Source organism: Ambystoma mexicanum, chromosome 4q (assembly GCF_040938575.1).
Source record: "Ambystoma mexicanum isolate Mex_15411 chromosome 4q, UKY_AmexF1_1, whole genome shotgun sequence".
Classification (NCBI taxonomy): Eukaryota; Metazoa; Chordata; class Amphibia; order Caudata; family Ambystomatidae; genus Ambystoma; species Ambystoma mexicanum.
In genome coordinates this window covers 400,054,808-400,343,165 of record NC_090928.1, presented here as the reverse complement: position 1 = coordinate 400,343,165, position 288,358 = coordinate 400,054,808, and positions in this window count along the sequence as shown.

The following is a 288,358-nucleotide window of genomic DNA, read 5'->3' as shown; positions in this document are numbered from 1 at the left end:
CAGAGAGAAAGTGTTTACCTGCTCTAATGAGCTTACAAGTGTAAGCGGTGGCCGATGCCAAAGACTTCACCTGTTTGTCGAAAGAGAGGGTGGAATCCAGGTAGAAGCCAAGTGTCTTCACCTCTTTAGACACCTTGATGATATTACCATCAATTTCAAATGAGGTGTAGTCCTGACTTAGTTTTTTGAGGTTAGAGTGAGTCCCTAGGATGATAAGCTCTGTTTTATCATCATTCAGGCATAGACCGTGGGTAGCCATCCATGACTGGACGATGTTGTACACCTTATTTACAAAGGCCAAATCCTTATTATAATCCCCGGAAAGTGGGAGGAGAATCTGGGTATCATCTGCATAGTTGGTGTAGGTGATACCGAGAAGGTCCAGATCATCAAAAAGGGGCTTAGTAAATATGTTGTATAGAGTCGGGGAGACACAGGAGCCCTGAGGAACTCCACACAAGATACGGTCCTATCACTAAGAAAAGATTCAATCCAAATTATGGCCTCTTTGGAGAAATGTGCGGCGGAGTCTAAATGGCTGTAGAGTACCCCATGCCGCCGAGAGGTCCAGCAGCAAAAGGAGAGCCATTTTTCCTTTATCTCTTAGTTCATCCATTTGTGCCTTCAGGTCAATGAGGGCAGTCTCAGTGCCGTGTTGGGGATGAAATCCTGATTGGTGCTCTCCTCAGAGTTTGTGTTGTTCCAGAAAATTATGGATTTGATTGTAGGCAATCTTGTCCAGGATTTTAAGCAGAAAGGGGACTGTCGTGATGGGGCAATAGTTTGTGGGTATAAGAGGGTCTAGCGTTTGCTTTTTGAGCAATGGTAGTACCCAGGATTGTTTTAGATTGGTGGGCACAATGCCGGACGTGAATGAGGAGTTGACAAGTTTTGCAATAAACGGGGAAAGATCCCTAGCAGCATCTTTTATGAGCTGAGCAGGGCAGTTATCGCCCTGACAATTTGACGGCTTGAGAGAGAGGATGACTTTCTCCACCTCAAGGATAGAAGTTTTGGAGAACATAAATCGTGCAATTGGGTCCTGAACCTTTAGAGCAAGGTCTATAATTGGGTTGTGAGTCTTAGATGGTTGTGTGAGGGAGGCTTTCTTTTTGGCTATTTTCGGTTGGAGTAAGGACATTTTATTTGATAAGGCTTGTTGAATATCAGAACACCACGTTTTGTCTTTGGAGCATAAATCCGGAATGGGGGTGGGTGACTCAAGTTCCTTGAGGATGGTGAACAGGTCCATCATGCTTGAGTTAGCAAATGCACCATATACTGACACATAGGTAACAGTTGATTTAACTTGATAACACAAACTCTATACTATAACTCCTCCAATTTATCAAGGCATGATTATATGAGATACAAGCTGCTTTGCATACATCTAAAACCAATAGACACAGCCATCACCTGTGTCCAAAAAGTCTTCATGTTCATCTACATGCTTTCAGCAATGCAAATAAGAAATTGAGCTATTATTGCGCTCTCTAATCCAGTTCCATCCTCCTCCAAAAACAAAATGGCTAAATGGCTGAGTCCTCTGATGTCCGCTGACATTTGTGATTTCCACGGCCACTACAGTCTTCTTTCCCTGTAGGGCATGAAATAGTGCCCAGATGGCATGTCCGATCCATCCGTGATCAACGGCATGTGTCCACGGACATCGGGCGAGGGGCACAGGACATCTCTTATTGTCTTTTACCCTACTTTCTGTAAAACACCCACATTGGCTGCACTCAAGCAGTTACAGAGTCATTCACCAATCATATGCACAGACCCTCCATTTAACCTTCTCACCACAACTTAAGAGTTCATGTAGATTTCAAGGCTGAGAGTGCATGTTTGCTGTGATTCAGAGCCTGCTCTTCCACAAGCTACTTTTGAAATGTTTACAGATTTTTACTTCCAGGATCTGCAGCCATCAACATCTAAGAAGACACCATACAGGTATGTTTTTTTTTTCAAAAGTAATCAAGTGAGAAAAAAACGATTTAGTAGATGAATGTACATTAAATAATATAGGGCCAAATATACGTTTTTACTATATGCACAATTAATCTTTTCCAACCTATAATCTCTAACTGCAAAACAGCTCTTTCTTAAAACTAGAAATAAAATGCAACCAGTGTGTCACCAATTTCTAGCACTGCCTTTAAAACTTCATAATAAAATATAACATATTTCCTTGCTAATAATGTGACTTCAATTATAAAAATGACTGTGCTGCTTTTTAGCACTGCTTTTAAAATTTCTTCTGTTTGCATTGTCACTTCTTCATATCCTTCTACATATGGCAGTGCACACTTCCCTAATTTAAAACAGCTAAATTAGCAAGCTCTAATACAAAAGGTAATACCCTGCACTGTCTTAAAACTATATAAGGCCTTCATACTACAATGTAATGTACCACCTTCCTTATAATGTAAATTCAACTATCAGTTTTTATCCATGCTGCAAAACATGATTGCCTGCAGCACCTATCCCAACTATAGAAAAATGTCATGTATTATACACTTCTTAACATTTTACAAACTAAACAACATTCAGTCTTTTATAATTCCAAAAAACAGAAGATTACACAAGAAACCTAACCAACAGAGCAACTTCCTCCATTTCTGAAATGTAAGTATATTTATGTAATAATATTCATGTCATTACAATGTTGTTGCCCAGAACACAACCAAGGGGGAATGATCCTCGCAGGTATTATGTATGGCCATTTGGCTTATTCACTGACCTGGGCACATGCCTCAAATGTAACAGTATTGCCTATTGGAAATAATCAATAAATATTTCTGGTAAAAAAGAGAACAATCAGAAAGAATCAAAATGTTAGATATATTTAAACACAAACTCAAAAATGTATACCATTTTTCATATACCATGAATGCAACATTAGCAATGTGGTTTAGCAGTAGTAATGCGTGGAACACAGTCTGAGCGTTTCGGCGGTCATATTGATCTACCGCCTTCTCTAGGACTGAAAAAGACACAACCCTGTTGGCAAAATGAGGAAAACCCAGGTCCCTAAACTATAGGTTCAAAGGAACCAGCAAGTACCATCACCAAACACATTCACCTCAACGTGTATACACTGAGTAAGACAGTGTACACTAAATCCATTCCCCAAAAAATCTCTGCACCACCATTATAGTGATGATCACCTCAGACAGTTGCGGCTGATCCAGCCCATGAGGATGTATCCGAAGATGAAGGTCCCGCCACCATAACAAATAGAAAAATAAAGCAATTAAAGCTCACCAGGGGTAACACAGCAAGTGGTCCTGGATGTGTACTGAAGTCACTCATCTGGCATTTGCACCCTGTAGGAGTCCCAAGAGTGAATTAGAAACTCATATCTGCCACAAAGCTCCCATGGCTGGCTATGCACAGTACCTCTGTGTACCATGTAATTAGATTTGAAGCAGAATTGTCATCAATGAAGGTACACTGTGGGCATCATGACACCGTCCATTGTAAGCACTAAAAATAGAAAAACAGAGGTAATAATACTGAAATATCTGTCTTCACATATTGGAAGTGAAATATGTACAGACTAACACACACCCAGGGGGCACAGGCTCAACTTGGAAAGTGCATACCCCCCACCCAGAGGCACTGATAAGCTTCCGGGAGCAGAATATTCACACACAGAGATGCCAGTCACATATCGACTGATGCAAGTATCATCCACAACAGGCCCATTCAAATGAGTCAACCTAAGGAGACGAAATAGACAAAGAACAGTAATTCCATCTGGCGAAAAGTAACATGCACACGTGCACAAGCTAAGCAAAATGTGGTATTGGGGGTTAATATTAAACATATAGATGTCTGTAGATCTTCAATAGAAGTAAATGCAGGAAAACTGAGAAGAAAGAAAACAAAGCAAAATAGGAAAACATAAAATGGCGCAGGCACCCATATGAAAGCCCAAGTCAGCAAGCAACTAGATAGTGTCCCTGACTGCATGAATGCATGCGCAGGGACAATCATACCTGTGAAGTCTGCCTGAAGGACCCCCAGAACAAATCCAGAGTATGGGTGCCACGGGCGAGAGCTGGCTAGACCCATGAATCGTGTTGAGCACGCTGATATACAGTGCAAGCATGATACAGTTCAGAGGTCATATTAGTACAACCAGCACAGTCACTCGCCCGCTGCAATGATGCAGAGCACCATTTTAGAATGGTGCTTTCAAGGACTGAACTAGCAGCGAACATGACAGGAGGGGTTTTTGTATGCATGATGTGACCACGTAGCTAAGGGGATAAAAATGCCTGGATCACCAAAGCTTCATCCCTATAGTGTAATATATTTTGTCAGTGACAAATGTCCACAATGAGCATCACGTTATCACAGCTGATGAAAAGGGCCGGTAACTCAGAAATTGCAGCTGGATTGTATAGTTGCCCCTACATAAATACTCCCCAGAGAGTAAAATAAAATAAAGTCATGTACTATGAGGACAGAGGGTCTCACAGTAAAGCCTGAATAATTCTTTGCCTGTTGCAAAGATGCAGAGCGCCATGCTGGAATGATGAAATCAGATGCAGAACAAACAGCAAAACAACTGATAAATAGTCTTTGCCTACATATAGTCACTTAAATTACATGAATTAGGATAACTGGATGCCTGGGCAAAAGAAGCGCACGCTCACAGTTTAATGTTCACTCAAGGACATTGCATTATAGATTTGTCCCCATGGGGCATTGCATTCTAGGAGCTATAGAGAGAGGCATACGGTCACTGGTGGCAACTAGGCTATATCGGGGAATCTCGAAATTCAAGTACTGCCCGGATGGTGACCAAAGTCCAATCACCTGGTACAGAGCACGAGAAAAGAAGATCTAAGTGCCAGCGAGGAGTGAGTGCAGACATGCCGTGGACAGAGCTGCAGAAGGGCACATTACCAGTATGTGGGCAAGATTTCATTAAGCTCATGATCCATTGTGCCCAATGGATGGATCCATCTGGCTTCTGTAAGGGCCAGTGTTCAAGCCACATTGGGGGTATTTTTGGCTGTGTCCAATTTCCACCAATGCAAATCGTCCACTCTAAGTTCTGTGTAATGGACCACTAGTGGGGCTGTTGTGTCCTTGCAGCAGATGTGTGATCTATGCTCTGTAATCTGTATGTGTACAGGACTGGTAGTTTGACCAACATTCCGAAGCCCGCACGGGCATCTGATGCAATACACAGCATTGGGGCCTTACAATTAGTGTGGTTTCTGAGGTGCCAAATTTTGTTGACTATATAAAAAGACTTAAGCCTTTTGCAGAACTTGCAAACCAAACAATTGCCACAGGGGAAATGTTCCAAAAGCGGTCTTAGATCCCAGGCTGTGCCTTCAGCCCTAGGTTCCCTGGGTTTTGAATGGACCAAATTATCTCTCAAGTTCTTTCATCGCTTAACGGCAAACAGTGGGACAGGTTAATTAGGGAGGTTAAGTTGGACCAGTGGCCAACACTTCTTGATAGCAAAGCAGTTTGTGCTAAAAGTGAGAGCACAGCCAAGCTTATCTTGTGGTGTGTCCACCCTTGGGGTAAAGAGCTCTTTGCATGGAGTGAATCTTGCTCTGCTCAGTGAAAGCGAGACCATATTTGTGGGATAACCTCTTGCTTTAAGTCTCTCTGCCAAGTTATTGGCATGCATTTGGTAGTCTGGTAGTAATGTACAGTTATGCCAGAGCCTCAAGTACTGCCCGTATAGCATATTTTCCTTTTGGCTTCCTGTGTAGAAACTGGAGAAATGTAGGAGGGTGTTCCTGTCTGTCGCTTTCTTGCATAGAGAGCAGACCAGAGTGTCCTAGTGGTTCTTGATCATAAAATCCAGGAACAAAATCTCCTCTCTGCTTTTTATCATAGTAAGGTCAATATTTGGATGGCACTGGCTAATGCAAGATGGAAATGTGCCTAGGCTCGCTAATGTACCTATCCAGATGAAGATGATTTCATCGATGAATCAATTCCAAAGGGAGATCCTAGGAAGATGGGGATTTGCGTCAAATGGTATGTGACGTTCGTCTAAAGCTGCCATGAACAAAATCACAAAACTAAGTGTGAAGGCCCCACCCATAGCCTTGCCTTGTGTTTGCACGTAGAACTGGTCCTGATATTTGAAATAGTACTACTGGAGGGCAATAAAAAGTAGTTCGGGAATAAACTCAGTGGGTACCCGTTGGTGTGGGTTCTCACTAACCAGGTATTCCCATACACTTTGAATGCCCTACTACTGACGGATGCTTGTATACAGCTCCTGTATGTCCATTGGGATATGGACCTTATAATACCTACAACACTTATAATGCCTCTTAAAATGGATAGTATTTCTACCCTCACAATACCCACAGTGTACATTCATTGATCCCAATTCTACTTCAAATCTAATTACATGGTACGGAGAGATAATATGCATAGCCAGTCATAGGAACTTTGTGGCAGATATGAGTTTCTAATTCACTCTTGAGCCGCGCCTAGGGTGCACACACTTTTTTTCGCCCTCATCAGGTCCAAGGTGCAGTTTATGGCACAGCATTTCTGCGAGGCGCGTGACTTGAGTACACATCCAGGACCACTTGCTGTGTTCCCCTGGTGAGCCGGTTCTTTTTTTTTAATTGCTTTGTTTATCTATTTGTTATGGTGACAGGACCTTCATCTTCAGATACATCCTTAAGGGCTGGACCAGCAGTAACTATCTGACGTGATCATCACTATAATGCTGGAGTGGAGGTATTTGGGGAATAGATTTAGTGCACACTTCTTTACTCGGGTTTACACATTGAAGTGACCATATTTGGTGACGGTACTTGCTAGTTCCCTTAAAGCTACAGTTCAGTGACATGGGTTTTCCTCATTTTGCCTTTTGTTATCAACAGTGTTGTGTCTTTTTCGTTCCCAATGAAGGCGGTAGATCAATAAGACAGCCGAAACATTCAGACTGTGTTCCATGCATTGCTACTGCTAAACTACAATGCTAATTTTGTATTCATGGTATATGAAAAATGAAAACAAACATGCAGTACAGTAGTTCTATATGTTAAACATGCTCACAGTGTTCAATGTATGCTCAACGTAGACTTTTTCTCCTTGAGTTGAAGTGTCTGATTGGGTGCCAAAAGGGGAATGCTTAAAGCCTGTTGTGGCTCCTCTACATCTTTGTATGGTATATGATAATTTTGTTTTTTCCTATGTTTGTTTCTGTACATGTGTTGCATCAATTCAGTCAGCAGTCTGTATATTTCTATCTTATCTAACATAGTTTTTAATATGTATTCAAATAAATATAAAATGTTGATTCTTTCTGTTTGTACTCTTTTGTATATGAATGATTTATTAATGATGTCTTATAGGCAATACTGTCAAATTTGAGGCATTTGCCCAGTTGAGTGAATAAGTCAAATTGCCCATAAATAATACCTTCTAGGATAATTACCCTTTGGTTGTGTTCTAGATATAATCCACATCTCAGCAATGAGGAGATTGCCTGTCTGTGAATAATACATTACAATTCTGTTAACATAATTATACTGTGCATTACCCAATCTGTATCTTAACCTGCCTACAATCCACCTTCCTGATGTGGCTGCCCATTGCTTTACTTATTCTATTGTGGCTTTTTACCTACTTGTACCTGAACACCAGTGATGTAGCCTCCCCACCACCGGGGGGAGCGCGACTTTCCCAGTTGGTATCTCTCATCATTTCTGCATGCTGTGGTCGACCCTTTCTTTTTTGCACTCTGGTCTGCATATCCTGCTGCAAACAAACATTACTCTTATTGTCCTTTCACTCCCCGTATACTTTGTTATGTCTCTAACTTTCCACGCCCTTCTACCTCTGTTTTCTCTGGATACCGTATAACTTTGCTTACGCTTAAATATATTTTCTTTGATCGTCCCTCGGGCACCGCCATTTTGGGGTGCAGCTTTCCCAGCAGGCGCCCATCATCTCAGCCCCCACTTCAGCCATTTGTGGCCCCACAATACCACTGTGCCTCTCTCCTGGCACAAGCAGGCCTGGTATGATCTTAACTAATCTCTAGTGAGTCCATTCAGATTGGTATGCACTTCTCATTATGTTCTCTTCACTCGATTGCCACAGATGGTTCTTGTAACCTTGTAACCTTGATTAAACTGCCAAACACTGCTTGAATGACCACGTAACCTTGAATTGACTGCCAAACATGACCGAGCAGGAACGTTATTGTTTGTCTTCTTCCTTGTTCATCCCCAACCTAAACTTCCCCTCCTTCCCCTCTCCCCTTATTTCTGTCATTGCACTTGCACGCTCCGAATTGTCTCATGGCCTAGTAGGAATGTTATTGTTTGTCTTCCTTCCCTGTTCATTACCAACATAAACTTCCCCTCCTCCCCATCCCCTCATTAATGTTACTGTGCTTGCACCCTCCAAATTGTTTCATGACCTAGTAGGAATGTTATTGTTTGTCTTCCTTGTTCATCCACATCCTTCACTTCCCATCCTCCCCCTCTGCCCTCATTTCTGTTACTGCAGTTGCATGCTCCAAATTGTCTCAAGACCTAGTAGGAATGTTATTGTTTGTCTGTCTTCCCTGTTCCTCCCCAACCTACACTCCACCCTCACTCTCTCCACTGCATTCTTGTTACTGCACTTGTATGATCTGAATTCCTCTACAGCTAGTAGGAACATTATTTTTTTGTTGTTCCTCCCTGTACCTCCCCCACCCTTGTCTTGATGCACCTTGAAACAGTAATTTGCTGTACAGGTGCATTATAAACACCTAATAAATGAAATAAATAATCTGTTTCTACCTTATAAAACTATCCATTCATATTGTAATCATTACCACATGTCCCTTTCCTTATCTCGTTAGTCCAATCTTAGTCTTGGGGATTATCCCAAATGCCTCATCCTCTTCACAGTACACCAGTAGTCTGCAATCTATGATTCTAGAAATGGTTTGGCCTGCAGCTCTCATTACCTATACATCCCTCTTCCTCATGCCAGTTGCCAATCATAATTTATATCTTTACCACAACACCCCTCTTCCTCGTACTAACTAATACTCATCTATTTTGTTACCCCCCACATTCATCTTTATCATCCCATTACACAATCACAGCCATTACCATTACCACCTCGTCCCTCTTCTTCTTCTTAGTATCAAATTGTACTCCATTTCATTGCCCACATATACTTTTCCTCACACTGGTACCTAAAACTAATCTATATCATTACCCAAACAAACAGGGGTACTTGTGTGCTTACCCCGCCAAGGACTAGTGCTTTGTAAGAGCAGTTTGTACTTTGGCTTCTCTCAACCCCTCCTGAAGTATTCCTCTGTGCCCCCCACCAGTGGCTAAGGTTGTTCTCTGGTTTCTCTGAATCCCTGCTGGTTTACATGTGTGCCCATCCTGCCAAGCCTGGGCCTGGTTAGCCTGGTTTGTTTTCTGGTTTCTTGGAATCCCTCCAGAGTTACTCAGGTGATCAGCCCATTAAGGCTAGGGACCTGGTTAGTCCAGTTTGTCATCTGGTTTGTTCCATCCTCTTCTGGGGTATTTGTGTACTCAGCCCGACAAGGGCCAGGAGCACACAAATACCCAGTTTGTTCTCAGGTTTGTCTCAATCCCTCTTAGATTACTTGTGTGCTCAGCCTGCCAAGGGCTATTTACTTCCTTGGCACTATTTCATTCCCTTTGTGGGATTATGAGACGTGTAGTCCCATAAGGGCTTTTAGTATTGTTAACCTGCTTTTTGACTTTGGAGTATGTATGTACATAGCCCAGTTTGGGCTTGCATGTGGCCTTACCTCCCACCTCCCACTTTCCATATGAGTTTGCATACCTCTTTTCCACCAGTGGTGCTTCTTCTGCGTGTTGGGATTGTGGGTGGGCCTTGTTCTGCATCTCTGACCTGGCTTCGGTAGACGCGTTGATGCATTCAGCAGTGGTTCCTCCTCTTCAGGATGGATGGCTTCTCTTGCTTGCTAATTCAACGGGACGCTGATCCACTGATCCAGAGTTTGTTTCACTGTCATCCACTTCAGCAGGACTGGGCTCTCTGGTTCTTCTGCTTTACAGCATGCAGCAATATTTCTCCGGTTTCCTGGACTCTCAGACCACCATGCTGCTGCTCTGGCTCTTAGTTCTCCTTCTCTCTGTGAGGGAGGGGCCGCCTCCACTGCGCACTCTCACAATCTTGGCATTGCCCACACAGCGGTGGCTTCTCAGCCAGATGCTTTCCCCTCTGACTGGTTTTCTGCTGGTCTAAGTTCCCCTCTGTGTGGAAAGTAACCAACCCATCCACTTTAAAGGGGCCCTATCTATTATTAACATGTTCACTTCTCATGTAACCCACACAAATCGAGGTCTTTGCACAGGAGGTAGGTGGGAAGGGAACAGGCACTTAGCTTTGCATAAATATTCAGTGTCAGGTCTATATTTTTAAAACACATTTTGTATGGATTGTCAAGTTATAAGCCATCCTAAAACTTCTCTTTCTATGGGAAAGGCAACTTAATCATAACTACAGGGTCACTATCACTGACTTTGTAAACAAAACATGTATATATGTATTTATATTTAATAAGGTTGTGTAATGCCAAACTCCTAGATACATACAAACAACCAGGGCAGAATTGGTACTTCATCCAGTTGAGGTTCTCTGTGTACCGATGCATGGTTTAATACCTCCCTTTTAACATCGTGACACAAAACCTCTAAAAGCTCACAGCAGAGACTTACATCCCATGGATGTTGCATATAGGTGGGACTGTGAGAGTGCCAGCGGCAACACTAATGTGCTTTAACTCTGACAATCCATCTAAGGGCCTTTTAATTAATCTCGTAGAGTAATCCACCTTCCACCTCAGTCTTTGCTATCTTTACACACTGATAACACCAGCCGCTCACCTACGCCCCTTCCTAGATCAGAGCTTTTACATTTTTTCCATATTCATTGCCCCATTTAATCTGTCATTTATGTCTCAGGAGGGCTGTTATCAAGCCAAGCTAGCTACCTAATTGGTCTCTTGATGGTAATACACATCATTTTATATACTGAACTGCTTGGAGGGTACATGCAGAAAGGCCTGAACCCAAGGCCATATCTCACAAAATTAAACTAATAAGCATTGATTCATGTGCACCTTAGCTCCTAGTAATACAGTATCTTCAAAGTTACAAACAATAATCAGTCTTTGAATTCTCAATTCTGAGTCTCTTAACTAGTTTTGTCACAATAACCACATATAGTGTTCAGACAGTCCAAGTTTGTAATGCCAATTCAAAAACACATAGTCAACACGTGTTTAGGTCTCTACTAAGGTCTCCATCAGGGCCTTCAATGGGTGGTTGGTTTCTCCTCCCTCTAACTATCAAAGTCGTTCCAGAACGGCCATTCAGCCTCTGGTCTGTGTTTCTGTTTCAGTTGGTAGTTTTGTCACATTGGTAGTATCCAAGGAAATATATATATAAGCAGTGTTCTCCCACTATGTGCTTCTTTCTAGCTTTCTATCTTGTGTTATCTGCTTCTGGCTTGTTATCTATGCAATGCAATGAGATGCATCAATCATTCTTCAGTTAAATTGCTGCAGGATCACCCGAGAGATTGAGTGCCGTAAAGACAAATGCTACGATTGGATACTGACATATCTAGAGGGAGATTCGCCAGCAAAACTGAAGAATTATTGACTAATTTCTGTTTGTAACTTTAACAATACTGTATTAATTAACGGGAGCTAACATGTGCATGGATCACCACTATTAGTTTAATAATCCGTCATTTAGCCCACACCTTACCTCTTTTGTCAAACTCGTTCTTTCATTCAATTTTTTCCACTTTTATACTTTTTCTCTCATCTTTTTGTACAATCCTTTCCTAGGGGTAGAACTATTACTTTTTTGTGTTATCCACCTTTTGATTCCTTCTATACTTACACAGAATGGGCACATTCACACTGCCTGTCTTTCCACTACTCATTGGTCACCCCATTTCTCCTCACAGCCGTTGGTGACTCTCCCCATTTTAACATGTAGCCTAGCATTTTCTCTTTCCCTTTCCCCATGATGTGTATTTAGCTGAAATGTTGCATGTTAGGCAGAATCATATGGAGTACCCTTTGGGAACACCACACACAATTAAGACTACAGGTGACAGTACAAATTCACCTTTGGTACAAGCCTGTAGTACACAGTAAAGTGGTAGCGATGGCTGAGCAGCCAGACTTATCTCAAGAGTAAAATGAGCAGTATCAGAAGTTACACAAAGGACAGAAATAACTATGGTTCAAACAAACACTGACTCAAGGTTTCTGAGAAAAAGAATATACATTTATTCACACATCATTTGTAAAACTGTTCACTAAAGTAAAGCAGCAGAAAATCATACTCTTAATATACTACACAACACCCAAACAATTCTGGACAAGTTAAGCTCAAAAGGAAGTGTGAGCAAAATGGCACTCCAGCAATATAAAATGGAGGGAAAGACAAGGTTATACAAAATTAAGCAGCACCAGCAAGTAAGTAGGCAGGGCAATCTAGAAAAGGCTTGGTACAATGAGGATTCAAATCAAGAGGCCTAGGCCAATGTTAATGGTTCAGAGTCTTTGCAGAGGAACACACAGTTCAGAGTAGTTTGCGGTTAAGTCTTTGCCCAGAGTTTGAAACGAAGTTGGTCAAAGGAAAAGTTATTTAAAAGAGTAGAGAAGGACAAGCCCTCGGATTGGTGAAAGATTTCAAACACTTTCACCGTGATCGGACAAAACGAACAACTGGGTTAGAACAGTACCTTAAATGGAGAAGAAGGCTGTAGCTGAGGCAGAAGTTCCTGGCAGGTCCTGCAGGCTCACGGTTCCTGAAGAAACTGTCGGACTGACACAAAGTAGGAAGACTGGAGGGACCTGCACTGCCCAGGGAAGAAACCAGCAGCAGAGCAAAGCACCAAATAAAAGATGCACTCCTTAAAACCCAAACAGGGTCCAGTCCTCCTGGCTATCTGGTTCACTGCAGCTGGGCACAGCAAATTCGACCAGGGTATGGAGGCCTTGCTTGGTGTTTGGCAAACTGGTTGGTCCCACCAGCTCAAGGGAAGAAGATTCCTTGCAGATCTTCTATGTCGTCGAAGTTTGGAGATTCAGACCCGCAGCAGGGCTTCACTGGGAGGTTCAGTCGTGGTAGTGGTCCTCTTCTTTCCGCTTCTCTTCCGTTCTCCCGAGACCTGCTTTTTATGCAGATTTCCCCCATTCACAGCCTGGCTGCCAATCACACAGCAGAGTGGCTGTCCTGGCGGGACAGTCACCACAGCCAATCATACAGAGTGCAACATGGGTCTCAAAGGAGACCCGGTGCGGGGAGTCTCAAACCCCTCCCTCACATCCTGTCCCCCTGAGACATGCAGGCGCCTAAGGAGGGCTTGGCGCGCAGAGTAAAACACCAGAAAGACCTTTACAAAAAGAAATGGTGAATAAACCCAGCCGGAACCAAATAAAAGTAAATGGGGTCCAGCAGATTTAAGTTCGAGGCAGCCAAGATAGCCTAAAACAATACGAAGGCTATTTACACAGACCGCGGTAGGAAAAACATGGTAGATACCACTGCCACCAGCCAAATCTTAAAGAAAGGGGAACGAAATAATGTTCCATGAGAGACAGACAGAAAGGGACAACTATTAACCCTTTACAATACTCTATGTAAAATAGTTTGTATTGTGTCTGTGAATTTAAAAAGACTAATAAAGTCAATGGCAACTTTACATGTTCTGGGAGACGGTAGTGAGTCCCAGAATATGGATTTTACAGTGGGAAGTCTGGAAAAGACAACCCTGTGTCACTGCACTAAGGTAAAAAGATGATGCCTATGGAGTAGGTGAAGCTCCACAGTCTATGAACACAAAAATGTTAAACACACACAGCAAAACACATGTAAGAGTGGGAAAACACATGTAAGAGTGTGAAAAAAGGCTCACACAGCAAAGCTGCTGAGGGAAAATTAAGGTAAGGGAAATTAGCCATTTTGGAGAATTCTCCCTAACATTGCAGAACACAACTTTCCCTATTCAACGCTCTCTCTTCCACCACATTTTATGATGGCTTCATTCCTGGGCTCCTTTGAAGCTCACACCAGCAACAGGAGAGAGGGGCATCTGCTGTTGTCTGATATCCACTCCTACCCGCACACTCATGGCAGGGGGCATCTGTCCCATTCCACATGCAGTTTAGATAAGCAGAGCCTCTTAATTGGCCCACAGAGAGCCTCATCCAGATTAAGTACCAATGTTGTCCTAGATTATTGTATATATACATATTTATAGTTCAGGTTTCTTGCACCATCTTAGGCAGTGCTAATATAAAAAGTGTTGCTCAAAAAAAGACAAGATGATACCTTAGATAGACTAAGGCCCTCATTACGAATTCAGCAGTAATCATGCCACTATCGGCGGCATGGCTGCCGCCGAAATTGCGTCGGGGTCCAGGTCCTCGGAATGAGGACTTACCGGGCCATTCCGAGTTCGGAAGGCCCGGTAATTCCCCCCTCTAAAGACCCGGACACTGTCCTTCCCCATTCCCATTTCAGCCCCCATAGGGCTGAATGGGAATGGGAGAGGGAGCAAACAACGGGCCATTACGAGATGGCCCATTGTTTGCTCCCTCTTCCCCTCGCCGGACCTGGTAAGCACGCCTGGTTTTCCCAGGCGTGCTTACCGTGTCCCGTGGGGGGAACTCGTAATGCGGCGGTATGGAGTGAACGGCGCCGGAACCTTTTACGGCGCAGTTCACTCCATACCGCGAGGGTCGTAATGAGGCCCTAAAAGTCTTGCATTTCCAAGCTTTCATCATCTTTACATTACTTCATCATGCATGAGAAAAATGAGGCTTTTGGAATAGCAGAACAGTTCAAGGATTCACCTCTGTAATGACTTATCTGTCTGTGTCTATTTCTGATTGGTGCAATGTGTGGGGGGACTACTGAAGTGTAGAGCTCCTTGTCAAAGAAACCAATCAAAATCAGACACTTGTTGGTGCTTAAACATAGGATTTTTGTTTTCTAACAGCATGATTTCAACATATACATGTTTCATTACATAATGGTGTTTTCACAACAATTTCTTTCACAACAAATATTCACTGCATTCTGAATATTGTTACGAATACAGTAATTTCCAAGATTTTAAGATGCACGCCATCCTTTCTAAAAATGATTACTCATCATGTCAAATATTGTCATCTAAAAAATTGATATTCCAAAATCTCGATGAAATGCACAAACAGCCTTATTCACTTTACATCTGTTTGTTTTTCAATTTACTGACCAAACAGTTAAGAACTTTTCCACAATTGCCTTTGTTTAATTCACGAAAAAATAAACATGTTTTTTGGAAAAAGATTCATCAGACTTGTAAACATATCTTCCATAGCAAACTGAAAAGATACTCCATTTACATACCCTAAACTGTTACCTCCACAATTCTCTATAATCGTGTGTGGATGTTTCAAATGCACCATGTTCTCACCCATAGGTAACAGTGTATTCTGCTTCATATTGTGAACTCCATACCACCAATTTTTCAAACCCAAGATTATGTGAGATACCAGGCTGCCTAGTACATATCTCCAACCAATACATCCATGAATCTGATGATCCAAACAGTCATCTTGCTCAGCACCATGATTTCATCAACACAAATAAGAAATACATCACTTGCTCCCCTGTCTTTTGCACTTCAACTCCTCCTGAACAAATGGAAAGCCTGATTGGTTGAGCCTTCCGATGTCCACGGACATCTATGATGTTCATGGCCACTGCAGTCCTCTTTCCATGATAGGCATTGCAAAAGTGCCCTGATGGCAAATACAGTCGGTCCTTGAGCAGTCACATATGTCTTAACATCAGGATAAAGGGAATTCCTTCTTCTCTTTTTACCTTTATCTCTGTAGGACACTCTGGCTCCATTCAAACAGTCAGAGACTCATCCAGCAATCACATCCACAGACCACCATTTTTACCTCAATTCAACAGTTCAGATGTATCTTTCAACTCAGAGATTGCATTTGTGCTGAGATTCAGAGCCTACTCTATCACAACATACTTTACACACTTTTACAGATTTCTATGTCCACAATCTACAGCTATCAACATCTTAGAAGACATACTACAGGCATGTTTTAATTTTCAAAAGTAATATCATACACCACCTTTTTATTCTTTATAATGTGACTTCAACTATAGACTTTTTTATCTGCTGTAAAGCAGGCTTGCCTGTACAGCACATCCCAATTTTCGAGCAATGCTTTTAAAACATCTGCTCAAATTCTAACTGCTACGTATTCTATTTATGGCAGAGCACAATTCCATTATAAAAAATACCTTAATGAGCTGCCCACAGTACACAAATAATGATATCTTAGTTTATAACCTTCCTGTAGTCTCTCAAAACAATAACAGCCAATCATATTGCAATATAATTAGGATTTTTTCTGATTTCAGTGTTTATATTTTTCCAATTATGGTGTTGTTTTTCCAGGATTTCAACAATGTTTGAAATATATGTGTTTCAGTATGTCCCTATTGTTTCCCCTCAAACAAATACGGATGGCTTTGTTTTCCAGTGTAAAGAAAATGTATGTTTTATTTCTGTGTGTATATTATGCATAATTCCTTTGAAGCAAAAAAACCCACTGGTGGTGCTGATGCAGTCCTTGCTATCCGTTTATATTCTTGGACTTGTAGGCCTGAATTTATAATGTAAAATAAACAATACACATACAAATATACAAAGAATCAAAAAAAGACTCGATTGGCTCCAATTGTGTGACATGGGGCAAGGTAAGAGCCTGAATGTATTTTGCAGTGACACCTAAGATATACACTACGCAAAGATAATATAAATCATTGTGTTCAAGAGAAGAGGGGGAGAAGGAGGTGTATCTGTATATGCATTTTCAAAGCTGCAGGCTGGTCAAAGACCTGAGCCACCTTCTTTTAAAAAGAAAACATGTTTGGGTAAGTAATCTTCTGCTCACACAGATTACAATTGAGTTGGTTAAACTATAAAGTTTGCATATTTAGTAGGTGGATGGTTAAATAGATTCTGGAACCATACAGATAGCTTGACATGTATTTTGATAGGAATTAGGGATTCCAAATCAAAGACATAAACATTCTATTCTTTAACTGATAAGTATAATAAAATGTTGCTTAAAACTTTGCAATAGGGGACTAGATGTGCCCTTTCCTTGGCCTATGTCTCCAAAAGAACGTGAATGGACTAGTGTTTGATGGAGGATCTATGGAATACATGACACCATTTGATCAAGTAGTCGATTTGGATCTTCTCTGAGAAGTCACTAACTGATATATTTTTGGATTGTAGCTTCAGGAATCCTATAATTACCTCGAAAGTGCTACCTTTTAAAAAATGCATGGCCCATGCAATATAACATTATTAAATGGAACATATCATGTGACTTATTTCAGTTTAGATCACATTCAGTATGAGAATGTCTGAAAATGCCCACTAGTTGGCAGGGCTGGCCTTGCATTACATTTTAACTTGAATTCAGTAATCCATGTTTCGCAAGGCCAGTGCTTCCATCTAGTGGTCATTTTTGGAAATTCTTTGGATAAACCTTTAAAGGGGAAACATATTTTTGAGGGGCAGAAATTGGATTAAATCGGATTTTCCTAAAATTCAAAAAGCCTAAATATAATATAACAACTTGCCTTTAATGTAACTTCAACTATAACTTGTTCTCTGTACTGGAAATCGTGCTACATCACAATAATTCTCCCCTGCATTTAAAACAACGTATGCTTACGTTGTGATTGATTCATCTCCTACTACTTATGGCACTGCACTATTCCATACATAATAAAACCTCAATGAGCAATCACCTGTACAAACAAATGAGATATTTTTATAAATACCCTGCCTTCCCTCAAAACTATAAAAGGCATTCATATTACAATATAATATACCACATTCTCTTTAATGGCACTTCAACTATAACTTGATTTCAGTGCTGCAAAACATGTTTGACTGCATCACCCATCCCAGTACTTCAGTATAAGTATATACTTTTAAAACGACTGCTGCTTACATTGTCAATGCTTTATATCATACTACTTATGGCAGTGCACATTTCAATCATTCAAAATACCTCAATGACCCAGATACAGTACAGAAGTATAGAGACCTTTTTACAAATGCCCAACCTATCTCAAAACTATTAAAGGACTTCGTATTACAAAATAATCATCCATATATTACAATATAACACAATAATTATAATGTCACTTTAACAATAACCTTTCTTTTGTGCAGCAGAACATAATTGCTTTCAGCACCCTTTCAAATATATAAAGACATTCATGTATTAAACACTTTTTTAAATTTTGCGAAGATGCCAACATTCGTTCATTTACTTTTCCAGAAAAAAGATTACCAAATAAGCCTTCCCAACAAGGAAAGCTGTTTAATTTTAAAAAAATAAGTATATTGCTGTAATATATATCTGATTACAATGTTGATAGCATAATTATACTATTTATGACCTTATTAAACTATCCATTCATAATGTACTCATTGCTACATCTTCCGTGTCCCAGTACCTCAGCAGTCTACAATCTCTTACTCTACAAATGTGTTTGCCCTCAGCTCCCAGTACCTATGCATCCCTCCTCCTAATACTGTCCCAATTGTCAACCATCCCATTACCCCAACACCCTTCTTCCTCATCCCAGTACTCAATATTAATCCATATCATTATGCCCACACTTCTCTTCCTCGTCCCAGTAGACCACAAATCTATAACCACTTGCTCTACAAAGGTTTTAATCCACAGCTCCCACTACCTGTACATCCCTCTTCCAAATCACACTTTGCAATTATAATCCATATAATTGTCTGCATGCCCCTCTTCCTTGTCCTAGAACAACCCGGTCCTACAACCACAACAGTGTTACTTTATAAATGTTTTGGCACACAACTCCCATTATCTATTCATCCCTCTTCCTCATGGCACTTTCTCATTATAATCCATACCTTTACCACGACATCCACTTCCTCATCCCAGTACATAATATGAATCCATATCACTATCCCTACACTCCTCCTCTTCATCCTAGTACAACATGAGACTATTTATGTGTTTAGTTAATAGCAATTACAGGGAAAAAATGTGTTTTGCCATATAAATGCTTACAACACCTTTTAACATTGATTTGCAGAGTGGAGGATCAGTGTCCTTAATATGTGAATGGATGTTGATATTAGACCAGATGATGCAGGGGAGGTGGAGACATGGACAAGGGACAAAGACAGCAGCATGATATAGGAATGTGTTAGTGGAGGAAGAGCTAGGTTTTTGATAAAGGGGTGAGGGAAACGTGCTGTCGGGTTGTCGTAGAAAGGTTTGGGGAGAGCAGAACAGGGAGCTGTGGTGGCATAGAATGCTATTCAAGTCATTCTTCAGAAATGAGGAGAGATAGACAGTTGGAATTAAATAGAGATAGAGTGGGAATAGTGGGGAAAATGAGATGAAGAGCATTTCAGAATTAGAGGGAGAAGAGAGGAAGAGGGCAGAAATGAGAGAGAATGCAAGGGGCATGAGAGGTGGTAAGGAGGTGGGCCGATGATGATCGCAGGGTACGAGAGGGAGAGTAGGAAGTAAGATGGGCAGATAGGTATGGTGGGGCAAGTCCATGTATAGTTTTGAAGATGATAAGAATGAGTTTATACTTTGCCTATAACCTCTTACTTAGCCCACAGCTCCCGATACCTATGCATCCTTCTGCCACATTCGGCTTCCTAATTATAGCCCATATCATGACCCCAACACCCCTCTTCTTAATCCCAGTGTCCAATATGAATCATTACCCACACATTCTTCCTACAACATTAAAGTACACAATAGCTTTTGCCTAATAAAGCTCAACTTAGTAGAAAACAAAGAAAAGATCAAACAAATGAAAACAAGGGAATGCCATATACTCACCCTCCACTACGGCAATTTATAAGAAATGTACAAGCAATAGAACAAGTAACTTTGTTCTTGCAAACTACAACCACAGTCACTCCTAACAAAGGTACTATTTCTGAATTTAAAAAAAAGGTAATCAAGTCCCTCCTAAAACGGGTTCCACAGAAAATGTACCCCCAACAAACAAAACAGACATAGGAAGTGTGTCTTCCAATGTCAACATAGCCACAATAAAACTTTTTTTTAAAAGCATTCTCATAAAAAATCTAAAAAGAAATCCCCTTCTTCACTTCAAAATTACCAAAGAAAACTGGTTCTTGAAGCACTAATTGACAGCACATTCAAACAAAAGAAAAGAGAAAACTGTGTATATTAGTTTCAAACAAAATTAAACCATTAACAAAATGTATTTAGAACCTACAAACAAAACTTCAAAACATGCGCAATGTCAACATAGATAACTTTTGCAACTTGAGTGAAGGTTAATGTTTTCACACCACAAGCACAGACCCATTCTTCAATGAAGAAGCATACAATTAACAGCAAACAAACCCAATTGCCATAGCTACTAACAGAAGAGGCTATGAAATAGTAGGAGATAACATTATGGCAAAAGAAACCTTAATTGAAACATCTTGCTAAACAAATCTTCAAGCAAATGTTCCACATGTCCACACAACTCAGTCTACAAATGGGTGTGAAGTTGAATATGTAAGGTGTGTCAACTGTGGTTCAAATGTTTATGACAATTTCTTAAGCAATGCGTTTAAATGAAAGTCAAACGTATAATCACAATTTTACAAAACATTGATCCCATACTCAATGCACTAAGCGGACATGTATTAGCCTGCATTTGAGGAGCATTTTGTAAAAGCACCTTTCATCAGATAAATTAGACAGTGATAAAAGTCCTGCTCTAGAAGTGCAAACAGTCCATGACAGTCTCCTAAATGGAACAACACAAGAAGTGCAGTGACAAAGAGAAGACATACTTTTGAAAAAGATGTAGAATTAAAAAACACAATTAATTTAGGAAATATACAGAAAGGTCTGGGAGCCCCTCTACCAAGAATGAACACAGCCAAATAACCTGTTCTATGGGACGGTGCCCACTCGCATACAACCACGTTTTAGCTTGATGTATCTTTCACAGAGGAGAAATATTCATTTGCATATCAATGTTTGTCCCACCCACAAGAGCAGTCCAGCACCTAGGCAATTCTCTTTTGAACAAGAATACCAACAGCAACCCCAGACACATGTTTCAGCCTAGTCGGGACCCTTCAGTGAGGCAAAGCTGTGCCTCTCTATGCACAGTGAGCAAAGTGTCCACGTCTCTATTACCATGGGTAATTTAGAGTGAAACCCAAAGGTCCTAAAAATGCACAGAAGGGTCTGGGAGGCCCGACTAGGTCAAAACACGTGTCTGGAATTGCGGATGGTACTCTTGTTCAGAGGAGATTTGCCAAGCATTTTGCCGTTCAACTACCCTTGAGGGAGGGACAAAGACTGATATGAAAATGGATTTTTCTCCTCTGTGAAGGGTGCAGTGAGCTAACACATGGCTGTAGACCCTCCTGAGTGGAAGAAATTCCATGGAACAGGGTATTTGACCCATGTTAATTTTCAGTAGAGGGGCTCCCACACTCCTTTTTAACTTTGTAATACTTGGGGTTTCACCCTAAGTAACCTAGGGTAATCCAGACATGGGCCATTGCTCACTGTGTCTCAGAGAGGCTCAGCTTCACCTCACTGATGTTGCCCAACTAGGCCAAAATATGTGTCTGAGGTCGCTGATGGTACTCTTGTTCGGAGGAGATTTGCCTAGATTTCGGTGCTGGACTGCCCTTGTGGGTGGGACAAAGGCTGATATGCAAATTTAATAGGTCTCCTCTGTGAAGGGTGCTGTGAGCTAAAACGTGGTTGTAGACCCTCCTGAGTGCAAGAAATTCAATGCAACAGGGTGTTTGACTCATGTTCGCTCTCATTAGAGGGGCTCCCAATCTCCTTTGTAACTTAGGAAATAGTAACAAGCAACCTTTAACCATTGCACGTCTTTCAAAGACATGCAAAAAAGAAATAGCAAAGTTTTAAAGGAGAACTTTCAAAAAGGAAAGTACACAAATGGTAGATATGCCCTGCAAGACTGAAGACAATGAAGAATCACAACAGAAATCTCAACACAACAGTCCCAATTGGCGTTGTATCTAACAGCAGAGAATAAATACAACATATTGACCCCTTAATACTTTGCACATACAGCAATAATAAACTTGATGATCACCAAATGCCATCTCAAGCTATCAATAATAACTCTCCAACGTCTTAATCTACATGAGAATGTTATTAGTCACACAGTACACACATTCCAAGCTATAATACAACTACAGTCCAAGACTACCAAATTGACTCCATTAGAATTACTTAAAGGCATTTGTGGCAAGATAGTATATTTACCATTAGAGCTTAAGGAACTTAAGGGAAGTGTTGAAACACTAGGAGTAGGATGACCAGTACATCAATCTTTAATTGCACTAGTTAATGGTGTTCCAACAAAATATAAAACAATGGCAACAAGTAGTTGATTTAAACAAAATGAAAGAAGCCTTAGAGTATCTCAAACAAAACAATGAACATTTCAAATACATAATCAAAGAAAACAATTTAAAAGAAACAACACAACTATATGAAGATACACCACAAACTAGTCAATATAAACACGTTGACTCTCATGCTACTGACAACTTTCTTGACCAGTACACAATGCACCCACTACATTCCAGAGACTCCATGGAAGATGCAGTAGAAACATATTAAATGCATCAAGCGAAAGGTTCTCCAATAAGTATAACGAAAAAAGGTTTAGAAACATGCTTCCCTAAAGCAATTGGATGAAGACATAATGAAAGACCCATAAAGATCAGTGCACCAGAATATTGTTCTCTCAGAATGTATCCTGAAGATCCAAGATACCATCAAAATACTGAATACATTTTCCATCTCTTGTTTGAAACTGAACTAGCAACTCTATGCTGTGCAGTTGCACACACACAAAAAACTAGAACCCAGGTAAAAAAAATGTCAGCTAGTGAACTCCTTCAAAAGAGAAAAGATAAAGATGAAGTGTTGGAGTCAAGTATTAAAAATCTCTCGGCAGACATGTGTGCCACAAAGGAATACGGGTCCCAACGTCACCCTGATGTTCACTGCATGGTAAGGGACCTAGCCCCCACCACATGGTTTGTTGCACTCAGTTCTGCAGAATATGCATTGGATGACTTACAAGACTCCAATTTATTTATTTATTGCATTTGTGTTTCGCCCAAACCCGAGGATGCCAGGGCGCTAGAATGCAGTAGGTACATATAGGTAAATCAGGAAACACAAGCATACTGCGTAACATACAGAGATGTGGCTAGTCATATTTGTTAAACAGCCATGTTTTGAGACAATTTCGGATTGTGAGGGAGTAATGTAGGCAGGATGCTAGGAAGAATGTTAACTGTGCACTTAAAACCAAAATAAAGAAGGATCTTTCAATATACTTTCACCATCGTTTTACCGACAAGTTACACTTCATCTGTAATAAGAAATACTCCATTTGGAGAAGTGACACACTTCTTCTGGTGAAAATAATATCAATCCAGAAGAGTGCCACACAATCACATGCTTTTGTGGATAGAAAATGCTCCCAAATTTGGCCATGACAGTGATGACACTGTTTAACCATTTATTGAAAAGTACAGTACCTGTGACATCCTGACAGCCACAAATCGTATGTTTCCAACAACATAAGTATTGCAAAAACTTGCGATGTCGATGAAGAAATACTTCACCAAATGTTGTTTTGGATTCCCTAGACCAATTTATTGAAAAGGCCAAGGTAATAATGTCATATCTTCTGCTAGACACAGTGTTAAAGGCAAATCTCCTAAAACACATACATTAAAAGAGATGAAGCCTCTAAGATCATCATTGATTATAATCCAATATGTCGATAGTTCAGGGGCAAGGCTTTTGTCTTGGAAGTAAGACAACAGAGAGCAACATAGGTTTTAACCCAGTCCTGCACTTAGCGACTGGTCTCCGCAGTTAAGCACATTATAAATGATTAATTCATTCATTCATTATCATTGCACTCTTGTGAAATGCTACCAAAGACATTCCGTACATTGCAGACAGTTCAACTGTAGTTGCAAGATATGTCACAGCCAATTTTACCAAAGCTGAGCTAAAAGACATCTGGGATTATATATCATCTCATCAAAGTCTTTCCCAAAAATTGTACAGCTTTGAATGAAAATGCTGTCACACAGAAAGTGTGGATCATACAAAGCTGCAGCGTATCTTCAGATACAGAACTACCTGGAAACGAACAATCTACTAGGCACGAGACAATCCGGCTTCCGACCTAAGCACGGTACTGAGACAGCCCTCCTAGATCTCAAAACCCAAATTGAGGACTTTAAAGACAAAGGCAAACTAGCCTTGCTATTACTATTAGACTTATCTGCAGCCTTCGATTTGGTCAACCACCAAATCCTCTGTCACCACCTGAAAACAGCCGCCCACTTCTCCGACAAGGCCACTAACTGGATTCAATCCTTCCTGGATAACAGACAGATGAGGGTATTCTCCCCTACCGCCTCTGCCGACCCTGCGCCAGTCCCTTGAGGGGTCCCCCAAGGATCGTGCGTATCCCCTACCCTCTACAATATTCTCACTAAAACCCTGTTTGATGTGCTTCACTATCTGGGTGTCACTTACACTAACTATGCCGATGACACCCAGATACTCATCCCCATCACGGGCGATTACACAGTAGACTCGAAATCCTTAAATGACATATACTTCATCATCCAAACCTGGATGGCTCAACATGAGCTCTGTCTCAATGACGACAAGACAGAGCTCCTCATCCTAGGCACACAGCAAAGACTTAACAAGCTGAACCCATTGTTCAGCTCCTTTAATATCGACGGAAACTCCATAAAAGTTTCCAAAGACACCAAAACGCTCGGAATCTACCTCGATTCCACTCTCTCCCTCCACAGACAAACGAATGCAGTTGCGGCCGCTGCTGCTTACACCTGCAAGCTGATCACAGCATGCTGCCCTTTTCTTTCCACTCATAACTGTAGTATCCGTGCCAGGACTTTGGTCATGTCCAAACTGGACTACTGTAATGCACTGTACCAAGGCACTAACCAAGGCAACTTAGACAAACTCCAGGTCATACAAAACAACGCCATCAGAGCAGCCCTTAATATCCCCAGATCAGCCCACATCACGGAAACCAGGAAGAACCTTCACTGGCTGTCAGTCACCCAAAGGATCTCTCAAAAATCGCTTGCCCTGACCTACAAATGCATGAATAACCTGGCCCCCATCTACCTCTCCTCACGGTTCACGCAGTATACCCCATCTCGATCTCTAAAATCTACCCTCAACCAGAGCCAAATGATCCCTAGATACAAGCTCCAAACAGCCGGTGGATCCAGCTTCCCAGTTTTGGCAGCCAAATTGTGGAACTTTGTCCCCCCTACCATCAGAAACCTTCCTTCTCTGAATCTTTTCAAACACAAAGCCAAACATTGGCTAGTCACATCTGATGACCAAGCTGCACTCTGAATACTTGATTACATATGTATCTCTGTACAAACTACCAATGTGTTTGATTACTATGTCAATTTAAATGTAACCTGAAATGTCTTAATATTATATAACCACTGCTGCTAAGATATGTGCCCGGTAGCCTCCGGGCCTGGTTTGCGCTATACAAATAAAACAAATACAAATACAAATACAAATGGCTTAACACGTACAGCCTTATATGGAAAATCTAAAGACATGTCCTTATTCAATCTTGGTCCAGCTTCATTGTGAAAAAGAGTGCTACAATCTTATAAAGAAATCAAATATATAGCTATGCAAAGTCCTAACAGCCAAAACAACTACAAATAATTTAATTTAATTGACACATAGTATCCAAACAGGAGTACTGATTGTAAGAAAGATCACAAAACTACACATACAAAAGAGTGTCATGCCAAACAAAACAGCTAGCAAATATTCAGAATTAAATTGTGAAGGAAATCTAATAAGACATTCAAAACCCAGTCTAAGTAACCATGAAAAACTATCCTTTAAATCTATAGACCATAGCACATGTTATTAGAATATTACAAATTGTCAGCATGCCACAATTAATCTGACCATTGGCCATGGCCACAGCCACGCGTACTAATCCCATTACATAATTGTTAAACCCAAAGTAAGTGTGGTTGTAGTATATCACACAACCCCATCATTTTCAATGGGGGTGCATGGACAGCAAAAGCTGTCCACAGTGTCTTGCAATGGTCACAAACAGGAAACAAGACTGCGAACACCCTAGAAAACATATAACCTTTTGTACACCCAATACCACATATTGTACCAGTTTCCTCTCTCCCCCACACTCCCCAAGCTCTTTTCTTTCCTCAACACAGCCACAATCGTGTTTTCCCAGTTTTTTGGCACCGCAGGGTCTGCGAACAGTGGACTTAGTTCGCAAATCCAAGATGGGATCAGTTTCAAAGGATTTGATGCACCTCACGTTTCTCAATTGACCAATCAGCGCCATTCCATGATGTCTGCGACAGTGGAATAACACAAAATGTGGGGGAACCTTGTGAGACCTCCCGATGGGGTCCTCCTAAGCTCCACCCCAACATAGTTATACCCCAGTCACCTAATTAGACCACACCTACCACCATATGCCTGCCCATACAAATTTTCTCCACTCTTACATTTATGCTCCACCCATAGCCATTCATCCCACTGATATCTTGACAAGTATCTGCTCTCAAGTACAACGCAGTAACTTTTATTTTGTAAATGCTACTACCAATGAATGTACAAAGTATTGTATCTTATACAGAACACACAGTCAAAATATAATGCAATACTTATGTTATCCTATGACACACACAAACTAAGAAAATATACATAAAGAAGTGTTAAAGATAACAAGCCCCAAATCAGAGTATAGTGATTTAAATATATAAGCTTCTGCCTGTCAGTAACACAGTACAGTCATTATCACAATTAAAGTATTGGACATTTGGAATTGCACAGATTTCCAAAAAGAAAACAATCTTAATGACATATGTGCCTGTAAAATCAGTTTTAATGATTCACATATACAAACTGTACAGGTATAAAGCCCCTTCAATTAACAGTGTCACAGTAACAGATCCTTAAACCTGGAGTCCAGAACTATAACTTTGGAAAAGAAACACCACTGAATATAAATAAAGTGGCTATAGCAGCAACATACACATAATATGTTTAACCATTTAGCAACCTACCCAATGATTTGAAAGTAATTATGTATCTCTAAATGAACTACTTTTCAAATACGCTTTCTAACAAATGATTACATGCACTAATTAATTGTTAAAAATGCTAAGTATGTTTGCTAAAAACAAAACTGTTCACAAAATGTATTTCAACACCACTTGTAAAAGACATTGGGCCTCATTAGTACCCAGGCGGTAAGGGGTTTACGGCGGCGTAAACAGCGCCGACCCTTACCGCCTGATTCCGAGGTCCCTTAGCGCCATGGAGGTTTTAACACCTGCTTTTAGCAGGTGTTAAAATCCATGGCGCTAAGGGACCTTGTTGTTAATTACGCCACCGTAATTTACAGTGGCGTAATTAACGCCTTCCCCACTCCCATTATGCCCTATGGGGCAAGAATGAGAATGGGGAAGGGTAAATGGGTTAATGGGGACTTACCGCCCCACTCACCTCGGAATGGGGCAGTAAGTCCGCCAACCACCATGGCGTAAACATAGTTTACGCCATGGTGGTAAAGGCACGACCCAGGCGGTAACTTACCGCCTGGGTCGTAATGAGGCCCATTTTTGTAGAAAAAAGGAACATTACAAATAATGAATACCTCATATCTAAAAACAGTTGACTGTCACACTGGACTGCAGACTGATGACTGATTTGCAGGTAAGCTGTGTTGATAGAGCCTGGTGACTGCTTGTCTGGCAAACTGGCCTACAAACTCATGACTGCTTGGCTGGCAAACATGGCTGTTGACTGCTTGGCTGGCAAACCTGATTGTTGACTGGCAGGAAAACTGGAAGACATCAATTACTGCTTTGCTAGCACATTGTACTAAAGACTCATTGCTGCTTGGCTAGCCAACATGACTGATGAATGCTTGCCCGGCAAACAGGATTGTGGACTAATGACTGACTGTCTGGCAAGAATGATGACTGCTTGGCTGGTACACTGGACCATTGACAAATGACTGCTTGGCAGTTGGCTGGGACACTCGACTGATGACTTCTTGGCTGGAAAACTGGCCTTTCACACATTTGGCGGCTTAGCTGGCATACTTGGCTTTTGACTGCTTGACTGGCAGACTAACTGGACTACACCAATTACTGCTTTGGTGTCACACTGTACTACAGATTGATGCCTGCTTGGCTGGTGAACTGGACTTCAGACTCAGGGCTTCTTGGCTGGAAAACCTACCCGATGACTGCTAGTCTGGCAAACACGGTTGTAGACTGATGACTAACTGGTAAAACATTATGACTGTTTGGCTGTCACACTGGACCACATATTAATGACTGCTTGGCTGGCAAACTGGACTTCAGACTCATGGCTGCTTGGCTGGCAAACCTGACTGATGACTGCTTGTCTGGCACACTGGACTACAAACTGTTGATTGGCTGTTGGCTCTCACATTGGACTGATGAACTCTTGGCTGGCAAACTGAACTTCAGACTTTTGGCTGCTTGACTGGAACACTTGACTATTGTCCGCTTGACTGGCAGACAAACTGGCCTACACCAATTGCTTCTTTGCTGTCACATTGTACTACAGATTCATGGCTGCTTGTCCGGCAAACCTGATTTATAACTGTGTGTCTGACAAATGGGACTGATGACTGACTGGCTGGACAAAATGATGAGTTAGTCAAGCACTGTCATGCTACCATCATTTTTTTTTTTTTATTGTAAAACTTCAACTTGATATTTCATATCATGTTTTTGTTACATTTTCAAAAGAAAGAAAGAATAGATACATTTCCTTTTTCATCTTTTTCATCTCCTCCCTGGGTAGCCTTAGTCAAATTTAACAATAGGTGTTATACTATAAGGTAACACAGTTACCGGAAGGGGCAACCACCATGAAGGCAGATCTTTCAGATACTAGTGGCCTTCAGTTGGGTAATGAATTTAGGGCTTCATCAAATAAGTTGATGATGTTGCTGGAAAGCTTAATGTTATGACCTGCTGTGGCGTAATCCCACCAATCGTCAGGCTCCTGTGATTGTGTTTTGAATTCGTTTAGGTGCACCTCACAGAGATCTGTCAGCATTGGGCACAATATAGCTAGGTGCTTTAGGGACTCGACTTCTGTAGTTTTGCAAAAGAGGCAGTAGTTATTTGCTGTTTCTTTATTCTTTTGCCTCCAGAGCATCTCATTAGTATTTAAAGCGTTCAGTCGCAGCCTTGGAAATTGTGCCCTATGATGGCGAGACGGGCAGTTTGTGAGATATTTTGGTTGACAGTGTAATTTGACTTGACTTCTGGAAGTGGGCAGGGTAGATTTGAGGGCTAGGCGGGTGTTGTAGGTTATGATCCAATCCCATTTTGCTAGCTTCTTCTTGGCATGTTGTGGACGCTTGACTAGCTCTTCTTCCGATATGCCTGCATCAGCCATAATAGAATTTAGTTTGATCTTCCATGCGTGGATAAGGACATTGTCGATGGATTCTTGCCCCGGCTTAAAGATGCTGTATGCCGGAATGGTAGAGCCGAGTAGTATTTTAAGCAAGGTAGATAGAGATTTCCAGACAATTGTCATATACATAGAGTTCAAAGCTAGCTCATATCTCAAGGCTGACATAGAGATATAATTCGGAAGGCTCAGAACACATCTCCAAAACTTTCCCTCCAATTGGCACCATAGGTTGTGATTGATATTCAAGGCTGCTTCGCCGCCAAAAGTGATAGTTGGAATTACTTTTTGAAGATAAAACATTACTACGGGAGTGACAGAAAATTTCCCGTAGTCAATGTTTATTTTGGGAGCTTGGAGACTCAGGATCTTTATTTTGTCCATCAGATCACTGGTCCATGCAGCTTCGCAAACCGAGTCATTGACCATTACACCAAGGTAGCGGATAGACTTGACAACATTTAGCACTTTTTTTTCTATGTGCCATTGGAAAGACCTGTCTTTCTTTGACCTACCTTGGCCGATGCACATGATTTTTGTTTTCTCCGCATTTAAAGAGAGCTTGCTAAAGGTTAGAAACTCATGCAGGCGAAAAAGAAGATGTTGAAGGCCAATTTGAGTTTGGTCAACGAACACTATGTCGTCAGCATAAACCAGGTGATTAATGAAGGATTCATTAAGCTTGGGGGGAAAACAATGGACAGACTTTAGCCACTCCGGTAAATCAGCTATAAAGAGTTTAAAGAGATCTGCTGCGAGGGGACAACCTTGTTTGACGCCTTTAAATGTTCTTATTGGATCTGTGAGGTCGCCTTGTGAGTTGACTCTGATTTGAATGGACGTGTTGGAGTGCAGGGCGATGATGGGCTCTAGCAGATGATCTGGACAATGCCACAGGCGTAGTTTTGCCCATAGTTTGGTCCTATTAATGGCGTCAAAGGCTTGTCGAAGATCGACAAACACCAGGAAGATTCTTTTTTTCGTCTCCATCGCTGACAACTTTAAGAATGACAAGATTGTCAGATTCACGTCAGTCCCCACGTTTTTCGTGAACCCTGTTTGGCGACAGTCAAGTTTTCCTGCTGAAATTGCCCAATTCACCAGCAAAAAAGAGACAAAAATGTTCCCAATAGTATCTAGGAAGGCGATCGGGCGATAGTTAGCGGGATCGGCTCGACATCCCTTCTTGTATATCGGGACTACAATTGCCCTGCACCAGGAGGAGGGCAGCTTCCTGCTGTTTGTAATCTGAGAGAACAACTCGTGGATGAATTTCGCCCAATGTGCACTGTGTTTTTTGAGGTTTGATATTTGGTCCGGGCCAGCAGCTCGTGAATTTTTCAGCTTGGAGATTGCAGATTCAATCTCTTTGCAGGAAGGTGTAATATCCCAAATAGACAGTGTCGCATCAGGCTGCGATGGATCATCAGACACAGGTTTTCCGTACATTGAGGTGAAGTATTCGTGCCATTTGTCACTTGTGATTTCATTAGATATTGCTGGGGATGATTTGGAGCGGCACCTATTCAGAATGGCCCAGATTTCACAGGTATTTTTCTGTACGAGAGGTTTTAGCATCGTTTCTGCTCGACCTTGATCGATGATGGTTGAGTGTGATCTTAGCCAATTTCGATAATCTTGCCGTCGGTTCTTGATCTTCATTGCCTTACAACGTGGGTCGCTCGGCTCTCTTTTGATTTGCCTGAGATCTTGCCTTAATAATTTTTTTGCCAATGCAATTTCAGAACTATATAGATGTTTCGGCAATGACACGAACGTTCTTGAGTTGGACATTATTTGAGTGTGGTCCATCAGCAGATGTGTATATTCTACTATCTCAAATGCGTTTACGCTGTGGCTTAGATTGGCAATAGCAGGAGCATTGATTAATAATCGATTGCCTGCTGCATTTGTTTGTAATTGAAAGGAGTATTTTTCTGGCGTATTGCAATGCTCTTCACGCCAAACAAGCCGCAGCAGGTTATGATCGGTAGATGACATCGGCCGCACTTTAAGGGAAGAGACTTTGTGGAAGAGATCCGCGGAGGCCCAAATGTAATCAAGAGTATTTGTTCGAGCCATGCAATGCCACGTCAGATTTGCGGGAGAATCGCCCTTTATTGTTCCATTTAGCATCTGGCAGTTGCGTACCAAAAGATCCTTTGCCCACATTCGGCCTCGCTGACCTACTTCAAGATCAGGAAGCCGAACATTTAATTTAGTAAGTGGGTCATATTTGAACCAGCTGCAGTTGAGGTCGCCGCAGATGAGTACAGAAACATTGTTGTATTCTAAAAAAGTGTGATCTATTTCGTTCAATACTGACTGGATGAAAGATGTTGATGAAATCATGGCGGGATTCCAGTATCCATTTATTATTAGAAGATTGGAAACAGTGGCTCTTAGTGAAAGTTTGATCAGAGTGCTTTGCACAAATGGATTAGGATTCGTGGAGACAACAAGCGACCACCAGTTCTGGATTTTCAAGAGTGTTAGCAAGCCCGCAAAAGGTCGACCTTTTGGGTTCTTGCCAGCTGGATTTATCAGCGTAATGAATCTATCGCGAGTGGGGGGATCCCGTAGCCACGTTTCCTGTAAGCATATCGCAAACACATTCACCAAAGATTCTTGAAATGTGTTAAACAAATGCGTGAATCCTCTCGTGTTCCATGACAGTAGAATTAGTTCTTGTTGTTTGACGTTGGCTCATTGTTATTTGCGTGGTCCATTTGGGAATCTTTTCGCATTGTTGGCTCTTCTTTCAAATGACTGATGCATGGCTGCATCTAAGATGTCGAGCGATGAGACTAAAGGCTGGCGGAAGGCCAATCGCCTGGCGGTGCCGTGACTTGCTTCCTCGTCACGATTTACCTTGGAAGATGAAACAGCTCTCGTAGCAAGAGGCTCGAGGGTGAGATTGAAGCCGTAAAGCAGGAGATCTTCGTTTGCTTGAAGTAGCATGTTTTTTACCGCCAACGATGAAATATGGAGAAACACTTGGTCGGAAGACGTTTCCGTTATATATTCCACAATTTTGATGTCATCTGATGAAATGGCTCGCAGTGGTGGTATGCATGCGAGCAGTTTTAGAATGTTTCCTCTATTTAGATTAACTTCGTTGCCCTCTGAATGGATGTTTTGGAGACGGAGTTTCCACTTGCTAGTTTGAGACTCAAGATTGGCAGGACCAGAAGCGCGCTGAACTGGAGGCAAGCGCGATTTTAGCTGATTCGACGTGTGTTTAGTATTTAGCCTAGAACTTAGTGGTTGCTGAGCTGTCCTCTTTGTTAAAGGTGAAATTTGTCGAACATTGGGCCTTGATTGTGCGATCTTCGAAGTTTTATTTGCCTCTGGCTTCTCCCTCATTGATGGCCCAGTTGATAATACAGCTGGAGCTACAATAGAAGCATTGGTGGAATTCTCAAGATCAGCTGAGTAAGTCGATAGATCACATAGGTCAACAGAAGAGTCATGAGAGCCATTTCCAATGGAAGCATCATTGGATGCTATGCGCCGGCGTTTTGCTGAGGTCCTTGAGGGACTCAGTCTGGCACCTATTGATCTTGATGGTGCATTGTTTGTAGGTTTTGTTACAGTCGTTGTATGAACGTGTCGAGTGAACAGACTTGTCTTCTTCGGGGTTGTTAGGTTCCTTAAAAAAAAAAAAATGATTTGCTGTTGTTTTTGTTTAGGTTGTATACATTTTTTGTTAGAATGCTCTGCTTGTTGTCCGGCAGACTTTTTCAGATTAGTTTCAGCGCTTGTATTGATTGTGTTTGCTGGCCCTTTGAATATGTTGAATGAATTCACTGACGTGGAGGTTTGCGCCGGTACATGTCCTTGTGACGGAATGGCTTTTGTTGCAAGACTGCTTGTTTGAGGGACATATCCCTTCATTTTCGAGTTTGGAACCGAAGTGTCATGGGAGGGAGCCAGAAGGCTCATTGTTGGATCAGACTGCAAGAGTTCGTTTTCAATTGTCACAGGTGCGGTCGAGACTTGGGGATGAGGGGATCCTGATGAATTTTCTTGTGTCTTGCAGGCGCCTCGGGAGGCGAAGATTGTGTTTTTTTGCATCCATTTCACAGAGTCCAACAAACCTTCCATTAGGGAGTCATTTTGACAATGATGGCGAGCAGCTAGATCGCTCAACCTGTCTTGCCATCTCGCTGCATTTTCAGCATTTGATGTCATTTGAGCTTGAAGGAAGCACGAAAAGTGTTCAAGTTTATCGATTTTTATTGTTAGATTAGAGATGGCAGCACCTTGATCACTTATAGCTCCTATCAATGATTCAAAAATTTTGGTGAATGGAGCTAGGGCAACAGCAGAGGCAGCTAAGACATTGTTGTGTATCTGAGAGAGCGCTTCGGGTGAAATGCCAAGCGGTTGAGGTACTGAATCATGAAGGGACAAGGAGCCAACTGAATTATCCAAGTTGTAATGCGGGTTAAAGGTGGAGAATATTTTTGCAGAAATCGTTGGATGAACTTCTTTGCCAAACTGAGATGGCCTTGGGTGTGGAGTACTTGCATTCAACGTTGAGTTTTCACTTACAGGAGGTATGATGGAAGTACGTTTTGCCTTAAGCTCAGCAACTCTTTGCATGCGACTAGCGCGAGCAGTCGCACTCCGATCGCATTGAGTAGGGAGTGGATTGAATTCTAGTGCCGGTGGCTGAGGAGTGCTGAATGGCTGAACATCGCTGAGCTGATCATTTGCACTCGAGATGGAAGAGCGACCAAAGGGCTGGAGCTTGACATGCCAAAGCGCTATCGTTGTCATGTTCGGTGCATTCAAAGGCTGCTCCTAGAGCAGCTCGACCTGCTGTTTTTAGTATGGGAAGATCAATTAGGGAACAAATTGGATTGATTGTGGGCAAAGAGCGTGGAATATTAGCAGGGGCCTTCAATGTATTTTCGGTGCTGACCAGGGCAATCTTGGGGCCACGCGACTGAACCGGAAAAAGACAAGAGCTTTCCTCCTGTAACAGAATATCATTGATAGTGGGGAGACAAGTCAACCCCACAGTAGACGTAGATAGTCGTTTATTGGTCAGAGCTTGTTTGGGAATTAAATTGTTCATCACAAGGTTTCCCGTCTCAAGAATCGGGATTTTTAACAGTTCTTCGTCAGTCACTAAATGTGACAAGAGACCTTTGTCTGTAGAAAGGCCAGCAGCGTTCATGAAGTTGTTGTCATGAGAGGGCATAGGTGCCATTATAGCCGGTTGCGTTGTTCGTGATGTATCAGATGTTTTTACGTCGGACCAAGGCACCGGAATATCACATGGAGCGCTAAATAAGTTCAGTGAATCCACCTTACCCGCTCTGTTTATTGATATGTCTGTTTCACCGACAATTGGGATTTCATCATTACAAGCTGGATTACATTCCAAATTGGTAGTGGGGAATCTCAATGAGTCGGGATTGTCTGACTGTACTGCTAAGGCGTTAGATGGAACTGTCAGCAGTACAGATGGAATGAAGGCATCGGTTTGCGCGCATCGCTCTTTAAGAGACAACAAAGCTAGGGGCTTTGGAGAGCTGATAGCTTCTGTTGGTAATAACCCATTTGTAGCCATAAGCGCACGCCCAGTCGCTTTGCTTACCTTAGGGCCGACTGCAGCTTTCATCATGGACCAAGGATTTGCTGAATGTCGTTGCTGTAAGGATTTTTTTCGGGTCTGTGGGCCGTCTGCCGATAAAGTCATTTGCGGCGGCTCGGCAAGAGTACGTAGGATGAAGCCACCAGTGCCTAACAGTCGCTTAACAGTCACAGGGCTTTACTCCTGACGGGCTTAACGCTTAATGCCGCAAGGGTGGTAGCCTCTGTCCTTTCAAGGCCACCCCGAATCACGTGATTGGATCACGTGCCGATGTTGCCACGCCTCCTCCAGAAAGCGCGTTGGAACGGCGTTCGCGGCAGGAGCAGGGGGCAGCTCGCAATGCCGGATCAGGTTGCAGGTGGAAGCAGCTTCTGTGGGCAGCTTCTGTGGGCTTCAAAGTGCTTTCAGTAGTGAGGTGCTACCATCATTAGTCAACCCCTGCCATGCTGCTAGTAAAGTTCTTAAGTTTTAAAATGAGTTTTTGTACTTTAGTATTCCACTACTTAGGCATGGGGTTTGCTTCACATTGTTTTTCCTCTTGGTGTCCCTGCATTCATGAACATTTTTTTAGTGACTAAATAAAAGATATATTGTATTACCCATTTTATCACACATTGTATTCAAGAAGCAAAAGTAATCCTTATCTGTGATCTTGAATAACACAAGTAGCTGATTATAGATTACAGGATCCTTGTATTAGAATGTAAAGTTTGCTTGCACCTTTCTTTGAAACACTGTAACTGTGTTAGCATAAAGTTTGTCTCCTTGCCTTTCTTTGTGAAAACTCCTCTGTAAGCTCTCCAACGTCCACTTTTGATGCTTTTGATGCTTTTGGTCTCTTTATACTCAAAATGCGCAGTCCTGTCAGTCTCTCCTGTGTCATGGAACTTCTAAGGTAATTTACATTTATTTTAGCTTACTGGTATAGTTAATACATGTTTAATAGCTGTTGCAACGTCCAACACACTTGGCAGATTTCAAATATTTTTCAAAAATAAAAGATCTTTCATTGTTCCCCCTGAAATGTTTTTGATTTGGCTTTCCAATGCTCCCCTGAATTTTAGAAGTTGCAATGACAAATTTGAGGATATGTCATGCTTGTATTGAGCTAAAAGGAATTCTGCCGATTTAAAAAACAAATCATCAGTTGCTTCTAGAATTTCTGATAGAGTCATGAAATTAAATGGTTGAAGATAGCTGAACTTTTTGTTCTACAAGTGTTACAATAATATAAATATTGGTGTTAAACATCGATACCCTAAAATTATCTTCAGGGCTGGATAATCTTTTCACTTTGCACAGTTCGTAAAAAAAAATGTATGTGCTGGATTTGTTTTTCAGTAAATGTTTTGGTTCAATTCCCCAAGCAGTTGCAAGAGAATAGGCAGTGTTTTTGATATCTTCAAACTGCTTTTGAAACTCACACAAGTTTTAGTTGTGCTCTTCAACATACCAGCTGCTTGCAAAAGATCCACATCTCTAGATTTTAGCAGTTTTGAAACAACGTTCACATTTTGTAAAACTTCACATTGTACTGCAACCATAACAACAAACTCAAACGTCTCCAAACATTTGTTAAGCCCAGGAGCTTAGGTAAATTCATCCACCTTTTTAGACAGTAGTATTATTTTAGCCAGTGTTTTCATGACATCCCGAAAGTGAAAACGTAGGGCATGAAGAGCATCATGTCTTGATGCTGAGCATGTTGGACACACTTTTTTAACGTAGGATTTGAAGATGAAGATACTTCTCTTGAAATGTTAAGAAGTTCCCACCGTTTGATGCTGTCACTGAAGAACGTATAGACCTGCTGTACAACGTCATAACACATTCTAATTTCAGAAATATTCATGCAGGCATCATTTAATACAATATTTTAATTATGAACAGCGCAGTGCACATAGACAGCATTTGGTTTTCTAGAGTATATCCGAGTTTTGACACCTGAGTACATTCCAATCATAGTGCTATCCCCGTCATATCCTTGGCCTCTACGATTTTTGATTGACAATGTTTTATTTTCAAACATTTTTAGAATTTCTGCTGTAAGGCATTCTGTACTTTGGTCTATTATATTGTGAAAACCTAAAAAACCTTCATTGATTTTCACTTCAGTTGGTTTTTCATACTCATCAGGGATGATTGTAATATACACAAAAACCTGATATAGATGGTCTTGTTTTTAAATGTCCTGTGTCATGTTCATGATGATGGAGTAAAATTGTGAATCATTAATTTCGGCCACTAATTAATTATGTACTTTATGTAAAAGCAATTTAATTCGTTCATTTTGTTTTTGTGGGCTTAGATATTTTATTATTGTGTATTTTTCAATTAGTTGTTTAAGCCTGGGTCATACTTGCCTAACAGCTCTATGATTGACAAAAAGTTCCCACTATCTTTCTCTCCTATTTTTTCCCTGTGTCCTCTGAAAGCTAGATTTCATGTGGCCAATGTGAGCGTGATGTCAATAATTATTCTCAGAGTCCAAAAGCTAGTCTATTCTCGGTATTCCGATTGCACATTTGTGTCAACTGTGTTATCTGTTTGTGAATAAGGCTCTGGTTGTGGAAAAGGAGGGAAAGGGCTCGGCAAAGGCGGTGTCAAGAGGCTGCGAGACAACATCCAGGGCATCACCAAGCCTGTCATCCGCCGCCTGGCCTGCCGTGGTGGAGTCAAGCCTATCTCTGGCCTCATCTGCAAGGAGACCTGAATAACGTGATCATTGATGCCATCACCTACACCGAGCACACCAAGAGGAAGACGGTCACCGCCATGGATGTGGCCTATGCCCTCAAGCACCAGGGCATAGACCACAGGGGCAACGTGTTGGTCTTGGAAGCAAGACCACGCAGAGCAACAGAGGTTTGAATCCGAGATCTGCGCTTAGAAACCGAACTGAGGTATGGTATTAGGCATGTTATAAACAAACAATTAAATAAATTAAATAAATAAATAAATATTTTTCCCACATATCCTAAACACAAGCTCCTAAATGGGATTGTGTCATTTCATGCTCTTTAATTTTCCTAGAAATACCTTGCCAGACTTTTATTCCGACAGCCCATGATTGCGGTTGAGAAAAAAGTCTTCTGTTACTAAACAGCCAGCAAGGCTCACCATATGTGTAATACAATTTAACTGAGTAGCACAGCCAATTTCAGGGCACCTTTTTCTCCTGACTTTGTTAATGTATGATAATATTAATTTGAAAAACACAGATTCTTTAAATCTCTTTGGAAGTGTCCTGCTGGTTTGCAGCAACCATTTTTAAGAATGTCCTTAAAGCAGTATTATGATCAAAGCACTCTGGAAGGTTTGCTCTATCTGTAGGGAATACATTTGATAGAGTCAATGAAATAATTTCAATGTCATTGTCAGATTCCATTACAGTCACTGTCTCATTACTCCCTCCATATTCATCAACAGTTAATGGATCTATGAACATCAGTGACGTAGCCGTGTTTACAGAAGGCAAAGCAGGCAAATCTTGGTCAGGGCAGAATGGTTGTTCTACTGGCACTTCAACTGTCGGTAAAGTAGTTGTAGTTAATGGAGGCAAAGCAGCTAAGTTTTGGCCAGAGCAGGATGGTTGCTCTGCTGGCACTTCAACTGTAGGCAATGAGTCACAGTTTCACCTCACTGAGGAGGCCCAACAAGGACGAAACAGATGTCTGGGGTTGCTGTTGATACTGTTGTTCAGAGGAGAATTTCCTAGCATTTCAGTGCTGGACTGCCCAGGTGGGTGAGACCAGACTGATATGCAAAAGGATATTTCTCTTTTGTGAATGGTACAGTGAGCTAAAATGTGTTTGTAGACTCTGCCGAGTGGGAACCTATCTATAGAAAAGGTTATACAGTCATGGTTGTTCTCGGTAGAGGGGCAACCAGACCTTTGTATGAATATTTAGGGATTTAGGGTTTCACCCTAAATTACCCTTGGTAATCCATACATGGACCCATTGCTCACTGTGCTCAGAGAGGCACAGCTTCACCTCACTGAGTAGGCCCAACAAGGCTGAAACACATGTCTGGGGTTGCTGTTGGTACTCTTGTTCAGAGGAGAATTGCCTAGCGTTTCGGTGCTGGACTGCCCAGGTGGGTGGGACCAGGCAGATATGCAAATGGTGATTTCTCCTTTGTGAAGGGTACAGTGAGCTAAAACGTGGTTGTAGACCCTCCAGAGTGAGAACCTACTGATAGAACAGGTTATTTATCCATGTTTATCCTTGGTAGAGGGTCTCCCAGAAATTTGAATGAATGTTTAGGGACTTGGGGTTTCACCCTAAGTTATGCAGGGTAATTCAGATGTGGTCCCCTTGCTCACTGTGATTAGAGAGGCACAGCTTCACATAACCGATGAAGCCCAACAAGGCTGAAACACATGTCTGGAGTTGCTGTTGATACTCTTGTTCAGAGGAGAATTGCCTAGCATTTCAGTGCTGGACTGCCCAGGTGGGTGAGACCATTCTGATATGCAAATGGATATTTCTCTTTTGTGAAAGGTACAGTGAGCTCAAATCTGTTTGTAGACCCTGCCGAGTGGGAACCTACCCATAGAAAAGGTTATTTGCCCATGGTTGTTCTCGATAGAGGGGCACCCAGACCTTTGTATGAATATTTAGGGACTTGGGGTTTCACCCTAAGTTACCCTGGGTAATCCAGACATGGACCCATTGCTCACTGTGATTAGAGAGGCACAGCTTCACCTAACCGATGAAGCCCAACAAGGCCGAAACACATGTCTGGGGTTGCTGTTGGTACTCTTGTTCAGAGGAGAATTGCCCAGCATTTCGGTGCTGGACTGCCTGGGTGGTGGGACCAGATAGATATGCAAATGGATATTTCTCCTTTGTGAAAGGTACAGTGAGCTAAAACTTGGTTGTAGACCCTCGTGAGTGGGAACAGGGTATGTTCTCGGTAGAGGGGATCACAGAGCTTTGTATGAATATAGACAATGTAGCAGTAGTTACTGAAGGCAAAACAGCTACGTTATGGCTAACGCAGGTTGGCTGTTCTGCTAGCACTTCAACTGGATGGTGTTCTGCTGGCAGTGGCATGTGTGGTTCTTGCTCTGCACAAGACAATGCATGTACACTTCTTCTAGGCTAAAATGTAGATTCAATTTATGGCTGTTGGCTCTTACTAGTTTCATCCCTCTCTTTATGTCACTTCTGAGCACCACCTAAATACTTCCTTCAGGTTACTCATTTTCTTATTTAATAAATTAGTAAATGATGTTTAGCGGTGTCCCTTGTACACTATCAATATTCTAGATCTTTGTTGCCCTAAGTAAGGAGAAATATGTGAAATTATTCATGCATATAATACAGACCAACATTAAACATTTTCAAGAGTGTGGTATTAATCACCAACTATTTTAAACATGCAATGGAAAAAATAAAAATGAAATAATTATTTTACCCATGTCAAAGTACAAAGGGAAACAATGTGGCTCTATAATTTGTGCAGATTCATTTTATTGTCACTGATACATAGTGACCACTGCATCATTCCAGCTGCCAAGGGCATTGCACTGGGAGTGGCTGCATGAGCAAATGATGTCCACATTCTGGATTGACATGGTCAATTAACCAACCTGGGGATGCTAAGGGGGTGGCTGGACTTGAGGTGAGAACATAACAGCAATACGACTGGAAACACTGCAAAGAACTGAAAAAGAGTGGAAAGTGGAGAGCATCATATTTTGCTTCACTTCTCAGAAATAATAGGGGGTTTGCTACCACTTCAATATTACCAGCTCATGTTTTAATAGATATAAATATGTTCAGTTATCACTTTTGCCTTTAGAGATATTATTCAAAGTCATTATATGGTCATGTAGCTGGCTCACCGCAAAGGGGCACTTTTAAGGGCCAAATTATCCCCTGTATGGGCCTGCCAGGGCCAAGAAGGCTGCCATGACCTAATGTCGAAAAGGCATGTGTCGCTGCTTCCCAACATCAGGCCAACAACCTTCCTACCTAACCTCTTACACCATTACTCTTCCATTACCCCAACTACTTTCCTACGGCTGTGTAGTGCCCCTCATGCCACCGCTATGTCTGACCTACCTGCCTCCAATCAGTAGGCTTCCATGAAAATTCCATCTGCTCCCATTCATTCTGCTCTCTCCCTCTTGCCGACTAGCGGATGCACCAGTCTATCGCACCTGATGTCACATTCTGCCCCCACTTTTTCCCTGGTTCCGAAGCGCATGTACTCTCACTAAGGAATCACTGCCTTTGCTCATAACTCAACACTTCTTGCAGCAGCATGCACATAACTGCAGCGTTTGGCTCAAGCAGCCCATGCACCACACATGCTAAAGCTTACTGGAAACACACTTCCGGGTCATGCCTGCAGAAATAAGACAGGAATCACCACCAAACCAAAGTCTCTTGTCTACCATGCGCTCACCTCAGAACTACCTTGACTGCAGCCCCACCTGTGCCCACTATGCCTCTGCTTGATCAAACTAATGGCAATACGCTCTACGGCAATAACACTCATTTTGTGTTCACCATCCATAGGGAGACACAATCCTTTGGCCCGGAAGAAGACATCACATTCCATTAGCCGAAACGTCCCAGGGTTCAGCCTCATCTCTGCTGGCCCCCACTACATCTTTGGGCATCTTTCTGTTCCTGACGTAGACCAAGGGTTGGTCACCTATAGTCAACAGACTAATGTATTAAAAGCACAGGTTTTGTCCCGACTTTGCAAGGACAAGCACTCTCGTTTTTTTGGATAACCTGTGCATGCACCAAAAATTGATGCTGAATAGACTTGCTTTTGCCTCATTTTAGTCTATTTCTATGTTGCATTTCACCTAAAAATATTGCTTAAAAGAAAAAAATGTGTTTTCTGTTCTTTTTCACGTGTATGCTTTTCAGTCTACAACATATGTGTTTTGACAAAGTATAACTAAATGTGAACAAATTGTATTGTTGCAGATTACTTACTGCATAATACATCCGAGATACATGTTTTGAATGTTACCTGACGGTTCTCATTAATATCAGGAGGCCCTACCTTTAATGTAGTTGGCCTGTGAATAGGAGCTCAATGTAATATATGTACACTACGTAAAGCTTCTTGTGGTTAGTACTGTGCTTACATGTATGAATGTTCTTACCTGCAGCCTTTACCCCATAGGGTCCTTTGTACTCTGCCACAAGTAAGGCCTAACGGCGATCTTTGTAGACACCACAAATACCTCCTTCCTAAATTATGACATACAGAATCAGTAGTATGGTTTAACTATTGTCTGGCAGCTACCCCCTTGTGTGATACATTGGTGCCTGGCTCGGCACCTTGAATATTGTAGAGGGACATGGATGAAGAACTACTACAAACTGACTGCTGTACACACCATTGTTTTATGTGTGCTCTGCAATGCTCTCAAGTATTCCAATGCCAAACGTGAAGAGGCCTGTCCAGTCCAGAGGTACTTTATTCTTTGCATTCCGGTACCTATAGTTCTGCACATGTCTTTGAATATGTTATGGGCAGTGGGTACAAGATGCAAAGAGAGAAACAAGGCTTGGACATTGTGTAAGTGAATTTGCATCTCTGCTTAACTACTAACAAAAAAGCAGTCAATTGGCCAGTGTTTGATTTTTAGCCATAGCAATTTCTATGTCATGCTTTGTTCTAGGCCAACTCTTTGGAAAAGCCAAACTACAAGCCCTCAAATGTTAAATGAAAAAGCAGACGTGGGTTATTTCATATATCACATGCAACCAATAAGTAGATTACATTTTGTCCCCGGACTACCCTCTCTGTAGATCTTTCAGGCAAGTGTCAGGCGTGATGAAAATCTGGACCGCCATCCCTTACTAATCTGCTTCTCTTTGTCCTGCACTTATGAAATTATTGTAAATGAAGGAGCATTGTTAAATGATTACAATAGGCACTAGGCAGCAGTTTGTCAATATTACCAGCATTACTGACCATAAAATGTTTCTTACTTTGAAGTTGGCAGACTACATTTGTGTAGTGAAACAGTCCAAGTCATAATGCTTTCCACATTGCAGGATAGTGGAGCCTCTTCGAAAGAATAAAGCTTGTGGATAAAATATGACCCCTTTGCAGCAATTTATAACCCACTAAAATGTCATTTTTATAATATCATGAAAGGATGAAATAATGTCGTCCAACTTGGCCCTACCTAGATTCAAACCTTCGATTGCAGTCTTGATAAATTGTCACAGATATGTCATAGCAAATGTCTACCAATTCTCATGTTCCCAAAGTGCTCATCATTTTATGTAAAATAGCTAACATTGGTGTTGTCCTCCCTCCCGATGTGTGGGTGACATCAGGGCCTATGGAGAATGCATGGGATCTCATTTCAAAATGGGGGCTCCCGAAGCCCCACCACTGCCTGGGGTAACTGTATGTTGCATAGATTATGATGGACAGGTTCCCTAATGCAAACTCCAATGTGTGATTTCCCTGGATTTATGATGGATGGTGCAAAACATGAGAGCACCATTGAACTTCATTATTCCTCAAGCATATTTCAAGCCAACGTCAGAGAGCTGAAAGCAGGTTAAACAGGCCAGAAATAACACCTCTTAAAGAGGTTGGGCTTTGGCCAGCAAAAGCACATTGAAAGGGACACAGCCTTTATAGTTTGAGGAGATGGGTGCCAACCTAGGCAGAACATGCAGCATACCATCCATCTGTCCTTCATTGTGGAGTCATACTGTTGACAAATCCCAGTCAGGGCAATGGTGCAGGACCAGCCAGAGGGTTAACAGCTGCAGTTTACCAGGCTACCAGGCAGTAGAGCTTAAACTCTAAGTGAGCACTTACGAAAAGGGCCTGCCCAAGGTAATTTATTATAGAATTCAGGTGATGCGCTCACTAAATTGCGAATTGAGAAACACATTTCTTTACAGACATCAATTCATTTAGAAACGAAACCAGATGGAGCTTTATTTACAGTTTGCAACAGACAAGACCACCTGAGAACCCTGACCCAAAATACATGTTTGCAGGGCCCCGAGTCATGATGTATTCTTGGGACAGGCAGCTCTTAACCAAACCACCTGCCCCTTTGCATGGACAGGCCCACTTTCCAGTGCCCCCCCTCAATTTCCAATATCATATATATCAACACCCAGAATAAATAATTAGGCCGATGGAGTGGTGCTCTATCAAAGTCTGTCTTGCCGGAGCATTGCCAGATCTCTCCTTATAAAGGCCCAGGACTAGGCCAGGAAACTCCCTGAGCTATCATTGCCCTATATCTATGCCACGGCCTCATTACAGGTTTGCTGCTTTTCTGCCAGTAACTCCAACAGAATACCAGAAAATGGAAATACCGTTTTCCCACTTGGTCCGGTGCTTTTACTGCTGGATTACAAGTGGCGGTAGCCGATGTAAATCCCCATTTCATGGAGTCCCATTGGACTCCATGGAGAATTATTCCAGTATAGCGGTGAAATAACCTACTGGAGGACCTAAAGTCTCTATGGAGTTTCAGAAAATAACTTTTTTGAATAACTTTGGAACCCTGGCAAGAAACATTCAGAAGATAATTATCAGTGATATTTTAAAGAGGCTGCCTGTGCTTGCAAAGTTTCAGAATTGTACAATAATGGCTTCATAGTTTAAAGAATGTTTAATTAGATCACTTTTTTAACTGTTTTTTAACATGGGGTTTTCCTATAGGAAAAAAAGAAGTTTCACCCCATATTTCTCAAAATTGCCCGCTTCAATTGTTCGCAATTTTTGGCATGCTCCTAGATTTATTTAGGACTTGGTGCGCTGAAAAAAAATTGAATTCGGCTTGGCTAATTTACAGTCAAGGCACAGTGTTTCTCTTCTGCTTTTTATCTCTTCTGTTTCTTCTAGCGTCTAGCTAGTTTTCTACACTTATCCCAGGTGTCCATTTGATTTGTGTCTTTCCCTTATGCAGACCTATGCACCTCCAGTGCGGATCAATCTCTCTTGCTCACTACTCAGTGCTCACTTGTTTCCAATGATACTCCACTCGCTCCTGCCCTTTCTAATGGGGTTCCAAGTGTCAGCTCTGCAGTTCTGTGGGGGAGAGGCACTTTTTGTAAATGTTCATATGTAAAACCAAACGGTCTCTGAGACGTTCCGAGGATTTCTCCATGTTCATCCCTCAAGTAGAAGCACCTCATCCAAATGCCGGTGGAACAGAGCCCCATGAAGTGGAACCTCTCTGGTAGAAGATGTCTTAAAACCTAGCAGCCATTTTAGGGCCCAGGACTATTGACGCAGGTGACGCACATGTAAGGTAATGAAATGTATTGTGTACCTCAACACCTCGATGACCCTCAATTTACAGAGGCAGGACATCTTGTAAACAACCCAGCAGTGCATTGAGGAGAGGGGCTCATGAGGCTGCCTAAAACCAAAGGAGCTCATTGTTTGCCTAAAGGTCCCTCCACCCATAAATCACAATCAACATTTACATACAGAGATTTTAACAAAAGTTGCTTTTTCCCTGCAGACTGGCTGCTCATTAATAGAGTGTAGTTGTTTGGGTTATAGAAACGGTGTTCTAGATATAGTACATTTCATCGACATTTGAAATGTTGTCAGACATACCTTTTGCACTGATCTAGTAACCTTATTCATTGATTTGATTGTTCTCATCAGTAATTGGCTGATAAATAAAATAATGGCACCAGTTCAATCTGTTTACGATGTGGAACTAAATCCAACCGCACTGCTCATTTACGAGGGTTGGCCTCATACTGTAACATGACATTATGCTATTGATTTTGGACACCCACTGCAAATGAGGGGCTGTTGTGAAGCTGGGTTCAAATATTACTGTCTCCAATACCTTATCCTAATGGTCCTTCCCTGCTTCTTTTTATTGTGTTGCATGTTTACCTGTCAACAAATTAACGGAAACACAGAACTATAAAAGGGGTTCTTTGTTGGAATTGCACTTCTGAATAATGTTATAAACTTGTGTGGGCTGGAAACACTAACTGGCCCTATGGCTTGATAGTTGAAGAGTTGCAGCGTGGGAACTCACAGGATAAATGAGGATAGTCCCTCCTTTTTTCCAAGTGCTCAGGTTGTTATCCCATTGATGACCACTGTTCTTTGAGCTGACACATGACTAATAATTAGCTGAATGGATAGCCAACATGGACACAGCATGCACCACAATGCCTAGGCTGGTACATAATGACTCCTTTGGTCTTTTCTGTTCACAAATCTCTCTGCTGCCCGCTGGAAGACGCCATGCCTTGCACAATGGGTTAGTGGGTTATTATGGCTTCCTGCAAAGACCGGGTCCCCTCTGAATGTGTCCTCTTTGTTACTTGCAAAGATTTGGACTTGTACCTTTTCAGTAGATGATTTCTGTCTATCCAGCATGCAAGACATCTTTGAGCTACATTAATGGTCATTTACCCTTAGCACGTGTACTGTACATACTGTAGCACTCCAATTTGTTTAGGGCTTACTTACACTGCACCACTTGTGTTGTGGAAGCCTCTGTGATCAGATGTGTGCTATAATTAGTGTTCAAGTATAGAGTACACATCATATTTTTCCGGTGTTCAATTCCACAGTCATTTTGAAGACCAATGTCGTGCCTCCCCAATAGATGTCCAGCAAACCCATATAGTGTAAGACTTTTTTGTACTTACAGTGTATACCGGTACATCATAATCCACAACACTAATGCTGCTTTTTTTGCATATGGCATGGACTGAACCCTTTTGCTCGTTCATCTACCAGTGGTAGGCATGTCAGTCATGTTGACTTTAGCGGCACGCGCTCCATATTGTACGCAGTCAGAACTCATTCTCTTAACCCTGACTATGCAACTCTGATGACACCGCGCACTGTGGACATGGCGGTACTGGCCCTTAGGTGTGTGGCCTTTCTCTTTGCTGTACAGCAGATTTCAGGGTGGGGTGGTACGCCGAGGAAACTGAAGCCACTTACACATATCCTCGTTTTTTGTTTTTTTAGTAATGTTACTAATGGCAATGAGTGTGACCTATTTCAAATCCCACCTGCCAACTAGTTGCTTCCCTTTAACAGTGAAGCCTGATGAGAGTTGTTGTTGTTTGAACCGTGTCTTAATCCACAGATAGCATATTCAAACCCATCTTCTCCAGCTTTGTCATGTGTCTGTGTGTGTGAATTGTCTACTTGCATACATAAATAATGTAATGTGTTTAGTAATGTGTAATAATAATAATTGGCATGCAGCATCTTGAGAACCCACCGGTAGCATTTTCACACCTGATTCCCTGGCGAGACTGTGGATACAGTACTGTACACATGTGAAATAATGTAATAACATGTAATGTAGTGTTTTTTTGTAATGTTTAATATTGTCAATTGACTTTTTTCATTTTCCTGCAGGTATGGGTTTATTCCCACATGACTATATGCCCATGAGGAGACAGAAGCTGTTTAGAGTTTGTGTTGTTTGTTTGCAGGTATTGATTCATAAAGATGTTGCAGATGTTGATCTATGCTAAAGACACTCATACATGCTAAAGCAAGGCCTATTCACTTAGGGGGAATTGTAACTCCATTATGGTGGGTTGTCAGTGGCATGTCTGGGGCAGGGGGTTATGGTTGTCCTGTGGTGGATGAGAGAGCACTTGTCTCAGTAGTAGACACACAGGGCCTCATCACGACTTTGGCGGTAACCTTTAAAATCAGCGGTAACGCTAATAGCGCTGATTTTAAGGGTCCGTCGGATCACGAGTCCAAATACATCCGGTGCCATAGCCGGTGCAAGTACAGCCGGCAGTACAAACGCCGGCCATAACAGCGCCAGGAGCCATTTGCGCTAAAACGTCAGCAATCACGAGTCCGGCATTGGCGCTATTAGCGCCATAAAAGCGGCGGAAAATCTACAGAGGACAGACAACCAGGCCAGGGCCCTGGGAGTGCAGGGGTCACTGGGGATGAGGAAAAGGAGTTGGAGAGCAGCACCAGCAAGGCGGCCAGCCCTCCCCAGGATCAGGCCAACACCCTGGGCCCTGACTGACGGTCAGTTGATGACAGATTATCAGCTGGACAGGGCGACCATCAGCCAACAGCTGGACACAATCCAGGGTGACATTGACAGCTGCATAGCCACCAGCACGGCAGTACCTCCCCTAGTGAAGCTCGTGTCTGTGCTTCAATTTCTTGGGACTGGCAGCTACCAACATACCATTGCCATGATGCATGGAATGTGCCAGTCCACATTCAGTGCCATGCTGGGACAGGTGCTTGATGCACTGTTGAATCATGTGAACGAACACATTGCATGTCCAGCCACACAGGCACAGATGCACCAGCTGAAGTGCCAATACTATGCCATTGCCCAAGTCACAAATATAAAAGCAGCCCTGGACTGCACACATGTGGCACTCGTACCACCCCAGGCACATGAGGCTGCCTACAGAAACTGGAAACAGTACCATTCCCTCAATGTGCAGATGAAATGTGGTCCCGACCACACCGTCATCCACTTCTCTGCCCGCTACCCAGGATCCACCCACAACTCCATGGTCCTGCGCAATAGTAGCCTGCCGGCGTACATGAAAAGGCATTGAGGGCAAAACACATGGCTACTGGGTGAGTACAAATGTATACCATAAAGCATGTCAATCCACAACAGATGGTGCCTGTCACAGAATCCATCATTCACAATAGGCAGCAGCATTACTGCAGCATACACATTGAAGCACCTGGCACGATAAACCTCGGACATGTGCAACACAGCAGAACACACCCATGCAGGATGTACGACATGTGGCGGCACAGTGACATATGGAAGCCCCACCACAATAAAGCCTCCTGTGTGCGTAGCACCATGGCTCCCAACACTGACACAGTACAGAATTCCCACCCTGCCCACCCGACAATAATTAATTTTCAAACCATAAGCTGGCACAACCACAAACTAACCACACATAAGTAGGCCGAGTAATGACAATGTTCATCCCATGAACACTGTCCCCAAAATGGCCAGGGAAATGCATGGAGAACAGTACAGAGCAGTGACAACCAGCAAATGCAACTGTAGCCAAATGGATTTGCAATGACACATGAGGCAGCCACTTCTGTCATGCAGAAGTAGATGGAAGTGCCCCCTTCTCCTGCGACAACTGAATGAGTACTGTTACATACAGATACATAGGCGTACCAAGTGGAGAGTACCCCATTGATTCAATCGTGCCCGTAGGACAGCACACTCCACAATGTTATAGGCCAACTGATATAAAAGGCAAAATGACACTGATGGCAGAGCCCTGTACACCCACTGGATTTACCTTGTCCTCATACCGTCTTCCTCTCCCCTGCAGGTGAATCTGCATATCCCCAAGACACGTGGCACATGACCCCTGTGCGTCACCCACACACGGCGGTGGAGCGGGCATACAACCTTGCCCATGCCCGTACACGGATCTGCGTGGAGAGGGCATTTGGACTGGCAAAGGCACGCTTCCGGTGCCTCGACCGCACGGGAGGGGCAATGATGTATGCACCAGGATAAGTAGGCTAAATTGTACTGACATGGGCCATGCTGCACAACATCTGCTGTCGCAGAAATGTGCCACTGCCCCCTGATGCTCATGTGCATCCACCTGAGGATGGTAGTGAGGGCGATGAAGTTCCAGAATTTGTTGCACATGCACAAAGGATTGGGCTGAGGGAGGGGAGGTTGGCCAGACAGGGATTGATGGATGGATTATTTCAGAAATGGGTAATGAGTAGATCGGAAATATGTCACTTCAACATTGAATTGCATCAGTGACAATCACTACTGTCCATGCATTGTGAATTTTTTAACGTGATTTTTTTAACATCCAACAACCCCCCCTCCCCCCAGTGAACACCCAGCACACTATCCCCCCTCCCCCAGTAAACACCCAGCATAGTATCCCCCCTCCCCCCAGTAAACACCCAGCACACTATCTCCCCTCCTCCCAGTAAACACCCAGCACACTATCCCCCCTCCCCCCAGTAGACTACCCCCAACTGTGCAGATAGGCACATGTGTCTCATCAGGGCAACAACAACGATGCCATGCACCAATAAGATGGTCGTGGTCGCTTCCCTTTTCCGGGCCCCTCCGGTGTGCGTGCCCTTAGGTGGCGCATGGACCGGCACCTAGGAGATGGCTCTAGGGAACCCTCTTTGGGTGTGGTCAATGTCGAGGGGACTGAAGCGGTGGCCATGATGTGCTGTCGCATGAGGTTGTTTGCCTCCCGTGTCTGTTCAACAAGTGCTGAGACTGCCTCCGTCAACTCCCTCACTCGTTGGCCAAAGCCTGTCAGGGAAGCGGTACATTGTTCAACTACTCGGCGTGTACGCGCATTGTCCCGCGCTATGTACTTGCACCCATGCCTTATTGATTGACTGACTGCCTTGATGTGCCTGCTCTGAACCTTCGCCATCGATTCCACCCTGGCTTGTTTGGCCTCAATGATGTCGAGTCGGCCCATCACTGCTGCCCCAGTGACAAATGGCTCCCCTGGTGCGTCACGTGGTGGCCTACGACTTGTGTGCTGTTGGGGGGGCTGCATGGCGACATGGCGCCAGCCTGGACTGGGCTGCCTGGCTCAGAGTGCCGGTCTTCTGGGCTCCCATAAAATGGCCGGGCTGCGGTGTGTGGACACGACGCACATGCACATGTCGACTCCCTGCATGCTGTGTGCCTGGGCTTGGGCTTCTTCCCTGGGGTGTGATCATCCCTTCAGCCTCACTACTTCTGGGAGACTGTTGTCCTACAGCATGTTGGCCACGTGGAGGTGTTGCTCCCACGTCGGGCTCCGATGCAGACCTCTCTCCCTCAGCATCAGGGCTGTGAATGGTGGCTTGGGTTGAGCTGGCGGTCGCCTACCTGTGGCCATGTGGCTGCCGCTGCTGTCTGGCAGGGCTGCGTTGGGGTGAGGTGGGTTTTGGCCTGGCTCGTCTCCCTTCAGTGCGGCCTCTTTGTGGGGTGCTGGTGCTGGTGGAGGCACAGTGCTGTGGGCACTGTGTTGGTGTGGCCTCCTCCCCATCATCTTCATCCCGTTGGGATCGACGTGTGCCTATGGGGTACATAGGGTGTGTTTTGAGTTCAATGCTACATATATTTGTGTGATGCAGGTCATGCCAACAAGTATGATTGAAGACAGTAACAATGACGCATTCAACTTGCATTCTGTTCATTCGCCATGTGGTGCTTGTTGTGAATGTGTATGGAGGTACACTGCATGGGAATGCGTGGTTGGGGTGCACTGCGCTCTGAGTTTTGGGGGTGTGTTCATGCACACTCCAACTCTACGTAGCTGTCCTATGGCTATGGAAGTCTATCCCCTGCCCCTGTCATTCATGCACTGCACGTGCGGGGTCGTCTAGGCAGCACTACCGTTCTAGGGATGTAGGCCTCACTTATGGGTGTATGCAGTACCTCAGACACATGTCTTCACTTTCATTCACTAAGGGTCTGCATGTGTGGTACTTTCAGCTGCATGTATTTGGGGATGGGACTCACCTCCCGTTGGGTCGATGCCAGTCCCTGCCTCCGCTCCACCAATGCCCTCGATGGTTCCAACGTCTATCAGTGCTGTCATTTTCTCCTCCCAAGGTGTGAGTTCGGGTGGGGGTGGGCCTCCTCCAGTGGCCCTGTTTGCACTCCTGTGCTGTGACAGGATGCCACGGACTCGCACGCGCAGGTCATTCAGGCGCTTGCGGCAATCCTCCCCATCCCGGGGCACGTGCCCCACAGCACTGACCTTTTGGCTGATGGTTCTCCATATCTGGGCTCTGCGCTGGCCACTAGTTTTTCGCTGCTGCAGCACCTCGTGGTGTATCTGTGCCTCCTCGACCAGTGCTGCTAGCTCCTGGTCACTGAATTTGGGCTTCCTCACCCTGTCCAGGGCGGACTTGCCCCTGGTGCGCTCCTGAGACATGTTTTGGCCTTGGATCGCGTGGATGGCTTCCAGAAGCTGTGATATCCGACGGATTGTGATTTCCAAGATTGCCGCCGCTTTATTTCACATTCCTGCGGTGACGCGTTTCCCGCGCGCTCATAGCGCGCTCTATGAGCGCGACATGACGGTAGCATACGGTGCGCCGGATTTAAAGGTTTGCGCTATTTGCGCTAACGCCATGGACCGGTGCGCGTGCACTATAACTCGTGATCTGGCGGATTATCCGCAGGGGGCCTTGGCGTTAGCGCTAATTAGGTCCAGCGGATAAACGGCCACATTTACCGCCAAAGTCGTGATGAGGCCCAGGGTGTTTCTTAGCAGGTGAAAATGATGCTTCAGAATTTACAGCTCACCATCTGCATCCAGGCTTTGGGTTTCCTTGCAAGCTACCGGAAGTCATTCCTGATATTCCTGCCATTCCTGGGATTGCTGAACATCATCCTCATGTCACAATCCACTTCTTGCACCTCCATACCCACCACCTTTCTGCATGGTCGATTGTCACTTCAGCAGTGTGTGTTGTTTTTGCATTTTCATAGATGGCACAAGAATGAATTCCAGTCTCAGAGGCAGATCAAGAGTTTTTATTGAAGTTCGCATGGGACTTAGAGCTGTCCGTCTCTCTTGTCTTGTCTCACCTCCATCCTAATCCAGACATCCTTGACCCCTGGTTACTCGTGAGGACCTAACGCCGGACCACCTTGGTCTCTAAACTCTGAGAGGGCCTTCATCCAAGTGCCTCTGAGATAAGTTTCATGGAGTGAGGTGGAGGTGTTCCCCCAAATGCCCTTGGGAGTTTTTCAGTCCTAACTGAACTTGCCAGCATTCTCTACCAGTACCACACAGTCCCTGTGCTTGCATGAATACGGCTGGTTGCTCACTCTCTTCATGATACGGTCTACAGGAGCTTCCAGCGCTGAACTGTCTAGGTGCTGTGGCTTCTCTCTCTCTCTACTCTGGATCCTGGTATGGATAGATGTTGGTTGGACCTCTGCTCTGCAAGGCACTGGATTAGGGTTCCATTTCGGATGCTTCAGTTGATCTGTTTGTTTGGATTGAGTGCCCATAAAAGAGTAAGAGAAACACTGACAAGCATCTTGCAATGGAGGTATGGTTGAGGTTTGGGCTCCTGCCCTCTCTTGATATGTCACAATTAACTGTATCTGTAATTGACATTTGTAATAGAGGCAAATAAAAGATACACCCTTTTCTCTGATATGAGACCCATTGTCTCACAACGGCCTCTGTGTGGTTTACAGTACTTATGCATTATCTACACCATCCCGAGATGAGTCTAACTGTAAGCTACCGTATTCCCAGAAGTGTCAAATACTGTGATCCCACACATCTTCCATGTAAGGTGTAAGTAGCTCGCTTGAGGTACTTTTGTTCAGTTACACTTTTCCCTTTGTGCACTGCGGATCTAAAAGTGCTGTGGACATCGCTTAGTGTTTATTATTAAAGATGGACAACAAATTCAGAGTATATAAAAACACATCCAGTAAAAAGCAGGGGATTGATAAAAACAATTAAAAAAAAATACCCATGGTAAATAATTGAAAATGAAATGAGTTTATTTTATGGATCACCCGATTAATTAGGCATTTGCCAAGCTGATAAGGCAAACACCAGGTTCCAAATCTGGTCCCCAATCTTTCAAGGATACACCAGGGAGGCACTCACAACAATCACTGTTACAAAGAACGATGGCCACCTGACTGCGTATGTGCTTGCAATACATGCCACGCCACACAGTGCACTAGTTGCCAGATGGGGGCGCCTCCACCCCTGTTTGAATAGCAACTATTGTTTGGTAAAATGATGGGCAGTATCTAAGAGGGCTGCGTCTGAAGTGTAGTGGCAAGAAATTGGGGACAAAATAGTGTTGGATAGATCACCAATTTGGCTGATAAAACAAGCATTATGTAGTGGAAAGAGGCCTGCCAGAGGTGGCAGCTGGGAACACAGAGAGGAGGTATTTTCAAGATGAGTGTGATGAAGATGATGTGCCATGAATGACTCAATGACTGACTGAACTATTAAACAGAGGCACATTCAAAGGATGTTTGGAACTGAGTGCAAATGACGTGTGACAATGTTTGGAGGTTACTAAGATGTCAAATATTATTATTTGGAGGTACTATGGCACCGCCACTTTCTGAGACAAGGTTGGAATTAAAGAGGTGTTCCAAAAGTCCTCCTCAGAGGGCCCAAGTAGACTAACCTGTAGTCTTAGGCAGGGATTTGCTTCATGACATTGTTGACTCTCACGGTGGAGTCTGGCAGAGAAGTCAAGGCTTGGCTCTCAGGAGGGGAGAAGGCGGGTGATGAAGTAAACCTTACACTCACACACACTCTCACACATACACACTGATGAAATATAATACTGTCAATTTGTACCAAAAAGTGGCTCAGCGATTCGTCAGTCATAAAGTTAAAACATATAGAACGTAAATTGCACTCTTTCACCTCTGTGTTGATAAAATGGGTCAAGGGCAGGCCGTACTATTCAGAACTGTGAGTCAGCAGGTGAAGCATCCAAACAATAGAGTGGTAAGGACCGAATAAAATAAAGGCCCAGACAAGATTTTATACAAATATGCCCTTCACTTTAACACAGGACACTAGTAATAACATTAACTCACCCCTCAAAGACAAATAGACATATTATGCAGACTAGAGGTGTATATTACGTACAGTGAAGGTGTTATAATAAAAAATAACAGAAATGCAGGCAAAATTAATTAAACAGCAAAGAAAAACGAATGCAAATTAGTTACTTTAAAAATGACTTTAGGCAAGGCCAGGAAAAGGAGACCTAATCAGTCTAGAGGGTCAAAGGGAAAATATCAGTTATTCTGGGTGTCTAGGGAACATTTTCTGGGCAGCTACTCCCCAGATGCACTACCCTAGTCTCTTGCGAGCTCACAACTGTCAAGTATTCTTGTTGATGTTTCATATCCTATTGTGCCAGGTTCCCAGACTCAGAAGAAAGTTAACTTTGTGCATTGTCGGCAGGCCAATCAGGGGTGCAAATGTGGTTTGAAGTCACATGATATGCTCAACCTTTTCTTGGATGAAAAGATATTATACTGAGAATGGGACAGGGGTAATGCTCTTGAATTAAGAAAATGATCTGGCTTCCAAAAATGTTTCCTTACACAATTGGCCCTCTCCCCAAGCCATGTAAAGGGGTAAAGGGTGTTGGCAGGAAGCCTGCTACAGCATTTGCAATCGGCTTCCTGGTTACCATATTCTTGTCAGCAGTCAGACATTGGCTTGTTCCAGCAGGTAGCCGCTCTGTTCCTCACAGGCTTTTTAAAGAAAAGGTGTCCAGCCCATCTTGCATTCTTCTCTGCAAACCTAGAAGGGCCCCTGAAACTGATGACCAGCTCCAAATCGATTCACCAAAATTAGGGGTGCTCCATCCTTATGTAGGAGAATCCTGTCAGGGGATTGGTGTATTATCAAGCACCATTGCCAGGATCTCTGCAAAAATACTGTAGCAAGTTGTCTCTCTCTCTCTGTCTCTCACCATGTTTGTAATGATCGTCTGTAAACCCGCCCACACCATGTCTTGTCCGTTCCTTTGAAATCGACATGGCCCAGCCCCAGGAAAGCAGACCATGCACATGTGGGTAAGGTGATTCTCATTGTTTCCTGGAAGAAGCTGTACCACTTGTGGTAAATTCAGACTCGAGGGAAGAAACTTTCAGCAGATGTTCTTTTAATCTGATAAATCAATGAGTGGAGAGTCAGCATGGGCTAACAGTATGCAGGACAGCACAGTGCATTTTTGGTAGGCTATAGTTTATCATTCGTTAGCTGGCTATTGCGGAAATAGATGTTCCATAAAACAGTATAATTCACAAAACAAATTATACATTCAAGTAAGAAAGAATTATAATGAAGAAAGCAGTTTCCCATAAAATCAGAAAAATGTGACTGTCACAATGATTGTACTGCTGGATAATCTGTTCTTATTTTAAAAGTCTGACTGAGATATGACAATAACGTCCAGGCAACAAGCAGAGAATTATCTGTTAATAAATAGCATAGAGCTGGCCAGCACTCCAAACAGCCAGCTGAGCTTATCTTTAATTCAATTTAGCCCCCAAAGTATAAGAGGCTGCATTTCTACCAGCAGGCATGAGTTTTTGAATGCCACTTGAAGTTATCTTGAGAGATGGGCTTCAGTTTTTCAACCACACCTTTCCCAAAAATCATAAAAGTGAGATTGGTATTGTGGGAGGTATTGATCCACTCTGTTATGCTATTCAGCATCACTCTGCCAGTAATGGTGAAAGAAATGGCAACAATGGCGGCAAAACCCTTGTGCGCGCCAAAAACCTACAAAAACCGTGTGCTCAGCACACAAAAAGAGGGATGCACAACCTGCCACCCATGGTGCATGTGCGGGGGAATAGAGCACACCCTGCAGACAATGTGCCAGTGGGCTCCATGACCAGCAAAAGAGTGCAGAGAGAGCAGCAGTACTTTGCAAGTGAAACCCAAAAATGTGCCTACAAATGATATTTGCTTTGTTGCTAAAAACTCCTAAATGCCTATACACAACACTTCTCCACTTTTAAAATCTGGCCTGGTGCTAAAATTCATGTATCAAATGACACATTGTGAAACAAACAAAGTCTGAAAACTGACAGCCTATGTCAAAATCTGGGTGCAGTACCCGGGGCCATCTGAATGACAGCTGTCAGAGGAGTACTGAGGAAACTTTAAAGTCACCTAAAACTAAAAAGTCTGCTGGATTAGCAAACATGAAAATGATTGTTGCCAAAAAGGAATACAGATTTTAATTGTGTTTTTGATCCCACAGATTTTAAGGCTAAAAAAGAAATGTATTTATGTTTGATGCAACAAATGTGGTTTTGGCTGGATTTAAGAAGTTAATTAGCCTGGCTGAGTCACAAGAACTGGAAAAGCAGGTTTCTTCCCCAAGGAGGGCCTTCCTCTCAGCAGAAACTCATGGGGAGGTGCTAATTGTGGGTTGGAACAGAATCTTGTCTATCGAAAGGGAAGGAACAATGACAAGCTTCAGCCCAGGAAACTGGAGGTGTGAAGGCAGTCGTAAACCGTCCTGGAAGGAACTTCCCTCAAGGAGGGGGATGCACTGGACTCCCAGGAGAGACAAAGCGGTGGAGTCAAGTGGCCATCAGTTCCTAAACATGAACAAAGAACAATTCTTAAAAGACTCATAACTTGTCATCCAAAAGGGTGAAAAATATACCAAGGACGGAGTTGTGAATCTAATTTTTGGCTGCATGTTTTAAGAGGCAGCAAAACCGTGTCACATATTCTGGACAGGAATGGCAGTATATGTGGTTTTATGCAAATGTATTAATGTTAGAATTGTGAAAAGTTACACACCCATCCCTATGTTAAACACACACATTTGTGGAAAGTTGCATACAATTTGGAAATTGTGTCATAGCAAAAAGGAACACATTTTGTAGAAAGTTGATACAAGATCCCACAGCTACAGGATTTTGAGCAGCAGATGCTACATAAAATATAGCATCTTTGTGTGTGATTTGTATAAAGGTGACCAATGTAGAAATGTACATTTAGTATCAAATCCAATTTTGAGACCAGTGGCTAAAGGGAGGTTTCTGAGGATTGTAAAGCAAACCATAAAACATTACATCATCCGGCCTTGAGTCAATCACTCAAATTGTAAGGCGTAGATGAAGTTGAGTCCGGCCTCTTTGTGGGGTGCTGGTGCTGGTGGAGGCACAGTGCTGTGGGCACTGTGTTGGTGTGGCCTCCTCCCCATCATCTTCATCCCGTTGGGATCGACGTGTGCCTATGGGGTACATAGGGTGTGTTTTGAGTTCAATGCTACATATATTTGTGTGATGCAGGTCATGCCAACAAGTATGATTGAAGACAGTAACAATGACGCATTCAACTTGCATTCTGTTCATTCGCCATGTGGTGCTTGTTGTGAATGTGTATGGAGGTACACTGCATGGGAATGCGTGGTTGGGGTGCACTGCGCTCTGAGTTTTGGGGGTGTGTTCATGCACACTCCAACTCTACGTAGCTGTCCTATGGCTATGGAAGTCTATCCCCTGCCCCTGTCATTCATGCACTGCACGTGCGGGGTCGTCTAGGCAGCACTACCGTTCTAGGGATGTAGGCCTCACTTATGGGTGTATGCAGTACCTCAGACACATGTCTTCACTTTCATTCACTAAGGGTCTGCATGTGTGGTACTTTCAGCTGCATGTATTTGGGGATGGGACTCACCTCCCGTTGGGTCGATGCCAGTCCCTGCCTCCGCTCCACCAATGCCCTCGATGGTTCCAACGTCTATCAGTGCTGTCATTTTCTCCTCCCAAGGTGTGAGTTCGGGTGGGGGTGGGCCTCCTCCAGTGGCCCTGTTTGCACTCCTGTGCTGTGACAGGATGCCACGGACTCGCACGCGCAGGTCATTCAGGCGCTTGCGGCAATCCTCCCCATCCCGGGGCACGTGCCCCACAGCACTGACCTTTTGGCTGATGGTTCTCCATATCTGGGCTCTGCGCTGGCCACTAGTTTTTCGCTGCTGCAGCACCTCGTGGTGTATCTGTGCCTCCTCGACCAGTGCTGCTAGCTCCTGGTCACTGAATTTGGGCTTCCTCACCCTGTCCAGGGCGGACTTGCCCCTGGTGCGCTCCTGAGACATGTTTTGGCCTTGGATCGCGTGGATGGCTTCCAGAAGCTGTGATATCCGACGGATTGTGATTTCCAAGATTGCCGCCGCTTTATTTCACATTCCTGCGGTGACGCGTTTCCCGCGCGCTCATAGCGCGCTCTATGAGCGCGACATGACGGTAGCATACGGTGCGCCGGATTTAAAGGTTTGCGCTATTTGCGCTAACGCCATGGACCGGTGCGCGTGCACTATAACTCGTGATCTGGCGGATTATCCGCAGGGGGCCTTGGCGTTAGCGCTAATTAGGTCCAGCGGATAAACGGCCACATTTACCGCCAAAGTCGTGATGAGGCCCAGGGTGTTTCTTAGCAGGTGAAAATGATGCTTCAGAATTTACAGCTCACCATCTGCATCCAGGCTTTGGGTTTCCTTGCAAGCTACCGGAAGTCATTCCTGATATTCCTGCCATTCCTGGGATTGCTGAACATCATCCTCATGTCACAATCCACTTCTTGCACCTCCATACCCACCACCTTTCTGCATGGTCGATTGTCACTTCAGCAGTGTGTGTTGTTTTTGCATTTTCATAGATGGCACAAGAATGAATTCCAGTCTCAGAGGCAGATCAAGAGTTTTTATTGAAGTTCGCATGGGACTTAGAGCTGTCCGTCTCTCTTGTCTTGTCTCACCTCCATCCTAATCCAGACATCCTTGACCCCTGGTTACTCGTGAGGACCTAACGCCGGACCACCTTGGTCTCTAAACTCTGAGAGGGCCTTCATCCAAGTGCCTCTGAGATAAGTTTCATGGAGTGAGGTGGAGGTGTTCCCCCAAATGCCCTTGGGAGTTTTTCAGTCCTAACTGAACTTGCCAGCATTCTCTACCAGTACCACACAGTCCCTGTGCTTGCATGAATACGGCTGGTTGCTCACTCTCTTCATGATACGGTCTACAGGAGCTTCCAGCGCTGAACTGTCTAGGTGCTGTGGCTTCTCTCTCTCTCTACTCTGGATCCTGGTATGGATAGATGTTGGTTGGACCTCTGCTCTGCAAGGCACTGGATTAGGGTTCCATTTCGGATGCTTCAGTTGATCTGTTTGTTTGGATTGAGTGCCCATAAAAGAGTAAGAGAAACACTGACAAGCATCTTGCAATGGAGGTATGGTTGAGGTTTGGGCTCCTGCCCTCTCTTGATATGTCACAATTAACTGTATCTGTAATTGACATTTGTAATAGAGGCAAATAAAAGATACACCCTTTTCTCTGATATGAGACCCATTGTCTCACAACGGCCTCTGTGTGGTTTACAGTACTTATGCATTATCTACACCATCCCGAGATGAGTCTAACTGTAAGCTACCGTATTCCCAGAAGTGTCAAATACTGTGATCCCACACATCTTCCATGTAAGGTGTAAGTAGCTCGCTTGAGGTACTTTTGTTCAGTTACACTTTTCCCTTTGTGCACTGCGGATCTAAAAGTGCTGTGGACATCGCTTAGTGTTTATTATTAAAGATGGACAACAAATTCAGAGTATATAAAAACACATCCAGTAAAAAGCAGGGGATTGATAAAAACAATTAAAAAAAAATACCCATGGTAAATAATTGAAAATGAAATGAGTTTATTTTATGGATCACCCGATTAATTAGGCATTTGCCAAGCTGATAAGGCAAACACCAGGTTCCAAATCTGGTCCCCAATCTTTCAAGGATACACCAGGGAGGCACTCACAACAATCACTGTTACAAAGAACGATGGCCACCTGACTGCGTATGTGCTTGCAATACATGCCACGCCACACAGTGCACTAGTTGCCAGATGGGGGCGCCTCCACCCCTGTTTGAATAGCAACTATTGTTTGGTAAAATGATGGGCAGTATCTAAGAGGGCTGCGTCTGAAGTGTAGTGGCAAGAAATTGGGGACAAAATAGTGTTGGATAGATCACCAATTTGGCTGATAAAACAAGCATTATGTAGTGGAAAGAGGCCTGCCAGAGGTGGCAGCTGGGAACACAGAGAGGAGGTATTTTCAAGATGAGTGTGATGAAGATGATGTGCCATGAATGACTCAATGACTGACTGAACTATTAAACAGAGGCACATTCAAAGGATGTTTGGAACTGAGTGCAAATGACGTGTGACAATGTTTGGAGGTTACTAAGATGTCAAATATTATTATTTGGAGGTACTATGGCACCGCCACTTTCTGAGACAAGGTTGGAATTAAAGAGGTGTTCCAAAAGTCCTCCTCAGAGGGCCCAAGTAGACTAACCTGTAGTCTTAGGCAGGGATTTGCTTCATGACATTGTTGACTCTCACGGTGGAGTCTGGCAGAGAAGTCAAGGCTTGGCTCTCAGGAGGGGAGAAGGCGGGTGATGAAGTAAACCTTACACTCACACACACTCTCACACATACACACTGATGAAATATAATACTGTCAATTTGTACCAAAAAGTGGCTCAGCGATTCGTCAGTCATAAAGTTAAAACATATAGAACGTAAATTGCACTCTTTCACCTCTGTGTTGATAAAATGGGTCAAGGGCAGGCCGTACTATTCAGAACTGTGAGTCAGCAGGTGAAGCATCCAAACAATAGAGTGGTAAGGACCGAATAAAATAAAGGCCCAGACAAGATTTTATACAAATATGCCCTTCACTTTAACACAGGACACTAGTAATAACATTAACTCACCCCTCAAAGACAAATAGACATATTATGCAGACTAGAGGTGTATATTACGTACAGTGAAGGTGTTATAATAAAAAATAACAGAAATGCAGGCAAAATTAATTAAACAGCAAAGAAAAACGAATGCAAATTAGTTACTTTAAAAATGACTTTAGGCAAGGCCAGGAAAAGGAGACCTAATCAGTCCAGAGGGTCAAAGGGAAAATATCAGTTATTCTGGGTGTCTAGGGAACATTTTCTGGGCAGCTACTCCCCAGATGCACTACCCTAGTCTCTTGCGAGCTCACAACTGTCAAGTATTCTTGTTGATGTTTCATATCCTATTGTGCCAGGTTCCCAGACTCAGAAGAAAGTTAACTTTGTGCATTGTCGGCAGGCCAATCAGGGGTGCAAATGTGGTTTGAAGTCACATGATATGCTCAACCTTTTCTTGGATGAAAAGATATTATACTGAGAATGGGATAGGGGTAATGCTCTTGAATTAAGAAAATGATCTGGCTTCCAAAAATGTTTCCTTACACAATTGGCCCTCTCCCCAAGCCATGTAAAGGGGTAAAGGGTGTTGGCAGGAAGCCTGCTACAGCATTTGCAATCGGCTTCCTGGTTACCATATTCTTGTCAGCAGTCAGACATTGGCTTGTTCCAGCAGGTAGCCGCTCTGTTCCTCACAGGCTTTTTAAAGAAAAGGTGTCCAGCCCATCTTGCATTCTTCTCTGCAAACCTAGAAGGGCCCCTGAAACTGATGACCAGCTCCAAATCGATTCACCAAAATTAGGGGTGCTCCATCCTTATGTAGGAGAATCCTGTCAGGGGATTGGTGTATTATCAAGCACCATTGCCAGGATCTCTGCAAAAATACTGTAGCAAGTTGTCTCTCTCTCTCTGTCTCTCACCATGTTTGTAATGATCGTCTGTAAACCCGCCCACACCATGTCTTGTCCGTTCCTTTGAAATCGACATGGCCCAGCCCCAGGAAAGCAGACCATGCACATGTGGGTAAGGTGATTCTCATTGTTTCCTGGAAGAAGCTGTACCACTTGTGGTAAATTCAGACTCGAGGGAAGAAACTTTCAGCAGATGTTCTTTTAATCTGATAAATCAATGAGTGGAGAGTCAGCATGGGCTAACAGTATGCAGGACAGCACAGTGCATTTTTGGTAGGCTATAGTTTATCATTCGTTAGCTGGCTATTGCGGAAATAGATGTTCCATAAAACAGTATAATTCACAAAACAAATTATACATTCAAGTAAGAAAGAATTATAATGAAGAAAGCAGTTTCCCATAAAATCAGAAAAATGTGACTGTCACAATGATTGTACTGCTGGATAATCTGTTCTTATTTTAAAAGTCTGACTGAGATATGACAATAACGTCCAGGCAACAAGCAGAGAATTATCTGTTAATAAATAGCATAGAGCTGGCCAGCACTCCAAACAGCCAGCTGAGCTTATCTTTAATTCAATTTAGCCCCCAAAGTATAAGAGGCTGCATTTCTACCAGCAGGCATGAGTTTTTGAATGCCACTTGAAGTTATCTTGAGAGATGGGCTTCAGTTTTTCAACCACACCTTTCCCAAAAATCATAAAAGTGAGATTGGTATTGTGGGAGGTATTGATCCACTCTGTTATGCTATTCAGCATCACTCTGCCAGTAATGGTGAAAGAAATGGCAACAATGGCGGCAAAACCCTTGTGCGCGCCAAAAACCTACAAAAACCGTGTGCTCAGCACACAAAAAGAGGGATGCACAACCTGCCACCCATGGTGCATGTGCGGGGGAATAGAGCACACCCTGCAGACAATGTGCCAGTGGGCTCCATGACCAGCAAAAGAGTGCAGAGAGAGCAGCAGTACTTTGCAAGTGAAACCCAAAAATGTGCCTACAAATGATATTTGCTTTGTTGCTAAAAACTCCTAAATGCCTATACACAACACTTCTCCACTTTTAAAATCTGGCCTGGTGCTAAAATTCATGTATCAAATGACACATTGTGAAACAAACAAAGTCTGAAAACTGACAGCCTATGTCAAAATCTGGGTGCAGTACCCGGGGCCATCTGAATGACAGCTGTCAGAGGAGTACTGAGGAAACTTTAAAGTCACCTAAAACTAAAAAGTCTGCTGGATTAGCAAACATGAAAATGATTGTTGCCAAAAAGGAATACAGATTTTAATTGTGTTTTTGATCCCACAGATTTTAAGGCTAAAAAAGAAATGTATTTATGTTTGATGCAACAAATGTGGTTTTGGCTGGATTTAAGAAGTTAATTAGCCTGGCTGAGTCACAAGAACTGGAAAAGCAGGTTTCTTCCCCAAGGAGGGCCTTCCTCTCAGCAGAAACTCATGGGGAGGTGCTAATTGTGGGTTGGAACAGAATCTTGTCTATCGAAAGGGAAGGAACAATGACAAGCTTCAGCCCAGGAAACTGGAGGTGTGAAGGCAGTCGTAAACCGTCCTGGAAGGAACTTCCCTCAAGGAGGGGGATGCACTGGACTCCCAGGAGAGACAAAGCGGTGGAGTCAAGTGGCCATCAGTTCCTAAACATGAACAAAGAACAATTCTTAAAAGACTCATAACTTGTCATCCAAAAGGGTGAAAAATATACCAAGGACGGAGTTGTGAATCTAATTTTTGGCTGCATGTTTTAAGAGGCAGCAAAACCGTGTCACATATTCTGGACAGGAATGGCAGTATATGTGGTTTTATGCAAATGTATTAATGTTAGAATTGTGAAAAGTTACACACCCATCCCTATGTTAAACACACACATTTGTGGAAAGTTGCATACAATTTGGAAATTGTGTCATAGCAAAAAGGAACACATTTTGTAGAAAGTTGATACAAGATCCCACAGCTACAGGATTTTGAGCAGCAGATGCTACATAAAATATAGCATCTTTGTGTGTGATTTGTATAAAGGTGACCAATGTAGAAATGTACATTTAGTATCAAATCCAATTTTGAGACCAGTGGCTAAAGGGAGGTTTCTGAGGATTGTAAAGCAAACCATAAAACATTACATCATCCGGCCTTGAGTCAATCACTCAAATTGTAAGGCGTAGATGAAGTTGAGTCCAATCCGAGCTCACAGGGGCAAGCATAGCTAAGCCGGCCCATACACCCACTTTGTGATGTAATTTTAAAGGATAAATAGAGACAGCTGAGAACACATAGGGACTCACAGATCCTCTCACTTTCCTCCTTCCGGCGAAGCACTCTGATCTAGCATTCTACATCCAGCTTTAATATTCTTCCAGATCCAGATGCCAAATCACTTGCCAGCAATATAGAACTAATGATTTCCAGCAAGGCCCTAAACCTCAAATGTATTCTTGCAACCCAGTAAAGCACTGTGGTGTGAGAAGGCCTTTTGAACCAGTATCCTGAAATCCTCTGGCTTGCCACCACTAGGCTTGCCTGAGGAACTCGCCATCCAGCTGATTGAAATACCCACAGACTAGGAGGGCAGATCCTGTGCCAATCCGGTGATCGGCCTAGATGATCCAGTACCGTGCTTGATGTGCTGTCTTTCCTAGACAAGACCCAATCCATGACCAGAGCTGACGGTCCAATTTAAAAACTTATCCTGTGAGTATTAATAGGAAGAACTGTGGCACGTAGTATATTTGCATTGTCTTATCCCTATTTCAAACCCATGCTATCTTTCATTCAGAACCAGTATTTTTAGGATATCTTTGCATTGTCTTATCCCTATCTCAAACCCATCATATCTTTCCTTCAGAACCAGTATTGTTAGAACTATCTTTGCGCTGACCCTTTTCTCATCTGAAGAAGTCGAGTTTACTTAGCAGGTGGGTCACACTGATCACGTGACTGTAAGATCCCTGTGTGGTATTTGCTTTTTCATAGTCATCCTATAGTGTAAGCAAACCCATTTGTCATTTTCAAAAGTGCATTTCTGTTTTACATTCTCGCGCCTATTTTACAAAATCGACCTTTACTAAAACCTCTGTAACTCCCTCAGTTTTTGTGAAAGAAACGAAATTTCAACTCCTACTTGTACCGAACATCCACAGCTATTCAAACATCCTAAAACTGCACTGTGTGATTCTCTCGTTATCATGAATATCGCGCAATGAAAAGTTTGCCGTGATTTTAAAATTTGAAAGGTTTGACACGTGTGAAATAGCTGTAAACTGCTTCCAACCTGGACTTTAAGATTTCAAATGGTTTCTTTGGACTAAATCATTGCTTGTTATTGTGTGCAACTGTTCAAAGTGGCTCCCATAAGAATTTATAACAATTTAAGTATTTTTGACCACATTTGGGGGCTGATTCTTGGAATTATTTGTGCCGTAAAACAGGGATTTGTGCGCCATTCTGCCCGCAAATCCCTGTTTAACAAATGGGGATTTGTGGGCAGAATGGCGCACAAATCCCAGTTTTTCAGCACAAATAATTCCATGAATCAGCCCCTTGGTGTTTTTACCCAGTCAATTCAAAAGACAATTATAAAAGCCATCTGACAGCTGAAAAGTAAATTCTGTTTTTCTCTTGTGTTTTATGGGAGAAAGGTGGGACTGATATTCTGTTTGATTTGTGCTATTCTTGAATACCTTCTCTTTCCTCACATCTATTTAATTGCCCATTTGGGGGTTTGAGGGGTATTGCAGGGGGAACCACTAACCATAGTGCTATCTGATCTGAACCAACCCAAAAGTATTATTTTCTGTGCTGCATTTGTTTTGCTCATTACTTATTCCTAGTGTATTAAAGATATTATTCAGTCCTCTGTCACCCCATTGGTGATTGTTGTTTATCTATTCAAAAATATTGTGATTACATTTTAAATACATTTTAAATACCTAAATAAATATTTACCTTTGCAAACCAGCCTGATTCCTGGTTCAGTGTGACCGGGGGTTCAAGGAGAAGGGTGTGATATGAGTGGTATATCGTTCGGAATATTGAATTCATAGAAAAATTAAATAAGGGTTTTAATTGTGCAATACAGGCTGGGCTTGACTTGGGTGTGTGCCGGATTGAAATCCCTTACAGCTTGGGGGCTCGTCCGGGATCCTGGATTAGACATACCACTTATGACAGTCTAACACAGCGTGCTAGCCGACGGGGTACATAAAGCTTGTTGGGGTACCATACTGTGCTACACTGTATAAGCACCCCTCAATAGAAATACTCAAAGGAGTTGGGCCTGTTTGCAAAAGTAAAGTAACCCTGTCGATAAGCCAGAAGGAAATTGATATTTCCGGAATGGCGACCCCAGTGGAAATCAATATTGCAAGGGAACATTTACTGCACAAATTGTTTGTCAGGGGTGAATGGCTGGAGCAGGATGAACAGGTATGGCTGCAGGGATTAAAACAAGAAATCACTGAAATCAGTCTTGATAACTGGCAGGATAAGGGGCCATTACATCACGCACTCAGTGAGCTGTAGATGACCCCTAAAATAAAAGAGGAGCAGTGCAAAATTGCCATAATAGCAGCCTACCTGTACCTCCACATAGGAGTCATACAGGAAAAATATGCAGACCATGTAGATTTCACAAAGAGGCAAGGGGAAGCACTGCAGAAAACCCAGAGCAATCTGGACTCTGCAGAGCAAAGCCCCAAGATAGCAAGGAATCTGAAACAGAGGCAAGGCAGTATGCCACCAAACTCCAAGAAGAACTGATGCTCTTACTGCGAAAGAATGCAGAGCAAGATGCCCAGGTACAGACACTGCAAAAGAGTGTTAGGAAAGGTTGGATTCTCTACAACAGAGCCAACACACGTTGAACCAACAATTAACTTTTAATAGAATCTGTGTAGAACAGATGGTCGTCTTACAAGACCAGATAGACAAATTAAAAGGGGATAATAATAAAAATAATAATAATAATATAATAAATATAATAATAATAATAAAAATACCTAGAATCACAAACAGAGTTTGCTGAGGAGCGCCAGAAAGCTGGTGCCTTTACCCAAAAGAGGGATGACCTGGCTCAGCAGAGAGGCACTCTAAGTCAAGAGAGGGACACCCTAGGACAGGAAGTCAGCCATTTAAAAACAAAGTTAGCAGAAAATCACCTGGCCCTTTAGGAATTTGAGGAGGTGAGTCTCCTGCAGCAAAAATTGGTACAATATTCCCAATTCAGGCAGGGAGCACAGAGAGACAATTAGGCTCTCTGTGAAAGGAATGACAGGCTCCATAGACAGATAGCCATGCAAGAACAACTCATAGAGACCAGTAAGGACTTAATAGAGGAGCAACAAGGTCAGATATTGGCATATCATCAGGAAATAGGGTCTGAAAAAGATGAGTTAAGATGGGAGAAAGAAACCCCTGAGCATAACCTCAGGAACCGTGGTATCAGGGACTTTAATCTCTTCAATTCTATGGACTTTGCCACCCGCATGTCCACTGACTCATATGAGCCAAGGGCCACGGGATGGTAGACTTCAACACAATGAGAAATATGGGACTGACGGGTCAGCGCCTCCCAGAAATGGATGGGCGGGCATCTATGTACAGTTCCCAAATATTAGGGCCAGCCTCTCTGATCAGGGAGACTCCAGTGAGGGGAGAATCAGAGAAATGGATCCTCAGAAATATCACCTACCAAGAGATCAGTCAGTCAAATTTGGTGGGGAATTCCATGAAAATAGGCCCACTAAGAGCATCTTAAAAACCTTTTCCCAGCTATGACAGTGTGGGTGGGGAGGGTACTCAGCCAAATCTGGGAGCAAGGGAGAGTCAGAAGGCTCTTCTGAGCACCACAGGTCCCAAGAGACTAGGCCCCCACATTCTGCCAGCCATTCCCAAGCTCGCAGAATCAGGGAGAGCCTAGAGGAACAGACAGCCGCCTCTGGTAGCAGTGCCTTGAGTCAGAGGATGAGTAGACCAGGGTGACCGGAACTAAAAAGGCCAACAAAGTTAAGAGAGCCCCATTGAAAGATCCCCTGAAGCAAATCAAGGCTATTAGGAGCGTCATCACGCCCTACCATAAAAATGCCAAATATTCAGTTTGGGAGCACCTCGAATTGTTTGAGCAAATGATGGAGACTTTCCAACTGAAGGACAGCCGAAGCTGTATTCAGTATGTCAAGTGAACATTTTCACCTGAGTACTCCAGCTTCTTTGCCGGCCATCTTAAAGCATTTTGCAATCCATAGAAACCCTCAAGAGGCCCGCAAGGGAGCCTACAACCTGCAATGTGGGGAAGACCAGGCCCCACAAGAATTTGTTCAAGAACTGAAACCTGCCTTTGTGCAGTCCACCAGGAGGGTGCGCACAGACAGCAGGGAATTTGTCAATACCTTCTTTCATGCACTCCCTAAATACATTATGACCGAGCTGGTGAGGGACTTTCATTAGAAAAGATCACTAGACTGGGTCATTGAACAAGCAACTGGCATTTACGAAGTACAGAAACCAGTAGAAAGTAAAAGTGCTAATAAAAACCGAAAACCAACCAACACCCCTGCTGCTGCTAAGGTGGCAGAGGTGAAGGTTGCCCCCATTTTAGATCTGGAGATGGGAGGGCCTAAAACATTCCTGCGCAGAATCCTACCAACCCAAGACCCAGAAGGTCCTCAGGCCAATCCCAAACAGGGAGTCAGGGAGGTAACCCCACAAATGGGACCCCTAACTCCCCAGACTACATCAGCCCCCGTTACAAGGGCAACAGACCCATCCTGGGCTATGTGTGGACTCCTCCAGCCCAAGAGGTTGGGGGATCCAACCAGTCAGCTGCCAACCCAGGAAACTTCCCTGCTCACTTTCCCCAGGAGGGCAGTAATCCCCCAAATGCGGGCTGAGTTTCTTTCCCCGGTACCCACCAAACCTGAACCCCCAAAACAACCCTTCTTTCTTTCCCCACTTTCCTGAGCCAAGACAGCCCAATCCGGGAGAGGAGAGGCCAAGGGTGGAGGGGAACCAAAACTATCCTAACCAGGGCTCTTATGGGAAAAGGGACAGTTACCCCTCCCGCGATCAACCAAGGGTAGACAAGAGGACCCCCTACCAGCCAGAGAGGGTGTCCCAACTAGAGCGCGAGGTCCAGAACTTGACACAGGATCTGGGTTGCATATTGAGGGTGCAGCAAAACCCTCCCATCAACATGGCGACTCAGAACTCCTCAAATCAAGGGTCTAGTGCTCCAGAACAATGACGGGGAGAGAACCCGGTCAACACACCGGTTCCCAGGGAGGAGGGGGGTGTAAAGCCTTAGAGGAAGCTTCCATCCCCAATTGTGAAAATTCCCTGGAAACCCAGGAACCGGAACCAGAATCTCCTGCCCCGAAAGTCTGCAACCTAAGGAACAGAGGGTGGGGAGGAGAAATAAAGAGCCTAAAAAGGCCCATTTGTGGAGGAGGTGCGAATCTTCCAATTTGAAGGAGAGGGGTCCTCAGAGGATTCTGGGAAAAGGATCTTCTCGTTCAGGGATGGGGGAACTCCTCCCACAGAAAAATGGGTCCCAAGAGATCCTGATCAAGACTGGGTAGATGTGGGAACCGAGTTAAAACCGCCCATCATCAAATCCCAAAATGACCAGCAAGGAAATCCCCTTGTTCAAACCAATTCTGGTGACTGCCTCCAAAAAGGGGGGGCCCAGAATCATAACCAGGGGAACCCAAAACTTCCCCCATATCCAATTGCCACATTTTTCTTACAGGTTTCCAAAATCCCAAACAGAATCCTGCCCAAATCACCCCTTTGTCAGAATCCAAAGCAAATAAATGAACCCACCAATTAGCCAAAAATGTGCATTATCTTTGCCCCCTTGAGGAAAAGGAGGGAAGATTTTATGCCCCGGTCCAAATACAAGGGCAATATACAATTTTGGCACTGGTGGACATTGGATTCCAAGCTACCCTTCTGTCAAAAAGGGCCATTGATCAGCTGAATTCGGGAAGGGGGGAGAAATACGAAATACATCTCACCCCTGTTCCTGGACAACTTCAAAACTTCGATGGGAATGAAATTCCTGTCAAGGGGACTCCCGATTTAGACATTAAAATTGGGCGACACAAGGTGAAGCACCCGGTCATAGTTGTGACTCCAGAGGGCACACCATGTTTACTAGGGAATGACATCCTGCGTAGATTGTCTCCCCTCATAGATTGTATAAACAAGGTCCTCTGGACCCAGACTAACCGACCAATAAAATTGAAACATAGTGTCAACCGTATTAGTTTAAATGGCAATGCCCCATGGCTGAACAGAAATCTGACCAAATTGAATTCCATTTCCAAAATAACCGAATCCCTAACGTGACAGTAATTGCAGTAGTACTACAAACTTGTAATGGGGAGTCCTCTCTATTTCTGAAAATCAACTTTCCTTCCAGTCTAAGGTGGCATTCCACACTGGAAGGGAACACTCTGAAATTCTATACCAATTCACAATCAGAAATTCCTACTCCTATAGTCCAAAATGATGAGAAATCAGCTCAAAGCTTGGCTGATATTCAGTTGGTCATCCTATTCAGTTAAATGAAGGGAAGGACTCTGTTCTCGCCCGAGTGTGCGTGAACAACGATAAGAGCTTCATCAGCGAGGCCATGTTCCGCAAACTCCCAAAAGATCCAGCCATTCCCACATTTAAACTGTTAGACAAATGGGAAATAGACTGGAAACACCCAATTCCAAACATCTCCTGCCTAGCAGGTGTATGCTCAAAATGTCCATTCCATAGGCAACAAGAGCATAGTCCATAATTGTTGGGTTGTGCAAGATGGCCCTGCTGCATTTTATTTAGGCAGTGACATTCTCAATTGCTTTGCCATTAGTTTGGACCTAGTAAACTTCAAAGCCTGGTCCCGATTAGCGGGTAATCCTATGGACTTTGATGACCCAGAGAAAGCATTTCGGTCAGCTCAACTGCTGCCATTGACAAAGTGATTTCCGGGGTTTGTTTAGGGTATAACTTCTTCTGTTGGTGACCACAATAAAACACCATTGGGAAATGTTGCGTTGGTGTGGTAATTTATGGAAGAACCAGTACCCCTGCCTCCTTGGTTACTGAAAAAACGGTGGACCACACATTGACTGCGCCACACAAGATCCAATTAGGTTCAAAATAATGTATCTTTGTGAGTAATTCAAACAAAACATAAATTTGGTTAACTTGTTGTGCCCATTGATTGTTAAGACGTGTTTCGGCCTCTCAAGGGCCTTTATCAAAACAAAAAGATCTGGGCAATTAGATCATATCCATATTCTATTAAAAAATTACAATCAAACAAATGAGTGAAAATAACCACATGTAACATAAGTTAAAATAAAATAAAATAAAACAAACAGAGGAGATAGAGATAAGGTGAGGATTGTAAATAGTTAATGCATACAAGTGAGGTGTTCAACATTCCACACAAGACAAACAAAATACACGTAACAAGGAAAAAGACAAAAAAAATGTATAAAGATTCATTAGAATAACCATTGGATGTCCTACCATTCCATAAATACATAAACCACCACATTACTGTGTCAAATACCATACAAAGTCTACCAGTTCTTATAAACTGTTTGCATCTAAGTTAATCTGAAGCATATCTAATTATGCATAGTCTTTATGGATCCAAATAGATGGAATAGCAACTAATGAACATGCTGCCGTTGGTACATGTCATTAAAAGATATACTCATATAGACATTTCTCATGATATGTGCTAATGCCAAAATCATAGATTTCCCCAATCCTAAACAGTGTCCTTTAAATACGCAAGAAATAACAGCTTACCATAATGAATTCAAAACAAAAGTCACGGGATAATCGCTGAAATGACAAAACACATTTGTCTAGAAAACATACAAGTTCGGTACCAGTGTGTCCCAAATCATAAAGCACATGAGTCATTGTTAAAATAACATGCAACCTAAAATCCACAAACACTCCCAAGATTGATTCCGCCAATGCAGATCATAATGAAGCCTGCTTGTTGCTGACAGCGCTTCACATCAGGCTATGTTAATCCTGATCGTCTCAATGTTCTCGTATCTCAAAACAGGGTGGCGGACATAAAATAACATCCCCTCGTCCCTCTTACCTTCATATACGGCAAACAGCGTTCCTCACGTCGGTACTGCTAGCGAGACACTGCTGCGCGAGTCATGCTTATTATGCCTAGTTTCCCATGCAACCCAAATTGTCCCTTCTCACTGTCTGGGTCATTCCCAAAGGTCGCAATGTTGGAAATGAGTCCTTAGTAATGGTGGGGATTGGAAAGATAACCTCAATATGGGTAATACTGAGTGATTAGAGTAATTATAACTGTCCCAATTAATCTAAAGGTAGTAAATAGCTCAGGACTGAATTTAGCCTTAAATCAATATGTGGTTTCATGTATTATATATCATATTGGTTAATTAGCGTACGATATGGACCGTGCTTGGTTAAAAGTACCTACTTGATTTCTAATATCATTATGCATTCTCAGGTTGCAAGAAAAGAGAGAATGACAACAATGTGTAAGTAAACTGCCCCTATTGCATATGGTGCAGAAAAAGATATAATAAATGATCTGTCCCCATTTGAAGTCCAGTCGAATGGTACAATGTTGTCTAAGTTAGTGGAGAGTACCAGCTGTAGCGTATTCATAATAGAGAGTTGTTTTACCTTAAATGCTTTTATCACATGCATTGTGCATACTCATAATGTCTCACCAAAAAAGATGAACTTGTTCAACATTACCATTTCCTAATATAGTGAAGTCCTGTGGGCGTTGACCAATTTTCTGTCCGGCACAGTTTTGCATCCATGTTAGGTATATCTGTACATTAACAGTTCACATACGTACTAAATTTTGTCATGAAAGAGTTGAAAAAAGACAAAAGAGATATACATTCTCACATTGCATAATAGATTCAAGGCATACATTAAACTTGTCCATACTCAGATTTATATCTAACAGATATTAATTACATTTTGAGTATTTATCTTGAATCATAAAAAGTGTATCATCTCATTATCCTGGTTGAGACCAAACTCAATAGATCTGAATTTGCAAATAAGTCTTGCTTCCATCTGTCTGAGCCTTTTCTCCAGATGTCCCCCTCTTCTTCCTAGTTTCACATTTTGCAGCCCAATACATTTCAAGTCCTTTTTGTCATCCATCTGGTGTTTTAATTGCCAGTGTTGGGCCAAAGGCAATGCTGCATCCTGGCTCCCAACTGATGAAAAATGTTCACAAATGCGGATTCTGACTTCTCTTATTGTGCTCACAATATATATCAACTTACACAGGCAGATTATAGCATAGACTGTATATTTAGAACAACAGTAAATATTCTCCTTTATGCTCATGCGTATTCCTCTCGCATCCTCAAAGCTTGTTGTTGATTCATGGGCATAGTGCCACATAGTACATGTCCCACATTTTCAAAAAAACCGATACACCGGTATCCAGCAAAGTTCTAGTGGGTTCTGTGTTCAGATCTGGCAGCAATGAAGGACTCAGAGTCATTTTAATAGTTTTAGCTTTATGAAATGTGACCTTGGGATTGTCACCAATGTAATCTTTAAAATGAGGATCCAGTTTTAGGAGATGGCAATTTTTGTTGAGTGTTCTCCACAATTCAGCATTATCCTGACTGAAGGCTGTAATAAAGTTGATCTCATGTTGATCCTTGTTGGTTGTCTGTGACTTGGGCATCAATGTTTGCTCCCATGACATGTTTGTTGCCTTATGTCTGGCTGCTCTAATACATGCTTTAGAGTAAACCCTCTGTTGAAAACGTTCCTGTAGTAACTCAGATTCTGCTACAAAGTCATTGGTGCTATTGCAATTACATCTAGCTCTGATAAATTCTCCCATTGGGTTGTTCCGCTTCACAGGTCTGTGGTGACAGCTCTGCGCATGTAAAGTCGAGTTAACCTTTGTTTCTTAGTGGAATGTACGTGTAGACAATTTCATACCATCCACAAAAATTGTCAAGTCCAAAATGTTTATTTCAGTTGGACTATCGTGGCCCAAGAATTCTATTCCAAGATCATTATGATTCATTCTGTGTTTAAATTCATTTAACTCCATACTCGTTCCATCCCAGATCAGTAGGACATTGTCAATGAATCGAATCCATAATATTACATGTGTTGCGTAGACTTCATCTAAATAGACTTGTTTCTCTTCGTACATCCCCATGAAGAGATTCGCTAAAGACGGAGCATATTTTGTGCCCATAGCAATCCCTCTCCTTTGCTTATAGAATTTATTGTCGAACATAAAAATATTATTGTCCAATGTAAATGTCAGCATCTCCTTGAGCATCTGTATATATTAGTAATGTGATGCAGAGTCATCTTTGAATTCAAAGTCTATGGTCTTTATAGCTGCTGAATGCTCAATAATAGTATATAGAGACCGGACGTCCCAGGTAGCCAGTAAATGTGATGATTTCCAGACCACTTTATTAATAGTTTTGATTGTTCCGTGGTATCCTTGATGAAAGCCTTCAATTTAGGTATTCATGGTCACAAGACATTATCTATGTATTCCGAGATTCTCTCAGTCAGCCAGCCAGCCAATACCGCTAAGTATTGGACGTCCTTCAGGGATTTTATCAAATGCCTTATGTACCTTCGGAAGAAAATACAGAGTTGGTACTATGGGAAATTTGTTGACCAATGCATTCCTTTCTTCATCAGAAATCAACCTTTTCTGTGCCATTCTGTAATTTGTTCCTCCATCTGAAGTATATTATAATTTTTTGGGTTTTTGGACAATTCCTCGTAACAAAAAGATGTCATTAGATGATTGAGTGCCATCTGTATGTAGTCTTGTCTATCCATCACTACTATATTCCCACCTTTGTCCGACTCCTTAATAACAATACATCTGTCCTTTTGTAGTTCTCGCAGTGATATTTGCTCTTGTTTGGTGAAGTTATGTTTACTTTGGCTTGTCCTTATACTTTCATGTAGCTCATATATGTCTCTGGCGGTAGCTTTATAAAAGACCTCTATTATATTTTCAGCTGAAAATTGTGGTGTGAAACTTGATTTAGCCTTAAGTTCTTCTTCCAGAAGGCATATCGGTGTAATTCCTAATTCATACATGGTAGTATAAATCTCACTAGCATCTTGTTCTCCAAATGTCTTAAGAAGATGGATGTTTTCAATATCCTCAATTGTGAAATCACTCATCACACTCAGTTCCCTTGGTTCCGACCTTTTCTTAACCGCTATTGCAAAGTATTTCTTTAATCTGAGTTTCCACACAAAGTTGAATAGATCAATCTGCGTGTTAATAAGATCTAGGTGGTTGGTAGGTGCATAGAATAATCCTTTATTTAAAAGTGATAGTTCATCATTTGTCATGGTTCAACTAGATAGATTCATTAGGAGATTGGTTAATTCTTTTTTGTGGCTGCTTCTCTGGCTGCTGCTCTCATTAACCGTTGAAAATCCTCTAGAGCATCGGGGTTGCCGGTATCTACAACCCCCCCCTCCTTTCTCTCCTCCTTGTGTATGGATATTCTTGCTCTGTACATCTGGTAGCTGAGAACGGACATGCTTCTGATTCACATTTCTAGTGCCCTTTTTGTAACATCTAATCTGGTTAAGAAAACCTGCACCTTCTTTATTTTTGTCCCTAGTTTTGTCTTTTTCAGGTTCTTCTCTGTCACCTATTTCTTTATCCGTATCTGATTCCCCCTCTGAGCTGCCAGAGGATGTATTGGGTGTGCTAGATTTATATGACAGTTTAGTTAATGTGTCGAATTTCTCCTGAAACATATAGACACGGTCCACCTGGTAATTCCTCTCATCCCTGAAACATTTTCGTAATTTCCTTAATTTAATATCAACTAAAGAAAAGAATTATAATATTTTATAATTTTTTTCTTTAGTTGATTGTAATGCTTGGGTTTCAGCAATTTCCTTGGTGATAGTTTCAATCAATTCAGTTGCACGTTTGTGTTCTCTATCTGAGTGTTGCACCAGAATTCTTAACATATTCTCTGAGCTAGTATTGAGATTCTGTTCCCAATCATTAGCCAAGTCTTCATCCTCATCCTTCGAAAAATCTGGAAATATGAGTATTCGTAGACCCCTAGTTATTTGTTGTTTGCTGAGGTAGTTCATAAGTGATATTTGTTTCCCAATATTTATCTATTTCCGGGCGTGATGCCCGTTCCAATTTAACAAATTTATATCTCAGATCTTCAGTTCGTTTTTGGTTTGTATTAGATAATCCGTGATCCATACTCCCTTTTGGGAAAAAAAAGTTTATTAGCATCTTCTTCACCATTTTGCATATATTCACCCATTAGTTGAATTTGTATCGTTTGGGTCAGCAAACTGTTGTTCCCTAATTCCTAATAAACAAAGTGATTTTCGGGGTTTGTTCAGGGTACAACCTCTTCTGTTGGCGACCACAATAAAACACCATTGGGAAATGTTGTGTCGGTGTGCTAATTTATGGAGGAACCAGTACCCCTGCCTCCTTGGATACTGAAAAAATGGTGGACCACACATTGACAGCGCCATACAAGATCCAATTGGGTTCAAAATAATGTATCTTTGTGAGTAATTCAAACAAAATATAAATTTGGTTAACTTGTTATGCCCATTGATTGTTAACACGTGTTTCGGCCTCTCAAGGGCCTTTATCAAAACAAAAAGATCTGGGTAATTATATCATATCCATATTCTATTCGAAAATTACAATCAAACAAATGAGTGAAAATAACCACATGTAACATAAGTTAAAATAAAATAAAATAAAACAAACAGAGGAGATAAAGATAAGGTGAGGATTGTAAATAGTTAATGCATACAAGTGAGGTGTTCAAAATTCCACACAAGACAAACAAAATACACGTAACAACGAAAGAGAAAAATAAAAATGTACAAAGATTAATTAGAATAACCATTGGATGTCCTTCCATTCCATAAATACATACACCACCACATTACTGAGTCAAATAACCTACAAAGTCTACCAGTTCTTATAAACTGTTTGTATTTAAGTTAATTTGAAGCATATCTAATTATGCATAGTATTTATGGATCCAAATAGATGGAATAGCAACTAATGAACGTGCTGCCGCTGGTACGTGTCATAAAAAGATATACACATAGAAATTTCTCATGATATGTGCTAATGCCAAAATCATAGATTTCCCCAATCCTAAACAGTGTCCTTTAAATACGCAAAAAATAACAGCTTACCATAATGAATTCAAAACAAAAGTCACGGGATAATCCCTGAAATGACAAATCACATTTGTCTAGAAAACATACAAGTTCCGTACCAGTGTGTCCCAAATCATAAAGCACATGAGACATTGTTAAAATAACATGCAACCTAAAATCCACAAACACTCCCATGATTGTAGGCTATGTGTCTAATTTTGTGTTAGGCAGAATCCTGTGCAGTGCCCTTAGGGACCACTGCACACACTGCAGACTAAAAGCGGCAATACAAGTTCACCTTTGGTACAAGCCTGTACTACACTTATAAAGTGGTAGCAGTAGTGGAGCAGCCAGACTTATCTCAAGAGTAAATGAGCAGTAGTAGAGATTACCCAAAGGACCACAATTACTGTGACTCATGCAAACACTGACTCAAGGTTTCAGGTAAAAAATATAAGTACATTTATTTTTAAACCATCTGTTCACAAAACACTTCACTTCTATAAATTCAAAACCACGCGTAAAATACACTACACACAACCAATTCCATTTGTTCCAGCAAATTCAAGGTAAGTACATTAGGATTTGACAGACCAGTGTTGCGATACTAACGCCTACCCACTAATAGAAATGCTCACGAAGTTAAAACACTCTTTGTACTTTAGAATTTCAAACAAGGGAAAAGTGGATAAAATCACACACAATACTTTTGTCAAGACAAGGGAATCGGAGGACTCATTCAAAGATACAGATTAAAGTCAATAGGCCTGCGCCAGTGTCAATGGAGCAGATGCTCAGTTGCCGAGGATCACACATTGAACAGTTCGAGATTCGAGATGCCAAGAGTACTTAGATATTGTCAGATGGAAGGAAAAGTTATAAGAGGGAAGGAAGAAGGAACAAATCTTCGAGGAGGAAAAGGGTTCACCCCGATTCCGGATGGTCAGACGGAGAGAACGAACAAATGTGCACAGTACCTTATTCTGTTGGAGAAAAGCTGGTGCCCTGGCAGTTATTCCTGTTAGTTCCTGCAGACTCACGGTTCCTGCGGCTACAGTCGTGGGGACAAGAAGGAGGACGTCTGGAGCGATCTGCACTTCCCAGGGATGAGGCCAGCAGCAGCGAAAAAGACAACGATGAATAAAAGGTGAGCTCCTTTAAATCAGGAGAGGGCTCTTCTGATGGCTATCCGGACCACTACAGCACAGCAGTGATTTTGACCCAGGAGAGGATTCTCTGACTGAAGAAAGGGTGAGCTGGTTGATCCCACCAGGCTCAAGGGATGAAGACTCTGGACTGGATCTTCTCTTGTCGTTGAAGGGTAGATAGCTCAGGACTGCAGAAGGGCTTCACCGGGACTCGGGGTTAGAGCAGCCGTCTTCTTCTCCACTTCTCTTCGGTTCCTTGCAGTTCCAGTGGCGACTCTGCCTTCTAGCCCAAGAGTTCTGCCTTTTATGCCAAAATCCCCCATTCACACAGCCTGGCTGTCAATCACTCAGCAGGGGGGTTGTCCAGCCTGGACATCCACCTCAGCCAATCAACAAAAAGTGCGACTTGAGTCTCCCAGGAGACCCTGTTGTAAGAGGATTCAATTCAGCACTACAGCCAAGTTAACGCCTAGTCTAGAATACTGAATGAAAACCCTTATTGATATATCTTTAGGTCCAGTTCATGCGTTCTGGATGACTACCCTTGTATAACACCCCTCTCTTGGAATCCCCCTGACCCCACTGAGCCAAGAAGTAATTCTGTTTTGCAAGTTTAAAAGGTTTATTTGATAAATTAAAATATATATCACACTTTTTAATAAATTAATAATTGAATATCACACTTAATCTGATATGGTAAATATTAACAACGGAGAATCTGGCACTAGCACACTTCTTTAATCACTAATGAGTTGACATGAAATGGATAAGGTAGCACACTGGTAAATAGGAACAAAAGTATAATGTGGTAGAGGATGCTTTATGTAAGCTCAGGTGGATGCAATATTCAATGAATGCAGTACAGAAAATACGCAATATGATTTCAACCAAACAATGTAATCACTTTTCTCTGGCTACTCCCCTCCCCCCCTTGATGCAAGGCAAGGAAATGGAAGGAAAACACACAGTTCTCAGAAATGCAATCAACTGTAATTCAGTTCAATCCAGCAAGCTTAAACAGAAGTTTGAAAACACAGGCAAATGCTTTGATAGGTGCTAGCAATGAATGAGAAATATGCTGGAAACGCTCTTAATTCCCTTTTAGAGGTTCAGGATGAGTGGTATCTAGTTAATATTAGTCCAGGCTCACACTAGCAATGCTGCAGGGATAGTTAGCAGGTTAAACGAATTTCTGGCAAATGAAATCAGGCAGCAGCAGTTTTTTTACATGTGAAGAAATTGCAAATCGCGGCAAAATTCGCGGATGCGCCGAGCGCTATTACAAAGGAACCGCAAGGACTATCTCTACCGTTTTGGGGTCCTAGGAAAGCCTGGGATCTCAGCTTCCAAATGAAAGTTATTGCAAGTCTCTAGCCCAAACGGTTGCGGAGATATGAGTAATTTAGTAAAGGTCGTTTTTGGTTTTGTAAATTTTAAACGCACACTTTTTCAAAATGACAAATTTTACTAGAAATGACAGGTGACAGATAGGAGGCAGTTCTACTTAGGTTAAATAGATTGAATTAGATGAATTTAAACTAAGAGATGTGTTCTGAGTTTTGCTAAGTACTCACAAGAGATTTTGAACAGGAAAGCGACTTGGTCACGATCTTCAGTCTGGTCAGGTCTTTCCGGATTCTGCTCACAGCGCCTGGTCTGGTCTCGGCTAGGCACAGCACTGCTTTCTCTCTGGTCTGGTCTCTGCTAGGCACAGCACTGCTTTCTCTCTGGTCTGGTCTCTGCTCTGGATAGATTGAAGTCTCTAGTTTGGCTTTCTGGAGTTTGATGGAGGTAAGTATGGATTTTTCCGGCAGGGCTTCCAGCGGCAGATGAAATTGAATGTCTCTATGTGTCCTGACTCTCTGCTTTTATCTGTTTCTTGAGAATGGGTGTGTGTGTTGCATCACTAGACTTGCCCCTCTCATTCGTCATTGGTCAGGCTTCCATTCCTCCGCTTGATTGGCAAACTGAACTGTGAGTCAGATTGATGTCATTTTATGATCTCTTGAAACAACCTCCCTTATCATCTGTGCACCCAAATATATATATGATCAAAATCCATACTTCAGAGTTACACAGTTGTTTGAAATTACATATACATGGTGTGGCTGAATTTAGCCATGTCTATGTCCAAATCTGCTCATTCTCGGAGCTTGCATTCAAAGAGTGTACATAATTGACTTTTTAACTGCTTTTTCAATTTCCGACATGGACCCAACTTTACATACATGTGTGCAGGGGGTAGGGACATTAACTGATGAAGTTTCAGATTTTTAACATGCACACATTTAGAGTAATATCCACTTTTCCGCTAAAACCCCCCTGAACATACCACCGGTTCCTACCACGTCTTAAACTGTGGGCAGAAAAATCACAAGAATTATGGTATCATTTATAAAATTTTCACATGTCCGCACTATGAATTATCCCCCTTTTTATAAAACCATATCCTTGCTGCAGGGGTGTGTCTTTTCAGGTCACATGGTACAGAAACCAGTCTTTCCAGTTTCTGCCAAGCCAGCTTGCTTCTCACAGGCAGTGCCCCTCCCAGCTTCTCCAGGAGGAAGCCACTTTTTACGACGTCTGGAATAAAAACCTTTGCCTGAGTGGAGAGGGCTTTGTTCACTCTCTGGCAGAGCACAGGAAATTCAATTATCAGATAGATGGCATATCCTTCGTGTGGGCAGCAAAAGGAACATTGGCCTGGGAACATAGTTGTGACTCAAGTTTCACTCCTGATGGGATCCGTTGCTAGGCAAAATCAAGTTCCTTAAGCCAGACCTTCAGCTAACTTTTTGTTGCTTTTAAAATAACTTGTAATTTTACACATGCAGCTAGAATGCTGATTCTAAGTGCAAAACTATGACATTTCAACAGTTACAAAGGCATGTGACACCAAACATAGGTCACTCATTTAATTTAACATTTTCGATTTTGGTGGTTTTAAATCCAGTTGCAGTTAGGCTTAAGCTGCTGACTCCATAGCATTTTTGTTATAAGCATTGTTTTTGGGCTCTTCATTTCCCAGATTTTGTAGGCACACAAAACTCCATTCTGCCAAATGTCTGCTGGTGTTCAGTGAATATTTTGCACATGTTGCAAGGTTTGAAATAGGCATTTTGCTTGCCTTCAGAAAAACACACAGTGGGTTTTAAAACGCCGGCTTTTGGATAGTGGTGAGTACTGGTACTGCACCCATTTTTGGGATTTTCTTGGATTAATGCATTCTAAACAGGAATGGTTCTTACATGGTAGTAAATCCTTGCTTAACATTGTTTTGATGGGGCTCCTTACAGTAAGATGGTTATGTGGAACCACACAAAAAGGGTTGAATCTTTAAAGTGGTCCAATGAGTCACGATTTCAGCAACTTTTTGACATCAGTAAAAGTGGATTTTGTTAACAAAGACCTTTCTTTACCCTGGTGGGTGGCAAGTTAGGTAACCATTTTGGTGTGCGCACAACTGCGCAGCTTTCCTGGATTTCGGCGCACATGTGGGTTTTCCGCCATCTTGAATTTCCTAAGCCCACAGCACCAAATGTTGTAGCAGGGTAGCTTAAACGTGGGTCAGGACACCCTACAAGCCCCCCCACGTGACTGCACTTTGAGTTTGGGTCGATGGGGAGTCGCGTGCCCAAGGGTTTTGACCCACGCACCGGTCTGTCCGCATAATCTTCTTCCTCTTCTGTAGATGGCACAGTTCAGCATCTTCTTCTCCATCCGGTCAGATCGATCAGTTCTCCTCGCCGGTCCTGATGGGAAGATTGGGCGGTACCCCGGGCCCGTTGTGTCTTTGCTCCCGGTCTCCGGATCGTCCTTCTTGGTCATCCTTCATGGTTTCATCTCTCCTAGGATGATAAAGGAAGAGCGGCAATATCTACTCATAGACGATTTTTTTTTCCACCACTGTTGAGATAGTGGGGCAGCATATGCATTTCATCGTAACGAAATATTACATTCTTATTTTGAAAAAAAAAAACAGCATCACTAGAGACAGTTTCATGTAAATCACAATATTTTAGAGACTAGATGTGGTAGGTTTTATGATTGGAACTGAATTAGTCTGATACAGTACCCGCTAGGATTCCAGAGGATTCCTCCAGTTGTTGCAGAGTGTGCCTGGGATGGCAACATTTCAACTGGTTTATGTGGACCCACTTGTCTTCCCCCTCTGCCGAACCACCTTTGGGGATGCGGATCTTGTAGGCCACAGGGGAGATCTTATCGACGATCTCAAAGGGTCCCTTCCATGTAGGCAAAAATTTGCGCTGCTTGGCCTGGTTCCTTTGGAAGTTGTATAGATAGACCCGGTCTCCCACCTGATATTCCTTCCTGGAAGTTTTCAGGTCATAATGGGTCTTCATGCTATCAGTCGATCTTTCTAGATTCCGCTGAGCATAAGCAAAAGCATGTTGGAGGTGTTTCCTTAAATTCTCTACATACTCATGAGTAGTGGAGGCATTTATCAGTGTCTGCTCTTGGGTCCTGTAGAGCAAATGCTGAGGAAGCACCATCTTGCGCCCAGTCATCAACTCAAATGGTGACATTTTGGTTGCAGATGAAGGGGTAGATCTGATAGCCATTAGGACCAGAGGTAATCGGATATCCCAACTTGGCCCAGAATCTGCCACAAACTTCTTTAATATGCTCACAATTGTCCGGTTATATCTCTCTACTGCCCCAGAAGAAGCTGGCCGGTAAGCAATATGCAGCTTTCTCTTGACCCCCAGTATCTCCCACATCTTTGTCATTACTTCACTGGTGAAGTGGCTACCTCTGTCTGACTCAATCCTTTGAGGTAGGCCAAAACGGGAAAAGATGTGGTTAATCATCAAGGCAGCTGCAGTTTCTGCCTTGCAATTTGGGGCTGGGAGGCATTCCACCCACTTGGTAAACAAGCATGTCACAGTCAACATGTACTTATTCCCCCTAGCCGAGCGAATCACAGGGCCTACAAAGTCGATTTGTAAATCTGACCATGGCAGTGTCATTCCCCTCTTTTGTAAAGGCGCCCGGTGTGTGAGGGATGATGGCTGAAATTGTGCACACACAAGGCAACCCTTCAGGTACTGGTCGAGGTCCTGCCCCATGTGTGGCCAGTATGCAACCTCTCTTAAGATTTCCAATGTTGTGTGAAACCCCCTATGACCGGCAGTGGCCGCATCATGGGCGTGACTTAACATCAGGCTTCGGAATGAGGTAGGAACCACCCACTGATCGTGGCTAGCTTTGGATTTCCTTACCAGCAAACCGTCTTGGATCCGGAACATTTTTGGACATTTCATCAACACTCTTAGGTCCTCTTTCCCAATGTAATCGGTATCCGTCAGGGGAAAGTTCTCAGGGTCCTCAAGGTGCTGGTAAAATTTACCAATTATTGGATCCCCCTTCTGAGCAGTAATCAAATCAGCATCAGGGGTCTCCTTACTCCATTGTGCAATTGAAAGGTCGTTGTGAGCATTTGTCTGGGACCTAGTGATAGCAGTGACCTGGATTTCCCCCAACAGGGACTCAATCTCAATTAGATCCCCTTGGATGGCCCCGGTTTTGGCCAGCTGATCAGCTAAGTCATTTCCAGTTTTGTCTGGTCCCTCTACTTTGGAATGACCCTTGATCTTCTTCCAATAGATGGTCATCCCATTCGAGGTGACCAGATCATCAATGTTTTGGATCAACTTCCCATGTTTCAAGGGTTTGTTGTTAGCACATACCATGCCTCTGGTCTTCCAATTAACCAGGTGCTCCACGAACCCGTTCCGTACATAATCCGAATCTGTGATTATGACCAGTTCGTGGAGTTGATGCTGGACAGCAGTGAGGATGGCCTGATGCACAGCCATCAATTCTGCCACCTGACTACTTCGGGGACCAATTTTGTATCCAGCGGAGGGTTCTGGGGACTCATTCACCCATGCATTCCCTACGCCGGCCACCAGTTCTTTCTCCCCGTTGTTGTCGACATGGTAAGAGCATCCATCCACATACACAGTGGGCATTCCCTCACACTTGTCCTCTTCAAAGACTTTGTGTGGGGAATTAAGGTATGCCTCCATGTTGTCCTTGATTTTTAGACTTTCGTCCTCGAGACAGTTTTCTCTGGCACAATCATGCAAGTCAGCCAGACCTTGCGCGAGGGGACTCTTCTTGTTTTGGCCATATCTGACCTCCACAGGAAAGCCTTGCATTGACAGAATCCAGGAAGTAATTCGGGAATTACTCACATTTCCGGCCCGGATTCTGTCACTTTGGAGATATTGCAGAGGCTGGTGTGGAGTCTCCACTATGATGTGTTCCCCCTGGATAAACGGGCGGTAATTCTTCAATGCCCACACCGTTGCCAGGAGTGCCTTCTCACAATCGTTGAATTTTTCCTCCACAGAGGATAAAGTTTTGCTCGCATAGGAGATTACTTTATTGACCTTGTCATGCTTTTGGTATAATACTGCCGTCAAGCACGTATTAGAGAACCCTGTCTCCAGGAAGAACTCCTTGTTTCTGACAGGGTAAGCTAGGCAAGGCGCTTGTGAGAGGCTTCTCTTGAGTTGTTTTACTGCCTCGGCTTGTTCTGGACCCCATTCCCACTTGACCCCCCCCTTCAGGAGATGAATCAGGGGTCTGGTGATCTCTGCGTAGCCCTCAATGAACTTTCTGCTGTAATTAGTCAGTCCAAGGAGGCTCCTTAGTTCCCGCAGAGTTGTGGGGTCTTTCAGTTTCTGAAGTGCTTCCACTTTCTTTTCCTGGGGACAGAGGCCCTGAGGAGTAATCTCATGCCCCAAGAAATTAACACGGGTTCTACACCACTGTGCTTTCTGAAAGGAAAGTTTTGCTCCGGCGGCCCTCAACTGTGTCAGAACATAACGGATCTCTGCTATGTGTTCCTCCACAGATGAACTTTTGATGAGGACATCATCTACATAAGCCAGGTTACCCCTCGTACCCAGGTCGGGCATGGCCTTATGTAGGAAAATATTGAACTCATTACCGGAGTTAAGGTATCCGAAGGGAGTCCGGGTCCATGTGTACTGCTGGCCCCCAAAGGTAAAAGCCAGCTTGTATTGGTCCTCCCTACTGACAGGCACGGTCCAGTATCCATTGGTCAGGTCTATTGCAGTGAATACCTGTGACCCCTGAATCTGGGCCAGCCCTTGGTCAATGTAGGGAAGAGGCCATCGGGAAGTGTGGACCCGTTTGTTGAGCTCCCTGAGGTCAGCGCAGAGTCTCCACTGGCCGTTTGGCTTCAATATTCCCAGCACCGGATTATTGAAGGTGCTGTGGACTGGACGGATTATTCCCCGGGACTCAAGGTTCTTAATTATTTCAGTAAGGGACTCCATTGATGCGAGAGGCAAGCGATATTGCTTCACAAACACTGGAGTCATGCCAGGGTCCGTGGGGATTGTTGTGGTGTGGATGTCGGTGCGACCACAGTCATATGAGTCTACCGCAAAGAGATCTTGGAAATCCAAGAAAACTTGTTTCAACTTTTGCTTTTGTTCCAGAGTCACACAGGCATCAGCTAGGTTGACTCTCTCTTCCACCATCTGCCTGAAGCCTGGAAAGACTTCTGGTTTGGCTATCTCCGCGGCCTCCTCCAGCTGGGTGGAGAAGTCCCTGGTCAGAGTGCTGATTTGGACCGGAGGCTTCAGGTGGGAAAGGCAGCCCTCATGGACCTGGAAAATCACCTCATCCCTCCTGAAGTCACAGGTCACATCTTCCTTACCATAGGGGCAGGAAGTGTACACCAGGAAGTTCCCCCCATGCCGGGTAAAAATCCTGTCTGGTGTTGCGTTGTCATCACTGTCACTGTCAAAACAGTCCTTGGGGATGGGTCCTAACAGTTCATTTACAAGATCAATGGAGAAATGTCGGTCATCAACCGCCATTCCAATAATGGTGCCTGCGGCTAGAGTAATACTCTTTAAGTCGCTGTTATCCACCTCTATTAGAATGGGGTCATGTTCTATGTTGACTAATGGAGTCGGGTTTACCCCCAACCCTTGCTGTTGGAGAGAAGCATTTAGATGTATGTAAGCATCAGGGTTTTTCAACTCTTGTCCCCTTTTAACTTTCACTTCCAGGGAGAATTGTCGGGTCCTTTCTGGGATGGTGACTTCCTCTTTAACCTGAATTTCAACTGCATAAGGTAGCAATTGAGCTGACCTAAATGCTTTTTCTGGATCATCAAAGCCCATGGGATTATCCGCTAATCGGGACCAAGCTTTGAAGTTTATTAGGTCCAAACTAATGGCAAAGCGATTGAGAATGTCACTGCCTAAGTAAAAGGCGGCAGTGACGTCTCGCACGACCCAACAATTATGGACTATGCTCTTGTTGCCAATGGAGATTTTGAGCATACACCTGCTTGGCAGGAGATGTTTTGAATTGGGTGCTTCCAGGTCCATTTCCCATTTGTCTATCAGTTTGAAGGTGGGAATGGCTGGATCTTTTGGAAGTTGGCGAAACATGGCTTCGCTGATGAAGCTCTTACCGTTGTTCACACACACTCGAGCGAGAACAGAGTCCTTCCCATCATTTAACTGAACAGGGATGAACAACTGCTCTCCAATTTGCTGAATATCAGCCAGGCTTTGAGCTGATTTCACATCTTTCTGGACTATAGGAGTGGGAGTTTCAGATTGTGGATTGGTATAGAATTTCAAAGTGTTTCCTTCCAGCGTGGAATACCACTTTAGGCTGGAAGGAAGGTTGATTTTCAGAAACAGAGAGGACCCCCCATCACCAGTCTGTTGTCCTACTGCTATTACCGTCACGTCTGGAATTTGGTTGTTCTGGAAGTGAAATTCTACTTGGTCAGATTTTTGTTCAACCATGTGGCATGTGCCGTTTAAACTAACATGGTTGACACTCTGTTTTAATTTTATGGGTCGGCTAGTCTGAGTCCAGAGGACCTTGTTTACGCAATCTATTAGGGGTGACAACCTTCTCAGGAGGTCATTCCCTAGTAAACAAGGGGTGCCCTCTGGGGTCACAACTATGACCGGGTGTTTCAACTTATGTCGCCCGATCTTAATGTCCAAGTCTGCCGTCCCCTCGACGGGAATTTCCTTCTCGTCAAAGTTCTGCAGTTGTCCAGGAAGAGAGGTGAGAGGAATTTGGTAATTCTCTCCCCTTCCTGCATTCAGTTCGTCAAAGGCCCTTCTGGACAGAAGGGTAGCTTGAGATCCAGTGTCCACCAGTGCTGAGATTGTACCCTGCCCCTGTACTTGTACCGGGGCATAATATCTTCCCTCCTTCTCCTCAAGGGGGCACAGATAATGTACATTTTTGGACAACTGGTGGGCTAATTTTCTGGTTTTGGACATCGCTAGCGAGGAGATTTGGGCAGAATTCTGTGGAGAGTCTTGGGAATCTGAAAGAAAAAATTTGCAACTGGAGATCAGAGCCATTGTGGGTTCCCCTGGCTCCGTTTCTGGGCCGCCCCCCCCTTTTTGGAGGCAGTCGCCAGGATGGGTTTGAACCAGGGGATTTTCTTGCTGTTGGTTCTGGGATGAGATGGTGGGCGGCGGTAGCTCAGTCTCCACATCTCCCCAGTCTGGATTTGCATCCCTAGGGACCCATTTTTCTTTGGGAGGAGTTCCCCCCTCTCTGAAGGAGAAGATCCTTTTCCCAGGATCCTCTGAGGATCCCTCTCCCTCAAATTGGAAGATCTGTACCTCCTCCTCAAACTGAGTCTGTTTGGGTCTTTTGTTTCTCCTACCCCCCCTCTGCTCCTTAGGAGGCAGACTTTCAGGGGCAAGAGATTTTGTTTCCGGTTCCTGGGTTTCCAGGGGCTGTTTACAAGTGAGGAAGGAAGCTTCCTCCAAGGCTTTACACCCCCCTTCCCTTTGTGCCTCCTCCCTGGGAACCGGTGATTTATCGGGGTGCTGCCCCCGTCATTGTTCTGGAGCACCAGGTCCAGAGTTGGGTGCGTTCTGCGCCGGCATGCTGATCTGAGGGTTCTGCTGTGCCCTCAGTATATGACCCATATCCCGCGCCATGTTTTGAACCTGGCGCTCTAACTGGGAAACCCGCTCAGGCTGATACGGGGCCCTGTTTTCTCCCCTGGGCTGATCCCGGGAAGGGTAGCTGTCCCTCCTCTGGTAGTACCCCTGGTTGGGAAGATTTTGGTACCCCTCCACCCTTGGCCTCCCCTCTCCCGGATTCAGTGGTCTGGGCTCAGGGAATTGAGGAAAGAAGGATGGATGATTTTGGGGTTGGAAGTCGGGTGGATATCTGGGGAAAAAGTTCTGCCCAGGTTTTGGTAAATTTCTGCCCTCCTGTGGGAAGTTTGGAGGGAAGTTCCCTGGGTTAGGTGCTTGGCTGGATCCCCCCCCTTGGGCTGGAGGAGTCCACACATAACCCAGGATGGGTCTGTTACCTTTGTAGCGAGGACTTACATAGTCAGGAGAGCGAGGGACCCCATTTGTGGGGCTGCCTCCCTGGCTCCCTGTCTGCGACTGGCCCGAGGACCTTCTGGGCCTAGCATTATTAGGTGCAGGTAGGTTTTTAGGCCCCCCCATCTCCAAATCCAAAACGGGGGTGACCTTTACCTCTGCCACCTTGGCAGCAGCAGGGGTGCTGTTGGCTTTGGGGTTTTTCTGGGCATTGCTTTTATTTTCTATGGGCTTCTGCACCTCATAGATGCGGGTAGCCTGTTCAATGACCCAGTCTAAAGATCTTTTCTCGTGAAAATCCCTCACGAGCTGGGTCATGATATATTTGGGCAAGGCATGGAAAAACGTGTTTATAAATTCACGGCTATCCGTGCGCACCCTTCTTGTGGTCTGTGCAAAAGCCCGCTTTAACTCCTGCACAAATTCTTGTGGGGCCTGATCCTCCCCACATTGCAAATTGTAGGCTGCCTTGCGAGCCTCTTGAGGATTTCTGTGAACAGAAAAATGTTTCAAGATGGCCGCCTTATAGGTGGACCATCTTAAATGATTTTGGTCCTCCAGCCCCGCAAAGAAACTGGAGTATTCCGGGGAGAAGGTCCACTTTACATATTGAATACAGCTTTGGCTGTCCTTCAAATGGAAAGTCTCCATCATTTGTTCAAACAACTCTAAGTGCTCCCAAACAGAATACTTAGCGTTCTTATGGTAAGGCGTGATGACGCTCCTGATCGCCTTAATCTGCTTTAAGGGGTCCTTGAGCAAGGCCCTTTTTGCCTTATTGGCCTTTTTGGTTCGGGTAACCCTTGTCCATTCTTCGTCGGACTCAGAGGCACTGCTCCCAGAGGTTCCCGTCTGTTCTTCCAGGTTTTCCCGGATTCTGCGAGCCTGGGAATGGCTGGCAGAATGTGGGGACCTGGTCTCCTGTGTCCTGCGCAGTTCAGAGGAGTCTTCAGATTCCTCCTTGCTGTCAGGATTTGATGGGTACCCCCTCCACTGACCTAACTGGGCAGAGGTTTTCAGGATGCCCTTAATGGGCCTACTCTCCTGGGGTTCCCCACTGAACTGTATTGTACTTGGGTGCCCATACCCGGATGCCCACCCCTCCATTCCTGGATGGTACTGGCCTATGAGCCCCATGCTTCTGGCTGGATAGTAATCTGCCATCCCTGTGGCCCTGTGCTCATGTGCGCCAGGGGACATGGGGGTGGCAGAGTCCAGGGACTGAGAGGTATGAGGGCCTCTGGTACTAGGGCTCCTGAGGTTATGCTCCGGAGTTTCCATTTCCCAGCGAACCTCATCTCTATCCGCCCCTATCCGAGCCTGCATTTGTGCCTTCAGTTCCTCAGTTAAGGCCTTACTCGACTCTATCAGTCTCTCCTGCATCGCTACCTGCTGTTGGAGCCTATCATTGTGTTGACAGAGGGCCTCATTTTCCCTCTGTGCTTCCTGGTTGGTCCTGGAGAACTGGGCCAGTCTTTGCTGCAGGAGGGTTACCTCCTGAGCTGTGTTCCTATTGGCCTGCTCCTTTCTTGCTAGAGCATCCTTCACCCTCCTGGTGTGCTCTAGCAAGTTCTGGTTTTCTTTTTGGAGGTCACCCAGTCCCTGGTGGGCCAGGTGATTTTCTTCCATTTTCCTTTTTAAATGGCAGACTTCCTGGCCTAAGGCGTCTCTTTCCTGACTAAGAGCCTGCATTTGTGCCGCCAGGTTGTCCCTTTGCCTTTGGAAGGCACCAGCTTTCTGGCGCTCCTGATCAAACTCTGCCTGGGTATCCAGGTCTTTCAGGATCAGTTTATTGCTCTCCTCTTTCTCTCTGTCTAGTTGGATTTGCAGGGTGGCTACCTGCTCTGTGCATGCCCTGTTGAAATTGATCTGTTGCTCCAGCTTTTTCTGGCTCTGCAGTAAGGAGTCCAAACTGTCTTGGTGCTCCTTCTGCAGGGCCAGAAATCTAGTATCCTGTTCTGACTTTTCCTTTTGCAGCACATCCATATCCTCCTTTATTTTAGTAATGTACAGTCTGCTGTCATTTTCTGACTCCTGGCTCCTCTGCAGCCTCTGCTCAGAAGAGTCCAGATCAGATTGGACCTTCTGTAATGCCATCTGTTGCCTATTTGCCAGATTTTGGCTTTCAGCACATCTATCCTGCATGTCTCCCATATATAGGTACAGGTATGCTGCTATCCTGGCGATCTTATTGTGTTCCTCTTTGGTTTTAGGAGCCATATATAGTTCACTCAGGGCCACATGTAAGGGACCCTGATCTCTATATATATCTGACCCTGTTTCAGTGACCTGTTGTGTGATGGCCTGCAACCACACATCCTGGCCCTGTTCGGTCCATTCACCTCTCACAAATAGCTTATGCAAGAGGTGCTCTCTGGCTATTTTCATGTCTACTAAGGTCGTCATTCTAGAGATTGGTCTCTGTCCTGACTTACAGAAGTTAGTGTTTTATTTTTGCAGAACAGAACTTTTCTTGGAGTGTCCCTTTTGAGGAATGCTTCACAGCGTAATGCAGCGTGGTGATCCGACCGGGTGTATGTATCCCGTCAGTTAGCACACTGTATTAAGCTGCACAACTGGTAAATCTAACCCAACATCCCGGACGAGCCCCCACTTTGTAAGAGGATTCAATTCAGCACTACAGCCAAGTTAACGCCTAGTCTAGAATACTGAATGAAAACCCTTATTGATATATCTTTAGGTCCAGTTCATGCGTTCTGGATGACTACCCTTGTATAACACCCCTCTCTTGGAATCCCCCTGACCCCACTGAGCCAAGAAGTAATTCTGTTTTGCAAGTTTAAAAGGTTTATTTGATAAATTAAAATATATATCACACTTTTTAATAAATTAATAATTGAATATCACACTTAATCTGATATGGTAAATATTAACAACGGAGAATCTGGCACTAGCACACTTCTTTAATCACTAATGAGTTGACATGAAATGGATAAGGTAGCACACTGGTAAATAGGAACACAAGTATAATGTGGTAGAGGATGCTTTATGTAAGCTCAGGTGGATGCAATATTCAATGAATGCAGTACAGAAAATACGCAATATGATTTCAACCAAACAATGTAATCACTTTTCTCTGGCTACTCCCCTCCCCCCCTTGATGCAAGGCAAGGAAATGGAAGGAAAACACACAGTTCTCAGAAATGCAATCAACTGTAATTCAGTTCAATCCAGCAAGCTTAAACAGAAGTTTGAAAACACAGGCAAATGCTTTGATAGGTGCTAGCAATGAATGAGAAATATGCTGGAAGCGCTCTTAATTCCCTTTTAGAGGTTCAGGATGAGTGGTATCTAGTTAATATTAGTCAAGTCCAAAATGTTTATTTCAGTTGGACTATCGTGGCCCAAGAATTCTATTCCAAGATCATTATGATTCATTCTGTGTTTAAATTCATTTAACTCCATACTCGTTCCATCCCAGATCAGTAGGACATTGTCAATGAATCGAATCCATAATATTACATGTGTTGCGTAGGCTTCATCTAAATAGACTTGTTTCTCTTCGTACATCCCCATGAAGAGATTCGCTAAAGACGGAGCATATTTTGTGCCCATAGCAATCCCTCTCCTTTGCTTATAGAATTTATTGTCGAACATAAAAATATTATTGTCCAATGTAAATGTCAGCATCTCCTTGAGCATCTGTATATATTAGTAATGTGATGCAGAGTCATCTTTGAATTCAAAGTCTATGGTCTTTATAGCTGCTGAATGCTCAATAATAGTATATAGAGACCGGACGTCCCAGGTAGCCAGTAAATGTGATGATTTCCAGACCACTTTATTAATAGTTTTGATTGTTCCGTGGTATCCTTGATGAAAGCCTTCAATTTAGGTATTCATGGTCACAAGACATTATCTATGTATTCCGAGATTCTCTCAGTCAGCCAGCCAGCCAATACCGCTAAGTATTGGACGTCCTTCAGGGATTTTATCAAATGCCTTATGTACCTTCGGAAGAAAATACAGAGTTGGTACTATGGGAAATTTGTTGACCAATGCATTCCTTTCTTCATCAGAAATCAACCTTTTCTGTGCCATTCTGTAATTTGTTCCTCCATCTGAAGTATATTATAATTTTTTGGGTTTTTGGACAATTCCTCGTAACAAAAAGATGTCATTAGATGATTGAGTGCCATCTGTATGTAGTCTTGTCTATCCATCACTACTATATTCCCACCTTTGTCCGACTCCTTAATAACAATACATCTGTCCTTTTGTAGTTCTCGCAGTGATATTTGCTCTTGTTTGGTGAAGTTATGTTTACTTTGGCTTGTCCTTATACTTTCATGTAGCTCATATATGTCTCTGGCGGTAGCTTTATAAAAGACCTCTATTATATTTTCAGCTGAAAATTGTGGTGTGAAACTTGATTTAGCCTTAAGTTCTTCTTCCAGAAGGCATATCGGTGTAATTCCTAATTCATACATGGTAGTATAAATCTCACTAGCATCTTGTTCTCCAAATGTCTTAAGAAGATGGATGTTTTCAATATCCTCAATTGTGAAATCACTCATCACACTCAGTTCCCTTGGTTCCGACCTTTTCTTAACCGCTATTGCAAAGTATTTCTTTAATCTGAGTTTCCACACAAAGTTGAATAGATCAATCTGCGTGTTAATAAGATCTAGGTGGTTGGTAGGTGCATAGGATAATCCTTTATTTAAAAGTGATAGTTCATCATTTGTCATGGTTCAACTAGATAGATTCATTAGGAGATTGGTTAATTCTTTTTTGTGGCTGCTTCTCTGGCTGCTGCTCTCATTAACCGTTGAAAATCCTCTAGAGCATCGGGGTTGCCGGTATCTACAACCCCCCCCTCCTTTCTCTCCTCCTTGTGTATGGATATTCTTGCTCTGTACATCTGGTAGCTGAGAACGGACATGCTTCTGATTCACATTTCTAGTGCCCTTTTTGTAACATCTAATCTGGTTAAGAAAACCTGCACCTTCTTTATTTTTGTCCCTAGTTTTGTCTTTTTCAGGTTCTTCTCTGTCACCTATTTCTTTATCCGTATCTGATTCCCCCTCTGAGCTGCCAGAGGATGTATTGGGTGTGCTAGATTTATATGACAGTTTAGTTAATGTGTCGAATTTCTCCTGAAACATATAGACACGGTCCACCTGGTAATTCCTCTCATCCCTGAAACATTTTCGTAATTTCCTTAATTTAATATCAACTAAAGAAAAGAATTATAATATTTTATAATTTTTTTCTTTAGTTGATTGTAATGCTTGGGTTTCAGCAATTTCCTTGGTGATAGTTTCAATCAATTCAGTTGCACGTTTGTGTTCTCTATCTGAGTGTTGCACCAGAATTCTTAACATATTCTCTGAGCTAGTATTGAGATTCTGTTCCCAATCATTAGCCAAGTCTTCATCCTCATCCTTCGAAAAATCTGGAAATATGAGTATTCGTAGACCCCTAGTTATTTGTTGTTTGCTGAGGTAGTTCATAAGTGATATTTGTTTCCCAATATTTATCTATTTCCGGGCGTGATGCCCGTTCCAATTTAACAAATTTATATCTCAGATCTTCAGTTCGTTTTTGGTTTGTATTAGATAATCCGTGATCCATACTCCCTTTTGGGAAAAAAAAGTTTATTAGCATCTTCTTCACCATTTTGCATATATTCACCCATTAGTTGAATTTGTATCGTTTGGGTCAGCAAACTGTTGTTCCCTAATTCCTAATAAACAAAGTGATTTTCGGGGTTTGTTCAGGGTACAACCTCTTCTGTTGGCGACCACAATAAAACACCATTGGGAAATGTTGTGTCGGTGTGCTAATTTATGGAGGAACCAGTACCCCTGCCTCCTTGGATACTGAAAAAATGGTGGACCACACATTGACAGCGCCATACAAGATCCAATTGGGTTCAAAATAATGTATCTTTGTGAGTAATTCAAACAAAATATAAATTTGGTTAACTTGTTATGCCCATTGATTGTTAACACGTGTTTCGGCCTCTCAAGGGCCTTTATCAAAACAAAAAGATCTGGGTAATTATATCATATCCATATTCTATTCGAAAATTACAATCAAACAAATGAGTGAAAATAACCACATGTAACATAAGTTAAAATAAAATAAAATAAAACAAACAGAGGAGATAAAGATAAGGTGAGGATTGTAAATAGTTAATGCATACAAGTGAGGTGTTCAAAATTCCACACAAGACAAACAAAATACACGTAACAACGAAAGAGAAAAATAAAAATGTACAAAGATTAATTAGAATAACCATTGGATGTCCTTCCATTCCATAAATACATACACCACCACATTACTGAGTCAAATAACCTACAAAGTCTACCAGTTCTTATAAACTGTTTGTATTTAAGTTAATTTGAAGCATATCTAATTATGCATAGTATTTATGGATCCAAATAGATGGAATAGCAACTAATGAACGTGCTGCCGCTGGTACGTGTCATAAAAAGATATACACATAGAAATTTCTCATGATATGTGCTAATGCCAAAATCATAGATTTCCCCAATCCTAAACAGTGTCCTTTAAATACGCAAAAAATAACAGCTTACCATAATGAATTCAAAACAAAAGTCACGGGATAATCCCTGAAATGACAAATCACATTTGTCTAGAAAACATACAAGTTCCGTACCAGTGTGTCCCAAATCATAAAGCACATGAGACATTGTTAAAATAACATGCAACCTAAAATCCACAAACACTCCCATGATTGTAGGCTATGTGTCTAATTTTGTGTTAGGCGGAATCCTGTGCAGTGCCCTTAGGGACCACTGCACACACTGCAGACTAAAAGCGGCAATACAAGTTCACCTTTGGTACAAGCCTGTACTACACTTATAAAGTGGTAGCAGTAGTGGAGCAGCCAGACTTATCTCAAGAGTAAATGAGCAGTAGTAGAGATTACCCAAAGGACCACAATTACTGTGACTCATGCAAACACTGACTCAAGGTTTCAGGTAAAAAATATAAGTACATTTATTTTTAAACCATCTGTTCACAAAACACTTCACTTCTATAAATTCAAAACCACGCGTAAAATACACTACACACAACCAATTCCATTTGTTCCAGCAAATTCAAGGTAAGTACATTAGGATTTGACAGACCAGTGTTGCGATACTAACGCCTACCCACTAATAGAAATGCTCACGAAGTTAAAACACTCTTTGTACTTTAGAATGTCAAACAAGGGAAAAGTGGATAAAATCACACACAATACTTTTGTCAAGACAAGGGAATCGGAGGACTCGTTCAAAGATACAGATTAAAGTCAATAGGCCTGCGCCAGTGTCAATGGAGCAGATGCTCAGTTGCCGAGGATCACACATTGAACAGTTCGAGATTCGAGATGCCAAGAGTACTTAGATATTGTCAGATGGAAGGAAAAGTTATAAGAGGGAAGGAAGAAGGAACAAATCTTCGAGGAGGAAAAGGGTTCACCCCGATTCCGGATGGTCAGACGGAGAGAACGAACAAATGTGCACAGTACCTTATTCTGTTGGAGAAAAGCTGGTGCCCTGGCAGTTATTCCTGTTAGTTCCTGCAGACTCACGGTTCCTGCGGCTACAGTCGTGGGGACAAGAAGGAGGACGTCTGGAGCGATCTGCACTTCCCAGGGATGAGGCCAGCAGCAGCGAAAAAGACAACGATGAATAAAAGGTGAGCTCCTTTAAATCAGGAGAGGGCTCTTCTGATGGCTATCCGGACCACTACAGCACAGCAGTGATTTTGACCCAGGAGAGGATTCTCTGACTGAAGAAAGGGTGAGCTGGTTGATCCCACCAGGCTCAAGGGATGAAGACTCTGGACTGGATCTTCTCTTGTCGTTGAAGGGTAGATAGCTCAGGACTGCAGAAGGGCTTCACCGGGACTCGGGGTTAGAGCAGCCGTCTTCTTCTCCACTTCTCTTCGGTTCCTTGCAGTTCCAGTGGCGACTCTGCCTTCTAGCCCAAGAGTTCTGCCTTTTATGCCAAAATCCCCCATTCACACAGCCTGGCTGTCAATCACTCAGCAGGGGGGTTGTCCAGCCTGGACATCCACCTCAGCCAATCAACAAAAAGTGCGACTTGAGTCTCCCAGGAGACCCTGTTGTAAGAGGATTCAATTCAGCACTACAGCCAAGTTAACGCCTAGTCTAGAATACTGAATGAAAACCCTTATTGATATATCTTTAGGTCCAGTTCATGCGTTCTGGATGACTACCCTTGTATAACACCCCTCTCTTGGAATCCCCCTGACCCCACTGAGCCAAGAAGTAATTCTGTTTTGCAAGTTTAAAAGGTTTATTTGATAAATTAAAATATATATCACACTTTTTAATAAATTAATAATTGAATATCACACTTAATCTGATATGGTAAATATTAACAACGGAGAATCTGGCACTAGCACACTTCTTTAATCACTAATGAGTTGACATGAAATGGATAAGGTAGCACACTGGTAAATAGGAACAAAAGTATAATGTGGTAGAGGATGCTTTATGTAAGCTCAGGTGGATGCAATATTCAATGAATGCAGTACAGAAAATACGCAATATGATTTCAACCAAACAATGTAATCACTTTTCTCTGGCTACTCCCCTCCCCCCCTTGATGCAAGGCAAGGAAATGGAAGGAAAACACACAGTTCTCAGAAATGCAATCAACTGTAATTCAGTTCAATCCAGCAAGCTTAAACAGAAGTTTGAAAACACAGGCAAATGCTTTGATAGGTGCTAGCAATGAATGAGAAATATGCTGGAAACGCTCTTAATTCCCTTTTAGAGGTTCAGGATGAGTGGTATCTAGTTAATATTAGTCCAGGCTCACACTAGCAATGATGCAGGGATAGTTAGCAGGTTAAACGAATTTCTGGCAAATGAAATCAGGCAGCAGCAGTTTTTTTACATGTGAAGAAATTGCAAATCGCGGCAAAATTCGCGGATGCGCCGAGCGCTATTACAAAGGAACCGCAAGGACTATCTCTACCGTTTTGGGGTCCTAGGAAAGCCTGGGATCTCAGCTTCCAAATGAAAGTTATTGCAAGTCTCTAGCCCAAACGGTTGCGGAGATATGAGTAATTTAGTAAAGGTCGTTTTTGGTTTTGTAAATTTTAAACGCACACTTTTTCAAAATGACAAATTTTACTAGAAATGACAGGTGACAGATAGGAGGCAGTTCTACTTAGGTTAAATAGATTGAATTAGATGAATTTAAACTAAGAGATGTGTTCTGAGTTTTGCTAAGTACTCACAAGAGATTTTGAACAGGAAAGCGACTTGGTCACGATCTTCAGTCTGGTCAGGTCTTTCCGGATTCTGCTCACAGCGCCTGGTCTGGTCTCGGCTAGGCACAGCACTGCTTTCTCTCTGGTCTGGTCTCTGCTAGGCACAGCACTGCTTTCTCTCTGGTCTGGTCTCTGCTCTGGATAGATTGAAGTCTCTAGTTTGGCTTTCTGGAGTTTGATGGAGGTAAGTATGGATTTTTCCGGCAGGGCTTCCAGCGGCAGATGAAATTGAATGTCTCTATGTGTCCTGACTCTCTGCTTTTATCTGTTTCTTGAGAATGGGTGTGTGTGTTGCATCACTAGACTTGCCCCTCTCATTCGTCATTGGTCAGGCTTCCATTCCTCCGCTTGATTGGCAAACTGAACTGTGAGTCAGATTGATGTCATTTTATGATCTCTTGAAACAACCTCCCTTATCATCTGTGCACCCAAATATATATATGATCAAAATCCATACTTCAGAGTTACACAGTTGTTTGAAATTACATATACATGGTGTGGCTGAATTTAGCCATGTCTATGTCCAAATCTGCTCATTCTCGGAGCTTGCATTCAAAGAGTGTACATAATTGACTTTTTAACTGCTTTTTCAATTTCCGACATGGACCCAACTTTACATACATGTGTGCAGGGGGTAGGGACATTAACTGATGAAGTTTCAGATTTTTAACATGCACACATTTAGAGTAATATCCACTTTTCCGCTAAAACCCCCCTGAACATACCACCGGTTCCTACCACGTCTTAAACTGTGGGCAGAAAAATCACAAGAATTATGGTATCATTTATAAAATTTTCACATGTCCGCACTATGAATTATCCCCCTTTTTATAAAACCATATCCTTGCTGCAGGGGTGTGTCTTTTCAGGTCACATGGTACAGAAACCAGTCTTTCCAGTTTCTGCCAAGCCAGCTTGCTTCTCACAGGCAGTGCCCCTCCCAGCTTCTCCAGGAGGAAGCCACTTTTTACGACGTCTGTAATAAAAACCTTTGCCTGAGTGGAGAGGGCTTTGTTCACTCTCTGGCAGAGCACAGGAAATTCAATTATCAGATAGATGGCATATCCTTCGTGTGGGCAGCAAAAGGAACATTGGCCTGGGAACATAGTTGTGACTCAAGTTTCACTCCTGATGGGATCCGTTGCTAGGCAAAATCAAGTTCCTTAAGCCAGACCTTCAGCTAACTTTTTGTTGCTTTTAAAATAACTTGTAATTTTACACATGCAGCTAGAATGCTGATTCTAAGTGCAAAACTATGACATTTCAACAGTTACAAAGGCATGTGACACCAAACATAGGTCACTCATTTAATTTAACATTTTCGATTTTGGTGGTTTTAAATCCAGTTGCAGTTAGGCTTAAGCTGCTGACTCCATAGCATTTTTGTTATAAGCATTGTTTTTGGGCTCTTCATTTCCCAGATTTTGTAGGCACACAAAACTCCATTCTGCCAAATGTCTGCTGGTGTTCAGTGAATATTTTGCACATGTTGCAAGGTTTGAAATAGGCATTTTGCTTGCCTTCAGAAAAACACACAGTGGGTTTTAAAACGCCGGCTTTTGGATAGTGGTGAGTACTGGTACTGCACCCATTTTTGGGATTTTCTTGGATTAATGCATTCTAAACAGGAATGGTTCTTACATGGTAGTAAATCCTTGCTTAACATTGTTTTGATGGGGCTCCTTACAGTAAGATGGTTATGTGGAACCCCACAAAAAGGGTTGAATCTTTAAAGTGGTCCAATGAGTCACGATTTCAGCAACTTTTTGACATCAGTAAAAGTGGATTTTGTTAACAAAGACCTTTCTTTACCCTGGTGGGTGGCAAGTTAGGTAACCATTTTGGTGTGCGCACAACTGCGCAGCTTTCCTGGATTTCGGCGCACATGTGGGTTTTCCGCCATCTTGAATTTCCTAAGCCCACAGCACCAAATGTTGTAGCAGGGTAGCTTAAACGTGGGTCAGGACACCCTACACTGTGCAGGGGCTGACTACACCCCTCCCTCAGATTCAGCCCACCTAGCCACCCAGACGCCAAAGGAGGGCTTCTGGTCAGAAGCCCGCCAAAGGTCGGCGAACAAAGGAGGCAAACCTGGTTTGCCGAACAAAGAAAGACCAAAGAAGGATATTAACAAAAAGAAATGGTGGTTAAACCCAACCGGAGCCGAAATATTTTTGCAACCACTCCTTTGCCTCTGGATCCTTTCCCTCCCCTCTGAAGCACTCCTTTGTGCATCCTCTTCTCAAGAAACCCACAGCTGATCCTTCTTGTCCAGCTATCGCCCAATTTCCATTACTCCCTTTCTTGGCAAACTCCTGGAAAAGTTGGCCATATCTCAGCTTAACCTTCATTCCAATTCTGTTGGCTGTCTCCATGACCACCAGTCTGGCTTCATAGCTGCCAGAAGCACGGAAACTGCTCTCCTGAACATCCGTGAAGATCTGCTCTCCAACCTTGACTCTAACATTCCCTCTGTCCTTATCCTCCTCGATATCTCTTCTGCCTTCGACACGGTCAACCATACCATCCTGCTCAACTGTCTCCGTGAAAACCTGGGTATCACTGATCAGGCTCTGGCCTGGCTGACCTCTTTCCTCTCAGATTGACCCTCCCAGGTCCAACTTGGGTCCTTCCTTTCATCTATCTTGCTCTCTACCTGTGGTGTTCCCCAGGGGTCTAACCTCTCTCCCTGGCTTTTCAATCAAGACCTGGCAACTCTTGCCCACTGCATTGCCATTTTCTGCTCAAATTTCCAGTGCTACGCTGACGACACTCAACTCATTTTCAGACTGTCTTCTTCCACCTCCTCTCCCTCTCTCATCTCTGATTGCCTAACTGCCGTTCAAGATTGGTGTGCCACCAATGATCTTTGCCTGAATGCCAGCAAGACAGAGATCCTCCTCATCGGCACACCTTCACCATCCTTTCCCCTCACTCTCTGGCCGGCCTCCCTTGGCCCTCCTCCTACCCCACCTGCGAGGCTAAGAACCTCGGGGTCATCTTTGACTCCTCCCTTTCCTTCTCCGCCCACATCTCTGAGTTCTCTAAAAAGTCACATTTCCGACTGCACCTCCTCAGAGGTACTCTGCCTTTCCTCTCCTTCCACCAGAAGCTCATGGTATCCCAAGCTCTGGTTCTCTCTCGCTTGGACTGTTTGTTTTTTTGTTTGTTTGTTTATTTATTTATAGCGCGCGCCAGACCAGAGGGTATCCAGGCGCGTGTTCAAGGATACTTTAAGCTTACATGTTACAGTTACACATTTCAGGTAGGTTACAGGGTGCATTAACAGTAAATGATGACAGTATACGTGTTACAGTTACACATTTCAGGAAGGTTACAGGGTGTATCAACAGTGAGTGATGTTAGTATGCGTGGTTACATACGCAGGTGAGTGTGCAGAGGGGTGTGTGCACAGTATGCATTGAGTGTCGGGAGCAAGGTGGGTTAAACGGGTGATGAGCGAGGTATGCGTTCGGCTGCAGATTAACAGGTGGGTCAGACGTGAGTAGTCCTAGTCGGTTATAGGTCATTTTCTTTGAGCCATTTAATGCAATTAAGTCTGAAGCGTGGATAAGATTGGTCAGACCTTAGGGATGATGGGAGGGAGTTCCATAGCTGGGCCGCTTTGACGGGGAAGCTGGTGCCTCCGGCTGTGCTCAGTTTAAATGGGGGCACGGCTAGTTGGTTGGTGTATGCTTCTCTGGTAGGTCTGTTAGAAGTTCTCCTTTTGAATCTTTCTGTTAGGTATTTGGGGGCTAGGTCATTAATACTTTTGAAAGTCAGTGATGCTGTTTTGAGTTTAATTTTGTCAGCTGTGGATAGCCAGTTAGATTGTCTTCTGACGTCTGAGATGTGCTCTCTTCTTGGGATTCCTAGGGCGGCTCGAAGGGCGTTGTTCTGCAGGGTTTGGATTTTTTGCAGTGTGTGTTTATTGGACCCTATGTATAGTGCATTGCAGTAGTCCAATTTGGATAATACTAGGGCTCTTTATAGGGTGAGACAGCTGGCGGTGGATAGATATGGTTTAGCTGCTCTAATCAGCTTACAGATGGCTAGTGGCCATCGCATTCACCTGCTTTGTTAGGGAGAGGCAAGAGCCGAGGTAAAAACCTAGTGTTTTTACTTCTTTTGCTACTTTAATAGTGTTGCCATCTATGACAAATGATGAGTAGTCATCGTTCAGTCTTTTGATATTTTGTGTGTTCCCCAGTATGATGAGTTCCGTTTTGTCATCATTTAGGCATAGACCATGACGGGCCATCCATGCCTGGATGATGAGGTATATTCTGTTCACCAAGGCCAAATCCGGTTCATAATCCCCCGAAAGTGGGATGAGGATCTGAGTGTCATCTGCATAGTTTGTGTAGGTGACACCCAGAAGGTCCAGATCATCGAACAGGGGCTTCGTGAAGATGTTATACATAGTCGGAGAGACACAGGATCCCTGGGGAACGCCACATGTGATAGGTACTGGGTCAGCCGCTGCGGAGGTGGAGAAAACCCTCATGGTTCTGCCACTTAGGAATGATCTGATCCATGCAATGGCATGTGTGGAGAAGTGGGCCGCGGTTTCCAAGTGGGTACAGAGCACATCATGATCCACCAGGTCAAATGCTGCTGAGAGGTCCAGCAGGAGGAGTAGGGCAGTTTTTCCAAGATCTCTCAGCTCATCGACCTGGGTTTTGAGATCGATAAGTGCAGTTTCGGTGCCATGTTGAGGCCTGAAGCCTGACTGTCTGGTACCTAATAGTTGGTGCAACTCCAGATATTTTTGGATCTGTAGTTAGGCCACTCTGCCTAGGATTTTTAGTAGAAATGGAACCGTGGTGATTGGCCTGTAGTTAGTCGGGATGGCGGGGTCCAGGGTTTGCTTTTTAAGGAGTGGGAGGACCCATGATTGTTTAAGATTGTCTGGTATAGTGCCTGATGCAAAGGAAGCATTAATAAGTTTAGAGATAAATGGGGAATGGTCTCTGGCTGCATCTTTTATCAGTTGGGCTGGGCATATGTCGCCTCGACAGTTAGTTGGTTTGAGCGAGAGTATTATTTTTTCAATCTCCAGGATTGTTACTTTGGTGAAGTTGCATTTATGTTCTGGCTTGGTAGAGGTAGGTTTACCACTTGGGTTGGTTGAGGTGGGTATATTTTGTTTCTTTTTCTCAATTTTGGTTTGGAGTGTGGCAGTTTTGTTGTTTAGAGATTTTTGGATGTTAGAGCACCATGTTTTATTTTTATCGCAGTTGTCTGGAGTAGGGATGGGGTTTTCCAGTTCCTTTATGTAACCAAATCTGCCTCCCGGATAGATTATAGCTTTGGATTTGGAGCCTATGTCACTGTCCGATCATAGTGTGGTTCTGGTGAACTTTCAGGAATTTTCTGGTCGAAACAGATTTCACACATGAGACACAGTACATGTGAGTAGTGTACATGTGAGTAGTGGGAGAAAGTCTTATCAGTTGGATGTTGTACCTGCCACACATCAGCTAAAACAAGTTGCATAAAGCAGCGCTTCAGTTTATGTGTGGCTGCACCAATTATGGAGTGTTTCGGCAGCCCTGTCTACAGCACCGTTCATAACCAGATTCATATCCATCATAATAAGGATGTCTCTGTCGCAAAATGATTTAAGAATGGTAAGAAAAGTATTCATAAATGTTTTGTGTGCAGTGCTAGGTGCATAGAAAGAGGCCATCATGACTCTCCTAACCTACAAGTGTCAGAGACACTGTGCTTGAGATTCCTCAGTCTAGATATTGATAGAGAAAACCGTGATTGGTGACTGGAAAAAGCTATATTCAAATATGTCCCATAACTTGAACCAGAAAAAGTATTGTACCCCAAATAATGCAGTGCTACTATTGTAGCCTGTTTCCCCCTGCCTTTGCCTCCAGATAGATTTTGTGATCAACCTTTGAGAGTACTACCCGCCCTGCCCCAGTGTCCCATCCTGGATAAACTCGTTGAAACAGTAAAGGCCCGTACAACAAATGTTATTATCAGAAATTATTGAAAAGAAAATGAAATGGACAACTCAACCCCCTCCACCCCATCCTGTGTTTGTTGCCCGTCGATCAACATCCAGTCATCAAGGGACGGGGGTTGATCCTGTTATCGTGAAGACTCTTGTCTTTGAAACTCACACTTAATACAGTCTCATCTCGTGACCTGACTTGGGGGTTTGATGCACCAGAGTTCTCTTTGTGGTCCCCTACCGAGGGTATCTCTCGCTGCAGTTTCCTAGGATGGGTCCGTAGTTTTTGTGGTAAGGCCAAACACTGTAAGGCCCACCTCAGCTGTGAACAGGGTATGCAGTCTGCCTCTCCACTTGAACTGTAGGCCAAAGGGAAAGGTCAATTTGCATCTGATGTCCCTTTTCCTCAGTGCCTCAGTTATTGGTCTCATCAGCCTCCTCTTTGTCAAAGTGGTTTGTGTGACATCCTGGAATGCCCATATTGTGGAGTCACAGAACGATATCCAATTCTTCTTACGTGCTTCCCCCAGGATTTTCTCTTTGACCTTGCAGTTGTGTAATTTGGCCACTATGTCTGGGGAGTGGGGGTGGCATTTTCTGTCAAGAACGCGTGAATGAATGGTTGGGGGATATTAATTTTAAAAGTAAATGGGATGAAACTGTTGATATTTGTTGTGTATGTATCCACGGCCTAATGATTTTGAACATGTAAATGGTTCCGTATATATCCATGTTAATTTAGGCTATGTTTCTGAGTCTTATATTGCATGTCTTCTGCCATTTCGATGGATGGCTCTTAGCACTTTGTATCCTGCAAGAGTGGGGGCTGGGATTATCAATGTGATGGTGGTAGGAGAGCATGGTGGTTGTTACTTTAAATGATTATGTGAGAAGGAGAAACTTCTATTGCGATTATCTAATGCAATAAAATACATATTTTGTTGTGTTTGCCTGTTGAAGGGTTGAAATTTCATGGTGGTTGTTCTGCGTCATGCCGGATGGCACCCAGCATCATCTTGTCAGCCTGTGGGTGAGTAATCAAATGTAAGGTGTTGGTAAATTGGTCAGTCTGTCATTTGAAGTTGACAGAAAGGGTGTTGGACGAGCGTAGTGAGAGGTAGAAGAAGGGTACTAATACCGAAGAGTCTCCATGGGGTGCTTGGGTAGAGACTTGAGGTGGCCGATCAAAGACAAGATGGTGAGTTAGAAGGTACTGTTGGGTGAACCCTGCTCCTTTCAATAGGATAAGCTCCAATTGTCACACCATGTTCAAAGGTGTACTGGCCTACAGGGAACACTGAAAATGTCCCGGTGGGCCTATCTACTATGGCCTTTTTTTGTGTGTGTACTCATTTTTAACACATTCCCTGCTGGGGAACTCCCCAAACACGTCTGTTAGGGGTTGGGCTTATTCATACAGTGTAATATGGAGCCATTTTAAAAACATTTCCACGGCCACTTTTGGCTCTCAGTCTACCCCTGGCTCATTCCCTCTTTTCCTCTCCTTCGCTCTGTTTCTCTCAGATAGATCATTTTGCTCATTTCAATTGCAAAAGGCTAACGCAAATGCACACACTCACATCTGATGGTTAGCTTGGTACTACACTCAACAATGTTTTCATAAATAGTGGAGTGACCTACCGGATCACGATCAGTCACTTCATAACCTTCACGCCCAAAACAATTTATTTAAAAGATCATTCATGCTGAGTCATACTTGCAGACTTCTTGTCTACGTTTTCATGCCACACTCATGGATAGGGACAATGATCAGACACTCTTCTGTGTAAAAGTGCTCACTCTTTCCAATAACCTACCCAACTTCATTAGCAGGATATGCACATGCGTATTGACTCAGTAAGATATTCAATAATGTGAAAACGAACTCTATTGTGTGCCTTCTCGGCGCTTGAAATTGTAATTACTCTGGAACATTGGTCGAAGAGTACAGTGCTCTCCACAAACGCCATCGCCACGCCCTCTCCCACGTCAATCCAAACCCCCAAACAAGCACACCTGCTGCTTAAGGGAATGTTCAAGGCAGTGCACTGAAGTGCATGTTTCAACTTCTTCCTACACTTTTGTTTGAAAACTAAACCATTCTGGAAAGTTTTATTTTTAAAAATCAGAGTATAGGAACAGTACAACTTTTTTTTTAAGTAGAGGAGCACTGCTCACAACTTTTTTTTTAAGTAGAGGAGCACTCTCCCAACCACTTCAACCAGTGCTCTGGAAAGTTCATTGAGGCGGGAAAATGTCCATGAAAACATTGATAATATTGCTTTTGGTCCATTGTCCATTGAAAAGGAATGCACTGCAGACTCTTCTATCTGAACACTGGTGAGAATAAGTGAAGCAGTGGCACAATTCCAACCACAGGCGCATTTGCAATTTACGGCCATAAAATCAAAGAAATGGTTTCGGTGCTCTTTACCCATCACACATTTTCCAAGTGAGTCACATGTTTTCACAGCAGAAATGGTAATTAAATTCAATGCCACGTCTATAGTTAGTACAGTACATGAGGTTAAATGACAAATGCATAGTCAGCAGTTGGAAGTCAGAACAGCTTAAGAGATTGAATTGAAGACTGGCACATATCGAAAATGTAAATCTGCTGGAAGGTTGCTTGGCAGTTCAATGACCTTCACTCTTCTTTCCCCCCACTAAACTTAATTTAATGTATTTGCGGCATCAAATGTAGACATCACTCTTAATGAGGCTATACTTCAAACTCCCCATATAGTCTGTAGTTGACAATTAAAATATAGATGAAAAGGGTAAGTGAAGGGAACAGGAGCAGAAACCTGTGAGTGCAGCCACGTGGAACCGGTTCTACGTGATTTCGCCAAATGAAATGTCATTGTGGGACATTTCATCGCTGAAATCTCATCGCCAGAAACCCTGTATTTTTTAATTTCTTTATTTAAGGAGGAGTTCCCCCCCCAGACCCCCCTACTTTAATAATCATACCCAAACCCGCACAAAACACCCCCCAAAAAATATGTTTTTTTAAAAAGGGTTTCTGGCGATGAGAATTCCGGCGATGAAATGTCCCACGATGACATTTCATTCGGCGAAATGCGTGTATACCCGTGGAACCATAAGAGACAGTGGGCCTCATTACAACCCTGGCGCTAATGGGTTAACAGCGCCATAAAAGGCTGCAGCGCCGTTAACCCATTAGCGCCTGATTACGAGGTCCCTTTGCGGGACCCGACCTTAACGGCTGGTCTACACCAGCCATTAAAGTAGGGACCCGCAAAGGGACTTTGTGGCTAAGTACGGTACCGCAATTTGCGGTACCGTACTTAGCGCCTTCCCCATTCCCATTGAGCCCTACGGGGCAAAAATGGAAATGGGGAAGGGCCATGGAGGAAGGGGGAATTACTGCCTCGCCAACCTTGCAATGGGGTGGTAATTCCCCCTTTATCCATGGCGGAGTCGGTAAGTTACCGGCATGGACCATGGTGCTACTAGCACCATGGTTTTCAGCCTGGGTCGTAAAGAGGCCCAGTGATTGAAAGAGAATGAGAGGAATGAGATAAGGACAGGGAGAGGGAACGAGTGAGTGAGAAAGAGAGGCTGATGAAGGGGAGAGAAGGAGAGGGGGGGCTTCTGAGAGAGACAGTGAGGAAATGAGCTGAGAAAAATGAGTGACAAATAAAGAGTGACAATGGAGTTAGAAAGAGCCGAGGGACAGAGTGAGAGATACAGAGGTAGAGAGAGAGAGAAAGTGAGTGAGAGAGAAGAGACATAGAATAGAGGTTGTGAGTTTGTGATCAGGGTTCAAGAAAAACCTTGATAAAATGAAGTCAAAATGCAAGTATCTCAGCCCGCTAGGCTTAACTGACTTGCATCAGTGCAAGTGGAATGTTATGGCTGTCTGCTGTTTTATGTGAGTATCTGCATTTGGTTATAAGTAATTCTTTTTTTCAATAACACTTTTTATTGGCATTTATAGAAAACTGTAGCTTCAGTAATCTTAATGACATGTTACCAAGGTATCGTGTGAACAACCAAAAGTCAACTTATCCTCTACTGGGGCAAAACAGGGACAGGGGGTGGCTACGCAGGGGTATACCGGGGGGGATCGCAGCAGTCTCAGAAAGTTGGTGCAGGGGGTGCATTCGGTGATGGCGGTGGGTTAGACAGCCAATGTCACTAGATGAGGGGGTCTAGTCCATTTTCAACAGCCAGCGGAGGGACAGTGGTTGTCTGGCTACTCCAGGGAATTTCTTTACGTAGTCTAAGAATGGGGACCAAACGCTGTAAAACTTACTTCTGTTGCCGAAGCGGAGGGCAGTGATTTTCTCAGCTGCTGCGATGTCCTAGCACTTTACCCACCACACGGGGATCGCCGGGCCCTCCGGGAGTTTCCACAGCTTGGCGAGTGAGATTTTGGCTGCGGTGAGTAAGTGTGTGCAGAGAACTGCCAGATTGCCTGACATTGGGAATTGTCCCTCCCCTGTGTCACCCAGTCGGACAATTCCCAGATCCCACGGGATCGTTAGGCCTGTGATGAGTCGGATTTGTTCCAGGACTTCCTTCCAAGACCTCTCCGTCTTCAAGCTTCACCAGAGCAGGTGGAACAGCGTACCTGTGTCCTTGCAGCCTCTCCAGCAGTGAGGCGGAATGGAGGGGTTGAATTTATGTAGGATTTCCAGTGTGATGTACCACCTGTAACAAATCTTGATAGCCCCCTCTTGGTTTGTGACACACTTGGAGGTTTTGTGGGTTCTCCCCGAGATACGACTCCAACAGGCCATGTCTAGTTCTCTCCCAATGTCTTGCTCCCACCGTTCCATGTAGGGTTTGTTCGAGTCCGGGGCTACCCTGTCTAGTAACCTGTACAGGGTTGAGATCTTCCCCCTGGGCGGGCTTGCTGTTAGTGTCCAGTCTAGTGCTGTGAGTTCTCTGTGTCCTCGTGTTCTCATCAGGTCATGTGATAGCCAATGTCGGAGTTGGGCATATTGGAACCTCTCGCTTTCCGGGACCTGGAATTGATTGAAATACGCACCTACCAACACACAGTGAGGCACATACATGGCATATCACCACCCTTATTCACTCGCATCCTGAAGCAAGTGCTGGATGCCCTCCTCAAGCACACAACGGAATACATATCCCTACCACGGATGCCCCAGGAGATTCTTGAAACAAGAGGTGGCCTCCATGCCATGTAGGTGGTTTACCGCAATCGCAAGCAATACCACTCCAACCAGGTGCAGATGGGAGGTGACGCAAGCAAGATCATCACACATTGTTGTGCCCGATATCCCGGATCAACCACAGGAATGCTGCATGTCACCATGGGAAAAATCAGCACAGAATGCCTAACATTGCAGAGCCTACTGCCAACGCTCCCCATCAGAAAATCCTAGAGAACGCTACACATCACTAAATGGACACAGACACAGCTGTATGCGTACACAATGCATGAGCAACAACACGGCAGAGCACACCGTCTATCATCTTGAAGATGCAACCCACACCATTATTCCATGTCACAGGACACATTGAGGGCCTAAAAATGGCGTGCATACATACAGGGACATGTGCATGTGGCCACAGATAATGTTTTTATTGAATGTAAAGAAAGAAAAAAAATCAAATGTGTTACTAGCTAGTAAAAAAGAATGTTTTTTAGAAAAAAGGTAGCAAATGTGCTATGAATTTGAAAAAGAGGTATAAAAATACATATAGGAAAATGTATCACTCCTGAGTTTCTACCAATCTTTGGAGAAGTGGTAAACCAAAATCTAGATATGTGGTCAAATGTTGTTTTGCAAAAGAAAAAAATTGAAGTAATCATTAAGAAGGATTTTGATATGAAAAGAAAATTGTTCATTTTCATATCAAATAAACGTATGAAATTGCTTAAGGTGACTAAACCGTTCTATACAAATATACAAAAGGTTCATGTGCTTACACGTGACAACCTTTGCGACATCTTTGGTGGCGGGTGGAAACACACTTCACACTTGTCATACTGAAAGATTTTTTTATGAGGAGAGTTACATTAAAGGAAAACATTTTCCACTAGCTATTGATGAGACTGGACGTAGCTATGAGGTCCAAAATGGTGTGATTTCTAAAAAAGAAGAAATCATACAGTGTAATGATATGGAAATGGTAACTGTAGGGCAGTCAAAAATGAAACGATAGAAGGATTGTGAGCTATGGACTTGCAATTGTTTGTGCAATATTGATACGTTTTTTTGTAAAGTTTTAAAGAGATTTTTGCAAGTATTGCACAGAAATGATAATGTTCAAAGACAGATCAAGCGGCTGCAAAGAATAGATGACTGTGAAGGTCATGAAAAAACAAGACTTTTGGGACACTCTGTAGCTTGTTTTGATAAAAGTAGATGTACAGGCCAGTTTCATCATATACAGATGCTGGAAGCACATCATACTGAAATGAGATACCGTCTAGTTAAACTGTATGAGAGCAAAACACCAAGTATGTCTCTTGCAGTTTTAAATCAAATACGTTTGACTGTAACTGTAGAAAGTTTAGTTTCTACAATGCAAATGATGAATATGATGCATTTTAAAGAGTATGTGTACATAGATGAAACACTTAGAGGAAGTGGAAATGATTATCCTATGCATTCAAAGGTTCAGATTTTTCAACAGTATAAAAGAAGTATTGCAGTGTTTGAGTTGTCTTCTACTGAAAGAACTGACATTGTTTATGTATCTTGCCAACGCACATTTTATAAGTGTCAAGTCAAACTAGTGTATGTTGAGCACAAAATTAAATACACTGTAGAAGATGTTTGGAAATAACTTATCTGTATTTGTTTGTAGAAGAATGATTTGACACAAGTGAGGCATTTTATATTTGTAGACACTGTGTTGGATTTTATAATCAAACACGTATTCCAACAAGAAGTGTCTTAAATGATATGGTAGTGCCTGATATCCCACTTGTGCTTCAAAAATTGAATATGTTTGAAGAGATTGCATTGCAAACTGTTCATACTTTTCAAGTTATTGTTAGACTGCAAACAAATATGCCAACTCTGCCTAAGAAGTCATTAGTGCAAGGTGTGAAATGGAAAGTTGTGTATTTATCACTGAATTTGGAAGAACATGTTAATACTCTAGGAGTGAAGCGTGACCTTGCAGATTCTTTGTTTGTTTTAGTAAATGGTATTGCCACTAAAGATACGAGAATTTGGCAACAGCTTATCGATATTGGAAAAGTGAAAAACGCATTGGCGTTTCTATTAGAGCACAATAAAGTATACAAAGGCAGTCTGACTGTACCAGACTTGTCTATGATTGATGATTCGTCTACAAACAAAAGTAGCAAAGGTCAGTTTCAGCATCTATCTGTTGCAGAAGGTATTCGTTTGTATGAACATTACACTATTCATCCTCTACACTCGCGTGGAGTTATTGGCGACAGTTTAGATTTATATTAAATGAAAGAAAGGAAAGGTGCACCAATTAGTATCTTGGAAAAGACATTATTAGCCTGTATTTTTACTATGCTTTTTCCAACTGGTACTGGAGGGAGATTGAATGATCAGAAGGTGTCAATCTATGCTTCAGAATATCGGTGTTGAAGAATGGATTCAGAAGATTCACGGTTCCGCACCAATGTTGAATATATGTTTAACTTATTGGATTAAATGGAATTTTCAACATCATGGTATGCTGTTGCTCATACACTTCAGACCGGAACTATATTTCAAAATCGCTCTACATATGAGATGCTACAACATGTGAAAGAAACAAATGAAGTGTTAGAGGGGAAAGATACGAATATTCTTGCTACAATGAGATGAACTAAAGAATATTGGTATAGGAGACACTCAGAGGTTAGATGCATGATCAGAATCTTTGGATCTCCAACCTAGTTTGTGACTTTAGGTTGTGCTCAGTATGGTAGCTATGATCTTGCAGAGTGGATTCCGGAAACAAATTCAGAGAAAGACAACATAGAACACATGACACCAGGAGAATTGTGTTCTATGGACCCTGTAAGTTTATTCAGACCATCCACCTTATGGCGATTTTGCGATTTGCAAAAAAATCGCAAAATGTGCCATTTCCCGCAATTGCCGCTATAAATCATTAAATGAGCGCGAAAAAGTCACGTTAGCTTAGTGTGTCTTCTTTCGCGCTCATTTAATGATTTAGAGCGAACACAGCGGGCTGCTGATTGCAGCAGCTTGAGGGTTAACACCTCTGCGCTCACGTTGCAGGCCCGGGGTTGGAGGAGGGTCACGCAGGCCTGGGAGATGCACAGCATTTGGCTGTGTCCCCAGGCCCCTTGCACGCCCATTAGCGAGTGCCTGCCCTGCCGAGCTGACAGTTGGTGAAGCATAGCCAGGTAAGCACTGGCCTGCCCACCAATCTGCCCCCAACTAAGGCAAGAGCACCCAAACCGGCCAAATTGGTGTTTTCATTACACCTTCCTGTCGAGCGCCGGAAAGCATAAACTTAATGCTTTCCGACGCTCGTAGCTACGAGCGTCTACAATTGGTATGATGCCGCTGGGCTGCATCATACCAATTGTCAGACGCTCGTAGCTGTATTCGTTTCAAATTGCTAATTGGTAACAGCATGCACCCCTGTCAAGAAAGCTGTGTTCATCTCTGGCTGTGCTGCGCTCTACAATGGCTGGGATAACGCTAGAAAACTTGCACCTGGCTGGCAAAGTGATTCCCACCCACAGATGGACAGATAAAGAGAGAGTGTGAGAGGGAGAGAGAGAGAGAGGGTGTAGAGAGACAAGGAAAGACAAAGAGTGTGTGTGGGGGGGGCAGAGAAAGAGTGAGAGAAAAAGAGATAGAGAGAGAAACAGGGCGCAGAGATACAAGGAGAGACAGAGAGAGTGAGGGAGTACTAGGCTCTGGGGCAGCTCAAATACTGATATTCTTTTTGCCTAAAACATGTCTCGAAAATTAAGACATTTTAGATATAATGTACTAAACTGATTTCCAAAAGGTGATTTTCTATGGCAAAAGCAGAAAAAATGAGAATTGACCTGACAAAAAAGCTTAGATTGGTATCAGCATACCACCAATTATAAAACAATTTGAAACAAATACAGCTATGAGCGTCTTCAATTGGTATCATGGGCTGCATGATACCAAATGAAGACGCTCATAGCTGCATTCGTTTCAAATTGCTTTACAATTGGTATCATGCAACTGTATTTGTTTCAAATTGTTTTACAATTGGTATAATGCAGCTCATGATACCAATTGTAGACATCCGTAGCTGTGTTTGTTTCAAATTACTTTACAATTGGGCTCATGCAGCCCAGCCTTGAATCACGGGTGTTGTTTTTATGAAAGGCAAATGCTATTGGTCCTGTGCAATTTTGGTGGTTATGCAAAGCCAATTTAATGAAATATGCATATTTCACCTTGATATGCTAATTTCTGGTGACATCACATTGTTGATGAATCCCCCACTTTAATTTGTAGGACTTGAACCCTGGTAGTGTTCTGATGTTTCATTTCTGTTTGTGGGTGTATTAAGTCATCATGTGTGGGTGGCATAACCAAGGAATGATGACCCCCCAAGAGAGTTCATTTTTTGGCTAGGTATTATGGGCTCTTGTAGTTACTGCTACTGCATTGCCCCTGTGTCTTGGGTCTCATGACTTCCTTCCATGGAGAAGTATAGAGTTGTTCCCCCCCTCTCTCTCCTGGGGTCATAGGACGAGCGAAAAGTAAACTGAGGGGCTTCAACCAGGGTTACACCTTTGAATTCAAGCCCCTCTGTTTCTTTGCTTTCCACTTGTCTGCTGGAAGTAGTGGCGCAGCACCATTTCCATGGAGCTGATCAGACTATAGCCCTCCTCCCCCACCACAATCCAAAATGTTAGGCTGTGGTGAGTCGACCTGGCTGTCCTACAGAACGTGGCCAGACAGAACAGGACAAAACATTTTGTTCCTCACTGACAAAGGCCTTGCAATTACCAACTAACAGCAGCACCTGGCAATTCCTATACACAGTTGTGTTAAAAGCAAGTCAATACTGTTGGATTAGCGATTGCTCATTTTTAATAGGACTTCAGTGACGGACACTCATAGTGCTTATAAATCAACTCGCAGAAGGCATTAACTCAGAAGACTGCTTTGAAAAAACACTGACGGGCACTTCTGTCTCACAGTTTGATGGTAATGCTTGATAAAGTTACCTCGAAGAGATTCCAGGAGGATGTGTTCTGGGCAGGCTAGAAGTGGGTGGGAATGGCCATAGGGATGTGGGGGGAATTAAGTCTGGATTTGAAATGCAGCCTGTATCGTGTGTGATGCACTAAAGTCATGAAGTTAGATATATTGCTGTGTAATGAGACTGCCAACATATTCCAATTGTACTTTTTACAGTAGACAACGAAAACTTCCTGGTTAAAGAAGAGTGCCAGAGAGCATACATGCCAACATTCTGACATGCCTGGGAGGGAGATTTCTACAGAGAAATCGGGAGACAGCAATTTCCCCATAGGAATGCATTGGGGAAATAATTATTTTAGGCGGGAGAATGTGAAGAATAGCAGCATTTTTCACAAAAAAATTGGGAGTCTCCCGCCTAAATCGGGAGTGTTGGCATGTATGAGAGAGCAAAGACCAGTTAGCAAGGTTAGTCTTCCATGCCACAGTGGGCAGGTGAGATGTCAAGGGTAATGTGCAGATCACTGCTGGTTGGGGATGTGGCATTTTGAGGAGTTAGAGTAAGTAATCAGGATCAGGCAGTTATGGTTGCGCCAGTCACTTCCCTAACTTCGAGCATTCTCAGCTACTATTCAGTCACTCCATAAACATACCAAAATAAGGAACCCACACATTCTGTTAGATGCAACCTGGGGAATTCATTTTTTTCCGTTTGAGCAATGACAATGCAGTGTTCAGAATGTAATTTTTTGTGGAACCCTGGCTGCTCCAATAGTATGCATACTCTGTTGGGTTGGAGCAGCAAGGGAGATTGATTGTTTTCTGCTTTCAAAAGTATGCAAGGATGCATCTTTGTTCTATATTCCACCAGGAACATATTTTGACATTCCTGAGCTAAGAAGCAGGATCTGTACATCACAGAAGACACCACTGCAGCTGACACCGCAGCTGACTTTTTCCAGACCGGTCAATTGGGAAGGAAAGCACCACACCGCAGCAGAAGACTGCTAGCCCAGTCAAAGGACACAATGGAGAAATTCTTGCAACCGTTGAAGCCTGAGAAGAATCACTCCCATTTGGCCACACAGATAAGTGCAGCTGACAGGGCAAAACAGTACAGCAAGATAATGTATGCAGATGGTGCAGTCATGTTTTGCTCTGTATGTAATGTAGCCGTGGACCACGTTCGAAAATACACTGTTGATGTGCACATGCGCTCAAAAAAGCACACAAAACATTGCGGAGATGATGCTGAGCCTCATTCAACCTCAAAACGTCCCAGGCAAACTACTGTTACCTCAAGCTTTGGAAAAATGACAGCTGCTAGGGCAGCCAATCATGATCTAATCATTGACCGAATCAATGTGTACGCAGCCCTAAATATCCCGCTAAGCAAGACCGACTACCCTGTGTTGCGCATGTTCCTTCATGACAAAGTCCGCAATGGTGGCGCCATCCCTGGAAGTCACAAGCTCCAGGAGAGGTATTTGCCTGAAAGATGCAGGCAGGCCAAAAATGACCTCAAGGAGAAACTGAAAAATCAAGACATATGCGTCATATTCGATGAGACACCGGTGGATGTTGAAGGACGCTGTGTCCTCAATATATTATTTGGAGCAGTTTGGATGATTGATGGCAGTCAAAGAATACACACATACCTTGCTGACACAGTGTTCCTAGCGCAGTGCAACCATGCCACAGTTGCACAGGCAGTTGTGAGGGTTCTCACTGACTACGACATTGCATTTCAAAATGTTCTGCGCTTCAACACGGACAATGCCGCATACATTCTTGAGGCATACAAAACTGTTCTAAAAATTCTATATCCAAACTCATTCCACATCACATCCTCAACCTTGTTGGGGTGTCTTTCCGAAAACCATTTGTTGAGCTGAATGCGTTTATAATGTACTTCTCTAGGATTTTCCATATGGCTGGTAGCAGAACGCGGAGATTCTTACAACACCTCACTGAGACTCATGGAATGCAACCCCGAATGGCACCCGACCCATGCAGTACCCGTTGGAATTCTTGGTTTGCTGCAGTTCAGTATCACTGCAAACATTTCCACACATATTCTGGTTTTGTGGAATCTGAGATGCATCTCAGCAAGTCACCCCCCGATTCCTTAGAAAACCTTCAAAGGATTCTCAGTGGCAACAGCAAGAATTGCATCAAAGTTCAGCTGGAGATGGTGGCTGACAAGTGCCAGAGCATCCTGTTTCTTACTGACATCTTTCAGAGTCAGATACCTGTTGCCATGAAGGTGTACGATTATCTTGAAGACCTACACATTAACTTTACCAACAATTCTGTGCTGACATTGGAGTCACTGCAGCCTTTTCTTGACTCCAGAGAAGGAACTACATTGAGTCTGAATCAGAAAGAACAGCTGATGGATCAGCTTACTCAGGCTTTTGAAAATGTTCTCGACAAGCTAGGCAAATACATGGATCGTGGTCAGCCTGGGATAAACTTCTTAAAACAGGTACGCATATTTAATCCAGCACGCCTTAGCATTCTAACACAAGACAAAAATGATTATTCTGCTATCCCAGGACTAAGTGAGGTTCCTGATCAGGAGTTTCTTCTGTACTTTGAAATTTTAGGTCCAGAGGCAGTTCGTGCATCCCTCTCTGGAATAATTGACACAGACATTTTCTGGCAAGGGATGGCTGACCTGTACTATCAAAAGTGGCTAGGGCATACAAAGGCTGTGTCATAAGTTCTGCCGATGCAGAGAGGAGTAACAGCATTTACAAAATTATTTTGTCTGCTGGGCGTCGATCGCTTGTCGAGAAAACAATACAAGCACTTGTGTTTTTGCACTACAACCAGCAGCAACGGGATGTTGAGTTTGCTTCTGGTTCAACCGAGGACTTGCAACAAAACTGTCAAGTTTTAGAAGCAGAGTCTGAAGATGAGTCTGATGAAAACTAAAATACTATTTGTAGGTTTGTTAAAAGAGCCCCACACCACCTCAAACGTTCCTGTTTCAATGTGCAAAACTCTTTACTGTTCAAGTTCTTGGCTTTAGGCTAAAAACGATGTTAAATTATGTATTTTTCAACAATAAAAAATGCCGCAAAAAACGCAGTTGTGTGCCGCAATTTTTTCATTTTTGTGCTGCAATATTTTCCATTTCATGCCGCAATATTCTGGAGGGTCTGGTTCTACAGGGCCTAGTGGAACATTTTTTTTATTACATATAAAGTGTAACATGGCTAAAAATCTCTGATGAATAAAATGCAATTATTGCATTTTATTCATCAGAGATTTTTAGCCATGTTACACTTTATATGTAATAAAAAAAATGTTCCACTAGGCCCTGTAGAACATTTCTTTTGGAGGAAAGAGTACCAGGCACGTGGGGCTCAACTAATACATATGCTGTTGTGGATTAAAGAAGCTCCTCAGTTTAGTCAGGGAAACAGCTTTGTGTTGAACTTTCATTTCTTAAATATCTATAGATGAAAATCCACACAGTTTACATTTGGCAATGTCAATTCCAAAATGTAGTAGCTGTTTCAAGTGGAAATCAACAATTTTCTCAAAATATACAGGAGGATAGTGAAGCATTTTTAAAGAATGTCTTTGAGATATTAGTGAAAGAAAGTGTTAATGTAGATATGTATGTAAAAATGAGTTACAAGTGGAATCACATGTGTGCAAAATGTAAGAAAGAGTATTCTACTCCAGATCTTCGTGAAAGATTTGTGTATCTATCTGCATTTGCCTGAACAGAAAGTATAAAATGCTCTGATCTTGTAACAAAAGTATTCCATGACATGCAATGCAGTGACTGGGGTTGTAATTTACAATCAACAATGCAAAATCTAGTTTTTAATAAGTATGTATTGATTATCTTTCAAAGATACAATGTAGATGGTAGGAAAAATTACACCTCAATAATGAATTTGTAATTAGTTTGTAAATAGTCATGTTTCTGTTAGTAAAAAAACTTCTAAAATGTGTACAATTATTTTTCATGAGGGGGCACCTATTGTTCCCCATATGTGCGAGGTTACATAAATGGTTCCATGCACACTATTTTGAGTGTGAGGGGGGTGTAGAAGCTTATGACTGTTTACATATGAAACAAGTAAACAATAGGTTGTATATACAAAAACATGTAGTGCAATTGAAATACAAAATCAAAATAACTGACTGAAAATGTAACTTGGTTATATTTATAAATATATTTTATGTGCAGTGTGGAGTTTTTAGAAAAGTCAGACAATCTATTCAGTTATTAAACTGTGCATATTCTTTCATTTTGTGTGGTGGGTTTAAGATAATTGTGATTAGCTTCTAAGGTGTGCAGGTAGCCAGATAAAGGACGTACACCAAATCATGAAAGCAGTTATGAAATTGCAATGTAGATATCATTTTTATAATTTAGAATATATTTGATACAGTAAAAAAAAATATTCCACACTGTGTAGCAGTATCAATGCTAATAGAAGTTTAAATAATAATGTGTAGTTTTAAGTTTTTTTAAAAAATATGATGTGTATGATATAAAATGTCATTATGAAGTTCTCATGTCTGTAGATGGCCAAACAAAGAACTCATTCAGATTTTATAAGAAGTATGGAAATACCTACTATTTATAATATATGTATGACTATAGTTTAAAAAGATCAATACTCAAAATAATATTACCGTTTTGGCATGTCGTCATTTCTTTCTTTGTAAAACTGAGGACATAATTATGTTATATATCTTGGTTGGTTGGTGAAGGTTGCATAAAGTAGTGTGTAAATTAGTCATCATGTAGCATAAAGTCATCTTTGCATAGTATTGTAACATATGTGCATTGTAGTGAAATGCATTTATTGGTGTATGAACTATGGATGTTGTAGGTAATTCTTTTTTGAATTTGCTGATGCAAAAAGTATTTCATAATGATGTAAATGGCTAGATCTTTCCAAGGCTTTTGACACTGTCAATAGAGAGCACCTCTGGGTAAAACCTCAACAATGGGGCATACCATCTGGCCTGTTAGCAATTCATAGAGGCCTCCACTCAAATACCACTCTTTAAGTCAGACTAAGCACCCAAGGTGATCTGTCTGGTGAGGTAACAACTGAAAGAGGCATGAGACAGGGATGCATCCTTGCTGCATGCCTCTTTAATCTTTTGTTGGCCGATTTAAACAACACACTAGAGCATCAAGCATTGGCAAATCCAAGAATTGGGAAACAACCTTTGTTGGCCATGCACCCAAGAGTCCAGCAGCTTGACACAACCACCACAGCATAATGTAGCCTATAGAAACATCCTCATATCATCTACATTCCACTCCCCTGCCCTAATGAACCCTGCCTGCAGTCACCAGATAAGTGCCAGGGTTCCCTGGGTCTTATTCTGTGATGGTGGTTGATTTAGGGTGTGATTAGTTAAGTATTGCTATGCATTCTTTCATTGTGTGCTGGTTGGGCCTTAACTCTATCATTTAAAGTGTTGATAGAATCCCAAGTGAAGATGGAGGGTCACAGCAGTTATCTGATTGCCTGAGAATTCCTTTGTTTAGCTGTGATCTGATTGGCTGAGAATTCCTTTATGTTCAGCTGGAAGGAGTGCTCAACTGCCTTTCATTGTCTACCATCAGCTGAGCAAGTCAAATACTTTAGAAGATCCAGTGTTGGGCCCTGTTTGCCTGGGCCTGGCCTAGCTTGAGACAGCTAAGAAGAAAGTTTTGGTGTTGTACTGGAGAAAACAGGAATGAACTGTGAGCTGTGGACGCTTCAAGTTAAAGAGATAAGTGCCTGGCTGACTTTTACCTCATCAGTTAATGAACTGTTGTTCTGAACCATAAAAGTGACTGATACAAGTAAATAAGTGGTTATAATCAGATATTATAATCTGTGAGACTCTATGCAGTAAAGCAGGTTTTATTTTTTGTCACGTGCACGCATTACTTTCTTTGATCGCAGCCAGCGCTATGAAGAAAGTTAGTTCTTTCCTAAAAAGAATCGTGTTTAATGTAAATATTCTTTGAGAAATATGTGCCGTGTTTTAGGCTAGCGTAATGTTAAATACTTCAGCATGCCCATAAATTACAACCCTCGAGGCCGCTGAGGGAATTACATTTTAAAAGTTGATAAGTGATAACATAACAAAAGCGTAAGTTTATAGTTATTAAACAGGTATGCGGCTTAGGTGGAGTTAGAAAATAATTAAACAGTGGTTAAGGTTGTAGAGGCAGATTTAAAGGACGTGTGATAATTTAAAGACTTTTAAGGTCGCAGTGACAGAGACAGGAGCGCGGAAGTCTCAGTATTCTGTTTGCATCCAGGTCCATAAATACAATTTGTTTGAACAAGAAGTTTAAAGAAAACAGGTTGAAAAGACAGGACTAAAAGACTAACCATTTTTCTGTCCATATCTTTATTTTTTGGAGTAAAGACAGACGGATGTTTTAAGAACACAGTTTTCAGCCACTCTAGGGAAAGCTGTATTACCTTTATTTTGGTGAAGCTTTAATGTTTCCATCCTCTGGGCAGATTGCAGAGGATTAACAGGTACAAGAGTTATTCAGCAGTTCATTATACCTTGAAGTCAAAGTTAAAGTTGATTTTGTATGTTGACTGCATATTCTTTGCTTCCTTCCTTGCTGCAGATATCCTGAGGGTCCAGAGGTCTGGAACGAGTCTGTTGTTTGTTGTTTTTTCCACATCCCCTTTCCTCCCCGAGGTGTGGAATATTTAGCTGTGGGAATTATTGGTTGAGTGTTTCACACCTTGGAGGGTCTGTTGGGGTTCAGCAGCTTCCGCAGATTATTAAACAAGCCTGACAGTATGAAAGACCAAAGATAATTGAGTCTGCCTGAGCTGCTATGAATCCCGACGAGACCGCTATGGATGTTTTGGGAGATATGATTAGGGAATTGAGAGATGAGTTAAACATTTCTCATAGGGAGAACGAAAAATTGAGTAAGAAATGGAGGAATTGAGTGAGAAGGTTACGAGTTTGCAGGAGGCAGAGGCAAGAAGAATGGGGGATTTCAGAGTTCAGGATGGAGAGGATCCTCCTGTGTTATATGGGGTGGATGAGGATCGATCTCAGGCAGGGAATAGCAGTGGGGTGACAGAGGGAATTCACTCTTTACTTTTGCCAGTTCCATTGGCGGCTCCTGAGTGGTATGGAGGAGAAGCTAAAAAATTTCAGATTTTCAACACACAATGCGTGCTCCATTTTTTGAGTAAACCAGAAATGTTTCCTTCTGAAACAGCTAAAGCCACATTTGTTATGTCTTATATAACAGGGGAGGCGCCCGCTTGGGCTGGGTTATTGGTAACTCAGAAACATTCAGCTCTGAGGAACTTTGCTTTGTTTAAAGAAGAGTTTCGTAAAAAGTTTGATAAGCGTCAGACCTCTTTTGAAGTAGATGGGGAATTATTAGAGCTGCGTCAGGGAGGACGTGATCTGGTGTCCTATGTTACTCAATTTAAGTCATGCGTTTTGGAAAGTAAGTGGCCGGAAGAAAAGAGGTCTTCTCTTTTTTATAGAGGCTTAAGGGAGTAATTGAAGGATGCTTTATCCAATGTAGTGAATAGGCCGTCCTCTTGTGAGGAGCTAATGGATTTAGGTATTCAATTGGACTATCGTTTAAATGAAAGGAGGAGTGAGAGAAGGTGAGCATTTGGTGATGGGAGGAGTTTGGGCAGGGTTGAGTGGCCAGTTAAAGTGGCGTTCACAAGTAAAGAAGTAAGAGGTCGAGGTACTGAGGCTAAGGGATCCGAACAGTGTTCTAGGGTAAGAGCCCCTTTAACTAAGGAGGAAAGGGAGAGAAGGCGTGCCAATAAGTCATGTCTGTATTGTGGTCGGGGCGGTCATTTTCTAGGGAACTGTCCATATACTAGAGAATTCAATCAGACAATTCAAGAGACCAAATTACTTCAGCGGTTAAAGATCAGCAGGTGGCGAATACCATACAAGCAGCTGTTCCGCATATTACAGTGAACGTATCCTTGTTTGATAAGGTTACAACTCTAAAGGTTCTGGGCCTGTAGTTATTGATTCAGGAGCTAGTGGTAACTTCATGGATTGGGGAGTGGCCAGGGCCTTGGGTATTCAGTGTAACCAGAACAAGTGCAGGCTGTTGATGGAACTTCGCTCTCATCAGGGCCTATTACACATGAAACTGGAGTGTTGAATATGGTTCTTGTTCGGGGCCATAGGGAGGACATTTCTTTTGAGCTGATAGACGCACCTCAGCTAAAAATTATTGTGGGTATGCCTTGGTTCACTTTCCATAATCCCCGGATAGATTGGGGGCGAAGGGCAGTTGAAATGCAGTCTGAGTTTTGTTTGGAACAGTGTTTGGTTGGGGAGAGATATGTTGAAACTTCTTCTCAAATAGAAGGGGTATCCGTGTCTAAGGTTTTGGCTGAAGAAGGGCCTTTTGTAGTTCATCATGCAATTGGGGCTGTAGTGGGGGAACTACCAGATTGTTATCAGGAGTTTTGGGACGTTTTTGATGAGAGGATTGCAGGTGAGTTACCCCCACCTACATTTTTCGATTGTAGGATAGATTCAGAGCCAGGAGCGGTATTACACAGTAGTAGAGTTTATTCTCTTACTGAGAAAGAGACCGAATACCTGAAAGAATACTTGGCTGAGAATCTAGAAAAGGGATTTATTCAGCAGTCAGAATCCGCTGCGGCTTCCTCCTTGTTTTTTGTGCCAAAGCCAGACGGTTCTTTAAGAACTTGTATTGATTATCGTGGAGTGAATAAGGTGACCATTAAGAACAGGTACCCTCTTCCATTAATTTCTGAGATGCTTAATCAGATCCAGGGAGCTACTATTTTCTCAAAACTTGATTTGCGAGGAGATTATCATTTCGTCAGGATTCAAGAGGGGGATGAGTGGAAGATGGCTTTCAAGACCTGGTTTGGGCTCTTTGAATACCAGGTGATGCCTTTTGGCTTGTGCAATGCTCCAGTGGCTTTTCAGTTTTTCATTGACGAAGTCCTTCGTGAGTTTTTGGACGTTTTGGTGGTAGTGTGCATTGATGATATCTTATTTTTTTCTTACGATATTAATCAACATAAGATTCATGTCAAGAAGGTGCTCCAGAAATTGCGGGAAAATCATCTGTTCGCTAAATTGGAAAAAAGTCAATTTCATTCTGAATCCATCGAGTTTTTAGGATTTATTATTTCTCCAAAGGAGTTAGAAATGAATCCTCGGAAGGTTCAGGCAATATAGGATTGGCCCTCACCCACTAAGGTGAAAGAGGTCCAGAGTTTTGTGGGGTTTGCCAATTTTTATCGGAGGTTTATAGAAGGATTCTCACAAATTGTTTCTCCAATTACCAAATTGCTCAAAAAAGGAGTGAAGTTTGTTTGGAGCTAAGAGGTAGAAAAATCTTTTCAATTGCTAAAGGCTTGTTTTGTGTCTAGTCCATTTTGATTCACCCTGATCCTGCGAAGCCTTTTTTTGTTGAGGCCGACATTTCAAACCTAGCTATGGGGGCAGTTTTGTCGCAAAGGCATGCTGTGACTGGACAGTTACACCCTGTGGCTTTCTTTTCTAAGAAACTTTTACCAGCAGAAGTTAACTACACTATTTCAGATCGAGAACTTTTGGCCATAAAATCAGCATTTGAGGAGTGGCGACATCATTTGTTGGGAGCTAGAAACACGGTTACGGTTTTAACCAACCATCGCAATCTGCTATTTTTAAAATCTGCAAAAACCTTGACTCCTAGACAGTTGAGGTGGTCCTTGTTTTTCGCAGATTACGATTTTGTTGTTACTTTCAAGCCTGGGAAACTTAACGGTAAGACGGATGCCTTGTCTCGCCAGTTCCCGGGAAGCAAATCTTCGAGAATTGACTGCGATCCTGTGCCACTGATTGCTCTGGAACGGTTTGTGGCTGCTGGAAATAAAGACAAGAGAAATTTGGCAGAAATGATAAGGAAGGTAATGTCTGTAAAGCAGATGGAAGATTGGCAGCGACAAGATCCAGCTCACTGCATTCGTAATGGTTTGCCTTATTTTGATCACCGTTTATTTTTACCCTCTCTGGAGTTGAGGGAGCACGTATTAAAGGAATGCCATGAATCTCAGTTGTCAGGCCATCCTGATTTCAGAAAGACCCTTGAGTTAATCAGACGAGAGTTCTGGTTGGAAAGAATTAGACAAGATACTTTGAATTATGTGAGGACTTGCCCGGAGTGTGCACAAGCAAAAAGTGAAACTGGAAAGCCAATGGGTTTACTGGAGCCTCTTCCGATTCCTCCTCAGCCCTGGCATACTGTAGATTTGGATTTCATTTCTGACCTGCCTAAAGTTCAGGGTTGTTCTTCCATTTTGGTAGTGGTTGACCTTTTAACTAAAGAGGGACATTTTATTCCTGTAAAGGGAAAGGTTAAAGCAGAGATTCTGGCTCGGTATTTTCTTCAAGGGATAGTCAGATTACATGACTTGCCTAGTAAGATCGTTTCTGAAAGAGGATCTCAGTTTATTTCTAGGTTTTTGAGAGTGTTTTGTAAATGATTGGGGATGGAGGTCAGTTTTACTTCCTGTTATCATCCCGAAACTAACTGGCAAGTTGAGAGGGTCAACCAAGAGTTGGAAAAAATATCTGAGGTGCTATTTGAGTGAGAGTTCTGAGTGGGTAGATTTGATTTGGTTGGCAGAGTTCACCTACAATAATTGTGAAAAAGATTCCACGACTATGTCTCCTTTCTTTTTAGCCAGAGGATTTCATCCTCCTTTCTTGTCTGATTTTTTAGGAAGGGAGGATGATAATCCAGCAGTGGAGGTGCGACTCCGGTCAATGGAGTTAAACTTTGTGAGGGCTAAAGAAGCCCTAATGAAGAATAAAATGAAGTATAAGAGATATGCTGATATGAAAAGAGATTGAGTCCTCAGTATAAAGTTGGGGAGTTGGTGTGGTTATATACTAAATATTTAAGACTTAAAGGGAAAAACAAGTTCAGTCCTAGGTATGTTGGACCATTTGAAGTTGAAAGACTAATAAATCCGGTGGCGGTGAAATTGAATTTGCTTGCTGGTCTTAAAGTTCATCCCACTTTTCACGTTAGTCTTTTGAAGCCTGTTAATAAAGCAACTAGACTAAGAATTCCTGGAGGTTCAATTCAGGTGGAGGGAGGTTCAGAGGAGTTTGAGGTTAAATCAGTTTTGGACTCTAGGAGGGTTAGAGGGTCCTTGCAGTATCTCATTGATTGGGCAGGATTTGGTGCAGAAGAGCATTCCTGGGAGGAGGCTAGAGATGTCCATTCTCTGTTATTGATTGCTAACTTTCATAGAAAATGTCCCTGTAAACCTGGCCCTGAGACAGGGCTTTAAGGGGGTGGGGGTACTGTCAGGGTCCCCTGGATCTTATTCTGTGATGGTGGTTGATTTAGGGGGTGATCAGTTAAGTATTGCTATGCATTCTTTCATTGTGTGCTGGTTGGGCCTTAACTCTATCATTTAAAGTGTTGATAGAATCCCAAGTGAAGATGGAGGGTCACAGCAGTTATCTGATTGCCTGAGAATTCCTTTGTTTAGCTGTGATCTGATTGGCTGAGAATTCCTTTATGTTCAGCTGGAAGGAGTGCTCAACTGCCTTTCATTGTCTACCATCAGTTGAGCAAGTCAAGTACTTTAGAAGATCCAGTGTTGGGCCCTGTTTGCCTGGGCCTGGCCTAGCTTGAGACAGCTAAGAAGAAAGTTTTGGTGTTTTACTGGAGAAAACAGGAATGAACTGTGAGCTCTGGACGCTTCAAGTTAAAGAGATAAGTGCCTTGCTGACTTTTACCTCATCAGTTAATGAACCGTTGTTCTGAACCATAAAACTGACTGATACAAGTAAATAAGTGGTTAAAATCAGATATTATAATCTGTGAGACTCTATGCAGTAAAGCAGGTTTTATTTTTTGTCACGTGCGCGCGTTACTTTCGTTTATCTGAGCCAGCGCTATGAAGAAAGTTAATTATTTCCTGAAAAGAATCGTGATTTAATGTAAGTATTCTTTGAAAAATATTCGCCGTGTTTTAGGCTAGAGTAATGTTAAATACTTCTGCATGCCCATAAATTACAACCTCGGCGGCCGCTGAGGGAATTACATTTTAAAAGTTGATAGGTGATAACATAACAAAAGCGTTAGTTTATAGTTATTAAACAGGTATGCAGCTCAGGTGGAGTAAGTAAATAATTAAACAGTGGTTAAGGTTGTAGAGGCAGAGTTAAAGGACGTGTGATCATTTAAAGACTTTGAAGATCGCTGTGACATTTTATCCACCAGTAGAGACAGGAGCGCAGAAGACTTAGGGCCTCATTACACGGATGGTGGTGAACCATGGCGCTATTAGCGCCATGGTTCATGCCGGTAAAATACCGGCACCGCCTTGGTGGAAAGGGGAATTACCGCCCTATTCCAAGGTTGGCGGGGCGGTAATTCCCCCTTCCGCCATTGCCCTTCCCAATTCCCATTTTTGCCCCATAGGGCTCTATGGGAATGGGGAAGGCGCTAATTATGGTACCGCAAATTGCGGTACCGTAATTAGCTCCCTGGTCCCTTTGCGGGTTGGTTTTTAACGCTTGCAAAAAGCAGGCGTTAAATTCCCCAACCCGCATAGGGACCTCGTAGTAAGGCGGTAAGGATTTACCGGTACCGGTAAAATACCGGTACCGGTAAACCCTTACCGCCATCCGTGTAATGAGGCCCTTAGTATTCTGTTTGCATCCAGGTCCATAAAAACTATTTGTTTGAACAAGAAGTTTAAAGAAAAGAGGTTGAAAATATGGAGCTAAAAGAGCAACCATATTTCTGTGCATATCTTTATTTTTTGGAGTAAAGACAGACTGATGTTTTGTGAACACAGTTTTTATGCCACTCCATGGAAAGCTGTATTACCTTTATTTTGGTGAAGCTTTAATGTTTCCATCCTCTGGGCAGGTTGCAGAGGATTAACAGGTACAAGAGTTATTCAGCAATTCATTATACCTTGACGCCAAAGTTAAAGTGGATTTTGTTTGTTGACTGCATAATCTTTGCTTCCTTCCTTGCTGCAGATATCCTGAGGGTCCAGATGTCTGGAAGGAGTCTGTTGTTTGTTGTTTTTTCCACATCCCCTTTCTCCCCGAGGTGTGGAATATTTAGCTGTGGATATTATTGGTTGAAGGTTTCACACCTTAGAGGGTCTGTCAGGGTTCAGCAGCTTCCGCAGATCATCAGCAGACAAGACTCAGCCTGACAATAAGCTGCTCGCCTGAGGATCTACCCCTTCACATACTATCACACTACTTGCACCCACTGCACAGACTCTCATACACCCAAGAATCTCATGGCAGTCCAATAAGCCACCTGCCACACACCCTATCCACTTCTGTACATATACTATTACAGTGCTTGCAAGCAGTGGACAGACTCATGGGTACAGTAGCTGCCCACAATTACCACGGCATAATACAGCCATGCACCCAGGAATCTGCCCAGTGGCCACATCCCTCAGGACAGTCCAATAAACCAGCTGCCACACACCCTGTCCACTTCTATACACATAGTATTAAACTACTTGCAGCCAGTGGGCAGGAACTAGCTAGCCGCAAATACCACAGCATAATACAGCCATGCACCCAGGAATCTGTCCAGTGGGCACAACCCTCAGGACAGTCCAATAAACCAGCTGCCAGACACCCTGTCCACTTCACCTGGCCACAATCACCACAGCATAATACAGCCATGCACCCAAGAATCTGGCCATGTGGACACAACCCTTGGGACAGTCCAATAAGCCAGCTGCCGCACACCCTGTCCACTTCTGTACACATACTATTACACTACTTGCAGCCTGTGGGCAGACTCTTGCGTGCATAGCCTGCGGACATGCACCCAAGAGTCTAGTAGCTGGTCACAATCACCACATCATAATACAGCCAGGCACCCAACAATCTGCACACTGGCCACAACCCACAGACAGCAACCTATGACCACAATGATGACATCAAATATGACAATCGATCGATAATATGTATTGTTCATAAAGAAGATCATCCAAGTATTTACTGAAGAAGAGAAAATAAGTAATTGTTTTTTGTTTTTTTGTTTGGCTCAATGAAACTCAATTTTTCCAAGGTCCTTATTATAGCAATGGTTACACATCTTTCATGACCTGCTATTCATCTTTCCCAAAATTCATTAGTTGATATTCGACTTTTATCATCTACAAAGTTGCCCAAAATTGTTTCAAATGCTTCTTTTGTTCCTTCGCATGAGATAAGGTGATGTAAAGTTTATTTTTCATTACATTTGCATAAAGTGCATGTTGTGGATTTAGAGGTTTTATGATCATAATTCGGTTGTATCTCACCCGTTTAAATTAGATTAAGGTGAATTCTTAAGAATGTGGTTCTCATATAAGAACTAGGAAAACAGGTGAGATAGTTGGGTAGTTTGGTATATAGCCACATGGCTTATCAAAGATGGATAGAGAGCAAAAAGTGGAAAGTGCATGCATTTATTCTATTGTTGAGATCCAGTCAAACTTTAACAGAGCACGTTTAACACCAGTAGGATTATGACTTAGGTCATTGATGGATCGATCACATTGCACTAGTAGTTGGTTCACTTGACTAAACAGATCTTGTAAGAACTAAGATGTTTTACCTTGAAGCTCAGCTGCTACATCCAAATAGAGAGACTGTTAATTATTTTCCATGATAAATGAGATTTTATGGAAGTCCCAATTTGTATCTTAAGGATACAATTGGATAGCTTAATGGGACATGAAAAATGGTTTACCAAATGTTTCCTTCAAGTCACATTCAATTTAGTGTTTGAGAGAAGGGCACTATGTTGAGGCCATAAAGAAGAACCGGGATAACTTTGTCCTTGTAAAATTCAGAGGATCTATAGAAAATGTACAAAATGAACAATCCATGTTTTCCTATGTGCTACAGGTAGTATTATTTTGAGTTCAAGATCTTGTTCCAGTAGTTTTTTGTGTGGATAGAGCAACATTTGACCCCCAAGCCAGTCAATTCGGTGGTTAAAGGAAGTATCTGATCATTGAGTGACCACTTACACTTACTTGGGATCTTATGGGGTCTCCTACATGACAGAATCCTTGTTTTAGACGGATTCACTGTTAGATAATTTATTTTTACATCAGAGCCAAATGTAGAAAGAAGGTTTTGAAGGCTACTGTGCGCATAGACAAGCAATACTAAATTATCAACATAAGCAATCAAGTACAAAGGTTGTTTCCTAATTCTTGGACTTGCCAATGCTTGATGCTCTAGTGCATTGTTTAAATCGGCCAAATAAAGATTAAAGAGACTTGCAGCCAAGATGCATCCCTGTCTCACTCCTCTTTCAGTTGTTACCTCACCTGACAGATCGCCCTGGGTGATTAGTCTGACTTGAAGAGTGGTATTTGAGAGGAGGCCTCTATGAATTGCTAACAGGCCAGAAGCCATGCACCCAAGAGTCTGCCCACTGGTTGAAGTACTGTAATAGTATGTGTAGAGAAGTGCACAGGGCATGTGGCAACGGGTTTATTGGACTGTCCCGAGATTCTTGGGCATAAGAGAATACTTGCAGTGGGTGCAAGTAGTGTAATAGTTTTTTTTGTATTTTTTTTTTATTTACACATCGCTTGGTTTTAATTAAACCTTAGATGCAAACATGTTTAAAACATAAAAACATGAAACAGATAAAAATCATCGTCATCCTCAAAAGCCCATTCTACATTCAAAAGAAAAGAAAAAAAAAGAGAAAAGGGAAAAAGAGAAGAAGGAGAAAAGTAAGTCTAGGGCTGGTTTCATTCCACAGCTAGGTTTGTAGCGACCTCCATAGCAGTGAAGATTCTTCTAACCAGCTGTAGTACGGCTAAGGACAGAGAAAGCCGTCCACCCCATCTTATGGAAGCCAACCAATCCTCCTGCGATTCTGTTGATGATTCCTCTATAAATCTTCCCAGGAGATTATTTCTTATAGAGTTTAGGGGCTCACATACTAGTACTAGATGCTGCAGAGTCTCCTTACTTCTATTACATATTCGGCAGTTTAAAATGTTTCTTTCATGGGCCTTTGTTCTCCTTGCTATAACCTCCCGTGTTGGGTAGAAATTCAAACAGAGTCTCAGGAAGTTTTGTCGCTCCAATTTTGAGGGGAATCTGGCAAGGTAGGACATTACATGTCCTCTTTTATAGTGTTCCTCAGGATCGTCAGCAAACGATTTGTAGGATTTCACTTTCTGCTCAGTCTGGATCCAATCCACATCCAATAATTTACACTTCACCCTCGTTGAATTTTCGGTGAGTGTCTCTTCAGTAAGAGCAATGTTTGTCAATATGGAAGAGCAGGCCTCATACCAGGAATTTAAAATTGCTACCTGCTGCCCTTCCATAGCCTCCTTGATAATCGAGAAGCCGCTCATTGCTGGTGGTTGGAGACATTTCCTCATTAAAGATAAGGATTTCCATTCCATATGGGAGTATAAAGAAGTCAGGCCCAATTCCCTTAAAACCCGTTCAATAGGTAATGAGTTAGGCAACATCATAACCCTCTTCCAAAAGAGACTTTCCAATCGGTTCCAGATTTTGGGATCCATAAATAAATTGGCTTCAGCAGCATAGGTTAGTATTGGAGCCACTTTCAATTTATAGAAATCCAAAATAGGTACCATGGAAAATTTGCAGTATCGTCTTTTGATGAGTAGAGCTTGTGATTCCAGATTTTTGGCTTTGCTTCTCAAATGGGCTATTCCTGGAGCGTCATTCACGCTGTTATTTAGAGACGACCCCAGATACACCATAGAACCAACTACTGGTATCTGTTCTCCATTTATTGTCCAGGTCCATTTCTTCCGCTTCCTTGCCCTTCCACTGTATCCCAGAATCAGTATTTTGCATTTTTTTGCATTTATCTTTAGGGCATTTTTGTAGTGAGACAAATCCAGTAGTTGTCTCTGCAGCCCAATTTCCCTCTGATCAAGGAGCAGCAGATCGGCTGCGAATAGTAAGTGTACCACAGAGTGGCTGGCTATTTTCGGTGGACAAGATCTGGTTTTTATAAATGCTTCTGCCATATCAGATATAAAAAGACAGAAGATGGCTGGTGCCAGGCGACAACCCTGTTTTAACCCGTTTTCTGAGGGAATTTCATCAGACAATAAACCCTTTCTGTCCAGTCTGATTTTTAAAGTGGTGTCCCTATGTAATGCTTCAATAGGTTCTCTCAGGGCTTGAGGGCAACCCCATTTCTTCAATTTTTCCCACAGAATTCTGCGGTCGACTGAGTCAAAAGCCTGTTCCAGGTCAATCGAGGCGATGTAGATTGCCCTTATCTTCTTCTGGTGGACCAGGCACTTAAGTATATTTATAATGAAAATAATTAAATTAGTGCCTATCCCTTTACAGAAGCCGTACTGCCACTGATCTTGATGGTTGAATTTGGCACTCCATTCATTAAGGTGTCTCAAAATGATTGCTGCGAAAATCTTGCACACCACATCTAAAAGGGTGATAGGCCTATAATTACAGGGGTTTGACCTATCACCCTTCTTAAAGGTATGGACAATTATGGAACATGGTATTTTCTTCTCCCTTACCACAGTTGTAAATAATTTTAACATGAACGCAGCCCATCTGTCCGGATCTTTCTTTAGGATCTCGTTGATCAGGCCATCCAAGCCTGCCGCCCTTGACGAACTTGAATTTTTTATCAAATCAACTATTTCTCGTTGATCAAATTTAAAGTCCCATGGAGCTTCTGTGTGTAGTAGTGACTCAATTTGCTCCCCTCCTTTCGCTGCATATAAAAGTTTAAAGTGAGCCTCCCATGCATGCGCAGGAACTGAATTTGTAGCTCTTGAACCCTCCGGGGTATTTAATTCATTGATTAACTTCAACACACCTGCTGTATTTTTATTAATGGCGAGCTGCAGAATTTCTTCACCTTCTTGCTGAATGATTAGTTGTTTGTAGTGGTCTAACCAGTTCTTGAAGTTAATTTTAGCTTTTTTGAACAAAGTTAAATTATGAATGGTTTTATGTTTTTTCACTTGTCGCCCCAGTCTATTTACCTTTTGCTTTCTTTCGGCGATCTGCTTATTATAGGCTTGCTTAGGTAAGTATGCAAGCCTCTTGAAAGCTACTGGCTTTTCTCTAAATGCCTGTAAAAAGACTGGGTATTGAAGTATGCCCCCGTAGCACAATGTGGATCTGGATTCAAAGCCAACAAGGACGTTGTTATAAGCGGCAGATTTCTTTTATTTATCCTTAGGCGATTACCTCCCGATGAAACCTCAAAATTCTGATCTTCTTGATGGTACTCCTTCAAGGGATTTCCAGCTGCCCATTTGGCACATACAAGCTCAAGAAGGTTGTGATCACTTGAGCCTGTGGGCATCCCTTGCAATGAAATCAGTTTTGCTAATAGGTCTTCTGTGGCGAAGAAATAATCGATGGTACTTGTTTGTGTCCCCCTCTTCCATGTTACTGCGGCTGGTTTGTCACCCTGCAGATTGCCGTTAACCATATAGATGTTTCTTTCAGTTAGCTCTGCCTCCAAGTCCAAGCCCCTTCTTATATTTGTAGTTGCATCTATAGTTAACGTTTCGATTTTGACACCTTTTTTATTGAAACACTCCATATTAAGATCTCCACAGAGAAGTAGCGCCGAGTTAGGCCAGATTGACCTTATCTCATCAATTTCCCTTAGCAATGTGTTTTTGGTACTGTGCTTGGCCCCTAGGCTACTTCTCCAGTATATATTACAAATTAGGAGCGTCTGTTTATTTGGTATCCAGTATGGAGAAGTGATTTGAGCCACAGTGACTTGAATTTCAGAATTTACGTTTGTAGAGTTGATTACAGTTAGACCACTCGATTTTTTTAAGGCCGTTAGGAGTAGTGTAATAGTATGTGAACTGAAGTGGACAGGGCCTCAGGCGGCTGCCTTATGTGTGTGGGTTGTGGTCACTGGGCAGATGTTAAGGTGCATGGCCATATTATGTTTCAGTGTTTGTGGCCAGGCCCTAAACTCTTGGGTGTATGGCCGCTTCCTGACTCAAGAATTTGACACTGGCATATGAATTGCACAAAAATGTATATAAAAATGCAATTTTCTGACAAAGAAGCATGATACCGAATATTGTATATTCACTGTATATATTGTTGAGGCACTGTACATCTTTTTTTAACTCAGTGATAGGATACTGTTGAAGTGGCAATGGCAGATTTCAGTATTGTGGCACTGTGGGCACATATTGTCTTTATTGCATGTGGAAATGCAGGATAAATGTTTGTTTCATTGTCTGCGATAAAAAAAAAACATAACATATTAGGGAAGATACTTCATAATGTCGTATTGCATTCACTTTCAGACATTTATGTACTTTGTCGACCCTCATAATTTGTAAATTCCAAGTACTATCCTTTAAACAAGTGTACTGTGTGATGTGCTAGGTTCCTGTGTTTGTTTGCATAATCATTGGGTCTGTGGGAAAAAAGATCCATGCAGGATTTAAAAAAAACGCTCTACATTCATTTGATGTAATGTGGCACACTCTGTATCATTGGCGTGTGCACTACTTACTGGAATATATAAGGTGCACATCTACGTGGTCTTGCTGTTATAAGCACTGTTGCAGTAGGAGGAATTGAAATGGTGTATGCTTTTCTTTTTGGAAGTGGTGATACTATGGTTGCAGTTAGATACCTGTTGGCGTATTTTAACTGTTTATCTGTTTCCTCTTTTTAGCAGTATCTGTTTATGCTGTTTGATTGCTTTTGGTGTTTTCTGAGTATTGTGCTATTGCAAACTAATATTGCAGGATTGTGGGGGCAGTTAGATACCTGTTGGTGTATTCTAACTGTTGGTAGTTTGAAAGTTGTTGAGGGTATGTTTGTAGCACTTCGATTACTGAAGGTTGATTTAGGCAGTTTGACCGCTGGAAATAATATTGTAGTACTGCTGGTGTAGTAAGATAACAGTTGGTGTATTCTGGTTGATTATATTTAATAAGTGTTGAAGGGTTCCCTCAGAAGAACTTTCAGTTTTGCTGGTGGATTTTAAATTGTGTAGTAATGGGAAGTAATATTGCAGTATTATGGTTGCAGTTAGATACCAGTTTGCGTATTCTAACTAATTACAGTTTCACAGTTTTGCAGGGTATGTCTTCAAGCACCTTCATTGTTGTTGGCGGATTTCCATTTTCCACTATTCCGAAGAGCCTTTGCAGTCTTATGGGTGTAGTTACATGCAGTTGCATATTTATTGTAGTGGTATGGGCATTGTTAGATGGCTGTTGCCTTATTCTAACAGTTGGTCATTTCATAGGTCATTGAGGACAGTTTGTAGACCCTCATACTCAGTACCTTCCTTTTTTAAGTGCTATGGATGAAACAATATTAGTGTGTCCTTTCCACAGTTGTTGTTTCTTTGACTATAATCATTGGGTCATTGGGGAAAAAAACACTATATCAGCGCAACTGATGTCCTCATGGGCAAGTTGGTGTATGCTAAGTTATTCCAGTTTCACTGAGCAGAAGGTTATTTTTAATTTGCAGTTACATAGCTGTTGGTGGGTATTGGGCAGTAGGCTATGCTACTTATGTAGATCAGTGAGTACATTTTGATTTCAAGAATATTAAGTAGGCATTTGCAAGATTTGCTTCAGAGTAATGGAAGTATCATTGCATTCAAACCACCCACATTTCTGTTTAATGTATGCAGTATAGTGACCTGCAGTGGTTGTGGCACTCGTGTGGTAGATTATGCCTACTGTTGTGAAGGTTTTCTTACCAAGTGATACTTGCCCGTGTGTGAAGCTAGTAAGCTTGCTGTTGTTTTGGTACCATTGCATTGTATTGTAAAAGCATTACTATTACGTATTGGCTATGTGACTGTATCTGTAAGGTGGAACGATTGTCTGGATTTCAAGTAGTACATAATATGCCACAATTTGCATTTTGTACCAGCTGGTGTAATGGAATGGATTCACAGGGACGTGTTCCTGCACCACATGGCTGCAGAGAGTAGGGGTGTCACAGTATTCGTTTTATGACGGTACGATAACCTTCTTGCCAAATGACGGTATATCATGATTATCGTGGTATAGCAGGTGGAGTTAACTAATATTAACAAATATTTTCTAAAAGGTCATCAATTGTCAGATTTATCATCACAAACAAAACCAGGCACCGAGGGCCAGAATTGGGCTTTTCAACATACTTTCCACTGAAATGCCACCCCTTGCTTCCCCCAAACACGTGTGGAGAGGAGGGGGAGGCAGAGCCCTGCTGCGACTGGCAAAGCAAACTGAATAGCTTTTCTTAAGTGGTCATTTAGGCTTTTAGCTCCCCCACTGGCTACTGGTGAAGATGAACATGTTGCCATTTTGATAACCTGCATGCCACAGATCAATGGAGGCTGATGGTAGTATAGGCTTGTGTGCATACACACACACACACACACACTCTCTCCTTACGTTACAGCCTTTAGTTTACTTGCGGGCCAAAAGGTGTTCAGTAATCACGGACATGTTACCCTTTGGTATAGCAGCAGGGAATACCCACAGAGCTGAGTGAATTTCGCAGTGTGACTTATTATATGTAAATTCAATGATGGAACCAGGGAAATCCCCCATTGTCATATGTTTAGCAAACATTATCCATTATAAATATATAAACCCCAAAGCCGCCATCCCAAAGTAAACCCTTTTCATTCTTGGCACTGTATTTATTCTTCCTATTTCTAACATATTGATTTCATATCAGGCACATGTGGTTTATAGAATGGCATTAAAAACTGCTCCAACTGAAACTACTTGGCAGACGGCACATCCAACAGTGCAAGACCAAGACTGTGCAGCACTTGCTTACTGCAGCCTTTCCAAATCAGATTGAAAAGCACACTTAACGGTATAAACGGTATACCGGTATAAACAATGTGACGGTTATTATTGTTCAATTAAGTGGTTCACGGTATCTTTAATGGTATACCGTTATACCGTTACATTCCTAGCAGAGAGTGCATGTATGTTTCCACAAGTGTGAAATCTGGAAGATCTCATTCATAGGTATGTTTTTGCTTTAGAGTACTTGTAGAAAGTACATTAGAAATTCTTGTTGATCTTCTTGTGTGTTTATAGTGAATCTCACCATTCCCGTACAGTAGTCCAATGCCTGCCTTATTCCTGAGACACTGTAAGTGTTGTCAGGATTATTTGTTGCATTTCTATGAAGGAGTAGCATTTGCAAACACAACTGGCCAGCACTGTTTAAGTACATGTTTTCATCAATTGGTGGCAATTGAAAAATAACATTGATTGCTACATTTGCATAGCAATTTACACCAGTTGTGCTGGACATTTTTAATAGACCAGACAGTTATGTGTCTGAGTCATTTCATTGAAGTCCATGTGCTTATTTTGAAGAGGTACTTCTCTTTGTTTGTGCAGTTGGGAATGCATTTGCCTTTTCAGTACATCCCTCTGTGGGTGTGGTAATTGATGGAGTAGCAGCTGCTTTCAATTTCTTTGGTGGTACTGTTGGGAGATCACATATAAGTTGTGTTTGCACTCGTTTTCTTTTACAAAGTGTGCCTTTTTGAGGAACAGGGTACATTTTGAGATGGGGTGCGTAACCTGCACCTAGTCTGTTGTACTCTACGATGCAAGGAATGTCAGCCTTGACTTTGCTTGCATCAAAATTGACTAGAAATAGGCCTTCAAGTGTACGTAGGCGTGACAAGCTACATAACTCATGCCTGTGACTGTGCTGCCAATGTCAATCAATGCCTGATCTAGGGTTAGACCTTGCGATTTATGAATAGTAACTGTGTATGCAAGAGACAGAGAAAACTATTCTCTGTGTGCATAATGTCTTTGAAAAGAAGGAATCGGGCTGTTGAGTGTCCTATCCTTTTAACTTCTGAAAGTTTGTCAAAGTGGATGTTAAAAAACCAAATGCTGTTGTCACGTGGGTATGTCTGGAAGCCAAAAACTGTACCAAGTGATCAATTAACTAAACCTTTCTCTACGTCAAAGTTACGCTTTAGCATTACACCACACTTTAAAAACAATGTTAACATTTTCTCCAACTCAGCTGTGTTGGAGATAGAGTTTTGTAAGCTATTTAGTAGTGTTGTGGCTTGTTCTCACATAGGTACTGTCATACCGTGCACAGCCAGTTTTTCTGTGGAGTAAATTTGCACTATTGGTTGCATTTCTTTTCTCAACATTGTTTCATTGACTTGTGCACAGCTTTCTAGGGTTGGCATTAAGGACATACATTTTACATTTTTGTGTGCTAATTGTTGCATGACATCAGTAGCAGATGTGTTATGCCCGTATAACTCATGATTGCGTCTGCTATTTAAGATAGACTGTACTTATTTAGAAAACACTCTAATCCAAATGCTTTTTAAAATGTTAGCATAGGTGAGGTTGGCAGACTGACACATGTTTTCAGTTAGTTCTTTGTATTGGAAATGTTGCCAGAGATTTACATTTCTTATGCTGCCAAGTGTGTTACAGCACAGTTTGTGTCCTAAGGTTTTAAAAATAGGTTCACCTTTCACTGGTGTTAATTGAAGATCTTCAAAAACAATAACGTGTTTTCCTCCAAAGAGTTCTTCGTAGTCTGTTTTAAGGACCTCTTGCAATCTGAGGTGAATCAAAGCCAACATTAGGCTGGAGACCATGCTCACATCATCTATTAGGAGCATTTTCATTTGTTTCAATGGTCTGCATAGCTCAATAGTAGCTTTTGCTGAACGTTTGTAGTAGTCTAATTTGTTTTTGTGTTCTATTGGAAGGAGGAGCAATCAGTGTAAAGTAACACCACCTATGCTGTAGGCAGCTAAAGCTGTGGGGGCAGTTACAACAGCTGAAAGTTTGGTGTTTGTCAATTGTTGGAGGAACTTGTTGATGATTTTTATTAAGAATGTTTTGCCTGATCCAGCTTCACCACTTACATACAGGAGTAAAGGTTTATGGTTTTGGCAGGCACAAGTTTTAGTTTCATGCTGCACACCATTTTCAATTTATTTAGTTAATTCTAGGAAAATGATACACTGTTCATTATTCAGTTGTGATTTCAGTAGAGCAGTTTTCTTCAGATTCCTCTTACTGACACATGGTGTTTTCTACTTCAGTCATGGCTAATTCTGCCTCATTTGCTATGAGTAGGTCTCATAGTGGTTCTTGGATTCCTGTAAAAGAAGATTGACTGCTCTCAGGAGTGTCTACATTTAGTTGTGCTTGAGGTTCTTCCTCTAGTTGGTGTTCATTGTCCAACATGTTTTTATTATGTTTGAAGTTTATATCTGTTATAGTGCATTCACTCGCATTGAAAGCATATTCATAGGAGGCATGGGTGTCCAATAATCTTCTTATTTTCTCCATGTTTTAAAAAGTTGCAGTAGGGACATGTAGTAAAGTTCTCTATGTTGAGGAATTTTTAATGATAGCTTCATATGACTAATCAGGCTGCGTTTGGTAAGTTTAACCATACTGCCTTCACAACTTGACACATGGTTTCCAAAGCAGTACTCCTGTTTGGGTAGTATGTGTCCAAAACATTGTTTTTCAAAATGTTCTGGCTCTTGGGATCGTTTTTGGCTATTGTTTCTATGTCTTTGTACAATTTGAGAACTCTTTTTTCTGGATGCAGCAGGACCAAGTCTTAGCCAGACTATGTTTTCAGATTTCCCATACAAGGCTGTGCTGGTTAAACAGTCTGTGGCTTCGTAGCAGCCACCTTCTAAATGGGAGAGCATTTTCATTGCAAAGCTGTATCATTTTTGTGACAGTGTTTTGTCAGATGATATGTCATCCCAGAGGTCTTTCAGCTCTGTTTTCCCAGCGTTGGCTAAGTAGGCTGTGACATATCGTGCAACTGCAGTTGTATTGCTTTGTTTTTATATCTGTGCCGAAAATACTTGCCACATTTGTGACTTTGAAACCACAAAGTTTGTGCATGCAGGTCACTATGTGCGTTTTCTGAAGGAATTTCACAAGTGACATATTTGCGAATGAACTGCAAAACAGTGGCATCAATGTTCTGACCAAATTTAGGAGCATCTTTAATCCACAAAAGCATCTGGATTTATATTCTTTTCTCCAAAAGAAGTGTTGCACTTCTCCAAGGGGAGGAATTGTTTTATTAAAGATGAAGTGCAGCATGGAATAAAGCCGTGATGGAAGTACCTTGACACGTGTAAAATTAATTATTTGGAATGCTTAGTTGTGGCTATGTTAATGTTGGTGGATGTAGTGTTAGAACTACTGGTAGTTGCATTCTTCTTAATACATTTACTTTTAGTTTAACATTTTGGAAGAGAAGTCACACTTTTTTTTCCTGCTACCTGGTTACGTTTTGGTCAGTGACTGTATTAGCTGTTTTGTTTGAACTTTTCATACAAGGTCTGTTAGAGGTGGATGGCTATTTTGCATGGTCTGAGTTTTATCTGCACTATTTCTGCATTGTTTTCTACAGAGTTGTATTTTGGTAGGCATTCTCTTGTGTCTGTTGGAGAGAAAGAAATCACCCAAAAAATAGAATAGAAAAGGTGTTTGTTCAGTAGCACCTAAAAAATAAATAAAAAATAAAGTCTCTTTTCAGAACCACCACAATAGTGGAAATCTCCTACCCTCGGTTACATTTCTCTCCCTACCCCCTTGAACTGGCCGATTTATCCGCAAACTCGGAGGTAGTTCCCAGATCGCACATGGCACATCCAGGATTTTTAAGTATGGTAGGCATGGACATAGGACTGTTGTGGCCAGGGGATTGGTCAATAAAGTTTCCTGGGTGTGGTGTGCAAGGAGAGAGTGTGGGAGAGGCATTGTCTGCTAAGAGGAGTGCAGATGGATGTGGCTATGGCAGTGTCTGGATTTTGTGCCACTTTGGTGATGCAGCATCATCCAGCTGTTATTATTGTTCATTGTGGAGGGAACAGTTTAGGGCACGTTACTGGAATCTCTTTGCAGTTTGCGATGAAGAAGGCACTTGGGAAAGTCATGGACATGTTTCCAAACTCTCAAGTGATTTTTTCTTGCATTGCCCAGAGACAAATGTGGCTGCGTTCTTCATAATTTGGTCCACAAATGGATAAATCCAGGTGCAATTTCAACAAGGCTGTTTGGGCATTTTTGTGAGATATTGGTACGTCTTCCTTCCACAATGAAAACATTACATTTCCTAGCACCAACATTGTGTCCATCTTATTGATGCTGGCAATCACCTTTTATGTGCACTCTCCAAAATGCTTTGCTGCCCTTCTTGCAAGTATAGCAAGCATTTGTGCAATAGGTGTTGGACACTTGAAACCTTCCAAAAGCAAAAATAAAAAAAAGGCTCTTTTCAGAGCCACCGCTTTCTCCGGGAAAAGAATGCAATGTTTTTGAGGGTGCCACCCCCTAGTTTTTTTTAAAGTCTGTGGACTGTCTTCGGACTTTGCAGGCTGTACAAAGGGCCTGCACCATTTCATTGGCACTTCTACTTTTAAACTGTTAAAGGTGGCTCTGAAAAGCATTTTTTTATTTTTGTGTTTTGTGATTTTTTAGGATTTTCTAAACATAACACATAAGGGAGGGAAGGGAAGGGAGGGTAAGAAACAGGCACCAACCACAGGGATAAGAAAGGGCAGATGGAAAGAGGAAGATGTTGGATTGGCCTCATCGAGGTAGGGGCACTTTCCGTCATGCTCCCGGACTGCAGCCTCAAAAGCACTGCGGAATTGCTCACCACTTCACAGTATCGCGTCACAGTGCACACACAAAACAGTGACCTTTGAAAGCTAAGGATCTACTGCAGTGCATATGGACTGCAGGGCTGAGTCAGGGATCCGCTGGGTCACTTATGGTGACAGGGGCAGATGTCGAGTATGCTGCAGTGGAACACAACCTACTACCCTGTACGAAGGGAACGACCCTCTGAACTGCTGCTTTGTGGCTGGATCACAGGTGGTTCCATAATGTACAGCCCAGAGTACCACTCACTTGAGCAAAACCTTGGCTGCTTGAGCCTTGGCTAGCCCCCAAAGGTGGAAAAAAGCTTCCAGACCCAAGACTCATGTCAGCAGCTGGTAGCAGGGACTTCCACTACCTCATCCTCATCCTCTTCTTGTTCCCCCTCTGCATCCTCATGCGGGTTCCCCTCACCAGGCCCTTGGAAAGGTGGCGGTGGTGGAGGTGGTTGGGGTGGTGCTGAGGCAGAGGCAGCAGCAGAGGTAGACATGGATGCAATTATCCAAGTAAAAGTAGCCTGGAACCAGGATAAGGCCAATCTGCAAAACAACAGGTTAAACAGCAGCCTGCAGCAGTAGTCCTGGTCAGCCAGAAACAGAATGAGGAGCAACACTGGGGTGTGGCCTTTTATAGGGGTGCTGGGGAGCGCTCAGTGAACAGTTGTGCGCTCCACCAAGATTTCGAACCCCAAGCTGGGCTCAAAAAGTTCCAAAAAGTGTAAAAGTGTCCAGATCGCCTGGGGCATGGTCTGGGACCTCTGCATGGGTGCAGTTCCACACTAAAACACCTTAGATTGTCCCAAATCGGGGGCCCGGATCGTGTTCGCGACTAAGGGCTGATGCACAGCGTGGGTGCCATCACATGGTGACGTTGCAAACGTTCACAAATGCGATGGCTGTCCGTAGGACACCTATTGCACAGGATCCATTGCGCACATGTGCCTAGGTGTCCTACGGACAGGGTTAGGGTCCACAAACTAATTAAAAGTGTAACACATGAACGGCGGACAGTTCTGAAAAGGCGCTGCGTTCATAGGACACAGGGGATGCGATGCTTATGTTCCCAGGTGTCCGCTGGACATGGGTGGGCTCCCCGAACTAATTAAGGTATGTCACTGCTTTGCGGACATGCTGGACAGGCCCTTTGTTCATAGGACCCGGGGGCGAGATGCGCATGTGCCAGGTGTCTGACGGACTTGGGTGGGCTCCCTGAACGAATTAAAGTATGCCACAAGTATGCAGAAATGCCGGCCAGACGCGTTGTCATAGGAAACAGGGAATGTGATGCAAGTGCGCACAGATCTCTGTAGTACAGGGGTGGGGTCCCCAAATGAATTAAACGAATTAAAGGTACATCACATCTTTGCAGACATGCCAGACAGGTGCGGAGTCCTACAGACACCTCCATTTAGATTGTGGACATCACGGACGGACGTGGTGTCCGTAGGACACCTCCATTTTGATTATGGACATGCCGGACAGTCGCACAGTCCGCGGACTCCTAACGGGGCTTTTAAAAAAGAAAACAAGCACACACAAATACACACAATTAGGAAAGGGAAGGAGTAGTGGAAATGGAAACATAAACAGGTGATTTGGGGTTTTCTATCAGCTGGTCATCAGGGAAGGAAGGAATTGAGGTCTCATTATAACGTCTTTGCTTCCAGGGGATTTTGTGCAGATGGTAAGATGAGACAGGGGGAAAGGGTACAGACACAAGTGGGGCAGTGGTACTTTATATTTCCCATTATATGGCTTTGTACACATTCTTTTAAGTCACCATAACTGTTAATCAATTTGTCCATTTATCCATTTTTGTCCCCAGGCTCACTAGTTTATTGGCCCCATTGTCAGTTTTGGTTCCTATGTGCTCATGCACTTGTGTAGTAGCTGGTGCATCTGGGCCATTCACTTCATTTCCTGTATGTACTGTTAAACAAAAAACATGTTTCAATTACAATGTGTATAAATTCTCACATTTTTCAAACTGCACTATGTACCATTGGAGTTACTATCTTCACTCATTTCATGAAGAGGGAAATTCTCCTCAAGCTACTTTCTGTGTCAAAAACGTTTACTAGTCATGTACTCAGACAAACTGCACAGTTATAGGAAAAAATATGGTGTACTTGCCACTTTTTAGTACAGTTCTGCTGTCACTACTTTTCACTTCTCCTACTGACAGTTGTGTAGAGAAGTAGGTAAGTACCCCCACCTCAACAATCTTGCCCACATCACCTGTATGTTGGATGCCGGAGTGTGAAACACGTGCGGTACCAGTGTAAATACTGATATCAAGGAGAATCTGGGAGGCAAGGTTCCCATTGAGGAAACCATACTTGAATACGAGACAACACAATGGTCATCTGAATGAAATTCCGGAAGAAACAGGACAGTTGAATGATGAAGAAGAATGGTGACATCATCACCATCACTGTCATACAGAGCAAAGCTGACATACAGGGAAGAGATGCAGAGACTAGAGAATGCAGACAATTCTATAATGCATCAAGAAAGTATCGAGATGAATGACATCTTGGGATCAAGATGAAGAAACTTATGCAAAGAAACACAAGCAGATGAAGTATTCTTAAAGGTTAGCTTTATAGTAAATAGATTGCGGCATGCGCCAAAATGAACATATATATATATATATATATATATATATATATATATATAGGGGTCAGCAAACGCAAACGATGGATGGTTCCACCACATACAAAAGCAGTGGTGAGCAAAAGAAGGAAGGCCACTTTTTCCAGTTTCCAAGTGTGGCACAGTAAGAAAACAAGTGAATTAACAAGGGTGAAACTCAGAATGGCGAGGTTGGATGAACCAAGAAGCCAAGGCCATATTAGACTAGGGTGAGCTGACATTGGAACATTGGATACAAATCGTGTGAAAGAACAAAACTACTGTTCAGAACTCATGGACAAAAACAAGAAGACGACAGAGCTATATTAAAGAATAGTGTTTTAATACACTGAAAGCTCAATTTCATTGTCTTTAGTCACGTGGGGAGAAGTTGGACGAGCATGATGGTCTCACCTACGCATGAGGGCAGAGCATGCCTTCACTCCCCTGAATTCCTCGGAGCAAAGAACATGTTCAAGGCCGAGTTTAAATACCTAATTGACAGTGGACCACTGAGGTGATGATGGATGTATATGCTAATTAATGGGAAGCTATGGTTAAGACGATCTCATCTGCATCTGGACTTTCAGCCTGCGTACCACTAACGTAGGTTGGGAGGGTACTTACGGAGGCTGGAAAGTAACCAATGATAGAGGACCACATGATCAAGGGCCCTATAGTGACACGGATAAAATAGATCTGAAAATAGCAGTCAACACGGTCAGAGGGGGGACTCGTCATTATATGTGAGCAGGATAAGGCCATTGCCAGATAGAGGCAATGTGGGACTATTGTCCCTGCCACGAGCAGGCAAACGATAGGTGACAAATGTGAGCTTTTGGGATTTTTACAGTTTTTTATTAAGAAAGGAGACTCTCGAGTTAGGAACTTTGTGACAATGAGGACAGGAGCCGATTTTGATGCTTGAGATGCTTGAGAGAACTTTATTTCATTCACGATTAATGTTCAGGGATTAAACACTAAACGAAGGACCCCAGCCTTCGTCCAGTTACTTCACTGGGGTTCAAAGTCTGGGGTATAAGTTCCTTGTGAGGGTTCTCGTACTCACTCAGACCCGGATAGGCCCACCAGTCTTCCACACTCCTCTCCTTCTCCCTGCAAAGAGCAACAGACATGCCATTAGGCCAGTCCCTTTTATCCCCAGTCCTAGGCTTGTAAGAGGGCCAATCAGGGACCAGTCCCTTCCCCCTCCCTCTGATTGGTTGAGACTCGGGGAGCCCTCCTTCTGCCTTCCCCCTTCCTGTTCCCTTTCTCCTGTTGGTTGAACCCACACCTCCCTCCAAGCTTCCAGTTCCTTGGCTGCTGCCGCTGCACACGTGTGCAGCATGGCGTGTGAGCCTCCTGCAGGCTCTGCCCCCAGAGTATGGCGTCCTGGGATCTTCCCTACTCCCTGCCCGCTGTGCGGGATGTCCAGGGCCTGTTAGTGTTACAGGTAAGGGGGGGTTGATTGTGTCTCCTGGCGGAGGGTTACGGGGTACTTTTAACCCCTCTGACACTGAGCAGCCGGCCCGTGACTGGTGCTCGTGGTCCTGAGATTGGCCGCCGCCCAACACCGGAGGGAAATGGGCCGGCCTGCAGCTCGTCTGTTTTTTGGGCTCGTTCTGCTCTGTCACAGCGTCAGTGGCCTGGGCCAACCCGAGTGATGGAGGTCGAGCAGGTGTCCTCGGCCCCTGACGGCACACCCATGGCTCTTCCCCAGAGGCCTGCTCATATCCTGGTTGCGGCAGTGCAGGTGGCGCCTGCACTGCCGCCCGGAAAGGTGTTCTCCCTGCCACTCGCCACAGCACACGGCTGAAATCACGGCCCGCACTCGTGACGCCCCCCTTCACACCTCCATCCTCACAAACCACCACCACAGATCCAGGCCGCTCGGGCTGGATCGAGTACCTGGACAGGTAGTCAGCCACCAGCTGAAAGCTGGCAGGCCTGTGCAGAGTGACAAGAACCAATGCAGCACATGCTGGTTGGTATCCTTGTGCCTAACCAGCCAATGCAAAGGAGCGTGATCGGTATACAGTGTGAATCTCCTCCCCAGCAAATAATAAAGCAAAGTGTCAACTGCCCACTTAATGGCCAGGCACTCCTTTTCGATCGTTCAGTACACAACCTCATGCGGGAGAAGTTTCCGGCTCACAAAACACACAGGCCGTAGGAAGACCTCAATTTCCTGCGACAGGACAGCACCCAACCCCAGGCCTGAGGCATCAGTTTGCAAGTAAAAGTGTTTCTCGTGATCAGGACACATTAACACCGGATGCGTGGATATGCTGTGTTTTAGCTCTTCGACTGCCAGAAGAGCCGCAGGGTTGCCGGATAGGTCTGGAGAACCTCCATTGTTCAAGGCATCGGTCAAAGGTGCGGCCAGGGTAGAGAAGTGGGTATAAAGCGTCTATAATACCCAATAATAAACCCCAAGAACACCCTTATTTGTTTCCTGGTGGTTGGAACTGGTATGTTTTGTATTGCTTTTATTTTGGATACCGGGGGCCTGATAACACCTCCACCCACGGTATGACCAAAGTTTTTAGTTTCCTGGGCCCCTAGGACCATTTTCTTTGGATTGATGTGAAGACCGGCCTGGGTTAGAGTGCAAACCACTTCTTGCAGATGAACCAGATGCTCTCTCCATGACGCACTGTATACCACAATATCATTGAGTTGTTGTGTGGTTGCAGAAGAACATCCATCAATTTCTGAAAGGTGGCTGGGGCCTCATGTAACCCAAAGGGCAGAACCTTGTACTGGAAGAGCCCCTGAGGTGTTGAGAAGGCGGTCTTCTCCTTATCTGGCTTTCGGAGAGGGATCTGCCATTACCCCTTGGTGAGATCTAAGGTGCTAAGGTAACAGGAAGAACCTAGCCTTTATAGCAGTTCATCCATCCTAGCCATGGCATAGGCTTTGTATTGTGAGATTGCGTTGGGCTGTCTATAATCCATGCAAAACCGGATTTCCCTATCCGGTTTGAGCACAAGTACGATGGGTGAACACCAAGCACTGGTAGACGGTTCTATGATGTCCAACCAGATCTTTTCTTCTATTTCCCTCCTTATAACCTGTCTTCGTGCCTCTGGGATCCTGTAAGGTCAGAGTCGGACCGGTTGTCTGGGTAGGGTCTTGATCCGGTGCTCTATTTTTTCAGTTCTGCCGGTTAGTGGGGAGAAGGATTCTATATGGGATTTGAGTGTTTCCCGGATCTCGTTCCTCATTAGGTCTGTCAGGGTTGCTCCCCATTGTACGGCTTCCAGTTGTCTGTGTAGCGGTTTCTCCTTTATCCCATAGGCTGCCAGGATGTCTACAGGGGCGGATTCCGTCCATTTTTTCAAGATGTTGATATGATATATTTTATCCGAAGGGGTTCGGTCGGGTTGATGAATCCGATAGTTAACCGGCCACACTATGTCCTTCACGACATACGGCCCTCTCCACCGGGCTAACAGTTTGTTGGTGCTGGTGGGTAACAAGGCTAGTACCCGTTCCCCTGGTTCTTACTTTCTTAGACAGCTCTCTTTGTTATTTGCCCTCTCTTGGTTGTCTTGTGCATGTCCTAGGTTGGTTTCAGCCATTGTTCTCAGAGTGGTTAGGTGTTCCCGTAGATTTTTGGCGTATTCGGTTAAAGAGGTTTCTTGGTTATTTTCCCAATCTTCTTTAACAAGATGCAGAATTGTTTGAGGCTGTCTCCCGAATAATAACTCAAAAGGGGAGAACCCAGTGAAGGATTGGGGCGTATCCCTCAGCACCATTAGGATCAGAGGTAGGACTCTATCCCAGTCCTTTCCTTCAGGTCCTATCACCCTCTTCAGCATTTTCTTTATGGTTTTGTTATACCTTTCCACCAATCCATCTGTCTGGGGATGATAGACTGAGGTAGATAACTGTTTTATCTGTAGCCTTTCGCAGACCTGTCGCATGATGGTTGACATGAAGTTTGTTCCTTTATCGGTAAGGAACTCAGTAGGCAGGCCCACCTGTGAAAAAAAGGGAATAGCTGATCGCAAATTTCTTTTAGCTGATGTTCCCCCTAGGGGGAAGGCCTTGGGGTACCTAGTGGCGTAATCCACTATAACCAACAAGTACTGGTACCCCCTACTTGCCGGTTCCAGTGGTCCTACCAAATCCATACCGATGCGCTGGAAGGGTATGGTAATCAACGGCATACGTTGTAATGGAGCCTTAGCTGGTTTTTCTCTTGTCAGCTGACAGGTCGTGTTTTCCTTGCAAAATTTAGCTACTTCTCCATAGATTCCTGGCCAATAGAATCTTTGTAAGATGTTTTGCTGGGTCTTTAAGGAGGCCATATGACCCCTGCATGGGTGGTTGTGGGCCAGTTGCAGGATAATCATACGATGGGCCTTGGGTAGAAGTAATTGCTCCTTTCGGATGCCTTCCTCAGTTTTGTAGACTTGGTATAGTAAACCCTGTCTATAGGTGAAACCCGGTCCCTTGGGTAGGTCTGGATCTTTCTCTGGCGTAGCCCTTTAATGGGCCATTTTGAGGGTGGGGTCCGTCAAGGTCTCTCCTCGGATGGACTACTCGTGATCCTCTGGGTTCCAGGCTATCCGTTGGGTCATATACATAGATTCACACTGTGCAAGCCGGCCTTCCCTTTTTTCAGTACAGGTTTTTTTATGGTTGTGGGTACCTAGTTGTATTGGTTCTTGGGCAAAAGGTGCTTCACCCCACCAGTTGTAGTCCAGGGCATTTAGGGCCTGGTGGAAGTGGGGTAAGTTGGTTCCAATAACAACCGGGGCGGGTAAGGAAGGCAGGACCGCAGCTTGCATCTCTGTAATGTTAGGGCCTACTTCTATTCTTGCTGTTTTCATGGGGTAAGCCTTTACGTCCCCGCGTATACAGCGTATGGGTACCTCTACATTAGATAGGTAAGGTGAATCACTTACGGTTGGCAGTACGGCGGTCTGTCTGCTTCCGCTGTTGAGTAATGCTTGGGCTGGGATCCTGTCCACCCTGATGTGCATGGTATATGGTCCCTGAACTGGGGACCTGGTTCCGCTTTCATAAACCCAATTTCTATCGGCTCTGTTCCTCTTCTTCGGGGGCAAAAGCGGGCTATATGGCCCCATTCACCACAGTCATAGCACTGCGGTTGACGGAATTCTATAGCCAACGTGGGTGAACGGCCTTCGGGGCTGGGCTTTTTCTCCTTCTGTCGGAGAGGGCGTTTCTCCGCTGGTCTCCACCTTGGCAATGTAGCTCTAGGACCTTTGGATATAGGTGTTTCGGTAAGGGGTAACATGCTACGGTTGGGTGGGCCTGTGCCAAAAGGTTTGTTGCACCCTCTGGCCTTTTGGTAGGCGGAATCGATGTCGACTGCTTCTGCTAAGGTGGGCCGGTGATGTTGTTGGACCCACCTTTGCATTGGAGGGGGAAGGGCCTTGATGAACTGTTCCAGGGTGACCTTATCCAGTTTATCTTGTACGCCTGGACCAGGCGCTTGCAGCCATTTCTCTACAAGATCTTTTACTCGATAATAAAGCTGACATGGATTCTCTCCGGGTTTAAGCTTAGTGTCTTGTAGCTTCATCCTGTAGGTTTCATCATCTAGACCCAAACGGTCTAGTACTGCCTTCTTTATTTCGGCATAGGGGGTGGTTCCATTTGGGTTTACCGCTTGGTAAGCTCCTTGCATTATGCCTGAAGCAAGGGGGCGACATACTGTCTCCATAGGTCCACAGGCCATTGAGCATTTCGGGCTATTCTCTCGAAGCCTGTGAAGAAGAACGCTGGGTCCTCGCCTTCCTTGAACTTTTGCAAGATGGTGGAAGGGACCATAGGCTGGTTTCGGGAGCTGGTCACTGCATCAGTTAGGTGAAGGATGGTTTCATGTTGCTTCTCCTGGGATGCTGTCTGGAGGGTGCCCTGCAATTGGATAGCCTGTTGAAAGGCCTGGCGGTCAGCTGCCGCCTGCTGGGCCTGTATTTGGAGGAGCTGTTGTTGCTGTTGTTGCCCCTCTGACAGCGTTTGGATGATTTTTTACATGGCATTCTCTTTATCCTGCCGGCTACGCCACTTTTAACAATGAGGACAGGAGCCAGTTTTGATGCTTGAGATGCTTGAGAGAACTTTATTTCATTCACGGTTTATGTTCAGGGATTAAACACTAAACAAAGGACCCTGACCTTTTTCCAGTTACTTCACTGGGGTTCAAAGCCTGGGGTATAAGTTCCTTGTGAGGGTTCTCCTACTCATTCGGGCTCAGGTAGGCCCACTAGCTGTTTCCACACTCCTCTCCTTCTCCTTGCAAAGAGCAACAGAAATGACATTAGGCCAGTCCCTTTTATCCCCAGTCCTAGGCTTGTAAAAGGGCCAATCAGGGACCATATCCTTCCCCCTCCCTCTGATTGGTTGAGACTCGGGGAGCCCTCCCTCTAAATATAGAGCTGGCTTCCCCCTTCCTGTTCCCTTTCTCCTGTTGGTTGAACCCACACCTCCCTCCAAGCTTCCAGTTCCTTGGCTGCTGCCGCTGCACACGTGTGCAGTACGGCGTGTGAGCCTCCTGCAGGCTCCGCCCCCAGAGTTTGGCATCCTGGGATCTACTCTACTCCCTGCCCGCCGTGCCGGATGTCCGGGCCCGTTAATATTACAGCTAAGGGGGGGTTGATTGTGTCTCCTGGTGGAGGGTTGCGGGGTACTTTTAACCCCTCTGATGCTGAGCGGCCAGCCCGTGATTGTTGCTCGTGTTCCCGAGCTCAGCCGCCACCCAATGCCGGAGGGAAATGGGCCGGCCTGCAGCTCGTCTGTTTGCGGGCTCGTTCTGCTCTGCCGCAGCGTCAGTGGCCTGGGCCAACCCGAGAGAGGCTGGCGCTGTGGCAGTGCAGGCAGCCCCGGTGATGGAGGCCGAGCAGGTGTCCTCGGCCCCTGACGGCACACCATGTCTCTTCCCCAGAGCCCCGCTCATATCCTGGTTGCAGCAGTGCAGGTAGCGCCTGCACTGCCGTCCGGAAAGGTGTTATCCCTGCCACTCCCACAGCACCCTGCTGCAATCCCAGCCCCGCACTTGCGGCACCCCCTCCACACCTCCATCCTCACAAACTTCTAGAATGATTAAAGAAATGTATGGAGTACTTGTGGTATGAAGGAAATGCAAATGAAAAGACCTCCGCCTGTAAGGTGGACATGTGGTATGACAGAACATTTCTTTGATATATGAAGAGGTCAAGGATTTATGCAGAAAAGCCAACTTTAAAAAAAGGGGGGACTGAAAAACCTGCCTGTATATTAGCAGTAAAATGAAGCTGAGTTTGTCCAGAATCAGGAGGTGCAGTAGACAAGTGCTGATAATGCAGTAAAACTTTCAGACACAGTGGGCCTCATTACAACTCAGGCGTTAAGGGTTAACGCCGTCGTTAACCCTTAACGCCTGATTCCAATTTTAAAGGCTGCTTTTAGCAGGACCCCAACTATGCGACCTATCAGTCGAACTCAATATCTGAACAAGACTGGATCAAGTTTTATGAGGAAAGGTTTGGGTTGTCTAAGGTGGACCCCCCATCGGTATTTTGTGTCAAAAAAAAAGTCTGTGGATACATAAGATTGTTGCTTAGAAGAGGCACAATTTTTCAATGGACAAGGTTAACAGCGGGCAAATAAGGTCTCTAAGAAGACTTAATAGCTTGCTTAAGAAAGAGAATAGAGAAATTGTAAAGACCCTGAATAAAGGATGGTTGCATTGCCTATCACCAGCTTTACATGCTTAAATATATTGTATAGGTTTAGGGAAACCATCTTGTTTCACACAAGAGTGACAAGAAGGTGAATGAGGATATTTCTCACACCTCTATTAAGATTCAGAGTGATTCCCAGCAAACAATAGAATTGTTAAGAAAGGAGCTATGTGTGTCTTTTTACGTGTATTACTTCAAGAATCTCTGTCCTTTTAGCTCCACTCGAGTGACAAGGGTTTGGGGCAGCGCAGAACACAGAAGGAGATGTTTCAACAACAGGAGATGCAGAGTTTCGTGTTTCCAAACCTTTTCCCGGAAATCTGATCATAGACTCACAAACTTTGTTGAAAATGTGGCATGATTGCTCAAGTAGCCCCTTTATAGTGAAGGACCGTATACCGTCTGCAGTCACGGGGTAAGGCAGACATGCATAGACATTCCTTGTTACAATGTAAAGATTCAGGTTGAAGAACCCACAGCATACCCACACCCATCGAAAGCAAGCATCGGAAGCAAGTATTGGAAGCAAGCATTGGGGAAGAACCACAGCATGTCCAGGATAAGTCCATGGTGAGGAAGAAGGACACAGAAGGAGTCAAGTAAATGCAAAGAGATCATTGAACTATGTCTTATTTCGAGACACTTTTTTAGTTATTAAAAATAAGAGAGTTAAGGGAAGATATTGGTTCCTAAGCCACACGAGTTTGTTGACATTGGTCTAAGGCCAATTAAGCCTTCAGTAAACAGAAGAGTATGCCAGATTTGGAATTCTTGTTCGACAATTGGAAAAGAGAGCAGTATCCTGATTCCTTTCTTACTGACTTTCTCTTTTGAATTGCCTATGGTGATGCCCAATGACAACATTTCCTAGATCATTCTTGCTTTTCTCGAGTTTTTATTGCGCGAATACCCCACGCTGGTGGGGAGAACTACTAGCATGCCTATTTTCCTATTTTCCAACAAGATTCTAAGAATGGCCTAGTTGTGAGAAGATTGCCTATAGTTATCACTGAACAAATTCTTCAGCTTCCTGAGTACAGTGGGGAGAACACAGATGCCCCTGTCACCGAATAATGCACATAGAATGATTAGCCTAGTTTTTTGCAATTTGATTGAAGAATGTCCACATATTGTAGGGAGACAAACTGATGTCAGAACTTTCCTGAGAGACCCGAGAAATAATGCAGAACTCAACCGAATATTGATAGACATTATATACCAAGTGAATGAGTACTCTGAGAGAACCTTGAGGATTGAATGAGACTTGGTGAAGAAGAAAAGTAAAAAAGTTTGCTAAGTGAGGATCCTTTTGTTTTATAATGAAAGAAAAATGTTCATGTCATCTGGTCTAAGACAGTTTTGTGTTATCATTTGGGAATTGGTGTATGTCATTGATATAATCTAGTCAGCTAAAAGTAGACTGATAACATCCTGAAGGAGACTTTTGGAGGAAGAAATCAAGAGCCTACTTGCTGTAGTCTTCTAATTCTTGTTGAAGAGGCATTCACATTTCGTCTGGAGAAAGGACGATTCTTTTTTATACATCAGGAACCCTGTTAATCGTCCTGAGATCAGCCAGCTGCTTGAAGAACTTATTGAGAAAATTAAGATCTTACCAGAATATTGCATGATGTTGCCCCATTAAAGTAACTTTTTTTCTTCCTTAAATAAAGTATGGGCAGCACCAGTAGCAACTTCATCATGGGAGATCACGAGAGACATCCATGTTGTGCATGAAGGTCGTGGTGCAAGTTTTCGTACATGTGTGTTATCTATGCATGCATTATATTCATTATATTTACACCAAAGGGGCTCAATGAAGAAATCAACTACATGTGTTTTCTGTAATTTAACTATGCTAATATATAGACAACCTCAGTCCAGACACTGAAATACAGACCCTACACTCATCAAGGAGTATTAGACGTGTATGAAGGTTAAATATTGAAATGAAAGATCAACAACCAGGATGCATGATTGAAGAATCAGGTAGGAAATTGATGTATAATTTTGTTTAAGAAAATGCGGACCACATGCCTAAGCAATTTGAACTCATGAATCCAAGACTGCTGAACCATGCAAACACAATCTGAATTGATGAGCCCAAGACTGGCAAAGCTAATCAATGTAATCACAAATTGAGACTGTGACTTTGTAAACACAAGAACGTGTGTGTGAGGGGTTAACAATATCTCTGTGACACGACTGTAGAGTCCACCTTCAATTATTCGTTGTGACCAAGGATTCACCGATTATGATTTTCAGTTCTGGCATAACAGATGCACACACACTTTCTGCATGCTCTGTGTACAAGTGGCATTATAATTGCAGCAAGAAAGGGTTAACTGATTCTCTGTGACACATTTTGGAAGTGCAGACATTAATTACGCATTTGTATGTGAAACCTGCAAGAAGGACAACGTTTTCCATTCTGCATTCACCAACAGTTGATGAATTAGAACTTTAATTATCATTATTATTTTTTCAAGCATGGGTATGCGAACCATTGATTCGAACTCACAACAATACGTCACACAAATCAGAGCAAATTACGATGTGATAAGGAGAGATTTTTTGTATCAGAGTATACGATAGTGAATTTAAGAATATACATGTAAACATCAGCACCATCTAACCTTGGATAGATAATGTAATATACCCAGAGTGGCGTATGATTATCAGGGTATTAAGTTAGGAATGGTTGCCATGGACACGCAAATGCGTGGACCAAGTCCCGCCCTACCGTTGACATGGGAGGGTGGGACGCGAGGCGCCGACGAGACAGCTGTCCTGTTACGATGCTGCCAGGTCACCATTAGTTTGATGAATTCACTAGAAAGTGAATGCACTAGTCTAACTAGAATTATGCATTAGAGGTGATTTATTGCTGTTAAGAAATTACTCCTAAGTGACATGTTGGAGTCGAGAAGGTAACAGGGATTATCACACTGGGGATCATTGTAGCTACGGGTGTATGGCGCCCAATCCAAAATTAATTTACATATCATGTTGATTTTCAGGGAGGAGATACAAAGTCATAAGGTACGATAAGACTCTGTTTGATTGAAATGCACAGTCATTTAATGCATAAATACAGCTGCGGGTGTGGCATAGATACTAAAGTGGGTCTTTGTTTAATTTTCCTTTCTCATTGTAATAAAACACGGACAAAGATTATGGTATGTATGTAACACTTAATATGATGTATTGCCATATATGACATGGTTTCCTTACAATATGTATGTAGCCCTGAACATGGAGTATAGTACTCCGAAATGCATTGGCATATAACTACTCTTTGACTTTGGAATCACTGTTTGACTTTTGAATTATTCTGGCCTAGCTAGGCTGTGAATAAATTCATTTTTATACAAATGAAGAATCACTGAGTTTACTACGTTAAACAAGGATACTGATGCAAAGCATATATACAAGAAGGGAAGAAAAAGAAGAATACTGATCAGGTACATTAAGGCAAAATAATTGCACTCAATCTGATTGAGCTTGGTGAGAGCTGCAGTTATTACCAGGTGGTTACACCTGTTTGTTGGTTTGGTCCAGTAAGAAGAACACATTCTGACATACTTCATGACAATATTACAGAGGCTCATAAGAGAAAAATGATGCCCAAGAGAAATACTAGGGAGAATGATCATGAGCTAAATGATTACCTGGACAGTACAGCACATTTGGGGAATAATCTATGGTACCAGCATATGAAAGAAGTGGGAAGAAGTACTTCAACAAGGGAATGCTTTGTATGTGCACTCCTGTTGTATAGCATGGGGAAGTGCAAGATCTTCATAGCTATTGAAATAGGTGTCCAGACAGCACATTATCTTTCGCACGTAGCACTTTGCAGAACAAGAGATGCCTATCTCAAATGGGCAACTGAAAGGACAGATCCGGATGAAGAGGACTATATACAAGATACAAAGACAAGAAATAAGGCACAAACGAAGAACCTTGTGATCAGATATGGAAATTCTGGAGTGAAAGGAGAACAAATCAGATGAGAAGCGAACCGGATACTTCAGGTTTCAGGAAAATCTACAGAAGAAATTTGTAGATGGAAGAACAGAAGTCAGATGCAGATTTGGGGATCAGTGCTATCACCAGATGGATGGGAAGAAGGAGTGGTAATCTGCAGAGCCTCGGTGGTCATTGGTCATTATCAGCCAACCATTGACATAGTACAGAATGGATATAAACCAGTGTGGCCAAGACTTGCTAAACTATTGACCTGGGTTGAAGACAAAGGAGGACCCTTGTAGATAGTGCCATTGGAAAGTTGTGTTTTAGAAACAGTAGCACAAGAAAAGTTGGAGAGAATGAGAACTGTGGTTGAATCTTTGATGTACCAAGAATGAAACTTGGAACAGCAGTAATTATGGATCATTAATGGGCTTGTGGATCCAGAGCATGTATGAAGCTGCCCAAAGACAGGGGAGGAATATGCACCTTGTTGAATGTTCATGTTCCTGCATTGGTGGTTCCTAAAAGTGATCTGAACATTGACAGTTTCCCGAAAGCAGATGCTCATCTGAGGAAGAAGAGATCTTTGGAACTGGTTCATCAAATGAAGAGGGAGAACTATTTCTCTGGCAAGTCAATATAAGCTTTTGACTCTATCCCATATGAGCACAGACTGTTCAGCCAGACGTCATCAGTGTTCACGATCATTTTCATGCTGAGTATCCAGGTTGGAGCAAATACTAAATGGTTACAGATAACCAGATGGGAATTTCTGCAGACAATCAACACTACCATAAAGGGATTCAATGCTATGAGGGAGGAGCTCAGAGCCAGATGCCTGATGACTCTTCAGAACAGATACATCCTAGACATGACCACAGCTATGGATGGAGGTGTTTGTGCAACAATCGGAGAATCATGTTGCACATTCGAACCTTCTCACAATGATGATAATGGCACCTTGACCGAGGCTACAGAGATGCTAACGAAGCTACACGTCCAGATGACAGATGAAGTAAAAGACGTTGCTGATGACAGTTGGTTTGGAACACTTTTTTCTTGGATTCCACAATGGATGGCAGACATGTTCAAATTTATTGGAGCGCTGGTCTTGTTACTGTTACTGGGATTCTGTGTGATTAAGATAATAATCACACAATGTAAGAAGACAGCAAAGAAAGCTGTAGGGATGAAGATCATGATTGATGTTGAATCCGGATGGAAGGCCAGAGATCTAACAGATGATGAGATCAGAGACTTTGTGAAGGTCAGTATTCATGCACTTGAGGGAACAAAGTTTCTGTATCCAAAGAACCATAAGAAGTATGTGGGAAGATGGATCTATTGCAGTCCAAGTGGACAGTGCACACTCATGAATTGGAATAAAGATGAGCATGTCAAATCAGCAGGATGCTGGAAGGGAGTCATAAAGATATGTGTCCCAAAGAAACAATTCTTCCGAAAAATATGTTTAGAGATGAAGCCTGAGGGTAGAGTGGTCGATGAATGGCCAAGAGAGGGGAGTGTAGAGAAGGAGCTAAGTACCCCACCTCAACCATCTCGCACACAGCACCTGTATGTTGGATGCTGGAGTGTGAAACACGTGCAGTACCAGTGAAAATACCGATACCAAGGAGAATCTGGGAGGCAAGGTTCCCATTGAGAAAACCATACTTGCATACAAGACAATACAATGGTCATCTGAATGAAATTCCAGAAGAAACAGGACGGTTGAAAAATGAAGAAGAATGGTGACGTCATCACCATCATACAGAGCAAAGCTGATGTATAGGGAAGAGATTCAAAGACTAGAGAATGTAGACAATTCTATAAGGCATCAAGAAAGTATTGAGATGTATGACATCTTGGGATCAAGAATAAGAAACCTATGCTGCAGACATAATGAAGTGATCAAGCTATTTCACACGTATACACATGAAAAGAAACTCAAGCAGATGAAGTATTCTTAAAGGCTAGCTTTATAGTAAAAAGATTGCAGCATGCGCCAACATGAACATATACATATATATATATATATATATTGGAGTCAGTAAAGGATGGATGTTTCAACCACGTACAATAGCAGTGCTGAGCAAAAGAAGGAAGGCTGCTATTTCCAGTTTCCAAGTGTGACGCAGTTAGAAAACAAGTGAATGAACAAGGGTGAAACTCAGCAAGACAAGGTTGGATGAGCCAAGGAGCCAAGGCCATATTAGTCTGGGTGACCTGACATTGGATACAAATCGTGTGAAAGAATGTAACCAATGTTCAGAAGGCATGGACAAAAACCAGAAGACATCAGAGATCTATTAAATAATAGTGTTTTAATACACTGAAAGCTCAATTTCATGGTCACATGGGGAGAAGAAGTTGGACCATCATGATGGTCACATCTACGCATGACGGCAGAGCGTGCCTTCACTCACCTGATTTCCCCCGGAGCAAAGAACATTTTCAAGGCCGAGTTCAAAGATCTAATTGACAGTGGACCACTGAGGTGATGATGGATGGATATGCTAATTGGTGGGAAGCTATGTTTAAGACAAACTCATCTGCACCTGGACTTTCAGCCTGCGTACAGCTAACGTAGGTTTGGAGGGTACTGACAGAGGTTGGAAAGTAACCAATGATAGAGGACAGCATGATCAAGGGTCCTATAGTTGTGTAGACAATTAGACGTAGTATATTTAGCGACATTTATAGTAACATATTTTAAGGGAAGGGCTTAGTTACCCCCACCTGATGTTAAGAAACTAATCATTTTCTTCCACTGACCTATACAAGTATGTATTGTATACCTAGATGATCCTTATAGAACCTATCACACTCACAATTAGGTTTTTGTAGTTTGCCACGTAGGATGACGTTAGTAATATGCAGGTTAATCGTCACCTATGACCATTTTTTACTATAAGAATGTAATTTTTAATGAAATGCTTTGAAAAGTCTCGAGAGAGATCGTGATGAGGGATGTCTTCTGATGTCCGTTGTACTCCCTGTTTTAGATAATTGATATTAAAACAGTATCTTTTCCAACTACCTAAGTTGTTTCTATTATTGATGTCTGAGTAAACTCTGCATCCACCGTCCATCTGTAAGATATTGCTAACCCATCTTAAAGTGCTCAGAAGGAACCTCAGTTCAGTTGCTTCTCAGTTTGTATATAAAGCAGCACTGAGGTAATACTGTTGGAAGCACAGGTTATTTTACTCCTTGGTGCATTCCATTATGTTGCACACCCCATCAAATTTGCACTGCTGCTTTTATAAGTACAGAGTTTGTAGACATACTTCATTTATCCTTATAATTCACCTATTTGTTGGTCTTTAAACATGTTCAGGGTCTTTGCTACACGCAATCATAATGTAAAACAACCTCTGATGTTTTGGGCAGTATGGATGCTACCTGATGTCTGTAGACAGTCGCACAGTCCTGAGACCCTGTGGTTATCAGCATGGGGCCAAGGGGTTCAGTATGTTGTATGGTACATCTATACAAATTAAGGGTATCCTGGTAAAAAACTATGAAATTCTGTGAAAAAACTATGTTAAAAGGATGTTATGGTTATGTTGCGCTAATATAAACCTATCAAATTCAGTGCAGAAAAGTTGTTAAAGGGACGTTATAGTTACATTACATTAATAAAAGCCTATCTATATCATGGTTGCAAGTAAAATCTAAAAACCCCAGAAATTCGCCAGGCATGGTAAGCTAAGCAACCATAACTCGCACAACCACTGTGCACTGCTAAGGCTAACACCCATGACATCAAAGATGACATCACAAACGTCACTGGTTTTTCTATGCCAAAACACATCCAGTGAATATACTAAATCACGTTAGGAATAGTAAATAATAAAAAAACAACAACAGACATAGGGAAATAGGAACATAGTAAATTGTCCTTGCCTTTCACTGCAGGAAATAGAGTTTTCTTTTAAAGAAGATGGTGAAAGTCAAGAAAAAATTGAACATGAGCGGTTTAAAACCATAATTTAGACAACTGTGATACGAATGGCCAGTATTTTAGTAACCAGGGAGTGCAGATAGAGACCGTTTTCTCTCCATCCCTCATATAGACAGGCGACCCACCACCGCTGACTACGGATAGCACACGTGCACAGAGGGATATCCAATATCTTTGCAGGGATCTAGATTTCCAGGTTTGAAAATAGATATTCATTTCCTCTCTTCAGAGTGTTTTCATGATACAGTTTGTAACAGGCCTATTGGTTCGTTTCTTTGGTTACTGTCACTCCCCAGTTATCTAGACTTCTTGAGATAGAATGTCATCTCCATCCATTTCAAGCAGGTTTTAGGTGACTAATGGGAACAGAGGTGGTCATGATTTCTATTCTTGACAATCTGGCACTATAATTCTAATTGTTCTTTTTTTATTGTTCTTTTTAAAAATAATTGTTCTTTTATAATGCGCTTAATATCAATGAGTGGTTTCGAAGCGCGCGATCAGGACTGAAACATTTTAGTATTAGCTTTAAGGCAGGAAAACACCTCTTAGAGGTTACAGATAGCAAGGACTTTTTTTCAAAAAAGTATAATACAAGTCTATAATCAAAAACATGCCGCCTTTGTGCCAATTTCCTCCTTCCACACCGTTAACAATTTTTGATCACTTTCGTATTACTTATTTCGGGGTACTTTACCTACCATCACAGACGTAAAACCCATTAGACAAAACCCTCCATAGGGGTTTGGGAAAGCGGGATCTCAATGAAAGGGACTCCCTCTTCGCGTACATTGATTGGCAGTAGAGGAATGTTATGGCATCTCACTTAGCCACAATGTGCCATGTATTTTCTGCAATATGATTCCAATCCGTATTATTCATTCTGCCCAGAAGTCAGGGAAAACGTTATACATTTCTTCTTCTTCTGTCCCTTGTGCGGACCTTAGGGAGAGGTCACTAAAGTCTTTTCTTGCAGAAGCAGGTTTCAACCTTTGCTGAGGCTAGCAATCTTTGCTTGGCAGGCAAGGACCCGCTTGCCACGTTTACCATCAGGGTGGTTTTTGCTAAGGGCCTGGCGTAGGAGGATTTAAGTGACTAATCCCGTCCCCTAACTATAATTCATTCTGGACATTTGTTCAGCTGTGTCCCACCTGTAATTTTATTCAATGACATTTGAATTATGGGGGATCTTTTTGCAAATGAATAGCACATTTTAAACATTATATTATGATTTCATATTTTGTGCACTCCTCCACTTTTTTCATCCTTGTTGGTTTCATCAATTGTATACACTATACTTTTTGAATATGTATTCTTACCAACTGACTTTGGGTGGGCTATTGACTGCTGTGAATGCATTGATGTTTTTATCTAAATGGACTGATGTGTTTATCTGTATGTTGGCTTTTATGAGATGTTTTATCAAAATAAAGCTGAAATGATGATGATGGTATTTTCTGCATACATGTGAGCAGATGATATTATTAATGTAATGGGGCACTCACAGATGCTTGGTTTGACTGCTGACCCATCCTTAAAGAAGAAGCTCAAGGACCAATGGGAAAGTGTTCCTCATATACAAGCGAGGAACCGATGTGAATCCAACTAACCCAAAGTAAGCCACGCAGAGCAGACTTCGCCATTACAGTGTGAATGCCGACACTGCCTTGATGGAGGACACAACAGCTATTTGGTGGGCAGTGAGGCAGCACAATGTTGCCAAGCTCAGGTTTATTGTGGACCGCTGCAGCTCCACGGTCTCTGCTATTGAGAGTTCAAATTGAGGCCAATGCCGGAGACAGGCATGCCGGAGAGAAGGCAGCAACAGAGAAGGCAGCCACAGAGAAGGCAGCCGAGGAGAAGGCGGCCACAGAGAAGGCAGCCACAGAGAAGGCAGCCGAGGAGAAGGCAGACACAGAGAAGGCAGACACAGAGAAGGCGGCCACAGAGAAGGCAGCCACAGAGAAGGCAGCCGAGGAGAAGGCGGCCACAGAGAAGGCAGCCACAGAGAAGGCGGCCACAGAGAAGGCAGCCACAGAGAAGGCAGCCGAGGAGAAGGCAGACACAGAGAAGGCAGCCACAGAGAAGGCAGGCACAACAGGATACAAGGAACCAGCGTCCAGAGCAAGATTGTGCCACCACAGATGGGGCAACCATCCCCATCAGAGAAGGAGACAGCAGAATAGCAGGGATGCAGTATACAAGAAAGAGTGGGAGGATTGCCGCTGAGCTTCGTGGCACAATGCGAGAGACACAGAATCACAAAGTCAATCAAGTAGCTCAAGGGCCAACTGGGCCTAATCAAGAAGTCAAAATAAACTCAAACAAAGGGCTCAAGAATCTCAAACAGAAAAGGAGATTACTAGAAACCAGGTGAGAAAGGAATCCCTTAAAGGGGATGAATGGGAAACTCATTCCCTAGAAGGAGGAAGTGTTAAGATGAGAAAAGGTACCGAAAAGGGATTATGTGAAAATTGGAGTCTTCCTGAAGAAGACGCACACAAGAGAGGCAAAAGGGTGGAGTTTCCAGCGGAAGACACAGACGGTGGTGAGAATCATCATTGGTTCCCTGAATGTGAATCCATAGGTCTATGTGGGACCGTCAAAAGTCATCCCATCCAGGGAACAGAACAGACCCGAAGAAGTGAGCCGATGTGAGCATTTGAACAATTTAAGTCTATTTCAAACCAAGTGCTACATGCACTGAAGAAAACTATAACGTTTTCACAGACTTGTATGGATGGGTGCCGGACTATGCGTTTTATGCTATGAGGAAATCTTGAGGAACTGTATGGTTTATTGAGACTTTAATAGGCAGACAAGACTGAGAAAGACAAGAGAAACATTTCTAACCTGGGAAACCGAGAAGGGAAATTTACAGAGACTTCGGTTAGGAGGGGGCCATGGACAAGCCAACACCAAACAAAACACTTATCCAGATTTCTTTTTCTTTAATAGTTATAGGGTCAGGTAGATAGCTCAGGTTAGGACAAAGGACAGAACCAATTCATGAATGACATCCTGATGAGCACCTTTGTTTTGATTTATTAGTTTGGGAATCTCTCCCACAGCAATAGGTCTAGTAGAGGCACTTTCTTTTACTTTAATGAACTGTGAGGAGTTTTTCATACATGTCCAGTTGCCTGCGTCCTATCTCTGATCCATCACACAACTTTCACGCACTTTCGACTCATTGCACATTAATGACAGCTTTTAACACCAAGTCTGCCACACAAGTAGCTGCACTTTTATGTTATTAAGTGTTGTCTTATATGTTGGGGTCAAGCAATAGCTTTGTCTTGATTATTCGTAGGAAACTTATTTTAAAAATTAGCAGCACATAATTGAAATAATATTTCACTGAAATAAACTCATTTATTGTGTTCAGAACATAAGTCTGTTGTTTTAAACCATAATGTTTTTGAAAATAAATATTTGGTCTTCCATTTGATGGAGAATACATGGAACATTTTACTTTCCCAAACTGAAAAGAACTAAATATAATGCTGTCACCTCTTCTCAGGACATAGATGCTGAGAGATGCCATTTTGTAGGTCAAAGTCAAACGGATATCAAGGCAACGCAGCCTTAAGTGAATTCAATTAGTGAACAATGACAAGCAACTCCAAGGAACATGGCTGACGGGTGGAAATGTTTTGGCTCACCCCAGAAGGCAATCTCAGCAGATATGATGGGCTGATGCACCTTTTGGGGCATGCTCAGTTTGAAAAGTATTCGAGTGTAGCAGGAAAGGGCATACGAACAAGACAATAAGGGATAAAAGGACAGCATCATATTAGAAGGCATCGTAAGTTGTTTATCTCTTGGTGCAATTATTTTATGAAAAAAGCTTGCCCTTTGTTCACTTCTATTAAGCTATTACCATATTGGAATCAAAGTCACTTTATCTCAAAATAATAGGCCTATCTTGATAATTGTCTGCCCAGTTGTATTGAATGAATGTGCTTGTGCGTGCCTTAGTTACAACAGCATTTTTCAAATTCTATGCAGGAATATTCAGGGAAATGGCAATTAGTCTGACCATATTAATGAAGTAATTATTTTATTTATTAAGAATATTGTTTCACCAAGAAACACACAAAATCAAGTGTTGACAAGGCAGTCTAGAAGCAGGCACTTGCATTAATGCAAGAATTGGGGAACAATTGACCGAAGGTGTTCGGGAAATTATGGCTTAGAAACCAGGGCCAAAACAGATTGATAACAAACAGTGGTCCACAGGGATAAAGAATTACCATGGCAGAATGTGCAATGTGACATGGTTCAGTGTAGTCAGGGAAGAGGGAACATGTGAGAATATGTAGATGGTGTTCCTTCCTAGTTAAATTGATTAAACTTGAGGGCAGATGTGAAGGAGGGGATAGTAATGGCATTTTTAATGACGAGAGAAAAGGGAGTGCCAGTGGAGTGGGGCGAGAAAGGAGACAAAACTAAAGGGAAAGGGGATGGGAGAAGGAGACATTAGGTGTTCTAGACCAGAGGGTGCATGGAGGACAGTATTGGGAGATAGTGTTAGCGGGTAGCGGGGTACTAGGATACAGGGAATACAAAGCAAGCTGTAAGAATTTGAACATGGAGAGGTTTTTCTTGGAGAGACAATTGGCCTGGAAGCAATGCTGTGAGTTGGGAGTAGAGCAGGGAAGATTGTAGAGGATATGGGTCGCAAAGTTGAGTAATTTATCTAGTGGGGAGAAGGAGTATGGACTGGCTAAGATGGTTAACAAAGCGGTCAAGATGACTGAGTACGAAGGCCAGTAAAACTGTTTTGGGGGCTTTGTAAGTGAGGAAGAGCAGATTTTCCGGATGTTGAATCAGGCTAATCCGGTCACCATATAGGTTAAAGTAATAAAGGGTTGAAGGTTAAGGTTACTGTAGCAAAGGGCCCCCAGGTTGCATGCCTAAGGGGAGGGGGCAACTACATCAGGTGGAAAAGAGATAGGTGAAAGATGGAGAGGGGCGCATTAGATTTAGGAAGGTAGACCACATCTGTATTGCAGGAGTTTAGCATAACATAAATAAGTGCCATCCAGTAACCGATCACAGAGAGACAAGCAGATATTCAAGTACAGAAGTCAGGAGAAAAGATAGGGAAGAAGAAGAAGAGTTGCTTGTCTTCTGCAGAGGTGGTAAGAGAACCCAAAAGAGGAGATCAGTTGACCAATACTTCTCAACTTCTGATTGTGTGTGGAAAGAAGGATTGGTCAGGCAAAAAGAATGGGATATACCACATTGACTGCAGTAATGCGCTTTATGCAAGGTTCTCTGTGGATTTACCACAATACCTTTACCTTTTACAACTGACTACACCTCAAACATTGGGATGTGTCCTGCACCCAGAGCATATTTTTCCCACTCTGCATGCTCTGAACTGGATATTGGTTGTTTTCCTGGATACGTTTAAGGCATAATTTATGCCTTGTGAGAAACCTGAGGGTATTCTCACTCCTTCTCCCCCTCCCAGATAATGTTCTCAGATGGCCAGGAAAAGGCCATTGCTTTTGGATCCTGACCCTGGGGTGGAGAAGCGAGGGAGGATCACCTGGGTGGAGGGTCCATGGGACTGGGAGTGAGGTTCACACAGGCGAGCAATGGTATCCCCCTTTTCCTATTGATGAGCAACCTAACCCTCCCCCGAATTTTATAGGTTATTGCAAAACAGCTCCCCTCATTTTCCCACATTTGACTGCTCACAGTACTGAGACGAGGAAGAGGTGAATAAAAGTAATGAACACTAAAACTTAATTTCACCACTCTGGTACTGGGACGAAAGAAGATGCCTGCAGAGTGCTTTGAAGGTCAGGCAAGCCCAACCGGAAATCCACACCTGCAACCTATCAAGTTGTTGCAGGTGTATAAAGGGATACCTGTGGAACAGCAGAGGGAGAAACAGGGAGGCCTGTGTAGGAGCGACCAGCAGGGACCCGTATCATGAGTAGGCAGTCGTGGTGGGACCTTGGAGAAAGCCAGGACACCACTGATGTGTCAGACAACCTGTGGAGCCTAAGGCAAGTCAAGCTTTAGGCTACCACGGGTGTGGGAGCGTCCATTGCCTAAAGGAAGCAGCTGAAACTGCGAGGAAGGCATAAGGGAGAAAGGACACTGTCCGCAGCCGTGAAGGAGAGCAGGGCTTTCGTGTGTGTGCTCTTAAGCACTCAGAATGTGAACCAGGCTCACGGAGACCAGCCAGCTCACCATTGAAGCATAAGAGAAACCAGAAGCACCCAGAATGCGAGAAGGGCTTGCAGAGACTGGACCGCTCACCAGTGAAACAGATTTGAAGTTGCGTAGCTGCCGGAGGAGGAACGCTGAGGACCGGAAAGTGGGAAGAGATGTCACTCAAAGCCAGGGGCTCTGCTAGGGGCTATACGTGAACACAAAGGTGCTGTATAGCATATTTTGATTCCCAAACTGAATGTACGCTTGCAGTTAAGTTAAACTACACTTATTGAACACTGAAATGAATGAAAACTCGAAGAAGTGTTGAATCATACATATTGAATACTGTATTGAATACTGAACTAAATGAAACATTGAAACCCAGCGACAAGGACAACTTTGAATGTTGCCCGAGCCCCTTCTAGACATAGCCTGTGCCCACGAAACGCCCCCTTGTTAGCTGACACATTTTTACAACTGATATTGGAGCCAGAGGATAGTGAGAAAGGGAGACCTTTTTTCATTTTGAAACATGGGCCCCTTTACAGAGGAGATATCATTTAAGAGGGCCTGTGTTAAAAACACAGGTGATGGTCCCTAAAAGTCACAAGCAGGCCATCCTACAGATAGCCAATTCACATCAGCTGGTACATTCCAAAACTCAGACACAAATAACTAACACGTTTTACTGGCCGGGAATCCATGCTGAAATCAAAAATTTTATTAAAGCATTTGTAATCTGCCAGAAAACTAGAACTCACATACCACCACCAGTTCCTTTAAATCCATTACCCATAATTGAGGTTTCCTTTTCCCAGATTGCGATGGACAGTGTTGGACCCCTGGATACTTCTAAATTAGGGAATAAATACATTCTGGTGATTGTTGATTATGCTACATGATATCCTGAGGCTTTTCCGCTGAGTGCCAATACAACTTTTCCTGAAACACCTGGTCCCTTTCTTCTCTTGAGTAGGGTTCCCACAGGAGATATTGACTTGCCAGGGCTCTACTTTCATGAGAAAGCTTATGGTGGATTTTAAATAACTGTTGCACATCACCACCCTCAGAACATCTGTGTATCATCCCCAGACAGATGTCCTTGTGGAAAGATTTTATAAGATCCTCAAAACCATACTCCGAAAGTTAGTTGAGCAGGATGGTAAGAACTGGGATCAAATGTTACCCTGGGCCTTGTTTACAGTGCAGAAAACCCCTCAGGCCTCAACAGGATTTTCACTGTTTGAACTCCTTTATGGACGAGAACCACGGGATGTCCTGAATATGTTGAGAGAAACATGGGAATAGAGAGAGGAGGCCCTAATTCCACTCTCCCAAACTGCAAATAGATTGAAAGAACACATGAAAGCTGTACAATCTTTAGTCCAGAATCACATGGTTAAAGCACAAGAACAACAAAAGACCTCTCATGAAAAAAAGGTTTAGCTGAGGTCCTTTTCCAAAGGCCAGAAGGTGCTGGTACTATTGCCTACTTCTGAGAATAAGCTGGTCTCCAGATGGCATTGGCCATACGAGATACTGAAACAAATGGGTCCCTGTAATTAAAAGATCTCACAACAAGACTGCTGCCTTAAAACACAAGTTTACCACATAAACTTATTGACGGAATGGAATCCATCCGAGTCCCAGGCTATAATATTAATCTGTCTTTTACCAGAAGGCACAGAAAACAAAGCCTTCATTTCACTTGGCCTCAGTAACAATCAAAAACAAGATTTATATGGCCTTATTAGGCAGTTTACTGATGTGTTTTTGAGAGGAGCCTGGAGAGTGAAAGATGTCTATCATCACATCCACACTCTTGTGGGAAAAGTGGTACACTTGAAACCTTATTGGTTACCCAAGGCTAGAAAATATTCCATTGTTCAGGAAGTTAAACCATGCTAGAGGATAACATCAAAGAACTTCTAATAGTTGTTGCTCCTCCACTATCGTGTTGGTGGCAAATCCTGATGGGAGTTGGAGATTGTGTAAAGACTTAGAAAGGTGAACGCTATCTTTGCCTTTGACGTTTACCCACTGCCTCGTATCGACGATCTGATAGATCGGATGGGTAATGCTGCCGACATTTTGACAATAGATCTAACAAACAAATATTGGCAAATTCCTTTGCATAGCCTGGATAAAATGAAAACTGCCTTTGCCATCCCCATAGGGTTATTTCAATTTAAAGTCCTGCCTTTTGGTCTGCATGGTGCTCCTGCAACATTTCAGAGATTAATGGATAACATTTCACAACCATACTCATAATTTTGTGCACCGAATATAGATGACATTGTTCTACATAACAAGACCTGGAAAGACCATTTGTGCCATCTTTACACCATCATGAGAGTGCTAAGAAAAGCAGAGTTAACCGCTAATCGCAGAAAATGCAAGCTGGCCCATCTGTGGTTAAGTATTTGGGGTTCTTTGTGGGTAATGGCACTGTCCAACCACAACAAGAGAAGATAAGAGCTGTTCTTGATACCCCCAATCCAAAAACTAAGACAAATCTAAGGGTCTTTTGGGATTAATCTGGTACTACTACAGGTTTATCCCGAATTTCCCCAGCAAAACATCTAGACTGACAGACAAATTATAAAATGCTGAGCCCCAAAATATCAAATGGGAAGAGAGTGATGGGATCTGTTACACAACCTTGAAACAGGACCTATGTCAAAGCCCTTAATGGGATTAGGAGTTTTTCTGTCACAAAATCATGATGGCCTGGAACATCCAATTCTGTACATCAGCTGAAACCTCTTTCCAGAGAGAAGAACTACTCAGTTATTGAGTTAGATACATTAATAATCAAGTGGGCAATAATTCACCTGAACTATTATTTCCTAGGTCATAGGTTTTGCCTAATAACAGACCACTCTCCTCTAGTATGGATCAGTCAGAGGATGGAATCCAACCCTTGGGTAATGCAGTGGTTCCTGGACCTTCAAGCTTATTGTTCAACATTAGAAAACTGGAAGTGTAGAGAGCAAGGTAACGTGAATTTCCTCTTAAGATTTCCCTGTGCTGCACCTCGGTCTAACCAACATTGGGGAAAGGTATGTGATAAACCTCAGGGCATTCTCACTCCTACTCCCCCTGGATCCTCTTCTCAGCTGGCCAGGGAAAGGCCATTCCTTTTGGATCCTAACCCTGGGATTGGAGAAGAGAGAGGGGATCATTTGGGTGGAGGGTCCTTGGGGACTGGGAGTGGGGTGTCCACAGGCGAGACATGGTATCCCCTTTCCCTTTTGATGACCAACCTAACTCCCCCCCGACCTTTATAGGTTGCTGCATAACAGCTCCCCTTATTTTCCCACATTTGACCTCTGACAGTACTAAGACGAAGAAGAGGCATTTAAGAGTAATGCACACTAAAACTTAATTTCACCACTTTGGTACTTGGAAGAAGAAGAGGCCTGCAGAGTGCTTTGAAAGTCAGGCATGTCCTTTTAACTCTGGTTAGGCAAGCCCAATTGGAAATCCACACCTGCAACAAAAGGGAGAGCCATGCAATAGCAGAGGGAGAAACAGTGTGGGAGTAACCAGCAGGGGACCTGTATCGTGAGGAGGCAGCTGTGGAGGGACCGGAGAAGAAGCCAGGAAGCCAGCCGATGTCCCAAACAACCAGGGGAGCCTAAGGCAAGTTTAGCCGTTAGCCTGCCACAGGTGTGGGAGCCTCCATTGCCTAGAGGAAGCAGCTCGAGCTGCGAGGAAGACAGAAGGGAGGAAGGACGCTGTCTGCATTTGTGCCGGCCCTCTCACCAGTAAAGCAGAAGAGTAGCCAGAAGCATCGGGAATAAGAGTGGGGCTTGCAGGGATTGCCTCCTGCATACCAGTGAAGCAGATTAGAAACTATGTAGCTGCCGGAGGAGGAACACAGAGGACCGGTGAGTGGGAAGAGATATCACTCAAAGCCGGTGGAGATCCTATGGACTACACATGAACAAGAAGGTGCTGTATAACATAAATTGACTCTCAAACTGTTTGTAAACTTGCAGTTAAGTCAAACTATGGATATTGAATACCGAACTGAATGAAACATTGAAATAAAGCGAAACTGACAACTATGAATGTTGAATTGAATGAAACATTATGGAAACAGATAATAGTTGATGAAAGCTAAAAGGGAAAGTGCCCTGTTTAAAGCAACACATGGAAAATAGCACAAGTGTGAATGTGTGTGACAGAAAGGTGGGAAAAACATAAACCCCCCTCCAAGGAAACTTTTATGAATGGATACAGTGTGGCAAGGCCAAGGACTAACAAGATGTGTGTGATACATAATGGCACACCTGTAGATTAAGCCACAAGGCCAACAAAGAGAAGCAAAGTGAAGGTGAATTCGAACACGGGCAAATACAGAAGAACCTGAGTGGGCTGAAGGGCCTAGGGTTCCTGGTTGTGTGACCTGGGATGTGTAGAACAACTGCAATGAGACCAGAGGGCCCTGAATGGTGAAAACCAAAGACACTGTGGAATATACCAAGAAGAAGCACTGTGAGTGGGCTGGTGAGGGAAACCAGAAGGAGGGTCAAGTTGACCTGGAGTTGTGTTGAACTTTGAAAGACTGAAACAAATACCAATTACTACATAGAAGTCTTGGGGAATGCAACCCTGAGACTTGATGAACTGCAGGAAATGCTGTCTTGAGGAAAGGTCCTCAAGAACCTCTTCTTTTGAGCTGTGTTGCTTGGATCTTGGGGAGGGGAAACCCTAAGGATTGTATGGGTATGGAATTGTATTGTCTTGAAGTTGGGGAAGGGAACCCCAAGTATTTGTGGAACTGCTATGAACTTGAGAAAGGTAATATTGATGCTTTTATGGAACTTTCTTAAACTTGGGTAAGGGAAGCTGAAAAGGAAGCTAAGAGCTGGAAGCTCAGAACTTTGTGTTGATCACCATTTATTTGATTATTGATATCCGTACATGCTGTTTAGCTTTAGTTGTGAGGGCAAGGATAGGTTTTGGACACAGACAGACTTTTATGTTGAACTCTTTGACTCAGACTTTCCTTCGTTTCGTTCAGGTAGGGAAATTGCACCTCATCATAGGGCAAGTTAGGCCTTCTACCATCCTGACATTTTCTTTAATAAATTATGTTGTTGTGAACTTTGAATCTGTTATCTGTGTCTTGCTTCATGAGGCCTTCACAGCCTTTTGACCCCTCCTCTCAAGCAGCATAGTTTGGCTTAACAAAGGGCAAATGTGCACAAACCAGGGTGTTTTTGTTAACCAAGGGTGCTGGACATGATGCAAGGAGGGGCTAACTAGTTCCTTTCTCACTAGTCTTTGATGCTTGCCTTCATATTCAGTAATTCTGTGCTTTGTCTGACCGCTTTAGTCATGCACCCTGAAGCCTTCAGGTGTGTGGTGTGGCATACATTGTAAAGTGAAGTAAAGGAAGCTCTGTCTTTTTGAATGCACCATAATAGATTTGTAATACATTGCTTCCCAAGCTAAATACTACAGTCCCTTTGATGTTGATTTTATTCATGCATCTTTATTCTCTGTTTACTCAAGACCACGTTGGGCTGACCTTAGATAAGGTTGGTGCAAACTCGAAGAACCAGATTTCAAGTATTTACACTTTTCTTCCAGCTAATAAGTTGCAAATTGTCCGTTTTTTTAAAATCACTTGTGGCACGCTGGCAAGGCACATGATCTGTTTTTTCAAAGAGTGTGACCTACTGCCTTCTATTTTTGAAGAGGCAGATCTCTTCTGTTAAGTGTCAACTTATAATGACAACGAGTGGAACGTTCAGCCTTTGGGACATCTCAGGACGAATGCATGGATCAAATAAATCCAGATGTTAAATAGTTTCTGAGCAGGTCTTCTTAGGGGGAAAGAACATTCATACATGTTATTCAATTGTGGAATGGATATACATGGCCAAAACATAAATCCGTGTCTCTTGGAAATGTTTAAGTCAAGTCCATGCAAACATTATTTCAGTGCTTGTTAGATCTGGATCTTGGTCCTTCCTGATGGCGTTAACAAATCAAAACAACTATGGGGGTAGGTGATCAATGTATAAAATAAAGCATAATGAATTACAAGAAAAATGCCTCTCTTGATCTTGCAGTTTGGTCGACATGTAAAATCAATGATGTTCATCACCTCCTTGATGATGTTCTAGTGCAGCTAGGGCATGGCAAGGAGGCCTCCATCTCTGCGTTCTTAAATTGGGATTGGGTCTGGTAGTTGATTCTGTAGCTGGTGTCACTGTGGAGACAGCCCTTAAAGCAAGGTCCAAAGCCATAGGAAGACAGGAGACTACCCTAAGGTACTTGCATGGTTTTCATTAGGCATCTCACCTCCTCCCTCAATCAGGGCCCTGGTTCTACAGCCTTCCATGTCAAACTCCTTCTCCACCTCGATATCCTGACAATGGCTCATACCTAGAGTACCTTCTCTCATTCCTTCCATCTTTTTCTCTCTGTCTGCTTGCTTCTCCTTCACACCGCCAATGCTTTACTCTAGGCTCATTCCTTTCCCTGTCCCAGGCATATCCTTGTATGTTATCGCGGGGAGTCTCACAGAGAGGTTAACGCTGTGCTGGTAACGTCGTGTGGAGCCTGGAGGAGGAGCTAAGGGCTGAAAAGGACTGGGAAACGCTGAGCGCACAGAGTCCGACAGAGTCATTGCTGTGGATTCTGCTGCAGAGTCTTTTTGTCAGTGTCAGTGCAAGACTCCACAACTTTTTGCACCAGATTGCAAGAGGCACCGAAGACCTCTTTGTCCTCTTTCTACTGCCATTACTTTTCAACTTTAAAATACCCAGGAAGCCGCGGAGTGGCCGCAGAGTCTGCTGCAGAGTCATTTTGTCAGTGTCAGTGCAAGACTCCACAACGTTTTGCTCCAGATTGCAAGAGGCACTGAAGGCCTCTTTGTCCTCTTTCTACTGCCATTACTTTTCAACTTTAAAATACCCAGGAAGCCGCGGAGCGGCCGCAGAGTCTGCTGCAGAGTCTTTTTGTCAGTGTTAGTGCAAGACTCCACAACTTTTTGCTCCAGATTGCAAGAGGCACCGAAGACCTCTTTGTCCTCTTTCTACTGCCATTACTTTTCAACTTCAAAATACCCAGGAAGCCGTGGAGTGGCCGCGGAGTCTGCTGCAGAGTCTTTTTGTCTTTAGGCTCTGCAGGCTCCTCAGCGCAGTGCCCTTCCAAAGGACCAACAAAAATCTTCGTTGGCTGGACTTGCATAGTACATCAAATAACCTCTGTCCCAGCGGTGAGTGACAATGCCATCCCCCCTTTCCCATCCTCCCTCTGCCTCTCCCCCCTCTGTCTTTCCCACTCCACCCCCCTGTCAACCTTCCTCGCTCAGACACCAACTCCCTCCACTGCGTGCACAGCTTCACCTCCCGCGCTCCTGTCTCCCTCCCAGCGAGTCCCCGTCCATCACTTGTGGTGAGCAACACCGAGACTCTGCTCCCCCCTCTTCCCACCGCCCCTTGCGGCAGGCCCCCAACAAAACACCAACACCCCCACACCACATACTGCATCCACCCCCTCGCGCTGCTCCACCGCCCCCAATCCCTACCGCGAGTCCCTCACGGACCCCCCTCCCTGCTACAAGAAAAGGGCCGCCGCCCACTGCTTACCGTGGCATACATGCTCCTTGCTGTCCGGATCCAAAACCCGACTCCCTCACGGGTCTCTCACGGACCCCTCTCCCCGCTGCAAGAAAACACCCGCCTCCCACTGCCTAACGCAGCAATCGCACTCCCTGCTGTCTGCCTCCAAAACGTGAATCCTCCCCCCACACTTCCCAGCTCCTACGAACCCACTGAAACAGACCATCCCGAGTCTGTACCTGAACCTGCTCTCTGCCGTGCAACATCAACAAACCTGCACAGTACACCTGTGCCCCCTGGACTGCATCATCAACACGGCACAGTGAACAAATAGCAAGCCTCCACTGCAACCCTTCAAGTATGCCTAAATCACATAAATCACACGGAGACCATAAGCACTATTGCATTAGTGCCACATCAAGAACCTAAACTGCTCATAAGAAGCCCCAACCCACCTACCTCAGACTCACCACATCATCACTCCACCTGTGCTGCAACAGAGACTGTCAAGTAGCAACCTGGCAACAACCGCTACCAGAGAGAACTTATTTTCTAACCTGCTCTGTGCCGACCCAAACAGTGCCACAGCAGAGACTGCCCAGCATCTACTCCCTAGTGCCACAATTAGAGAGTTGAACAAAGAACCACAAAAGTAACAGAACAGGAGACTGCAGGGGCCTCCTCCCCTAGTAATCATATTCAACACTAACCACCTAGCGCCACACAAAGAAAAATACTTGCTCCGCAGAACCTGCTCACCATCATCCCTCGAGACCCGCATCAAGAAAACTACCCTCAACACAAGAAAATGTGAACCCCATATAAGACAGGAGACTGCTGATTACCATCCTTCAGGTGCTCCAACAAGAAAACCACTCTCGCAATAAGAAAATCTGAAGCTAATCTAAGACAGGAGACTGCTGGAGCCCTCTCCCCTTTGATCCTGCTTACCACTATCCTCAAGGCGTCGCACCAAGAAAACCGTTTCTGCGACAACAAAATTAGAAGCTTCCACAATACAGGAGACTGCAGGGGATCTCTCCCCTTTGATCCTGCTCAGCACCTAGTGCTGCACCAATAGAAATACTTCAACCTCAAAAACATTGCAAGAACACTTGAAGTAACCACTACACATGAGACTGCAGGGGCTCTATCCCCTTTGATCCTGCTTACCACTATCCTCAAGGCGCTGCACCAATAAAACCGTTTCTGCGACAAGAAAATTAGAAGCTTCCACAACGCAGGAGACTGCAGGGGATCTCTCCCCTTTAATCCTGCTCAACACCCTGTGCTGCACCAACAGAAATACTTCAACCGCAAAACACTGCAAGAACACTTGAAGAAACCACTACACAGGAGACTGCAGGGCTCTATCCCCTTTGATCCTGCTCCTCACCACACCCCAGGTGCTGCACCCAGTGCACTTGAGAGACGAACACAACACAAGAGACTGCAGGGGCCTGCTCCCCTTTGACTCTGATCAGCACTGACACCTTAGTGCTGCACCAAGAGAGAAAACCCTCGGCAAGATCATTCGGAGCATCCAGAAGATTCTTAGTGCAACAGCGAGAAATCAACACCCCACAGGAGACTGCAGGGGCTTGCTCCCCCTTGATCCTGTTGCAGCACCAACCACTCTAGTGCTGTACCAAAAGATACATCCTACTCCAAAGACCAATTGGAGCAGCTACACCACAATAACTGCAGAAAGCTTAAGAGAGGAGCCTTCCCATCTGCTTCAATGAAAAAAAAACAGACAACGGGGACAAACACAAGACTAAGAGGAAAGCTCTATATAGACGCCTCACAATCAACGATGGAACAAGCATTTAAAAAAAAGACAAACAAACACGTCACTGAAAACGATCTCTTCAAAACAATTCGGAAGTACACATCTCTGAGCACGAATCAGATAACCAACCCACAGAACTGGCACAAACTACTTCACAAAGCCCATGCGAAGCACCACCACAACCGGAACGGAATCAAACTAAACACCTAGATCAAATGAACCAAAGCAATGCATTCCCCCGACCAGAAAAGCAAAGCACTCAAGAACCACAGACGACAACCAGTTGGGAACAAACCGAAAACCCATCAACAACAGAAAAGAATGACCAAATGCATCAATTAACCCCTAAAGCTCACACGGAGAAAAACCAGAACTATCAAGAAAAAAAACGAATTGAAAACCCAACACGAGATGAAAGAAATAACTAAACCACAAAGCAAGATTCCTATAGAATCAAATCTTACCAAAATCCTGGCAAGCCCACCAACGTCCGCTGCAAATAAACCCTCCAAAGGCAAGCAAATAAATACAAAAACAGAATCTCCAGATGCAGAAACAACAGCAAACACCCAGTGCCAAATCGTGACCCCCAAAAACGAGGAATCACTGAAACAATCAAGTCAAACACAAACTCCAGGAGCACTAACAGCTGGGGTGACTAAAAAAGAAAAAGCAAAACAAGCAAAACTACAATGGATACAAGCCCACACAGTACAAAAACTACTGAAAAAACCCTTAAACGTCCCCACGAACCCAGCAATAGACAAGGCTGCTTGCAAATCCTTAGACATCACTGAAATAGAATCCATCATGAACAGTGCAGAGAGAAGGAAAGAAATCTTAAGCGAACCAATACATCTGACAACACCAACCTGTACCTCTACGCCTTTGCCTAAAAACACCAACCCACAGAACTGCGAGAATCGAGAGGACCAAAGACCACACAGAGAACAATCATACCCATCACACCTTAAAATAAAAAAGGAACAAAAAACAACGCAATTTGTGTATGACGCTGAAGAATCCTTCCACACACCAGCACAGGGAAACGATACGAACTACCCAACGCCGAAAATCAGCGGCACCGGAAAGCAAAGTACCCTGAATGATGACAACCAAAACCAGAGATTACCAACAACAATGCTAGAACTGCAAAACATACTGCTGGCAGTGGTCTCTCAATCCATGAACCCTTCCTTAAACTACACGAAGCAACAAAAGACAAAATACGAGCCCAAGCAACACTACTGGCAATGATACATACCAAACAAGAACACACAGAAGACTTCATAAACATGATAGAAAAACGCCTAGATTCCGAAGCTGAACAGTCCCGCATCTGGCAACAAAGACTATTCGAGATAGCATGAGGAGACAGAGAAGAAAAAACCCAACTAACCAAAGAACTCATGGCATGGCTCAAAAGCCAACTACAAAAAACAACTACACCACAGAATATCTCAAAAGAAAACACACCGCTCTGCATGATACCAGAAAAATTGAACATTGACCAACAAAGACCCACACCTGCCATAACATCGGTCTCCTCACTGACCCAAACTACAAATCCACTGAATGTCTGTAAAGAAAAAACGAAGCCAACAGACGATTTGGAAAACATGACCGCCAAAGATATCTTCGAGACTTTTGGCCCAGCGAAGAAAACCCACAAGGAATCTGCAAAAAAGCCAACCAAACAAACGCAAAAACAAAGAGGCTCATGAGCATTTTTACGAAACCTGTCAACACCAAAGCCAATCATAGAAAAAACGCCCAAAAATCAACCAAAGAAGTTCACACCAAACCAAATCACACAACCTGAGCAAGTCACAAGAAACACAAGTAAAAAACTGACAGCAGCAACCGTGATAATGCATAAGGACCAAACCCTGAAAACAGACGATTTACTTGACCTAACAACGCACGAAGACACACCATCTCAAGAAACAACGAAAGGGAAAATACAAATTAACGATTCAAGTCTAATAATCATTGACCAATACCAACCAAGTCACTCCGTCAGCTACACGTTCTCGTGTGAAGAAATCTCAGATGGATCAATGACCATCTCAATAGACGATAGAAACAATCGGGCAACATATGATGAAATCTCTTCAACCTCACTAGCCGATGAAACAAGGTGTAGCACCAAAACAAGCTACGTCATAACCCGATCAGTGCAAGAAAGATCCCGTACGAAAAATCCAAGAGAACTCACAGACCCACACCATCCAATATTCTTGAATCCGTTCCGGTCAACAGAAAGCTACACGGTGCAGAAAGAATATACCATTAACAGACCATACAAACTGGTTCTGAACAGGGCAAACATCCTAATACTCTTTCAAGCAATCTCGAACCTGAACCAACTACCTTCCAGAGATATCGAACTAGTCATCTTTGAAGATGAAAAATCTCACAACAAAATATCACTAAAACTATTCAACAAAACAAGCATGGACCAAATTCTAGCAGCGAGAGATACATTACACAAACTTGGCTTCAACTGCAGGCCCGGCACAAAACCGAAAAAGGAAGAAACCATCACAAAGAAAAGCCCATCGAACAACCTTACATCAACCCAAAGACAAGAAGACCTTAAGAAGCAACGAAAGGAGGAACATAACGACGCAAACCATGCCCTTACGCCCGCGTCCATCAGTCATTCCAAGAAGCATCTCAATAGAAATTCTGAAGCCGAACATAATGACACCATCTGCAACAATGACGATCGCCAATTCGGAAGTCAGTACGCTTCAGAAGACAGTCTAAACTACCAAGATGAAACAAGGGTGAGATACAACGACAATCGCCCGATCAGACGACAGTACGCTTCGGAAGACAGTCTAAACTACTCAGATGAAACAAGGTTGAGCAACATCTCATAACCACTAATTGATCCTACCAACACGTGGACCCTGTGCTCGTGGAACACACTGGGAAGCTCCCACCTGTTCAACGACCCATCACCCGAATTTGATTCATACCAGATCATCGGCTTCCTAGCTTTTCTAAACCCAGCAGGCCACAGGGAAGACCATCATCAGGTCTGTTAACGCTAATCAAGATCGACCCGGCATGGTCCATACTTCAAACCACAAATATCAACACGTGGATACAAAACACTGTCATAAAAATAAAAGGAGGTCCAAACCCTGACTCCACAAACCCCCAACACGAAAGAAAAATCTCGATTATGAACCTCTATTGGAACCCCGCTGCAATCAATAACGAAGCCTTCCTAGATGGTGTCTTCCTAACAATGGACAACCTTACCATCACCTATGGCACAAAGACAGACAACCCATCCTAAATGGAAAACTAACAATCCGTGCAAAACGATGGATAAAAGAAACCAACATCGTAATCTGTCACTCATCGATTACCCCACGGACGGGACAAACAAATTCCTACCCACCTGGTCCCGAGGTAAATCGTCCGCCATAATCGACTACATTTACCTCTCAAAAGAACTGAGAGCCACAGTAGAAACAGCCAGTATAATCACAGCATCAAAGAGCGAACACAACCAGCTCGTCATAGACGGACAAAATATTCTATGACAACCTCAGTCCAACCGACCGACTGCAATAGAAGTCTGCACAGCCAGCAGAAAACTATGTTTAACTCAACAAGCAACACATTCACTCACAACCCAATTCGTGGAAACCACTCTCCCCGACGATCAGAAACTAAACTATCAGTGGCTACTCCAACCCCACTATAAGCAAATAAATCAACAAACCACGAAGATCCACACACACTCTTACAACAAGGAGCTGATCGAAAGGAAAAGAACGCTAAGAAACACCGTTCGACAACTAAAGAAAAAGAAAGACAAAGACTCGTTCACCGAAATAAAAGCGGCTAAACAAAAATACAACAACTGGATTAAAACGCACCGCATAACATTACTACAAGCAGACGCAGAGGCAATCCTAGAAACCTACAAAACGCACAACCTCAGAGACCTATGGAACCTGTTGAACAACAACTCAGCCTATCAACAAAAACTGAGAGGAAACGTGACAGAACAACGATGGATCCAACACTACACGAATATATACAAAGCCCGACCGTCAGAAACAAAAAAAACAGACACAGAAGATAAAGTGGACAGTAATCTGCGACCATCAAGACATCTTAGACATGATACAAAAACTCAATATATCCCGTGCTCCAGGCCGTGACGGGACCTCAAACGCGATGATCAAGAAAGATCCACACTCATGGGCCAACCTTATGAGTAACATCATGACACTCATAAACAAGCTCAACCGGATACCTTAGTCATGGAAAACTGCAACCATTGTGCCCATTCATAAACAAGGACCTAGAGATGATCCGACAAACTTCCGCCCAATTGCACTACTGGACCCCCTGGGGAAGCTGTTTGCATCCATCCTCCTTAAAAAACTTAACCAGTGGCCATCTGATACACAACGACTCTCAGTAAGGCAAACTGGCTTCTCCCCAAACGTTGATACAAACATTAATCTACTTCTGCTAAATCTGATAAAACATGAAGCAAATCACAACAAAACAAGAATCTACACGGCCTTCATAGACCTCCATATGGCCTTCGAAGGAATATCTCGACAAAAACTATGGAACAAACTTGAAAAATGGAAATGTCCAAACCACATTTTGGCCAAACCACCAATCAGACAACTCTACTCAAACACCTCAATAAAAATAAGACTCTCAAGAGAAAGTCATACAACATCGAAAATATCCGCTGAAAATGGACTAAAACAGGGATGCCCTCTAGCAGCTACATTATACAACCTATTCACTGCAGACATTGAGACTCATCTCCAACCTGATGCCCTCAACCCCCAAAGATCAACTCAATACCAGTAAAAATCATGACATATGCGGACGACATCATCCTGCTGGATAAGACACCCTCAGGCCTCCAAAACATTCTCTCACAACTAAACCAATACATGAACCCCAACGAATTTACAATCAATACAAAGAAGACGAACATCATGAAACTGAGCAGAGTATCCAATAAAACCGAAAAACAACTAAAAATCTATCTAAATGGCAACCAACTAGAAGAAGTAACCACATTCAAATACCTGGTAATTCAGATAAATCAATCCAAATCTGAAAAAGAATGGACAGCGAAACTGGAACAAAAGATTCAATCTCTAGCAAGACAAGGATGCATGATCCAGCAAAAGTATGGCAGATACTCATTCAAACCCATAACAACATACTATAAACAAAAAGTGACACCAACAATAGTTTATGGAACAGAAGCAATGATGAATGCCACGGATTACGACTGGACAAAACTAGAGGCCTCCTTCTGGCGCAAGATCCTCCAACTGCCACCTTCCTTCCGCATGCCAGAATCAGACACGAAGTAGCAGTACAATCCATTAGCTCAATTGTCCTGTGGAAACATCTAGATCTATACCGTAAACTGCTAACGGACAAAAAAAACACCGACAATCCAAATCCTAAAATCTCACCACAGAACAATGAACAACGTAATTCTTGACAAGTGGAAAGAGAATCTTGAACGACTTATGATAACGGAAGAAATCTCCCACGAAAATGCTGACGCCGTGCCCTCAACATGCAAAGATAAAATTGATGAGAAATGATTGGATAAAAACCACTGAAGAAAAAACAAAATACAGTCTGAATATACATTGTAAAACAGACATCAGATCAATCAACAAACTCCCAGCCTACCTGACCATCTTTCCTGACACTAAAATGCGAGTAATATATCTGAAAATCTGGATGAACACAATACCAACACGCTCCTACTTAGAAAAAACGAGACAAATCCCTCAAACAGAACATTTTTGCCATTTTTGCTCAGACACACAGAAATCAGAAACACTCTTCCATCTGCTAATGGAATGCAACGATCTCTCTGAACAAAGATCCAGACTCGTTTCTTGCTACAAGATTAGTGAACAGGCGATGGAAACACAGAAAGATGGACGGAGATGCTCAATGGCAAATCAAACAAACTCATTCTGACAATATGCCAATTTTTGCAAGAAATACTAAATCTGGACAAACATGCAACACACTAAAAAGAATCCTTTGCAAAACCTGAGACAAATGAAAAGTTTAAAATTAAACTATAACATTTTATTAAAAAAAAGAAAAAACAGTCATTGCCGTCCTTCGCGCTCCCGTGTGCAGAGGCAGCTGTCACTGAGAGCATTACTCGTGGATTTGTGGTTTTGTGTACAAATTGGAATTGGAGCTTGCCCAGCGCACTGTGAAGGTGTGGAGCTCATGTATTCAGCTGTGGCAGGTAACGCCGGTAGGCTTCCGGGCATACTTCTATCCTGAGTTATTATTCTGAAATCAACAGAGGGCGGGGAGGGGGAGAGTCAGACTCAGGCAGCTCCCTAGACTGCTGGGCATTCCCTGCGCTCTGTGACATTTATTTGCCGGGTGTTCCTGGCTCATTGTGACTCTTATCTGCTGTGCTGTTTGCCCTGACAGTATGGGGGACTGGTGGGGGGCTCGGCTGACACTGTTACCCACAACCCACAACTCACGTGGGCCTTGTTGTCCTCACAGGGGGCTGTAAAGTAGTTCTTCCCCCTCTTTGAATTTGAGTTAGTAGCTGGGGGGCTGCGAGCTTAATATCTTCCCTCATCTGCTAACCTGGTCATATATATCTATTTTCTTATATAGTTTTCCCCTGGGCCATGGGCTAAGGGCAGTTTTGCACATTGATTACTGCAATTTGTATTGATTTATACACTGCTCTGTATAGGGCCTTTTAGCTGTTTTTTAGACACTACTAGTCAAGTGGCACTTATCACACTTTGTGGATAGGTATCATTCATAGTTCATTTTTATGCTGCATTGTTTTACTTTTTTTATTGTCATCTGTTCCAAAAGTGTGATAAAACTATTATATTTTGTTTGTTTTTATAGGCTTACATAGGCTTACTTTTATTTATAACCTAATCAGGTCTATTAATACCAGTATTATGTGGAAAAGAAAGGCTGGGGATTAGGGGAGATCCGGGAAATTGGGGGGCTTAGGGAAGGGGGCAAAAAAATAAAATAATGCCAAAACCAGCAAGGTTGGAAACCCCCCCCAAAACCTGTAACTACTGCCTCTCAAAGATTCCTTGATTCATATATGGATGTAATGGCCAATAAGATTGTAAGCTGCATGAATGCAGCTGAGCAAGCCTCTAGCGAGGTAGCCCCTATGTTAGAGGGTCACAGTAAAGGCAATAATGTGACTGTAGGCCCTGGACCTTCGCACCGTGAGACGAGGTCTGCGGATGGGGAGGGGGCTATTGAGGGATTGGGGACAGCACAGATGTTTGTGCAGGATCCAACTATGTTGGGCATCCTGAGGGTGAGTAGCCCAATGCTCGAGGAACATGATAGTTTGGCCTTGGACTCCTCGCTAGTGTGTAAGGGGGATAAGGTGTGGCTGGAATCTCTACTTGATGACCATTTAAAATTCCTCCAGATGATTTTCAAATCCCTACGTCGACTCAAGGAGGGGGTCCTTAATACTCTTGCAATTATGGATGACTCTATTAGAGCAATTTCACTGAAGCTGTGTGATTTGGATAAAGGCAGGCCGGAAGGGGTGGCTGTGGACGGGTCTTGTGTTTTGTGTAAGTCATTAAAGGATGGACACCCTTCTAGTTGTGATATGGCTGTGGAAGCGCAAAGCAGACAACCACCTGTCGCTGTCATAGTGGAAGTGGAAGAAGAGCCAGCTGTCAAAAAAGTGGGGAGTGGGCCCATTCGTAGATTAGAAAGGGACACCGACATTGAGGAGACAGTTTCTTTGCAAGGGTAAGGTGATCAGACAATTTTAAATCTACCTCCCGAGGCGCTCCGTATGTGGGGATCATTGCGGGCCTGCCTGGGCTTGCCAAGGGTAGTTTTGAATCAACCCTCTCCCTAATAAATAAGGTGTTGCACTGGATCAACTCTAACCTGATGGGGCCCAAGATTGACCCTGCCATCATTCGTATGGCGAGAAGAGTGGGTTGGGTTGGGAGCAGGCCCAAAAATGTGTTAGGTGACTGTGTAGTGGTGACCTTCTCAGATGCAACAATGGCCAACGATCTCCTAAGCACAAACCTAGCACGAGGTCTCAAGCCAAATGGAAATAGACTTTTAAGCAAGCTTCTCCCTCTGGACTACTTTTATTTGAGGGTAGGGGGGCATGAGGTGTGGGGTCAATCCCATGGCATTTGGATAGGGGGGGGACATGTGGGAAAAGGAAATCTTCCACTCTTTTCGGTTTCGATTGTGAAATAGTTGGTGGCTGGAGTAGGATCCCCACGAAGAGAGGGCACAGTTCTATCATGGCAAAGGACCCCCCCGGTACTCTGGATTTGGCAAACCAATTTGAGATCCTAACCTCTTGTGATGATCTGGATTGAGAGTTGGTTGACCCAGGGTGTCACCAAACCCAGTGTCTAGTTTGGGAGAGCAGCTGATAGTTTGCACTTCAATCTGTAGCCCTCAGGCAAGTAAGCCTGTGGAGTTTCACCTGCTTTCATGGAATATTGCAGGCTCAACAGGGAAGATGAATATTGGACCTGTGGTTGAGCTACTTCAAGCCAACAAGGTGGTACTTCTACAGGAAACTTGGGCAATAGACATCCTGCAACTAGATGGTTTCACCTCTAATGGTATTCCGGCCAAGAAAAAATTCAGGGGGAGATGCTATGGGGGTTTGTGCATCCTGATCAAGTCCTCCTTAGACTGTAGGACCACGGTGATTGATACAGGTATAGATTTTCTGCAGGTGGCTCTTCTATTTACAGCAAAGGGGGAATCGATATCCATCATCAACCTCTATAACAGTCCACATATTTCGGAGGAGGATAGATTAGTAAAAGTTAAGGGTTTCATTGAGGACCTACTGTCCGCAGGGAGGAACAAAAATGAATTGTACATCTGGGGCAGAGACTTTAACATTAAGATGGGTATGGGAGTGGTTAAGGATGCATTAAAACCCTTGGACGATTGGTCTGCAAATATCCCAGCTCCATGTACAGGGATGAGAGAGTCTGCTCTAAGGGCTTACAACTGAGCTCATGGTTGATGGAATGGGGATTACGTACTGTTAACGGTCGCCTAGCCCCAGATACTCCAGGTAAGGTGACCTTTAACAATCATTTGTGCTCCTCAACTATCGATTATTTTTGCATCTCTGTGAGTCTGTGGGAACGCACTGCAAGCTTTGAGGGGATCCCTGATGTGCACAGTGATCACCATCTGATCCTTTTGTCCTTTAAGGGTTTGTTGGGGCTAGGGGTATCCACGGATATTGCTATTGCACCCTTTCCAATGAAGGGTGTGATTATCGGTTCTAGAAGAATCAAATGGGGGACCATTCTAGAGGAGGAATTACACTATAATTCAATCACGGAGAATGAATCCCTTTTGGCGGACATACTGGGGGACAATCTACCATCAAGGGTAATTGTTGATAAATTTGTGGACCTGGCGGCTGCTCTTACAGGTTTGATGAGCCCTGTAAAGGGGCGAAGAGAGCCCTGCTTCTGACACTTAAGGATCCAACATCTAGCAGAAGAGCGATAACCCATGCCAGAACTCTTTACCAGATAGAGTTAAAGAGAAGAAAACAGGAAATTGAAGGGGTGGCCTGGGAGGGCTTCTTGGATGCTGCCAAAAGAAGCGACCAGAAGGCTTTTTGGGAGTTTGTGCATGTACTGAAACTTGGTTGGCGGAACAATCGGTTCTATCAGACATTCAGTTTGGGTTCCGCCCAGGAGATCTGTTTCAGGATCCCGTGGACATGTGGGCACCACTTTTAACGGTGGTGTTCAACACCTGCATGCACTCTGGTAATTATCCCCCCTCGTGGAAAAAGGTTATCATTTTCCCAATATTTAAAAAGGGGGATAAGGCCAGTGCCTATAGACCAATTTCACTGCTGGATTCTTCCTTTAAAATCTTTGGGAGAATCTTGTTAGCACATATTGAAACTTGGTTGGCGGAACAATCGGTTCTATCAGACATTCAGTTTGGGTTAGGCCCAGGAGTTGGCAGTATGGAGCAGAGTCTCAATCTATACCTCCTAGTGGCCAAGGCTGTCTTTTGTAGGGGTGAGGCGGTGTACCTACCATTCATGGACCTGAGCACGGCCTTTGACAAGGTGGACAGGGCAAAGCTCTGGGCTGCCCGGGGGACATCTTGAGGGTGCTGGTAGACATACACACAGATAATGAGGCATGCATGCGCAGTGGTCCGGGTGCGACACTGCACAGCATGCTTCAGGGTTGGATGTGGTGTGCGGCAGGGTTGTGTGCTGGGCCCTATCTGTTTCTGTCTATACATTAATGGCCTCTCATTGGACCTTATCAACATACTGGCTGACTTCTTGCTTATGGGGGGATGGGCTTTCCCAGTCTTAGCATAGGCCGACGATACAGTATTGCTTGCCAGAACACCAAGAGCACTACAGTCCCTCATTAATGCATATACAGCCTTTATGTCTGAACTGGGGCTAAAAATCAACACCAACAAATCGGCAGTGATGGTGTGTGTGGGCAGAAAATGGTCAGCATCAATGAGACTGATGCTCTGTGCCGGAGAAGTCATACCCAGGGTTAAGGTTTTTGATTACCTGGAGATTAGCTTTTCAGAAGCTCTAACTGGTAAGGCCCACCTGGCCAAACAATCAGTCAAAATGAGTCAGCAAATAGAGGGCATTTTCCGTTTCATGTCAAGGTGCAAGGGTCAGCCTCTGGAAGTGATCTCTAAGATCTACGTTGCCCAAACAGTGGCAGTTACAATGTATGGCGCCGCTCTCTGGGGTTTTCAGAGGGCTGATAAAATTCAAATAAAGGAGAACAAATTCATCAGGAGATTGTTGGGGCTCCCGAACTCTGCGGCATGTATACCAATCCATAGAGAATTGGGAATGGAGTTTTGGGAGGACCAGTTAGCGCAGTCCCCAACTTTATTTTGGGTCCGGTTGTGGGCAAATGAATATGCTTCTCTTTGCCACTTCATCATCCGGTCTGTGTTGGGCAGGGTGGGGTGGCAAAAAATCCCATGGCTGGACTACATCTCCAAAGCCCTCGGAGAAACCAACCTTAGTACTCTTTTCCCTCCTGCTCTATTAGTGACCAAGGCTGAGGAGAATAGCCACAAATCTGTGTTGGGGAGGTTGTTGCGAGGAAAAGAATACTCTCTGAGTATGCAAATAAATCGGGCAATTTCACACCATGATCAGTAGGCCCACAGTGATTCAACCTTATCTGACCTGGAGCTCTGACAAAAAAGATTGGTGGCTAATAACCAGGGCAAAGGAATACAGTCCATTGGAAAGGGTTTTCTGATTCCGCTAGTTGTCCGGTGTGTGGACATCAGCGTGAAGACCTGGCCCATGTATTCCTGTTAACATTGGATATGTAGGGATAGGAAGAATAACTTTGATACCGGCCCTAAAGAAGACAGACATCCGCCATTACAAGGTTGCACTCATATTTCTTTTGAGTGCAGACTCTGTTTTCACCGCTTGAGTCCTGCTCTCCTTCTTGAAGAGAGCAATGTACTTTTGAAAGGGGCTGATGAGGCTCCAGGAAGACGGAGCCCATATATGAAATGGTGGAATGTTGAAGGAACTGTTTTTACTGTTATATAAATTTTTCCTCTTATTCAAGCAATGGAATATTGGTCTAGTGGCCTTGAAACACCTCTTAACATTATCTGACTGTGGTCTGATTTAAGAATGTATGTTATGGTTTTTTGTATTTGATTTTAAGCAATTATTGATGAACTGTGATATTTCTTGGATGTATATTATTGTCACAATTCACTCCCTTCGCTTCCATTCCCACCACTTGGGGGCATGATTTGGGGTTTATTCCCTACTGGACTTTCCTTCCGAACCTTATGCTACAGTGTTGAGAAGAATTGGCAGCGCTAAATCCTTATTTTCCAAGCTACTTCCCTTCTGGATCCATTGCAGGTTTTTGGCAGCCAGCATGCTGCTTTAATCAAATGACTATGCTTCCCAGAATGCCTGGCCTACAGCTTCATCTCCACCCTTGCAGGACAAGGCTGGGTGGAGGATAGGCAACACCTGTGGCTGCAGGTGCAGCAAGCTGTACACCTGAGGCGTGTGCTTGTTTAGCAGCTTTAAAAGCTTCCGTTAGCTTCAGTCCAGCGCTGGTCATTGATACAGTGTTCCTGTTTGTGACTGGTCCCTTGTGTCATGATCCACAGAACGTGCCCCTTTTGGACTTCCTGGTCCTTGTCAAAACGGGGCTTGCACTATTTGATACTTCCAACATGGCCGTCTAACGTGGTACGCCTTGCACCAGCTTCCACGTCGGACGTAGCACATTCTACAAATAGACCACGCCCCGCGGCCCCGCGCGTCTCAATGCTATCGCTGGTATTGACTAAACGTGTGCTCCGTAGTTCGCTGAACTATCATCCTGTCCTTGGTTCCCGGAACCTCTAATTTCCCAATTCATTCCTCCCTTTCTCTTACCTTGTTTCCCGGATTTCGTGTACCGCCTTCGTGTACACTTCCTTGCTTCCTGGACGTCCTGAGCATCTGAGTATCCTGGAACGCTGAACACACGCTGGAGTCAGAGGAGACTCGCGCAGGCTTGTACAAAACCCAATCCGTGCGCAAGAAGACTTCCTCCAAGAAATCCTGCAAGGAGTGATCTCAGGTGAGAAGGGGGAATTCCGTGACAGTTTGAGACGCCAAACGACCGAAGTTGAAACCAACATGGAAGAGGCCGTACAGGATCTCATGCAAGAATTAACGACCGAGGTGCAGAATTTAAAGGCGGAAAATGGTGCATTGAAATAACTAGTTTTGTCCCGCGATTCTGCCACAAAGGAAAGCGTGCTACTGGGTGGCATTGTGGACAAATATGATGGGTCTGCAAAAACCCTTTGTGGATTCCTTGACTCTTGTTTACTCCACTTTACCTTTAAGCCCTATTATTTTTCAACTCCCAGGGCGAAGATGGGCTTCATAATCTCGCACCTCCCTGGGAATGCACTGACTTGGGCTACTCCTTTAGTCAATTCTGGAGATGCCCTTCTGGATGATTACGATGGATTCATACAGGCCCTCAAGACCATGTTTGATCGCCCAGAACAGGTCTATAGTGCCCAGGAACATCTACTTGACTTTCGGCAAGGATCCCAGGACGTGCTTACGTATGTCACATGATTCAAACAATTGGCCAAGGATGCGGATTGGTCTTCAGAAACAAGCTTTACTCTTTTCCGAAAGGGGGCTAAATGAAGAGATAAAAGACGGATTAGCCAGAGTGGCTCGTCCAAGTTCATTCCAGGCACTTATGGATCTTGACTTTCGTATCCAGGAAAGGAAGGCAGAGAGGAAAAAGACCAAGATGCCTTTCCAGAAGGTTTCCCTTGAGACCTCATTGAACCCCGAACCTACTGCCGTCTCTGGTTGCGATCCAGAACCCATGCAAATAGGGGCCTTCCGTGGACCCATCTCCCTGTAAGAAAGGATGAGAAGTATCCACACGGGCTTATGCATGTATTGTGCCTCGGATAAACACCTAGTTAGAGAATGTCCTCTAACCCCTCCACGGCGTTCGGGAAACGCCAGCTCCCGATCCTAGATGGAGCAAGGCTTCGGGAGAGAGATGTTTGCTCCACATCTATTCCATCCTTGAACTCTCCTGGACAGAACAATCTAGTGATTCTACAAGCCTTCCTATCGTCATCCAAGAATGAGACCTACCCCATTTTGGCCTTGGTGGATTGTGGGGCTATGGGAATATTCATTGATCAAGATTGGGTCTTTAAACACCACATTCCATACAAAACACAAAGTATCATGCAACCTGTGGAGGCGATCGACGGAAGACCTCTCACTTCAGGACCTATATCCTTGTAGACCAAAGAAATCCAACTCTCGATAAACCATCACCAATAGTTGATCAAATTTGACATCATCAAGTCAGCCCATTACCCTATGGTACTGGGTATGCCCTGGTTGCAGAAACACAATCCTTACATCAATTGGGCAGCAGGATCCTTGTTTCTTGGTTCTGAGTTTTGTATGTCTCACTGTCTATTCCCGGATTCCTCCTTGACAACTTCCGAAAGCACGCCAACAGACCAGCAAGGCCCACTCATGGTTTCAAGCGTCATACAGGTTCCCAGGGACTATCAGGAATACGCTGATGTGTTTTCAACTGCCGTAGTCCAGGCCCTACCCCCTCACAGACCTGAAGACTGCACTATAGATACAGAACCTTCAGCAGTGATTCCCTTTGGGAGGATGTTCATTCTATCCGAACCGGAAAAAAAGGCCCTTAGAGAATACTTGGATACCAACCTTGAAAATGGCACCATAAGACCATCTAAATCTCCAGCTGGAGCTTCGTTGTTTTTTGTTCCCAAGAAAGACACTAAAGAGCTTAGACCATGTCTTGATTATCGTGGATTGAATCAGTGCACCCTCAAGGACCGCTATCCTTTGCCCTTAATCTCTGATATCCTAGAAGCGGTGAGAGGAGCTGTAATCCTCACGAAGTTGGATCTCAGGGGTGCCTACCATCTGATCCGTATCAGGGAAGGAGACGAATGGAAAACAGCCTTTAGAAAACCCTTTGGTCACTTTGAGTACTTGGTCATGCCCTTCGGGCTTGCAAATGCCCCCGCAGTCTTCCAACGTTTCATGGATAGGGTGTTTTCTGACATGTTGTTCCTCTTCGTCATCATTTACCTGGATGATATCTTGATTTACTCCAAGGATCCTCAAAAGCATGAAGAGCATCTAAAGGCAGTTTTGCAACGGCTATGTGAACACAAACTCCTAGCTAAACCCAAGAAATGCCTTTTTCATGTCACTTCTGTTCATTATCTAGGATTTGTCCTTAGTCCAGAAGGAATAGGAATGGACCATTCAAAGGTAAAAGCTATACTATCTTGGCCTGTTCCCACTTCTGTGAAACAGATTCAATCCTTCCTGGGGCTTGCCAATTTCTACTGGAAATTCATACCATCCTTTTCTGAGATAGTTCAACCGATCATTACATTATTGAAAAAAGACACCCCCTTCCTCTGGACCCCAGCCCAGGACAAGGCATTCCAACGATTAAAAACTGAGTTTACTCAAGCCCCTATCCTTGCTCAACCCGATATTAATCGACCATTCCTAGTGGAGACGGATGCCTCTAACTACGCCATAGGAGCAGTGTTAAAGCAAGAATTTGAGGATAAATTAGAGCACCCCATTGCTTACCTCTCATGAACCCTGACTTCCAGCGAGACTCATTACTCTGTCTTGGAAAAGGAACTGTTGGCCATCCGTCAAGCCTTCACCGAATGGCGGCATCTACTTCTGGGAGTTAAACATTCTGTCCAGTTCCGTACGGACCATCGAAATCTTCAAGTTCTGCAATCTATGGAATGTAGGAATAGCTGTCAAGCCCGTTGGGCCTTCTTCTTTGCCCAGTACCAGTTCCACATCCATCATGTCCCCGGATCACAGAACATAATCTCGACGTTCTGATTACGAAACTCTTGAAGATCGGGCCTACCCAAAGATGTTTCCCCACACAATTTTTGTAGCTCAAGCAGTCAGTCTCCTGGAAGACATTCGAATGCAAACACAGTCCTCTGAAATCTGGAAAGAATTCACAGGAAAGAATTGATGGAGTCTAAAAACTAGAGACGGATATTTGTTCAAGTACAATGCCCTGGTCATTCCCACACAGAGACTGCAACTACGGATTATTAACCTCTGTCATGACACTCTTCACTCCGGGCATCGTGGTGTCACCAACACCCTTCGTCTCGTACAAAGCCAATGAAAACAGACATTCAACGGTACATTCAAGCCTGCGCAGTCTGCAATCAAAACAAACATGATAACAAGAAACCAGCAGGTCTCCTACTTCAACCTACACTACCTTCTAGGCCCTGGGAATTCATTGCTACAGACTTTATCTTGGAATTACCACCATCTAGGGGCTATACGACAATCATGGTCACCATTGATTTATTCACCCACATGGCCCATTTTACACCATTGTACAAATTGCCATCTTCCTCAGAACTCGCTGGCATCTTCCTGAAACATATGTTTCGCCTTATGGACTCCCTTCCAAGATCATATCAGATCGAGGACCTCAATAAATCTCTCAATTCTGGAAACATCTATGTTGTATTCTAGGAATCCAACATGCTCTCTCATCGGGTTATCACCCACAGACTAACGGAGCTACGGAGCGTGTAAACCAGACCCTGGAACAATACCTTCGCTGTTTCACCACCAAGGTACAGGACGACTGGTCACTTCTTATACCCGTGGCTGAATTCGCTTACAACAACTCTGATCATTCGGCAGTCAAGACCAGCCCTTTTTATTGCAGCCAAGGATTCCACCCGTCAGTTCTATCTTCCATTCTCCCACATCCCACACCTGTACCAACAGTTGACTCCTGGATTGAAACTCTCATCAATGTTCACAAGGAAGCCAAAGAACATTTAGAAAAGGCCCGGACTCACGGTAAACATTATGCAGATACCAAAAGAAGACCAGGGCCTTCTTATGCCATCGGTAATCAGGTCTGGCTGTTCTCGAAACTACTGCCTCGACATTTATGACCAAACAAACTAGCCCCCCATTACTATGGACCTTTTTCCATAAAGGAAATCATAAACCCAGTCTCATTCCGGCTCAAGTTACCAGACTCCTGGAAGAAGATTCATCCAGTTTTTCACACTTCCTTATTAAAACCTTACATCCGATCCTCCCGGAAATCCTGCAGACCCAACCCTGTGGTTGTGGATAATCAGCTGGAATATGAAGTATCCAGAATATGCGACTCCAGGTATAAACAGGGTCGACAAATACATATCCTTTCCACTCAACCAAATACAGGGTATTTGGTTGAGTGGAAAGGATATCCTCCGAGTGAAAGAACCTGGGAACCACTTTCTAATCTGAATACCCCCAATTGCTCAGAAGGTATCATCTCATACACCCGGGCAAACCTGGTGGAACAAGTTTTCAGTGGAGGCATGCTGTCATGATCCACATAACGCGCCCCTTTTGGACTTCCTGGTCCTTGTCACAACGGGGCTTGCACTCTTTGATACTTCCAACATGGCCATCTAACGTGGTACGCCTTGCACCAGCTTCCACGTCGGACATAGCACATTCTACAAATAGACCACGCCCCCGCGGCCCCGCGCATCTCAACGCTATCACTGGTAGTGACTAGACGTGTGCTCCGTAGTTCGCTGAACTATTCTCCTGTCCTTGGTTCCCTTCCCGCCATAGGAGCAGTGTTAAAGCAAGAATTTGAGGATAAATTAGAGCACCCCATTGCTTACCTCTCATGAACCCTGACTTCCAGCGAGACTCATTACTCTGTCTTGGAAAAGGAACTGTTGGCCATCCGTCAAGCCTTCACCGAATGGCGGCATCTACTTCTGGGAGTTAAACATCCTGTCCAGTTCCGTACGGACCATCGAAATCTTCAAGTTCTGCAATCTATGGAATGTAGGAATAGCTGTCAAGCCCGTTGGGCCTTCTTCTTTGCCCAGTACCAGTTCCACATCCATCATGTCCCCGGATCACAGAACATAATCTCGACGTCCTGATTACGAAACTCTTGAAGATCGGGCCTACCCAAAGATGTTTCCCCACACAATTTTTATAGCTCAAGCAGTCAGTCTCCTGGAAGACATTCGAATGCAAACACAGTCCTCTGAAATCTGGAAAGAATTCACAGGAAAGAATTGATGGAGTCTAAAAACTAGAGACGGATATTTGTTCAAGTACAATGCCTGGTCTTTCCCACACAGAGACTGGCAACTACGGATTATTAACCTCTGTCATGACACTCTTCACTCCGGGCATCGTGGTGTCACCAACACCCTTCGTCTCGTACAAAGCCAATGAAAACAGACATTCAACGGTACATTCAAGCCTGCGCAGTCTGCAATCAAACAAACATGATAACAAGAAACCAGCAGGTCTCCTACTTCAACCTACACTACCTTCTAGGCCCTGGGAATTCATTGCTACAGACTTTATCTTGGAATTACCACCATCTAGGGGCTATACGACAATCATGGTCACCATTGATTTATTCACCCACATGGCCCATTTTACACCATTGTACAAATTGCCATCTTCCTCAGAACTCGCTGGCATCTTCCTGAAACATATGTTTCGCCTTCATGGACTCCCTTCCAAGATCATATCAGATCGAGGACCTCAATAAATCTCTCAATTCTGGAAACATCAATGTTGTATTCTAGGAATCCAACATGCTCTCTCATCGGGTTATCACCCACAGACTAACGGAGCTTCGGAACGTGTAAACCAGACCCTGGAACAATACCTTCGTTGTTTCACCACCAAGGTACAGGACGACTGGTCACTTCTTATACCCGTGGCTGAATTCGCTTACAACAACTCTGATCATTCGGCAGTCAAGACCAGCCCTTTTTATTGCAGCCAAGGATTCCACCCGTCAGTTCTATCTTCCATTCTCCCACATCCCACACCTGTACCAACAGTTGACTCCTGGATTGAAACTCTCATCAATGTTCACAAAGAAGCCAAAGAACATTTAGAAAAGGCCCGGACTCACGGTAAACATTATGCAGATACCAAAAGAAGACCAGGGCCTTCTTATGCCGTCGGTAATCAGGTCTGGCTGTTCTCAAAACTACTGCCTCGACATTTATGACCAAACAAACTAGCCCCCCATTACTATGGACCTTTTTCCATAAAGGAAATCATAAACCCAGTCTCATTCCGGCTCAAGTTACCAGACTCCTGGAAGAAGATTCATCCAGTTTTTCACACTTCCTTATTAAAACCTTACATCCGATCCTCCCGGAAATCCTGCAGACCCAACCCTGTGGTTGTGGATAATCAGCTGGAATATGAAGTATCCAGAATATGCGACTCCAGGTATAAACAGGGTCGACTTCAATATTTGGTTGAGTGGAAAGGATATCCTCTGAGTGAAAGAACCTGGGAACCACTTTCTAATCTGAATACCCCCAATTGCTCAGAAGGTATCATCTCATAAACCCGGGCAAACCTGGTGGAACAAGTTTTCAGTGGAGGCATGCTGTCATGATCCACATAACGCGCCCCTTTTGGACTTCCTGGTCCTTGTCACAACGGGTCTTGCACTCTTTGATACTTCCAACATGGCCATCTAACGTGGTACGCCTTGCACCAGCTTCCACGTCGGACATAGCACATTCTACAAATAGACCACGCCCCCGCGGCCCCGCGCGTCTCAACGCTATCACTGGTAGTGACTAGACGTGTGCTCCGTAGTTCGCTGAACTATTCTCCTGTCCTTGGTTCCCTTCGTGTACACTTCCTCGCTTTCTGGATGTCCTGAGCATCCAAGTATCCTGGAACGCTGAACGCACGCTGGAGTCAGAGGAGACTCACGCGGGCTTGTACAAAACCCTATCCGTGCGCAAGAAGACTTCCTCCAAGAAATCTTGCAAGGAGCGATCTCAGGTGAGAAGGGGGCAATTTCGTGACACCTTGTTCCTGTTTCTTGGCTGTGTGCCTAGTTCCAAGTTTCTATTCCTTGTTCCTTATCCCTGGATTTCAAATGTATGTGCTTAATTGATTTCTGCTTCCTAGATTCCCTTTCTGTATTCCTCTGTTTGCAGGCAGCATTTCTCAGTGCTTTCCCTTTTGGTGCAACCCTCCTGTGTTCTATATTTCTTTGACTATGTCATTTGCTGCTGTAAACCTTGATGCTTTAGTCTTTCCTCTTTATAGATTTAGCTTCCTGCCTTTTTCCTTGGATGGGTGGGGGAAGTTTGCCTTTGTAATTTCGTTTTTCCCTGCTCCTGTTCCTTTACTTTCTCTTGGAATCCATTCCATGTTTTCCCTTGCACTTCTGCATTTATTTCCCATTGATTATTAGGTGTGGTGTGCTGATGTGGCTAGCTCCTGTGTGAATGCCTATGTTTTCCTCACTATTCGGTAATCACTATTCCTACTTTTGTATATATGAGTCTTGGTTCCTGTGTGCATGTTGTTTGACTCAAAGCTATTCACTGTGTGATTTTGTGCACATTTCCCTTGCCATATTCACTGACTTTGTCCTCACCTGACAGTAATATTGTTTTAGGTTTGATGGATTTTTGCATCTGAATAAACTTGTTTGACTGACTGTATGTTATCTTAGTTTTCTCTCCTCCTCTTCCTCTTCTGTTTTACCTGATATTCTATGTCTCCTCCTCACCGCTCATGCCTTGTGATTCTCTGCTTCACCTCACCACTCTGGTCATCCTTCTCTTTAATAGTCTCCTCACTCTTCACTACATTCTCTTCAGGCACCTCACCCATAGACACATATAAATTAAGGGCTATCTTTTTCACAACCACTCATCCATTCACTACCTCCACATTAGATTTCCTCCTTAACCTCCAACCTTATCTCCTCCTTGGACATCTCTATAACCAGAGATAACATTTTGTTATCTGTCTTCCAAATTAGTTTGTCCTTATCATCTAAGCATCCTGGTTCTTTCCCTCAACAACCTCTTAATCCTATTTCTCCCTAGCTTCAGGAGTGTTCCTATTCCCAGACTCTTGAGTCTCTCTCTCTCTCTTTATAATCTTGTTCTGCTTCCTCATCTTCCTTGGTTTACCTCTTTCCCCAAATTCCTCTGTCTTTCTCTCTTAAGCCCCTTGGGTCTTTCTCTCCCCAGGCCCCTGAGCTTTTCTCTTTCAGCCTCCTGGTTCTTTCTGTTCCCAGTCAATCAATCAATCAATCAATCAATCAATGTTGTTTTTTCAGACAAAATCCTTAAAACAAATACAATAAATATCATGAACAATAGACGCAATGTAAATGCATAAATGCATAAATACATAAGATGTAGGAAACATTAAAAGATAACATTTTCCTTTTGATGTCCTTAGTTTAAACTAAGTACCTTCCAAGTGACCAGCATGCCCTAGAATAATGAGTTATCATAAAAAAAGCGAAGGCTAGCCAACATTTATTTAAAGCAAAATTGCATGGAAAAGGTACAGGCAAAAGACATCTTGGTTGAGCATACAATGTAAACAAAAAAAGTGCACTGTGGTTTCTCTGGATTGATTTTGCATCCACACACAGGACGTGGCTCAATATATCTTTTCCTTTTATTCTCATGAAGGGGTAACTGATAAAATCTAATTTTCATGATTACAATCAGAGTCAAATAATTTGGAACAACAAAATAAGAAAACCAACAATTGGAGCAGATGAGATATTCGACCTTAAAGACAGCTTGTTCATACCTTCTTTAAAAAGCGTATCCTTATCAACTTCCAATGCCTTCCGAAGAACCATTTTCTTCATGTCTGCTTATATCAAGGGAACATCATTAAATAAATCTGCAAACACCAAAAACCTCCAACAGCTTATACACATAACTCACCAACCTAATTCTCTTCCACCCATCCAGACCTTTCATATCATGTAGGTTCTTCTATTACAGTGTAGCTTTGCCATTCCTCCATATGGTTAGCCAAAGCAAAACAGGGGTCATTGCTATGTTGGAAGACATTTGTCTTATATGTAATTGCATATAAACCAGTTTTTTGCAGTAGATTTATTCACCCCTAACAATGACTTCAGGAATTTGACTTCCATTGTGTCTAAGACCTTTAAACTTTTATAGCTCCATACACTAGCTGCATAGCAGAGAATACCACATGCCTTTGCCTTGTACACTTTCAGAGCTGGCGCTACTGATTACCCCTTGATTTACATGAACATTTAAACTGCCCCTGATTGATCGATTAAAAAAGCACGGCCATCTTAACAACATGGATATTCCAGTTTCAATTGTTAGCAAAACGAATACCTGAGTAATTAAAACTAGCTACCTTAGCAATTCAAAATCATCAAGAAAGAATCTATAATTAGAAGCTCTGTGACCTTAAACAGTTAAAACCATGTATTGAGTCTGAGTTATAAGCAAGATATGTTCCATCATGAAACTTCTATGGCCATCTATCTTGGTTTGGAGAGCAGCAGATGTTCTATTAGTACCCGGCGAGAGTCAAGCAGAATGCAACATGCTTTCTGATTGGCTCTCGCCGGGTCCTTACCCGGCCGAGAATCATTTGATTCTCGGCCGGAATTCCAGCCGCCTTGTCCTCGGCGGGGGGCGTGTCAGCCCCTCAGCCAATGAGGAGGCTCAAAGCAGGGCCATTCCCGATCCGAGCCTCCCCACGGCTGAGAGGCTGCCTTTGCCCCCCGCCGGGGACTCAGGTGTGCTTTTTCTTTTCTTTCTTGCCTTCCATCCCTCCTCCCTGCCCTCTCCACCCCACTTACCTGCTTGCTCTTGCATCCCCGGTGGGGGACGATAGAAGCCTCAAGCGTGTGGAGACTCGGAGCGGGGCCATCTCTGCTCCACGCCTCCACACGGCTGGAAGCTTCCATAGTCCCCAGCCAGGGACGCAGGTAATTTTTTTTTTTTTCCCTCCCTCCCAACCCCACTTACCTTCTGCTTATTTTTCTTTTTCGGGAGCAGGCGCGCTGGGAACAATGGCCACCATGGAAAGGGAAAACTGACTCTTTTGCATGGCGGCCATTTTCTTGGTTGTTCCTTTCTTTGTTTTTTCTGTCCCGAAACGCTGCAGCGTTTCGGGACAGAAAAAAATGCTTTTAGTGCCCCAGTCACGCACATAATGTGGGCCGGGGCACTAATAGCAATATGACGTTCGCTGCGGGAGCATTACCAACTCAGGTAATGCCCCGGGGCCTTCGTTAAGGCCCTCGCTTCGCTAGGGCCTATAAGTGTGGGCCCAGGGCATTACCTGAGTCGGTAATGCCCCCGCTGCTCGGGTCATATTGCTTAAGTAATCAAACAGTATTGTCTGCATACATCAATAATGGAATCCAAACTCCCTCATTATGTGGCAGCTACGCTGTTCTTGAAGCAATGGCCTTACTGAGTCATTGAGATACAAATTAAAAAGTAAAGGTGCCATCACACACCTTTGTTTGACCTCTTTGGAAATGGTAAATGGCTTTCTACTTTCTGCATTCGGGGCATGTCCCAGGTACTTTCAACTCCGAGCCGACTGGGTCTTTTTCTCCACAGCCTTCTCGGTCCCTGCACACAACTCTGGGTCTCTCTTATAGCCTTTTATCCACTTCACACCCCAGCTGCTTTGCATTTCTGTTAGTATCAATGGCAATTGGGTTTGTTTGCTTTTGGTTGTATGCTTCTTGAATGAAGTAGGGTTCTATGCTACTGGTGTGACACCTTAAACTGCACAAACGTTGCACAAGTTATCTATGTTGAGGTTACATGTTCTTAAGTTTTGTTGTAGTTTTATAATACCTTTTATTTAATGGTTTCATTCGGTTTAAATCTAGTATACATAGTTTTGTTTATAGTTTGAATGCATTATGCATTAGTGCTTCAAGTACTATTTTTTAATGGTAATTTTGAAATGAGGAATTATTTATGAGATTGCTGAGCACAAAATATTTTTTGCATAATTGATTTTTTTAAAATGTTTTATTGTCACTACATTGACATTTGTACTAAAGAGTTCCTATGTCTGTTTTGTTTGTTGGAGGTTTATTTTCTGTTGAAATTGTTTTAGGAGGGACTTGATTACTTTTCTTTTTTTATGCAGGACGAATACCTTTCTGTTGGTGGATGCGATTGTACTTGCGCATGAGCAGAGTTACCTCTTCTCATGCTCGTTCAGTTTCGATATATTGTCGAAGTGGATGGTGAGTGTCTGACTTTCCCTTCTTTTTACTTGCAGAAACCTTCTTTGTTTTCTGTGAAGCTGAGTTTTAGTAGACATGTATTTGTATCTGTTGTAGAAAAGAAAGTGTGTACTTTGATATTGTAGGAAGCTTGTGTGGGATGAGGAGTGTGGGAGTAATGCAAAAGAGGGTGATTGCAGAAACGTTTTGAGAAAGGGTTACATGTGGCAATGGGTGGCTTGCTATTAGTTTATTGAGATGGGAAAGAGTGGTGTAGGGCAAATGATATGGATGAGTATGAAGTATTGGCAGGAGGAAGAGGGGTGTTGGGTTAATGATATGGATTATAATTGGGAAGTGCCATGAGGAAAAGTGATGAATAGGTAATGGGAGCCGTGGGCCAACATATTAATAGAGCCTCACGTTAAAGACCTTTGGTTTGCCAGGGTGAGGAATAGTGGTGGAGGTGTAATGCAAAAGAGCGTGATTGAAGAAATGGGATGAGGAAAGGGGAAATGTGTTATTGTCTACAGTATGAATGGATAGTTTTATAAGGTCATAACAGAACACGGTAATGCACTGTATAATTATCTCATCAAAATTGTAATGACATATATTACATAAATATACTTTTTTTAGAAATGGGAGACCTTGCTTTGTCGGGTGTTTTTTTTGTTAAACCTTTTTACTGGAAATGTAAAAGAAAGAACGTTGTTACGTTTGAAAAATGTAAAGAAGTGTATAATACATCACTGTTCTTTTCTAGTTGGAAGGGAGATGTAGGTGAATACGTTTTCCATCAGAGAAAAGAATGTATAGTTGAAGTGACATTATAAGGAAGGTGGTATATTATATTGTAATATGAAGGTTTTGTTATAGTTTTGAAACAATGCAGGTCATCATTTTCTCATTATTTATGTACTGTAGGATGGTAATAGAGGTATTGTTAATTATGGAATTATGCACTGCCATACATAGAGGGATACCTTATCAGTCACATTGAAAGCATATGTAGTATTAAACACATTGGTGAAAGATTGGGATGAGTGCTGCAGGCTAGCATGTAATACAGCGCATACACACATTTAAAGTTGAAGTTACATCATAAAGAAGGTGTCATATAATTTTACTTTTGAAAAATAAAACATACCTGTAGGATGTCTTCTTAGATGTTGATGGCTGTAGATCCTGGATATAGAAATCTGTAAAAGTTTGAAAAGAAGGTTGTGTTAAAGCAGGCTCTGTTTCACAGCACAAATGCACTCTCTGAGTTGAAAGTTACATCTGAACTGGGGAGGTGAGGTGAGAAGGTAAGATGGAGAGTCTGTGAATGTGATTGGTGGATGGGTCTGTAACTGTTTCAATGCAGCCAACCAGCATGTTCCACAGAGAAAGGGGTAAAAAGATAAGAAGGTTTGCCCTGGGCCATCGCCTCCATGGACACATGGAGCTATTCGCAGATGGACATGCCAGCCAGACATGTTTACAATCCCTGCAGGAAAAGAGAACTGAAAAGGCTTTGGAAATCCTGGAGATCGGAAGACTCAACCAATTAAGCCATCTGTTTTTGGCGGAGGAGTTGAAGTGGCTAAGACAATGGCAGTCATTTCTGGTTTGCATTGCTGAAAGCATGGGGATGAATCAGACGACTGGAAAATAGGAGATTTGTGGGTTTATTGGTTGGAGATGTATGCAAAGCAGCTTGTTATCTCCAAAAACCTTGGCTTTGAAAAATTGGAGTTGTTAGGGTATGGAGTTTGTGATATGAAGTGGAATCATCTGTTGTGTATGTGTGAGGACACAAGCACTATCACATGGGCAGTGTGAGAAACCAGAAGGTGTCTCACCCGCTAGTCCCCACGGATCTCTCTCCCAGGTGGCCAGGGCATGGCCATCACCTTTGGATCCAGACTCTGTGGGTGGACCAGGGCAGGTGATTCACCTGGGTGAGGGATCCTCGGGGAGTGGGAGTGGTATGCCCCTCCCCCTGTAATACTTTTAGCCCACTCTACCCAATGGGATATTTGGAACTCAACTCCCCTCTACCCCCCATGTCCTGTACAAACACTTTTACACGTACAGCCCACTCTGGAATAAACCCAATACTATGGTAATAAGAGGACACGCAATTATCAACAATCACTCACACCTGACCTCCATTACACTTCCCTGCACGGATAAATGGAGGTGCACGAAAGCACACTCTAAGCAAGGCAAAACGTGCAAAGGTTCATCAGTTTCGAGTCGGCAGTTGAATGAGGGGAGAAAGATGGCTAGGCACGAAAGGTTTATGAGGGGGCAACACCCTTGAGCTTTTGGCAGGAAGCTGTCACTTTCAAGAAACCTTCAAGGCAGAAAACGTAAGACCAGGAAACCATGCTGAATAATGCTGTACTTTGTGTCAGAGATATAGAGGGTCTTCCTGCGTAACTGACCAAGGTGGGCAGGAGCAGCGGATACTGTGGTATCGTCCTTGGCTCCAAGAACAAAGAAGCGACAGCGAACAACACAGCCGTTGAGTTAGGAAGACTGATGCCATAAAGGTCTTTGTAAAAGTCAAGGTTGCAAGCGGCAACATTGTAAAAAAGCATTGGAACAAACATCCTATGATAAAAGACGTGAGTAAAGCTAAATTGATAGTGAATATTTGAATATTAGAAGGAAAAATCCAAAACCATTGACAGAGTGGTCCGGCACTGTGAATGTTCTCAGTCGAAGGTCTTTGTACATTATCCTGACAAAATAAACGAAAGTAGAAGATTCATGTGAAGTGTACATTTTGTGAAGTAAATCAAAGTGGTCCTGTGACGGTTTAAGAAAAACTCATTGTACATTCCAAAGTTTTCAATTCTTGTATCAAAAGGGATCTGAGCCCGGACGAGGGGGATCCATGGTCCAAGCTTGAGCGAGGAAGACCAAGTTGTGAACATTGTGGAAAAGGAGCCTGAGCTTGGACGAGGGGCATCTGTGGTCCGAGCCCAAAGGAGGGAGACCAGTCTTGAACTTGAGAAAGTGAAAACTCTGAGAAAGGAAAGAAACTTTTGTGCTTTGTTTGTTACATCAGGCCCTCTGCAATACGAGACTGTCATTGTGAGACAGGCCTTGGTGGAAGGCCCCAGTGTCTATCTGTTGAACTGTTACCTTGTGGGTAAGAAGCCAGAGTGTGTGCGAAGCCTGCACATGCCACCTTGCCCCATGCTGAAAACGTGGGGAATGGAAGCCAACTGCTCAACTATCCTGACATATCATTTCTTGAACATTTTTCTTTTGCATACATTGTTATCCCACACCATTGTGTATTTAGAAATAAGGATTGGAAATAGGTTTATTCGTATAGGCCCCTTTATTTTGACAGACTCCACTAGGACTGTGTTATTATTATTTGATGGTTGTAGCTTGCTCCCATGATTAGATTTAGGTTTAGATAGGTGTTCTACCAACCCATTGAAGCTCAATAAACACCCTTGAACTGTGATCACTTGTGCCTGTCTTCACTGTGTGATAACATGTCTTCCTTATAGCTGTCACTGTTTCTTTCTGGCAGCATGCATGCTCATGCAAATAAGCTGTTGACTAGACACTCCCTCACTCATGCTGCTGTCACACTGGGCTCTAACCCGGTTGGTGGCATGGCCACTGGATGTAGCCTGAGTTCAGGTACTCGGTCTGTATGTATACCTCTGTACACTGCAATGTTATGCAGGATGCAACAGGCATATTCGTTGTTGCACACAACTCATTGCCTATACAGGAGAACAGCCCACAAGAGGTCTAGGCATATACATTGTGACTCTAGGACGCCTATCGACCACTAAACTATGTCCCTGATGGCTCTGTGTGCCATATAGTACCTTGCCTGCAACGTGGTGGCATGCCACTGGTAGGGTAGCATTAGGTAGGGCCGCTGTGGTAACCGGCATCACTTGCATGGAGAAGGGCATGCATGGTATAATGCACATTGGGTGTTCCTTCATGTGGGCTTGGATTCAGATGTGTTGCCTTTGTGTGACCACTGTGTTGTCACACACCTTTTGCGATGGTAATGGGCCTGTGCACCTGTGTGTGGATGCATTTATACATGTGTGTGGTGGAAGGTGGTGGAAGTAGCAGTGCCTACCTATCATTCAAATGTCCCTGTTGTGACTGGCTTCCAACAGAGCACAGATGCTGGAGAGCAAGAATATGTGGCTGTCATGAACAGAGTCTGGGAAATTGGTGTACACGTCAGGCTACTAGCATTGCAGACCAGTTGGGCATTGACGGAGTGCCAGCGGTGCCAGTTCCAGTACATGTGCGCTCAGGCCTGGGGGCCATAGTGCAACATGGGTGCAGTAGATGGCACTGATGACTTTGGGGTATCGGTGCCCCGCATCAAATGCGTGAGACGCCTTTCTCTCTTCATCCTTGGTCAAGGGCATGTGGACATGGATTTGGATGCATGATATGCATGCCGCAATTAAATGCAGGGCATTTGGCCTTTGAGATGCCTGCATTGATGCCACTGGTCCTCTGGAAGGAGCCAGTAGCGAAGAAGTGTGGAGCAGTCAAGAGCCTCACATGTGCCCCCAATGGCATGTGACCACACGGTTGTGGGGTGATGATGACATTCAGAGGGAAGTGATACTTTCCATAGACTTACACATCCGACAAGCCAAAGAGGATGATCATGGTGAGGGAGAACCTCTCCCTCCATCTCCTCCTCCTTGGTTGGCATGCAGCAGTGGCTGTGACTGCAGTGTTCTGCAATTGCTGTGCATAGAGCAATATTGCCAAATCACAGGGATAGATTTCCTGGGGGGGTGCATAGTGGCTTAATATAGGGACATGTGGTGTCATGCTGTGTGTGCTGATGTGCATTGTTGCTGTTGTGGTTGGTTTGTTCTTGTTTGCGTGGGATGTTTTGCAGCTGTGTGTGTGGGGGCTTCAGGTGTATCTTGTTTACAGATTTTGTGTGTATATTTTACAGGCAGGTGTTATGTTATTTTCAGGATGATTGTATAGGTTGCACGTGTAATGTGGCAGGATGTGTGTTTGAGATGTTCTGTGGTGTTTTACGGGATGTGTGTTGCGTTTTGTGTGTGAAGTTTCCTCTCTCGTGTCTTGGTGGTGGTTGTGGGTGATGTTGTTAATTTTCTGGTATTTTTTTAGTGGAGATATTGTTTTTTATTCGTGTTTGGGCTTATTTAATAATTTTCGTCTTCATGTAACTTCTGCTTTTGGCGACTGATCCACTATGACGCACATTCTTTTTATGGATTTCTGCTTTTCTGTGTTTTAGTCTTAAGTCCTTTTCATAAATGCGTGTGAGTTGCCACCACATACATTCAACTCATTTTGGCCATAAGTTTGACTTACGACCTTTATCTTCCTTGGTAAATCGGGCACGTGTATGATAATGACAATGTAATAACAGTTACATTAGTACTTGCATTTATTGGTGTAAACTATGTTATATGTAAAATGGTAAAATCAATAAGTGACAAGATAATGTTGGAATGATTATGTGTATTAGATTAAGTGTATAGTTTTACAATCTCTACATTGTATTTAATGTGGGTATGTTTTGTTTATTTGGCTGTGATGATGTAATACTGTTTAGCATACATATGTGTTAAAGCTGGTATGCCTATTAAATATACTAAGTGGTACAAGCATTACATTAAGCATTTATAAGTAGTTTAAAAGTATATTACTTTAAAAAAGTACTTTAAAAAGCAGAATCTCTTAATAATGATGTATTTTAAAGTAATGTAATCTCTACATGAATATGCTTATGTGAAGCATACATTTTTTTAAGCTGTACATAAGTGAGATGTTGGTGAAATATTTTTCTTATTGTAAACTAATAAGGTTATTGGTACTGTTTAGCATACATGCCCGGAAAAGCTGTGAAGTGTATAAAGCGTACTAACTGGTTGAACCTATAAATGCTGCACAATGGCATACATTCTAATTTATTAACTTGGCTGTAAAGCGTACAAGGTTGTTGAACTGATTCATGAAGATATATATAATTGTACGTTTGGAATGTTGAACGTACAGTATGTGTGATGTGATGAATCTGGACAATTTGTCCTTTCTCCCCAGAGGCTAGGGATGTGAAACCGCTAAGCAAGCAAGACCCTCCCTAGGGGTCTGGGCAAGTGGGACCTCACTTGGAGTTACTCTCTTCTCAGGGACAAGGATTCTCATTCTGATAAGGTGCTCCCTGTCTGGAATATGCTATCCGCCTACATGGGAATCGGAAAGACTGGTAACCCTGTTTTGGATTGACCAAATAGTGACATTTTGTCAATCCCTTTGGCTTCAGGTAATGCTGGATTCCACCTGAATGCCACAGTCAAAGAATCACACGCTGTTTTTGTTTGTCATGACGTACATAAAACCACAATGAACTTTGACGGGGGGAATCCTAGGCAAAGGCGATGCCCTGACAGGAAGATTTGCTGGAGGAACACAGCCCCGCTAGACCACAAAGCCAGCGGTAGCGAGGAGAGCGAGCAAGGTGTTTGCAAGACTCCAGAAGGCTGGCATCTTGCACAGCAAAGAGGTCTGGGTCAAGAAGGAGAGGAGGATGGTAAATCAACCGTCTACATCGGAGGCACGACCACGTTGAAGACCTGGTATGCCTGGGGGCCGTTAACCAATTCAGAAAGCAGACTGCAGCAGAGAGCCTGGAACATTGAACTCCACACAAAAAGTGCATTTATGGTCTAGTGGAGCATCTAATGCTCTTGAAAAGGTAACACCATGCAGAAGGGCGAACAGTGTGATTCAAGTCTGTGAAAGCCAGAAGGGTTATGGCAGCCGGTTACACTCAAATTGAGACAAGGCAATCCTATCAGTGGGCCAGAGGGCTTTGGGAAGCCCTGGGAAACTGAAAGAAATTGACACTCAAGGCTGGAGAAGCCACAGGGGTTACGGGAGCCTGGAAAACCCAAACAAACAGACACCTTACCTAGGCCCTGCTAAAGATACAAAAAACACGCGAAAGAGCACAATTACCCCACTTTTAGTCCACCTTGCACTTGGGTCAGGGACAAAAGGAGAGAATATCGTGATAGATTATCTGTTTTATCTATCTAGGAATCCCATAGAACAAGCATTATTTTCTAAAGAGTAGGCAAAGTAAAAACACATTTTTTAATCAAAGAAATATTGATAACACAATTGGTGTCTAGAGTTAGTATAGTGACATTTGTAACAGATCACCCTGGCAAACTATTTCAAACAATTTTGGTTATTTTACAGATAATCTATCACGATATTCTCTCCTTTTGTCTCTGACCCAAGTGCAAGGTGGACTAAAAGTGGGGTAATTGAGCTCTTTTGCATTTTTTTTTACACTTCACAACTTAGTCCCTACTTCAGCTCAATCCCCCTTTAACAAAATCTCAATCCCGCATTTAAATCCTTCACCATAGATGGCAATCTCATCCCCGTGTCAAATAACACCAAAACCCTTGGGGTTTACATCGATGCCACCTTATCCTTCTCCAAACAAACTAATGCAGTAGCATCATCAGCCGCTTACACCTGCAAGCTGATCACTGCATGTAGGCCGTTCATCTCCTCACCCAATTGCATTACTCTTGCTAGAGCATTAGTCCTATCCAAGATAGACTATTGTAATGCCCTTTACTTAGGCACTAGCCACAAAAATATCAACAAACTGCAAGTAATTCAAAATAATGCCATCAGAGCTGCCCTCAACATCCCCAAAAAGATGCACATCTCGGAGACCAGACGCAAACTACGTTGGCTTCCAGTCAAGCACAGAATATCCCTTAAAACTCTGGCCCTTACACATAAAGCCAGGGCCAACCTTGCACCAGCCTACCTCACCAACCAACTTACACCTCACACTTCTTCAAGACCACTTAGAGCAGCACAAGCTAACACTATGTCCATACCGAGATTTAAACTTCATAACTCGGGTGGTGCTAGCTTCCCTGTACAAGCCTCTAAATTATGGAACACAATACCTGCGCTTTTGCGTGCAGAACCTTCATTTAACCTATTTAAACATAACACGAAGTGTTGGCTTCACAACATGGACTCTTTGACACCCTAACCGCCTGATCCCAGCATGATCGACTGTCACTGGCACACTTTTGTAATTAATGTACTTATACTAGACTATGTATATATGCATTTGCACGACTAAGTTTATACCCACCTGTAACTGCAATGTAACGTAACCCTTATTGACTGCTTTCAATTGCAACTGTAACCAGATCTAACTTATGCGCCCGTATGCCCCTGGGCCTGGCTGCGCTTTATAAATAAATAAATACAAATACAAATACAAAAAACTGGAACTCAACCCTTTTTTATGCCTATTTTAGGACAACCTAGTTATTGTTGGGTTCAACTAAAAGCACTGACTACCGTCAGCCTTCCTCTATCTACAAGTCATTAGTAGGTGGAAACTCCATTGAATATGGAAACTGTGAACCTTGTATCCTTCACAGATGAGTACTATCAAAAAATAATAAACCAAACATTAACAATGATCCCTGGTGAAACAAATGCAACCAACAATATCACAGGGAATGGTTTTGAGACATTAACTCAGAAAAAGAAGAAGGTAATCAGGACAGAATCCCACAGACAACTGATGCTTGCTTACTTAAAAGCTGGAATAATCCCGGAAGGCTTTCAGGTCAAAAATATTCCCTGAGTTTTCATCGATAATGCAAAGTTTAAAGGAAAATTTAGCAGCGTTGGAAACAAATGTTCAAGGGACTGGCTTATTCTAATCATCGATATTGCCTAGGAAGAAGCTAAAGAACAACAAGCGGAAATTAACATCTTAGAAGAAAAAATCAAATCGGATTTAGTCATCACTGAGATCAAACAAAAACTGGAAAAAATCAAGTAAGAAATGACCAAATTCAAAAAAACAACTATTGGAAACTGAAAAAAGATATTGACATGTATAAGGAAACCAAGACCTATCCATATCTTGTGGAAACATACTATGAAAATCTCAATAAAACAGGGCCCCCAAGAGGAAGAAATGGGTACCAAAGGAAACAACATGTGACCTTCTCCAACACCACCCACAGCACTACAAGCAGCGATTCCGATAATAGTAGCAATACTAATACATCATGGGGAGGAAAAAGCCAAAGACAATAGTTTTTTCAAGGGAGGGTGCAAGGAGGCCGCAACCGATCCCAACCCCTACCACGAATGCAATCACGGAATTGGAACGGGCCCTTGCAGAATTGGTGATCCCCATCTTCAATCTCTCCACACATGAACTGACAGAGGGAGAGCCAAAAGTACTAAGTCGTGGTCTAAGTTTCGTTCCTGTCAAAAAAGCTGAGCATTTCCAAACAGAAATTGAATTACACATTTCTTTCGCATGATCCGGTTGAAATATTTCTTCCGTAACCCTCGAATAAGCAACAAAGAAAAAGAAAAGAGCACAACTGGTTTAAAACCACCTTCAACCTCATGTCCCACAAATAATATGATAAGCCCAGCCATCGCTGCTTTTGAGAACAGAATGATCGAAGAAACAAGAAAACTACTATCGACAAAAACTTTTCCAAAGATAACCTTTGCCCGACGGAAAGACAAGCATTAAATGATCTATAAAAAATGACCTTTTCATTATAAAACCCGCGGACAAGGGCGGGGGAATAGTTTTATGGAACAAAAATGCATACAATGAAGAAATCAAATTACATCTATCGGATCAGATGTCACATGCCGAAGAAGAAGGGTGGGTTGACCATGATGAGAAGTTTTTCCTTATCAAAACCAACCCAACCATCCCAGCTTTCTATCTGTTGCCAAAAGTGCATAAAAACAGCATTAAACCACAGGGAAGACCTATAGTTTCGGCCATAGATTCTATCCTAGAACCGCTGTCGATTTATGTAGACTGGTTTCTGAGACCCTTCGTATCACAAATGAAATCATACATCAAGGATACGACTAGTATGAAAAAAATCATAGACAACATCAAAATTGAACAAGGAGATATCTTAGCAATGCTAGACGTCGTTGCTCTATATATCAGCGTCCCACAGCTCGAATGTCTACAAGTCCTGGAACAATATTTGAACCAACGTCACATGAATAACAAAACAGTTCCAACCGCCTTTATCCTCGAGTGCGCAAGACTGGCACTGATGGAAAATTACTTTGTGTGCAAAGTTTCTTTCTACAACCGAAGACACGGGACTAGTATGGGGGCAACATTCGCCCCAGACATCGCCAACTTGTATATGGATTTTGTGGAGACAAACTCTATATACCACATCAACAACCCTTTCAAAACAAACATTATTGCTTGGCACAAGTACATTGACGACTGCTTTCTAATATGGAGAGGCCCAGTTACCCTCCTTTTGGAATTTCAGGAATGGCTAAATCAACGCAACACGCATATCAAGTTCACCATGTCATATGACACAAAAACTATCCCTTTTCTAGACTTGGAAATTAGAGCACAGGCAGACGGCTCCCTAAGTACAAATCTGTTCAGGAAAAAAACAGATAAAAACACTTTACTGGAGTACAAAAGCTACCACCCAGCAGGTCTGAAGGCCAACCTTCCCATTGGCCAATTCCTAAGAGTTTGTTGTAACTGTACCACCTTGGACGATTATTAAACGCACGGGAAAAAACTTCAAAAACGCCTTGAACAAAGAGGCTACCCTAAAAAACAAATCAACGTGGCATACAAAAGAGCAAAAAATGAAAACCAAGAAACATGCCTTAATCTTCCGAACAAAACAGCATTGGAAAAGATGACATGTGTTACAACCTTTAGCCCTATAAGCGATCACTTACGTAAACTCTTCCTAAAAAACTGGCATATTATAAAAACAGAAGACTTCAACCCATCACCTCCGAGATTTGCCTTGAGAAGACAAAATAACTTGTGAGACAATCTTGTCCACGCATATCCTCAGGCAACAACGAAAGTTGATACACAAAGAACACTCTGGAATTTACCACCTGTAATAGGACACTTCAAGTGCGGCAACTGTTCTGTTTGTTCACTAAAAAAAATATGAAAAATGTCAACTTGAAAGGAAGAAACTGGCAATTCAAATCATTCACAAACTATTGCACCCAATGTGTAGTATATGCGATCCAGTGTCCCTGCCAACTCTTTTATATTGGCAAAACTAAAAGACATATAAAAGTATGCATAGGAGAGCACCGAACAAACATCAGAAACCAAACACCAAACAAACCTTTGGTCGCCCACTACCTTCTCCTCAAACACAAACCATGCAAAATGTTTTGGTTTATCATCCAAACAGTCCAAATTTCAAAAAGAGGAGGAGATCGAGATCTGGCGCTACGCAAATGCAAACAGAAATGGATTTTTGATTTGGATACAGTAAAAAGTGGTCTGAATTCTGCAGTGGAATGGGGCATTTTCTTCTAAAAGCTTGTGAAATATCATCCGAAATGGAATAGGGATCCAACACACCCAATCACTGTCATCATGTCTTGAACTCTCAGACCACTAGTCCATGACGCCATGGTTCTTCCACAATGAGATTTGTTATAGGAAGGACTTCACTAATGTATAATGTGCCACATACAATCCATAATCTTCTCCAGACCATCAGGAGTATGAAGGTGCTCCAAAATAGGAAACAATCACAACCGGCAGCATGACACCATTTGCAACAAGTAATTAATTTCAAATAAAATGTGCAATCATGCAGAATAAATGAACTTCGGGATAAGCTCAGTCAAATATTTCACAAAAAAAGGAATCTCAGCCGGATTTACCAGCCTCCAAATGCACTAACACCTTTCCAAGATGGCCGTCTGGACCAGACGTTAATGTCTTTTCCAAAGAAAAACGCGGACCAGACATGCACACGTACAGTGACGTGACACGCAAACACGGAAGAGAACAACCCTCCCATGGCACAGCGAAAGACGAATTGGCTTCCGCGCCCCGGCCGAGAGGAGCTGTTGCAAACCGAGAGACTTCTGAATCCACCGGTATCCCTTATAAGGTAAACCCTCCCCGTTTTTTCCAATATCCGAGATGTGAAAAGCGTGATGAACTAAGGCACGGAAGCACCTGGATGTCTTTTCTTTTAAATTATGGAAAGCCTATGAGCAACTAAAGAAGAGCCCTCCTAACGTCCTCCCCACCTTTTGTCCTCACAGGCCGGTGGGCGAGATAGAAATAAAACGGCATCAAACTGAAAGACCGTGTCCGAATCAAGTCTGAAGGCTTCTGGGACCTAGCGTCAATGCTAACAATAAATCACCAAAGAACCACAAGGTTAGTACATATGCTAGATAACATGTGCCATCCTGCACATTAAGAAACAATTAGCAAAATCAAAAATATAATTGTTTTTCATAACTAGGGCCGGAGAAGAAATCTTGGCTTGAAAGAAAATATTTTCACAAGTGCCTCCTGGCAGAGAAAAACGTGCATTGACCGCGAAAGCAGAACAGAATTAATTTCGCTGCACAACGGAATTCGTGAAAAAGAAGTGATCTTCCACTTCCCCCGCTATAGAAACCAACCTTTAGTCCAACCACAAGAGCATATAAAGGTCAGTGAAAAGTTGAGAAATGGGCAATAAAAAAGCCCAACTCACACAAACTTTTACCAAAAGAGTTTTTATCGTGTTCTTTCGTTGTAGACCAAGCATTAACACAAATTCCACTTCTCCATTTTTTACAGCACGAAAAAAAGTGTGAAACACCTGGGGATTTGTTTTTTGAACTTTTTGTCAACTGAAAAACAATATACCGTCCTGAAGAGGGCCACAACTAAAACAGCAGAACACCAGGGATGGTGTTGATGTAATCTGTGTGCGGAAACATATGTAGACATCCCACAGACACTACAACTAATGTGTCTTTTCTCTGCAGCATTAGAATTTTATGCTGTATACGTAGAATATTTCCCCCCCAAAAACAATTGTAAAATAACCAAAATTGTTTGAAATAGTTTGCCAAGGTGATCTGTTACAAATGTCACTATACTAACTCTAGACATCACTAGTAGAAAATGTGTTTTGCTGGACTTTTTAACTTTTGAGTTTTTCAATTTGCTTTAAGTTTATGAGGTGTCTTGCGGAAAGCACCCATCACATATATTTCTTTGTGTTATCAATATTTCTTTGATTAAAAATGTGTTTTTACTTTGCCTACTCTTTGGAAAATAATGTTTGTTCTATGTGATTCCTAGATAGATAAAACAGATAATCTATCGTGATATTCTCTCCTTTTGTCCCTGGCCCAAGTGCAAGGTGGACTAAAAGTGGGGTAATTGAGCTCTTTTGCATGTTTTTTGACACTTCACAACTTAGTCCCTACTTCAGCTCTATCCCCCTTTAACAAAGAATTGGGACTCAACCCTTTTTTACGCCTGCTAAAGCAAGCCTGACAGAGGGACAAATGACTTTGAGGAGTCCAGGAAACCTGAAATATGACATGCAAAATTGTGAGGAGAGCAAACCTGGAGGGTTCAAATGTTTAAAAGCAAGACAAGGACACTGTCAAGAACCAAGGGGGAAATGGAGTATTTGTGTTAAAGAAACCTTGATTTTTCCTGAGAAAAAAGGAAACCTTATTCAATCTATGAAAAGTTAAAATACACAGCCTACACCTAAGAACCGTATTATAAGGAATTGTTGACAAACTTTGCTTGAACTTTTCAGAACTTTGCCAGAACTTTGCCAGAACCTTGATGAACTTATAAAATCCTGCATCCTGAAAAAAGGAATACAAGTGTTTTGCCAGGCAGAAGTCCAAGACTGTGGCCTTTGTCCCGGCCTCATTCTTTTTGTTTGGTTTTCTTAAAGTGATAGGGCCAGTCAGTTGGTTAGGATTTGGCCTACGGACAGTTTTCTTTTGAGACCTTTGACAAACACCATTTATTTTAGTTTGGTAGGCAGGGAAATTGCCTCACAGCTATAGGGTGAGGTAGGCCTTTTATTTTTACTTTTAATAAACACCCTTGAAACTTGTCAATAATTTGTCTGACTCCTTCTTCTGGTTCACCACAGTGATCAAATGTACACTTGTAATTTGTAAAATCACTTGTTAAATATTAAATGTGCCTAAAGTTTAGCTGGTTAGCGTACACACAGGTAAAGCTATGACGTGTCTGTAGCATGTAAAGTTATTAGTATGCTACTGCATAAATGCGTATTTGCATCAATATGTAGTGCTATATACCATTGCAAAAGAAGTAACTAGAATTACCAGGACAATTGTTAAACCTTGTCTCTCCCTAATACACAGTTATCAAGAGGCAATGAAGCACATTAAGCAAATTAACTAGTTTAACAGATAAATAAAACATGTTTATTAAGCATGTACACCTGTTGAAGCTATGAAGCATACTAAATGTCTGAACTAGTTGAACATCCACTACCTACAGTTGTAGTTGTAGTTAATATTTCTTGCGATACAGCATTATGTTCACACATGTGTAATTGTTGCATTCAATGGTAAATGTAGAATTTATAATGACAATTTCACTAACATGTCTCCATGGAAGATTACAAAGGAGCTTTTGCCATTTGGAAATTTGCTGAAGAAAAATAAACATATACGAGTTATTGTAAAGTAAGAAATTAGACATTTTAAACATTTATCAAGAATCTAATGTCAATTAGACATTTTATAAGTTTAACATGTATTTGTACGCTGATGGTTGTATATGTACTGTTTGGCGTATACAGCTGTTGAAGCTGTAAAGCGAATCACAAGTATTCAGTGCTACAAACATTACTTCAATCATGCATAAGTATTTATTAAAGGTATATTAGCATGAAAACGGGATACACTTTGAAAAGCTTATGTGCTCAATAAGGATGTATTTTAAAGTAACATAATGTACACATGAAAACGCTTATAATGTGAGGCATAGTTTTTTTATGCTGAGCATTATGTGTATTGTTGGTTAATTGTTTCCTTTATTAAACGTTCATCATGCTATTCGTATTTTTCAGCGTACACACTTGTCCATTATAATTTTAAGGACACTTGTTAAATATTAAATGTTGTACTGTTTAGCATACACACTGCACGTTATAACTGTAAGTACATTTGTTGAATATTAAAAGAGCCTTATAGATAACTATTTAGCGTACACACCCAAAATTCTATAAAGTGTATGGAGGGTTTTAAATAAATAGCAAGCTACTGCATACATTCGTTAATAGCATTTCATATATAATGCTATAAATAGTATGCTACTGTGACATTAGTATTAGCATTGCATATATAGGGCCTCATTAGGACCCAGGCGGTAAGGGGTTTACGGCGGCGTAAACAGCGCCGACCCTTACCGCCTGATTCCGAGGTCCCTTAGCGCCATGGCGGATTTAACAGCTGCTTTTAGCAGGTGTTAAAATCCATGGCGCTAAGGGACCATGTTGTTAATTACGCCACCGTAATTTACGGTGGCGTAATTAACGCCTTCCCCACTCCCATTATGCCCTATGGGGCAAAAATGGGAATGGGGAAGGGTAAATGGGGATTGGGGACTTACCGCCCCGCCGACCTCGGAATGGGGCGGTAAGTCCGCCAACCACCATGGCGTAAACTTAGTTTACGCCATGGTGGTAAAGGTACGACCCAGGCGGTAACTTACCGCCTGGGTCGTAATGAGGCCCATAGTGTTATATAGCACTACGAAAGTAACTGAATTTAGCGTATGCAGTTGTTGAAGCTAAGCAGCACATGAAGCGCATGAACTCGTTGAACAACTAAATAGTACCCTACTGTATAAAGTCGTATATGTAGTTCATAATATGTTGGTATTGCATTATTAAATAAGTAACTCAAATAGTAGGTGTTATTGTTTAATCTATGTTCACTTAAAAGAACTTGTTGCATTCACTGCTAAATATCGATTTTATAATAATTATTTTACCAAGCAGTCTCTGTTTAAGCGTCTAAAGTAGTGGTTGTAGTTGACATTTTCAAATTTGCTGCAATAAAATAAGCAGACAGGAATTAAATTAGAAATTGTACAAGTTTGACATTATTTAAAATACTAGTGGTTATGTTTATAAAACATGTATACAAGTTTGTAAAAGTCAATTACTTTGCATCCACTCTGGTAGCTGTCTTCAATTGAATTGTTTAGTATTGTTAATAGGCGTTGTTGGAAAGGTTTCACTTTTGGGTGTGGTTCAAAGCACAAACGGCACGTGCCTTTGTAATAAAATAAGTTTGGCGGAATGTATGGTGATTGGTTATTAGTATAGCAATATAGAAATAGTGTGCATTACACAGGCACAGGTAGTAATTATTAGTACATGTGCTTTTTTAATGAACTAGTGATTGTTTTGTAAAGATGTTGATGTTGCAGTTTTTTTCAAACTGGAACACTAGGTAAGTGTATAAGCAAATGTGGTGTGTATGTATTATGTGCAGTTGTTTATATTTTAAAGTATACTATCAGAAGAATGGGTTCTGTAGACAGACATGATAACACTGATCCTGTAGGACGCTGTTCCGATTCGCTTATCGCGTGCTGTACTTTGCACCATGAAGTAAACTGATTGATTTTATTTATTTATTGGTTATTTATAATGCACCTATACAGCAAATGGTGGTTCAAGGCGCAACACGACAAAATGGGTGGGGGGGGCAAAGGGATGACGAATAACAAAAAACAGTGCTACTAGGCCTTGTGTCCTTCTGATTGTGCAAGTGCAGGGGAGTGGGGGGGTGAGGAAAGTGCCGGTCGGAGAGTAATGTGCTAATGCTAAGAGGGAAAGGAAGTGCAGATAAAAGTGGAGAGCGCATAAGTGCTGGGGGTGCAGGATGAAGGAGGGGAAGTGCTAAGGAGGGGCCTGGAGGACAAGTGCCAGGAGAATGCAGAGAGTGCGGGGAAATGATGATCCACATGCTAAGTGTGAGGACAGGGTTTGGATAGGCTCAATAGGGTGAAGGGCCAGCCAGGCTAGTGTAGGGGGTAGGAGCATGGTTGGGCAAGTGCAGGTTAGGCGGGGTCAGGGAAGTCCCAAGATATGGGGTAGACTGGACGAGTAGGGCCTGGTGCCCTGTATGAATCAGAAGGACCGAGGCAGCCAGTTAAAAGGCGGCAGAGGGGAAATTAGCAGGGTAGAGGGAGAGGGAAGGAAGAAGATAGAAGCAGAGTCTTGAGGAGCTTCTGGAACTTAAGGAGATCTGGCTCAAGTCTGAGTGGGGCAGGGAGGCCATTCCAGAGTGAGGTTCCTGCGGAAGAGAAAGATCTAACCGCCACTCTCTGCTTGCAGACAACCAACAGATTCAGTGGGGTGGGTCAGCTGGGAGATGACCAGCTTCTCCAACAATTTTCCCAGGAAGGGGGTAATGGAGGTAGGGTGGCAGATAGCCAGGCAGGAGGGGTCGGAGCAAGGGAGGCAATGTTGTCCTTGATAGTTCTGGAGGGGCAGGGGATCACCTGTTTGGAAGAGACCTTCATATAGATGACTTGTCTAGACACCTCAACCGATGATATTCGCGAGAAAGAGGAGAGTAGGAAAGAAGAGGAAAGAGGGGGGCCAAGGGAGTCTGTAGAGTGGGTGAGAGGACTGGTGTAGAGGAGAGCGAGGACAGGATGGGGGAGGTGAGAGTTTGTGTGCTGCTGCATACTGGGACCTTTGAGGTCTCTCCCCCCCTGCCACCTCACCCTGGCGTGTTGCAGTTCAGTGCATTGTGGTGCAAATATCTTACAAACCATGCATCCTAGGTCCTGGACCTCGAGTTTTGTTCCTTGTGTCGGACCCGTCTTTCAACAACCACATTGATGTTTCGCTAATTTCAGGGCACTGTCCGATCTCTGAAGTGCTGAAATCTGGTGAAAGGATTGGGTGTCCAAATGTCATTTAGCTAGTATTGTCCAAAGGGTCCTAACAGTTAACTCTGTAAAATGAGGTGCAGATTGGTGAAACGGTTTAAAATTGTATAAGGAACAACTCTTTGCCAAGCCACAAACCCACAAACAACTTTTGACTTGTGCTGAAATCCAGGGAATGGGGTAAGGTGGGGTGTCCAAATGTCATGTCGCCAGTAATGTCCAGAGGGCCCTAAAGGTACCTATTTAAACATTGTTTCAGATTGGTGAAACAGTGTGGAATTGTATAAGGAACAACGCTTTGCTACAAACCCACAAACAAATGTTGACTTTTGCTGAAATCCAGGGAAATGGCTGGGGTGTCCAAATATCATCTAGCCAGTAATTCCCCAAGGGTCCTAACAGACAGCTATGGAAATTTTGATACAGATTGGTGAAATTGTATAAGGAACAACGCTTCGCCACAATTCCTGCCAAAAACACATTTTCACTTTTATTTATATAGGTTAAGTTTACAAAGGTTTGTAAGTAAATTATTTTATATATCTGCAATATAATTGTACTTAACATAACGCATGTGCACATTTTTGTAGTGTTTCAGCATGATTCCAGTCATGTGAGTATGAGCATTGCTACAGCGTTATTATAGTATACATGTGCACAATGTTGATATCTCAAATTTTGCATATAATAGGGGAGGCATAGATGCTCATATAGTGTTTTGTACATAATGTGTAGTATACATTCGCTTGTGAAGCAAATTATTGAAGTTTATGTTTTGCATGCTCATCTGTATATTTGTATGCATGTATCTTTCACAAAGCATGCACTTGTATATGTTTTTTATTGTAGTTTACGGTTCACATGTTGGTTTCTATATTTGTATTCACATATCTTTCATCACATACACTTGTATATGTATTTTTTGTATGGTTATTGAAAGCACTTTTAAATGTAGGAAAAACAATGTTAATATTTGGTGACTCCTTGGGTTTTCTGGCTAAAACATTACATAAGGCGAGTACTAACCGTTTCACCATTTGGTAATCTGAACATGGAATGTCATGGGCAAATGGCCACCCTAAGTAACCCAGGGTAATCCAAACGTGGGCCCCTTGCACAGTGTGCCTTAGAAAGGCTCAGCTTCACCTCACTGAGGAGTCCTAACAAGGCTGAAACACGTGTCTGGGGTTGTTGATGGTACTCTTGTTCAGTGTGCAGGACTGCCCTGGTGGGTGGGATCAGACTGATATGCAAATGGATATTTCTCCTTTGTGCAGGGTGCAGTGAGCTAAAACGTGGTTTTAGACCCTCCTGAATGGATGAAATTCCATAGAACATGGTATTTCACTCATGTTTGTTCTCAGTAGAGGGGCTCCCACATCCTTGCTTAAGTCATAATAATATTGGCTGCAATTTGTTGCCTGAACTATGTATTTCATTGCTTTAGAGTGTGTTTTAATGTGTGCGCAGTAGAGGTGAGTGTGTATGTTGTGTGTCATCATGATAATGTTGTTTGCCTGAATTATGTATTTCTTTGCTTTGACGCATGTTGTAATGTGTACGCTGCGGGGGTGAGAGCATATATTGTGTGTAGTCATTCCAATGTTGGCTACATATAGTTTCTTGAATTATATTGCATCAGTGTGCACGCGCATTAGAACAAGTGCATTTCAGAAGTGTATTTGCTGCTGTCTTGCTGTCCCCCTCTGCCGGATTCTATTGCTGCCGGAATATCGCTGTGAAAGGACTAAGTACTTTCTTTCTTGCCAGCGTCTTCCTGGACCTCACCACTACAGCCGCACTGATTGGCCAGCGCTAGGCCCGCCCCATTGAAAACTATACAAAAAACGTTGCGCACGTGCATCAGCGCACGCATTCGAGCAAGTGCATTTGAGAAGTGTATTTGCTGCTGTCTCACTGTCCCACTCTGCCAGATTCTATTGCTGCCGGAATATCACTGTGAAAGTACGAAGGACTTTGTTTATTGCTGGCGTCTTCCTGGACCTCACCACTACAGCCACACTGATTGGCCAGGTACACTGATACCAAAACATTCTCATTGGCCACGGACTAGAGACTGCTCCTAGAGATTGTTCCAGTGATTGGCTCACTGACATTTTGCTGTTATTTTCTTAGTTTGATTTATTTAGTTACATACGATTTTCTTTTCTTTTACACAGCGCTAGGCCCGCCCCATTGAAAACTATACAAAAACCGTCACGCATGCGCATCAGCGCACGCGCATTAGAGCAAGTGCATTTGAGAAGTGTATTTGCTGCTGTCTCGCTGTCCCACTCTGCCGGATTCTATTGCTGCCGGAATATCGCTGTGAAAGGATGAAGGACTTTGTTTCTTGCCGGCATCTTCCTGGACCTCACCACTACAGCCGCACTGATTGGCCAGGTACACTGATACCAAAACATTATCATTGGCCACGGACTAGAGACTGCTCCTAGAGACTGTTCCAGTGATTGGCTCACTGACATGGTGCTATTATTTTCCTTGTTTGATTTATTTAGTTACATATGTTTTTCTTTTCTTTTACACAACGCTAGGCCTGCCCCATTGAAAACTATACAAAAACCGTCATGCACACACAGCAGCGCGCGTGCATTAGAACAAGTGCATTTGAGAACTGTATTTGCTGCTATCTCGCTGTCCCGCTGGTGAGCAGGTGCGGGGGCATGTGGCCATTTTACATTCCGGTATTGTTTTTTTTAGCTTGCTGGTTGTAATCGTAATTTTATTTGTTCATCTTTCTTCTTTTCTTTCGTATATTAATTTATTATTCTTAATCCAGTATTCTTACATTATTATTCCTAATTTGTAAGGATGACAACAAAAAAATGTACCCTGAAAACAGGCATGCCGTCTATGGCTGCCTCGTGTCCTGTTCCCAAAGACAACCAAAAAATGGCGCCTGAGAAGCTGACTATTACAGATCTCAAGCGCTCATCGTTGGTCGATCGAGTCCTAGGGAAAAATGGAGCGAGCGCTAAATTATGTTTAACTGACATTCACCCTTTTTTGTTAAAAGAAGCGCCTTCAACCCAGACTGGCGCTGCAAATCTAAGTAATAGCATTCATGTCCCTTCAGTTTTGACCTCGCCCGCGGTCTTATCTGTAAAACATGTATCTATAAATTCTGTTCCGCACCAAGATAATGCAACTGCTTTATCAGTAGCTCACGCATTGTCCCCAGTTAAGTCTTCCACAACAGATCCGATTACCGGAACGGGGGAGATTACTGATACCACCCTGGGATCGGCCTGTTTGGATCATGAACAGAGGACAATAGTCGAACCATCTATGTTAACTCACAAACCATTGGCCCCCTTGTCCTGTACGGTAGCTGCTCAGCAGTCTTTGTGAAGGGCTTATGATTCCCTAATGCTAGCGGGTGAAATTGACGCTGAAGCGCTTGAATTTATGAACACTACAAAGAGATCTAGTTCGCCTACCCGCAAAGTTATGTATATCTGTTCAAACTTGGGGGACCTAATCCAATGCACGAAGATACTTCACGCAGCATTAACCATACATGTTTACTAAATCCACCCACTGTGCAAAAGTCCCAAACTGAGCTCCATTTCAGATTTTGACAACAAAGCACAAAATCAATATGTTGAAGAGTCCCCATCCTTAATCGTTCCAACCCCAAGGCAATCAAAATTTAACAATGACATGTGGAATCCAGACTTTTTTATACAAAAAGTGCGCTCAACTCGTTTCTCTTTTCCCGAGGCACCAGCACTCAATAATACTCTCAGTGCCATGAATACCGCCCTGCTTGCTGTAGCTAAATTATATGAAACTATGGAGAATAAACTAACACACCAAACTACCCTAATTGACCAGCTAATTAGCACTGTCAATCATTTGGAGGAGTTTACTAACAATAATCATGTTCAGCAAAAGGACTCACCATATGAGTCCGCAGTTGCACCCTCAGCTCCATGTTTTGCCCCTCAATCGTTGAGTGGGCCTGATATAGTCCAATATAACGCCACTCCATCTATGGAGGAAACAAGAACTAACACGCTACAACTGAAACATAGTGAGATTTTAAGTAATCCTACTCATTCTGCTTCAGACTCAGTTTCCACATGCCTGGCCGAGCCGCTAGGAAACCCTCTATCGGTTTCCGACCCCTCTAATATTAAAAAAACACCATTATATAATGTTTTCTCAGCTACCAATTCTAGTCAATGTGATTCCTCCGTGAAAAAAATACTAATATTAAAATCTGGCGCCGATCGGGCAAAAAACACAGACAAGCCCCCCCTCAGGGGCGATCTAGGCGCTTTGTGAAAGTCATAAGTCATCTAGAAAACCAAGAAGAATCATCATCTTCCACTGTTGACCCTAAAACTGCTAAAGTGGTTTTCCGCAACCTGCCAAGCTATCAACCTCTTGATGACTTGGTAGCTCTTTCTCGAGGGATCGCTAACATCTCGACCAGCAGTATTCCTTCCAATACAGCTCCAGCACCAAAGTCATTGACTATGGTTGATTGTCCTATAGATTCTGTTAATTCGGTTATAATCCCTGCACCTCCGTCAAATTTACCTATAGTTACTCAGGTCCCTTTGTCATTTGACACTCAATCAGTTTTATCTGCCCCAACAACGATTGACTTACTCAGAGACGAAATTCGAGCCTCAATTGATGCTTATATAAATCTAAAATCTACTGAATCAGACACTTTGAAGCCTTCTTTTGCCTCTGTGAATAAGCCGATGACCATTGTCAATTCCACTCCACCACAGTGTAAAACACTTCAATCTATGCAATTAAATGCTCAAGATGGAGGTAAAGGAAATAATAACCCAGTACAGTACAATTTGAATTCTCAACCGAATGTTTGGCAAAAAAGCTACTTGTCCAGCCGTCAACCCAGTAATAGTCATTCAAGAGGATGTAAACAACTTAAAGGATACACCAGCTCTTATTGGCGAGACTCTGCCAACCTCGCAGGACTTAAGAGGCATAATTAAATCTTCAATGGATGCATATTTTAGGACAGCGCACAGCAACACTCCAAGCCTAATTCTCCAATGTTTCCTGAAGTTGAGAAATTGCTTCAAGGCCCAATGATAACGAGGAGATATGACCATCCACAGGGCACAACTCAGCACCATTCCCTTGCTCAGAGCTCGTTCTCTAGACCTTCTATTACGCCTAATAATGACAATTTGGCAAAAACATCAGGTAATGCTGCTAGTCAGATAAAGTATCATTGTCTAACTATAAAATGTCGAGAGCTACCGGCTACTCAATATGTACTGAATCGTGCAAGCATTTTGAATTTATGTGCTCAAATTCCAACATTACAGAAAATAACTACTTCTGACATTGATTTGGTGGAATTTACAAATCATTTTATAGTGTCTGAAGCTAGGTTACACATACGGTTGGGTCTCGTAGCTAACACTCTTTGGCAAGCCAGAATGACTACGTTTGATCTAGATTTTGCACTCTCGCAAGCGCCTGACCATGGCTTGCCTAAAACCGTCCAGAATGTTATCAAGATATACAATTCTAATTCGAACATTGCACACTCAAATGATTCTAATTCATTTAGCCAATCTCATTCAGTACAAATATATGATCAGAGTTCGTAACAGCTGGGGAGTCCTAACAAACTCATTCAGATGACCTCGTGGAATACGAGAGGCTTTTCTCATTTCATCAATGCTCCTGGAACCAAATTGGGAGAGCAGGATATTCTGGTTTTCCAAGAGACCTGGCTAGTAACAGCACCTGTATGGGCCTCTCATGACATCTACACTATAGCTGCTATTAAGCCCCTGCTAGGCCGCCCAATGGGAGGGTTACTTGTAGCTATTAAAAAAAGTTCTGGCCTTAGTTGCTTCTCTTGCATCACCACTAGCCCCTATTTTCAATTATTGAAAATATCTAGAGGTACCATCACTTCTTCTATTCTAAACATATTTTGGAGTAGCCAATCACTTATAGCAGAACAATTTTTTGTCCATCTCGTGGATATTCTTGATATGCTACTTCTAGACCCAGTTTTATCTTATACTCTCATTATGGGCAATTTGAATTTGCATCTACCCCCTCGTAATTTATCAGAACTAATTGGCTCAGGGTCCAGGTGGTCTCATATGATGAATGAAAGAGGTTTTGTTATGCTCAATGGAACGGTCATGGGTGATGCCCCCCGACCAACGTGGCGCAGAGGGCTGCAGCAATCAATTTTGGATTACATCTATATGAATGCGAAGTGCTTGCATCACATAGTCTCTCTACAGGTGATTGACACAGATCTTAGTGATCACAATATGTTACAGGTTTGCCTTAGACTCCCACTATCTCAGGATAAGGCCGAATATAACACACACCTTGCTAACGTTATTGTTAATACCAGAGGTACCCGTTTGCATTGGGACCCAAGGAAATTACTTCAATTGAGAAATCGTATTGAACAGACTTGTTTGTCTCCATGTCTAGATGAATCTGACTGCTATGTCCATCTAATGCAGTTATTCAGAGATCATAAACTTCCAGACTCAAGCCTTAGGAGCGATCATCGTCACGCCTTTGACCCCAAAGTCCAACATCACAAAACCACTATGAGACAGATGCTTCGTAACCTAAAGCATCTCAAGCAAGCAGATAAAATCATCCTGACCAGACAATTGGAATTAGCGCACAAAACCTGGTTAAGAAACTGGCGATCGATCCAATATCTCTGCGATAATTAATATATGCTACAACAAATTTTATCTAAATCTACTAGTGGCATATGGGCCTGTCTCAATAAGACCATATTTAACTCACAGAGAGCCATGCAAATCAATGTGGTTTCTAAAGAAGTTTGACAACGGTATTATAGCAAATTATACAGCTCCCCACTATCTGGTATAGATTGGAATGTCCATCTTGTAAAGGCTGAATTCACCTTTCCAATACAGATTGATGATATTATCCATTGTATTGCTAATCTTAGCAGATCAAGAGCAGTGGGCCCCGATGGCTTGCATAACGGTACAAACAAGGACAATCCACAAGATTTGGCAGAAATCCTTTATCAGATATTCCAACGTGTGTTCATGGTGGGCAGAATCCCTGATTCATGGAAGAAATCGATCATTCTTCCCATCTTTAAAAAAGGTGATAGAAGTGAGCCTAACTCTTATCGACCCATCTCCCTCCTTGATTGCCCCGGGAACATTTTTGCACGCTTAATCTAGCAGACTTTCAATCAATGGCTCGACAGAAATAATTTGCGTGACCCTTTTCAGACCGGGGTTCTACAGGCCCTTGGTACTGCCATAAATATCATATCGGTCACCAGTATTCCCTTATTAACCTATTATAAGCCAAAAATTCCCCCTGTTGTTCTATATGGCTCCGAATCACTTATCCCACAAACATACCAGTACTGAACAAAACTAGAAAGTAGATACTGGAAATCAGTCCTTAATCTACCCTCCTCTGAATCCATCTGTCTTATAAGGCACGAACTAGGACTGCTTTCTCTTTACTCCCTATACAAATGGAAGATGTGCAGCCTTTATCGCAAGTGCATCATGCAACATCTTAAGATGGCCCTCTAACTCTGATTGCCGAGTATTTACTAAAATCTACAGATGTCTTTCCTTCTAAATGGCGCTCACAGGTACTAAAGATAACTGAGCATACGGGCTTCTCTTTAAAGCTGCTTTGCGAAAACCCAGACAAAGCTAAAACCCACCTGTGGGAATTAGATTGGATTAAGACTCAAAGTGCATGTTTCAAATTTCGAAAGTTTATAAACAATCCATTTGCATTGAAACGCTATGGCCCCATTGAAAGCTATCTTGTCAAATATCCTAGTCCTCGACAAAGGAATGAATATCTGCGCTTTCGTTTTAATCTGTGGTCCACTCATGAGCTGTCATATATTTGCAAATTAATATCATAAGGGGACGCTCAGTGTCGATTTTGCAAGCTTGTTATGGAAACCCTTCAAAATCTGTGTACTGAATGTCCCATGCTCCACTCATATCAATCAATTCATTTAAAACCTTTATTTACTAATTATTATGTTTTTTCTGAGAAGAGAGCTTGGGAATTACTTTTTCACGCAGCCAGAAAAGAGATTAGATATGTAATTCTTAATTTCCTTCATGCCTTGGGATTATCAACAGGGAAAAAGAAAAAAAGGTGTAAATTGATTGTCATATTTACCAAATTATAGCCCAAGCAGGTTGAGTGACATTACAATAGGAATATGCTTTGTCACGAAAATGAAAGATGCGTAGTTGAATGTGGTTATTTAATAGATTATGAATAATTTTGTAAATCTCTTTCTTTTGGATCTTATGTGACTTCTGCATAATGTTAATTGATTTTAGATATATTTGAATTGGGTTTTATGTACTGATTATAATTTTTGTAACCGAATATCATATTTCTTTTATGCAATTGTTGAAAAATCAAGATTTTCTTGATTAAATCAACAACAAAAAAAAAAGTATGTTGTAATGTGCACACAGTGGAGTGGTTGCGTAAATTGTCTGTGGTTGTAATGTTGGCTGCATAGTGGGCAGAATTGGTACTTTATATAGATGAAGATCTCTGTGGGCTAACATAGAGGCTCAAATACTGCATACACCCATTGGAAAAGAACAGGGAGATTATGGAGGACCGTAAGCAGAAAATGTCTTACCTCGGTGAAGTGAAATGAAAGAGCAAAATCTAAACTGCATATGGAATGGTACAGATGTCTCCTTCCATAAGTGTGGGTGTGGTGATCAGATAAGAGCATATCAAATATCACACTGATGCAAGAGTTTCTGAGTTGTGCCCACTGCGACGAATCATGGGGTTCTGTCACTTCTCCCCATGGGAAGTCTTTCCCTTTGAGGCAGGAGAGGTGAGCCTGGTACGCAATAGCTTCCCTAGGGGTAGAGGCAAGCAGGACCTCATCAGGAGAGTTGCCGCCTGTAGGGACAAACATTCACGTTCTTTTGTGGAACTCCCTGAGCCACATATCACTAACCCACCTTTAAAGACATGTCCTGAAGAAAGACATGAAGAACCAGTCAGAATCTGTTATTGTAGTCCAAATACTTTAATTGTACTTGTGAAGGAAAGGAAAACGTGTGTTATATTGAGATGAAGAAAACCATGGTAAGAATACTGAATACAAGTCAAGCAGAAAGAAAGGACTTTAGCGCTGTGCTGGGGAAGTCCCACGGCAGGATATTAAGAGTGGGAGGCGAAGACATTCAGAGTGAGACCCTGCGAGTTTAAAACTGGCTTGGTGAGGTACAGGGGAGGAAACGTGGATGTGCAGCGTCCAAGGCAGAACAGAAGCCCAGGTGCTGCTTCAGTTGTGTATTGTCGAAAAGGAGAGAAGACACAACAAAAAGAGGATGACTCAAGGTGTCCCAATCCTAAGTGAGGAATAAGTGTTGGTTTGAGCACGATCAGGCTCTGGTGGACCAGTGGGCCCCCCAACAATGCTGATAGAACAAGAGCGAAGCAAAGCGAAAAAAGGAAGAATGGCGAACCCGTGTGGGCAATCACAGAACAGCTGAACAGCCAATCTGACAAGTGACAGAGAGGGTCCCAGCCTGTTGTGCAGCCCCTTGATGTTATCCCTCACCAAATCAGGTAACAGGGAAAGCAGGAGACCCAGGAGGGGGAACCAAAGATAATAAATGGAATGCTCATACTCGTCCCAGCCAAGATAATATTTTAGGAATACCTAAAGAAAGTGATAATTATTACACAAAGGCTTATACTAGTCCCAGTCAGGATAAAGTATTAATAATGCCTGAATAGAATGAGAATCATTACTGGAATACTCTTACTCGCCCCAGTCAAGATAACGTTTTGAGGATACCTGAAGAGAGTGAGAATCACTACCGGAACGCTCATACTCTCCCCATTCAAGATAAAGTATGGAGGATACCTGAAGAGAGTAAGAATCACTACCGGAGCGCTCATACTCGCCCCAGTCAAGATAAAGTATTGAGGATACCTGAAGAGACTGAGAATCATTACTGGAACAAATCAAGGCAGATGGGGAGCAGGTGCAAGTGGATCTAGGTCACCTGGCCAAAGCCCCGCCCACCTGGTGCCTTCCTGGTTGCCGCTCTTTTTCCCTACTTAAGGAGCCTTCCAGCCTCTTTTCCTTTTTAGATGAGGAGCAGGTGCAAATGGATCTAGGTCACCTGGCCTAAGCCCCGCCCACCTGGCACCTTCCAGGTTGCTGCTCTTTTTCCCCACTTAGCAAGCCCCACCCATTTGGTGCCTTCCTGGTTGCCGCTCTTTTTCCCTACTTAAGGAGCCCTCCAACCTCTTTGTCTTTGCAGATGGGGAGCAGGTGCAAGTGGATAAAGGTCACCTGGCCTAAGCACCACCCATATTCTTAGCCCTGCCTCTTCCTTCCTGCTCTTAACTCTTAGATCAAGGGTGTCTCTCGCACGGGCGTCCGGAGCAAATGGCTGACAAAGAAAAGGGCAATTCCTCTTCATACCAGGAGGACCAAGGGCCTGACCCCCTGCTCAGACAGCAGGTAAGCATGTACCAACATGTGTTTACTACCTCTGTCCCCATAGGCCATCCCCGCCCCCTCTGGTCCCCCTATGATGGTCCCTTGTGCCCCCTCCCTTCTCGCACACAGGTGTGGCCTGCTTTGCTTAATTCTTCTACCCTGCTCCCGCAACAAACCTCCAGCCAACTTCTGCAGGAATCTGTCCTGATACATTCTGGTTTCACCATCACTGTCTTTTGGCCAATGCTGGATTTGACTTTTAAGGACTTCATTAATTCATGGTGTGTCACCCTATCTCAACTCTCATGCTGAACTTCCTTTGTATCTTGTACTCATGTTGGCGCTGAATCATGCTGTTCCCATCTTCATCATGTATCCTAGCTTGCAACATTATGTGTTACTACTGACCTCTGCAATTGTATTTGTTCTCCCCTCCTGCTTCTCCACTCTTTCTGAATGCTTACTCTCTGTTTTCTCCTCCTCTTCCTTTCTCCCTTTTCCTATCTCCTCCCCTCCTCCACTTACTTTCTTCTATGCACTTACTGCATCAGAATTGTCCCTGCACCTAGGATGATAGCAACCTCATCTGTCTCCTCTCCCCTCACCTTACTTGCCCCCCCCAGCACTATCTGAAATGTTGTCAGGCCTAGTACGATAGTTAATTTCACATCCTAACTGTAACTGTCATGGCCTGTAAGAATGTCATTGTATTTTCCCTTGTTCCCTCCGTTGCCTTGAAGCGCTTTTAAACACATTGGCCCTCATTACGACCCTTGCGGAAATCAACTGACATGACCGCCATAGCGTAAATAGCGTTTCCGCCACTGCACGATGGAGGAAAGTGCGGCTAATTCTGACCCATCGGGCACGAGCATTACACCATGGCGGAAGTGCAAAGTCCGCGATGGCGGAAATGACCCCAAAACGCCCCTTACCGCCGTCGTACGTCGCCCTAGGTGCAATTCCGCCACCCATCTTACCGGTCACCGTAATGAGCGGTCAGCGCAAAATACGGTCACCGTAAATATACGGAAACGGAAGTAAAAACATGGGGCCGGAACGGGAAACAGCACGCCGTACACCTATAAAAGCAGAATCCCAACACAACCATTAAAAATCCGACCCTGAGACACATCCCAACCCGTTAGCCACCCCAGTCCAAAAAATCAATATGGGAAAAGTTGCTAAAAAAGCGTGTGACCGCAAGCGGCAGGTCCACTTCTCCCACGAGGAACTCACCGTGCTCACAGAGACCCTCCAGGAGAACGCTGCCGTCGTCTTCTCCACGCAAATGACCAGGACGGCACTTGCGAACAAGAAGGCCATATGGGCGCTGGTGGCACAGCGGGTAAGTGCGGTGGGGACCGCACCCCGCAACCCACAGCAATGCAGAAAGCGATGGGACGACCTACGGATACGCGTACGGAGCATACTCTCTGCCAACCGGAACATTGCCACAGCTACCGGGGGAGGATCGGAATCACCCATCAAGTTGACCCCCTGGGAAGAAATCTGTGCCTCCACCATTGGAATGGAGAGCATAGAGGGAGTCGGAGGGATGGAGAAAGGAGTGCAGACATCAGAAGAATCAGGTAGGTGGCCCAAATAAAACTATGGCAAATCCCCAATTACCAACCATGTGAAGTACCATGTGTCCCCATAGTGCAATAGAAACACATGTTCAGGAGAACGACCACATACAATGCCATGACAGCGCCCCTTAAAAGTCAGATCAAATAAATAAATATACAAAAAACCAAAAAACACACTCTACATGTGCAGCATGCACACCCTAACTGCAGACTGCAAAATAACAGCATCCCCAATGCACACAAAAATGAGACCACCTCCAAGGCCCTGACCCAAATCACCCTCAGGTACCACCCCAATGCATGTGACACAATTGCCATTACAATCACCACAGACCCATGAATAACGCTCGCCCTCCTTTACTCCACCACAGGGTCCGATTCCAACGACGAGCTTCAGGACACCCCTACCAGCACACCTGCAAAGAGGGCCAAGACCAACGGCCAAAGACCCTCCACCTCAGCTGCACGGATCAAGGCACGGCAGCTGCACAAATCGAGTGGCAGCACACTGGAGGGGACATCAACAGGCACCCCAGCAGCCAGCATGTCCACAACAGCAGCACCACAGGTCCCCCCAATGGATGCCACAGAAGGCACTGCTTCTGGTGGCAGCAGCACCCTAGGTGACACTGCATTCATGCCAGCATGCTCCGACACAGAAAACGGTGCTGCCGAAGTAGGACACATCCATGACCTGTCCCAATCCCCCTGCATGTTTCATCCCGTACACCATGAGGAAACCACGCAGGGGCACCCACAAGACGACGACTGGCCAACCTCCACAAGGCCTGTTGCAAGACAACATGAGGCGTCCAGCCCCTCTGTGACACCACCGCAAATGGGCATGGCCCAGCAGAGGCAACAGTCCCTCGAGCAGATGATAGTGCAACAGCAGCAACTAGCCACGCTCCTCAAGGAGCATGCTGATGAATGTGGGGGTTCTAAGGCAGCCATTGAAACATCTACTGAGACACTTAGGGCAGAAATCGAGCGAAGTACAGAGACACTAAGGGCACAAATGGAGAGAAGTACCGAGAGCCTGAGGGGTGAACTGCATGCGACGTCCAAAGACGTATGTGGTGAACTTGCCGCTGTGCGCCGTGTGCTCACTGAGCTCTCACAAACCCTTAGGGACATGCATGGACGTGAGCAGGCAGAGACATCATCCGTTGCAAGTTCCGTCCAGGGCAGCCCCCAACATAGATCTGGGAGGACCCGGCGCTCCACAGGCAGGGGTGCCCCTGATACCCGGAGAGGGGGCTTGCAATAGCGTCTGCCCACTGACAATGAGCGTCATTGGACACTGGTGTTCGGGGGGGAGGTAGGAGGGTGGAGTGGGTGTGTTGGGCTTCTTTGGGTGGCGGGTCGATTGGGTGTGTAATGTCTTTTCACATCTGCAATACAATTCTTCATATTCATCCTATGAGATGTGTGGACATTGATCTCTGTGTACGAGGCCTATCCTGGCGTACAGTCCATATTGTGCATGTCCCAGACACACACAGTGCCACAAGTCCCGTGTCCATGTAACAGCCACCAGGCGTGAGTGCTAGAAGCATGCATCTATGAGATTCTGCCGTAATTCACGGGCCTCCTGTGCCTCGCGGACCCCTTGAGGTGCTGCCACATCCCCACCCTCATCATGACTATCTTCAGGTGCTAGCAGTTCTGCGTCGGGGGGCATGGCCACATTCCTACGTACGCACATGTTGTGTAGCATGACACATGCCATGACCATCTTTGCCACCTTCTCATGGCGGTACAGGAGTGCCCCGCCAGACCTGCTGAGGCAGCGGAAACGAGCCTTCAGTAGGCCGAATGCCTGTTCTATGACCACACGGGTACGTGAGTGGGCATGGTTGTAGTCCTCCTCATGCTGGTCCTGTGGGTTCCGGATTGGTGTAAGGAGCCATTTCTTCAGTGGATACCCGCAATCACCTGTATGTGGACAAGAAAGGATGTTTGTGGAATGTCATTGCTACGTACGCACCCCCCCCCCCTTCCTGCCAGGTCATTCACGCATCACCTACCCCACATACTCATGCATTAAATGAGACTCACCGAGTAGCCAGGATCGGCGCCCTGCGTGTCGCTCCATGTAGCGTGGTATTCTAGAGTTCCGCAAGACCATAGAATCATGTGTTGATCCCGGAAATCGGGCAGAACAATGTGTAAAGATCCTGTTGGAGTCACACACCATTTGCACATTGATAGAATGATATTGTTTCCGATTGCGGTACTGGGCCTCCATGGCATGTGGGACAACCAATTCCACATGGGTGCAGTCGATGGCACCAATGCAACCCGGTATGCCGCCAAGTGCATGGAATCCCACTTTTGTGTTTGTTAGCTCCTGCTCCGAGCGTGGTAAAGTGATGTAGTCGTCCGAGTGCTTCAGGAGGGCATCAAGCACTTGGAATAGTGTCCGTGAGAATAGTGGCTGTGAAATGCCATGCAACTGTCCGACTGTGTGCTGGTAGGTGCCTGTGGCCAGGAAGTGGAGTACAGACACCACCTTCAGTAGGGGTGGGATGGCGGTTGGGCTATCTATCATGCTGACAAGGTCAGCGTGTGTCATGTCGACAATGGCGGTTATGGTGTCCCGGTCCAAACGGTAGAGGGTGTGGATCTGCTCAGCTGTGAGGTTGAACGGATTAGCTCGGAGGCGTGGGATTGCGGGCTGCCTGCGTGGTGGTAGTGGCTGTGCTGGTGGGGCTTGCTGGCCATGCCTTGCCCTCCTCCTCCTCCTCCTCCTCCTGCGTCTCCTCTGTGCGGCCGGTTGTTGTAGTAGTTGGCGTTCGTCTTCTTCTTGAAGTTGGAGTACTTGCAGTGCAATCAGGTCCCCCAGGCCCAACATCGCTAGTCCTGCCGGTAGCATTCTGGAGTGGGTGTGGTTGGGGGAGGGGGTTGGGTGTGCAATTTATGTGTTTTCAGGCTGTATAGCCTTCACCTGTGGTGATTCATTCCACCTGTGTCAGCTGCAATGCCTTTCGTGCGAGCACGTCCCGCACACGACGCTGCAATTCGACGCATGGCATCTTGCATTTGCAATCATGTTCTTTATCCCGATGGCTGTGGAATATTGGTTTATATGTTAATTCTGCTATGGTCCCATTGTTGCACATACTATATTTGCATTCGCGAGCAGACTTGTGAAGGGTCAGTGGAATGTAGTGCTCGATCAACGGTGGACCCTCATGCAGCACTGTACCGACGTTCACCGACGGCGGGGAGTCCCATCAGTGATTGAGGCCAGTTACCATTTTCACACACAGCCGCACTGCATACATGTATTTGTGAATACAAGCGTTCACAGATGCCTTTTCAACGTGATGTTGCAAATGAAGAATTCGAAGGACAGCGCTTTCGGTTTTCAACTAGCGGCGTGGAGACGCCCACAGGTCTGACTGGAAATGTAACGTTCTATTGTTGAATGTCCTTGGGCAGGGCCCATGACGGGAATGCAATGATTGATATGGTCTGAATGGGATGCGCCATAGCGTAGTGGACGATAAGGCAGGACGTTCCCAAATACACGTGACTTCACTACACAAGGAATCCGGGCAGGAGCACAGTGGATTTTGAAGGCTGCATTACGCACAGACTCTATGGAAATTTCGAATGTTATGTGAGTGAATATTCAGGCGTTTTCATTACGGGATGAGGGAATGATGAATGGATGCATGGAAAGATGATTTAATTGGGAGTCTGCCATGTACATGCCTATTTGGAATCTGTCCCCTTCCCCTGCGCTATGTGATGCAAGGCTGCCATAGTGGGACCATCGTCTGTCTGCCCTTGTTGAACCCTCCCTGTCTCGACGCGCCTTCAATCACTTGTGTCTATGCACGTTGATGATCCCATCTGATGGATCCTGTTCTGACAGGCGCATGCACACAGTCACTCGTTTGAAATAGTGTATTCTCCTCGATTTGTGTCGTAATGATTCGCAAGTGATTTTTGGGTGCAATTGATCCTTATGAGTGGGCTAGCATGCATATGGTTGTAGGTTTGGTGTGTTGAATGAAGTGAGTAATGCATATGGAGTTCGGATGCCCATACTATCATTTTTTTCATTTGGGTGACAGGTATCTCCTCCCCTTCTGCCGCTGCCATCTGTACGCCACTCCTGCAGATGGCTTCTACAGTCGACACCTGCAGCTTCGAGTTAATCAGTGGAGCACCATTACGATCTTATGGGACGATCGCCAATGGCCCACATGCCCTTACGCAGTACTAGTGGCTAGGTGCAGCATACCTAGCTTCCAGCTGGACTAGTGCCTACTTCATGGGACGGCCCTGCGGTCCTAGGCGCTTCCATGTTGCCTTTTTGGACGTTGATGTAGCCCCTGTGTGCCATGAAGGTACAGGGCGTCACACATGGGGAAGCTGGTCATTTATTGCGGATGCAGCCACAGTAATGCTGATCATTTGTGAGTTTATGTTCAAATGGCTGTATGGGCTTGGTGATTTTGATGTGCATTAAATTTATATTCAGATATTTACCGTGTAGCGTTATTCTTTGCTAGTAATGTGCCATATTCCGATTTGTGGCGCGATGTATTGTGAGGTGTTCTGCATTGGGTTCCGGCTTCTGGGTACAGTTGTGTGGTACGTCCTTATGCTGATGGTTGGTTTGACTACTGGCATGTGTACAGGGCTGGTGCAGTCTCCCTCAGGTTACTGCTTTGGATGTTGATTTGCACTGGTGGCAAGCGATGGGGGACTGTTGTTGTTTTGTGTCATGGAATTTTCTGTTAGTTTTGGTGTACTTGCACCTTCAGATGCCTGTGCTGCATCAGTACGGCAATGGTGTGTTGCCAATTGTGGATGGCCACTCACAGGGCACTTGGGGCCCCTGCATGCATTTGTTCGTTGGCATGCATGGGTGACTTGTACATTTCGCTGGTTGCATGGTGTGACTGCATTGCGCCTACGAGGAGTTGTGCAATGTGGCCAGGGAGTGGAGTACAGGCACTCAGTAGGGCCATTACGGTTGGTTCGCGATGCCGTAGTTCTCGCCATGGCGGAATGGTACTTTCCGCCATGCTTGATGGCGTTAGGTGAATGTCCGCTGGGGTCAGCATTCGCGTACCGTTGCGCCATGGCGGATATTGCGGTTTTGCAGGGCGCGCGTGCGCGTACTTGGTGCAGTTAGCGTTGGCGTTCGCTACGGTGTCGCTAATGGCATCGTACTTTACGGTGACGGGTCATGATCGCAACGGGCGGTATTCGATGGCGGTATTACATTTCCGCCATCGTTTTTCGTATTCCGCCAGGGTCGTAATGAGGGCCATTGTGTTTAGATACTATATGAATAAACTAATATATCATACTCATCTGAGTCAAGGCAAAGTAGCAAGAGTATTTGAGAAGAGTGAGAATCATTACTGGAACCCTCATACTCATCCCAGTCATGATAAAGTGTCAAGAATACAGGAAAAGAGTGAGAATCAATACTGGAGCCCAAAAACTTGTCCCAGTCAAGATAAAGAGTAGACATTAAATAAAAGGAAGATATTCATTTTAAGTAAAGAAAACAAAATTGTCCCATGAAAGGAGAGGATAAATATTAACTAGAACAGAACAAGAGAAGAATTAGAAGGAAAGAAAGAATAATCAGCTGAAACTTTGAAGAGATGGTTGAAACCTTGAAGAACACAGTATCAGAACTGTATGATTTAATAAAAGTAGTTACCAAAAACTAGTTACGGATACATCATTGAACTGAGCCTAGTGGAAAATCACTTAACAGGAGAAGACAGTCATACTCCTGTACTTCGGTTTTTCTAATAGTAGAGTCAGGGTAGGTTAGTATGGACAGAGAACTGATCTTGATTCAGAGTCTCTCTGATGACTGATTTTCACTCTCTCTGATGACTAGTTTGCTTTGTCAGGTAGGGAAGACACTTAGCAAACTACTGCATTGAGATGGAAAGTCAGAGTCTGTGTTATTCTTTTGACCCACCATCCCATCAGACAGAGACGCTTTAGCTGTCATATTTGGTTATATGTTTGCCACCCTATGGAAAGAGGTTAGTCAGGAGAGCAATGTCAGAAAGCCTACCTTATGGGAGAAACGTGAAAAGAGGAGCTGAGAAGAAAGACTGCTGCTGAGGTCATCGGGTAGATCTAGTTCCAATGAGATGCGACGAGTGCCGAGTGCTCCTGTATGAGAGCCAAGAAAGTATGTAATGCGGATGAAATGACTTCGGGGAGGCTGGAAATGATCTTAAGTGAGTCTTACCCGGGGAGAACTGAGGGAAGCCAGGGGCAGCGGTGAGCGCAACGTCCTTCTGAGACGGCTTGGTAATCCTTAGTGTAGAATTGTATGTGACAATTGAAACATTTCAATAACGATGAAAAAGGTATGGCTCATATAATTTAAAATAAAAGAGAGACAAGAACAGGACTGAGACTTTGAGAAACTCTGAGAAAGTGATTTAGAGGAAGAAAGCAAATCTTTCCAGAAAATCTGGATGAAGCAATTGTGTAAATAAGAAGACAACTAGGATAGAGCAGAACAAGAAACACCAAGAAATCAACATAGGGGGATCAACAATTTAAAATGTAGCAGAGAGACCAAGCAAAACTAAAACAGAAGATTACTTATAGTTGTTAGGGGAGTTTTCCCAAAGTCCTCTGGAAGGTAGGACTTCAAAAAACAATCCCAATGGTGTGTAGATCTCCATCTCTTGGTATCGGTCTGTAGTACTCATGGAACTTTGGTAGAGTGACAGAGCAGTCAGGCTCAAAACTTACACACTGGGCGGAGACGTGCAGTGCCTTCATACAGATGGAGTCCATCGAGGGATTTGGGGAGATGGAGACGGGTGACGCAACATCTGCAGATGGAGGTGAGTGACCCTGCAGATCCCAGTAGGGGAATCCATGACGTAGCACAAGTGACGTGGAAGAGAGTCTAGGCAAGGCAATGTATGTCCCAGCACACACATCAACATATCCTTGTCCAGATGGAGGCCCAAACCCTGCCACACTGAAATGCATACTGAGTGCCAATCACATTTCCAACACACAGCCAACACACACAGACCATGCCCATGTAATACATCACACAAAGCCCAATACAACGCCATGCCACCTGCCATGCAGCATCCCTGCACAGAGACATCACCGCACATGCCAAAATGGCCCCTTCATAGTACCCTGTGTGACACACCTGTAAGATATGAATGCATGATAAATGAAATTCTCCACAGCACCATATAATGCATCTTGCATGTAACACCATCACTGATGCCCTGCATCTCTTCTACCCCCCCAGGCACCGATGGAGAGGATGCCAATGAGGAAACAGCCACAAGGGCATCCACGTTCCGGCACAAGACTACTCCCACAGGCAAGACCACCTCCGGGGCAGCCTCGCAGGCCACACTGAAGCCCAGGGCGAATGCCCAGGCCACGGCCGCACAGGAGGTCCCCACATCAATGCCTGACACTGGGACCACGGAGCTGGCAATACCAGTGGAAGGCGAGGCCAGTGGCACAATGTCGGCAGCAACAGGTTCAGTGGGCGAGGCAGCAGCCACTGCCCCACTGAGTGACATAGAAACTTTAGTGGAGGAGTATGTGGACGAGGATGAACTAACCCATGTGGCATGTCCACACTCCCCAAGCCCCGTGTCCACCCCCCAACCCCACACTCAGCCCTCACCCACCAGCAGCGTTGCGGATCCTTTACTACATGATTCGGACCTGAGCACCCTCCCCGTGGACTGCACTCCCAATGCAGGCCCGGTGGCAGCACCCTCAACCACTGCTGCTCCCACCACCAACCTTGAGGCACGGCTAGCAAGGGTGGAGGCTAGACATAGACAGGACTCAATGTTGGACCTCGTCCGACAATATGTCGCAGAGGGGGAGAACATGAGGTGTGAGATAGCACAGGCCATAGCGGCGAATACAGCTGCTGTCAATGCCTCTGCGCTGATGATGCGAGACAGTCTGGGGGCCATCACGCAGGTCCTCGCCTCTATCCTGCAGCATATGCAGCAGGCACAACCCACACCAGCCGTGCAAATCACCACAGCTTCCACCGCATCCACCACACCCCCATCCTCCTCACCTGCTTCCTCTGCACCCTCCAGCCCTGTGCGTCCAACAAGAGACACTCAGAAATGCTGCCCCGGAGAACAAGAAATCAAGAAAATAGTGTGGGAGAACAATGGGAGTGGGTCAGATGGTGTCGGTGGTGAATGGGTGTATTAGGTTTTTGGACTTCATTGGGGGGATTTGGACTTCATTGGGGGGGTTTGGGGACTTCATTGGGGGGTTTTTGGGCTTCATTGGGGGTTTTGGCAGTTCATTGGTGGTATGGGTAGTTTTGGTGTTGTGCATGGGTAGCACATTTCTGTAGTTGATATCAATACACCCGTTGTGTGAAAAATCATTCAATGCCTGGAAATTGTTCATTTTGTGTGTATCCTTTTAAATCATGACAGTGCACGGGCCCAACTCCCCACACTCCCTGTGTGCATGTCCACAAGGACCCAGTGTACAATGTGTCACTGACACATATCAGTCGACGTCCCTGTGTGTCAGAAGTATTCACCAATCAGTGATTGGCATACTGCACGGCCATCTTGTGCATCGTGTACTGGGAGGGGTGCTGCTTCTCCTCCATCTTCATCCTCATCATCCTCACCCAGTGCATGCATGTCAATGTCAGGTGGCAGTGGTACATTTCTCCGGACGCACATGTTGTGCAGCATGACACAGGCCATGGTGATCTTTGCCACCTTCTCAGGCCTATAAAGTAGTGCTCCACCAGACCTGCTTAGGCAGCGGAACCGCACCTTCAACAGGCCAAAGGTCTGCTCAATCACAGCAAGGGTACAGGTATGAACCCGATTGTACTCCTCTTCATGGCTGTTCCACAGGGTCCGCACAGGGGTAAGTAGCCACGGTTTCAAGGGATATCCTGCATCACCTGCAAGCGAATACAAATAGGTCTATGTGAGTCACTCTGAGCTGCCACCTTCAGGATTCACAGCCATGGCCTCAGCTATTTGCTGTCAACATGCACATGTCCCTGTACGTATGCACAAATATTATTTAGATGCATTCTATACTGCAATATGGTGAGGTAGTCTGGATGGCGTTGTACAAATGATGCCGGGTGAATTCTTGCATTCTTATGTGCATGTACTGTGGTTGCAGGATGATGTTTTGCATCACATTTCTGCTGTGTATACTACACTGTGCATGGTCACACTAGCCACATTGGAACAGTTGCAATCATGTTCAGTCATGCATTGCTTGACATACTCATGGTGGCCAGGTTGTGCGTCATACATGTTGTCATTGATATAGTGTTTAGCTCTGTGTGCATTCTCCACTCACCGGCCATTCCCACCCAGGTGGAGTATGCATCCCAACACATCACAATCCTGATGCATTGCCATGGGCCAGTCAGGCAACTCACCAAGCAGCCAGGCACATGGTGCAGCATGTCGCTCCATGTGACGGAGTAGCGTGGAGTTACGCAGCACCATGGCATCATGTGTCGATCCGGGATATCGGGTGCAGCAATGTGTGATGATCTTGCTGGAGTCACATACCATCTGCCCATTGATGGAGTGGTATTGCTTGTGATTGTGGTACATCGCCTCTACGGCATGGGGGACTACCAATTCTAAATAGGTGCAGTCAAGGGCACCAACACAATTGGGCATGCCTGCCAGTGCATGGAAGCCTACTTTGGTGTTGGCTATCTCCTGGGCAGTGCGTGGTAGGGATATGTGGGTGCTAGCGTGCTTCAGGAGGGCATCCAGCACTTGGGTCAGCATGCGTGAAAATAGTGGTTGTGAAATGCCATGCAGCTGGCCCACTGTGTGCTGATAGGTGCCTGTCGCCAGGAAGTGGAGCACAGACACTGGTGATAATTGTTGGCCCCATCTCAACCTCCTTCTCCTCCTGCGTCTCCTCTGTGCTGCCTGTTGCTGTGGCTGTAGTTGTTGTAGTTGGTGTTGTTGCTGTAGTTGTAGCAGTATAGGCATGTCCTCCAGCCCCATGATTGCAACTGCTAGTGGTATCATTTTGGTGTAAGAAGGGGTGTGGTGTGTGGGTGTATTCCTTTTATACTGGGACAGGCACCATTGACTCCACCTGTGGTGATTGTGTGCACCTGTGGCAGTTGCCTTGATTGCAGATTGCTGTTTACGGGTGGTCCGCGATGCCTGTATGGCCGCCATCGTGCAGGCTCTAATTAGCGCCTTCGGGATGCCGGTAATTGCATGCCCGCATGAGTTGTGATGTCCTCCTGTTACCGGCATCCCGGTATTTCCTCCGCGAAGGGGCGCGTGTATGCACGCAAGCCGGTATGAAGGGACACGGTACGGGCGGTGGTGGTATTGGCGGGTTGTCGGTAATAATGCCCCGGACCCGTTAACGATGCCAGTATTACCATTCCGCCTTCCTTTTTTCATTACCTCCATTCTAGTAATGAGGCCCATTGGGCCTCATTACGACCCAGGCGGTAAGTTACCGCCTGGGTCGTACCCTTACCACCATGGTGTAAACTACGTTTACACCATGGTGGATGGCGGATTTACCGCCCCATTCCAAGGTGAGTGGGGCGGTAAATCCCCATTTCCCATTTTACCCTTCCCCATTCCCATTTTTGCCCCATAGGGCATAATGGTAGTGGGGAAGGCGCTAATTACGCCACCGTAAATTACGGTGGCGTAATTAGCACCATGGTCCCTTAGCGCCATGGATTTTAACGCCTGCAAAAAGCAGGCGTTAATATCACCATGGCGCTAAGGGACCTTGGCCCTCATTAGGACCTTGGCGGAGGACCATGGTGCAATTTGCACCATGGTCCATGGCGCAAAGCTGCCAACTCCGCCAAGGTGCTTGGCGGACTTACCGCCCCATGCCGACCTTGGCGGGGCGGTAAGTCCCCAATCCCCATTTTACCCATTCCCATTCTTGCCCCATAGGGTATAATGGGAGTGGGGAAGGCGTTAATTACGCCACCGTAAATTACGGTGGCGTAATTAACATCAAGATCCCGTAGCGCCATGGATTTCTCCGCCTGCAAAAAGCAGGCGTAAAAATCATCCATGGCGCTACGGGAACTCGTAGTCTGGCGGAGAGGTACGCCATGCACTACGCCGGCGTAAAACCCTCTCCGCCAGGGTCCTAATGAGGGCCCTTGTAATCAGGCGGTAAGGGTCGGCGCCATTTACGGCGCCGTTAACCCCTTAACGCCTGATTCGTAATGAGGCCCATTGTCTCCCAATAACCTGATCAAGCTAGGCCTCATTCCGAGGTTGGTGCTAGTCATGGCGCTCATGACTAGCACCATTACCGGTACGGTGTCCGCCCTTGTTCAATGGGGACTTACCGGTCTAGTCCGACCTATGCGGGACCGGTAAATCCCCATTGAAAATGTCAAGGCAGCAATAACGGTACGATAAATTACGGTACCGTTATTGACCCCGGTATCCCTTTGCGAGTCCCGTCCTTAACGCCTGCTAAAACCAGACGTTAAGGGAAGGACCCGCAAAGGGACCTCGAAATAGGGCGCAAAGGGATTACCGGCACCGGTGTCCTTACCGGTGCCCGGTATCCCTTTGCACCTGGGTCGTAATGACCCCCACTACACATTTGCAAATGTGGCCGTGCTCAGGTGTTTCTTCTCTTGCAGTGTCGTTGGGCTCATCATAAGGGCATTGGTTTCTCTTTCTAAGACTTTTAACACAGGTTTTGTATGTAGATTAGGCCCGATCCTTGCTGTTGCAAGTTTTGCAAATCCTTTGCCGCACTTTTGTTCATACCATCATACAATGCTCCAGACACGAAGCCCATCAAATTGGTAGGAATAGTTTAATCTGCAGCAATTACATGCGGTTTGTCCATCTGTAACCCCTTCTCAAGAATGCTATCAGTCTTTTGAATACGCTTTTAAATATACCACCCAAACCGGAATCCTACATGACTGGTGCCCTGAGAAAGGCTGGCATGTAACGCAAAGGATCCCCATACTTTCTTTATCACCACCACGATCAATTGTCAAAATTCTTACGAGGACGCAGATGCAATTTCATGATCTGATTTCTCAACTTAATTGAGACAAGAGATGTCCAGTCATCCCTTATCAGGATGTTGATGATATCAACATCTTTTTGGCACTCGAGCACATAGTCCCTATACATATACTGAATATTTACAAACCCGTTGTTCAAACCCTTGATCAGCATTTGTTTGAGTGTGGGTGCATAGCTGGAACCCACCCTCTGAAATTCTCCAATGTCGCAGTACAGAAGAAGAGTGCAGAATCCGCCATTAAGATTCTCACATGTTTTGTCCAGTGGATCAAAGATGTTTATGCTATTTACCATTCCTAATATCGTGAAACTTTTTCTGGGATAGTTGAATTTGGCATTGGGTTTGGGTACTAAATGAAATGGTCTCCTTAGATAAGCTGGAATCAGTTTTATATCACTATGCATCTTGTTGTATGCAAGCATCTGATTGATGTCAGAAGCGCTCTCGTAATGCACGCGACGGAGTGCTCTGCATAGTATTTCTTTTGTACGTTTACAGCTGATTGTGTATTCCACTTTACATCTCATGACAGTGGTCCATGGATGGGAGTATGGATCCTCTTTTAGCACAACATCCAATGCCCCTTTTAAGTCTATGGGTCGGAAAAGTTTCACTGCGCAATTGGACATTCAGTCGTTTGGAAAACTATCTATGGAGGGGTTTGATGGAAAGGTGTATAAAAAACTGTATTTTCCATGTTCTCCTTTGTCAGTACTCATGGTGGTATGTCCCTTATGGAGCAAGCCAAAAGGCAACGATCAAGGGCAACGCGTTTGTCTTGGAAGCAGGACACCGCATAGCAACACAGGGTCGAATCCAGCGCTCGCGCTTAGAAACTTGTCTGCTATATTAGGCGTGTTATAAAAGAACAATTCCAATTATGATTATAATTATAACTAGCGCTGTTCCTTCTAAGAACCCCAACCTCTCATCACGTGGTATGCTATATTGGGATCTTTCACTCTGCAATTCCTCCTTAGAAAAATGTGTTTTAACAACTGTAGATGGGTACATTTTCCTTAAAATCGACTTCATCTATTTCTTTTCCACTTTGTTTTTTATTAAGCATTTCAACAGGTACAAAGGTCATCAGGGAAACCCTGATGTCATTCAAAACACCAAACAAAAATGCTGGTCTTTATTTCCCCGGATCCTCCCCTCCTGCTCTGCATGTAACACTATCAAGACCAACCAATCGGTGGGTCTAAGTAAGAATGAGAAGTAAACAAAAAAGCCAAAAGAGATCCATGAGGCAAAATAATCATTATCAACTGACGAAATGTGGTCAGCGGTCGTATCCCAAGTGAATACAGAAGTCTGGATGCAAAGGATGCATAAGGCCTCTCACAGCGGGAGGGGGTTAGAGTCTCAAGGCAGTACAATGTTCACTCAGGAGAACCGCAAACCAATCCAACAGGAAGGAGTTAATTTTGTTACTAGTAATTGCAGCACATTTTTCATATGTAAAGATGGCCTATAGTTTAACAAAACACTCTGCTTTAGAAGGGGTAGAAGGGTGCTTCAATTTTTGAGCGAGGGCCAGCCTTCCAGCTCTCAACATTTCCTCCACCACCCTCGGAAGCGCAGTCACCTCAGAATCAGAGATGGGATGCCCAGTAGAAGCTCCAGAGGGTGCAGGGAGGGCACTGTGCCCACTATCTCCTTAATCCAACTCAAAAGTTCAGACCAGTACGTCTGGGCTGATAAACACTCTCACCTCACATGGTACCATGTTCCCTGCTGTGCACATTCCCTAGGGCAGAGAGGGGATGTCCCCCCTGAACATCTTAGAAAGTCTAGCTCGGGGGAGGTGCCAGGAGTGCAACAATTTGAAATTATGCTCCGTAGCTGAGGGGTACAAGGACCCAGAAAAAAGTGTTCTAAAAATCGCCCCCATGTCTCTTCCCCGAGAACCAACCCTGTTCTTTCCTCCCAAAGGCGCTTGAAGGGTTGCCTGCCCTCTAGGTTCGCTGTGACTAGGACGCTATAAATCTTAGAAAGAGAGACCTTCCTCCCAGTAGCCTCCACTAAAATGTTCTCGAAGCGTTTAAGGGGACGGGCCAAGTCAGCACACCACTTCGGGTGAGTGAAAATCCCTTTTAGGCTTAAGTATTCAAAGACCGTGACAGGGCTGTTCCCCATAGTTTCAGCCAGCTGGTGATAGTCAATGAAAGCGTTTTGGCAAAACAGTTGGGCCGCCCTCTTCAGGCCCATATCAGACAAAGACTGGATGTCCCGTAGGACCTTAGTGCCCAGATTGAAAGGGGGCCCCACAGAGAGGTTAGGGGGGAGGGCCAGGAGGACAGAATTCTGTTTTCCTTATCATTTTTCCAGGAGGCCCACAACACGGCCAGAGTTGGGTGCATTCTAAGGTGGGCAGAGAGGATCTATATCAGGGCCCATAGGAGGTCCCATACCTTTCTTGGGTGAGCGTGGTTGTCTTCAGTATATGTCCAATAAGTAACCATGTCGTCCCGCATGTGTTCCAACATTACCCTGAGCTGGGCTGCCTTGTGATATAACCTAAAGTCGGGCAGTCCAAAGCCCCCAAAGGATTTCGGTAGCGTCAACATCGAGTGCTTAACCCTTGGCTTTTTGCCACCCTAGATGAAGCGCCGGACTCGGGCGTGCAGTGTAGTAAAAAAAGGCTCAGGAATGACAATGGGGAGAGTCAAGAAGAGGTAAAGGAGGCAGGGCAGAATATTCATCTTGGTCGTGACCATGCGGCCGAACCACGAGAGCGTCAGAGGGGCCCACCGAACGAGATCGCTACTTAGTCTGGTCAGGATCGGGAAGAAGTTCGATTCTAATAAGGCTCCTAGATCTCTAGTGAGAGATATCCCCAAGTACGGGGTGGCCTTGCGCTCTATTCTCATTCCACTAAGATCTTTTTTCCACCTAATCTCGTGGTCCCTGTCACCCATCGGCATTCTGCAAGACTTATATAGGTTGATCTTTAGTCCGTAAAATATTCTGAAGGTGTGAATTAAATCAAGAAGGATCAGGAGGGAGGGAGCCGCTGAGGTTGGTCAAGTAAGCCAGGATGTCGTCAGTGAAGAGCGATAGTTTAAACTCGCAATTGCAGCAACGGAGTCCAGCGATATTGCGGTCCAGCCTGATGGCAATGGCCAAAGGCTCCATCGCCAACCCATATAAAAGGGGAGAGATAGGGCACCCTTGTCGGGTGCCCCTAGAAAGATGAAGGAATGCTGACACAGTGCCGTTCACAGAGACCCTCGCCGTTTGACCATTATACAATGTCGCGATACATCCGCAGAACTTGTCTCCAAGCCCCATCCTTCGGAAGACCTTGCCCATGTAAGGCCCTTCGACATGGTCAAAGGCCTTTTCTGAGTCCAATGAAAGCAGATAAGCCTCTGAGCCATGTTCCACAGCTTCAAGCATGAGGTCCAGGGTCTTTCTCACGTTGTCTATGCCTTGCCTGCCAGGGATGAACCCGACCTGGTCACCGTGCCCCAAGGAGGAGAGGTGTTTGGCTAGCCTATTAGCGAGGAGCTTGGCAAGGATCTTGATGTATGTGTTGAGAAGGGAAATGGGATGATAGGACTGGCATAGAGTGGGGTCTTTTCCCTCTTCCCTCTCGACAATGAGGGCCGACATCATGGAGTGAGGGAGGGATCCTGTTTCGAGAGCAGTATTGAACATTTTGGACATAAATGAGGCCAAGGTGGAATGGAATGCTTTGTAGAAGCGAACCCTAAAACCACCACCCCCGGCGTGGTACCTCCTTTCAGTGTGCTTACAGTATCAATGATCTCCTGAGAGGTAATAGGGAATTCAAGGGGATCAGCCTTCTTGGGAGGAAGGCAGGGAATGGGCAGAGAATCTAGGATGCGATCAATATCAGTTCCATCAGTGTATTCTAAAGTATATAAACGTTTGTAGTATTGGCAAAACTGTTCAGCTATCGAGGGATCCCTTATGACTATCTTTTTTTAATATAATGGTTATGCATTTCTCTCCTTCCGGGGGCCAGAGAGAATCCACTCTCCTGTTATTCCTAAATTCCCTCAGCCCCCAGGTGAGGGTCTTAACCGCCTTCTCCCCTTTTCCATATACTTTTGTTTCAGTAAGGCAAGCTTCCTTTCCATCTGGCCCACCAAGGGAGCTGCGAGTTTCGACTTAAGCTGTTGAAGCTTCTCCCATTTGCCCGGGAAAATTTGGGATTTTAACGTCCCCCTGGTTGAATGGTAGCTATCTTGACCCTTAAGTGTTTCTCCTCGCTTTCTCTTTCTTTCATCCTGCTCGCCCCCATTTCAAGAAGGACACCGCTGATCATTCCCTTGAACACGTCCCAAACCCCCATTACGCCCACTTCCCCATTGGCATTTATTGCAAAATATTCTTTGATGGCACACAAGACGGCCTGGGAAGGCTCTTTATCCTGCAACAGGAGGTCAATACATGACCATCGCAAACTATCATGGAGGGTGTTGAAGAACTCCTATGCGGGTTCTAACCAAATCACAGTCGGATCACGTTATGGTCAGGATGCTGGAGCCGGGTATGCATTCCTGAATTGAGGTGTCCACCAGTATATAGTCAATCCTGGAGAAGGTTGCATAGGTCCTGGAGAATAATGTAAAGAAAAGGTCCCGCCCCTGCTGTGTTATTTGTGTGTCAGACAAGCATAGATCCTCATTGACCCTATGGAACGTGGCGGCCATCCTCCACTGCGTGTGGGTGCCTATGTGTGGATTTGCTGACCTTTTATCGCTCTCGGGGTTAAGAACCATATTAAAGTCGCCAGCCACCAATAGAGTTCCCTCTGTGAAAGCCATGATTTTTAATTTCATATCCTCCCAGAAGTGGTCTTGGTCCTCGTTTGGGGGCCTATATAGAGACTGCTGTTACCTTGCTACCTCTCACCTCCCCCTTAACCATAATGTAACGCCCTTCAGGGTCAGTGCGCTGCACTTTCAATGTGAAGTGGGCCTTGGGAGACACCAGGAGCGCTACTCCTTGTTTTTTTGCTATGTATGAGGCATGAAACGTGTGTTGAATGATTTGGCCCTAAGGATCGGTTCTCTCCCTTTTACCCTGTTGGTCTCCTGAAGGAAGAGAAATTGTAGATGGAGCCTGTTGAATTCCTTAACCACCAATGATCTTTTATTGGGTGAGTTGAGCTCATGCACGTTTAATGACCCCAACGTCAGAGTGTGGTTTGTGTCATCCATAAAGGGGGTGTGGGAGATTCCTGGAAAACCACACAGACAGCTCAAAAAGCCCATCACCTTTTCTTGCCTCCATTGATCATGTATACTTACAGATGTACCCATACCCACAAAGAACCATTCATTGCTTGGTAGTAGATAAACAGAATAATCAAGAACAAACCAGAACAAAATTGCCCACACCACCCCCACCTCCTCCCTGAGCGCCTGGACTATCCGTGACACCAAAATTGCTGCTAGACCAGGCCACCATTGCCTACCCCCTCCGGGCTTCAAAACTCCACAATATGAATTCAAAGAGCCCCCACCCTCACCCCCACAGACAATAAATCTAACATTATCATGTGCCACCCCACTTCAGCAGAGGGGACAGCACAATAGGAATGAAAGGAGAAATAAGCCAATTTCCTCAAAAGGAGAAACATGAATAACCAAGATTGAAAAGACCCCATGCTGGAGCCTCTATTGTACATTTAAGGGTCGGAAATCTCCAACCCTACCAAGCAATTCCACCAAAGATGGGGGATTCCACAGTCATTCAGGCCTTTAGGGGAGGCTGGGGTGTTGCCCCGGACCTTGTGCCTCTCAGTGAGTTCTTTAACTTTTTGGGGTCCAGCTAATTCTTTCCCCCGCTCAGCACCGCGCCGATTCCGCAGAGGAATCACCCAGTAGCTCCTGGGACACCCTGTGAATGTCATCCTCTGTGACCATGGCGTAATTGTAGCCATTCAGTTCAATGAAAGCGAGAAGGGGTATCCCCATCTGTATCTTACACCCTTGAATTGCAGCATTTTTGTCAAAGGAGCACAAAGCCAGCGTCTCGCCAAGGTAAAGGCCGACAAGTCTTGGTAAATTGAGTTTTGTGCACTTTCCCAGCTGACCGGGCACTTCTTCCGTGTAAGTTCCAGGATCCTGCTCTTCTCCGAAAAGTAGTGAAACCTCACAAGAACAGATCTGAGAACTCTGCCAGAGGCTCCCACTCTGTGCGCCCTGTCAATCGTAGGTTCACTAGTATTAGCGTCATCAAAGAGCTTCCCAATAATGGCATTGATGGATTTAATGATATCCGCCCTCTAGTTTCGGGAACCTTAGGAATCACAGGTTGCATTGACGTTCCCTATTTTCTAAATCGTCGAGCTTCAGAGTACACTTCTCCTTTCTCCTTTCCAATTCGGCCAGGCGCATGCCAATTTGGGTCTCAAGAAGGTCCATTGAGGTGCTATTAGCCTCCAGTGCTTGGACTCGATCATCCATGTCCTCTCTGAAGCCTCGGATTTCCTCAAGCAAGGCAGTCATACCCTTTAAGACTGAAGTAGCACTAGTAATTCTGGTTGCTGAGTGGTGGACATGCTGACGGAACTGGGGCTTGGAGGTGTCGAGTGCCAGAATTTTTGGAGAGTTGCAACCCAGTCCATGAAGGCACTACCGACACTAGGGCTCACTCCATTTGTGATGTCATCTTTGATGTCCTGGGTGTTAGTCTTAGCAGTGCACGGTGGTGGCGCGAGTTATGGTTGCTTAGCTTACCATAACTGGCGAATTTCAAGGGTTTTTCGGTTTTACTTGGAACCATAACGTCCCTTTAACAAAGTGTTTTCATTGAATTTCATAGGTTTTTATTAGTGCAACTTAACCATAACGTCCCTGTAACATTTTTTTTAAACAAAATTTTAAAGATTTTTATTAGTGCAACGTCACCATAACATCCTTTTCAATAGATGAAGACCACTAACTTCTTATGTCCTCAAAGTAGGAACGCCAGGTGGTAAAAAAAACAAAAACATTTTCCTTCCTACACCGGGACGCCGTGTAGGAAGGAAAATCTTTTACCAAGATGGCCACCATGGAAAGGGAAGGTGGGGTGTATAAAGAACACAACAGGGCATGAGCGGGGGGTGGGGGGGAACAGGGGAGACACATGGACATGAGCGGGGGGTGAGAAGGAACAGGGTACAAACGGGGCATGAGCAGGGGGTGGGGGGAAAAGGAAGGAAACACGGGGCATGAGCGGTGGTGGGGGAACACGAGAGAGACACGGGGCATGAGCGGCGGGTCGGGAGGAACATGAGGGAGACACGGGTATGAACGGGGGTGGGGAGGAACACGAGGGAGACACGGGGCATGAGCGAGGGGGGTACAGGGCACACACGGGACATGAGCGGGGGTGGTGGGGGAAAGGAGAGAGACAAGGGGCATGAGCAGGGGGTGGGGGGAACACGAGGGAGACACGGGGTATGAGCGGGGGTGGTGGGGGGTAACACGAGGGAAACACGGGGCATGAGCGGGGGGTGGGAGGAACACGAGGGAGGCACGGGGCATGAGCGGGGGGTGGGGGGCAACAGGAGACAGACACGGGCATGAGCGGAGGGTGGGGCCAACAGGAGAGAGACACGGGGCATGAGCGGGGGGTGGGGAGAAGAGGAGACAGACATGGGGCATGAGCAGGGGGGTGGGGAGAACAGGAGACAGACACAGGGCATGAGCGGGAGATGGGGGAACAGGAGACAGATATGGGGCATGAGCGGGGGTGGGGAGAACAGGAGACAGACACGGGGCATGAGCAGCGGGGTGGGGGGCAACAGGAGAGAGACACTGGGCATGAGCGCGGAGTGGGGGTACAGGAGACAGACATGGGGCATGGGTGGGGCAACAGGAGACAGACACGGGGCATGAGCGGGGGGCGGGGGGAACAGGAGACAGACACGGGGCATGAGCAGGGGGTGGGGGGAACAGAAGATAGACACGGGGCATGAGCGAGGGAGTGGGGGGCAACAGGAGAGAGACACGTGGGGCATGAGCAGGGGGTGGGGGGCAACAGGAGACAGACACAGGGCATGAGCAGGGGGTGGGGGGCAAAAGGAGAGACACGGGGCATGAGCGGGGGGTGGGGGGCAACAGGAGAGACACGGGGCATCAGCGGGGTGGGGGGAACAGGAGACAGACACGGGGCATGAGCGAGGGGTGGGGGGAACAGGAGACAGACACGGGGTATGAGTGGGGGGTGGGGGGAACAACAGACACGGCGCATGAGCGGGGGGTGGGGAGAACAGACACGGGGCATGAGCAGGGGGGTGGGGGGCAACAGGAGACAGACACGGGGCATGAGCGGGGGGGTGGGAGGAACAGGAGACAGACATGGGGCATGAGCGGGGGGTGGGGAGAACAGGAGACAGACACGGGGCATGAGCGGGGGGTTGGGGGCAACAAGAGAGAGACACGGGTCATGAGCGGGTGGGGGGAACAGGAGACAGACACAGGGCAGGAGCGGGTGGGGGGAACAGGAGACAGACACGGGCATGAGCGGGGGGGTGGGGGGAAACAGGAGATAGACACGGGGCATGAGCGGAGGGTGGGGGAAACAGGATACAGACACGGGGCATGAGCGGGGGGTGGGGAGAACAGGAGACAGACACGGGGCATGAGCGGGGGGCGTGGGGGGCAACAGGAGACAGACACGGCACATGAGGGGAACAGGAGACAGATACTGGGCATGAGCGGGGGTGGGGAGAACAGGAGACAGACACGGGGCATGAGTGGGGGCAACAGAAGACAGACACGGGGCATGAGCAGGGGGTGGGGGAAGGGGAGAGAGACACGGGGCATGAGCGGCGGTGGGGGAGGGAGAGAGACACACAGGGCATGAGCAGGGGATGGGGGAGGGAGAGAGACACACGGGGCATGAGCGGGGGGTGGGCAGGAGGGAGAGAGACACACGGGGCATGAGTGGGGGGTGGGTGGGAGAGAGACACACAGGGCATGAGCGAGGGTGGGGGGAGGGAGAGAGACACACGTGGCATGAGCGGGAGGTGGGGGGAGGGAGAGAGACACACAGGGCATGAGTGGGGGGTGGAGGGGAGGGAGAGAGACACACGGGGCATGAGCGGGGGTTGGGGGAGAGGGAGAGACACACGGGGCATGTGCGGGAGGGAGAGAGACACACAGGGCATGAGCGGGGGATGGGGGAGGGAGAGAGACACACGGGGCATGAGCGGGGGGTGGGCAGGAGGGAGAGAGACACACGGGGCATGAGTGGGGGGTGGGTGGGAGAGAGACACACAGGGCATGAGCGAGGGTGGGGGGAAGGGGAGAGAGACACACGGGGCATGAGCAGGAGGTGGGGGGAGGGAGAGAGACACACAGGGCATGAGTGGGGGGTGGAGGGGAGGGAGAGAGACACACGGGGCATGAGCGGGGGTTGGGGGAGAGGGAGAGACACACGGGGCATGTGCGGGAGGGGGAGAGACACACGGGGCATGAGCGGGGGTGGGTGGGAGGGGAAAAGACACGGGGCGAGAGTGGGGGTTGGCGGGAGGGGAAAAGACACGGGGCAAGAGCGGGGGTGGGCGGGAGGGGGAAAGAAACATGGGGCAAGAGCGGGGGTGGGCGGGAGGGGGAAAGAAACATGGGGCAAGAGCGGGGGTGGGCGGGAGGGGGAAAGAGACACAGGGCAAGAGCGGGGGTGGGTGGGAGGGGGAAAGAGACACAGGGCAAGAGCAGGGGTGGGCGGGAAGGGAAAGAGACACGGAGCAAGAGCGGGGGTAGGCGGGAGGGGGAAAGAGACATGGGCAAGAGCGGGCGTGGGCGGGAGGGGAAATGAGACACGGGGCAGGAGCAGGGGTGGGTGGGAGGTGGAAGAGACACGGGGCAAGAGCGGGGGTGGGCAGGAGGGGGAAAGAGACACGGGGCAAGAGCAGGGGTGGGCGGGAGGGGGAAAGACACACGGGGCAAGAGCGGGGGTGGGGGGAGGGAGACAGACACACGGGGCAATAGCGGGGGCGGGGGGTAGGGAGAGAGACACATGAGGCATGAGCGGGAGGTGGGGGGAGGTAGAGAGACACACGGGGCATGAGTGAGGGGTGGGGGGGAGGGGGAGAGACACATGGGGCATGAGCGGGGGGTGGGGGGAGGGAGAGACACACAGGGCATGTGCGGGAGGGGGAGAGACACACGGGACAAGAGCGGGGGGTGGGCGGGAGGGGGAGAGACACACGGGGCATGAGCAGGGGTGGGTGGGAGGGGGAAAGACACGGGGCAAGAGTGGGGGTGGGCGGGAGGGACTAAAACACACGGGGCAAGAGCGGGGGTGGGCGGGAGGGGGAAAGAGACACAGGGCAAGATCGGGGGTGGGCGGGAGGGTGAAAGAAACATGGGGCAAGAGCGGGGGTGGGCGGAGGGGGAAAGAGACACAGGGCAAGAGCGGGGGTGGGCGGGAGGGGGAAAGAGACACAGGGCAAGAGCGGGGGTGGGCGGGAGGGGGAAAGAGACACAGGGCAAGAGCGGGGGTGGGCAGGAGGGGGAAAGAGACACAGGGCAAGAGCAGGGGTGGGCGGGAGGGGGAAGAGACACGGGGCAAGAGCGGGGGTGGGCAGGAGGGGGAAAGAGACACGGGGCAAGAGTGGGGTGGGCGGGAGGGGGAAAGAGACACGGGCAAGAGTGGGCGTGGGCAGGAGGGGAAAAGAGACACGGGGCAAGAGCGGGGGTGGGCGGTAGGGGGAAGAGACACGGGGCAAGAGCGGGGGTGGGCAGGAGGGGGAAAGAGACACGGGGCAAGAGCGGGGGTGGGCGGGAGGGGGAAAGACACACGGGGCAAGAGTGGGGTGGGCGGGAGGGGGAAAGAGACACGTGCAAGAGCGGGGGTGGGCGGGAGGGGGAAGAGACACGGGGCAAGAGCGGGGGTGGGCAGGAGGGGGAAAGAGACACGGGGCAAGAGCGGGGGTGGGCGGGAGGGGGAAAGACACACGGGGCAAGAGCGGGGGTGGGGGGAAGGGGAGAGAGACACGGGGCATGAGCGGGGGTGGAGGGGAGGGAGAGAGACACATGGGGCATGAGCGGGGGTGGGGGGAGGGAGAGAGACACACGGGGCATGAGCGGGGGGTTGGCGGGAGGGAGAGAGACACACAGGGCATGAGCGGAGGGTGGGCGGGAGGGGAAGAGACACACGGGGCATGAGCGGGGGTGGGGTGGAGGGAGAGAGACACACGGGGCATGAGCGGCGGTGGGGGGGAGCGAGAGAGACACATGGGGCATGAGCGGGGGTGGGGGGAGGGAGAGAGACACACGGGGCATGAGCGGGGCATGGGGGAAGGGGAGAGAGACACACGGGGCATGAGCAGGGGGTGGGCGGGAGGGGGAGAGACACACAGGGCATGAGCGGGGGTGGGGGGGGAGGGAGAGAGACACACGGGACGTGAGCAGGGGGTGGGCGGCGGGTGGGGAGAGACACACGGACATGAGCGGGGGGTGGCCGGCGGGTGGGGAGAGACACACAGGACATGAGCGGCGGGTGGGCAGCGGGTGGGGAGAGACACACTGACATGACCGGGGGGTGGGGAGAGACACACGGACATGAGGGGGGGTGGCCGGCGGGTGGGGAGAGACAAACGGACATGAGCGGGGGGTGAGCGGCGGGTGGGGAGAGACACACGGACATGAGAGGGGGGTGGGCGGCAGGTGGGGAGAGACATGAGCGGGGGTGAGCGGCAGGTGGGGAGAGACACACGGACATGAGCGGTGGGTGGGAGAGAGACACGGGGGGTAGGAGAGACACACGGGCACGAGCGGGGGGTGGGCGGGTGGGAGAGATGAGCAGGGCATGAGCAGGGGGTGGGCGGGAGGGAGAAAGACACACAGACATGAGCAGGGGGTGGGCAGGAGGGAGAAAGACACACAGACATGAGCGGGGGTGGGCAGGAGGGAGAAAGACACATGGACATGAGCGGGGGTGGGCGGGAGGGAGAAAGACACACGGACATGAGCGGGGGGTGGACGGGAGGGAGAAAGACACACGGACATGAGCGGGGGTGGGAGGAACAGGAGACAGACACGGGCATGAGCGGGGGTTAGGGAACTTACTGTGCAGGCGGGATACAAGGCCTCTCATGCGAGGAACAAAGATGGCGGGCGTCTCTGAAGCCAGACGCACTGCACGCTTTCACACATCCAATGAGAGAGCACGTCAGATGTCTGCGGACATCGCGCAAGCTGCTTGCCAAATCACTTTCCTGTCCGCTGAGCGAACAGGAAAGTGTGTCCGCGAAGCTAACACAGATATCACCAATTTTTTTCATTTACATTTTTGTCATTTTCTTAAAAACTACTGGACGGATTTACACCAAATAAAGCAAAGCACGCTTTTGGGACGAAGCCGCCGCTGCTGCTAGGCGTGAGCAAAGTTTTTTCCCATTATGTCTATGGGAAAAAAAAAGTTTTGGGACCCCCCTATAACTTTGCCTCCCCTGGACGAATCCTCACCAAAGTTTGCATAAAAATTCAGAGTGACCCAAATACTTTTTTTGCAAAGTTTGGTGAGGATTCGTCCAGGGAGAGCGAAGTTATAAGCCGCCCAAAAAGTGCTCTTCCTATGGAAACAGCAATTTAACCATAACTACATGGCCACTACCGTTGCCATGTAATATATATATATATATATCAGTAAAAAAAACTTTGTTAAAGGGACGTTATGGTTAAGTTGGGCTACTATAAACCTATGAAATTCACACAAAAAAAACTGTTAACGGGATGTCAAGATTATGAATAGTGCACCTTAATCATGTATGCTACAGAGAATACCTATGTTTCTGCATGAATAGCTTAGTATAGTGGATAGAATGGTATTTATATCAATGCATTGCTTAATGCAGTAATTAGCTCATATGTATTCAATGACTCTTGACACTTTTTTGTCAACATTATAATAAGAATCCCTTGTACAGACTTTTCATGAAAAGTAAATGCACATGTGATGTCATCAGTGATGTCATCAATGACATTTGTGATTTCATCTTTGATGTTCTGGGTGTTAGTCTTAGCAGTGCACGGTGGTGGTGCGAGTTGTGGTTGCTTAACTTACCATAACTGGTGAATTTCAAGGGTTTTTCGGTTTTACTTCGAACCATAACGTCCCGTTAACAAAGTTTTTTTTTGTGAATTTCATAGGTTTTTAGTAGCGCAACTTAACCATAATGTCCCTTTAACAAAGGCAGTATGTAGCTGTTCACAAATCGTAACAGAAAATCAAACAATTTCAAAAAAGACAAAAAGAATGTGGAAACTGATACGCAAATCGATGTGGTCATACATGACATTTTAAAGAAATATTAGCGTTAAAAATGGGTGAATCTAGTGATAGCCTACAAATACAGAGAATCTACACTCTCCATAACTAAACAAAAAAAGGACAATTACACAGAAAGATACTACTTCAGTTACATTGCCAAAATTAATGTTCAGGTAATAAAAGAATTAAATGTTGTGATTTCAAAAAAGACAAAAAGAACGTGGAAATTGATACACAAATCGATGTGGTCATACATTACATTTTAAGGAAATATTCGCATTGAACATGGGTGAATCTAGTGATAGCCTACAAACGCCGAGACTCTGCACTCTCCATAAGTAAAAAAAAAATACAACTACACAGAAAGATAGCACTTCAGTTACAATGCCAAAAATAATGTTCAGGTAATAAAAAATTAAATCTCGTGATTTCAAAAAAGACAAAAAGAACTTGGAAACTGATAAACAAATCGATGTGGTCATACATGACATTTTAAAGAAATATTAGCGTTGAACGTGGGTGAATCTAGTGATAACCTACATATGCCGAGAATCTTCACTCTACATAAGTAAAAAAAAAAATGACAACTTCACAGAAAGATAGTACTTCAGTTACATTGCAAAATTATTGTTCTGGTAATAAAAAATTAAAAATCATTCCAGTGTAGAGTCGTCAAAGTAAACTTACACGATATTTACCGTCTCCATTGTCTTCGTTAAACTCAGACAGCAATGTACTTGCACCAAAGAATCTTCTTGAACTGATATTACATGTGTTTTACAAACGTTTTGAATACATAACCTTATCAAATGGTATTTTTTGCAAACTTTCTCTCCCTGCATTCTTATTGAATTTTCCCTTTCACTCAAGATCAAAACACAATTGACCCTTAAGTGTTCAGTCGGATGCGTGGGCCTACTGAGCTCGCAACCAAAAAAGCAAAGCAAGTGACCTTCACTCAGAATGCAAGCACATTCTGACTTTGCAACAACATATCTAAATGCATTCATGAGAACTGCTACTCCCATACACTTGCAGACCCGCTGTTTCCACCAAACAGTGCAGGTCGCTGCTTCAGATTTCAAACTCTAGGACGCCAGTCTGACTGCAATATTATTTTAAGTACATTGCAACACAGACACAGTAAATCTCTGCCTGTACTTAATGGACACTATATTGAGCATCAACTTCCAATTCACATGGTGACAAGAAAACACCACTTTTTGACTACCTGCTGCCACATCCCATCCCAGCCTCATTAATCCTCACCTTCCGAAACAGTATTTCATAAGTTTAACAAGTGCAATGGTGTGTTGTTTTATATGTGTTAGCGGCGATGTCTGCGTACACCAAAACACGAATGAAAGATGGCGGGCGCAGCGAAAGAATCTGACGCACTTCACGCTGTTCAACATCCAATCAGTGAATGTGTCACATGTCCGTGAACATGACGCTATGGATTAGCCAATCAGTATCTTGTCCGCGGAGCGAACAGGGAAGTGTGACCACGGAGCGGACATTAATATCACAAATTTTTTTAGACATACTTTTTAGTCGTTTTAAAGAAAACTACTGGACGGATTGGCACCAAATTTACAAAAGCACACTTTCGGGACCAAGCTCCTGCCGCAAATTTCCCCCCATTCAGTCAATGGAAAAAAAAAACATGTTTTGGGACCCCCCCTATAACCTTTCCCCCTGGACCAAACATCACCAAACTTAGCTTAAAAATTCACAGTGACCCATATACATTTCTTTGCAAAGTTTGGTGTGGATTCGTCCAGGGGGAGCGGAGTTATAAGCTGCCCAAAAAGTGCTCTTCCTATGGAAACAGCAACTTAACCATAACTACACAGCCACTGCTCTGTAGTCATATAAATATATTTATATATATGGGGGAAGGGTTTCTAGTCAGTGCATGCAGTGTTTTGGAATCCTCCCCTGATAATCACTCTCTCACATTCTCTCTTTGCATTATTAATGGCTCTGCCGTTATACAAAGAGATTTAATACCCCTGCAGCTACCCACAAACCCTTCGTTGTAGTAGTTTTTGATTAACAGCTTATCTGACCTGTCCCCCCCAGCAATATATTCAGAAGGTATGTTTCAATTGTATTTTCTTTTATTGATTTACATTTTCTCAGTAAAAGGATTGTTTGAATTGCTTAGGAATCATGGTTAAAGTTTGTGCTAAACATTGCACTATATGTTTAACAGTTTATAAAAGAACTCCCTCACACACATGTTGTAGGCCTGACTACATTATACACTAGTTGAACTAAACAGATCGTACATTTGTTGGTGGTTCAACAAATGTCCTATAATAGAGAAATAAGACTGGTATAGATGATCCAGTGACGTTTTTAGACTAATGTATAGTTGCAGCAATAACGTATCTATGCCCTTTATATACGTAGCCCAGTAACCGTCCATGGCTGGATAGACACATCAGTTACATACACAATCACTTTCTTTACAGTTCACAAAATTAGGAAAGCCCATTTGCAGAAAAATATTTTTTTCTTTAATGGGAAGACGTGGGACTTTGATAACACAATGCCAGTATGGGTTTTCACTTTTAGCATAGCTCTCGGTACTCATCATCAACTGTTGTGGATCTTGTTAGTAAAGCAATAGTTGGCCCCTTGCTCATAAAACACTGCATCCACTCTATCCAGTTCATGGAAAGTTCTAAGGTGTAGATTTTTAATTCTATAGCTTGAATAGCTCGTTCACTGTATCCCTCTCAATATCTTACTTACAGTGTTAATCACATCAGCGTGTACCACAACCAGAGTAGGCTATAAACAATATTCAGCGTCTTAAAGGCTTTCCATGGTCTAACATGTAACATACTTTTCTAATAGTGTGCAGCACGTATGAGTCAATGCAACATTTGTGTGCATCTTGTTGTGGTCCTGGTAACTGTGGACATTAAAATCACTGTAATAATCACTTTTCAAGGATTCCTTTGACACCAGCAATCATTACAAGCTTGAAAAGACACCATAGCTATCTCAACTTTTAACAATCACTCTGCAAATTAATTGATTGATTGATATGTTATTTCTATCACGCTCGTACACAAGTAGGAAAGTGTGAAGCAAAGGAGAAACAAATAAATAATAAATATATAAATAATAAAGGCAACAAACTGTGGTAGTGCAAATTGACAATGCTTACACATGTCCCAGCTTTGCCTATAGGTATGTTTTCTATGTATTAAGCAACAGAGACAAGAGAAACTCACAGCAGTCTGAGACTCAACAACAGGTCCTGTTTGCACTTCTTTTCGAATGGTTTGCTGACCAAATAAAAAGGAAATATAGGATGCTGCTAAGTTTTCAATTGAAAGAGGGGAGCTAGTAAAAGCAGCACTTTCACAGCTCATGCCATTCTTTAATTTCCAACAATGCTAATGCCTATATTTTCTGGGGATTTTCTCTTCTGCAATGGCATCATCTTCTAGCCTCTTCAATTCCTTGTCGTACCTGCTGTCATTCTCGTCCCTTTTAAAAATGTCCAGATTAACAACGTTACTGTCCCAAAAGCAAATTTTACCAGAATCATAAGCGGTCATTGATAACAACATGCATAGCCCCATCACAACCAGCCTCATACAAAGCTAGGCATTGGAGTTGAAGGCCCACATTCACTGCAATGTTTTCTTCTGGGGTTTCTTCAATCTCTTATAAGTTGTTTCTGGTTTATCCGTGGACATTTTATATCAGTTTGAAGATAAACGCATGTGTTGAAAATATAAACGAGCAATGTTCCTGTAACATAGATAACAGACCCTAGGAGATGTCTACCAGATATCAAATGCATGTCCCTATCTCAGGATGCTGATTGGTTTCCAAACTTGCCCAGGCATAAATGTCTGCACAGCAGCCATTCGTCCCAGCAGGGATTTTCCAGGCATTTCCACTGGTGAAGCAACTGTTTGGATCATTGGGACTGCCTACCCTCTTTTAACCCACATACTGTGGGGTATGGCACAGCCATAATATCATATTTTTCATTATATCATATGTTTTAGGGCAATAAAATAACCTTAAGAAAAAAGCTATTAAAAATAAAATAAAACAGAAAGAAAAATATTTTAATGTACAAAATAATTTTTTAAAACTTTATAAAAATGTGATTAAAAAATGTCAAAGAGGCAGAGTTTCATGACCTAGGGTCAGCCCCCTTAGGAACACCTGTTTCTTTGATGGAAGTTATTCTTATATACTTCCTGACCATCACTTGTTATTTTTCAATACAATCATTGATTACACTAATCCTACGTGTTAGCCTGTTGGATACTATGTATTCCTTCAAAGCGGTGCTACATCAGAATAATGTTTTCCCTAATCCTAGTCTTGAAAAATATTTTATAGATAATAAAAATGAGGCCTATGACAAGTAAACAGACAGGCATTTATGCCAGACCAAGGAAACTGAGATGTATAGATTGTAACTCAATGGAGATGTCTGTTTCTTGCTTGTTGTCACATTAAAAAGGGACAATTGTCGAATTCTAGAGCAAACCCAAATGTTGATAAATTACTGTTGAACTAATTAATTTTCCAAGCCAGACTTTATAACACCAATGTACAGAAACCTAGTTCCTTTCAGCCATTGTACAACCCACAGAAACTGAATCAGAAATGTATTTCCCTCAATGCCAATCGGAAATATGTGTTGTGGTGTTCACGGGCCTTCTATGAAAAGCACATCTCTGTTGTATGTGAACTCCTTAGCCCAAAATATGAAGCACCGGACATTACACATTTTTAATACAGTTTTAAGCAAAAGTAACTGTAATTCAAATTGTGGAGTTTGCCCGTTTGTTGATAAAATGCAAATGAAAAGGACAATTGCTGATTTATAAAAGGAAAGGATGCAAAGTAACAGAGTGGTCCTGCAAGGCGAAGTATCACATTTGAAAGTCTCTCTGAAATGTTATGAGAGCTGAGAGATATTACAGCGGGAACCAAAGGAAAGAAAGTAACTGCGATAAGGACAGAAAGTTGAATAAAAGAAAAGCGAAGCATGTGAATTCTGAATATGCCAAGAGTGCAAAGTATACTAAGTTTGGAAAAGGCCAAGAGGGCAAACTAAATAGAATAATAACTGCAAGTGCCAAGAGGTATTGGTGAAAATATAATTCCAAGAAGCATTGATGTTGCAAGATAAAAGTAAAAAAGGGGCAGAGTAAAAGGAATAAGGAATTACAAATACCAAGAAGCAGAGGCATTGCTAGGCGGATCTAAGGGGGCAGTTGCCCTGGGTCTTTTGGTTGTAGCCCCAGGTAGAAGCTCAGGGGCTGCAACCAAAAGACTAGCTAGCTCCGAGTCTTAACAGTTCCGACATAAGTGTAGCCCCAGATATTTTCCAGACCTAGCAACACCCCAGCCAAGAAGTATTAATGCTGCGTAGAACTTTGAAAAAGACCAAGAGGGCAAACTAAAGAGAATAAGAAATACAAGTACCAAGAGGCATTGGTGTTTCAAGATGAAAGTATCAAGAAGCATTGGTGTTGCATGATGAGGAAGATTGTGAATTGTGGAATTGTTGAAAGAGAGGTCAAAGTGATCATGCAGAGGTCTATGTAAAATCCTTGCGGTTTCGAAAATCTTTGACAGTGAAAAGATACCTAAGATAAAAATGTAGGGAAGGGAACCCCCTCGAAAAAGAGGCAGGCTCGAGTCTGGCAGATGGAAGCCACAAAAAAATGTTGCTACCAAATTGAATATGCACCAGCCACTTTCTAAATTGGTTTAAGTTATAAGTAAGTGGCAATCTTAATTTTGAAAGCAAGGCCGTTCCAGTGAAAGATGGTCGATACTAAGCAAACTAGATGGAACACATAGAAACTAGTCCTTCTTTTATGTCCAGGCTCACTCACTTGGAGATGGGCGATAGTATGCCATGAATAGAAAACCACACACAGGAATCAGTCTCCTTTCTATGCCTAATATCATGCCACATGAGGTATTTTAAAATGTATGGTAATGTTTATCACCTGTTGTGATCAAGCGGTGAGGGAACCGCGAAACGCGTAAACTCTACTATGCAGGGGCCGCACTTTTTGGGAGAGCCACGATGTTAGTGGATTTTTAACAGCCATGTGTTGTGCGCATATATTGAATAAAGGACTTCTGTGATTTAGGTTTCCTGAAGCAACTTTCATTGAATGGGGGAGTGATTTTCAAAAGACTGCGGAAGAAACAGTCATACGAATAAATATATATATCTATATATATATATATATATATATATATTGAATGTTAATTGATGTCATTTTCGATGGCACCATACTTGTCTTGACACTGGAGAAAATGAAATGTGTAACCAAATTTGCATTATTTAAAAGGTTCTAGTGAGAAAGATTTGTGATGTTTATATAGAGATCAATGCAAAGCTGAAATATCAGTATTTCTAAAGGTGTATTAGAATATACCATATGCATACAGAGATTGTTCTGATAGAAAGAGGGTGCCTGTGTGGACTTATAATAGTGAGATTCCTATAGGAAGGTAACATTCCGTTTGCAGTTGTTGTGTGTATATGTACAGATTGTAGTGATCTCCAGGGTAAAGATGGAGATCCAGTTTAATAAAGGTTGATTTTTAAATATCTCGCTGTCTATTCTTTGCCCTGAATTGTGGTATGGGATTGTATAAATGGGGGTGTTAGATTAGTGTGTCATGTCTGAGTGAACCACTAACCAAAAAATATAAGAAAATACTCTCTAGTCCTTTGACCTGGTGAAAAATGAATTTGCTGCTTTTGGTGAATTGCCTTGACTCTGCTAAGCTGTGCTGTGCCTTTAATGTTATCCCTCTCCCATAACTGGGAGGTTCAGGCATGGAACACCTGCGTGGAGTCCAGAGGAGAGTCCAGTCACTCTAGAAAAGACCTGGACTTGGGAAGAACTATTTGCCCTCGCTGCCTTTGGTGCAGTGCCTTGACTCTGCTAAGCTGTGCTGTGCCTTTAAGGTTATCCAACTCCTATAACTGGGAGCGCCTGCACGGAATCCCAAGGAGAGTCCAGTCACTCGCCAGTCAGCCGACAGCAGGCGATTGGCGAGTGATTAGGGATAAAGACAAAGACTCCCTGTTAAAGAAAGGCACTAAAAAGCCGGGTCGGTAGGATGGAAGAGGAGCTGAGGGAATATCAGAAAGAACAAGATCCCCCAGAAGCGCCATGCCTGGAGTAGCCGCCTCCTTGCCTATGAGTTGGTTTCTGGTAAAGACATCCTGCCTGCCAGTACTACACAACTTGCCCTCTACACCAAGTCAGACGGTGCAGCTGTATACAGATGTCTGTAACTCCAAACCGGATTTACGCAGCCTGCGGACCAACAGTGGGCACTCTATGGCAACATTTATATTTGCAGCTGTCTCCCCAATAACTGAGGCTATCCCTGCTGACATTAAATGCCCACTTAACCCTCCAATGGAACAGCGCCCCGACCAAAAGGGGAGAATAGCTCTCAATATGATCCAAGCAGCCTGGAGGGGACACCTCAGAGCGGTCGGGGAGAAGTAATCCTAATGCAGCAGTGCCTACGGCATCTATGGTTCTTAGAAGACTACACCAGTTCCACCCCTGTGGCCTCACAACATTGACGAAAAATCTGTGTGACGCTGTGTGACGCTCCTTCCTGTGTTTGTGTATCTTGGAGCCTTTCTCCATCCATAGGTAAGCCCATGTTGGGCTTCGTTGGTCCCGCACCAATTTGCCTTGTGCAATCGGCACACGAGGCAAAAAAGAAAAGAAAAAATTGAAATTCTAAAAAAAATATGTATTTTTCAAAAAGCATACTATTTTCTCTTTTAAAAGAAATTATTGTAATTTGTTGTGGCAGAATCGTTGGCGTCCATTTGTGGGCATTTTTTGGGGCCCCTTTTGTTAGGTACTGGAGTGCCAGACCTCTCTTGATACAAGGCTGTGATTGGGCCCCTCTTCTTCTTCAGACCCAATCACCAATACAGTAGGGAAATGCTGATTCGCCTCCCAAGGCCACACTCCTGAGGCTCCTGTCTGAGCCTGTCTGAGCTGGATGTATCTTCTGCACCCATCTTTTTGCACCATGAGGAGGAGTACCACATCCAGGCATCCAGGGACCTCCCCCTAAGCTATCACGTAAGTGTGGATAGTTTCCCTACTACTTGCATCATCCTCCTGACTCTGCCTGTCCTACTCACTTCTCTCTGAACTATCCCTGAAGGCAGCTCCTATTTTCTCCAAGCACCAGGCTATATCACTTCGTCCCTACTGGGTTTACACGCTCCTGTACTGTGTCTATAACTGTGGACCTGAAACAAAAAAACAAAAAAGAAGAATTTGATTTTAGCTGTGCCCACATCCTGCATTGACTGTGCTGCTTGTTGCAAAAATCGTATTTAGCTGGGCTCACATCCTGCATTAACTGTACTGCTTGCTGTAAAAATCGTATTCAGCAGTGCCCACATCTTGATTGGTTGTGCTGCTTGCTGTAAAAATCATATTTGGTTGTGCTCACATCCTAATTTGTTTTGCTGCTTGCTGTAAAAGTTCGATTTCAGCTGTGCCCACATCCTGCATTGACTGTGCTGCTTGCTGTAAAAATAGTATTTGTCTGTGCTCACATCCTGATTGGTTTTGCTGCTTGCTGTAAAATTCGTATTTGGCTGTGCCCACATACTGATTGGTTTTTCATTATGTTCTTAATTTTTTTTCAAACTACATTTCCCTCTTAAATATGGCTTTATGTAGTCCAAATCATGTCCTGTCATGTCTCCTTGCTCCTCCTTTTCTTTTCCTGCTCTTCAGCCAGATAAGTACCTTTTCTCTAATCTGAGAGCGTTTGTGAATGTAAACATTGTAGTAAAAAGCTAACAAAAGATTGCGATAGGGATAGCATGCTATGCAAGTAAGACTTAATCGCCCCAGAGAATACCAATAATAATGAGCCAGGCTACCCAGAGATAGGGTGACAGCACGCAAGCAACAGCGTGAGGTAGAGAGTGTGCGAGCCGGAGGCGCGGCCCAGTGTCTAATTTTTTCTACATGCTTGGGGACTCGAGCTGTCCACTGCGCAAACAGAAGAGTAATGGCCCCTACCTCGTGGAGCATCAGCAAACCGTGCAGCAGAGGAGCGCGACAGCCCCCTCCCTCGGGGGAGCGCTCATCATCAGAGTGACTCCCAGCTGAGCGACCACCTCTATGCGGCACCTGACGAGAATGAGATAACGCTCGCTGTACAAAGTGGATTTGCATTGCAGCTCATGTGCTACTCTTCTGACATGGGGAGCGGTTGCGAACCATATATATAAACATAGAGTCTAAAGAGACATATCGCGCAAAAGCCTTTTAGCCTCCCAACCCAAAGGGAAGGACTGGGCCCAAACCCCTCATAGTGAGGGATCAGAATCATGGCCAATCAAAGGCAGAAAGGTCCTGGCTACACAGATTAGCTCCACAGCGCAGAAGTGGATGTGCCACACAACCTGTACACAGCTAAAGGCACAAGCACTCAGGCAGTGAAGAAAATAAATGTGAGAATATGTATGGTGCGAGGAGGAGCAGACAGAAGACTTAGCTCACAGCTTCAGAGAAGTGCTGGGGAGCTCTCTAGTGGAAGCAGTGGCCCAAGGGGTAAGACGCCTACAAGACAGACTGGCTACAATAGAACCTTTCTTGAGCCAGAAGCAAGAAAGGACAGAAAAAACAGAGATTATGTCCACTAGTGCCCTGCAAGGATGTCCACAGGGGTGTACTGAGACCTGGAAGAGGAAGGCCTCTTCTGACACCGCGGGTCACGCCTACTGGGCAGACAAAGACACCCCAGAGGCTGCCAACACCTTTAACAAGCTAAGAGATGCTTTTTTACATATGTTGGTGGTGCCAAGCCTCACGACCCCCGACCCAGGGGAAAACAATGTAGGTAAAGAGGAAATGGACTCCGAAGAGGAGCCACCAGACACTCCACGCTCTTCACAAGCAGAGGAAGAAGAGCTAGAACCACCAAGGGGTAAGAGATTAAGGACGGAGAAACACCTGGAAGACAATGAAGACATTTCAGATATGTTCGAACTTGAGAACATTGGAAACCCCAAGTCCTCGGCATGACACAGAGACTGTGGAAAGCGCTAGAGAAAGAAACAAGAGTATATGAGAGCAGAATGCCCGAGACCAGAACTGCCGGGCAAGGTAGCGGTAGCTCCCGAGCTGGATCCAAAGATCCTAGCATTCACGTCCGTGAAAGGGAATAGACAGATCCTGCAGAGGCTATCAGGAGAAAGTATTCGATCTCGCTGGGCCGCTAGCCAAGATCATGGACCTGGCAGAGTGAGTCAGACACACAGGAGAGGAGGTAGACCAAGAAGTATTAGCAAACTGGGCTCAGAGAGCAGTATGCCTGCTTGGGAACACATATTGGGCGATCTCCTCAGAAAGGACACAAGGGCTATTGCTGAAAATAGACTCCAAACTAGGAGACCTGGCCTCTTATGAAGCAGGTGAAGCAGTCCAAGGCCTTCTCTTCAGAGAAACCTTCGTAAAGGAGATGGGGAATTCTGTGGGAACATAAACCTCCCTAGAGAAGACACAAGCTTCGATTAGGAAGATATATCCTTGTAGGGTTTTCTCCGGGACCTGTCGCTAACGAAGTCGAGCGACTGGTCGCTATCACTGCACACGTAGGCCTCAAAGCAACATAGCCCATTATTGAGAGAATAAACAGCAGGACTCCTTCTTCCCCACCAGAGGCTGATTCTCTCAGAGGGCATCGAGGAAGAGGAACAGGAAGAGGACAGTGTTTTCCCACAGGAGAGACACATTACATTAGGGAGAAAACAACAAATTTGGCGAAACTGGCACACGCTTTTCAGAGACGCCTGGGTGCTGCAGACAACCAGTGGATTGCAAATAGAGTTCACTCAGGAACCACACTAGACACACTCCCCCACAATACACAATATCTAGACAAAGAGGGGGAGCTTACACAGCGAGCTACAGCAGTTAGTGCAGAAGAAATCCATAGAGCCATGCGCCTCGACGCCAAGGTTTATAAGCAACATGTTCCCAGTACACAGGAAAGAAAATGTGAGACCAGTGATAAACTTAAAAGATCTAAACAGTTGGGTGACATACCTCCACTTCAAGATGGATGGAATTCACCAACTGCGAGACACCCTAAGGGAAGGAGACTGGCTCACAAGGATCGACTTAAAGGACGCATGCCTCACCGTACCCATCCAAGAGCAATCCCCTCCCTTCCTAGAGTTCACCTGGGATGGGCAATACTGGCAATTCATGACAATGCCTTTCAGCCTAGCAACGGCACCATAGGCCTTCACAAAACTCATGGGACCGATAGCAGCAGCGATCAGAGAGAAGGGGATCTGCATGATCATCTGCCTGGATGACATGCTGCTGCTGGCATATGACAGAGGTACACTCCGATATCAGAGAGAATGGGTGAAAGAACTACTCTCATCACTGGGATTTTTAGGGAACCAGGAGAAATCAGACACCACCCCCACAAAGAGGATAGATTTCCTCGGGTTCATAGTAGACACCAGAAAGGCAACAGTAGAATTGCCCGTCAAGAAGATAAGAGACATCAAAAGAGAAATCAGAGTATGTCTCGACAAAGAGATGATATTCCTGAGAAAGCTAGCAAGAATAGTAAGACTGTTAGCATCGTCTATTTAAGCCATATTTCCGGGGCCCTTACACTATCAAGCCCTTCAAAGACTGAAGATAAAGCACCTGCAGCAAGTCTTGCGGTACCATCAAGCAGTACCGTTAGACCACGAGTCCAGTGTAGAGCTGGACTGGTGCCTACAGAATATGGACGCATGGACTGAAAAAGCCATTTTTGGAGACCGGGCTGACCTAGTGATAGAATCATATGCCAGCAGAGTAGGCTAGGGAGCCCGGTGCAGGACACTAGAAAAAGGAGGCAAATGGAGCTCAGAGGAACTCCAGATGCCCATAAATTGCCTAGAGCTCCTAGCAGGATCTTTCACGATCAAAGCATTCATGAGGAATAGAGTGAACTCATGTATCTTGCTCAAGCTGGACAACATCTCAGCAGTCAAACATATCAATCACCTAGGAGGGACAAAGTCCAAGCTCCTAGCAGAGCTAGCGAAAGACTTCTAGCACTACTGCCTGCAATCAGGGACCTCAGTGACAGCAGAATACCAACTAGGAGCGCTCAACATAGTAGAAGACTGGAACTCCCGATACTTGTCGGATGTCAGCAACTGGAAGCTGAATGTGAAAGTATTTCAACAGCTAGAGCAGCGGTGGGGCTCAGTGCACACAGACCTAGCAGCTACGTCAGCTGGAGGTTAGATCTGAAAGAGAGAGGAGCAAACGCTTGCCTACAGAACTGTAGCGGGGAGCTACACTACACCTTCCCCCCATTAATGAGGCTGAGCAGAGTATTAGCGAAGGTGAAAGGGGAAGAGGCGGACCTGAGTGTAGTAGCCCCAATATGGAAGTCTCAAGTATGGTTTCCATTACTCGTAGAACTACTAACAGACTGGCAGGGAGTCCTCGCCATGGTAGAACACCTTCTCACGGACCCAGCTGGGTTATTTCATCCTCTGAGAGTGTAAGGGACTAATGGCATGCAGGATAGCCAGAAATGCTGGGCACTGCTAGCATTTTGGAACAAGCTGCCCGGCTCATCACAGAATAATGGGCACCAACGACACGGCAGAGCTACGACACAGCTTCAAATAAATGGTTGCAGTGGTTGCAGTGGTGCAGAAGGAGACATTTTCATCCCGTTTCCACCCCAATTCTAGCAATCCTAAATTTCCTTGCAGACCTACTACAAACAAGGAAAGCATTTAGGACAATAGGAGTATATAGATCTGCCATCTCAGCGGGGCATTTACCCATCAACGGAATTCCAGTGGGGGAGAATGCAGCAGTAATAGGGCTCATAAAAGGAGCCCGGTTCGTGAAGCCACCAGAACCGAAATACATACATTTATGGGATGTGACAATAGTACTGAGGCTTCTTGCTTTTTGGCCAACAAACAGATACCTGTCTTTGAAGCAATTGTCAGGCAAGCTAGCATGCTCCTATGCCTAGTATCATGCAAGAAGGTAGCAGACGTTAAAGCCCTAAATGTAGGCAGGAAAACATTCGGACCAGAGGGGATTACCTTCACACTCGTCAGGAGGACAAAGACAGGATCCTCATCTATATCATACCTCTACTTGCATGGAAATCTAAGTGGGGTCTAGCAGCATGCATAAGGGATTATTTGTCTCCATGACCGTCACTCTGGCTTCAGATTAGCCAGAAGCATGGAAACTGCTTTCCTGACAATCCGTGAATGCCTGCTCTCTAGCCTTGATTCTAACCTTGATTCTAATCTCCCCTCTGTCCTCATCTTACTCGAGCTCGAGCTCTCTTCTACCACGGTCAACCATGCCATCCTTTTCAATCGTCTCTGTGATAACCTGGGTATCATTGATCAGGTCCTGGCCTGGCTGACCTCTTTCTTCTCTGATCGACCCTCCCAGGTTCAACTTGGGTCCTTCCTTTCCTCTATCTCACTCTCTACCTTTGGTGTTCCCCAGCGGTCTAACCTCCCTCTCTGGATGTTCAACTAATACCTTGCACACCGCATTGCCACTCTCTGCTCCAACTTTCAGTGCTATGCGGGTGACACTCGCTCGTTTTCATGCTTCCCTCTGTCACCTCTTCTCCTTCTCTCATCTCTAACTTTCTGTCTGCTATCGAGGAGTGGTGTGCTGCCAACGATCTCTGCTTTAATGCCAGTAAGACAGAGATTCTCCTCATCAGCACACCTGCACCCTCCTTTCCTGTCACTGACTGGCCATACTCCCTTGGCCCTCTTCCTGCTCCCACCTGTGAGTCTAAGAACCTCGGGTCATCTTTGACTCCACACTCTCCATTTCTCCTCACATGTCTAACGTCTCTAAGAGGTCAAACTACCAACTGCACCTCCTCATAGGTATTCTTCCTTTCCTCTCCTTCCCTCGGAAGCTCACTGTCTATAGAGCTCTGGTTCTCTCTAGGCTGGACTACTGCAACTGCCTCTTTCTTCATCTGCCTGCTTCTACTCTCTGCCCTCTGCAACTCATCCAGAACATGACTACGAGACTTGTTCTTGGCTTCAAGCCCAGGGATTGTTTCTCTCAGGCACTGAAATCTCTGCATTGACTACCATTGGCTATGAGGATTAAGTTCAAGACCCTCTGCATTGTCCACAAGGCCTTCTGGGGCCTGGGTCCTCAATACCTCCAACTCTCTCTTCGTAAATACCTTCCTACTCCAGCTCTTTGCTCCTCCACCTCCAACTGCCTCAGGGTCAGTCGCTTCTCCAAGCAACGAGTTGGTGGTAGATCTCTTTCTTCGGCTGGGGCCTCCCTCCTGATCAGCCTCCCTGAAACTTGAGGAGAACCATCTCTGTTTCCAGAAGCACCTGAAGACCTTCCTCTTTGCTTCTGCCTTCTTTCTTTCTCTCCCCTGCTGATTACCTTCCTGATACTGCACTGGTCACCTGGCTACCCTCCGATTTCGGGCCCAGGTCCCTGCCCACCCAGTTGCACAACTGCACTGCCTCCCTGCAACCCTTGCACTTGGGTCTGTATTTGTAACCCTAAAGTCCCCCTACCTGCACTTTTGACACCTGCTGTCAGCACTTACCCTTGCACATGCCACCTGCTGGCCGCACTTCTTGTTATTGTTTTGATCCCATGTTCAGCACTGCCCCCTCCACTTTACCCTTGCACTTTTCCCCGTCCCCCTCCCCTGCACTTGCGCAATCTCAATGTTACTTGGCCTAGTAAGATCGTTGTCTCTGTCCTCCCTCTGTTTCCCCCTCCCTTGCCTCGTTGTGCCTTGAAACACTTGTGTATAGGCACGTTATGAATGCTATATCATATCATATATCATAATGAAAGTAGGACAGCAGAAATGCGACCAGCAGGGACAACTCAGTTATTGATAGCGTGCAGGAGAATGTACAAAGCAGGCGCGACAGCTACCATAGCCAGTTGGGTGCGCAAGATTATGCAGCTAGCAGGAGTAGACCTGTCTAAGTTTAGTGCACATTCTGTGAGAGGAGCAATAAGATATACAATCAGTGGCAGTGACAGTAATGGGAAGCTTTGAACAAGCATAATGCTCGCCTCTGGTCTTGACATAGAATGAAGATTACCCCTGCTTATAGCGCAGGGAGACTTGATTCTTTTAAAGACAAGTAGGCAGGCATTACTTTCCCGCCCAGAATATACACAGCAAATGTTATATGTTATTAATGTGTAATGAGACATTGCTTCCTGATGTGGAATAGGGAGCAGGCTTAAAGAGATCAGCAGGAGAAGGCAGATCCAGACAGGGAAAGGAGCAGAAGGAGTGTTGACAGGACTCTGTAGTTCTCCAAGAGTTATAAGGTGTAGAGTGCAGTTCAGAGCATTCAAGGAAGAGGAGGAGTAAGTAGACAGGAAGGACTGCTGGACTACATAAAGGCCATATTTAAGAGCGAATTTTTTTTTAAAAATGAAGAAAGTTTTGATAAGTTTGATTTTTTGTTGAAACTGCTGAAAAGAGGAATACATAGAAGTTGAAGCATAATGCTTGCCTCCTTGTCTTTAATAGAATCGTATTTCACTGTGCTCAGATCCTGCATTGACTCTGCTGCTTGCTGTAAAATTCGTATTTGGCTATGCTCACATCCTGATTGGTTTTGCTGCTTGCTGTTAAAATCGTATTTGGCTGTGCTCACTTCCTGATTGGTTTTGCTGCTTGCTGTATAAGTTCTATTTCAGCTGTTCCCACATCATGCATTGACTGTGCTGCTTGTTGTAAAAGTCGTATTTGGCTGTGCTCACATCCTGATTGGTTTTGCTGTGCTTGCTGTAGAATTCGAATTTGGCTGTGCTCACATCCTGATTAATTTTGCTGATTGCTGTAAAAGTTCTATTTTAGCTGTGCTCACATCCTGCATTGACTGTGCTGCTTGCTGTAAAAATCGTATTTGGCTGTGCTAACATCCTGATTAGTTTTGCTGTGCTTGCTGTAAAATTCGAATTTGGCTGTGCTCACATCCTGATTAATTTTGCTGATTGCTGTAAAAGTTATATTTTAGCTGTGCTCATATCCCGATTGACTGTGCTGCTTGCTGTAAAAATCTTATTTAGCTTTGCCCACATCCTGATTGGTTTTGCTGTTTGCTGTAAAAATCATATTTGGCTATGCTCACATCCTGATTGGTTTTGCTGCTTACTGTAGAAAGTATACTTAGATGTTCCCTTTGAACCAATAACAATCCCTCATACGTTTTTCATTATTTGCCACGTAGTATGACGTCACGTCTGACGTATTTTTAGTATATAGTCTATGTTTTGTGAAGGAATCATTGAGAACCTGAGAGAAAGTCAGTTGATGATCATTGTAACCTCCCATCATTGTAAAATACCGGTACCGGTAAACCCTTACCACCTACCGTGTAATGAGGCCCTTAGTCTATCCATGGCAAGGATGATCGTCCCTCTGTGTCTCCTTGTGGGTAACAACCTTAACCTGCTCACGTATGGCAGCAACTCTTCCTTCTCACTGAGCAATCCTCCTCGGGGCGCTCAGGATATGCTACAGGATCTGGTGTTCTATCTTTAGGTTGTTCCAGATTAGACCATCTTACTTTTTTATCCAATTGCAGGCTTCCTTCAGGGGCACAAGCGCTCCGTCCTTCTACCCCGAGACTGTACTCTCTTTCCTCTTCTTATATGTCTTGTCCCCAACTAGTGTGACTATCATCCCCTTCACCCTTATCCAGGTTCAGTCTACTTAAAGACAATGCTCTATGTTCATTACTGAACGCCTTTTCTTCTTTGCTTCTTTGCTTTGATTCTAATTGTTAATAAAACAGTATCTTTGCCAACTTCCTCAGTTGGCATGCACTCTACTTAAGGGCCATAAGCTCACGTGGTAGCAGTGCAGAAGGTTCAAAAAGATCCAAACTAATTCTGATCCAGAGTTTCAGACGATCAAGTATACTCCGCCATTAGCCGGAAGATTGCTGGGTTTCTTGTGGAGAGCGGCCCATTAGCTGGAAGATCGCTGGGTTTCTTGTGGAGAACGGCTAATAGAAATCAACTTGCAAGAAGAACCGAGATGATGGGCAGGTCCCCCTTTGGTGACATCCCTGCCCGGTTTCCACGGGTGCTCGGCAGATGGAAGGCGAAGTGGTCGGATTGAAGAAGGAGTCGATACCGAAGGCTTTGAGTCAATTAACAAATGGTGAGTAGACTAAGGGGAATGGAAAATAAGGGGATGGGATTGCAATAATTTTTGAGTAACAGGAAATATTGTGAAGAGAAAAGGTAGCACCTAGAAGTCCTGGATCAAGGGAGTTAGAAGGAGACGTCCCAAATCACAGCGGGGTAGAGTGAAATATATAACGCGTAATCAGGATTACATAAGGTGATGTCTCAAATCCTATATTGGGTATAAAGTAAAGACAAGAGATAGGTGATCACAGTGTTTATAATTGCACAATGTTTGACAAGTCTGAATGTTGTTTGTCGAGTAAAAATGTCGAAGAGCGATAGAAGTTGGGAAAAAATTGAAAAAGTTGAGGAGCAACAGTGATTGAGCATAGCGAAGTGATTGGTGCCAATCAAGAACAATAGGTGTATCAAGTAAGAGAATAGTAAGCTATTGAAATTAGAGGCTTGAGCAGTGCTTGATGGTGCATGCTCATATTTATTCTTTTAAGACGTTGAAAAGTAGTAATTTAAGTAATGGTATAAAGTTTATTTTTAAACAGTCTGGTAAGTATTGACAGTCAATTGAGACTTGTGATTTAGGGAGACACTCCTCTCATGCACCTATGCAAAACACTACCAAACCATATACACAAGCTCAAACAGTATCGTGAGGAATGGGTAAAAGCCACGCCAGATAAAATGTTCATGCCAAGGCCACCAGGGGGATCATTGTCAAAGGGGGTATTGCGAAATAGGACCACAAACTTGCAAGCTGCATACACGGGGAAGAAGTTAGAGAAAAGATTAGCAATTCGAGAGCCCTGGAAAATGTACCAAGAAGAAAGAGAAAACCCACCACCTAAGGAGTGGATGCTTAGTCAGGTAAGGAGGAAGGTGTTGAGCCTTCAGCTCCCCTCACCTCACCTGAAGCGAAGGGTGTTGCTATGGAACAAATAGGGTTGTATCCTTTAAAAGAGTTGAAAGCAGCAACGGGGTATAGTAATCCAATATATGAACCCCCCCTTACAGTAGTGACGATAGTCCGGAGGAGAATAAGAGAAAGGAAGAGATTTATAAAATCATACAAGACAAGGAAGAGCAGAGTGAATGGTTGAAATTGTCAACAGAAATAGACAGGGAGATTAAGAGATGGGAAGGAGAGAAGGATAAGTCTGATGAGATAACGCTTGTGCAGAACAAATGGATAGGAGGACGGATATTACTTAAGATAGATGGGAAAGGTATCTGGAAAGTTAGGCAAAGAGAAGACAAGGACGAAGAAGAAAGAAAGGATAAGGAACGAGAGAAGAGATTGAGAGAAGATGAGCAGAAAAGGAAGAGCAGGGAGCGATGAGAGCAGATATATCAGGAGGAGCAAGAGAGAAAAGAAGAACAAGCAGAAGAACAAAGAAAGTACGATAATAGACAGAGCGATTAAGAGAGGTTAGGCAGGAAAGAAAGAGGGTAGCGGAAGAGGCACAAAGCTTAAGGGATTCAAGATTACAGAGATGAAGGGAAGAAGAGGAGAGAAGAGAAGGAGTGAGGAGAGGGAAGAACAAAGGCAAGAAAACAAAATATTAGAAGAGAAGCAAGAAAGCAAAAAGAAGTAGATTAAGAAATAGAACGGAAAAGGAGACAACAAGGTCTTGATGCCAGTCTCATTCGTAAGGAACCAATAGGGCCAAACCCAGAAATACGATGGCATGGAATAGAAGAGTTTCTTCTGATAAAGGAAGCTATGCCAGCGGCATCTAGGAAGTATTGGAAGAAGAAAGATTTAATGCGGAAAGCATTGGAGAAAGGATCAACAAGGTCTATCAACCGTTAAAGCAAGGTAGCTAGTATGGAATTCGAGGGAATAGTGATAAATCCCCAGTATTTCAATTACGAAGCAAAGAAGAAAAGGTGTTCAGTAATGAACATAGAGCATTGTCTTTAAGAAGAATGAACCTGGATAAGGGTGAAGGGGATGATAGTCACACTAGTTGGGGACAAGACATATAAGAAGAGGAAAGAGAGTACAGTCTCGGGGTAGAAGGACGGAGCGCTTGTGCCCCTGAAGGAAGCCTGCAATTGGATAAAGAAGTAAGATGGTCTAATCTGGAACAACCTAAAGATAGAACACCAGATCCTGCAGCATATCCTGAGCGCCCCGAGGAGGATTGCTCAGTGAGAAGGAAGAGTTGCTGCCATACGTGAGCAGGTTAAGGTTGTTACCCACAAGGAGACACAGAGGGACGATCATCCTTGCCATGGATAGACTAAGGGCCTGATTACACGGTAGGTGGTAAGGGTTTACCGGTACCGGTATTTTACCGGTAAACCCTTACCGCCTTACTACGAGGTCCCTTTGCAGGTTGGGGAATTTAACGCCTGCTTTTTGCAGGCGTTAAAAACCAACCCGCAAAGGGACCAGGGAGCTAATTACGGTACCGCAATTTGCAGTGCCGTAATTAGCACCTTCCCCATTCCCATTATGCCTATGGGGCAAAAATGGGAATGGGGAAGGGCAATGGGGGAAGGTGGAATTACCGCCCCACCAACCTTGGAATAGGGCGGTAATTCCCCTTTCCACCAAGGCGGTGCCGGTATTTTACCGGCATGGACCAAGGTGCTAATAGCACCTTGGTCCACCGCCATCCGTGTAATGAGGCCCTAATAGTGGCATTCGAATATGGGGCAGGGTGTACTCAATTTCAAGAAAAAGTGGGAGCAAGACCACAATATAGCCCATGGCCACAGATGGACAAGGATAACTTAAGGTGCAAGCTCCCTAGTTTGACTTCAGTCACTCGGAAATGGATATATGAATGAGAAAAAAATTACAGGGGGAAATACACTGACCATAGGGACATAAACAGTCTCCTGGCAGCAATTCTTGGAGAAAGTGCTGATGACATATGGAGAAGAGCAGGGTATTCAAGTGTGACCGCATAAAACACGGCGTATGATGGAGTGCCATTTAATAATTGTACAGCAGATGTTTGGAGAGCACTCAGGGTACAGTATCCTGACACATCAGATATGGGTACAATTATGACACGTAAGATGAAGGAAGATGAAAACCCTATTGCTTACATTCAGGATATTCAGGCAAAATGGCAGCTTGAAACCTGTGAGCCGTGAGAAAACACAGTGGTATTATTTTACCACATTTTAGGTCAGGGGTTACCTGATCCAGTACAGAGGCAGTTGAAGAAACAAGTAGGAATGGAAGTAGAGCCGTGGGCTAAGATACAGATAATGATAGTACACCATTGCCGGTTGTTACAAGAGAAGAACAAAAAAGAAAGATGAGAATAGGAAAATAGAGGAAGCAAAGTTAGTACAGAAAGAAATTTCTAAATTTGCCATAGAGGTGGTGGTATTGACAAGCAGAGAAGGATTGGAAATGCAGAAAGCAATGAGTACATCACAGGTGAGCAATCTGCACCCGATGGATCAAGGAGGATATGGGTTCATACCAAGAAGCAGAGGTACGGGTTACAGTGTAAGAAAAGGCGGATTTCAAAATAATCAAGGTGGGTTTCAGAGTACACAGAATGATAATCAGAATACCCAGGGAGGATATAACCAAGGGGGACTTGTCAGAAGGGCACCCATGGTATATTGGACTTGTGGAATGACAGGACACATTGTGCACGTATGTGGGAGCCAAGGGAATGTACAGAATGGGCAATTCGCAAGAGGGCGGACAGTTTATCCTCCACCATATAGCACACAAACTAGAGAGGGCTTTTCCCAGGTTCATACACCTTATCAGATACAAGTGCCACAAGTGCAGCATGTACAACAGCAAGAACGAGTACAAATGAATCCACCACAAGGACAGTCGTAACAAGCCCCTATGCAGACACAGCAATATGCAAACACTGAACAAGTACTGACACCCAGCATAGGAGGTGACACTGTGGTAGGAGGAAATCCTTTCACATGGATGGGGATGAGCTTGTATCCACAATAGGACAGCTCACAGGGTGACTTGATGTGTTCAGTACTATCGGTGACACCAGACCCGCAAGAGGAACCAAGGGTTAATGTGATGATAGGAAATACTTTTCCTTTCTTATAGACACTGTAAAAACTTGTTTGTGTATACGAGAGGGAAATATCCAAAGTCAGGAACTGGCATGAATGCTCAAGGATCCTCTGGAGCTACAAGTTGAGTTCTTTTACTAATAAATTACCAGTCTCTATAGTAGAGTGTGACATGTCAGTTCCCTTGTTATATTCACAAGAGACACCAGTCAATATTTTGGGAAGAGGCTTAATGACCAGACTTAATATGAAGATTTTGTTTACTGATCAAGGGATAGTGAGCTCCACTCCAGGAATACACTACTTATACGTGAGAGAGTTTATACTGGCGTTCACAGGGCAAGTAACTCTGTGAGGTGTTCCGGTAGATCCTGAGAGTTTTCTATATGGAGTGAGCATTTTACTGATGTGGTTACCTGGCTTGGTGCAGAACATTGTCAGAATACCGGATGAATTCTTGTTTAGACCATGAATACCTATGGATGAGGAGGGTGGACAAACCATTCCTATAAACTGGAGACAGCCATAGTACGAAAGGAAATGGCAATGCTCAAAAGGAGTAGATGAAGAGGAAAGACCATGGAGGACAGTGATAGCTCTTGAGGATGGGTACAGATTGACTGACATAACTGATGACGATATGTTCAGGGAGGACCAAACAGGTGATGAAGTAGTGTTCTTCATAAGCATTACATACTGGATAAGGATAGAGAAAATGGTGATAATGCGGCAAAGACCAGCATTTTTTCAGGAAGACTTGGAAAAAGTACCAAGTGCCCTATTGACCACCGGCCCTTATGATGTAGGATTACTAAAAGGGATAGGGGAGGTTAAACTAAAGATTAAGCAAGATCAATTTTACCTCGAGCAAAACCGTACCCCATGCCACAAGAAGCTGATGAGGGCATATTGCAGACTATTATAGCATTGATGAAACAAGGATTTCTGGTGCCATCAGAATCATTGTGCAATACTGCAGTGCATCTGATCAAAATATCTAAAGGAGGGTCATGGAGATTTATACAAGATATGAGAATGATTAACCAAATTGTGGATGCAGAGTTTCCTCTAGTTCCTAATCTGGCGACGATACTATGTAGTATAGCGGGGGAATCTCAAAATGTTATGGTGATTGATTTGAAAAATTCATTTGTCTCAACCCGTTTCCATAAGGACTCACAAGACTTGACTTAATTTACGTTTGGCCAAACCCGACTGAAACATGCTTGTTTGTCTCAAGGGTACTGTGAGTCCCCATCAAACTTTAATAGAGTCCTACAGATGGATCTAAGCAATATTGATCTCAAAAGTGCAGTGATACAATACGTAGATGACATTTTAATTTGTAGCACTACAGAAGATGAGTGCAGACATGATTCCATTCAGTTGATGACTATCCTAGCAGACAAGGGTTATAAAGTAGACAAGGAGAAGTTACAATATTGTCAAGAAGAAGTGTAATATGCAGGTCAGTTAATTTCGCATGAAGGAAAGAAAGTGACACCTGAAAGACCTGCGGTTTAAGGTTATGAAAGCCTTAAAACCAAATACAGTGAAGCAGATGCAACCATTTTTGGGTTTATGCAATTATATTAGAGCCTGAGTGTTTCATTATAGCACATACACAAGACCACTTCTGCAAGCGTTAAAGAAAGTGCAAGTGGGTAAAACAAAAAAAGAATGGACTGAAGAAATGGAGGAAGGATTTGAGGAGCTGAAAAAATCAATTTGTACAGTCCTGTTTTAGGAATTCCCAATTTTGCTGAAGGATATTATTTGTTTTTGCACACAAATGGGACAGTCATCACAGCAGTGCTTGCACAGAGAACCACATTGGGGTACAAGCCTTTGGTGTATTACAGTGGGATTTTAGATGCAGTTCTGAGAGGACACTTTCCTTGCAAACAATCTTTGGCAGCTGCCACGTTCGCGATTAAAAAATCTACAAGTATTGTCATGGGCTGCTCTATGACACTTTTCATGGAGCATGCTCTATTTGCAGTTTAGAGAAACGCAAGGGCACATTCACATCCCAGAGAGCTTCAGCCTATGAGGTAATGATTTTTAAACCAGCAATTAAAATTGTAAAATGGTAAATAGTGAATCCTGCCACGTTTATAGCTGATCCAGTAGAAGAAGGTGATCATGTGCATGACTTTGCTAATTATTTTGAATTTTATGATGATATGCCCTGTGTGAAGTAGAATGTTTTAGCAGGAGGGTAGATTCTCCTCATTGATGGTTCTTCAAAAATTGATCAGACTAGTGGGGAAAGGCATTCAGGTGCCACAGTAATAAGACAAAGGTTAAATGGAGAATTTCCCATAGTAGCGAGTGCAAGACTAAATCTCACTTTTCGGCACAGGCAGCAGAATTAGTAGTGGTCATTGTTGTGCTCGAGAAACACGACTGACAGGAAGTGACAGTGTACAGTGACTCCGCCTATGTGATGTCAACCGTATACGCAGGGTTAGCACATTGGAAGAGGATGGGCTGCCTCCGCGCAGACGGCACTCCAGTGCAACATGCATCCTTATTGGACAGGTTCATTAAGGCACTACAACTCCCAGTGGCCAAAGCAGACATTAAATGCGAAGAGCATACTAAGCAAACAGATTTGATCTCTTAAGGAATGAAGCTGCAGGCATAGAAGTCAAAAGGGTTGCATATTATCCAGAAATTTCGAGTTTTTATATCAAGAGCATTAAAGAAAAGGTAGTTACAACCATGTGTAATGCAAGAGAGATTTAATAAATTGTCAATAACACAACTAATAGAGATTCAAGGAAGTGCATCACAGGAAGAACTGGAATTATGGTAACAAAGGGGATGTTCTGTATCCCCCACATGAGCATTATGGCAACAAGACATCAGTGGAAAGCCAGTGATGCCAGTAACGTTATTGAAGGTCGCTTTTGAACAGTTGCATTATCCTGAGCATATAACTAGACAGAGTCTAGCTGCTACAAATGCAAAAGACTAGTTAATTCCTAATTTGTTAGAGGTCCTTGCACTATTTATGGTAAACTGCATTGTGTGTCAAATGTTTACTGCTGGGCATACACCGAGAATGATTAGAGGGGTAATACCTCGACCGAATGGTCTGTTTCAGCATTTAAATATCAACTGTGTCGATATGCTGCAAGTATGTAATGGATATAGGTATCTATTAGTAGTGGTGTGTCCCTTCTCTAAGTGGATTGAGGCAGGTCCGTGTACACACTGTGATGCCACTTGTGCAGCAAAGTTTTTAGTGCACAACTATTTCCAGAGGTGGGGTGTGTGTGAAGTGCTGAGATCCGACAATGGCCTGCATATTGTCAATTAACTATTCAAACAGTTAGGGCTTCTATTGAGTATAAAGTACAAGCGAAGACTCAACAACCTCATCAAGGAGAGGGTTGCCAAGATTAAATTGACTTTGAAGAAGGGATGACTGTATTGCTTGCCATTAACCTTATATGCTCTTCGTGATCAGCCAGGATCAGACCACCACCTCACCCCTCATGAGCTAGTTTCAGGGCGTCGTATGAGAATGCCCCTTACACTTCCGTTTAGGAGTGGGAGTGATGCCCAAAGTGTAGCAAAAACATTAGGTGATTAGATGCACGACTATTTTACATGTATGACCTCTAGCATTTCTTTCATTTCAGATCAAGTCAAGCATCAGGGGGTTGGTCTAAGAAGACAGAAGAAGATCACTTTGACAACCAATCCGAATGAACTATTATCACCACCTACGTTATATGTTGGAGACATAGTGCTAGTTAAAAAATGTACAAGAAAGTGGCATGAGCCACTTTTCAATGGCCCTTTCTGTGTTGAGGAAGTGAACCCTTCCGCTGTAAAAATATCAGGTACAAGAGCATGGCTGCACCTGGGTGATGTGAAGATCTATAAAGGACAGGCCTGCCCTCCCAACATTGCCAATCCAGAAGAAAGACAAGAAGAAGTATGTCAGCATGTGCAGACTCGATCAATGACAAAGAAGAAGGATGGTAAAACTACAATTAATACAGATTTTTGTATTGGACTGGAATTCAATATAGATATTTTAGCAGAGAGTAAAAAGACTTGCAGAGAATTCCAGTAACTTGAAATTAACTTTTAGAAATATATATTGAAGTATCAGAGTTATGCCTAAACATCAGTCCTTGATCAGAAATTGGAAACGAGATCAGTATCCAGATTAATTTCATGGAGAATTCCTGTTTTGCCTATGTTCTGATGAATAATATATGTTTGCATGATTGTTCATTTCATCTTTCTGTTTCTTATCTTTCGCAGTGTTTATCATGTTAGTTCATCTGCCGAAGAAGAAGTCCCTATGGTTCTCCCCACTATGGGAACTTTTTTTGATATACTTCATGAATGGTACATGGCTTCTAAAAAACACAAAAGCGATGCAGAATAAGATAGTGAGGGGATAAATACCTATTTAGACAAAACAGCACATTTGGAGAATAACATGTGATACCAGCACCTGCAAAAGGTGGGGGAGAAAGCATTTTAGGAGGGTTGCTAAGTCTGCCCTCTTATACCCTAAACCATGAATAAACCATGAATACAGTACAAACTTTCTTTTCCGGAGAAGTTCCAGAGCACGATGCAAGGTGCCTCAGTCATCTTGCCACCTGTACAACTCGAGGACAATGTGAGGGAAGTTGGGAGACCTTGCGGTGGAGATTAAAATTGTCATTTCCATACCTGGATGATTATATTAAGACCACACAAATGGAGAAGGAGCCTGGATGGAAGAGCAAGATGCTTATCTTTCCTGTTGCAGAACAGGATGATTTGGCCAGTGAATAGATGATAAAAATGAATTGCCCTAATATAATAGAAATAGCTGGATCACCTGGATGTTGGGAACAAACTTAGTTTCTGATCTGTGGGCGAGTGAGGTCCAAGAAAGGATGGGAAGAAGGAATGGTGTCCTGTGCAGCTCACCTGCTGAAGACTTAATACGTACAAGAAGTACAGAGGGTGAATCATGGGTGTTTGAAGTCATGGGCTAAACACATCAAACTGCTGACATGGCTAGATGAATCAGGCCCAGTGGTTGTAATCCCATTGGCTAATGTGACACTGTGTTTCCAAAGACATGGAAAGAATCATGTGGGATACAACAAAGAATGCAAAATTACAATTGACGTTCCAAGGATGGGGGGAGGGACAGCCATCCTCATGGACCGATATTGGGCTTGTGGATCTAGAGCATATCTAAGATTGCCCAAGGACTGGGGAAGACTATATTCCCTAGTGCTCATCCATGTCCCAGCATTAGTGATTCCACAAACCGACCTAAACATTGGTGAATTTCCAAAGGTATATAACCATTTGAGAAAAAGAAGATTGCTCGAACATCTCAATCAGACCAGAAGAAAGAATGACTTCTCAGCCAAATCGATAACAGCATATGACTCCATCCCTGATAAACACTGGTTGTTCAACAAGACTGCATCAATATTTACGACTATATTTATGCCTGGGATCCAAACGATTGCCAACACCAAGTGGCTGCAGATTACCAGATGGGAGATTTTACAGGCAATTAATGCTACCATAAAGGGATTGAACGCGATCAAGGAAGTGTTGAGGGCCATACAACTAATGACTCTCCAGAACAGATAGGTCCTTGTATGTATTCACTATCACCTATGCTCATATTGTAGCTGCACCCTTTTAGGCCCTAGCTCTCTGTAACCATGAACAAGGCCTCAAACCTGTAACTAAGACATTGGGCCTCATTACAACCTTGGTGCTAAGTGCACCAACTTTACCACCATGGTGTAAACTCTGTTTACACCATGGTGGTTGGCGGATTTACCGCCCCATTCCAAGGTGAGTGGGGCGGTAAATCCCCATTTCCCATTTTCCCTTCCCCATTCCAATTTTTGCCCCATAGGGCATAATGGGAGTGGGGAAGGCGCTAATTACGCCGCCGTAAATTACGGCGGCGTAATTAGCACCATGGCAGGTTAGCGCCATGGATTTTAACGCCTGCTAAAAGCAGGCGTTAAAATCAGAATCAGGCGTTAAGGGTTAACGGTGGCGTTAACCCTTAACGCCTGAGTTGTAATGAGGCCCATTTTAATGAAACAGCGTCTCGATGCCTGGGGGCTGTAGTGCGCTTTAAAAATCCAAAAAATAAAATAAAAATGATTACAGCAATAGAAGGAGGAGTTTGTGCCCAAATTGGGCCATCATATCGCACATTCATACCTTCTCATGATGAAGAGAATGGGAACTTGACAGAGGCCATAGCATTGTCGAAAGACCTGCATAACAAGATGGAGGATGAGACAGATGATATTGAAGATGAGAGTTGGTTTGACTCCCTGTTCTCATGGATTCCTCAGTTGTTGGCAAACATATTCAAGATTCTTGGAGCTATATTACTGATGGTGTGTAATCAGGATAGTGATTGCCCAATGCAAGAAAACAGCAAAGAAGGCAGTAGGAATGAAGATCATGATTGATGTCGAATCAGGATTCAAACCTGAGGAGCTTACTGTAGCTGTCAGAAAATACATAGAGGCCCGGATCATAGCACATGACGGAACAAAGTTCCTGAATCCAAAGAATCACAAGAAGTACGAGGGACAATGGGTTTATTGTAATCCAAATGGAAAATGCGACTGCACGACTTGGAGTGTAAATGAACATGTCAAATCAGCCGGAACCCTGAGGGGGGTGACGAGGGGGGTGATGAAAATATGGACGCCGAAGAAGTTCTTCTTCAAGAGAAAATACCAGAATGTGGATACAATTGAGGAAGTGGTCGAGCACTCAACCAGCTGCATGCCTCTGCAGGAAATTCCGCCCCCTACCTCCTATATGTTGGAAAGCGGAGATCGTGCCATGTTTGACACCAGTAGGTGTGCCAATAATGCAGCGTATATTCAAAAGAAGATACCCATTGAGATAGCCCTATTGAATGTAGCCTTGAAGAGATGACAATCTGAGGGAGGAACTCCCTGAAGGAATATGAAAAAGATCAAAGAGATGACCTATTGACTTCACAAGAGACATGTGCGACGTCCCGAGATGTTGGTCAAAGAGAATGCAGGAATCCTATTAAAGCTAATGACGAAGTTAAGAATTGAGTAAACTTTCATATGTGAGAAGCAGATTACATGCGCGCAAAGTGCTGCAGAGAATCAACCATTCAATAATTGTACAGATGCTGAAACGCAAGTAGATTAAGTTATCATAGAAGCTGGCTATATGTAGTGAATAGAATGCAGGCAAAGCCGCCATTGTATAAGAGCTGGACATCGGTGTCATGAATTTTAGTAAGCAGGGAACCATGAAGAGAAAAGGCGAGGATTGTGTTGCAGCAAGAATAAGCTGAAAATCGTGGAGCTGCATGGCGAAGCTGTCCACCCTTTTGACAAAACCAAAGCAGCCAAGGTCAGTGATCTATTCTTGAAAGGATTGAATGTGCAATGGATGAATCATCTCGTGTTAAGGTGTAAATAAAGAACAGCTAGAGTGCCAAGTTTTATTCATTTAAGACATTTAAAAACCTGCGAAATGGACCAAATCATGGTCTCCTGTCACGTGAGCCAAGGATGAAAATAGAGTTGAACATAGATTCCTAGAACAGCGATAATGAGTGCCTGCACACCCCTATATCCCCAGAGACAAGGATACTTTGCAAGGCCAAGTTCAAAGACAATCTTTCTGGCAGAAGCTTAGGGTGATGAGCGATGTTGGGCTAATTGGGTGGGGAGGTAAAGTCAAGTCCACCTCCTTGCACCTGGGCCTCGGCTTACCTGCTGCTAAGTGAACCGAATGTTCCAGACATTGCACAAGCATGCCAACCAATTGTAGAGGGCTGTATAATGAAGGTCCTTACAGTTTGAAGACCAATTGAAAACTGTATACTTAATGATTTTTATGTTGGCAGTTCAGAGATAGGCATATATTATCCACCTGACAGTGGGCAGCCAATTACAATCCTAGCTACTATAGAAAGTATACATAGCTGTTCCCCTTGAACCAATCACATTCCCTCGTACGTTTTTCATTATTTGCCACGTAGTATGCTGTCACCTCTGACGTATTTTTAGTATAAAGTCTATGGGCCTCATTACGAGGCTGGCAGTAGCCGGCTGCCGCCGGGATCCATTTTTTTCTGGCACCCGCGAATGGGCAATCACCGGGTCATGCGGAGTATGGTGGACCCGGTAATTGCCCATTCGCGGGTGCCGGTAATGAGGGACTCCCAATCCCCACTCGGCCCCACAGGGCTGAATGGGAATGGGACGTTGGTTGCACCGGCATCATTCAGAGTGGGGCCGGTGCATCCAACATGCTGTGCTCGCGGGTGATGCTCTGCCCGCCCGGTCCGATCTGGCAGGCTGACAGGTGCCCGCGAGCACAGCTTTTAGTATGGTGGTCCGGGAATTACGGTACTGGCATTCTTACTGGTACCGTAGTACCTGGATCGCCATGCTTGTAATGAGGTCCTATGTTTTGTGACAAAATCATTGGGCCTCATTACAAGTTTGGCAGTAGACTTGCCGGTAAAACCGGCAGGCTGCCGCCAAACTTGCAATTTTTACCGGCACCGGCAAATGGGCAATTACCGGGTCATTTTGGCCCCGCCGGACCCGGTAATTGCCCATTCGCGGGCACTGGAAAAAAATGCTCCTCATTCCCATTTGAGGCCTATGGGGCTCAATGGGAATGGGGAGGTCGGATGCACCGGCACCATTCGGAAGGGATGTGTCCTAGCAGTTCGGGCTGGACTGCCCCCTTTGGGGTGGGACCAAGCCTGATTTGCATATGCTCTTTCCCCTTCTGTAATGGCTTAGCAGGCGAAGAACGATGGTCTGGAGGGTTGCCCAGAGCAATGCCAGTGGTTAAGATTCATTCTAAACCTCCCAGGCATCCCCTCTTTGTTTTTGCTTTTTTTTTTGTTGCACTCAGGCATTTTTCACTCTGGTGTTAATAGCACTTCCACTGATGCAAAGAATATGTAATATGGCTCATGTATTTCCCATTGCACTTTGACTGCCAAACCTTAATGCAAGTCAAATGTGTGCTTGTTCATTCAGCATTCCTTTGGGGCCATATTAGTCATATTGGTGCATGTGTGCTCTTCAGTAGGGCAGAAAAGTATTAATCTTCCATGGCATTTTTTCACTACGGCTTCCTAGGTCTATGACTTCTGCAAACATTGCCCTGGTGCAAAAATGCATTAAAAGAATATGAGATTTCCCTCCTGCTGATTGAGCTTGTACTCAGGCAACGGTTCTCTAATATGGACCTTGACGGTCTCTCCTACCATGAGAGATACACTATTATTTTCAATCCACTGACTGAAAAAAGCATGATGTCATCACTTCGTTCTCAGACAATGGGGAGTCCGTGTGCTCCATTAACAATGTGGTGTATAGACAAAGGAGAGACATATCCTTGCCTACATGCCCTCTCACTGCTAATGCAGCCATGGCTTGTTGAGATTCAATGTGTATTGCAGCAATTCTCTTTTATTGCAACCTAAAAGAAAAGAAAACAACACTGGAGTCTTTTAGGGATAGAAATATACATACTTGGCTGCATCTGTCAAACACAGCAATTTATGGAAATAGCTATAATCCACATAAAAAAACGTGGGATGCTAATATCCCCACAGAGAAATTTAGCAATTAAGCCATTACTATCAGTAAGTGAAAAGACCCTCAGTTTTCAAGCATTTATTCAGGATTTCCATTATTTCTTGATAACCCAGAGTTCTTGAGATAATTACATATTTCCCCACATACAATATGCAATCATAATTCAAACCCAGGAAAGACTTGTGAAGGTTAATGAAACAAAGGACAATATTTCTGTTTTATACGCAATTTGTATTTTAATTTGAAAGATGCTCTAATCTAAAGCGTTTCATTTTATATAAATATGCAGCTGCTGCCAAACGATTAGTCCACTCCGGAAATGACATATGTTCCATTCACTGGGGAGCTCTCTTCAGCAGGAAACACTTGGACAATGCTAACTGATCAATCGCGTGTGTCTGTTCCTATAAAGCGTTTACCATTACAAATACAAACATTCAACATCCCGATACAATTGGGTCAATCCGATAAAATTACAGTAGAAATTACGTGTGTGTGTTTTCTTTTAATATTAGCTAACTTAAAAAAGGTAAGACTTCTGAATTTTACGAGTGGACAACAATGCGCTGCAGATAAGTAGTGTTATGATATAAAATTGTAAAATCAAAATTGTCTACTTTACTATCAGGACCATTTGGTAATAGCAGTTGCTGTCTCATGGCATTGCGTTCGTGTTGGTTCAAAGGTGGCACTTTGCAAAACTTTAGTGTAATACTGAATTTTTGGCAAATAGTGGTAGAGTAGTGAAAACATAGGTGGGGTTACTCCACACAGGTGTTCTTCGGGTTATACAATTCTTCTCACTTTTTTCAATTGCTATAGTTAATATCCAAAGCTTCCCAATGAAACGCGATAGCACCCAAAAGTACAATATAATTCCACCCACACCACTTCTTTGGCACCCAACGTCATACACTTGCAAGCTGAAGGAAACACACCAAAAGCAGATTCACTGGCTGCGCCATGCCTACTGAATGCATGCTTCCACTTCAGACTAAACACATCCTTTGAAAGTTGTATCCAGCCCACAGCAATTAGTAATTCCTATTTCTTCTGTCACTCAGCCCTGTGCCATAATTGTGATGGTATTATATCTGACCTCGTGTGCACTCAGGGAGGTAGGATTACAGTCACCCACACTCTCATGCATTCACAGGGGGGAGCAGCAATAAAACACGTCTTGCACATCTTCAGGATTACTCGCTCCCCCTTCTGGGGAGAGGCCGTCTTTATTTCCACCCTGATCACGTGGCGTGCGCCTCCCCTCACTCACATGCTCAGGGCCACCTTCAATACAGCACATTCCTCCTAAACTATTTGAAACACTACATTCTTATTGTCTCTTACTGGTTTCTTCTGCTTCTCCTCTGCCCCTTGGGCCTCTCTCACCACTGGGCCCCTGTGGTAGATCCCTTGTAGTATGTATCCTTGTAGCCGGGTCGAGGGTTGCAGTTTCTCTTGGAGTTGGTATCTTGTGCATGCTCTCTCTGGTAGTCCTGTCTCAATGAGGCCTGCAACAGGATCTTCTGCTCGGTAGAGTGGTGGCACTGTGCCTGCTTGCTGAGGCACGTTGTGGCTCATCCTTGGTTTTAGATCAGGGTTCACAGGAGGATCCTCGCTTGGCGTTTCGGGATTTGATTGTTCTATCCACATTGTTGTTGGTACCTTACGCAAATTGGATACATTCCGCGTCACCACTTCTTTTCCTCAGGTGGCAGTCACCATGCTGTAATCGGAGCCGCGTACTGTCCATGGGCATGATTCGTATGTCAGGGTCTATCCTTTTCCAGGGTGCCCTGGTTTTCACTAGTACAGTGTTACCCATCTGTATTACTCTGTGTTACGTGTGGCGGGCTTGACGCTTCTCATTCGGTCTTTCCCGTCTCTCTTTCTATGAGTGGTATGTCTGGTTCAGGGTTCACCCAGCTTGAGTGTAGAGGTAGTTTGGCTTGGATCGGCATCCCGAAAATGAGTGCCGCTGGGCTTACTCCTGTTGACGTGTGTGGAGTTTGTGTGTTCGGAGGAATCGATACACTGCCGGCAGCCAGGGTTGATGATGGTCCTTTGCGATCGTTATGATTTTGCTTAGGGATCCCATGAATCCTTCTGCATCGCCGTTTGCCTGCGACCAGCATGGGGTGATCTTCCAGTGTTTGATGTTTAGGTTGTGAGAAACTGAACTCATGACTGGTGAACCGTGGCTCATTGTCACTTTTCACTTTCCTTGGTATTCCATGTATGGTGAACAGTTTCTCGAGGGTGGTTATGACTGACATGGCATCCGTGGACTTGATATGCTCCACCTCTGGGTAGCTACTGAATTCATGAATTAGAATGAATAGGTACCCTTCCCCACGATGGTGCAAAAAATCCACACTCAATGACTCCCACCTTGTTTGGCTCCTGGGTGCGCTTCTTATGGGTTCGGGGGTTACTAGCCTGCTTGATGACTGGCATGCCATACTGGTTTCCACCAGTTCAGTTACACGGTTTTTTTTTTTTTTTTTAAATATTTTTATTTTATATATATAAACCACACGACATTACAACTTGAACATAGATAAACACGTTTAACAACAAACAACACTGCAATCCCCATCCCTCCCCCCTATGAGCCTGTATGGTGTTCGCCATTGATATCCGCTGTGGGCGAGGGGGCGTCATCACTCTCAGATTCAATTGAAGCCGACCCCGTTCCAAACAGTTCAGCTATCAACAGTTTCCATGCCGCAAGAGAGCACATTTCCTCCTCCTCCCCTGCGATACTGGCATCTCGCCACACAGCCGTCTCGGCCTCCGCCCATTTTTGGAGATCCCTCCACCAGACCTCAGTTCGTGGCTTATGACACTCCTTCCAACCCATGGCAATCCTACGTTTAGCAAGCACATAAGCTAGATCTTTCAATTTATCGACATGTCTAAGTTTACGCGCTCTGGGATATCCCCCCAGTAAGCAGGCCCAGGCTGAATCCACTTTGAGCGCAACACCCTTTCCTGCCAGCTTCTGCGCCACTTCCCCCCAATAGCTTGCAATTACTGGGCACGCCCAAAACATGTGTATCATGTCTGCATTCTCCTCGTCGCACTTGGGGCACGCCTGGCGTCCAACATCCCGAAATTTGGATATTCTCAAAGGGGTCAGGTATGCCCTGTGCGTTATATAAAGCTGTATTTGCTTAAACCTGGCGTTTCTCGATACTTTTTTATGATACCCGAGGGCTCGCTCCAACAACCCATCT